At 41.9% G+C, this 234,743-nt stretch overlaps 1 protein-coding gene and 1 pseudogene across 1 annotated transcript; both read left to right on the top strand.

The window, feature by feature from the left end:
- Window positions 1-12,813: 12,813 nt before the first annotated feature.
- On the top strand, window positions 12,814-125,447 carry aldh1a2 (aldehyde dehydrogenase 1 family, member A2). The gene is made up of 13 exons (XM_034190040.1): window positions 12,814-13,088; window positions 41,744-41,848; window positions 42,178-42,318; window positions 44,887-45,016; window positions 61,738-61,799; window positions 67,203-67,331; window positions 69,506-69,619; window positions 93,708-93,810; window positions 99,839-100,023; window positions 105,989-106,153; window positions 112,622-112,779; window positions 124,543-124,617; window positions 124,847-125,447. Exons 1-13 carry the CDS (start codon window positions 12,972-12,974, stop codon window positions 124,917-124,919), a joined length of 1,557 nt encoding a protein of 518 aa, XP_034045931.1. The 5' UTR covers window positions 12,814-12,971; the 3' UTR covers window positions 124,920-125,447.
- A 52,889-nt stretch (window positions 125,448-178,336) lies between these two features.
- LOC117503891 lies at window positions 178,337-181,390 on the top strand (annotated as a pseudogene).
- Window positions 181,391-234,743: the final 53,353 nt, after the last annotated feature.

The raw sequence follows: 234,743 nt of genomic DNA, 5'->3' as shown, positions 1-234,743 counted from the left end.
CTAACAACACTCAATAAGCACTAATTGTTGAAGCTTTATAGGTGGAATTCTTTCCCATTCTTGCTTGATGTACGACTTCAGTTGTTCAACAGTCCGGGGTCTCCTTTGTCGTATTTTGCGCTTCATCATGCGCCAAACATTTTCAATGGGTGACAGGTCTGGACTACAGGCAGGCCAGTCTAGTACCTGCACTCTTGTACTACAAAGCCACGCTGTTGTGACATGTGCAGAATGTGGCTTGGCATTGTCTTGCTGAAATAAGCAGGGACGTCCCTGAAAACGACGTTGCTTGGATGGCAGCATGTGTTGCTCCAACACCTGGACGTACCTTTCAGCGTTGATGGTGCCATCACAGATGGGTAAGTTGCCCATGCCACACTAACACACCCCCATACCATCACAGATGCTGGCTTTTGAACTTTGTGCTGGTAACAATCTGGATGGTCTTTTCACTCTTTGTCTGGAGGACACGATGTCCATGATTTCCAAAAACATTTTGAAATGTGGACTCATCAAACCACAGCACACTTTTCCACTTCGCGTCTGGGCATTTCAAATGAGCTCAGGTCCAGAGAAGGTGGCGGCATTTCTGGATGTTGTTGATGTATGGTTTTCACTTTGCATGGTAGAGTTTTAACTTGCACTTGTAGATGTAGCGATGAACTGTTTTAACTGACAATGGTTTTCTGACATGTTCCTGAGTAAGACAAGATCCGTTAGATAATGATGTTGGTTTTTAGTGGAGTACCACTTGAGGGATCGAAAGTCACGGGCATTCAGTGTTGGCTTTCAGCCTTGTAGCTTATGTGTAGAAAGTTCTCCAGATTCTAAGAATTTTCTGATTATATTACGGACTGTAGATGATGGAATCCCTAAATTCCTTGCAATTGAACTTTGAGAAACATTGTTCTTAAACTGTTCAACTATATTTTCATGCAGTTGTTCACAAAGTGGTGATCCTTGCCCCATCTTTGCTTGTGAATAGCTGAGCCTTTTGGAGATGCTCCTTTCATGACAATGCTCCAATCATGACACTCACCTGTTTCCAATTAGGTGTTCTTTGAGCATTCATCATCTTTCCAGGTCTCTTGTTGCCACGTACCAACTTTTTTAAAATGTGTTGCAGGCATCCATTTCAAAATAAGCAAATATTGGCACAAAAACAACAAATTCTATCAGTTTGAACATTAAATATCTTGTCTTTGTGGTGTATTCAGTTGAATATAGGTTGAAGAGGATTTTCAAATCATTGTATTCTGTTTGTATTTACATTTTACACAATGTCCCAACTTCAATGGAATTGGGGTTGTGTGTGTGTGTATATATATATATATATATATATATATATATATATATATATATATATATATAAAAACAAGGTTGGGTAGGATTACTTTGAAATGTAATCCAGAAGTAATCAGATTACAAGTAATCCAAATGTATGTACATACACACATGTAATCCACGTGTATTCTTTCAAATTTATTGTATATATTTATATATATAAAATATCTTTTATATTTATCTTTCATATATATATATATATATATATATATATATATACGAGGGCTGTCCGTAAAGTATAGGTCCTTTTTATTTTTTTAAAAAACTATATGGATTTCATTCATATGTTTTTACGTCAGACATGCTTGCACCCTCGTGCGCATGCGTGAGTTTTTCCATGCCTGTCGGTGACATCATTCGCCTGTGAGCACTCCTTGTGGGAGGAGTCGTCCAGCCCCTCGTCGGAATTCCTTTGTCTGAGAAGTTGCTGAGAGACTGGCGCTTTGTTTGATCAAAATTTTTTCTAAACCTGTGAGACACATCGAAGTGGACATGGTTCGAAAAATTAAGCTGGTTTTCAGTGAAAATTTTAACAGCTGATGAGAGATTTTGAGGTGATTCTGTCGCTTTAAGGACTTTTCACGGTGCGAGACGTCGTGCAGCGCTCTCAGGCAGCGTCATCAGCCTGTTTCAAGCTTAAAACCTCCACATTTCAGGCTCTATTGATCCAGGACGTCGTGAGAGAACAGAGAAGTTTCAGAAGAAGTTGGTTTCAGCATTTTATCCAGATATTCCACTGTTAAAGGAGATTTTTTTAATGAAAGACGTGCGGACGGGTCCGCGCGTCGGGACACAGCCGACGCGGCGCGGCGGCACAGGAAAAACACCTCCGTGTTGATAACCATTTGTAAAATCCAGGCGGCTTTTGATGGCTTTCAGTGGAGTGAGTATATGAGAAATTGTTTATCAGCTGGAGATGTTCCAACTTGTCCTCAAGGCTTCCAACAGAGGTGTTTTTCCTGTGGCGGAGCGTCGCGGCGGCTGCGAGCCGACGCTGCAATCCGCCCGCACGTCTTTCATTAAAAAAATCTCCTTTAACAGTGGAATATCCGGATAAAATGCTGAAACCGACTTCTTCTGAAACTTCTCTGTTCTCTCACGACATCCTGGATCAACAGAGCCTGAAATGTGGAGGTTTTAAGCTTGAAACAGGCTGATGACGCTGCCTGAGAGCGCTGCGCGACGTCTCGCACCGTGAAAAGTCCTTAAAGCGACAGAATCACCTCAAAATCTCTCATCAGCTGTTAAAATTTTCACTGAAGACCAGCTTAATTTTTCGAACCATGTCCACTTCGATGTGTCTCACAGGTTTAGAAAAAATTTTGATCAAACAAAGCGCCAGTCTCTCAGCAACTTCTCAGACAAAGGAATTCCGACGAGGGGCTGGACGACTCCTCCCACAAGGAGTGCTCACAGGCGAATGACGTCACCGACAGGAGTGGAAAAACTCACGCATGCGCACGAGGGTTCAAGCATGTCTGACGTAAAAACATATGAATGAAATCCATATAGTTTTTGAAAAAAACAAAAAGGAACTATACTTTACGGACAGACCTCGTATATATTGTTCTTTGTCTTTCGGCTGTTCCCGTTAGGGGTCGCCACAGCAGATCAATCGTTTCCATCTCACCCTGTCCTCTGTATCTTCCTCTGTCACACCAGCCACCTGCATGTCCTCTCTCAGCACATCCATGAACCTCCTCTTTGGTCTCCCTCTTCTCCTCCTGCCTGGTGGCTCCATCCTCAGCATCCTTCTCCCTATATACCCTGGGTCCCTCCTCTGCACATGTCCAAACCATCTCAATGTCGCCTCTCTGAACCGTCCCACCTGAGCTGTCCCTCTGATATGTTCATTCCTAATCTTGTCCATTCTTGTCACTCCCAAAGAGAATCTCAACATCTTCAGCTCTGCCACCTCCAGCTCTGCCTCCTGTCTTTTTGTTAGTGCCACTGTCTCTAAACCATACAACATAGCTGGTCTCACTACTGTTTTGTAAACTTTCCCCTTCACTCTTGCTGATATTCTTCGGTCACAAATCACTCCTGCCACCTTTCTCCACCCACTCCACCCTGCCTGCACTCTCTTCTTCACCTCTCTACCACACTCTCCATTACTTTGAACAGTTGACCCCAAATATTTAAACTCATCTACTTTCACCACTTCTTCTCCTTGTAACTGCACTATTCCACTGGGCTCCCTCTCATTCACACACATGTACTCAGTCTTGCTTCTACTGACTTTCATTCCCCTTCTCTCCAAAGCATATCTCCACTTCTCCAGACTAGACTCAACTTGCTCTCTACTCCCACTACAGATCACAATGTCATCTGCAAACATCATAGTCCATGGGGACTCCTGTCTGATCTCATCTGTCAACCTGTCCATCACCACTGCAAACAAGAAAGGACTCAGAGCTGATCCTTGGTGTAATCCCACCTCCACCTTGAATGAGTCTGTCATTCCGACTGCGCATCTCACCGCTGTCACACTATTCTTGTACATGTCCTGCACTACCCTAACATACTTCTCTGCCACTCCAGACTTCCTCATACAATGCCACAACTCTTCTCTTGGCACCCTATCATAAGCTTTTTCTAAGTCCACAAACACACAATGTAACTCTTTCTGTCCTTCTCTGTACTTTTCCAACAGTATTCTCAGAGCAAACATTGCATCGTAGTGCTCTTTCTCGGCATGAAACCATATTGCTGCTCACAGATCTTCACCTGTTTTCTAAGCCTAGCTTCTACTACTCTTTCCCATAACTTCATGCTGTGGCTGATCAGCTTTATGCCTCTGTAGTTACTGCAGCTCTGCACATCACCCTTGTTCTTGAAAATAGGAACCAGCACACTTTGTCTCCACTCCTCAGGCATCCTCTCACTTTCCAAGATTTTATTAAACAATCTGGTTAGAAACTCTACTGCCATCTCTCCTAGACATTTCCATGCCTCCATTGGAATGTCATCTGGACCAACTGCCTTTCCACTCTTCATCCTCTTCATAGCAGCCCTCACTTCTTCCTTGCTAATCTCTTTTACTTCCAAATTTACTCTCACCACATCATCCAGCCTTTTCTCTCGCTCATTTTCTTTATTCATCAACTCTTCAAAATATTCCCTCCACCTTCTCAGCACACACTCCTCACTTGTCAGCACATTACCATGTGCATCTTTTACCACCCTAACCTGCTGCACATCCTTTCCAGCTCTGTCCCTTTGTCTGGCCAATCGGTACAAATCCTTTTCTCCTTCCTTACTATTCACATTCTTGTACAGCTCGCAATATGCCTTTTCCTTTGCTTTTGCCACTTCTCTTCTCGCCTTACGCCGCATCTCCTTGTACTCCTGTCTACTTTCTTCATCTCTCCGACTATCCCAAAACTTTTTCGCCAACCTCTTTCTCCTTATGCTTTCCTGGACCTCTTCATTCCACCACCAAGTCTCCTTGTCTTCCTTCCACTGTCCAGATGTCATACCCAGTACTGCCCTAGCTGTCTCCCTCACCACATCTGCAGTACTTTTCCAGTTGTCCAAAATTGCTTCCCCTCCAACTAGTGCTTCTCTCACCTGCTCGCTAAATTTCACACAACAGTCTTCCTCCTTCAGCTTCCACCATCTGATCCTTTGTTGAGCTCTCACTCTCTTCTTCTTCTTTACCTCTAAAGTCATCCTACAAACAACCATCCTATGCTGTCTAGTGACACTCTCTCCTGCTACCACCTTACAGTCTGTGATTTCTTTTAGCTTGCATCTCCTATAAAGAATGTAGTCCACCTGTGTGCACCTTCCTCCACTCTTATATGTTACCCTGTGCTCCTCCCTTTTCTTAAAGTAGGTATTCACCACAGCCATTTCTATCCTTTTTGCAAAATCAACTACCATCTGTCCTTCCCCATTCCTATCCTTGATACCATATCTACCCATTACTTCCTCATCACCTCTGTTCCCTTCACCAACATGCCCATTGAAGTCTGCTCCTATCACCACTCTTTCATGCTTGGGCACAGTCTCCACCACCTCATCTATCACACTCCAGAAATCTTCTTTCTCCTTCATCTCACAACCTACCTGTGGGGCATATGCACTGATGATATTCATCATCACCCCTTCAATTTCCAACTTCACACTCATCACCCTGTCAGACACTCGCTTAACCTCCAACACACTTTTAACATACTCTTCCTTTAAAATGACCCCAACACCATTTCTCTTCCTGTCCTCACCATGGTACAACAACTTGTACCCACCGCCGATGCTCCTGCTCTTACTTCCCTTCCACTTGGTCTCTTGCACACACAATATGTCTACCTTTCTCCTCTCCATCATATCAGCCAGCTCTCTCCCTTTACCAGTCATACTACCGACATTCAAAGTCCCCACTCTCATTTCCACCCTTCTAGTTTTCTTCTCCCGCTGTTCATGGCAACGTTTTCCTCCTCTTCTTCGTCGTCTTCACCCAGCAGTAGCCCAATTTCCACTGGCACCCTGTTGGGCAATAGCACCGGTGGCGGACGTTGTTAACCCGGGCCGCGATCGATCCGGTATGGGAATTCGATTCTGAGTCTGCATAGTTGGGTTGGCTTGTTTTACGCCGGATGCCCTTCCTGACACAACCCTCCTCATTTATCCGGGCTTGGGACCAGCACTCAGAATGTACTGGCTGCACACCCCATGTGGCATATATATATATATATATATATATATATATATATATATATATATATATATACTCAACAAAAATATATGGGTGATTCTTTAACTACGGGCACTATTGGCCTTGTAAATGTAATTTCCACCACACCATTGCCTTACAATATAAAGCGCCTTGGGGCAACTGTTTGTTGTGATTTGGCGCTATATACATGTGCTCTGATGTCACTGTTTATCTCCATAGAAACTACCCAAACAATCTTTCATACAAACTGTTTAGGGACATTACAGTGTTGTGGTGGAAATTACGGCAATAGTGTGGGACAACTACATTTTATTTAACAAAATCACAACAGTTGTATGACACTGAATACCCCAATTATGTTTTCATTATTTTACTGATATTTTATTCAGAGATATTTTAAAACATTAGAAAAAACATTTCTTTACCATTCATTTTTATCACTGAAGATCAAAAGTCTGGGTGTGGGACAAGCACAAAACGGCAATATTTGCATATAATGATGCTGAAAAAAGGTGAAAAAGTCATCATAGACTACTAGAACAAATTTCTTAACACACTTTCATTGTAAAGATAACTATAAAAGTGTGAAATTTCCCCCTTTTTTCTGTTTTTCCTGTTTTTCATACAATATGATCAAAGGACATAATAAGTGCCCGTAGTCTAAGAATCACCCATAAACGCAACACTTTTGGTTTAGCTCCCATTTTGTATGAGATGAACTCAAAGATCTAAATCTTTTTCCACATATACAATATCACCATTTCTCTCAAATATTGTTCACAAACCAGTCTAAATCTGTGATAGTGAGCACTTCTCCTTTACTGAGATAATCCATCCCACCTCACAGGTGTGCCATATCAAGATGCTGATTAGACACCATGATTAGTGCACAGGTGTGCCTTAGACTGCCCACAATAAAAGGCCACTCTGAAAGGTGCAGTTTTATCACGCAGCACAATGCCACAGATGTCGCAAGATTTGAGGGAGCGTGCAATTGGCATGCTGACAGCAGGAATGTCAACCAGAGCTGTTGCTCGTGTATTGAATGTTCATTTCTCTACCATAAGCCGTCTCCAAAGGCGTTTCACAAAATATGGCAGTACATCCAACCAGCCTCACAACCGCAGACCACGTGTAACCACACCAGCCCAGGACCTCCACATCCAGCATGTTCACCTCCTAGATCGTCTGAGACCAGCCACTCGGACAGCTGCTGAAACAATCGGTTTGCATAACCAAAGAATTTCTGCACAAACTGTCAGAAACCGTCTCAGGGAAGCTCATCTGCATGCTCGTCGTCCTCATCGGGGTCTCGACCTGACTCCAGTTCGTCGTCGTAACCGACTTGAGTGGGCAAATGCTCACATTCACTGCCGTTTGGCACGTTGGAGAGGTGTTTGGCGTCGTGTGGGTGAGCGGTTTTCTGATGTCAATGTTGTGGATTGAGTAGCCCATGGTGGCGGTGGGGTTATGGTATGGGCAGGCGTCTGTTATGGACAAAGAATACAGGTGCATTTTATTGATGGCATTCTGAATGCACAGAGATACCGTGACGAGATGCTGAGGCCCATTGTTGTGCCATACATCCAAGAACATCACCTCATATTGCAGCAGGATAATGCACGGCCCCATGTTGCAAGGATCTGTACACAATTCTTGGAAGCTGAAAATGTCCCAGTTCTTGCATGGCCGGCATACTCACCGGACATGTCACCCATTGAGCATGTTTGGGATGCTCTGGACCGGCGTATACGACAGCGTGTACCAGTTCCTGCCAATATCCAGCAACTTCGCACAGCCATTGAAGAGGAGTGGACCAACATTCCACAGGCCACAATTGACAACCTGATCAACTCTATGCGAAGGAGATGTGTTGCACTGCATGAGGTAAATGGTGGTCACACCAGATACTGACTGGTATCCCCCCCAATAAAACAAAACTGCACCTTTCAGAGTGGCCTTTTATTGTGGACACTAAAGCACACCTATGCACTAATCATGGTGTCTAATCAGCATCTTGATATGGCACACCTGTGAGGTGGGATGGATTATCTCAGCAAAGGAGAAGTGCTCACTATCACAGATTTAGACTGGTTTGTGAACAATATTTGAGGGAAATGGTGATATTGTGTATGTGGAAAACGTTTTAGATCTTTGAGTTCATCTCATACAAAATGGGAGCAAAACCAGAAGTGTTGCGTTTCTATTTTTGTTGAGTGTATATATATATATATATATATATATATATATATATATATATATATATATATATATATATATATACGAGGTCTGTCAATAAAGTAACGGTCCTTTTTATTTTTTTCAAAAACTATATGGATTTCATTCATATGTTTTTACGTCAGACATGCTTGAACCCTCGTGCGCATGCGTGAGTTTTTCCACGCCTGTCGGTGACGTCATTCGCCTGTGAGCACTCCTTGTGGGAGGAGTCGTCCAGCCCCTCGTCGGAATTCCTTTGTCTGAGAAGTTGCTGAGAGACTGGCGCTTTGTTTGATCAAAATTTTTTCTAAACCGACTTCTTCTGAAACTTCTCTGTTCTCTCACGACGTCCTGGATCAATAGAGCCTGAAATGTGGAGGTTTTCAGCTTGAAACAGGCTGACGACGGCGGCTGAGAGCGCTGAGCGACGTCTCGCTCCGTGGGAAGTCCTTAAAGCGACAGAATCACCTCAAAATCTCTCATCAGCCATTAAAATTTTCACTGAAAACCAGCTTAATTTTTAGAACCGTGTCCACTTCGATGTGTCTCACAGGTTTAGAAAAAATTTTGATCAAACAACGCGCCAGTCTCTCAGCAACTTCTCAGACAAAGGAATTCCGACGAGGGGCTGGACGACTCCTCCCACAAGGAGTGCTCACAGGTGAATGACGTCACCGACAGGCGTGGAAAAACTCACGCATGCGCACGAGGGTTCAAGCATGTCTGACGTAAAAACATATGAATGAAATCCATATAGTTTTTGAAAAAAATAAAAAGGACCGTTACTTTATTGACAGCCCTCGTATATATATATATATATATATATATATATATATATATATATATATATATATATATATATATATATATATATATATATATATATATATATATAATAGTTCTCAGTCACGATCCCATTTGGTTCAGTAGTATATAGTGGATGCAGAAATGAACAATACCAAAGCATGCTTCAAGACCTGCTTTGATTCATGTTTGTCTTGGTGCAAAATCATACAGCATGAATGGATTGTGGCAGTTCATCATACCACCAAATTCAACTGATCAGAGCACTCTGGTTTACATTTGCAAAGGCTCAACCCCTACGGCTGGAGAAACATATTTGTGCTTCAGGTACACACACACACACACACACACACACACACTGTAAAACAACCTTTTTATTCTGACCTGACAGAGTTAGTGCCTTAAAGTTTTAAGTTGACTAAACTTGAGCAGACAAGTTCAGGGAAATTTTATGATTCATCCAACACATTATCATGCTGTAGCTACAAATGATAGATCTATGGATTTATGCTGAATGCATGAATTTCAAGGAAACAAGTGATCCACTGCAAAAAAAAAAAGTAAAACAGGTGCATAGGTGGATATGAACTGGCGACTTTCTTGATGCCAAGCGCATGAGCACCACCATACTGTCAACGATGGTAAAGATAAGTTTTGTTACCTCCACACAATATTGTTTTGGTACTGTAAGCTTATATGGAAATCTGTCTTTGGTAACAGCATGGAAGGAAGTCTGTGGATGCATACCACAGAGTACATCAGGATTTAAAACAAACAAACCAAAAAACAGCAAGAGAGATGTGAAATAAAAATGGATTATATTTTGTGCTGTGAATTACATTTTGTTTTCTAAAAACAAAATGTTGGTCAGCCCTGCAACAGACTGGTGTCCTGTCCAGGGTGTACCCCGCCTCGTGCCCTATGACAGCTGGTGTAGGCTCCAGCCCCTGTGACCCTTTATTAGAGTAAGCAGTTAAAAATGAGTGAGTGAGTGTGTTGGTTGGATCCATGACTCCATGGATCCAATTTTCATGACTATGACACAAAAAGATGTGCTACTGTGGTAAAAGTTTCCTCATTCTGTCTTCTCAATTTCAGTGAACTCAAATATTTGAAGGCAGACTGGATACTCCATCATAAAAGTTAAAACAAAAAGTCTTTTTTCCGGTGTTGTACGAGTCCACCATGCAGAGTAATTGTGGACCGGTGTGATTTCAAGAGACTGGAAGGAGAAACTGTGCAGGAAGTTCATGCTATACTTGTCGTTAAGACTGTGCACCATGTCTTTGGCCCTGTCATCATCGCTACCATGACAATTTCCATGACTGCAGAGAAAGATCTGCAGACTTCAGGAAAAGTCCCAATGACAGCTGGGATAGACTACAAGCTGGAATCCTTTTTGGGGGCATGTAAGGCCAGAAGGCCACATATGAGCTTGGATAGTGTCTGGAGTGGTATCTCTCTAACTTACCTAGGTTTGTTTCCCAGCAGCTATGTCCATTGTCGTCTTGGGGGGTGGTGCCCTGCGTGTCCTGTGTGCCTTGAACCTTGTAACATGTCAAGGCTCCTAAGGGTGGTGCAGGGCTGCTGAAGTTGTTCGGTGAGCTGGGATGCTCCTACTCTGGGCCCCACTGCACTTCAAGGTGTATTTGAAGATTATAAAATATAGCAGTCTGGCTAATAAAAATTCAGTCTATAAATGTAGCCAAATGCACTACAACCATGGGTTCTGGTTATGGTGACATACATATAATCGTGAATATGCCACTCAAATATCTATAATGGCACCATACTGTGAAGGTGTAAATGTCCCTGTAAATAATCTAATAATCTGTGGACAGCTGCTGGCTTCCTTGGAAAAATTCAGTTAATTTCTCTAGCAAATCTATCGATTTTTTGCAACAATTACGGTGAAATGCCTGAGACCAGATATTTGTGACAATTTTTTTTATCAATAATACAAACAATGTAGTTATGTCATGTGTACTCACCAATAATTTAAGTCCATTGGAATACATTTATCACATATCATTAAATATGACCCAGATAATAATATTACTTTTGTACATAAAAGTAGAAAAGGTGAGCATACTCGTATGTACATAATATTATAGTAGTATACCATCCTGTTGTCTGCGTTTATACATTCACAAAAAGACAGCTATATGTTGACACATTTCTTATCACTGACTTATCTTTCTTACATGTAACTGTAAATTTGAAATATATTTTCCATATTCTCATCTGGAAGAATCTTGTAGTACAATGTACACACCCTTTAAATGGAGGAAAGCATTCCTAGACAACAGCTGAACATCTCGTCTGCTTGCCTCACTCCCATCATTGCAATAGTTCATTTAGATCTACAGTCCAGTGCATGTAATCAACGACAAGGCTCCTCCCAGTGATGGCTGTGGAAGCATACTAGAAGGAGCCTTGCTGCCTCACCAACTTTGAAATATAACACAATGTTAAAATACCCTCGGCTCTATGAGCATTGCGTTCTTTATCATTTACAGCTGTTTAATTAATTATTATGATCCCATTGTCTTACGTACAATTTGTATATGTTCAATAAAGCCCCTCTATCAATCAATCAATCAAAAACAATATGTTTTAACGCCACCTGCAGGAGGCCTTGTGTGTGTGTGTGTGTGTGTGTGTGTGTGTGTGTGTCTGTGTGTGTGTGTGTGTGTGTGTATACATGAGCTTTTGACAACAGTGGAAATTGTGCAAATGAAAGAAATATTTGTAGATCACACTCTGTGCATTTGCAAGTATTAATGAACAAATTTAACTCCACAGAAACTTATCTTTGAGTTAACGCAAGTTAGCATGCACGCTAACATCCACAAAATGTCTTGTAAATGACTCCAGGGGTGTTATCAGGTTACAGAAATAGATTTTTCAGTTTTAGAAGTGTTTATTTCTTGCTAGCTTTTACATATGACAAAGAAGTTATATTTACACGCAAACAGATTTTTGCAGCTAGCTACCAGCCTGTGATGTCACCGTGCTAACGTACGTGAAATAATATGTTCAGAGGTGTTATTAGGTTCCAAAAACAGCATTTTCAGTTTTTGAAGTGTTTATTTCTCGCTTACTTTTACATAGTATATGAGAAACATGTATATAAACACACAAAATGAAGTGGTTTTGGAGAGACCAGCCACTGACGTCACGGTGCCGCTCTACTCTGATTGGCTGTCACTCCTGACACTCAAAAAGAAATTAAACAGAATGTGACTTTTTAACCTCTTAAAATATCTTTTAAAATAGGTCAAGGTTAGCCATCTTTGAACTTGTCCAAGGTCTGTGTCACAAGAATGTTCCCTGTGAATTTGAAGACTCAAAGCCTTTGCAATACCCGATGGCCATATTTGATGGCCTCTGATAAAAATTCTAAATCTTGGTGCTGGCGACGCCCTGCAAGTGAAGCGAGGGAATGTAGGAGATAGGACCCAGATGCAACCCATGGGCCTCCAGTTTGACACCACCATCGCCTTGTGGCCCAGTAAAGAGAGTGAAGCAGTTTTCCTCCACTGTGTGGACAGAGAGGCACAATATTATTATTACTGGAGCCACATCATAGAAGTTTCATGAGTTGCTCAGAGTTTTTCAGACCATGTGCATCAGTGACTTACAGTTTCTGTGGGAGCTGATGAGTGACGTGTGTGTGTGTGTGTGTGTGTGTGTGTGTGTGGGGGGGGGGGGGCGCATGTTTCTCCTCCTTAACACGCACGGCAGAGGGCCGTTTATGTAAATGCATGAATTAAATTTTTAAAAGGACGGCCCTTTTCTTTGCCCAATGAAAATGAACCGCCGCTGACACCTGGCTATAAACCCAGGAAGGAGTCCGAAGTTCAAATCACAAGTGTTGGGTAAAAAGCGAGAGGCGCAGGAGACGATCGAGCGGAGAGACGCGATGACTTCCAGTAAGATCGAGATCCCCGCGGCGGTGAAGAGCGACCCCGCTGCTCTCATGGCATCCCTCCAGCTGATGCCCTCACCGGTGCCCAACCCGGAGATCAAGTACACCAAGGTCTGTTTGTCACATCTGCTCGCTGCCGAAACTTTGCTTTGCGCGTAAAAAAAAACAACAAAAAAACCTTTCTGCCGTGCGTCAGCGACTCTGCGCAGCTCACAGGACCCACATCAGGCAACTCCAAGTGCACATCTCATAATCGGATTTATTTATTTGTTTATTTTAATCGTCGTTGAAGATGATTTTTCCTCTCCGTACGCGCGCAGTCTGGCACAGAGTTAAACTATATCAGTGCGTCAACACACTTACGCACGGAAGTGGGTTCTAAAGTAATAAATATCATATTATATTGTTGTTTGTTTTGGGGAGGAAAGCACGAAGTTGCTGCCACCGTGCCGTTAATCTTTACGTTTGCGGTTTGGAGTAATTGCGTAATAGCGAAAATGAATGGAAAAGTGAGCTAAAGTGAATTTTCCTGTGTGGCACAGGTTATGCATTACAAAATAAGAGTACTGGGTATTTTTAAGCGCATTAAGCTGTTGATGGCGCAAACATTTTTATTATCAAATTACTTTCTTGAACATTTAGCGTCACATGGCAGATTTATTTTTTTACATTTATTATTTCTTTCTTTGTACACACTGAACAGCAGTGATTAAAGTTTCAGATTATTGCATATATTTATAAATTGCATTTATTTTTCTATTTTAAAAAATATAATTGAAACATATGCACAATAACCAACTTGAAATATTGCAGCACTTGGGGAAACATTTTTAATTGTTTGGTGATAATTCTACATTATGATTCAGCACTCTTAGGTGTTGAATAAAATCCTCATTTTAAACAGTGAGATTATTTACATTTATAACAGACAGCAGGAGGAAAGAAAAACAGCCTGAGATTAGTACCACACTCCCCAAAAAAAATGCCTGTAAAAAGCTGAAAAGGCCAGTGACAAACTGTTTTGAATAAATGTATATGCAGTCACAGAAAGTAAGTGTTTTTTTTTGTTTTGTTTTGTCTTCAGCCGGTTCTTACAGGCTGTGTGGGTGGGTGAAAAGAGATCCATCTGCAGAAAGAAGCCAAAGCCAAACAAAGATGTTGATTTGAGTCATGGCATCAATATTGCAAATTAGATCAAAGAAAGTGGCTTTAAAAGAGACGTTTATTAAAATATATCTTCTTGTAATTCAGAATAAACCCTATAAGTGCTTAAAGGCTTTTCCACTATTAGAAATAAATATCTGTAATTACACCACTTGGTAAAAAAAATATATGTTTTGTACTTATTGAAATGTTAAAGATTTAAAAAGCCCGTATTGACCTTTAACCTCTTTCAACCAAAATAACCTGTCTCAAACATGTAATCAGAGTTTTTACAAGCGAGATCGCATGAACTCAGGTAAAGTCAGTAAATTACGCTTCATTATCATGTCTGTTCCCATTGCGATTCTTGTAATTTTATTTTATTTTTTTTAATGCTTAAAGCTGCTTTTGGATTTTGGACGCATTCTCAATCTTAACAATCAGTTTAGTTGCACCTGAACGCCTTTTGTTTAGTTGTAGGCTGGGCATTTTATGTGTGTCTGTGTGAGACTGAGGATGGATTAATGACAGTGGGCTGTAAAATCATAATCGCTGTGTGCTAACACATACCTCGGGCTTTGTAAGTGCAAAGGGTACTGTGGCTCTGTGAGGAGGAGCCAGGACTGTTCCAGCCTGTTGTATCGGCTCTGTCACGTTATACGCTTTCCATTCACTCGCGGCGCACAGCGTTGGTTAAAGGGGTGGACCCAGCGGTGTACAGGAGGAAATTTAGAGAGCGACTTGGTGAATTAACCCCCAGGAATTTGGATCATCCAGTCCCTGTTGGTTTGGTGGACATAGGGGCCAGAAGGGCCCTGATTTATGGGCACCCCTGGCCCTGTTGCTGTTCTCCACCCCGCTGACTGGAAGGGAAACAGCCTATGCTCTTCACCGGCCTTAAGCCTGGAAGATGGAGATACATGCTTTACATATTTTACTTAGATGTATAAAAGCATTTTGAAACCTTCCAAAAGAACTACCTCCGCTGTGCCACAGTGCACATTGCACTCGAGCAGCCTTGCAAATGCACACAGACCTGATACAGTATCATATCAGGTTTACTTGTCATGCAGAGATGTGTGTGATAAAATAAAAAAGCTGCTTGCAGCACAGCGTTGTTCTTTTTGTTCCCAAACAGCACAAAATATGTTGTGTGACCGGCTCAGTCCTTCCTGGTGTATCTGTAACACCGTTTAGTCGTATTACGAACCTACCGCTATGAATTGTCCCACTTTTTATGCATGCTTTCTTTTGTATTGTGAGGAGGAAAGCTGCTTCTTCTTCTTCTTCTTCTTCTTCTTCTTCATCTTCTTTCCTCCCCTCAGTGTCCCCCTACCCCCACATTTCTATTGCTAGAACTTTCCAACAGCTGGCTTACAAGACAGAAACAGCTTAAAAGTTGATAGTCGTGTGAAGGAAGCCATAAATAAGAGAGCGGTGATAACTATTTATTATTATTCACTGGTGTAAAAGGAGAGGAGAGAAATGCTTGTTTAAATAATTAAGGCAAATGGAGAAAGCGAACCTATTTCTTCTGGCCTTGGTGGTGTTATTTTTTTTCTTCACACCAGTTAGTGATAATTAGTTGTTAAAGCAGACACTTAGTTTTACGGGAACAGAATAAATCACAGCTGCACTGCTTTTGCTGTAGAAAAAACAAAACAAAACAGTGAATGTAAACTTTGTTGGTTTTTTTTGTGATAATATAAAGCGTGGCTGCCCTGGTGCCACGTAAAGCGCTGTGATTTGGAAATAGACTTTGTTTGATTTGAAGTATCTGATGGCGTGTTAGCCTTTAATGGCGTCACACTCGCACAGTCTGAGCTGCAGATCTCTTCACGTAGCCGTTATAAATTTTCTTAATGACTCTGCTCATGGTGGCATTGGTGCTCTTTCACCATAGGAACCTGTTCGGAACCTGCCCGCTGAAGGCCTGTGTATTTGTAAAGCGGTCTACGCGGAGACGTCCGCTCAGTTTGGATGAATAAGAGGCTCCATCAATCTGTCACTGATTGAGATAGTACAGATGGAGGCTTGGGGCTCCCTGATGCTAGGTCCTGTCCACCAGTGTGTAAATTATGACTCCATCTCACTGTGTGGGTTAGTGGCCCTGCCTCACCAGAGTCTGACCTGCGGTTCTGGAGTTTTTCACTTCAAAACCACCATCTTACTGTGATCAACATCAAACAGAACCAAAGTTAGAGGATACCGAGCAACTAAATGATTTATCACAACAAGCACAGCGAGAATTCTCTCCCCCTCGTCCCTTCCTTTTCTCACACAATCGACCCGTTCATGCACGCACACGGCCACATACGCTCTAAAACGCCGCTCTTTGATTGTGACAGGGCAAGTGTGCACCATCGTTAATGCGTCCACTGGAGTGAAATGCTTGTGCAGCGAGTGTAAATTATCGTCTTAGCAGACGTGTCAGCATTACGTCCCCTGTCTCTTAATCACTGTTTAAGGAAGAGCAGTGACAGGGAGGTTACCCTGTTAACTTCCCACACCTTCAGTCTGCAGCCGTCCTGACAAGGAACGTGTAAATCCTTATGGTGTCATTATGAAAAACACTTGGCTTCATAAATCTGTTTTTGCAGTGGGCCGCAGTACAGACACAAGTGCTCTCCTACATATTTATTTGTCTGTGGCAAAAAAAAAAAAAAAAAGAGAGAGAGAGAGGGCTCCTCTTTGTCCACTGATCCCACAAGTAAAAGATACACCCACACTAAAACTACAAAATAAATCACATGCATGACTTGAAATTTAAAAAACGAATGGCTAACTACACAGGAAACCCATCAAACCTCAGATGTGCAAAACGTGATGAATGACAACAGGTTTTCTGTTGTTCTGCTCTGCTGCTTTCTGCTGGAGGATTTAAAAAAAAAAAAATCAGGAATACTTTTCAGCTGCGCAAAGGAGTCGTGTTTGGCAAAGTTATTTACATTTTTGTGGCTAAATATATTTGTGGTTTCATGTTATGCAGCTCTCCCACCTGGTTGATTTTGAGTCGTAACATGTTGAGTTACAATTTGGTGCACCTCGGCTGATTCCCTCAAACATCTGTTGGCTCCAGATCCTCCAGAGCAGACACACCACTTGGGAAAAGTAATTTTATTTTAAAATTTATTTCTGGAGCTCTGTGGACTTCCAGGCGCATTAGCCCCACTCACATTCAGCCAGGCCAAATGCAGGTCATGTCTTGGAGCATTAGAGATTAGATTAGATTGGATTAAGTTAGACAGAACTTTATTGATCCTTTGGGAAAACTCCCTCAGGGAAATTGAGGTTCCAGCAGTATTGTATAGCAGCACACAGGGTAAGAAGCACACAGTGTGTCAAAAGTGAAAGTAAAAAAGAAAAACAGTTTGCAGTATAAATACACAAAATAAATACCAGACATACTGATCAATACTGGTTTACTGGCTACAACTGATCCTCTCATTCCTTTCTTCTGTCTTCCTGTTACTCCTCCTCCCCCCGAATGAGGAGTTGTACAGTCTGGTGACCATGCATTGGTGCATCCACCACACCACACAACAGCCTTAGGCACTGGGTGGCAACTAGTCGGGCAGATAACTTGCCCATCCCCACCTCACAAATGTAACTGCCACAGCCAGGGGAATCATGGTCAGCCCATTGGCCTTCTCCAGCTGATACAGATCTGCCACTGAGGCACCTGCATGGTAGATCACACCCCCACACAACTAGATGTAACTCTGGGCAACCTTGGAATGCAGTGTATCCTCAACTCTTGATATCTTGGGGTACTTCTTTCCATGGTTAGTATGGAAAATGAACGCTGAGTTGAGTGTCAGATGGTCAACATTGCAGAGAGGTTTGCTCATGCTCCTAAAAGCTTGGAATGTGTTCAGAACTGGCAACAGTTTTTTTGCTCTTTCCCATCTTATGTTGATTTCTGCCAAGTAGCATTGCAGCCCCGCCCCCCAATCCGTACCAAGGCACTGCATAGGAATTGGCAGTTTTAAGAGCTGCTTTAACCGTCATCATTATCTTAAAATTCTACATCAGTGCATGCAGAAAGTTCTCACTTTAGACATGTGGCATGTCACAGAAATTCATTTATCGACTCGTGTATTCAAGGCTCTCCAAGGACTTTACCAGTGTTGAAGTTCATGATGACTGACCAAAAGAAAAGGCCAAACTTTTTCCTACTGCAGTACGAGTGAGAGGTTAGAGTTATGGATTGGCGTTAGGGAAACAGCTCCTGAAAAGTTCTTGGAAAGTCTCTGGAGTCTTGCATGCTGTGCGAGTGCTTAGCCTGGAGACGTGGTGCAGTGAGGAGCAGCTCCTCCATATTTAAAGCAAGAGGCACACAAAACACAAGGCAGGCCCTGACTTACAATACCTCGCAGACAAAGTGTGTAATGTGATTCATTTCCAACAGTGTTTAACAAAGACTAGAAGAAGTGAAAGGTGTGAGTGAATCATCTGAAAAAGTGAATTCACAAGTTCTGACCTCGGTTTCATACTTTGTCACATAAACTTTGAGGCACAATGCACAACTCTCACAGCTCACCCATGTGCACGGAGGAGACAAAGACATTTGCCAGGCAGTGACAGCTAGGTTGCCCTCGCCAAACCCGGTAGGGCAGGGTGGCATTGTCTGTGGGTGCATGAATGCAAAACACGAGGGCTCCATGGTGTCAGACATGTGGAGAGGCATAGTGGAAAAAAAACACCAGCTGGTCTCCACTTTCACATGCTCTCCACTCACTGGTAACAGGAGTAATTATAAGAGTCCTGAAATGTGTCCAGAAACAGAAAGGAAACAGAGGTCCTGTGATAGGAGAGGATATGAAACTTCCTGCACAGACGAGTGTTGCAGGTGCCTGGGGAGGATTCGGGTGACTGATGTGCATAAACACACACATTTACGTATAAATGTTTTTTTTTTTTTTTTTATCCTCTCTGCCATTACCCGCCCTCTCCAAAAATACAAGAATGGAGTGCCATTACATATTCTTTAAGCTTAAGTGTGTGCAAGCAGCCAAACAGATGTTTTGCTGGCTGCACAAAGTATTCTGGTGTATCCCTTATTTCCCATTACTGTTCATGAAAAAAGGTGGATCACAACAATGCACACAAAGTGTTAACCTGAAAAATACAGAGAAATTAATCACCATAGTTTATTCTGTTGTGGGGGAGGGAGCAGGAATAATGATCTTTCTTTAGAATGCACAACACATACCCCTTGGGCGCCTTCCTAGAGAGGTGTTCCAGGAGGAGAACCTGGGGAAGACCCAGGACTAGGTGGAAAAATTGTATCTCCACACTGGTCTGGGAACACCTCGGGATCCCCCGGTCAGAGGTGGTTAATGTGGCCCAGGAGAGGGAAGTCTGGGTTCCACTGCTAGAACTGTTGCCCCGCAATCTGATCCCGGATAAACAGTTAAAGATGAGTTGAAGTTGAGTGAACTCTTGTTTTAGTCCAAATATGATCAACTGCCATTGGCCTGTATATAGACTGGACAAACCCTCTGTGTTGTCACCACAGGTTTTCTGAAGAAAGGGTTTGAAGCTCAAATGGGGCGGATCCAAATGTCACCATCTTGGCAGTGTGTTGAACTCTGCCTAAAGCCTCAGTCCCACTGAATAATTAGCCATGCATGGGTGTGTCAGCTATTATTTAAATTATGATCCACGTTTTAAGCTATTGCACGTTTTAAGCATATTCTCTACTGAGGCGCCTCTGTGTGCCTCTCTGTATCTCACATGTGCCAAATATCAGCCTCTCGTGAGCCATAACTGACCTGTCATTTGAGCCCCATCCAGCCTTGAATGGCTTGTGTTGTCGCATATGATCCATGTCAAGCCACATGTGATCCATGTAGCGCCATGTAACACAACGTTGGTGCACGTTTAGGCATGGGTTTGGTCCAAACCTCCAGCCCTCCAACACTTGGATAATGACAGCATCGTCCTCACCACAAACATGCCTCTAAAATCCTTGATTGTCCTCGTAGTCCCTCGTACACAAACTGCCCCATGCTGTTGTTGCTAAATTTTGAACTTCTTGGAATTAGCGCCACGCTCAGTGATGAGCCTCATTAGCTGAATATTCTGCCTCTGATAGCCTCTCAGAGCCACTATTCTCCCACGATTGTTAAATAACTGGACTCGTACAAAAAAAAAAAAAAACATCCGTGGCTCATTATTCATCGTTCATTATTCAGTGGGACCAGGGTTTAACTTTTGGACAACCCATAAATGGTTAAGATTGGCATGATTAATGAAACCTGAACACCCACCCCCACCCTCATTTCATTCTTATGAAACAAGCTAAAAGTAACAGGCAACCATGGTTTGAGTGTTTGATTAACACATTATGGACTGGGCAGTGGTTTTCATAACAAGTGGTTTGGGACGGTGTAGGTATTTCAGATTATGTCCAGAATATTTCCCCAGTAATAGGGGACACATTAGCAGAGCAAACATCATCAAGTTGTGGATACCTGCTAATTAGTGCTGACGATGTTAACATACAAATTAAATGCTAAAATTTCACTCAACAGAAATACTGGAGCACAGATTTCTTAGAGATGCTGCCTTAGTACAATTAAGTGCTCAACAAGCCATGTTATCTTAGATATTCTCAGAACATATAAATGCTCATAAAGGACAAACACAGTCTAGTCCACCACTGTTAGTGTGACCCTCAGCCCGCCCGCCCAAAATTTGACCACACCCAAATAATTAATAACTTTATGGCTTAAAATAATTTTAAACTGTTAGGTTATATGAAAATTCACCCCTGTACAGACATCATAAGCTACTAGCTACAGAGACAAAACCAGTGCTTTATATCAAGCTGTAAACATGTTTATTTCTGCTGTAATGTTGGACATTTTAGCATGAGCGTTTATTGGAAGTTACTCACTTTTGGAGTCAACCTCAAGTGACCATTCGAGGAATTGTGAGATTTGGAACTTCTATGTCAGCTGAATTTCTCAGCACCGGAGGTTGGCACTTGAGTCCCGCCTGTTTAGTCAGACCCACTGAGCTGGACAGCACTCAGTGGCTGTCTGTGGGAGAGAGAGACCTATGCCCCTTCCACACTTCATCCTCTGTTTTACATTCTATTCTGTCATTCTGTGTGAACAACAGACAGAGAAACTGACCTAGTTACAAACATGAAATGCCAAAGGATAATGTCTGGACTGAGATCATAATAGTAATTTCATTGAAAATAACACTGTATTGAGAATAAGTACCTTGTTGTAGGGACTAGTGGCCTTGTGATTGGAGCGCTGGCCTTCTGTGCAGAAGATGGTCCATTTGCATACCGGTTATGATCAGTGCCCGATGCCTCTCGCCTGCTCACCCAACAGTATAAGGGGTGTCTGTTTTTGTTGGGGTGCAAGGCGGTGGGGAAAGGAAGTGGCCACCCTCCATCATTCTGCTGTGGCCTGGTGCATGTGTTACTCTAACTTGTGCTTCTTACTGTACTTACAATTTTACGTAATATAATTTCTCTCTGTGTGTTGTTGTACATTAAAGATATACCAGAGTGTACAGTCCCACTGATTTGTCAGCTTTGTACATGTGTGCCCTCTGTAAGAAATTTTTTTTTATCTTGTTTTGTTTATTGCTGTATTGTCAGTTTATTTGTTAAAGTGCATCATGCCACAGAAAACGCTCAGAAGAGAGGCACTGAATTGAACACTTAAATGAGCATAATATCCTAAAAATATTTTTTTTCTAAGTAATTATCATTTTAATGACTAAACTCATTTATTTTGGTTTCTTTCTTTGTTTTTAACTTTTAATTAACATTTTTTTTGTCAGCAAGAGAGAACTCAAAACATTCATGAACATCCAATCCCAAAATACTAACCATAGGCCTTACGAAATAAACACACACACACACACACAAAACACAACACAACAAACCCATGGCAATCATTTCAATCAGGTCCATAAATTTTCAGCGATCCAAGATAAGTGATATAAGGTTGCCATAGTTTTAGAACCCTTCCTCTGAATGTAAACTTGATTTTTTTTTTCAAGTTAAAAAAATACATGAGATGTTTGAAACATAAAGAAATGAATGGGGACGTGGAGCTTTCCAGGATAATAATATTCTGTGTTCTGCTAGCTATAAGGTAAAGACAATTACATCCGTCTGCAAGTTAGTAAAGGACACAGTGGAGACTACAGGAACTCCAAAAATTATCCATCAGTGGACGAGGCTCCATCCTGACTCCAAGAACGTGAGAGATAACATCAAAATATGAAATCCAATATGGTTGAGGTCTGGGGCAAAGAAACAATGCCTGATTTAAATAACAGGGAGAGGAGTTATGTCTATCACATAGATCAAAGACATTGAGATACATTTTGGATAATTTGGACTTTGATAAATGCAGCCTGTGTATTGCTTTAAATTGAATTACACTGAGAAAAGAACCAACTTAAAAAAGTGTTACAAATAGTAAAACCTGTATGAATTAAGTACGTTTGTAAGTTAGATCAACTCTAGATCAACTCTAACTTACAAACTTAAGTTCAAACAGCTTAATTCATTATGAACTTTCTTATGGGGCATAAGTTCAAAGAGGTCCTCCCAAAGATTTTTTAGGGGGCTGAGTGGGGAACTCTGGAAATAAATAGTACATGCACAATGTGTAATTTGAAGAAAACAAATAAATGAGATGAAGGCAGGCCATATAAGGAAGACATATATCACTAAAATTAAGAAAGGTATTATCCTTAAAAAGATCACAAACATTTAATGCCTTTCTTACTCCATAGCTGAAATGCAGTGTCTAAGTAGGAATGAGGAAAGAGGTGATTATTACACAAAGGGCAGAAGCAGAAACACATTTGAAATGAAGTCAAAATTGATACCATATTTTAAGAGAGGCAAGTACAACAGGATTATCTGTGTACTGAGACAGACAGAGACACAGGAAGAGATGAAAACAATAAGGCTGGGATAGAAGTAGGCAAACACGACTGAGCTTCTAATTGGCCCCAGGTTGTATGAGGGTCTTTTAACCAGTAAATATATTTTTGAATGTTAGCTGCCCAGTAATAAAACATCAAATTAGGTAAAGACATACCTCCATGAGCCAACATTTTTGTAATAATGATACTCTTGGAGTGTTACTTTCCCATATAAATGAGGAAATAATTTGATCACTAGATTCAAAAAAGGTTTTCGGTAAGAACAGAGGAATACACTGAAAAGGTTAGAAAAACTTGGGTAAAACATTGCAGTTTTCGCTTATTGGTTACACACATTTTGCAAAACTTGGCTCACTCTGTCAAAACTCTACACAGAAGTAAGATAAGACAAAACATTTGTTGTAAAACACCTCACAGCTCTCCCAAATCAACAGCAACACACTGATGTGTTTGACACAAAACACTGAAGTCAAAATATTTTTATTTACTTTTTCTCAAACAAGAGCTGAAAGTTACATTATTTAGCAACAAAAGTGTTATTTCCCCATTTTTGTTTTTACAAAGAAATAAAAATTTCTTACAAATACCGTAATTTCTTACAAATACTGTACAGTTCAAATTCAAAACAATGAAAACAAGTGTTTACAGTACTGTAGTTTACATACATGATACAGTAACATCATTGGTAGGCACAGTTCCGATAACTGCTAATTATCAAACCTAATGTTTTCATTCGTGGATTAGCTTTCCAGATAACTTTGAAAACCATCAGCAGACCAATTAGCTTCCGATAAATTTAGTTCCGATAACTTTTAGACCGATAACATATTTCTGCGGGCACAGTGAATAAAGCTTAACAGTTAAAAACATTTGTAAAGTGTGAAATCAAAGATTTTAGTGCCTGTCTGTTACATGTTTTGTAGCAGACAGACAGCCATGAATGGCAGAGCTCAATCCTCTGCAGGCAGAGGAGTGCTGACTACCAGAAAGAAAAGAAAGGGGGAGGGAAGGAAAAAAAGATAAATTTTTTTCACACCATACAGACCTGTGGGCATTTCACTGGAGTCTTGCATAGGCAGACAGTTTTGACTTATGGTCATAACTTTAAACAAACTGATTCCGGACAAGTTATTGAAATTAACATAATGTCTGTCATTTTACAAAGTGAAAATATCAGCTATTGTTTTAGTTTTAAAGTAATGCACTAATTTGGAAGGTTTTAGCTTTTAGACACACATGCCGCATTGCATTATGGATACATTAGTTTCCTGACGTCAGTGGTTGGCTGGTTGGTATAACACACAGTTACTGAAATGTGTGGTGGGTTTTACAAATAAATCTGTATTTGTAAATATGTAATTTTTCTCATTTGTAAAAAAAGGCAATTTGAAAACTGAAAATTCTATTTAAGTCCATCACTTTTAGCAAATGTGTGGCAAATGTTCTTCACATGCCGTGAACACTGCCATCTATGATTGAAGCCAACTGGTGCACGAAGGAGGAATTGCATGCCACTCGTGAAAAATTGGAGCTGACTCATACAGCTGTCGCCACAACTATTCGCGCACACTAGCTGCCGAAACACAGAGAGTGCCTTGCGAGTGCCCATTCGACCCCTCTCTCGGGAGGTGTCGGCCAAGTTCCAGGTATTACACACAAACATCCAACACCACTTGCTGGGCACTTAGAAAAGGCAGAACTATTCATGCTCCTGGCATGATAGTAGAGTGCAGGCGACCACATTCAAGCTGTCTGTGAAAATTGTCTAAGTGCAACACGAGTGTGGCGTAACTAAGCAACACACATGGGTGTGACTGTGCCGAACTCCCCCCAACACACACACACACACACACACACACACACACACACACACACACACACACACACACACACACACACACACACACACACACACACACACACACACACACACACACATACCATGAATCAACATTGTCAGCTGTGTCTGAGGCTCCCGGAGTCCGGTCACTGTCCAGCACAGTGCGTTGCTGGAACACTTGACTGCTGTGTACTGCAGCTCAGTTGGTGAACACACAATGCACATGTTTGGGTGGATGCTCATGCCCTCATGACATGCTGATAATTGTGTTCATGATCACATGAGGACTGGCCAGTGGCATGGTGTGGAATTAATGAGCTGGCCGGGATGTCACTTCCACCACTTAAATTGTAGTTTACATGACAGACAGAAAGAATGGAAATTAAATAAAACAAATAAGGGTAAAGGCGTGAACTCATTTATGTGTGATCACTTTACTCATACACTTTGCTGTGGACATACGACACCTGTCAGCTGACCGCAGACTGTCAGCTGGATCTGACCATGCACGCAAGGTGTTAAATTAAAAACACAGGTATCAGACAAATGCAGGACAAAAAATAAGAATGCATACATACGTAAAGTAAAAATCACAGAACAAAGGAACAGAGAGTGAGGTCTGCAAACAAAGTTGGGCGTGTCTCTGCGACGTGCAGCTGTTCAGATATCTGTGCTCGCAAGTCACAGCTGGACAATGCCTGTAATGGCTTGTAGAATATGACATTGCATAACTTCACCCTTAGGCTTCAACTTCAACCAACTTTGTGTTATGTGTGAAGGGGCCATTAACATTGTTGCAGCTGAGATAAAGTTGTTTTCTTTCTTCCTCCCCAACACAACAGGTCCTGCACAAACCTGTTGGCATCCGATGCAGATTGCAGCCACTTCCTCTCCCCCATCGGCAAAGTAATACACAGTTTGGCCAGGTACAGGAGCGCAGGCCTGAATCCCCGCTTGTAGAGTTCCGACATGGCGCTCTTGAACTCTTACCACTTCAGGGTTGTAATCTTCGCAGAACTGAATCTTATGTCCATTGTAGGTCAGGTCACCCCTCTTACATGCCTCGTGAATCACCAGATCTTTCATTTGATAACGATGAAAGCACAGGATAACTGGTTGGGGTTTTTCTCTGTTAGCCGGTTTAGGAGCCAGAGGTGAGACGAAGTCACTGTCAAGTCATTCTCAAGTCATCAATCCGCAAGTCCCAAGTCAAGTCTCAAGTCAGCTTGCAAACAATTGGTGGTCATTATGACTTGAGACTTGACTTGGGACTTGCTGATTCATGACTTGAGAATGACTTGATAGTGACTTCGTCCCACCTGTTAGGAGCTAAGTTAAGCTGCACCCAATTGAAGTGGTGGTGAAGCGGTGGTGAAGCGAGCACCTCCATTCCAAAGACATCAATGAGGAGTGTGGAGAAAAAAACAAACAGAAGGGAGTGGTCCATCAATTGCTTTAGGTAAACCTATGATCCGAACATTCTGGCATCTGCTGCTACATCCCAGGTTTGCTATCTTGGATTTTAACCATTCGTCTTTTCAGAATGCAGAGTACTCAGCCTTACGCTGGTCCAAACGCTGATCAAAAGTAGTGTGCAGCGATTCAAGAGAATTAATGCGTAAACCGTGGTCATTGTCCAGCTTGGATGACAAACTTTCAAAACAAGGCTTAAAATCCGCAGGCAGTTCAGCTCTGTGGTCTTCCAGCAGAAGGCTAATCTCCACAGGTGCAGCAAACAGCGAAGTTTATCTGTCTCATTCAGACTTACTTTTAGACTTGGTCATTTTTGCAGGTTACCAGAAAGCGGTAAATACAAAAAATAAAATAAAACTACGATTGCAAGTAAAAAGTGCGAGGTTTGCAAGGCAAAAAATTTAATAGTGCAACAAGAGTGAGCCAAATACGAGTCTACTCTCCAAACATCGCACCGAATGTTCCTCTGTCCTAAAAATTTTAAGAATTTTACACTGTGACACACAGTGAGAACGTGCTCTCAATCTAGGAACTCATTAAATATTGTTTTCTTTCTTTTTCAGTTTACACAACCAGACTCACTTTGTATATGCGCTGGAATCATACTACAAAAATATGATAGCATAGTTTATATGCATTTATGTAAATTAAAATTTAGGGCAATGGTGCAGATGGTACAACATGTTGTCCTGAAATTATAAAGTTGCCCTGTATGCCAAAGTGTCCTTGATAAAGGCCCTGATGCTGCCTTCATGTACTAGTGAGATGACTGGACAACCCACACATAGCGTTGGAGGACATCATGTTCAAATTCTTTGTTGGAGTAAAGTGAAAAACTGGCAGAGGAACAGTACATTCCCATCTGCGTTTTGGGCAAACCTTATTTTGATTCTGTATTGCACTGGCAAGAAGACACAAAAAAGATACAATAAAACACATAGATGTGCACAAGTTAGAATTATGTACACAGGCAATATCTAACAACAGTTACACTGTAAAAAAAAAAAAAAAAAATTACAAACCATTCTCCATCAGGTTGAGGATCACACCAGCTTGGGAACTTGTGTCAAAATGTTTCAGCGTTTCCTGCCCAAAATGAGTTTTCATGTGCAACTTACCAGTAGCCAACACTGTAAAAAAAAACTTTCCCTATTAATTTACAGTAAACTACTGGCAGCTATCTATCTTGCCATCTTTATTAAGCTTAGGCCTAGACTCATTTTTATTGTCATACAGTAAAAACTATCACAGATGCTGTCACAGAACGAAATATCAGTGCACTGCATGAATAGATAAAAACACAGAATAAAGCACAGAATAGTAGTCGAAGGTGTGTACAACCCCTGGCAAAAACTATGGAATTACCGGCCTCAGAGGATGTTCATTCAGTTGTTTAATTTTGTAGAAAAAAAGCAGATCACAGACATGACACAAAACTAAAGTCATTTCAAATGGCAACTTTCTGGCTTTAAGAAACACTATAAGAAATCAAGAAAAAAGATTGTGGCAGTCAGTAACGGTTACTTTTTTAGACCAAGCAGAGGAAAAAAATATGGAATCACTCAATTCTGAGGAAAAAATTATGGAATCACCCTGTAAATTTTCATCCCCCAAATTAACACCTCCATCAAATCAGATCTGCTCATTGACATTGACCCTATGCCATGACATTGACCCTATGTGTCTTTTTGCAAGGAATGTTTTTGCAGTTTTTGCTCTATGGCAAGATGCATTATCATCTTTAAAAATGATTTCATCATCCCCAAACATCCTTTCAATTGTCCAAAATATCAACATAAACTTGTGCATTTATTGATGATGTAATGACAGCCATCTCCCCAGTGCCTTTACCTGACATGCAGCCCCATATCATCAATGACTGTGGAAATTTACATGTTCTCTTTAGGCAGTCATCTTTATAAATCTCATTGGAAAGGCACCAAACAAAAGTTCCAGCATCATCACCTTGCCCAATGCAGATTCTAGATTCATCACTGAATATGACTTTCATCCAGTCATCCACAGTCCACAATTGTTTTTCCTTAGCCCATTGTAACCTTGTTTTTTTCTGTTTAGGTGTTAATGATGCCTTTCGTTTAGCTTTTCTGTATGTAAATCCCATTTCCTTTAGGTGGTTTCTTACAGTTCGGTCACAGACGTTGACTCCAGTTTCCTCCCATTCGTTCCTCATTTGTTTTGTTGTACATTTTTCGATTTTTGAGACATATTGCTTTAAGTTTTCTGTCTTGACGCTTTGATGTCTTCCTTGGTCTACCAGTATGTTTGCCTTTAACAACCTTCCCATGTTGACACAGCTGACTGTGAACAACCAACATCTTTTGCAACATTGCGTGATGATTTACTCTCTTTTAAGAGTTTGATAATCCTCTCCTTTGTTTCAATTGACATCTGTCGTGTTGGAGCCATGATTCATGTCAGTCTACTTGGTGCAACAGCTTTCCAAGGTGTGTTCACTCCTTTTTAGATGCAGACTAACGAGCAGATCTGATATGATGCAGGTGTTAGTTTTGGGGATGAAAATTTACAGGGTGATTCCATAATTTTTTCCTCAGAATTGAGTGATTCCATATTTTTTTCCTCTGCTTGGTCTAAAAAAGTAACCGTTACTGACTGCCACAATCTTTTTTTCTTGATTTCTTATAGTGTTTCTTAAAGCCAGAAAGTTGCCATTTGAAATGACTTTAGTTTTGTGTCATGTCTGTGATCTGCTTTTTTTCTACAAAATTAAACAACTGAATGAACATCCTCTGAGGCCGGTGATTCCATAATTTTTGCCAGGGGTTGTATGATAGTGATAAAAAAAAACCTAAACTATCAATAGCTGTCTCTGAATCTGTGTATACACAACATGCAATAAATAAATAAAGGACATGAGATACTGTCCATATGAAGTTGCTAGAAAGATAAAGTTGCTACTGTTATGTGGGCCGCCCGAAGAGGAGGTACTGCTGGCCTACGCCAGAGGGCGCCCTGCCTGTTGTCGGGTTTCAGGCACCAGAGGGCGCAGTCACCACCCAGGAGCCAGGACTACCAGCTGTCAGAAATCATCTAATCACCATCCCATCCCATATAAGACTGGAGGAGACACCACATCTCCGCTGAGATATCAGTTTACCACTCAGGTAAAACTCTCAGCCGTGTCTGTGCTGAACGCACGTATCATTGTCTTTTGAAAACCTTTGCAGGAGTACCAGTTATCTTCAGTCAGCTGGGAGCTGGGTTTTGGACGTAGAAGAGTGACGGACTTCACTCCTCATTCCAAACCAGAGAAGTAACAGTTGGTCTCTGCACGTTTCTGTGTTTTTGTGTCGGAGGTGGAGATTCTCCCACAAAAGGAACTGAACTGAATTGCTGATTGTTCTACTGGGTGTGCACACACCCACCATTAACCTGTCTTCTGTTCCTGCCAGCAGTACCGGATCTGACAGCTGAAGTAGAGGCCACCTGGGGACTCGGGACTTGGCGGCTTCGGTTTGCTGCAGGTCTTCGTTGGCGGCGGAACCTTGTGGGCCCCGGCTCTTCTCTGGATAGGCGTCTCCTACCCTCGGACCTGCCCACACGGCACCTGTTGACTTTTGTAATTGACTGTCTAAACATAGTATTCGACCTGTTGTGCACATTTGCCACAATAAATTGTATTTATTTGACTACCCATTGACCGTTCATTTGCGCCCCCTGTTGTGTGTCCGTGTCATTACACTTCCCCAACAGCTACCACATGCTACAGTGTATTCTACCTCCTACATTCTATATTGCACAGTTCTTTTCTATCAATTTGTATTTAACTATCTTATGGTGGTTGGGTAAAAGCTGTCCCTGAATATGTGTGCTTTGCAACTCAGGCTATGGTACCATCTATCTGTGGCCAGGAGGGAAAACAGATTGTTAAAGGGATGTGAAGTGTTACCAATTATCCTCCTTGCCCTGGACAAGCAGCGCTGTTCTGCCAGTTCACCAATGGCTGGCAGCCTGGCCCTAATAATTTTGTCTGTTGCCCTCGTGACCCTGCCCAGTGGCTTCCTGTCTGCGAGGCTGCTACTTTCATGCCACAGAGATATACTACTGGTTAGTACACTCTTTATTGTTCCTCTTTATAAGGAAGTGAGGAGAGCTTAGAGGCACACTTCTGCAGAGAAAGTGCAGATGCTGGTTGGCCTTTTTAACCAGAAAAGATATGTGCAGAGACCAAGTCAGGTTGTCGGACACATGAACACCCAGGAATTTTGATTGTTAGCATTGCAGAGTTCTTGATGTAAATGGGTGTATGTGGGGGGGGGGCATCTTCTCCTGAAGTCGATCTGCAGCTCCTTGCTTTTCTCCACATTCAGGATTAGGTTGTTGTTGTTGCACCAATCAATGAAGAGTCTCACCTCCTCTCTGTAGTACGTGCCGTCCCTGTTCTGGATGAGCCCCACTATGGTTGTGTCGTCAGCAGAGGTGTCAAAGCCAGCTTCAGAAAGTAAAAGTCCAGCCACATATTTGTTCCATCTTCCCAATAAATCAGCTGATTGTAATTAGTTCAACTCTTCAGGCAGGTGGATGAGCTAATTATTGAGATCACCTGTTTTAGGTGCACAGGTAGAAGCAACACATGGGAGGGTTTTTACTTTCTGAAGCTGGATTTGACACCTCTGGTCGTCAGCATATTTGATGATATGATTTTTGCTGAACTTTGCACAACAGTTGTGGGTCATGAGGGTGAAGAGGAGGGACCTTCCTCTGCACACAAACTGTGGCCTGTTTGTATAAAGTCCAGAATCCAGTTTAGCAGGGGGTGTTCAGTCCCAGTGGCCCCAGATTGTTAATCAGATGCTGTGGGATTATGGTTTTAAATGCAGAACTAAAATCAACCAGCAGCATCTGGACCCATGCATTTTTCCTCTCCAGGTGTTCACATGGACAGGTGGAGAGCAGTGGATAAGGTGTCCTCAGCAGAGCGGTTTGGTTGGTATGCAAACTGTAGGGAGTTGAATGTAGGGGGTAAAATTGAGGTGATGTGCTCTTTTATTAGTCATTCAAAAAATGAGGTGGGCTTCATAGATAATTGGCAAAGCTTCTGGGGAAAACCTGGTCTTGTTAGGAGAGACGGCATCCATCCCACTTTGGATGGAGCAGCTCTTATTTCTAGAAATCTGTCCTATTTTATTAAACCCTCCAGACCGTGACTATCCAGGGTTGGGACCAGGAAGCAGAGTTGTAGTCTTACACACCTCTCTGCAGCTTCTCTCCCCCTGCCATCCCCCCAATACCCCATCCCCATAGAGACGGTGCCTGCTCCCAGACCACCAACAACCAGTAAAAATCTATTTAAGCATAAAAATTCAAAAAGAAAAAAATAATATAGCACCTTCAACTGCACCACAGACTAAAACAGTTAAATGTGGTTTATTAAACATTAGGTCTCTCTCTTCTAAGTCCCTGTTAGTAAATTATATAATAATTGATCAACATATTGATTTATTTTGCCTTACATAAACCTGGTTACAGCAGGATGAATATGTTAGTTTAAATGAGTCAACACCCCCGAGTCACACTAACTGTCAGAATGCTCGTAGCATGGGCTGAGGGGGAGGATTAGCAGCAATCTTCCACTCCAGCTTATTAATTAATCAAAAACCCAGACAGAGCTTTAATTCATTTGAAAGCTTGACTCTTAGTCTTGTCCATCCAAATTGGAAGTCCCAAAAACCAGTTTTATTCGTTGTTATCTTTCGTCCACCTGGTCGTTACTGTGAGTTTCTCTGTGAATTTTCAGACCTTTTGTCTGACTTAGTGCTTAACTCAGATAAGATAATTATAATTATAGTGGGCGATTTTAACATCCACATAGATGCTGAGAATGACAGCCTCAGCACTGCATTTAATCTATTATTAGACTCAATTGGCTTCGCTCAAAATGTAAATGAGTCCACCCACCACTTTAACCATACTTTAGATCTTGTTCTGACTTATGGTATGGAAATTGAAGACTTAACAGTAGTCCCTGAAAACCCCCTTCTGTCTGATCATTTCTTAATAACATTTACATTTACTTTAATGGACTACCCAGCAGTGGGGAATAAGTTTCATTACAGTAGAAGTCTTTCGGAAAGCGCTGTAACTAGGTTTAAGGATATGATTCCTTCTTTGTTATGTTCTCCAATGCCATATACTAACACAGTGCAGAGTAGCTACCTAAACTCTGTGAGTGAGATAGATTATCTCGTCAATAGTTTTACATCCTCATTGAGCACAACTTTGGATGCTGTAGCTCCTCTGAAAAAGAGAGCCTTAAATCAGAAGTGCCTGACTCCGTGGTATATCTCACAAACTCGCAGATAACCCGTAAGTTGGAGAGGAAATGGCGTCTCACTAATTTGGAAGATCTTCACTTAGCCTGGAAAAAGAGTCTGTTGCTCTATAAAAAAGCCCTCCGTAAAGCTAGGACATCTTACTACTCATCAGTAATTGAAGAAAATAAGAACAACCCCAGGTTTCTTTTCAGCTTGTAGCCAGGCTGACAAAGAGTCAGAGCTCTATTGAGCCGAGTATTCCTTTAACTTTAACTAGTAATGACTTCATGACTTTCTTTGCTAATACAGACAGACAGAATTTCCAAGATGGCGCCTGTGACTGGCATGGCCATCGCTCGGCTCCTGTTGTGTTGGTTACTAATGGCCACTTTTACAACATATGTTATTTTAGCAGCCGGATTAGCAGACGGAGGTGTCTTGGCTTTACAGGCTTACGATCGGGACTCTTTGTTTCATATCAAGGAGACGATGGAAAGCCTATTTGCTACACGAGACAGGTACAACCAGGCGTTTCCTCTGCCCTTAACTATCGGCTCCGACTCACCTGATTATCCGCTGCTGTTGCGGGCGCCGTGTAAGATCCGCAGGAGACTGAGGAAAAAAGGCTTTTTGGATAAGAGGAGAACAGGCTCGCGGGCTGGTGTCCAGGTGAAGAGAAGGCGTGCAGTGGCGCGTTTGGGCGCGGGTGCTAGCGCCGGCGGCCGAGGACGGGCTCGCTTCCTCTACCACATTCCTCTCTTTGATGTGCGCGATGGCACATCTGCATCGACACCTGTTCAGTTAGATACAGGTGTTCTAGACTCTTCGCAGTGCTGGTATCCTGGTGGCGTAGTTCCATCGCTACTGTGCACTTCCGTGTTTACGCCTCCACCTGCACGGATCAGCCAGAGTCCACGTGACCGCTGCCTTCGTCCTATCCCATTGCGAGCCTCAGACAGCGCCTACGTGACGTCTTCCACCTTGCGCCTTGGTTTATTGAACGTGCGTTCAATCGCCAATAAATCATTTTCCCTGAATGAGCTTATATCAATGGAAATGTTGGACTTTATGTGCTTTTCAGAGACTTGGCAGAGAGTTGCCTCTACTGAAAAAAACAGGTTTAAATCAAATGAAGACGTAGTTTTAGACCTATTGCTAAGCTTCCATTCCTGTCTAAGATCCTCGAGAGGGTGGTTTCAGACCAACTGACACTCTTCCTGGATCAGAATAACATTCATGACAGGTTTCAGTCCGGTTTTCGTAGACAACACTCTACGGAAATGGCTCTTTTGAAAGTTTCCAGCGACATTATGATGTCTGCTGATGCTGGGAAATCCACCGTGTTGGTTCTTTTGGATTTGTCCTCTGCCTTTGATACTGTTGACCACCAGGTCCTGCTGAATAGATTGAGGGATAATGTCGGTCTGTCGGGGTCAGTTCTTCGGTGGTTTTTCTCATTTCTGTCCGGGTGTAGCTTTAGCGTTTTTGCTAACCAGATAAGGTCAGAGTCTGTGGACCTGTTATGCGGAGTCCCTCAGGGTTCTGTATTGGGCCCCATTTTGTTTTTATTGTACTTGATCCCTTTAGGTAGGATCATTCAAAGATTTACTGATGTCTCGTACCAGTTATTTGCGGATGATATCCAGCTTTACTGCTCCTTTAAGCCATCTGAGATTAAGAGGCTTGATTCCTTCCTCCATTGTTTGGCGGAAATAAAACAATGGCTAACGAATAACTTTCTTCAGCTCAACGCAGACAAAACAGAGACATTGGTTATTGCCCCTGATGCCCATATTCCAGGTATTCAGCAGTACTTGGGAGACCTGAGCCCGTCTGCTAAATCATATCTTCGAAACTTGGGTGTCATCTTTGACAAAGACATGTCTTTGGTACAGCATTGTAAACAGTTGACGAGGAATTGCTTCTTTCAATTAAGAAACATCTCTAAGCTCAGGAAAATGGTGTCTCGAAATGATTTAGAGCTTATTATTCATGCTTTTGTGTCAACACGTTTAGACTATTGTAACAGTTTGTTTTCATGTCTAAACAAGAAGGAGTTGCATCGACTGCAGTTAGTACAGAACTCTGCAGCGAGAATTCTGACACAAGCTAACAGAAGGACTCATATTTCCCCAATTTTAAAGGAGCTTCATTGGCTGCCAGTGTTCTTCAGGATCAATTTTAAAATTTTGGTTTTAACCTTTAGAGCTCTACATGGCCAGGCGCCTCCCTATATCTGTGACCTCATCCAGCCATATGCCCCTGCCAGGGCGTTGAGGTCTGTGGACCAAAATTTGTTGATGGTTCCTTGCACCCGTTTTGCAACCAGAGGAGAGCGATCTTTCCAGGCTGTTGCTCCCAAACTTTGGAATGGTCTCCCGCTCTCTCTGCGCTCACTGGACTCTGTCGACACTTTTAAAAGCCAACTTAAGACCTTCTTTTTTACACAAGCTTTTGCTTAGCTTTTGGGCTGCTTTATCCTATGTTATGTTTTTAAATGTCTCGGCCATTGTCTGATGTATTGTGTGGTGTACTGTGCTTTTATGTTGTGAAGCACCTTGTGGCTCTTGTCTGTGAAAGGTGCTATATAAATAAAATTTACTTACTTACTTATTTACTTAATAAAATTTTAACTATTAGAGAAAAAATTACTCATAACCATCCCAAAAACATATTATCTTTGGCTGCTTTCAGTAATGCTGGTATTTGGTTAGACTCTTTCTCTCCGATTGTTCTGTCTGAGTTATTTTCATTAGTTACTTCCTCCAAACCATCAACATGTCTATTAGACCCCATTCCTACCAGGCTGCTCAAGGAAGCCCTACCATTAATTAATGCTTCGATCTTAAATATGATCAATCTATCTTTATTAGTTGGCTATGTATCACAGGCTTTTAAGGTGGCAGTAATTAAACCATTACTTAAAAAGCCATCACTTGACCCAGCTATCTTAGCTAATTTTAGGCCAATCTCCAACCTTCCTTTTCTCTCCACAATTATTGATAGGGTAGTTGTAAAACAGCTAACTGATCATCTGCAGAGGAATGGTCTATTTGAAGAGTTTCAGTCAGGTTTTAGAATTCATCATAGTACAGAAACAGCATTAGTGAAGGTTACAAATGATCTTCTTATGGCCTCGGACAGTGGACTCATCTCTGTGCTTGTTCTGTTAGACCTCAGTGCTGCTTTTGATACTGTTGACCATAAAATTTTATTACAGAGATTAGAGCATGCCATAGGTATTAAAGGCACTGCGCTGCGGTGGTTTGAATCATATTTGTCTAATAGATTACAATTTGTTCATGTAAATGGGGAATCTTCTTCACAGACTAAAGTTAATTATGGAGTTCCACAAGGTTCTGTGCTAGGACCAATTTTATTCACTTTATATATGCTTCCCTTAGGCAGTATTATTAGATGGTATTGCTTAAATTTTCATTGTTACGCAGATGATACCCAGCTTTATCTATCCATGAAGCCAGAGGACACACACCAATTAGCTAAACTGCAGGATTGTCTTACAGACATAAAGACATGGATGACCTCTAATTTCCTGCTTTTAAACTCAGATAAAACTGAAGTTATTGTACTTGGCCCCACAAATCTTAGAAACATGGTGTCTAACCAGATCCTTACTCTGGATGGCATTACCCTGACCTCTAGTAATACTGTGAGAAATCTTGGAGTCATTTTTGATCAGGATGTCATTCAAAGCGCATATTAAACAAATATGTAGGACTGCTTTTTTGCATTTACGCAATATCTCTAAAATTAGAAAGGTCTTGTCTCAGAGTGATGCTGAAAAACTAATTCATGCATTTATTTCCTCTAGGCTGGACTATTGTAATTCATTATTATCAGGTTGTCCTAAAAGTTCCCTAAAAAGCCTTCAGTTAATTCAAAATGCTGCAGCTAGAGTACTAACGGGGACTAGAAGGAGAGAGCATATCTCACCCATATTGGCCTCTCTTCATTGGCTTCCTGTTAATTCTAGAATAGAATTTAAAATTCTTCTTCTTACTTATAAGGTTTTGAATAATCAGGTCCCATCTTATCTTAGGGACCTCGTAGTACCATATCACCCCAATAGAGCGCTTCGCTCTCAGACTGCAGGCTTACTTGTAGTTCCTAGGGTTTCAGCTTTCAGGCTCCTCTCCTGTGGAATCAGCTCCCAATTCAGATCAGGGAGACAGACACCCTCTCTACTTTTAAGATTAGGCTTAAAACTTTCCTTTTTGCTAAAGCTTATAGTTAGGGCTGGATCAGGTGACCCTGAACCATCCCTTAGTTATGCTGCTATAGACTTAGACTGCTGGGGGGTTCCCATGATGCACTGTTTCTTTCTCTTTTTGCTCTGTATGCACCACTCTGCATTTAATCATTAGTGATTGATCTCTGCTCTCTTCCACAGCATGTCTTTTTCCTGATTCTCTCCCCTCTGCCCCAACCAGTCCCAGCAGAAGACTGCCCCTCCCTGAGCCTGGTTCTGCTGGAGGTTTCTTCCTGTTAAAAGGGAGTTTTTCCTTCCCACTGTCGCCAAGTGCTTGCTCACAGGGGGTCGTTTTGACCGTTGGGGTTTTCCTGTAATTATTGTATGGTTTTTGCCTTACAATATAAAGCGCCTTGGGGCAACTGTTTGTTGTGATTTGGCGCTATATAAATAAAATTGATTTGATTTGATTCAAAGCACTTCATGATTATAGAAGTGAGGGCTACAGCGCGGTAAGCGTTAAGGGTGGTAATGGAGGAGCTTTTGTGTCTGAGATGATGGCTGACAGTTTGAAGTACGGAAGCACAACTGCTTGGGAGATGTTAAAAATGTCTGCCAGGACCTGTGCCAGTTGTTCTGCCCCTTGACCATACAGCCAGATATGTGGTCCCGACCTGCAGCCTTCCATGGATTTTATTTTCTTTCAAGGTCCGACAGACATCAGCTGCATCAAGGGCCGGAACCACTTCATCCTGGAGTGGGGTGGCCTTGGCCATTGGAGTTTATTTAGTGCCTTAAAATGTCCGAAAATAGTTGTTGAGTTCATTCAAGAAGTCAGTGTCATCATAACCGGTTGCAGGGGTGATCTTCTAGTCTTAACAGATCTGATTCCTGTAATCCTGAAACTGTTCCTGAATTTGATGTCCATTGGCCTTTTGGCCAGTCTGATGGCTTTATTCAGCTCAGCTCTGGCTGTTCTAAGGGCACCAGTGTCTCCAGACTTAAAGCAGGTGTCTCTTTCTTTTAGCAGGACATACACCTCAGTTGTCATCCACGGTTTCTTGTTTGCCCTCACTGTGAAGTTTTTTGTGATAGTGACATGCTTCACACATTTGTAGATGTAACCAGATACAGTTTCAGCGCACTCCTCAATTACTTGTACTGTATTACTTTCATTCTACAATGTTCCTAATGTAGCATACAACAGACATGCAGGTTAGGGGAACTAGAAACTTTATAACTGTCCAAGTTTCTGCTGTAAAAGAGATCTTGATCTCAATGGAACTAACCTGGATAAATAAAGGATAAATTAAAAAAAAGCTTAATACTGTAAAAAAGATTGATGTACTGAAGACTGTACTGTTCTGCTGTTAAATTACAGTAAGCAGCTATCACTGCTATCATATATAATTCTAAAAGCCCTCTATGGACAGGTGTTGAAAATTAGCATATTTTGCTATAACACTTAAAACATTGCATCTGGTTTGTCCAATGTGAATGTTATGTCGATATTAAATAAATAAATAAATAAAATAAAATTGCTAGAATATGTCTGTTACAAAAATAAAAAGACAGGGAAACAGTATAAGTGCCTTTCCCCCCATTCAATGAAACATCATTGGGCTTCTATCGTCCACCTGGTCGTTACTGTGAGTTTCTCTCTGAATTTTCGGACCTTTTGTCTGACTTAGTGCTTAGCTCAGATAAGATAATTATAGTGGGCGATTTTAACATCCACACAGATGCTGAGAATGACAGCCTCAACACTGCATTTAATCTATTGTTAGACTCGATTGGCTTTGCTCAAAATGTAAATGAGTCCACCCACCACTTTAATCATACCTTAGATCTTGTTCTGACTTATGGTATGGAAATTGAAGACTTAACAGTATTCCCTGAAAACCCCCTTCTGTCTGATCATTTCTTAATAACATTTACATTTACTCTGATGGACTACCCAGCAGTGGGGAATAAGTTTCATTACAGTAGAAGTCTTTCAGAAAGCGCTGTAACTAGGTTTAAGGATATGATTCCTTCTTTATGTTCTCCAATGCCATATACCAACACAGTGCAGAGTAGCTACCTAAACTCTGTGAGTGAGATAGATTATCTCGTCAATAGTTTTATATCCTCTTTGAGGACAACTTTGGATGCTGTAGCTCCTCTGAAAAAGAGAACCTTAAATCAGAAGTGCCTGACTCCGTGGTATAACTCACAAACTCGCAGCTTAAATTATATATAACTTCATTGGTTTGAGGTAATCAGTTAAGATGTTTGTGCTCAACTAAGTTATGAAGTTTGACAGTGTACAAAAACACACCATAAAAGTAAATGTGAGATAAGTGCAGTTCTTCATCACTGAGCAGAAAATCTGTCATCAACCCTGCAGTCTCTGGGTACTGTGTTAAGTATTCATAGACACGCCACATTTTCTATAAACTTGAAACCCATCATGTGAGGTGATAGTATCGACCCCTCGGGGAATGGGAAAGAAAATACTATTAGTCATTTGAAAACATGCACCCTTGCACTTTTTTCCCCTCAATTGTGTGCTCTTTGTACCACTGTCAAACAATCCTAAAAAGCAATTTTAAGAAACGTTGAGAGTTGATTTATGAGTTGGGCCTGTCATCTTAATCAAGTCTCTCAATAGAATGAGACAAAAGTCTAACACCAGTCCGAACTCGGAGAGGGTCGAGCCAAACGGTGGCTGACAGTTGTCCTTTTCTAGCCGTGATTTAGGTGTCGGCCTGATCCACTGTTCTGCTGCTTCATCCGTTCTCCTTTAGGAGCGTCCTGTGAGAGGGGTTACGCCGCGTATAAAGCTACCCACAGTCTGCATTCTTGCTCAGACTGTTGAGGCTGTCAGGGGGCTCCTCTGATTTAAGGCGCTCCACTTCAGTGGCCCCTATAAATTTAAAAGCTAATTCAGTGCACTACGGGACTTTCTGTTTTTGTAGCTGGCCCTCTGCTCCTTATCGTTACTGACAATTTTATGAAGTGCCCTTAATGAGCGGCAGATTAAAGGTGGCCTCTGAGAATACTGGGCTGTGGAGAGAAGCCTCTCCTGCCTGTGTGTATGGGGGGGATGGGGGCGTGTTTCCAATACAAAGGAAGCGGCGAGGGCTAACTGTAATGTATAGTTCACACATACTGACAAATGTGTGCACGTGAATCATTCGTATGCAGCGTCTCTATTAGTGTTCGTTCCGTGGGAACGAAGTAAAGGAGGGCACGGGAGTCACGTGTTTGTGCCAAGACTCCCTGGTATTTTATATCTGGCCAAAAGTAAACACAGCTAACAGTTTACAGCCAATTAAATAGTACTTAAGCCGCTGCCTTTATGGATGTAAACATGCCGGAGAGGCTGAAGCCAGTGGGACACTTGAACCCTGGTCTCAGGTTTGTTCTGAAATCCTCTAAAGTAGAACGACGGTAAGCATATACGTATATACGGAGGGATTTGTGCCAGCAGATGTTCTCCTTACACTCCATCTATCAGGCAGACCGACAGCTATTGAACACAGTGTGGATCTAAACAAGTCAGCCACCGAGGGAGTTTTCTGCTCTTAGCCCTGCAGGTTTGCAATTTCAAATCACACTTTGCGTGCCATTCTGGGTTCTGTCAACTTGCAATGAGAACATTGCATGAATTACAGTATGAAATATTTTATTTTGTGACGTCTAATAGATGTTGACCGCATCATCTTTGGAGTCTGAGGCAGTTGTTTGAAGGAAGACACGCTTTAATGTGTCACAGAGACGCGTGTTTTATGATCTCATAAACTCGCAGCGGTTTTGTGAAGCGTGTGTCTGTGTGTGCCTTGGGGCGGATAAGAGTGGATCTGGTGTCTGATAGGGATTTATCTACACCCCCTCCTCACCCCAGATACACACAGGCTAGAATCCCTGCCCATGTTTCCAGGGATTTTCCCGGACCTTGGAAGCATTGCTCCCTGACTGCTGTTATGGCCGTGTGTGTGTGTGTGCGCGCGCATGTTAGTCCTTCACAGTTCAGTCTGAAGGACTGCAGCCGCGCTGTAGCCAGCGCATTGTAATGGAACGATTACATAACGTGTTATGGCCTCAATATTTTAACAACACAAAGACCATTGTGATATCACACTAGAACTCACATTTTCACATAATATATAAATTCTGTATAAAAGCAAATTCTAAATTTGCAATTTGCATTTGTTCCAGTTACTTTTTTTTAAGGAAATTGCATTCATGGCTTTGCATGCAGCTTCTCACATGCACTCACCAGTGTTTCATTTAATACAAGCTGGGAAACAGTTTTTAATCATGTAGTCCAAAATTGCAAATAAATAAATAAATAATTCCAGAAAAGTTGAATTTTTATCATATTGGTGATATAAACTTGTGCAATCCTTTATTTAAATACAGTGAAACAAAGTTACAGGGATGACAAAGAAAAGCTTTATTATCATTTATGTAATTAAAAAAAAATTCAATGCTTTAATCAAACATTGATGTGTCAAAAATTCTTACTGTGTTGCCTCCCAGCAAGAAGGTCATGGGATCGATTCCCACCTGTTCCTTTCTGTGTGGAGTTTGCATGTTCTTCCCATGTTCTTGTGGGTTCCCTCTGGATGCTCCGGCTTCCTCCTACTTCCAAAGACACACAGATTAGGTGAACTGGAAATTTTAAATTGACTGTAGGCGTGCATGCAAATGTGATTGCATTTGTCTGTCTATATATGGCCTTGCAATAGGCTCGCATTCTGTCCAGGGTGTACCCCGCCTCTCACCCTGTGACTGCTGGGATAGGTTCCAACACCCTATGACCCTTGATTGGAGTAAGTGGTTATAGAAAATGAATGAATGAATAATTAAACATGATTCTTTGCAGATTTTCATCAACAATGAGTGGCAGGACTCTGTTAGCGGGAAGGTGTTTCCCGTCTATAACCCCGCAACTGAAGAAAAGATCTGTGAGATCCAGGAAGCAGAGAAGGTAAAAATACAGAGCAAAGCATTATGCTTTGTCTTTTTCACTAAAACAAGCTGTTTTACTGCATTTATTTTCACAATAATTTAAAAAGAAAAGCTCACTACAACTTCTTATTGTAATATATATATATATATATATATATATATATATATATATATATATATATATATATATATATATATATATATATATATATATATATGTATATGTGTGTGTGTGTTAACTTTTTCTGATCAAAGCATTCTAAAAAAGCAGGTGGGCTATAACCCTGTGGAACCACAGGAAATGCAAAAACAAGTTTGATCAGCAAAATTTCACTTTCTTCCCCACAGGCTGACGTTGATAAAGCAGTGCAGGCAGCTCGTCTCGCCTTTTCCCTGGGCTCTGTTTGGAGAAAGATGGATGCATCCGAGAGGGGGCGACTGCTGTCCAAACTGGCTGATCTGGTGGAGAGGGACAGTATCTATTTAGCAGTAAGCAAATACAATACTACAATTCTATTATCATATAGTTTAATGGTAAATGGACTGCATATATACTCAACAAAAATATAAACGCAACACTTTTGGTTTTGCTCCCATTTTGTATGAGATGAACTCAAAGATCTCAAACTTTTTCCACATACACAATATCACCATTTCCCTCAAATATTGTTCACAAACCAGTCGAAATCTGTGATAGTGAGCACTTCTCCTTTGCTGAGATAATCCATCCCACCTCACAGGTGTGCCATACCAAGATGCTGATTAGACACCATGATTAGTGCACAGGTGTGCCTTAGACTGCCCACAATAAAAGGAGTATATATCTGCATCAGATGCTCAAAACACTTTACAAATAATGCCTCACATTCACCCTGATGTGAGGGTGCTGCCATACAAGGCGCTCACCACACACCAGGAGCAATAGGGGATTAAAGACCTTGCCCAAGGGCCCTTAGTGATTTTCCAGTCCGGCTGGGATTTCAACCGAGGATCTTCTGGTCTCAAGCCCAGCGCCTTAAACTAGACCATCACCTCCCCTTATTACAGTATTTTAAATGCATTTGATGCATTTATTATTGTACAAGAAGTTTATTCTTGGCGGCTGTTTTTTTTTTTTTTTTTTTTTTTTACGCCCATGCACAGCCAGTAGCACTCGTGGGGTATTGTCCCTCCATGTGTGAAAGAAATAACTCAAAGAGTTGCTTCCTCTTTGGCCAAATTTGGTGGAGTGATTGAGGGTCAGCAAAGGACAAAGTGCTTTGATTTTGAGATAAATTGTTTAAAAGGGGAGGTCATAGACCAAGGTCCAACTTTGGGCTATATTCTTTTATACTGTATAAAGGGATATTTAGAATGGGTGTTTTGAGGGATATACGCCGATTGTTTCTATTAAACACAAATATGAAGTAATCAGTGATGCCGGTAACGCGTTACTTAGTAACGCGTTACTCTAATCTGACTACTTTTTTTAGTAACGAGTAATCTAACGCGTTAATCTTTCCAAATCAGTAATCAGATTAAAGTTACTTCTCCATGTCACTGTGCGTTACTATTATTTTTCATTGTGGGTCGATAGCAGCATTAAACTTGGTCTGTGGGCAGGGGGTCGGGGTTCGACTGAACTGCCCACTTTAAGTGAGCTGTGAGCTTTTCATCCACGTTTTTTTGCAGCTGCTCGACTCGTCCTCACCTCTTAAAGCGCGGTGATCAGCACACCTGCACTGAGCTTTACGAAGACATTTTTATACTTTTTTCCTCCTTTATTTAGAATTCTGAGCTGAGCTGCTCCGCATCGTCTCGTTAAAAACAGCTGACGCGTCAACAACTAACACTATTTTCCACTCAAATGCACCTAAACTCTCTTTCTGAGGACCACATGATGTGAAAACGAAATAAAACTTTCTTACCTGTAAATCTGGTCATGTTTTCTGCATAAATAAATGTTATCCATTCTTTGTGCTCAAATGCCAAAGCAGGGGCGAATCCAGATGGAATGGGGGCGTGGGGGAGGGATGTGCCCCCCTCCCCCACAACACCCCTAGATTAAAGGTCCATTTTTGAAGCCGTTTTTTACTACAACTACTAATACTGCTTAAAATAATAATAATTTCGACAAGTAAAATGTTTAGAGAATTTAAATGTTAGAAAAATGTTAGAATTTAATAGTTACATTTATAAACAATGTAGGTTTGAAATTGCAAGTTTTACTGTTACAGTGCTGTCAACAGTTAAATATGAGGTCAAGAAAGAGGTCTTTATTTTACTTTTTATAAAACAAGTATTTGTTTTCATTGAAGTCAAGAAAGGGTGACTATAAATTGAGTTTTGGCAAAACAGGTATCATTGTCATGTTGACGTGGGTTGTTGTCGGCAGCTGGGGAAAGTAACTAAAAAAGTAACTAGTAATCTAACTTAGTTACTTTTACAATTGAGTAATCAGTAAAGTAACTAAGTTACTTTTTCAAGGAGTAATCAGTAATCAGTAATTGGATTACTTTTTCAAAGTAACTGTGGCAACACTGGAAGTAATGTATCACTTTTCTATTGATCACATTAGCTTTGACCATGGGTGAGACTGAAAAGTCAAATTCCAGGTCATAACTGTTTAAGTCAAATAGCTTAGGACAAATATGGATTACAAATGGTGGAAGGGTTGACTGTTAGTTAATGGAAGCAATCAAATGTCAAGGGCACACAGAACCATATATTATGGTATCACTTAATAAAAATAAATAAATAAATTTTCCTGATTCTGTTAGGGCACAGGTGTTGCACTCCCTGCATGCCCCTTCTTGTTTTGTGTTTTTAAATTATATATTAAATGTAAATGTATATTTGTGCCCTGTGTAAAGCAGTTTGAGTTGCCTTTGTTACTTATGACAATGCAAATACATAATGTTTCTTTAAATAGAGGTTAGTACTATAGCATTAGGGATTGTAGTTGTAGCATCATATTTCACTCTTGGGAAGGAGAACAGGCTGGAAAAGCACAGAATTATTTGAGGATCAAACAGTGATATCACATATTTCTCTAACATCTCCCCCACCTCTCTTTAGACTATTGAGACACTGGACAGTGGGAAGCCTTTCCTGTCCACCCTGTTTGTCGACCTCCAAGGAACCATAAAAACACTGAGATATTTTGCTGGATATGCAGACAAGATCCACGGGGCTTCTATTCCAACAGGTAAGACTCCTCAGAAGTTCTTTAAGTACTGCAAGAGGTCCAACCAAAGAGTACCTTCGCTGTGTAATGCTGCATTTTGCCTGTTCAACAGTTACCTCCTACAGGTGATTGGTTGAGATGGGCCAACATTATTTGTAGAGGCTGGAGTACTCACCTTAACTATATGTATTTGGCAAATTTGTATTGAAGTGAAGAGATGTTGAAATAAAATATAGAGAAGAGAATGAGATAAAAAGATAATGAACAAAGAGGTATGCTTTTTCACACAAGTACCAGAAAGGTTGACATGCTACTTCTGAGAGATCCAAAATACCTAATAAATACCCCACTCTTAATGTTGAAGAGTAGGTAGCTCAATGGGATTATCGCTATGCAGCATAACTTGGTTTAATTCCCGGTCACACTATATTGGGATGATGACAGAGACAGAGACGTGTACAGAGACAGTATCCTCTCAATCATGACTCACAGTAACCATTCCTTGTATTTTGCTCAAGAAAAGCTAATAACAATAGTACTTCACAACAAGAGCAATCAGAGACTTCTGATGTCCGCCAATCCTGATCCGGAACACCTCCAAAATTCAGTGGAGTCTTCCATGCCCTAATACCCACCTGTGGTGCAAATTTGGTGAGAATCTGTGAAGTAGGATTGAAGTAATCTTTCAAAGTTTATATAAAGGGAAATTGTGATCCAGAATCTGGATCTGATCAACTTCAAAATTTAATGTAGACTTCCATGGTCTGATATATATCTGTGTTGAAAATTTCGTTAAAATCCGTGCAGTAGTTTTGACGTAATCCTGCTAACAGACAGAATGACAAATAAGTAAATAAATGCCAATGACTTTATTATATCCTTGGTGGACATAATTATACCCTTCATCTTACTACTCATCACTAATTGAAGAAAATAAGAACAACCCCAGGTTTCTTTTCAGCACTGTAGCCAGGCTGACAAAGAGTCAGAGCTCTACTGATCCGAGTATTCCTTTAACTTTAACTAGTAATGACTTCATGACTTTCTTTGCTAATAAAATTTTAACTATTAAAGAAAAAATTACTCATAACCATCCCAAAGACGTATCGTTACCTTTGGCTGCTTTCAGTGATGCCGGTATTTGGTTAGACTCTTTCTCTCCGATTGTTCTGTCTGAGTTATTTTCATTAATTACTTCCTCCAAACCATCAACATGTCTATTAGACCCCATTCCTACCAGGCTGCTCAAGGAAGCCCTACCATTAATTAATGCTTCGATCTTAAATATGATCAAGCTATCTTTATTAGTTGGCTATGTACCACAGGCTTTTAAGGTGGCAGTAATTAAACCATTACTTAAAAAGCCATCACTTGACCCAGCTATCTTAGCTAATTACAGGCCAATCTCCAACCTTCCTTTTCTCTCAAAAATTCTTGAAAGGGTAGTTGTAAAACAGCTAACTGATCATCTGCAGAGGAATGGTCTATTTGAAGAGTTTCAGTCAGGTTTCAGAATTCATCATAGTACAGAAACAGCATTAGTGAAGGTTACAAATGATCTTCTTATGGCCTCAGACAGTGGACTCATCTCTGTGCTTGTTCTGTTAGACCTCAGTGCTGCTTTTGATACTGTTGACCATAAAATTTTATTACAGAGATTAGAGCATGTCATAGGTATTAAAGGCACTGCGTGCAGTGGTTTGAATCATATTTATCTAATAGATTACAATTTGTTCATGTAAATGGGGAGTCTTCTTCACAGACTAAGGTTAATTATGGAGTTCCACAAGGTTCTGTGCTAGGACCAATTTTATTCACTTTATACATGCTTCCCTTAGGCAGTATTATTAGAAAGCATTGCTTAAATTTTCATTGTTACACAGATGATACCCAGCTTTATCTATCCATGAAGCCAGAGGACACACATCAATTAGTTAAACTGCAGGAATGTCTTACAGACATAAAGACATGGATGACTTCTATTTTCCTGCTTTTAAATTCAGATAAAATTGAAGTTATTGTACTTGGCCCCACAAAACATGGTGTCTAACCAGATCCTTACTCTGGATGGCACTACCCTGACCTCTAGTAATACTGTGAGAAATCTTGGAGTCATTTTTGATCAGGATATGTCCTTCAATGCGCATATGAAGCAAATATGTAGGACTGCTTTTTTACATTTGCACAATATCTCTAAAATTAGAAAGGTCTTGTCTCAGAGTGATGCTGAAAAACTAATTCATGCATTTATTTCCTCTAGGCTGGACTATTGTAATTCATTATTATCAGGTTGTCCTAAAACTTCCCTGAAAAGCCTTCAGTTAATTCAAAATGCTGGAACTAGAGTGATGACGGGGACTAGAAGGAGAGAGCATATTTCACCCATATTGGCCCCTCTTCATTGGCTTCCTGTTAATTCTAGAATAGAATTCAAAATTCTTCTTCTTACTTATAAGGTTTTGAATAATCAGGTCCCATCTTATCTTAGGGACCTCATAGTACCATATCACCCCAATAGAGCGCTTCGCTCTCAGACTGCAGGCTTACTTGTAGTTCCTAGGGTTTTTAAGAGTAGAATGGGAGGCAGAGCCTTCAGCTTTCAGGCTCCTCTCCTGTGGAACCAGCTCCCAATTCGGATCAGGGAGACAGACACCCTCTCTACTTTTAAGATTAGGTTAAAACTTTCCTTTTTGCTAAAGCTTATAGTTAGGGCTGGATCAGGTGACCCTGAACCATCCCTTAGTTATGCTGCTATAGACTTAGTCTGCTGGGGGGTTCCCATGATGCACTGAGTGTTTCTTTCTCTTTTTGCTCTGTATGCACCACTCTGCATTTAATCATTAGTGATTGATCTCTGCTGTCTTCCACAGCATGTCTTTTTCCTGATTCTCTCCCCTCAGCCCCAACCAGTCCCAGCAGAAGACTCAGCAGAAGACTGCCCCTCCCTGAGCCTGGTTCTGCTGGAGGTTTCTTCCTCTTAAAAGGGAGTTTTTCCTTCCCACTGTCGCCAAGTGCTTGCTCACAGGGGGTTGTTTTGACCGTTGGGGTTTTTCTGTAATTATTGTATGGCTTTTGCCTTGCAGTATAAACCACCTTGGGGCAACTGTTGTGATTTGGCGCTATATAAATAAAATTGATTTGATTTGATTTTTAATGTGTGGTGAAATAAGCCATTATTTGTCCTAATCTGCTGTAAATTTACTGATCTGATGGTGTTTTTTTTTTTTTTTGCCTATTCCTCACAGTGTTACCTTTGGCTACCAGAGAAACCATTTAGAAGCCTATGTCCCAATGCATTCGGGACTCGACGCACATTAGTGGAAATACCCTGCATTTGGTTCTCACACGTGGTATTGCTGTCTCGAATATTGACACCATGCCTCTTACATCAGTGGTCTCTGATCACTCACTTATTAAGTTTACAGTTTCGCAGCCATGTTTAGTGGAACAACAACCTTATATATCACTATGGTGATGCATCAACTCCTCAACTAAGACTGAACTCGAAGCTAAACTACCTGATGTCTTAGCTTCACATTTGGCAATTACCCAGTCAGTAGACAGTCTTGTGTATACAACCCCTGGCAATAATTATGGAATCACCGGCCTCAGAGGATGTTCATTCAGTTGTTTAATTTTGTAGAAAAAAAGCAGATCACAGACATGACACAAAACTAAAGTCATTTCAAATGGCAACTTTCTGGCTTTAAGAAACACTATAAGAAATCAGGAAAAATAATTGTGGCAGTCAGTAACGGTTACTTCTTTAGACCAAGCAGAGGGAAAAAAATATGGACTCACTCAATTCTGAGGAATAAATGATGGAATCACCCTGTAAATTTTCATCCCTAAAACTAACACCTGCATCAAATCAGATCTGCTCGTTAGTCTGCATCTAAAAAGGAGTGATCACACCTTGGAGAGTTGTTGCACCAAGTGGACTGACATGAATCATGGCTCCAACACGAGAGATGTCAATTGAAACAAAGGAGAGGATTATCAAACTCTTAAAAGAGGGTAAATCATCACGCAATGTTGCAAAAGATGTTGGTTGTTCACAGTCAGCTGTGTCTAAACTCTGGACCAAATACAAACAACATGGGAAGGTTGTTAAAGGCAAACATACTGGTAGACCAAGGAAGACATCAAAGCGTCAAGACAGAAAACTTAAAGCAATATGTCTCAAAAATCGAAAATGCACAACAAAACAAATGAGGAACGAATGGGAGGAAACTGGAGTCAACGTCTGTGACCGAACTGTAAGAAACTGCCTAAAAAAATGGGATTTACATACAGAAAAGCTAAACAAAAGCCATCATTAACACCTAAACAGAAAAAAACAAGGTTACAATGGGCTAAGGAAAAGCAATCGTGGACTGTGGATGACTGAATGAAAGTCATATTCAGTGATGAATCTCGAATCTGCATTGGGCAAGGTGATGATGCTGGAACTTTTGTTTGGTGCCGTTCCAATGAGATTTATAAAGATGACTGCCTGAAGAGAACATGTAAATTTCCACAGTCATTGATGATATGGGGCTGCATGTCAGGTAAAGGCACTGGGGAGATGGCTGTCATTACATCATCAATAAATGCACAAGTTTACGTTGATATTTTTGGACACTTTTCTTATCCCATCAATTGAAAGGATGTTTGGGGATGATGAAATCATTTTTCAAGATGATAATGCATCTTGCCATAGAGCAAAAACTGTGAAAACATTCCTCGCAAAAAGACACATAGGGTCAATGTCATGGCCGGCAAATACTCCGGATCTTAATCCAATTGAAAATCTTTGGTGGAAGTTGAAGAAAATGGTCCATGACAAGGCTCCAACCTGCAAAGCTGATCTGGCAACAGCAATCAGAGAAAGTTGGAGCCAGATTGATGAAGAGGACTGTTTGTCACTCATTAAGTCCATGCCTCAGAAACTGCAAGCTGTTATAAAAGCCAGAGGTGGTGCAACAAAATACTAGTGATGTGTTGGAGCGTTCTTTTGTTTTTCATGATTCCATAATTTTTTCCTCAGAATTGAGTGATTCCATATTTTTTTTCCCTCTGCTTGGTCTAAAAATGTAACCGTTACTGACTGCCACAATTTTTTTTCCTGATTTCTTATAGTGTTTCTTAAAGCCAGAAAGTTGCCATTTGAAATGACTTTAGTTTTGTGTCATGTCTGTGATGTGCTTTTTTTTCTACCAAATCAAACAACTGAATGAACATCCTCCGAGGCCGGTGATTGCATAATTTTTGCCAGGGGTTGTAGTTTAATGTCAGTGCTCAAAACTAGGCTCGTCATGATTGCGCCACCTGTGTTAAAACCGCGCTCCCCCAAAACACAGTCACCTTGGTTCAGTGATTGCCTGCATGACCTCAAGCATAAGGCAAGAGGTCTAGAACGGAAATGGCGTAGTTCAAAATTAGAAGTATTCGACCTTGCATGGCATGATGCTATCTTAAGCCTCGGTCCCACCGAATAATGAAGGCTGAAGAAGGAGCCACGCATGGGTGTGGGGTGATTATTTGAAGAATGACCCACGTTTTCATCCTAACACGTATCCACTATGAAGGTGCCACTGTGTGCCTCTCTGTACCCCGCATGTGCCGTGTAGCAGCCTCTAGTGAGCCACGACCGACCTGTCATTACAGCCTCGAATGGCACATCAGCCACACTAAGCCACGTAGTGCCATGATAGCGCCATGTTGGCGCACGTTTAGGCATGAGTTTGGTCCAAACCTCCAGCCCTCCCACACCTGGTCCCTTCAAAGTGTGGGTTTTCAATTCACAGATTCACAGCAGCATTTAAAGATGTCCCTTCTTTTTTTTTTTAAACGCAGTCCAAAAATAGACACTCCATCACAGTTCTGCAGTTGTGCGCCAGGCTGCAGTCCACCTGTCCACCACCAGACCAGCTAGACCTGAACCACGGGTTCCTGGAGAGCCGCCTCTGTGCTCCTCGCTGGCTCCGCGGCTCTCTGGCTTTTTTTTTTTTTTTTTTTTTTGCAGCTTTAAACACACAAAACATTATGTTTGTCCATTTATTTCTGCAAAAAAAACTTTTGACTTTGTGTTCGTCTGTTTATTTCTGAAAAGCGCTCTTTTGCGCGCGGTGCCATTCTGCATACAGAATGAGGTGGCCGTTTTATTATATACACCTGTGGATCATTTTCAATATATATATTTCTTTATTTTTTCCGCAGCTTACAAGTCACCATGATACAACTTTTAACTTTGTGTTATGTCTTCAAAATCGCTCTTTTGTGCTCTCCACCTGTGCTGCTGCACAGCTCATAGCTGCTCCACTGGAGTTATTATCTTCCATGGCTTTAAACACACATCCACTTTCACGCAGTCACCCAAAGTTTAACTTTGTGTTCGTCCAATATTGACTGAAATATCACTCTTTTGTGAGCTGGTGTTCTGCCTAAATGCTCGTTTGAAGCGTGATGAGGAGTCACTACTGCCTCAGTGCCTCAGTGCGCACACACAGCGGAGCTCATGTGATACATTAATTCCAGAAGTGATTACAGGTATTTTCGGCATCCAAGGTTTGACAGAAAATGATTAATCCGCTACAAAATAATTATTTTATATAGAGTCCAGCGCACAGAGCAGGTGGAATTTGGTGTGCAAAGAGGAGACCCGCTCCAAAAATAGCCTCTCAGGTCCTGCCTCAGTGCGCATACACAGTGATCCATTAACAAGATATTAAATCAACATACTTTTTACATACAACAGACATCAACGTACAGACATACTTTTATAGCAAGGAACTGTTTTATCAAGCTATAAAAAACATTAAAAATAATTACCTTAAGCTGCTCAAAATACATCCCACATGGAGCAGGAAAGAGGAAAAAAAGTGTCCAGATGAAACAGTTCTCTGTGATGCCAGAAGTGATTAGAAGTGTTTTCAACATCCAAGGTTTGGCAGAAAATGATTAATCCACTACAAAAATATATAGAGTCCAGCGCACAGAGCAGGTGCAATTGTGTGCGCAAGAGGAGGAGCCGCTGCGAAGGTGCCAGGCGCACGGATAATGGACTTTTTGCAGACTCGTAAGCACCACGCAAATGCCTCTAAGCCGTCGCAGTAACTCGAACACAAACTGCGCCACGCTGTTGTTGCTAAATTTTGAACATCTTCAAATTAGCGCCACGCTCAGAGAGGAGCCTCGTTAACTGAAGATAATGCCTCTAAGAGCCACTCTGAGCCACTATAATGCCACGATAGCTCACGAAACAAAAAAAATAAGGTGCGTGGCTCCTTCTTCACTCGGTGGGACCGAGGCTTTAGACTATAAGCTCTGTTACTCTGATATAAAGTTATAAAGCATAACTCAAAATTCTTGTTCGATACAGTGGCAACACTTATTCAATGACAACCAGCTGTAGTTCGCTCTCCTTTTACAGCACAAGATTTCCTGGATTACTTTGAGAAAAAAATAGAAGACATTAGGTTAAACATATCCCAGCATGCCTTAACCGAGCCACTACACCCTGCTATCGAGGTGGGCACCATTACTGAGGTATTACCTAGATTTACAGAATTTGAGACTATCTCTCTAGGCATGCTGACGAAACAAAAAGCGCAACCTGCTTATTTGATCCTGTACCAACAAAACTGTTTAAGGGCCTGTGACTCTTGGGCCGACTGTGCTGGAAATTATTAATCTTTCTTTAATTGCTTGCGGCAGAATGCAGAGAAGACAAAAATCTCTGTGTGCATAAAGCTCATGCTTGTGCACGTGTGTATAACATCAGTCACGGACAAACTGGGGAGAGCTGACATTTGCCATTCAATTGGTATGCTTATGATTTTGGGTCAAGGATGAATGCCGCCAAAACAGAATGTTGATACGACTAATATTTTTGGAGAAACTACAGATATTAGCTAACAACACTGAACAATGGATGTTCACATTTACATTCTGGACTCACACGCTATATCAGCAGGGGGCGGCACATCATCTATATGTTAAAAGCATGCATGCGCATGTGTAGTGGCTGTGTTGTTATGACTCCGCCCATTCGCTCCCCTCGGGACACGAACTCACGATCCTCGGCATGGGAGTTGGACTCTCTAAACAGAAGGCTAAAACCCAAGGCTCTGGCCTTGTGACCAGAGAATCCTTTTGAGCTGTTGGGAGTGAGGTTTACTAACTACATATCCCCAGCGACATCTGCTGGCCTCCGTTACACTCACCCCCCTAAACTCACTCCCATCCGGGTACACAGAACCACTTTAGCGGCTGCACTCTGCGTTGTGTTGTTATGACTCTGCCCATTCGCTCCCCTCCTGACATGAACTCGTGATCCTCAGCATGGGAGGATCTACATATGCACAGAGACACCTGCTGGCCTCCGTTACACATGATTTGATTTTGTAAGTTCAATGTAAGTACATAATATAATTGTAAATTCATTAAAAATACATCGATAACAGAAGAAAGTGAAAACACTCACTTCCAATAGTCAAAGGAGAAGAGGAAGAAAATGTGTCCACAGAAAGTGGGAGAAAAGGAAAACTAGGAGGGTGGAAGTGAGAGCCGGGACTTTGAATGCTGGCAGTTTGACTGGTAAAGGGAGAGAGCTGGCTGATATAATGAGAGGAGGAAGGTAGACATATTGTATGTGCAAGAGACCAAGTGGAAGGGAAGTAAGCGCAGGATCATAGGCGGTGGGTTGTAGTTTTTGTATCATGGTGAGGATTAGGGTTGGGCATCGAGAACCGGTTCTGTCGGGTATCATTAAGAAATGATTTGATCCACCGACATCAATAGCCTTTTTGCTTAACGATTCCCTTATCGGCCCTTCAGAGCGGCCGTTGTTTTTGTCGGGAAAATAATCATGTCTCTACGTTGATTACAGAACCCCTGAAGGTCTGTAATCAACCTTTCTGCAGCGCAGCTCTTCTTTGAAGCTTGAAGCAATGAAGCATCGATCGAACCTGCTACTTCGTTGGTTCTTTGCTTTATTTTGCTTTAGCTTAATTTTCCCCCGCTAAAACCCCAAAAAGCATATGTCTGTGAGTAATATTTACCTTTTTTATGTTAAACCGACCTGTTATGGTCTTCTGAAACAGTTGATAGATGTGTTTTGTAACTTAAAAATGGGACCGATGCTGACGCGTTATCATATCTATGGCATTTTCAATGTTAAAGTTAGCATTAAGCTGTTCGCACCTCAGCACATTTGTGTGCATTTGTTTTGTGTATAATAATTAATGGCTTCAGCGTTTGTTGTCGTAAAAGAGTCAAATGTATTACAAATTGTAATATTTTTTACATTTATTTTTGTTTGTATATTATTATTATTATTAATAATAATAATAATAATAATAGCAACATCAACAACAACAATAATAATAACTAATAATGCTACAATACAGTTTTAGAGAAAGAGACAAAAAGAACCTGATTAAAAACACAACAGAAAATATAAAACCAAACTAACAATGAACATAAATAAATAAATAGATAGAAATAAATAAGTGTTTCCTGTGAACACCTAGTGACTCTTACACCTCCACTTCATCCCTGTTTTATTTAAGTTTAATGACAATTTGTTTTGGTCAAACCACATTTTCAATTTGTTAATTTCTTCAGTGATTTCCTGATTTCCTCTGCCAAGCTAGAAAACTGCTACATCCTAGTAAGAGCAGAATACTACTGGAATGAATTTGAATAAGGAAATTTGGGTTTTTTTCTCAGCAAAATGGATGCTGCACTCAGTGCAGTTTATTGTCTGGAATAGTCCCAGATTGCATTTCAGAGCTTCTAGAATTCAAAAATTTTCGTGTGAGTGGTGGTGGTGGGGTGGGGGGTAATTTTGGGTGACAGCTTTTTTGTTTTTCACCACTTTCATCCCTGAATTTGTCAAGCTTAAGTCACTTTTGTGCGGATTAAAGTCACTAACTGGGACTCCTATCTTGTTGTGAGAAAGAAATGAGAATCATCCTTTGTTCTGTTCACACAGCTCCAAACACTGTGCGGTTCTCTGCCGAGTCAAGTTAGAACGATAGAGTCCAGTCGGAATTACAAAATTCAAAGAGAAACGCCATTTAAATCAATTGACACCTCTTTCCAAATGTTGTAATACAAACAAACTGTAATTGATCAAAACGCTTTTTCCTCCCAAAATGAGAGGTCCTGCGCTGACGTGCAGCAGCTGGCTGAGCTCAGCTCAGAGGTATGGAGTGACATTCATGCCAAAATGTGTGAAAAGAAATGCTTTTGACAAAAACTGCAGATTTTGTTTATTTTTATTGATGTCCAGAGGTCAAGGATACAGTGACCAATTTAAAATGTTGCTGACATTGAAAACCTGCAAAGCCTACTTTTTGTGCAAGAAACTTCACATCGATATCGATACAATTTTATCAATATCCATCCCTAGTGAGGAAAGGAAGAGAAATGGTGTTGGGGCATTTTAAAGGAAGAGTATGTTAAGAGTTTGTTGGAGGTTAAGCGAGTGTCTGACAGGGTGATGAGTGTAAAGTTGGAAATTGAAGGGGTGATGATGAATATCATCAGTGAAACCCACAGGTAGGTTGCGAGATGAAAGAGAAAGAACATTTTTGGACTGAGCTAGATGAGGTGGTTGAGAGTGTGTCCAACCATGAAAGAGTAGTGATAGGAGTGGACTTCAATGTCTATGTTGGCGAAGGAAACAGAGGTGATGAGGAAGCAATGAGTAGATATGGTATCATGGACAGGAATGTGGAAGGACAGATGGTAGTGGATTTTGCAAAAAGGATGGAAATGGCTATCGTGAATACCCAATTTAAGAAAAGGGAGGAACACAGGCTGACATATAAGAGTGGAGGAAGATGCACCCAGGTGGACTACATTCTTTGTAGGAGATGCAAGCTAAAAGAAACTGGAGACTGTAAGGTGGTGGCAGGAGAGACTGTAGCTTGATGTGGTTTGTAGGATGACTTTAGAAGTTAAGAAGAGAGTGAGAGCTCAGCAAAGGATCAGATGTTGGAAACTGAAGGAGGAAGACTGTTGTGTGAGCAAGTGAGACAGGCAGTGGATGGAGGGGAAGCAATTTGGGACAGCTGGAAAAGTACTGCAGATATGGTGAGGGAGACAGCTAGGAAGGTACTGGGTGTGACATCTGGACAGCAGAAGGATGACAAGGAGACTTGTGGTGGAACAAAGATGTCCAGGAAAGCATAAGGAGAAAGAGGTTGGCAAAAAAGAATCGGGATAGTTGGAGAGATGAAGAACGTAGACATGAGCTAAGGAAAAGGCATTTAAGCGAGCTGTACAAGAAGTTGAAAGGAGGAAAGGACTTGTACCAATTGGCAAGACAAAGGGAGAGAGCTGGAAAGGATGTGCAGCAGGTTAGGGTGGTAAAAGATGTGCATGGTAATGTGCTGACAAGTGAGGAGAGTGTGTTGAGAAAATGGATTGAATATTTTGAGGAGCTGATGAATGATTAAAATGAGAGAGAAAAGCTGGATGACGTGGAGAGAGTAAATCAGGAAGTACAAGGGATAAGTAACGATGAAATGAGGGCGGGTATGAAAAGGATGAAGAATGTTGGTCCAGATGATATTCCGGTGGAGGCATGGAAATGTCTTGGAGAGATGGCAGTGGAGTTTCTCACCAGATTGTTTAATAAAATCTTGGAAAGTGAGAAGATGCCTGAGGAGTGGAGACAAAGTGTGCTGGTTCCTATTTTTAAGAACAAGGGTGATGTGCAGGGGTGGTCCTGGATGCGGCATCGGGGGGGCGGCACGACCGTGCGGGGGAAAAAAAAAACGGGGTGGGGGGGTTGTCCTGACGGGGGGGTTCGTGGTTACAACGCGCTCAACTTTTGTTCAGAATCAGCTTCTTATCACTGGTAATGACGCGGCTTTCCCCTCACTCATTCCCACAGCTTCACAGTGCTTTAAACAGTGTGGACACTGAGCGTCCACAGACTTCAATAGCGACACAAAGCATGCAGCGAAATGAGACGAGTCATTGGATAAATGCTGGGCTTTGTCCCGCCCATCGGACGCTCAGCGTGTCTGGGGGTCTATGGGGCAGTGGGCTGGCCTCGGCTGGCCCGGACACTCAGCTTCTGCATGATGATTGGATGATCTGTCTGAGGCTGAATCTCTTTTTGATTGACAGCGAAATGAGCGAATCAGCGATCTTTTGATGTAAACATCCGTGGGAGCATTTTTTAATTTTCATTCTGTTCTGAGTTGAACCGGAGACTTTCCTAATCCTCTTAGCGGCATTTTCTTTGTTAAAAATGACTAGCGACAAATCGAGCTTCTATTTCTGGTGTGTTTTTTTGTAGCTGCTTGTGTTTGGAGACTGACTTCTATCACTCTTTCTGACTTCTATCGCAGTTTCTGTCCCTACCGAGCAGCGGGTGCTGTTGAGCTCCTCCACTGTCACAAAGCACTCACAGGCGGACACATTTCACACTAGCCTCGCGCCAGTCGCAGCTAGCGAGCTAGCTAGGTAGCAAGCTGCACATAATGGCAGACAATTTGAATGTTGTGGACCGGATTTTGGCGAAGCCATTTGATAGTCTTCCTTAACGAAGAAGCCATGGCTGCTGTCATGGCTTCAGCTCTCAATGGTTTGCAGGCCAGAGTTAAAGCAATAGCCCCCAGTGCAATGTTTGTGCATTGCTATGCACACAGACTGAATCTGGTTCTGTCTCAGGGGGCTAAATGCTTATCTGAGTGCAGAATATTTTTTGCATCACTCTCTGGGTTTGCCACATTTTTTTCAAAATCCACAAAGAGGATGTCTTTTCTTGAGTCTGCAGGCTGCTCAAGGTTGCCCAGAAATGCTCCTACTCGATGGAATTTCACATCACGGATAGTGAGCACTGTGGCAAACAATTATGATACCCTCCTGCAAACTTTTGAGATGATCATTGCAGATTAGACCATTGGATGATGACACATTAGACTGTGCCAATTTCTTTGTGTTTGTTGAGCCTGGTTCTGCTGGAGGTTTCTTCCTGTTAAAAGGGAGTTTTTCCTTCCCACTGTCGCCAAGTCCTTGCTCACAGGGGGTCGTTTTGACCGTTGGGGTTTTTCCGTAATTATTGTATGGCTTTGCCTTACAATATAAAGCGCCTTGGGGCAACTGTTCGTTGTGATTTGGCGCTATATAAATAAAATTGATTTGATTTGATTTGATTAAAACCGAAAATTTGTTCTTGAAAATAGCTGTTGTGAGTTAATTTGTGGGATTGTGGGTGTTCTGGACGAAGTTAGTGTTTTCATGGATGGTAGGGCGGAGGTGGTGGCCATGTTAGTGTGTGCGGAGGGGGGGAGCGCACGCGGGGGGTTTCGCCTGGGGAGTAAATCACTCTAGGACCGCCACTGGTGATGTGCAGAGCTGCAGTAACTACAGGTGGCACAAGAAGTCTGTTACTGTGGAAAAGTTTGAACACTAAAAACACCAAAAATACAGCAAAGTGTATTAAGATTTCAAACACAAAAAAAAAATGAAGAGTTGGTCAGGCAGTTGGTCAAGATGGCATTCCAGTGGAGGCATAGAAATGTCTAGGAGAAATGGCAGTGGAGTCGCTAACCAGACTGTTTCATAAAATCTTGGAAAGTGAGAGGATGCCTAGGAGTGGAGACAAAGCATGTTGGTTCCGATTTTTAAGAACAAAGGTGCTGTGCAGAGCTGCAGTAACTACAGAGGCATAACGCTGATCAACCACAGCATGAAGTTATGGGAAAAAGTAGTAGAAGCTAGGCTTAGAAAACAGACCTGTGATGATCTGTGAGGAGCAATATGGTTTCATGTAGAGAAAGAGCACTACGGGTGCAATGTTTGCTCTGAGAGTCCTGATGGAGAAGTATAGAGAAGGCCAGAAGGAGTTATATTGTGTGTTTGTGGATTTAGAGAAAGTTTATGACAGGGTGCCAACAAAAATTTTGTGGTATTGTATGAGGAAGTCTGAAGTGGCTGAGAAGTATGTGGTAATGAAAGAACTCTGTTAGCTTTGTAATAATACAGCCATGCCATTTTAGCCACACACATACACATAGAGCTATTTTAGTGATGATGTGGCTCATTGATAGATGAATAATCATTAACCAACAATATTGTCAAGGTACAACAAAATCAAGAACAGAAGTGGATTTATATAAAACCTACTGAAGTATTATTAGTTATTATTTGTTAGTGAATATGATTATTTTTGATGCACAGGTAGTACAATGTAACAATAAATGTATGCTTGCTCACAGGGGGTCGTTTTGACCGTTGGGGTTTTACATAATTATTGTATGGCCTTGCCTTACAATATAAAGCGCCTTGGGGCAACTGTTTGTTGTGATTTGGCGCTATATAAAAAAATTGATTGAATTGAATTGAATATGATTCAGTTCAATAATTAATTGATTATACTGTATGCATATCTTCATTCATGTTCAAGCACATGTTCATTCATTTGAAAATCTTTATGGCCCTTTCATACATAACACGATTGAGGCCAAATGGCGCAAAAAGGAGGATTCGAATGAAACTCGTGAAAAATCTGAGCTGCCTTGAACGCCTCGTACAGCAATCGCTACATCCATTCGGGTGCAGCACACGCACTCTACATTTGCGTGTCACTTGCGCTGGAAACCCATTCGAACAGCGGGCAAGATGAGGTCGCACTGTCATCTGATCATGCTCGCAACATTCACACAGCATGTTGAACACAGGTCGGACATATCATGCCGCTGCACGAAATCATCGGTCACATCGAACCCTGGCCAAATGGCGCAATCAAGGCAACCTTTACACCAGCGGCCAAATGACGGCGAATGGTGGACAATTACCCATTCGACCCACTCTCTGGAGTGCAGTGCAATGCCATCACTTTCAGTGCAGAGCGCACATCTGGATGGCTGTCATGTCCACCATGCGAGTTATAGTCCACATGGCGAGGTGTCCTTAGGCTGATGTGTTCATGATATGAGTGCATCAATTCATTCATGTCAGTTCATTAATTTTTAATTTACATCCATGGCCATGGTTCATGAACATAGAGGAACAGAAGGACGCTAATTCTTGTATTGTCTGATCTTCATAACAGGAGTTCATTTTTTAACATTTCAACATTTAATTGCTGCCGCTGCTTATCACACCTCTCACGTGGTTGCGCTGTGTTTGTGTGCATGCACACGAGCATGCACGAAGCCATTGCCATGGGATCATACAGCATCCGTACACGGCTGTCCAACCATCTGTCCCTCCCGACAGTGGCTGGAATTTTTTCGAGGTTCACCAATTTGTTTTTTTTTCCTGCATTTTTCAGCCAGTTTCGGTGTCATTCTCCCACCTTCATGTTATGTGTGAAGGGCCCCTCCAGTTGTTTGACTGATAGCGTATATAGACATGAGTGGTATTTATTTTACTCGTTCATTATTTTGGACATCTGTGTTAACAAAATGTGATTCAAGCTTTGACCCACGACTGAAGTTAGTCAAATCAAGAGAATACCACGAGAGTACCATGGAACTGCGAAGAGTCCTGGATGGCAACCACCCAGGCAGACAACCAGTCCATCCACACCTCTCAAATGAAACCATGTATTTGCCACATCCACATGAAACATTGGCATCTCATTGGACTTCTCCAGCCACTGGGGCCCTCAACACTGAAAAAAGCATAAATAGATACCAGCATCAACATTTTTATTTATTTATTGATTGCCATATGAATGAAGCACACAGCATCTGTACTCCACTTATATTGAGGAGAATAAGTGGGAAAATTCTTTACTTCTAACTTAGTCACGAAAGAATAAAGACAAAGGACACAAGAAATCTCCTCTGAGCACCTTATGCAGCATTTAGGATTTTTGTATCAACTGCTGCCAAGCTAACAACAGTCAGTGTTTTTTCAAGACACAAGAACGTACAAGAACATAAACCCTTGTATTTCTGTAGCTTGTATAAGTATTTGTTCACCTGTCAGTTTAAGGAGCAGAACTTCTACCATCAACATCATTTTCAGCTCCTCCGTAATGTTCTGCTAACGTTATCTTGTTCAATCGACACTGTGTGAGATGAACGAGGAGTTTGATTACGTTGAGCCTGTTTGGCTGTACAGTTTGATCTTGTTTACTTTATGTGTTCCAGATTGAAAGATAAGACATTTGGAGTCCTAATACTTTTAAACAAAGTTTCCTCACACTGGAGTTGAATTTATTTTAAGTCTGACTGGTTTATAGTTTTTTTTCTCCAAAGCCAATTTTTTTTCTTTTTTTGATGCAACGACAGATGAGAACCTTTGGTGCATTTTTGTGACCTTTGGTATACATTTCCCATGTTTATTTAGATAAACATTCGTTACATAAAATAATACACTCATTTCTCAATATCATTTGTTTTAGTTCATTTGTGGCGACTGAAGAAGCATGGTACACCCTCACTAAGTACCTCCTTTTGCTCAAGTAATGCAAGAGGAATGAGTAAACCTTTCCAGCATAACACCCATCTCTGTGACCTCAAACAGCTACACGCATGCCTTTGCTGTTGGAGGCTCAAAAACGAAACGTAATATCTCACCAGGGTAATGTAACCAAGAATATTGCGTGTGGATTCATTTACAAATTAATATGCTTAAGTCAACAACACCGGAGGTATCAAGTGGTGACGTTTTCATGCCTTTAAGGCATTTTTCAAACTCAAAATGTGTGACGGCAGAAATGAATGACCTGTCTTCTATTTGTGTGTCCCTTTGTGTGTTTGTGCACGTGCACTCCTCCACAGATGGAGAATACCTAACATTCACCAGACATGAGCCCATTGGAGTTTGTGGACAAATTATCCCTGTGAGTATGACCTTTCAGAGGAAGATTTGGAAAAATTAAATGGTGCAAAAGAGAACAGAAGGAATTTATAAGCCTGGTTGTTAGTGTTGAGTAAAGGCTGATTACATAAACTGTGTACATATATTCAACAAAGCCTCTGTGACATCACCCATAGGTTTTCTGAAGAGCTGGTTCTGTAGCTCAAATGGGGCGGTTCCAAATGTTATCATCTTGACGGTGCGTGACTCTGCCTGACTGCCAGACAATCCATAAATGCGTAAAGAGGTGGTGCATGCTCAAGTCTGGAGTGACCTGGGTGGGACAAATGAAGCCCAAACACGCCCATTTTGGAGTCAACAAACACGCTGTGGCTATTGAGCTAACCTTGAGTCTGGTATTTGATGAATGTATATATTTGTGGACTTGGCAGTGGGTTTCATTGGTGTCTTAGTTCCAGGTATTAAAACTTAAGACTGGAAAATTCCCTCAGTAATCATGGAGTAACAGTGGAGCTAATTTATGAATATCTTATAATTAGTGCTACTGCTAACAGTGATAGATAAATTAAAACAAAAATACTGGAGTACAGAGTCCTTAGATAATCCATTAGTATAATGAACTGCATAGGAATCCATATTATCTCAGATATTTGTAATAAAATACTCAGAAGTGACAAACATGGTCATTTTCATTTCAGTAGCTGACTAGACCCATAAGTATTAATATCTTTAAGGCTTAGAATAGTGTAAACTGATGATTTATTTTTTAAAAAATCACTCCTCGATACAGTTGTTATGAACAGGGAAACTAACTATAGAATAAAGCTGTCAAAAAAAGAGAGAAAAAAAATCTATACTCGCAGTCTAATCAATACTAGAAATTCCTATCAGATTAGATGCTCATTTGTAACAGTATCATTACCAGCAGTTCTGTTTTCACTTCCTGCAGTAATCACACAACTTCACACAACACTGCTGCAGACAGGCAGGTACACAGCCCCTCCCCTCACTCGTTTAACTACCGTTAAATTCTAAACACACACACACACACACACAAAATGCTCCGTCTGCTCTCCTTTTGGTTTGAAGCACCTGAACCAGTGCTTCATAGCATCTCATGAGGACATAGAAACAGCCAACTGTGACACAACGTTACTATCTGACATAAAAATAAAAGCTGGCTAAAGATACATGCGAGGACATTGCCCTGTGTCTCGTTTAAGTGTGATTTGGTGTTGAAGCCGTGACTTCCAGGTCTGCCAACAGCTTCATACTGATTCTGCCTTCAAGACCACTCACAAATCCCAAGATGGAAACTTATGAAAACTGCGCTCCCTTGATGATGCAAATGAAAAAACATTCATTATTTGTTTTATATAATGCCTAAAATGGATCCTTGTCATTTGAAATGTTATTAATTTATAAAATGCAATCTAAAATCATTGCTTTGTATGCATCATGACTGCGATGAAACTGATCAGCTTTGGTAATATCATCTGTCACGGTCGTAGAATGATGATGTAGTCTGTACCTGATGCAGTGCATTGACCTCTTTATGTACAGACTGCCGTCTTTAGTCCAGTGAAAAATCACTACAGAGATTTGTTGATCTCTTCATCTAATATTGTTTGTATTTCAGCTGGAGACATCCCAGCGAATACTGCAAATGCAAATAATTTCTTTTTTTGTATGTGTGTGCATTTGAAGAATAAGCTGTGTCAATAAATATATTAATAAATATATTAATATAAATAAATTGTCGTCTGTCACCAAAACAAACCCCACCATATTTGTTTTTGAGCTACGCATTGTCGCTGGTAATGTGAGTGTGCGGTGGTCATAGCATGCAATAGCACAAAATGTATAGAACTAAAGTTGCACGGTAAATGGAACAAAATGGCACATGGTACGAATAATCCATATCACGTGACATACAAACCACCAATCAAATGACAAGGATCTGTTGGCATTTTATATATATATATATATATATATATATCTACAGTGGTGGGCACAGCAAACCAAAAAGTTAGCTTCGATAACTGTTAATCCGCTAACTGAAAAGTTAACTTTTATGAAGCTAAACTGATAAATCCCTAAAAAATTAAGTGGAAGTTACAGATAACAGCTAAACCTATAACGTTCAGTATTTACTTCAGCACACGGTAGCTACTGACACAACAAGGAGTCAGCGCTTCTGTCATAGATCTTCTCTCAGCAAAAGAGACCTGGTGATCAGAGAGAAAGGAGAGAGGAGAGAGGGAAAAATATAATTTCTCTTCACACCATACAGCCCTGCCAGTCATTTCACTGGAGTCTTGCACAGGCAGACAGTTTTGACTTATGGTTATAATTTTAAACAAACTAATTCTGAACAATTTATTGAAATTAACATCACATCTGTCATTTTACAAAGTGAAAATATCAGTTATATGTTTTACTTTTAAAGTAATGCACTAATTTTGAAGGTTTTAGCACTTAGGGCCCGGTCCCACTGGCGTTTAGGAGGATTTGCGTATGGACTGTGCACAAAATTGGCTCATATTCGCTTAACATCCGCAATATACGTGAAACATGCTTGTATGAGTCGGCCGACACCCGCACACGTCTGCAATTATCCGCAGAGGCACGTTTTTCCATTACCAGGATTTTTGAGCTGCACAAAATTTTGGCTGCGGATGACATCCACCTTACATGCTCCATACATGCTCAGTACATAATCTATGCCCTGTATATTTGCCGTCATCTGCTGATATCCGCAACTGGATACAGTGTGTAAAACGGATATTTTGCGTGCCCATCATGTCCACATCACGGACTAAAATAAGCTGTAGCGACTGCATACAGATTGGCCACGAATAAAGCGTTTTTATTACGTCTGCTTTTCATTTGATTTGCGGCGGAGGCAAATCAGATGCGCTGTGTTCACACCTGGACGCTGTTCTTTGTTCTACCGGCTGCCACACTCTCTGCGCTGGATGCTGCGTATATAAAATAATTATTTTGTGGCGGATTAATCATTTTATTCTGCAAATTGGCTGTTGAAAATGGCTCTAATCACCTCCTGAATCACAGAGGAAGCTGCAGCTGAGCCGTTTGGCTAACAAGCTGCAGAAAGCATTTTGAGCCGTCTAAAAAAGGTAATTATTTGACTTGTTTACTGCTGTTTGTGGACGATGTGGTTCTGTTGGCTTCATCAAATCAGGACCTTCAGCGTGCACTGGGGTGGTTTTGCAGCCGTATAGTGTGAAGTGTCCGGGATGAAATCAGCACCTCCAAATCCCGAGGCCATGGTTCTCGACCGGAAAAAGGTGCTTTGCCCTCTTCAGGTCGGTGGAGTGTCCTTGCCTCAAGTGGAGGAGTTTAAGTATCTCGGGGTCTTGTTCACGAGTGAGGGACGGATGGAGCGTGAGATCGACAGACGGATCGGTGCAGCATCTGCAGTGATGCGGTCGCTGTATCAGACCGTCGTGGTGAAGAGAGAGCTGAGTAGGGGGGCAAAGCTCTCGATTTACCGATCGATCTATGTTCCGATCCTCACCTATGGTCATGAGATTTGGCTCATGATCGGGAGGTCTGGGCGGCTTTGCTTGAGCTGCTGCCCCCGCTACCTGACTCCGGATAAAGCGGAAGAAAATGGATGGATGGATGGATGGATGGATGTTTAAATTGTCAAGGCTTGATAAAACAGTTGCGTGTTTTTTCCTTCTTGTCTGCAGCTGTTACAGTATTTATTCCTATGTTTATAACAGATTTAACTTCTTGTTATAATCGTTCAGACGAGCTGCACTCTGGTGCAATCCGCTGACGTCACCACTCCCCCTGTTCACTGCTTGTTTACTCCATTCAACTTGTCCAAGTCCAGCAAATGCTCCAGAGCCTATATTGTTGGTGTGAATAGTGATGCCGACAGCCAGAGTGCGCTTCATTTATGACCGCAATGCAGATGCCGTGCACACGCAACACGTGCGCGATGCATTTATAATACACCCGTAATACTCCCGTGATAATCACAATGTGTCAGATCCGTTTCCTCACTACATGCATTATACAACTGTGATTGTTCATCATATATTCGCTATACATTATTAATATATCTGTAATTCATACTGGGACGTTTGTCATTTTTGGCCATTTTTGTTGCGGACGACAACGAATGCCCGTACTTTGTATATTAAATTCATGCGCAATTAATCCTCTCCCCAGTGGGACCGGGCCCTTAGACACACATGCCGCATTGCATTATGGGTGCATTAGTTTCCTGACGTCAGTGGTTGGCTGGTTGGTATAACACACAGTTACTGAAATGTGTGGTGGGTTTTACAAATCTGTATTTGTAAATATGTCATTTTTTCATTTGGAAAAAACAAGGCAATTTGAAAACTGAAAATTCTGTTTAAGTCCTTCATCACTTTTAGCAAATGTGTGGCACACTGCCATGAACACGGCAGTGTTATCTTTTTTCCTTTCCTCCCTCTTCCTTTCTTTCTGGTAGTCAGCGTTTCTTTGCCTGCAGAGGATTGAGCTCTACCATTCATGGCTGTCTGTCTGCTACAAAACATGTAACAGACAGGCACTAACATCTTTAATTTCAGACTTTACAAATGTTTCTAACTGTTAAGCTTTATTCACTATGCCTGCAAAAATATGTTAGCGGTCTAAAAGTTATCTGAACTAAATTGATCGGAAGCTAATTGGTCTGCTGATGGTTTTCAAAGTTATCTGGAAAGCTAATACGCTAATGAAAACGCTAGCATCAATAATTAGCGGATTAGCGGAACTGTGCCCGTGCCCACCACTGTGTGTGTATATAGATAGATAGATAGTTAGTCTGTGTATCTATCTGACTCATTTTTAGAGCCAGCTTCAAGTGTCTATTCAAGGAACTACAAAATATGACACTTCCACAGTGGCTTTAATTTTTCAGCACCAGAGGTTGGGGCTTGCCTGTTTATTGATATACATTCTGCGGTTTCCCTCACAGTCATAGTGTATGCTGTTAAACCCAGAAATTACAACACGAGTGAGTTTGCAAAATAGAGAAAAGAAGGAGAACCTGAAGAGTGATGTGTGGGAATTAGAGTAGGAGGTTTGAGGAAGGGAGGATAGTGAGAATGGAGCAAAAGGTCAAGGAGAAAGAGACACTGTTGATTGTGCAAGAGTGCAGAAAGCCCATGGGCTCCTGTGTGAAGCAGAAATAACACACAGTATTGTACAACTGATATGGGTATACTGCACATGTGTTGCAATTTCTCTGCCTTCTCAGAATATTGTGGGAAGAGGAATTGCTATACAAGCGTTGAGAATCTTTTCTCACTTAACCTTGTTTAGACAGAGTAACTAATTTAAGAGCGGTGACTTACAGTATTGTGACCACCCAGTATGTTGGTTTGATGCATGATGTGTGTTTGTGTGTCACCCGCAGTGGAACTTCCCTCTGGTTATGACGGCGTGGAAGCTCGGCCCGGCGCTGGCATGTGGAAACACTGTTGTCCTGAAACCTGCTGAGCAAACACCTCTCACCTGTCTCTACTTGGCAGCTCTGACCAAGGAGGTAAAGGACTGAACCACTCTCACGTCAGCATCGTGCCTGCATTGTATTCCGACGGCTCAGTGTTAATATCGTGCTCACCGACACCGAATTACTTTCATTTTTCAACTTCCTAAAGGACTGTGTGATGACAGTGAATTCTATGATTCAACCTTAGTGAAGTTCCTGTCCAGCCTGAACTGTATACAGGGTTAGAAGGTTAGTCCACCCAAATCACAAACAGAACTGTGTATAACTTACATAGTCTTAAAAAAAAAAAAGGCACCAAAGCTGGCAGAGCATATTCCAACCCAGCCTATATTAAATATTGATCTTCAGTTCTTAGGTAAAGACAAAGGCAAAGGCTATACGCCCAACCGTTGGGCAGATAAATATAATGTCTTATCTTATTCACCCAACCGTGATCGTGTATTTGACACGTTTTGTGCATCTAAACTACGTTTTTTACACCACTTTTTAAGGCTCTATTGTGGTGTATGTTTGACACATTTAACGGCTCCGTCTTTAATTACTGCAAAAACACCGCAATGGATCAAAACAGACAAACTTCATAAGCATTTTGAACGGAAGCCTGTTAACAACGATGAAACAGTTTTTGAACAAAATGCTGCTTGTTGGATGTAAGATGGTGTTAGTTTGACACAGTTCCCTGGGTGTGATGAGCCAAACAGAACTGCTTTAGATCACAGCTCCTCCGCAGGGTGTGAACCCTCCCGCAGCCAGTGAGAAAATATCCGCCTTTTTTCCCTCCCGCGTTGAAACCGGAAGTGAGCTTATAAGCATGCTCATTGGTCGGTTGTGGTTGGGCATATATGCTCGCATATTTACTTTATTGAACCAACGTTTGGGCGTATAGCCACTCCGAAAGACAAAACACTTACAGTGACCCTGAAATTGTTGGAATAAATAGTATAAGGACTTCATTTCTGTAGGACTTTTCCATCTGAAGCAGACACTGAAAATGTTTTGCAGTGATGCCTCACATTCATCCATTCACCCATTCACACACACACACACACACACACACACACACACACATACACACACACACCAATGTCAGCTTCCTGCCATGCGAGGTGCTCAACTGCACATCCGAAGTAACTTCAGGATTTACATTTAGGACTTTGACCAACAGCAGAGTCCTGAATGGTTTTCCTCTGTAACGGGTATTAAACCAAGGATCCTCTGGTCACAGTCCCACCTCTAATCACTAGATCCTGGCTTCTCAACCTGTGGTCCAAGTCCCCCATGGAGGACTTGGATCGCAGGGGGTGTGCAAGGTTTTGTGTGCTCTGAAGTTGTCAAAATTAGCAGTGCACATATTAAATTATATTAATACAGTTAATTGGCAATGCAAACTACTTTTAAAATGTAGTTATAAACAGCAGGAAATAAATATGTTTTAAGATTTGCCTTAAAAGATACCACTGTAGTGGACATTTTTAATGTCTGCGGGAAAACTGTCCCACAGAGTAGTCAGCAGGCTGTGAAGGGGACACAAAGCAGTTTCACATCCACAGGACACCACTTTGATACCACTAAAGGTGATTATAAACCATATTTCCTTTTGTGATTTTGGTCATTTACAGTCTGGGGAATATCATTTTAAACTATTGTCAGAGGTTGTGTTTCAATGCTGAGATAGTTGGGCTGACCAGGACCAAATAGTCAAGTGCTAGTAGTCATCTAAGTTTAGAATGGCGTTCTGTCCAGGGTGTATCCCGCCTCACACCCTATGACTGCTGGGATAGGCTCCAGCCCCCCATCACTCTTGATTGGAGTAAGCAGACAGAAAATAAATGAATATGTGAAATGACACAAAAAATCTTATATACAGGGAATAAATTCAAAACCAAACAGTCATTACTATGTAGTGGTGTATTGGAACTATCAAGCACCATGGTGAAGTGCACAGTAATGTTGACTGGCACATGGTTATGCAGCGCAGAAACACAATCATGTGTGTCTCACATATGCTCTATGTCTTCCATCTGCACTCTGTCCTCACCTCTTCTATGAGACTATCTGTCTGTTGCCTACTTCGTTTTGATGTTCTCTCTATTCTCTGCTGGTAGGGAGGTTGGGTTGGGTCCGGATTCCCCTGCTCTGCCTGAGATTTTGCTTGGCTCTGCTGTCATCTCCGCTAAAGCTTGTTTCCTCTCATACTGTTTTGACAGGCCGGGTTTCCACCAGGAGTCATCAATGTTTTGCCAGGATTTGGGCCAACAGCAGGAGCTGCAATCGCTTCGCACATGGGCATAGACAAAGTGGCTTTCACTGGATCAACTGAGGTACTTTTCCCCTGTAAAGGGCTTCAGATTAAAGTTTGTCTGCTGCCTGCTTTTGTCAGATAACCAAAGTGACACAGTGACCAACATGTGCAGAGCATAAGCGTGTGCTGTGCAATTAAGGGAAGTTTTGTGCTTGTACTGAAACCTAAATGACACACAAATAGCGTCTTATATAAGCTGCGTGCCCTGTCATTATTCGAGCTGACAGAGAGATTTGAATTTATCTCCCACACGTTCACACATCTGTGCCATCAAGAGCACTCAAGCACAACTCTCTGAAAACACTGTCTCCCTTCTGGCAGCAGGATCTACTTCCACTCTCTCAGCTGTATAAGGTTCTGTTTCTCCACTGTGCATTTCGCTAAGATTAGCATCACGACATGTACCATATGAACCCTGGTGTCCATGCAGAGGTGGGAAGCAGTTAATCAAATCCTAAATTATCACCATGTTAGGTGTTGAGCTGTCAGAGTCATCGTGGTCAAAAGGCATTTCTCACAACAGAGCGTCATGACAAATAGAACCCTCTGCTAAAACCATAATTGATGCTTTGATATGAGTACTCTGCATTTTGCATCTATGGGAATTAAAATATATATTAAAGTCATGTTTGTGCTGTCCTGGGACCTGTGCATCATTAAGACACTGAGGGATGTTGCAATGTGACATTTGACCCTGATGACCTTGACCTTCACCCAAATTATTGACCTATGATTGACCTTGTCAGGGCAGTTCTGGAATCTGCCTAAGTGTGTGCCACATTTGGTTCAAACTGGGTTGAAAATCAAATACCTTGACCTTTTACCAAAATTAATTCTTCGGGGGCAATTTTAGTGTCAACCTTCATGATATACCAAGTTTAGTAAAAATCAGCCAAACCAAATCAACAAACAGGCAAACACAAACTTGGCCCCAATGATTGACCTTCGGCGAATTTCACCTTGCTGTGTAAGTCCAGAACCCACCTGTGCCAGCCTTGGCACAAATCAGAGTAAAAAACTTAGATTTTGAGCTCTGATGCCAATGACCTTGACCCCATAATTGACTGTTGGTCAATTTAATCTTGCCTGGACATTTCTGGAACCCACCTACAGTATATACAATAAATATACAAGCAAGCTCCAATTTCCCAAAGATCAATATCAAACTGTGAAATTCGATCTTGCTTGGGAATTCCTAAACCCACCCACATCTGTGTGCCAAGTTTGGTGGACATTGGAGCCAAAAGTCAAATTTTTTACCTTTGATCCCATTTGACCTTGATCTTTGCCAAAACAAACCCATCAAGGGAAAATCTGCATATCAAGTTTAGTGAAATCAGCTAAAGGACCTGGGAGGTGTAGGGCAACAAAACAACAGTAAAATGAAATTTTGACATTGGACCTCAATGACCTTGACCTTTGCCACAACAAACTCTTTAAGAGCAATTCTGGGGTCATCCTTCATCTATATTCTAAGTTTGGAATGAATCTGCCGAAGGAACTCGGAGGAGTAGGAAAACAGACAAATGTCTCTCAAATGATAGTGTGATTACAATACCATTTTCAGTATGGATGACACTGTGCAGTTTCACCCAGGGGTGTGCTGGGAACATTTTTCAGCCCGGGAGTTTCATATCCAACCGGCCCACAAACCACTAGCGCACAGAGATAAAAAGAGTTCTGCTGTGGCATTTAAATCCAGCATTTATGTGCTGACTGACTGTGAAAATTGGGTGGCTTATAATAGAAAGTAAAAGTTAGTTAGTTAAAACAAGAATGTTATTGTTAACTCACCAGTACACCACCTAAGCAGTGAAGTCCCATACTGTAAGTAGCTGGAAGAGGTGGTACAGTGGTCCCTCGCTATAACGCGGTTCACCTTTCGCGGGCTCGCGGTTTCGCAGATTTTGTTAGTGCAGTTTTGCATGCTTTTTTTTAACAGCGCATTGTGTTCTGCGTCCTTATCAGGTGGGCCGGTCGCGGCACCGGTCGGCATTGCCGCGATTGCTCTCACTGCCTCCGGTGTGCTAACTGAGTCTGCGGGCTCGGTAAGCGCAGCAGCGGGCCACTCACACCGCCCCCTCTCTGCTGTGCGGAGCTGCGCCAAATCTGGCAACAGGTCCAGAGACTACGCTCGCTGTTTTGATGCGGATGTTGACCGCAGCCGCAGAGCTCCGTGGCCACCGAGCGAGGACTTGGATTCTTTGCGGGTCTCGCATCCATACCCCTGGAGGCAGTGAGTGAAGGGAGAGCACGCGCATTGTGTTCTGCTTGTGTCTGTTTATAATCTTCTCGCCCAGAAGAAAAAAGAGAGTGTTTACACAGGAGAGAAAAGTGAGAAAATGTTAATGACTGTTTGAGAAAAGTGTATAAAGTGTGTAGTGAGGGGTTTTACAGCCTTAAAACATCTATAATAATTGTAAGAAATAGCGCTGACTACTTTGCGGATTTCGCTTATCGCGGGTTATTTTTAGAACGTAACTCCCACGATAAACAAGGGACCACCAAATGTTGATATGGCTGACATCCTGGCATCAACAGGCATGTAGCCTGTTATGCCCGGCCCTATTTACCATTTCCCTCTTCACTCTGTCTTCTTGGAAAAATATCTGTTGAGCTTGCACACTTGGCAGCATCTTCCTCCAAAGCTTTTCTTTTTCTTAATCTAGCTTTTTCAGCTCCACCTGGCTTTTTTCTGTCCATCTGTTCACTCACGGGTAGCGCAAGTCCAATCTGAGCGCACAGGGCTTGATTGGACTGAACTAACTGTAATGAATGCATAGGGGTGTTAAACGTGTAATGGTATGTCCCTACCTTAGGCTTTCGAAAAGATAACAGCGTTGCAAAAGAAGCAGTCTTAAGTTATTTTCTTGTGAATTTTTGTGATTGTAAAACATTTATAACACTTAATGTCTTCTCTTTAAGATACAGCAGCCCAAGTGTCTTGCTGTGTAGCCTAACAGTTAGTGGTGGTCATATAACACCCTCTCACAACGGCCCCAGGTTGGACCAGCCCACCGGGAAAACTCCCGACTCTCCCCATTACCCAGCATGCGGTAGGTTTCACCTAGAGACAAGCTGAGCATCATATTTCATGTGGAAAATTTTACTTGGTTTATATGACAAGTCCAACATGGGATATACTGGGTACTCAGCTCGACCATTGGTTCGCCACCACAGTCCCCAAGTACTTTTAGAACTGCATAGCTGCTGTTTCTTCTCCTTTGCCTGCAATATCTAGCTGAGTCAAACATGTTCAGCCAGTCAAGAGCTAGAAACTGCCATATAGTCAGATATGTAGACTTTTGGGACAGCTGTAAAATATGCCGTGCTAAGACCAGGGGTGGGTGACGTCAATCCAGATGTTCACTCCTAGAAGTTTGCCCCTTTAGATTCAGAGCTGTAACACTGTCTTCTACATTTCTGTTTTATTAATATCATAAAAGAAGTAAGTCCTGGGGCCCACTGGGGCCCATATTTATTGTTAGATTCCATAGTGTGATGTAGATGAGAGTCTTCAACTTCTCCTGAGTGGAATGCCAGTCTGACACAGGTTATTCCCCAGCAAGGTCAGTATCTATTTACAGCTGGCTGGACTGACACAATGCAAATGAAGTGTCTTGTCCAAGCACACAGCTAGGCTGCATTAATGCTAATCAATCCCAGGTCTACTTATTGGTAGCCCGACACCTTACCCCACTGAGCGAGCTGTTCTTAGTGTCATTCCATGTCAGTCCTTTAATTTAATTTCATTGCAGTTTGTGGTAGTAATTCCTCCAGCTTGGCATTGAATCTGCCCTTCCACATCTCTGGGTCAGTGTCTCTTTTCTTGTCACATGACTTCATCAACACACATGTTGAGCACAACACAAGAAAATCAGACATGATAACAGTGAACTGAGTAGGTCAGGGAGCATGTGATGGTGCAGTGTGTCACAACATCCACCACACTGCGGAGCCACTTTGAGTCTTGTACACTGACCACCCAGACAGACAACCGGTCTGTCCCCAATTCTTGACAGCAATCATCTGTTTGTCATAGTCAGGTGAAACGTGGGTTTCCCCTTGGCCTTCTCCAGCAGCTGAAGTCCTCAACAATGATGCGCCTATGTGCTGGATCATGCATAGAGAAAAGTGCCACATGGCCAAAATGTATGATGTTCCCTCATGATGCAAGTGGTATTCCTCATCTAAAAAGCATTTCAAGGATCCTCCAAAGAGACTGATTACCAAAGATATCCATTCATCACCTTAGATCACTGGTTGGCATTCAAGTCTCACAACCATACAGTAAAACATGAAGAACTAGAACTCTAAAGACGTGGACGTTTGCCATCCTGCAAGGATATTGGTATCACCAAGGACCTCTGTGCAGTGCCCTCATGAGCTCTTCTCAGGTATATCTTGATGTCAAAGGCAGAAGACCCAGTGGCATGCACGTTACCCTATTAAACCCATGTCACGCTGTGCTTGCAAAGCACAACAGATAGCTAGGATACAATGATGGTGGTTGGAGTGTAGAGTTCTTCAGTTTATTGTGTGTCTTTAGTGAAGTTGTGTGAGTTCATGTGAGTTTACATTTCACTTGGTCCATGAATCTATTTTGGACTCAGTGTGAATCAAATGTGCATCAAACAACTGTCAGACAATTCTCAACTGTTATCACATTACTAATTGCGAGTCAGTCAGGAATGTGTCTGTGCCAGGTTTGCAGAGAATTTCCCCTTGAGATGGCAGTGTTGATCTGATTCTTGGTTTCAATGAGCCATCATTTGTTTTTACTGAGCTGACGCCAAGTATCATTTATTTCAGCAATCAAAATAGGACTCACTGATTCCCGTTTTCCATGTTACTTTCACGAAACAGCATCCCCACCTATAAATAAAAACAGACATAAAAAATATATTCTTGATCATTGCCTGGTTCAAAGTATAATCAATGTTTCCTTGACCCTGAAATCTGTTTGTGTCTTTTTGACATATATAGTGCATCCAGAAAGTATTGACAGTGCTTCACTTTTCCATATTTTGTAATAGAATAGAATAAACTTGAATAGAATGTTACAGCCTTATTCCAAAATGGATGAAATTCATTTTGGTCCTCGAAATTCTACACATAATACGCCATAATGACAATGTGAAATTTTTTTTTTTTAGATTTTTGCAAGTTTATTTAAAAAAACAACTATGAAATCACATAAGTACTCACAGCCTTTGTCATCCTGTGCATCCTGTTTCCACTGATTATCCTTGAGATGTTTCTACAGCTTAATTGGAGTCCAGCTGGGGTAATTTAATTTGATTGGACATGATTTGTAAAGACACACACCTGTCTACATATAAGGTCCCACAGGTGACAGTCCATCTTAGAACACAAACCAAGCATGAAGTCAAAGGAATTGTGTGTAGACCTCTGAGACAGGATTGTCTCAAGGTACAAATCTGGGGAAGGGTACAGAAACATTTCTGCTGCTTTGAAGGTCCCACTGAGCACAGTGGCCTCTATCATCTGTAAATTGAAGAAGTTTGGATCCACCAGGACTCTTCCTAGAGCTGGCCGCCCGTCTAAACTGAGCGATCGGGGGAGAAGGGCCTTAGTCAGGGAGGTGACCAAGAACCCGATGGTCACTCTGTCAGAGCTCTAGCATTTCTCTGTGGAGAGAGGAGAACCTTCCAGGAGGACAACCATCTCTGCAGCAATGCACCAATCAGGCCTGTATGGTGGAGTGGCCAGACAGAAGCCACTCCTTAGTAAAAGGCACATGGCAGCCCGCCTGGAGTTTGCCAAAAGGCACCTGAAGGACCCTCAGACCATGAGAAACAAAATTCTCTGGTCTGATGAAACAAAGATTGAACTCTTTGGTTGTGAATGTCAGGCATCATGTTTGGAGGAAACCAGGCACCATCCCTACAGTGAAGCATAGTGGTGACAGCATCATGCTGTGGGGATGTTGTTCAGCTGCAGAAACTGAGAGACTAGTCAGGATTGAAGGAAAGATGAATGCAGCAATGTACAGAGACACCCTGGATGAAAACCTGCTCCAGAGAGCTCTTGACCTCAGACTGGGGCGACGGGTCATCTTTCAGTCGGACAGTGACCCTAAGCATGCAGCCAAGATGTCACAGGAGTGGCTTCAGGACAACTCTGTGAATGTCCTTGAGTGGCCCAGCCAGAGTCCAGACCTGAATATCATTGAGCCAGTCTGCTCTGTTTAAGCATGATCCTGTCAGATCTCAGAAGCTAAGCAGTGCGGCATCTGGTTCGTACTTGGTTGGGAGACCTCTTCGGAACACCAGTGGCTCTGTGTGTGTTTCTCCGGGTGAAACTGGAGTTGCATCAAGAAGGGCATCCGGTGTAAAACTTGTGCCAAATACCAATGCGGATCTGGCTGTATCCGCTGTGGTGATCCCAAACAAACAGGAGCAGCCGAAATGATAACACACATTTCTGTAGAGATCTGACAATGAGTGTGCACCGATGCTCCCCATCCAACCTGATGGAGCTTGAGAGGTGCTTTAAAGAGAAATGGGCCAAACTGCCCAAAGATAGATGCATCAAGCTTGTGGCCTCATATTCAAGAAGACTTGAGGCTGTAATTGCTACCAAAGGTGCATCAACAAAGTGTTGAGCAAATGCTGTGAATACTTATGTACATGTGATTTCTTAGTTTTTTTTTATTTTTAATGAGTTTTCATGTTGTCATTATGGGGTGTTGTGAGTACAATTTTGAAGGAAAAGTGAATTTACTCCATTTTGGAATAAGGCTGTAGCATAACAAAATGTGGAAAAAGTGAAGCACTGTGAATACTTTCCGGGTGCACTGTAGCGTTAAAAAAAATACAAACATTAATTCTTTAATTTTTTGATGCTTGTCTAGGTTTGGGTCACAGAGGCAGCTGACCAAACAGCTCTCCCACACTTCTCTATCCATGGCCAAGTCCTCCATTTTTTAATGAGACATCCCAAGGCATTCCCAAGCCAGCTGGGAGTTGTAAACCCCACCATTGTGTCCTGCGTCTTCCCACACATAGGTCATCTGCAAGATCTCCCTAGGGAGATGACTAGGAGGCATCCTCACCTCAAATCAAAAAATCAAATTTATTAATTTATATAGTGCCAAATCATGACAAGTCGCCTCAAGACACTTCACAAACATCATTTAAAAGGCAGAATAAAATGAAATAAAGATTAAAAACACAATAAAAATTAAAAACATAAATAAGTAAAAGGAATAAAATAAGTCAAAAGAATAAAAGAAGACACACTATCGTATAAAATGCTAATGATAAAGCAGGGAATAAAGTATGTCTTCAGTCTAGCCTTAAAAGTCTCCACAGAGTCTGATTGTCGGATCGGTGCAAGCAGATCATTCCATAGAGCTTGGGGCATGGTGGGAAAAGGCTCTGTAACCCGCTGACTTTTTATTCACCATAGGGACACACAGTAGGCCTGCGCCCTGTGAACGCAGGGCCTGAGCCAGCACATAAGGCTCACGTAGGGGGTGCCAGTGTGTGAACAGTTTTATAGGCCAATAATAACACTTTAAAATCCGATCTCAATGAGATCAGAAGTCATTGAAGGGACGCCACAGCCGGCGTAATGTGGTCAAACATTCTGCTTCGTGTCAGAAATCTGGCAGCAGCATTTTGAACCAGTTGAAGACCCTTGATGTTGGACTGTGGTAAACCAGAAAACAGAGCATTACAATAGTCCAATCTGGAAGAAATAAAAGCATGAATCAGAGTCTCAGCATCAGCCATAGATAGGATGGGATGAATCTTCGCTATATTTTGTAGATGGAAGAAAGCAGTTCTCGTAATGTCCCTAATGTGGAGGTCAAAGGACAACGTAGGATCAAAAATTACCCCAAGGTTCCTCACTTTGTCAGTATGATGTATAACACACAACCCTAGGCTAAGCGCGAGCTGATCACATTGATGCCGATGTCTTGCTGGACCAAGAAGCATCATTTCAGTCTTATCAGAGTTCAAAAGTAGAAAGTTACTAGACATCCAACTTCTCACTGCTGCAAGGCAGTCTTCTAAAGATTTTATGTGGACGAGATTTCCAGCAGTTATCGGCATGTATAATTGAGTGTCATCAGCATAGCAATGAAAAGCAACCCCAAAACGCAGCAATATGTTCCCAAGGGGTGCTTTATACAGGGAAAAAAGCAGGGGGCCCAGAACAGATCACTGTGGAACCCCAAACTTCATGCCCCTAAAATTAGAGGTAGTGTCATTGCACAAACCGCAGTGGGAACGACCAGACAGATAAGACGTCAACCACCCAAGGGCAGTTCCAGTAATCCCGAAATGATTTTCCAACCTATGGAATAGAATATGATGATCAACGGTGTCAAACGCAGCACTGAGATCCAACAACACCAAGACTGTAGTGGTATCTGAGTCTATTGCTCGCAAAATATCATTCACTGCTTTAATAAGTGCTGTCTCTGTGGAGTGATATTTTCTAAAAGCAGACTGCAGTGGCTCAAAAGGTTATTCTCAGTAAGGTGGTCGACGAGCTTCCGTGAAACCACCTTTTCCAGAATTTTAGAGCAGAATGATAGATTTGATATCGGCCTATAATTTTTCAATATACCAGGATCAAGATTGCATTTCTTTAGTAATGGTTTAACCCAGGGGTGCCCAAGTTCGGTCCTTGAGATCTATCTTCCTGACTCTCTTAGTTGTCTCCCTCCTCCAACACACCTGAATCCAATGAAATGCTCATTAAAAGCCTGCTAATGAGCCTTTCATTGGATTCAGGTGTGTTGGAACAGGAAGACAACTAAAGCCGGGTTCACACGGCAGGATTTTAAAATTATCTTTAGGTTTCCAAAACCTGAGAGACCACACATGTGAAGATAAAAAATCATGGCTCTAACAGGTTTGGTCGTGCAGTGTGTGGTGTTCAACCACACGGTAAGAACAACAACACCACACACGAACAGATTTCACACGCAAACATTTACGTTTCAGACAGGAAATCTCTCAAAATCTCTCAAGATTAAACGTGACTTCAGAGTAAACAAATGGAGGTACTTTGCTGACTATTTAAAACAGAGGGAAAAAACGATACAAAAAGAAAAAGAAAAGGCATTCTTTAAAGGAGTAGAGACAGCATGACCACCGGACTTTGTGGTAAGTCAGAACAGCTGTTTTGATTTTATTTTCCATTCCGTGCGTCCATCACCTCACTTTCTGATTGGCTGCACATCACATTCCGCAGGCTGCGTGCTCGTTTGTGGTCGGAGGACAAAACACACGCTGCGATATCGTGCCAAAAAATCCAACATGTTGAATATCCCCGATTTGCGATCGGAGCGCTCCTGACGCCCTTCCGAGCAGATCAGAGTGCTCTTAACACACCACACATGGCAGGAATATCTAATAAAATTATCTTTAGCATCATCACGATTGTCGGGGCGTCCTTAAGATTAAGGGGAAGATCGGGTCCGATATCGGCCTAATTATCCTGCCGTGTGAACCCGGCTTAAGAGTGTCAGGAAGGTAGATCTCCAGGACTGAACTTTGGCACCCCTGTTTTAACCACTGCAGATTTAAAACAATTTGGAACAGATCGAGAATTTAGTGAAAGGTTAACAATTTCCAGCACAGTCGGCCCAAGAATGGTCCACAGATCCTTCAACAATTTTGTTGGTATGGGATCAAATAAACAAGTTGTGCTTTTAGTAGACATCACAGGTTTCATCAGCACGCCAAGTGAAATACTATTAAATTTTGTAAATCTAGGTAGCACCTCAATGGTAACCCCCACCTCAGTAACTGGGTGCAATGACTGGACCAAAGTATGCTGAGATGTGCTCAACCTAATATCTTCTATTTTCTTCTCGAAATAGTCCAGAAAGTCCTGTGCTGGAAAGGGAGAAAGACCAACAGGTGTCTGCCCGCGAATAAGAAATGCCACCGTATCAAACAAAAACTTAGTTATGCTTGCTTTTGTTGATCAATTCAGAGTAATAGACCTGCTTCGTAGCCAGTAGAGCATGCTTATAATCTAAAATAGCTTCAAGCCACGCAAGGTGAAACATCTCTACTTTGGAACTATGCCATTTCAGTTCCAAACCACTAGCCTTCTGCCTAAGGTCATACAAGTAACCGTTGAACCAAAGCGTCTGTGCCTTGGGAAGGCATGGCCTTAGTAGAGGAGGCGCAATCTTATCAAGTGTGGTCTTTAGCACTAAATTCAGGCTATCCGCAAGACTGTCCACTGACTGAAAATTCATCGAACTTTAAGTTAAAATTTCCGGCAGTCTAGCTTCGAGTTCAGTCAAAGTTGAAGGTTTAATACGTCACCGCAATAATAGGCAAGGTTGGTGCTCCACTAAACGCGGCAGCATAATTGTAAATCTAATAAGCGAGTGGTCAGAGACCACTGATGTGAGAGGCAGGATGTTGATATTCGTGACAGCGAGGTCACGTGCGAGAACCAAATCCAGAGTATTACCAGTAATATGCGTCTAATCATGAATGAACTGCTGGAATCCCAACACATCCATGATTTCCATAAATGATTTACCTCAGCTGGCTCCTTTTATTTGTGAAGAAGCAGTGGCTCCCTCCTGGCTATGCAAGCTTCTCACCCTGTTCCTGATTGTAAACCCTGATACCTATGGAGGGATCTCATTTCTGCTGCTTGCATTTGCAACATTTACTCTGCTGCTGCTGCCTGCCCCTTGTCACCAATCCTTTATGCTTTTCATAGACAGGATTTTAAGGAACAGTTAATGATTGGGGGGTTCACTTTGGCAACCTCAGAATGGCTTCATCAAACAATGGCCCCCAGTGAGCACTGCAGATTTGAGGCCGAATGTGAAGCCACTAGGATGAGGATCAGCACCTCCATATCTGAAGTGATGGTACTCTGTTGGAAAAGAGTGAATTGTCCATTCTGGGTCAGGGGAGAGTTCTTTGGTGAATGAGTTATTCGCGAGTGGATGAAGCTTGAGATTGACAGACGGATGTGGGCTGTGTGTGAGGTCCTGCGGATGCAGTCCTGGACTGTCATACTGAAGAAAAAGTTGAGTGAGAAGGCGAGACTTGATTTACCCCTCTATTTATGCTCCTATTACCTATGCTCACGAGTTTTGGGTGATGATCAAAAGAACAAGGTCAAACAATTAAAATGGAGCTAAAAGCATTCTGCCATATGCAGAGGTAACAAGAGCAATCAGAGATTTCTGACATCCGCCAAGAGTTAATGAGGACTCAAAATAAAAGATATGTGATTCACTTTGTGACCCGGACTTTACCTGGATCCAGATTCCACAACCCAGTGCAGTAAATGCAAACTGATCCAGAATGGTCCGACTGATCAAGATGTTGCAATCTGATATTTAATCCACAAACTGAAACAAAATAGTGTCTTCATGATCTTGGTTTTACATCGTGATGTCGTATATTTCTGCTGCAGAACCTACATATTGATCCAGATCACTCACAACAAATCCTGAGCCAGAATCCGGATCTGGATCACCTCCAAAATTCAGTGGTGTCTTTCATGCCCTAATAACTATCTGTATTGCAAATTTGGTGAGAATCTGTGAAGCAGTTTTGCCTGAATCCTTCAAAGCCTATAGAAAGTGAAATCTTGATCCAGAATCTGGATCCGGATCACCTCCATAATTTAATGGAGTCTTCCAGGCTCTAATATCTATCTGTGGTGAAAATTTCGTAAAAATCTGTGCAGTAGTTTTGACGTAATCCTTAAAAGTCTACAAAGTGAAATCCTGATCCAGAATCTGGATCTGGATCCAGATCACCTCCAAAATGTAATGGAGTCTTCCATGGCCTAACACCAATATGTGGTGAAAATCTGTTAAGTAGTTTTGACATAATCCTTCAAAGTGTATATAAAGTGAAATCTTGATCCAGAATCTGGATTCGGATCACCTCCAAAATTCAGTGGAGTCTTCCATGGCCTGATATCTGTCAATGGTGCAAATTTGGTGAGAATCCGTAGAGTTGGTTTTTTTTTTCCTTTTTTTGTTAACGAGGCCTATATAAAGTGAAGTCTTGATCCAGAATCGGGATCCGTATCTGGATCTCCTCCAAAATTTAATGGAGTCTCCCATTGCCTAATATCTATCTGTTGTGAAAATCTTGTCAAAATCCACGCAGTAGTTTTGACGTAATCCTGCTAACAGACACAAATAAACGGCGATGATTTTATTACGTCCTTGGTGGACGTAATAATTGTGAATAAACAAATAAAAAACACTTTCATATCTCATTTCAGCCACTGTACTTTTGTGTATTAGGATTTTTTAACAGTGCAACATTCAGGTTTGTTTTTAAACTCACTATCACTGTTCAGACGCACATCAGTTTGCATAAATGTGCCTGCTATCACAAACATCGCTTTTCTTTTATCATCGGTGCTGATTGAATGTTTCCTTTGTGAGTGGCCCAGCTTTATTTTAACTCGTTGTCCTGTGATCCTGTGATCTGGAGTCAATTACAGAGGGAGCGAGGCAGTGCTGTAAGAGACGGCTGATGCCTAGACAGTGAGTCACCACTGTGCAGTAGTGAGCCGCTGTGCACACAGCGCAGCATCTCTTCACGGGGCGATGTAGCTGCAGGTGGAGTACAGCTCATCCTCGTGCTCGCTCACATGTGGCTGCGACTCCTCACGGAGGAGTGCAGCAGCCCAGCGTGTTTCCTTTGGCCCTGAGTAAACACATGCTAACCTCCCGTTAGTCAGCCTCTTTGTGCTTCTGATCAAAGAAGCAAAACAGATTCAGAAATAACGACGCCAGGCCACATTGTGCTGCTTTTACACGGGAATCACACAATTCTTTTGTTGTATCATTGAGATGCAGACAGTCAGTCAGATAGTGAGAGGAGATGACTGATTTTACATTTTCTGTGTTGGAGGAGGGGTGGGTTTTTTTTTAGTCCTGTCAAAGTCATTCGACAAGACTCTGCCGGTGTGTCTGTTGGTTTGTTTGTTTATATGTCTGTGTGTTTCTTCATTTGTTCATCTTACACTTGGAGTATTTTTCATCTGATGAACCTCTCGCACACTGCCTCTCTTGCAACACAAAGGTGAATTTAATCAAGCAACACTTCGGCCAATCCACCCTTTTCAGGTTTCAAACCCCACAAAACCTCGGAGAGGTCGCCGCGCTGCGAGATCTCAGTCACATTGATAACTGCATTGAGACGCTCTGATCACGCTGCACTTTAACCACTGCACACGGACAACACCATTAACATCGCAACATAAAACTATTTTTATATTGTGCCTAAAACTCTCATGAATATATTCTCTGAGTTTAGAGACGCTGTTATTGCGTTTATGTAAACACATGAGAATCACAGTCTGTCTCTCCGTTGTTTTCAATGGGAGCTGCTGTGAGCTACGCTCGCTTCCTGATCATGTCGTTCTGGGGGAAAGTGAAGTTTGCTCTTTAACGTCTTGATTATTGTTCTTTACAACACTGTTTGTCCTCTTTGTTCCAGACTAATATATATAATATGTCTGAAATTCGGTTTGTGTTTATTAAATTCCACACAGATTAAACGTAGCAGACAGGGATTATTTGTTATAATTGTTTTAGCAAGTTTTCAGGGTATCATGATGCAGTCTCTTATTAACGTGCCGAAAAGCATAAAAAAAAAAATTAAAAATTTGTGTAGTATAATATTCATTTACAATTGTCATCATGTGGATTCTCTATGTAGTTTGACTGCAGCGACTCTCTGGCGCGCAAGGGATTATGGGATACGTGAAAACCCTGGATGGCCATCATCAGTTCTGATGATGGCCACTGGCCGAAATGTTGCTTGATTAAATTCACCTTTGTGTTGCAAGCGAGGCATTGTACGAGAGTCTTTTTCTTTTCTTGTTCAGCAGCCTATGTGCCCTCTCTTACGCACCTGTCGCCAAGGGATGTGCGAAGTGATTTTCTTTTTTTCATCTGATTAACCTGAAATTTGGTGAAACCATGCAGGGGGGGGGGTCTAACAGTCAATGATTTTTGGAGTGGTTTCAATGATATTTACCATTGATAGGCTTCGGCCAAAGTCACAAATTTTGGAAAAATAAACCAAAGACCACCTGGTGGCAAAAACCAGAAGTACAGCTTTACTTTAAAAAGCATCACTCAGAGAGAAAAATGGACGTAATTGTGTAATCAAACCTTACATTAAACCTTATATCATGTTAATTTGTTTTGATTAATATGTTCCTTTTGGTCTTAATTAGCACAGACTACTACTATGTGCTATTATTAGCACAGACAATATAAAAAGCACAATACATCAGTTTTGTCAATTTCAGTAAATGAGACACTTTGGCCTTGCGGAGAATAAACATACCACAGATAAATTACATACATATATAATATTTTACATTAAAAAAATATATCATTTGCAAGAGTATGTAACAACTACCGAAATTCACACTATGGGCCCCTTCACACATAATATGAATAAGTACAAATCAGGGCGAATCACGGCGGAACAACTCGTATGAGCGAACCACAAAACATCGAGCCAACTGGCAGACGTGAATGAACCCACTGCGACAGTTTCGTGCATGCGACGACACCGTCGCAGTGGGAACACAGTGTGAGCAGCTGTAGCATGTGTAACCACATCGCACAGCTGCTGTGGAAAAAAAAATACATGCCACCCACAGGATTCGAACCTGCAATTTACAAAAGGCGAAAGATGCTTTATGTATTTCCATGTGAGGATAGCAGGCAGAGACACACGCCTAACGGAGGAAAATGTTGTAAGTTCATGTCTTTTCAAAACACTGGTGCATGTCTCCAGCTGGGATATCCAACAGCAGAGATCACAACAGCAGTGGCTGTGGGCGGACATGCCCCCACGTTCCATTCCGCACCCAGGACCATGTCAATCATGCGGGCACTTAGACAAATTTCACATCCAGCTCAAAAGTGATCATCTGCTCACTATTTAGTGCTGACAGCGCGCAATGGCCACACATTTCTTAAGCATCAAGCGAACAGTGTTAGATGTTTTGTTGTATCACCTGTAATTTGGCCGACACTGCGGTAGAGGGATTGAATTGGCTCTCACAGCGCACACTCTGTCTTTCAGCGCTGGTGTGCATAAGATAGTCTGTAGCAACGCTGTACGAGGCACTGAAGGCAGCTACGGTTTTTACACGATTGATATGATTCCTGCTTCATGTGCAATTTATGCGCAGTTGAACACATTCGTACTATGTCTGAAGGGGCCCTCAGAAATTGACATTGTCAACTGGTGTCTTCAAAATAAGCATGCATTCTAGGAACACTATCATAACATTTCAATGCATTTTTGGGTTTGATAGATGATACTGTGTTCACTTTTGCTCACGCCCATTGCCACATGTTCGCTGATAATGAAGGTGACAGACTTCTTTTAAATATATTTTCTAAACAACTCATTTTCTCCCTATAATGAATACAGATATACAACCCAAATTCCAGTGAAGTTGAGACGTTGTGTAAAATGTAAATAAAAACAGAATACAATGATTTACAAATCCTCTTCAACCTATATTCAATTGAATACACCACAAAGACAAGATATTTAATGTTCAACTGATAAACTTTATTGTTTTGTGCAAATATTTGCTCATTTTTAAATGGATACCTGCAACACGTTTCAAAAAAGCTGGGACAGTATGTTTACCACTGTGTTACATCACCTTTCCTTCTAACAACACTCAATAAGCATTTGGGAACTGAGGACAGTAATTGTTGAAGCTTTGTAGGTGGAATTCTTTCCCATTCTTGCTTGATGCCTTCAGTTGTTCAACAGTCCGGGGTCTCCGTTGTTGTATTTTGCACTTCATAATGCGCCACACATTTTCAATGGGCGACAGGTCTGGACTGCAGGCAGGCCAGTGTAGTACCTGCACTCTTTTACTATGAAGCCATGCTGTTGTAACCTGTGCAGAATGTGGCTTGGCATTGTCTTGCTGAAATAAACAGGGACGTCGCTGAAAAAGACATTGCTTGGATGATAGCATGAGTTATTCCAAAACTTGGATGTACCTTTCAGCATTGATGGTGCCATCACAGATGTGTAAGTTGCCCGTGCCACTGGCACGAACACACCCCCATACCATCACAGATGCTGGCTTTTGAACTTTGCACTGGTAACAAATTGGATGGTCTTTTTCCTCTTTTGTCCGGAGGACATGACGTCCATGATTTCCAAAAACAATTTGAAATGTGGACTCATCAGACCACAACACACTTTTCCATTTTGCGTCTGTCCGTTTCAAATGAGCTCGGGCCCAGAGAAGGCGGCGAATGTTTTTCATGTATGGCTTTCTCTTTGAGTGGTAGAGTTTTAACTTGCACTTGTAGATGTAGTGACGAACTGTGTTAACTGACAATGGTTTTCTGAAGTGTTCCTGAACCCATGCGGTAAGATCTTTTACACAATGATGACGGTTTTTAATGCAGTGCCGCCTGAGGGATTGAAGGTCACAAGCATTCAATGTTGGTTTTCGGCCTTGCTGCTTACGTATAGAAAACTCCAGATTTTCTGAATCTTCTGATTATATTATGGACTGTAGATGATGGAATCCCTAAATTCCTTGCAGTTGATCATTGAGAAACATTGTTCTTAAACTGTTGGACTATTTTTTCACGCAGTTGTTCACAAAGCGATGATCCTCGCCCCATCTTTGCTTGTGAACGGCTGAGCCTTTTGGGGATGCTCCTTTTATACCCAATCATGACACTCACAATTAGTGTCCTCAGTTCCCAAACGCTTATTGAGTGTTGTTAGAAGGAAAGGTGATGTAACACAGTGGTAAACATACCACTGTCCCAGCTTTTTTGAAACATGTTGCAGGCATCCATTTCAAAATGAACAAATATTTGCACAAAAACAATAAAGTTTATCAGCTTGAACATTAAATATCTTGTCTTTGTGGTGTATTCAAATGAATATAGGTTGAAGAGGATTTGCAAATCATTGTATTCTGTTTTCATTTAGATTTCACACAACATCCCAACTTCATTGGAATTGGGGTTGTATAACATTTCATCCACTTCTACGACAGAGGTTTACACACGGCTGCAACTTTCCCTTTGCAACATATTTCGCAAGCACTTACTTGTTCTTGTTACAATTTTACAACAATTTGCAAATCCGCAACCACAAGGGGCCGAAGTGGAAAAAATCGCGAAAGAAATAATTAGGGACAGAACTGATAATGTATAATTTGGGACTGAACTGACAAAACATTGTTGGGGAACGACCGCCCAGGGACTGAAACACCCTGTGTGGGAAACAAGTGCGTTATGATTGTATGCAATGGTGATATCAGTATGGGCAAGTGAACATATGTGCGATTACATATAACACGTCACTTCATTAATGTGCTAAGTGGCATGTAGAGAAGAAATAATCTCTCAGCTACATGTTTACTTACTCTTAATTTAATTACTCTCTACCCAAAACCCCATTCTAAACCCCATGCTTGGGATACAAATGCAACCACCCCACTGATTGACTTTATTTGTTTGATTATTTGGCAAATAAACATAGAAACACACATCATGTAAATATGACATTAAAAACCAGGATAAGACATGAAAGCAAGTCTGTCTTTCCAATGTGGTCCTTATGGTCTCGAGACAATGGACATGATGACAAGTATGAGTTTTTGTATAATAATAATAATAATAATAAAGTAATACATGTAATAATAATAGATAGTAATATGGTTAATGATATCAGGACCAGACATTAGAAAATTAAAAATACATAAAAATTGTTTGATTCCTGGAAAAACAATTCACTAAAAAGATGATGTTTAACAGCAGATTTAAACTTGTCCGTGTGTTAACAGACCTTATTTCTGCAGGTAAATTATTGTGTGCTTATTGTATGTAAAACCGAATTGTGACAGGAATCAGTTGCGAAAACTGAAAATAAAAGAGCAAAAAGACTCGTCGTCGCAGTCCACACCAAACGCCAATCCCACAGATAAGGACACACCACAGGAGAACGGCTGCAAAGAAGTTCAGATTATTACGTAATGTAAGTCAGCAGAGAAGTTACCTGTATGGTAGACGATTTCTCGGCGAGGAGGTGGAGTTGCAGTCCGGCCTTTGTAGTGGTGGTGATGGGTGACAGCTGGTGTTGATAGGTGACAGCTGTCATCTCCAGCGGCTCCGACGCCCTCTCGTGCTTGGAGCCCGCACTCCAAGCAGGGCGCCATCTGGTGGTGGTGGGCCAGCAGTACCTCCTCTTCAGCGGCCCACACAACAGTATTATGGTCACATACTGAGCCACCCACATTCCGCCCCCTTATGCATTAATGAGTTCCTCATGAATCAATGCGAGCGGGGCTATCAACATGCCGACACACAGGCAAGGGGTCATTTCGGCTGTTCTGTGTCTATAGACAACCAATGGATGATGTCACGCAGGCTTTGTCCAGTATATATACAGTCTGTGGTGTGAATTCGCTGACATTTGGGAGGCAAGTCCATAACACAACACAACATAACACAACATAACATAACATAACGTAACATAATAATATGTATATGTCACGGACATGAACGAGCGAAGCTCTTCAGCATCTCACCATGTCATTTATGTCCTTCAGATTTTTTTTGAATAAATGCTTCAGGGGAGCATTAGCATGGCTAAAAGCCTTTCAGCTTCTGGGGGGCTCCAGACCCCCACCTTTTTAAGCATTTTCTTTATTTGCATCTCACATACCTGGAAGCTCCTCACCATCTAACCATGTCATTTAGGTCCTTCAGACTTTTTTCAGTAAAATGGTTCTTGGGAGCATGAGCTCCGCTGCCCCACACCTCCCACCTTTTTAAACATTTTTCTTTTTTTGCCTTTCAGCTTCTGTGGGGGCTCCACCCCCCCTCCCCCAGACCCCCTAATTACAGCCCCCATAACCCCCTGGCATTTTAAGCATTTTTTTTTTAATTTAGATGTAAATTAATATTCAAAGTTTTCAGCTAGCTGACAGTAGGGCTGTACAATATGGCCAAATTATCATATCCCAATATTGTCATATCAATATGATATACTATATGACTATGATTTTACACAAAGTACAGCAACAGTGAAAATTAAACATTCTTAAACAAAACAGTAATAATACCACACTCATTTTGCACTCATCATAAGGTTAGGATACTGTGCCCTCCAAAAGTATTGGAACACTTGGAATTTCACACATTTTAATTTGTTTATGCCGTTTCAAATACAAGAAATACAAAAAAATATAAAGAATCAAAATTTCTAAAATTATCTTCCTCAAACTCAAACTGAAAGCAAATCTATAAAACTTGATAAAAACCTGTAAATAATAATCAGTTTTATTGCCAGTTTTCTTCAGACAAGTCAGGGGATGGAAACATGAACATTTCCAAGTCACTGAATATGTCTTGGACTTTATTTACATCAATTATGAAGAAATACAAACGTTTCTTTCACGAAAACATCAAATCTGGGCTTTCAGCTCAAATGTACTTTCTGGCAAATAGCTGACCATTCAGGTCTTGGTTTTAAGAAAATCCTCCTCTACACCACTTCATCAGGAAGCTGGATTTTATATTTTTAATTAATTTATATCAAGTTGTACACATCTGATTTCAGTTTGAGTCTAAGGAAGATAACTTTAGATGTATTTATTTATTTGTATTTGAAATGGCATAAACAAATTAAAATGTGTGAAATACCAAGTGTTCCAATACTTTTGAGTACAGCTGAGAAACACTGTGTATTTTTTAAGTGAAATGCATCATCCTGGTGTCACTTAGAGAGAAAAATTAAGAGGTTATTTAAGTCCTTCAGACAGCAAAATTAAGAGATTTTTTTAATCAACAGCTACCTGCTAATTTGAAAATCACTGGAAAAAACACATATATAAGGTAACCCAAATTAAAGGAGAAATGCTGCTTTTAACAACCTGGACATCATTTCTGGCATAAAATTTGGTCATTTACTCAATATAACTTGGGTGTCATTATTAGTCCATTGAGGCTTTTCAGGTTTCAAATCCCGCAAAACCTCAGAGAGGTCGCTGTGCTGCGAGATCTCAGTAACACTGAGAACTGCATTGAGACGCTCTGATCACGCTTTACTTTAACCGCTGCACACGGACAACACCATGAACATCACAACATAAAACTATTTTATATTGTGCCTAAAACTCTCATGAATATATTCTCTGGGTTTATAGACGTTGTTATTGTGTTTGTTTTATGTAAACATGTGAGAATCACAGTCTGTCTCTCCGTTATTTTCAATGGGAGCTGCTGTGAGCTACGCTCGGTTCCTGATCATGTCGTTCTGGGAGAAAGTGACGTTTGCTTTTTAACGTCTTGATTATTGTTCTTTACAACACTGTTTGTCCTCTTTGTTCCAGACTAATATATATAATATGTCTGAAATTCAGTTTACATTTATTAAATTCCACACAGATTAAACGTAGCAGACATGGATTTTTTGTTATAATTGTTTTAGCAAGTTTTCAGGGTATCATGCATGCAGTTTCTTATTAACGTGATGAAAAGCATAAAAAAATGACATTTTTGTAGTATAATATTCATTTACAATTGTCATCTTGTGGATTCTCTATGCTGTTTTGACTGCAGCGACTCTCTGGCACGCAAGGGATTATGGGATACGTGAAAACCCCGAATGATTCAAGTGACGTAGTTCAAATCTGAGGCAAACATTTTTCTTCTTCTACTAAGGTGGATTAGAAATTTTTGTGGTACACAGCACCAACTACTAGACAGGAGGAACCTAGCAGTCAATATGACTCACCAATTTCAGCATGCAGCTCTTTTTTTCTGAATGTGCTGTGACATGGGGAGTCCAGTGCAACCCTGGCTTTTACTCTAGCTCCACCCATGCCAGGTAGTGTTCAACATTTGACATTTCCTGTTTCACCGTGGACTCAAAATTTGGCACTTCCTGTTTGGGACTCCTTGTACCATGAGCGAGCTCGTATTATTCCTCTGCAGTCCAAACATGGTGGTGTCCAGCCTTGTTGTTTTATTTGTTTCCGCATGTTTACAAATCTCTACCCACTTTCAAATAGTCATGTCAGTTCTGACTTGAGGTCCTATGTGAAATCTGATTTAACTTGGAAATATGGACATTGCACATGTTTAACCCCTTAACGCCTGAATTTATATAGCTGTATATAAAAAAAAAATGTTTTGTGTGTGTGTGTTGCCTTTAAATAGATGGTAAATAATGTTGAGATTATTAATTTCACTTTTGCACAAAAAATAAATAGTAATTTTGGTATTTTGGTAATGACTTTATGTTATAATGTTATAATAATAATAATGGTATGTTGCAAATTTGTGACAACAGGCATACTGGTCAATTTGGTATGTTGCATATTTGAGTCAAATATTGTAGCATATATGCGACAACAGGCGTTAAGGGGTTAAGATGCTTTACATTCTGTTTCTGTGAGTCTGTAACCTTTAATTGTGTTTCACTGCATGTGTATGTCTATACTTCTCCTGAATACTTATAAATCCTTTTATGGTGTTTGAGTTAACTGTACCAGAGAAGGGCCGGAGAGGTGCAAAGGGCAAATATCAAACTCAGAGAAAATACACACACACACACCTGCAATAAGGTTTATAACATTGTTATCTGCTAACCACAGTCCAACTCCCATTAAGACGTGCTCACACTTCTCCAAGTGCATTCTTCTTCTTTTGTACAATCTGCAAATCGTTGCTCCTTAAAATGTACTCATTCAGTATTTTTATCATATACCTCAAATTGCGACAGTAAATGCTTTTGTATGTGGGATATATTGTCTGTACACTGTTGATAGAATGAAACGTAACTACGTTTCAATATGTGAAGATAAGCCTAACCCACAAAACACACACACCATATCCCGAGTAACACACAGAGAAATTCCAGCTGTCTTAAAAAACCTTTTGTACAATGCAAACATAGGTTAAACTTCAAATGTTTTTATTATAGTGATTTTATTTCTTTATTTAATTGCAGGGATTGTGGCCAAGTGGGTAATGCGCTTGGTTTCAGTTCAGAAGGCTCCGGGTTCAAATCCCACCCCTGCCACATTTCTCCATGTAATGTGGAGTTGTGTCAGGAAGGGCATCTGGTGTAAAACCTGTGCCAATTCAACATGCAGATCCACCTTGGATTTGCTGTGGCGACCCTGAGTGCAAACAAGGGAGCAGCCAAAGGGACTTACTATTTCTTTAATTATTTTTGTTTTAGCATCAACATCACAATAATGTGAAAAAGGCATCCAGCAAAAACAAATGTAAGCATAAACTACAGCTCTGAACAGAGTGTGAATAAGCAAAATGCACATCTTGGCTAAAGATTGCATAACTTCTTTCACTACCTTTACCAAGATGGCGGCTTGAGCCACTTATTATTGGGTGGTTCAGCCAGTGATTATTCCAGCTCTAACCCATTTTCCTGTCTATGGTCCTTACCTAACATTAGTTATACTGCATCCCATTGCAAGCTTGAAGTCCATAAATTTGAGTCTGTAATTCTGACTTCCAAAATTAAAGTCAGTGCCCGTCACATAAATTTACAGTGTAAAACCCACAATCAAACACTTGAAATACAACACAGATACAAGCAAAAAAAATGGCACAAAGGTAATTTTGCTAATCACTCACTCTGTGCAACACCATATTACTGTGCATCAGACTGACAAACTCTGTCTACCTGGACCTTGTCCAAGTTTTTGACTTAGAATTCCAACTTGAATGGCTGTTCCATTGCACTTTCCAAGTCAGAGCTTGTTTTTTTTTTTTCTCCAAGTTCCAGGTTCAATGAAACACAGCTCTAGCTAATGTTAGGTCAGGTAAATGTTAGCATTAGTGATTTGAAGTGAGTTAATTAAACTGTACCTTAAGACAACGTTAGAAACTAGATAATATCAGCATTCATCCATAGAGCTAAGTTCTCTGAAGGTAAGAAAGTATGTCAAACAAGCTAGGTAGCTGCCTAAATTAAGCTACTAGAGTATCCTTTGGTATGTGCAACACAATGATGAGAGTGAGGCCGGCAGATAAGACATTCCATACTCTCACGTGCACCACTAGCTTATGGCAAGTTAAAAGTGAACACTCTCATTTTGGCTGAACAACTATACAGTTTCTGTACTCGTATATTCGGTGTTAGTACGTGCCAGCGGCCGCCGTGGTTGATGAATTCCTGCGCAAAAAGTAGTTCCCAGACCTGCGATGACAGTGCAAGGAAAAAGTTTAATCTTTTTTTTAACTGTTAGACTTTATTAGTTCTACATGACATCATTGTTCATGTGAAGGAAATAAAAAGAGGCAGAATAAGAGAAGCTGAACTGAAACCCCCAGAGACACTGTCTCAGTGCAAACGGCCCCTCCCTGCCAGTATGCACGCACACACACACACACACACACACACACACACCTAGTGGTTGATCCTTCCTGACCTTTTTTCGATATTGGGTGATGTTTTTAGTCAAAACATGGCTTTATTTTCCTGTTTCTGTAACCTATAACACTATGTAACACAATTTTTGTTCCTGGCTTCTAAGTGTTATATTTCAACTGCTTGTGTCTAAAGTCTATGGAAAAATGACTACATTCAGCACAAACTTTGATTTTATTTTTTTTAACGTTCTAGAAAGTTCTAAACGTTTCTTGAAATTTCTAGATAATTCTGGAAACGTCTAGAAAATTCTGGACAGTTCTAGCAGTTAAAGAGTATTCTAGTAGACTACTCAGTAGTAGTGAAGGCGAATCGAGAATATTCTTGAAAACAGACAAATTTCAAAATATCATTGTCCTGATCACAGAAGCAAAGTTTCTGTGGAATAACAGCTATTTTCTATTTATTTAAGGCATAACAGGTTAGGAAAACACACTGTGTACCCAGGAACAAAACAAAAATAAAAATTTGTTACATAGTGTAATAGATGTAATTTGGTGTGTTTCTGCTAACCCATTGGTCTTTTCCCATTTTCTAGCTAACCAACTTTTAAAGCTCGTTTCCGCCTGATTTATTGATCTGGCCACGGGCCCAAATGTGTGCAAGTAATCCCCTGATCTGTTTCCTTGCTAGGTTGGAAAGCTGATCCAAGAAGCGGCTGGGAAGAGTAACCTAAAGAGAGTGACACTGGAGCTGGGAGGGAAGAATCCCAACATCATATTTGCAGATGCTGACTGTAAGTTTTCATGTGACGTACTGCTACACTTTAACTGACTTGCAAATTTGTAGTGCTTTTGCTCATTAAACTTTGGCGCTAAGGAAATACAATCAGGTCAGTAAGTATTTGGAGAGTGGCACCATTTTTGTAATTTTTCTTTTGTACATCACCACAATGGTGTTGAAATGAGCTTATCATCAAGAGTCTTGGCTTTAAATGAAGTTGTCTTGGTGGTTTCCCTCACTAGCCTGCTTTTTGCACAGTCACTCAGTTTTTGAGAACGAACTTCGCCACACAGATCTACTCATACTATACAGTACCACACTGTTGCATTTCTTAATGACTGATATAAATAAAGTCCAAAACATATTCACTAAATTGAAAATGTCCATGTGTCCATCCCGACCAGGTGATTTTCACTGATTAATATCACAGATATTAATCAGTGAAATTAATCAGTGCAAAGAAAACCTGCACCCTCTTGGCCCTTTCTGGAACAAGTTGCCCACCCCTGGTCTACACTATTAAGTACATCTAGATTCTTTCATTTTATCTGGATTGTGGTGGTGTGCAGTACAGCTGTACGTTTTGTCACTGTCCAAATACATTTCTGAACTACTCTGTAATCTAATGATACATACTGCACCTTAGATCTGTACACATTATTTATTAATCTGCTGATATTTTTTGTATATTTTTTAAATTTTTTTAATTGCCAACTAAGCGAAACTGGTATCCCACCATCTATATATTATATATTGCCAAGTGGCCTCTGTGTTTGTGTATGCGTGCGTGGGTGTGTGCGTGATTTTATTTAGTAAGTTCATGTAAGTACGTAATATAATTGTAAATACATTAAAAATACATGGATGATACAAGAAAGTGAAAAAACTTATTTCCATTGTGGTACATTTAAAAATCAAAGGACAAAATAGAAATAATAATAAAATAATAATAATACTGATAATAATAATAGTAGTAGTAATAATAATAATAATAATAATAACAACAATAATAATAATAGTGTGTATATAATAACAAAGCCGGCGATCACCTTAGTATTTCTCTGTTTTTCTTGTTGTTTAATGCTGGCAAATTATACAGTATTTTTGTCTTTCTGATGCCTGATTCTGTTTTTTTCTCTGTTTAAGGTGCAGCTCCATCCAGAGATGGGAGTTGTATTCATGTTGGCGACCCTCCTGTCCTGTGCGCCAACAGCATTTCTTTTACGAGGTCTATTAGAAAAGTATCCGACCTTATTATTTTTTCAAAAACCATATGGATTTGAATCACGTGTGATTACATCAGACATGCTTGAGCCCTCGTGGGCATGCAAGAGTTTTTTCACGCCTGTCGGTTACGTCATTCGCCTGTGGGCAGGCTTTGAGTGAGGAGTCGTCCACCCGCTCGTCGATTTTTTTCATTGTTTAGGAATGGCTCAGAGACTGTTGCTTTGTTTGATAAAAATTTTTTCAAAACTGTAAGGCACAACTGAGTGGACACCGTTCAATAAATTCAGCTGGTTTTCGGTAAAAATTTTAACGGCTGATGAGAGATTTTGGTCTGGTAGTGTCGCTTTAAGGACGGTCCACGGCGCCTGACGGCGATCTGCGCTTCGAGGCGGCAGCGTCTCGCCGTTTCAAGTTGAAAACTTCCACATTTCAGGCTCTGTTGATGCAGTAAGTCGTCAGAGAACAGAGAACTTTCAGAAGAAGTCGGCATGAGGAGTTTATTCGGACATTCCATTGTTAACGGTCATTTTGTAATGAAAGAACATGCGGGCAGAGTCGCATGTCGGGCTGGACCCGACCGCGGGGGGTCACGGCAGGAAAAACACCTCCGTTGGAAATCTTAACGGGCAAGTTGGAACATGCCCAAGCTGTTAAACAATTTCTCAGTTACTCACTTGTTGAAAGCCATTAAAAGCCGCCTGAATTCTACAAATGGTTTTCAACACGGAGGTGTTTTTCCTGTCGCGGCGCACACAGATTTGCCGAGTCATCACGGAAAACGACTCGGCGAATTTGCGCGTACGTCTTTCATTAAAAAAAGTGTTCCTTAAACAGTGGAATGTCGCATAAATTCTCATGCCGGCCTCTCGAATCTTTCTCTGTTCTCTCCACATGTCCTGGGTGAATTAAGCCTTAAATTAGGATGTTTTAAGATCGAAACAGGCCGACGACAGCGCCTGGAAGCGCTGCAGGACGTCCCGCTCCGTGGGAAGTCCTTACACCGACAGAAACACCCCATAATCTCTCATCAGCCATTAAACTTTTCACAGAAAACCATCTTAATTTCTCAAATAGTGTCCACTCGGATATTCCTCACAGGTCCAGAAAAAATTTTGATAAAGCAACGCGCGCCGTCTCGAGCAGCGTGTAAAACAAAGGAATTCAGCCGAGAGGGTGGGACCACATCTCACTCAAGGCCTGCCCACAGGGAAATGACGTCACCGACACGCGTGAAAAAACTCACGCATGCGCACGAGGGTTCAAGCATGATTGGTGTAATCGCATGTCATTCAAATCCATATAGTTAAAAAAATAATAAAAGGGTCGGTTTATTATCTAAGAGACCTCGTATATTCGTCCGTGAATTGTTCTGTGAATTGTTCTGTGAATTGTTCTGTAATTTATGTTTGTAGCATGGCCCAAGCAGAGGGTCACCCCTTTGAGTCTGGTCTGCTTGAGGTTTCTTCCTCAGAGGGAGTTTTTCCTTGCCACTGTTGCTCTGGGGGTTGGTAAGGTTAGACTTTACCTGTGTGAAGCGCTTTGAGGCAACTCTGTTGTGATTTGGCGCTATATAAATGAAAAGAAATTGAAATTGAACAAGAACCTAAACAATTTGTAAATAAATTAGGACAGTAAATTAACATTTAAAAAATAACATAATTAACAGGAAATAAATGGGATGAGTTCTTCCTCGAAAAACTGTTGAGGTCTAAGGTTCTAAACATTCTGGACTCACACCCCATTCCAACCCATTATAGAAACTTTGCAGAATACAGCCCAGTCTCACGTTTTCTTTTCATGCTCACATCATGAAATGAGTCAAATTTTCGTGACGGGTTTTTTTTAACTCACTATTACTAACCCTACTCCTTCCCCCAACCCTAACCATAACCACACCCCCCCCCCCCCCGCTACACTTTTAATTTTGTGCAGCCATCACGGAATGAATGAGAATTAATTTGTGCTGCCGTGACGAAAATGAAGTGCTTTTCGTCACAATATCACAAACCAATAGATTAATGTATATTTCGTGCTGCTGAATCACGACTTGCTGTGAGGCTGGGTTGTTTATTACCACCCTTAAAAAATGTCAGCTACCTTTACCCGGGCAACACAGTAGTTTGTGTTTAATTGTATTGTGTAGGTATCCCCCCCCCGCAATAAAAAAACAAAATTAACCAGCTGCTACTCAACGTAACATTAAAAGATGGTGTGTTTTGATTTGGCAGCGAGGACAGATGCACACATGGACTGGTGATCCCAATGTGGTCGAAAGCTTTGTCGTGACACCAAAAAGAGCAGCTGGATGAACTTCATATAAAGTTTAAGTGGCTCTCCAAACTTTCAAATGCTTTCAGCAACCATTAGAGGGTCTCACTAAGGCCTGTAAATCATGGGAATGGATCATGACTCAATTGGGCACTTCTGCCTCAACTAATAAATCATGGAGGTGCATTAACCCTTCGCATGCCACAGTGGTGTCCTGTCTGTCAGGTATCAGATTTGCACAGTATCGCTCCTATACATTTAGGGGGATTTTTTTTTAAACCACTAACACTGTCCACTCATGTTGTATGTTTGTAGATGATGGTCATTTTTATTATCATTTTTATTATTTAGGGGAGGTGATGGTCTAGTGGTTAAGGTGTTGGGTTTGAGTCCAGAAGATCATGGGTTCAAATCCCCGCCTGACTGGAAAATCACTAAGGGCCCTTGGGCAAGGCCTTGAATCCCCTATTGCTTCCGGTGTGTAGTGAGAGCCTTGTATGGCAGCACCCTGACACCAGGGTGAATGTGAGGCATAGTTGTAAAGCACTTTGAGCGTCTGATGCAGATGGAAAAGCTATATAAATGCAGTCCATTTATTAGACAGACACTGTAAAAAAAAAAAAATCAGTTTTAATTTACAGTAAACTATTGGCAACTTCCTGTAACATACAACAGAATATTGCTGGAAAAAACATTACAGTACACTATATCATTACAGTAGACTATATCAGACTATTACACTGTGCAAGGAGGTGGACAACATTAGTGCACTTGCCTCCTAAACAGAATATCCCTGGTTCATGTCGCCATGTCCCATTCTCTTTGTACAGCTGGAGCTGTGTTTAGCAAAGCCAAATCAACATGTGGATCACAAATTGGTTATCAAAATATAGTCCCAACAAGCACATTGTTCAGGATACCTCCACAACCAATAAGGCATGAGAGATGATCTAAAGGTCCACATCAATCAGTAAATCATTTCTATTAAATGTATGATTGACATTATGATAACATCACAAAAATGTCATGAAATTATGTCATAATTGTATGAAAACCAATTTTCCACAATATCACCACAAACAATAGAGCTAGAGAGGTGAACCAAAGCTTACATTGATCAGCTAGTCATTTTTCATGATATGGTATATGTGATATTAAAACATCATGAAAAGTCTTCATTATTGTTTGAAACACACATTTCCTGGATATCTTCAGCCATTTCGGCTAGATTACAACTGTCTGCCCTTTTAGGTTTTGCTACTGCCACTCCTCTTATACCTCAAACTGACTGTCATACTCTTTTGTGCAGGATGTGCATCACCCCTCTGATTCCTTTCATTAGTATTAAGTCCCATGCACTCATTGTGCTTGACTGGAGTCTTCCGTTAGGCTATGTATGCAGGTCTAGGTCTGTTTGACCAAACACAGGGTGGAGCCACATACACAAACAATGTCACTGCCCTGAAACAATCAGAGAATAATGCTTTATTTCTCTGATTCACTGCTTTGTTGTCGAGAACGCTGCTCCCTCTCTTCATTCACTATCTCACCTGACCACCTCTACTCTGTCTCGCTCCCTCTCATGTTGAGCCCGGAGGATCTGCCTACAAATTCTATTCACTGTGCAACCTAACATAACAACGTCTGCCACCTGACTGGCTTATTCTCACTTCACATAAAAGGGACTGGAGTTGATTTAGGGCAGTTATGTGAATAAGGTATCAGGTAATTGCAGTTCCTCTCTCTTTGTCTCATCCTCTAGCGGTATTCAGGCAATCTTTAGTCGTGCTTTGGAGGAGTGGTTTTGGCATTGGTACACAGAAAATTCCGTAGTGTTAAATTCACACTGACAGTGTTAACACTAGAATAGTGTCTAAATGTGTCCACTCTTTTTAGTGTTAAATGAAGACTTTTGGAACTCAGCTAGAGTTATTTCAACTGTGTGTTGAAAAATTTCTGTTGGCTAACATTGAGTAGTGTTAATAGTACGCCACACTAGTGTCAGAAAATTTTATGCTACACTTAAAAAGTAATGCTAACAGGTATAACTGTAGCCTCTGCGTAAACCTATTGTTTAAAAGCTACTTTTTCTCAAGGTGATAGTGTTCGCTAGATGACACTACCAAGGTAAAAAATGTAACACGTTCAAAGGGGTAAAAATATTACTTTTTAGTGTGGGCACATCTTGACACTTTAACCCCATTCAGACTGCAAACCCCAGTCTGAACAGGGCGTTTGTGTTAAAATAACACAGTAGGTGTTTACATGTAGACATTTCTTCTTGTCGTTTCCCACTCACTCGTGTGAGTTTAAGACGGTTAACACTATGTAACTGAATAATACTGTGTGACATCAGTGTGGTGTAAGACGGAAAAAATGTACCAACACAAAATTCTACAGTTCAGCTTTACTTTAAAATGCTTAATCACGCAGCTTTTTGTTTTCTTGTTTTGTTTTGTTTTGTTTTTTGGGTTTTTTGTTTTTGTTTGTTTTTTGTTTTTTTTTAAAGATGAAGTACTTTGAAATGAAAATGTCTTTGTTTCCAGTGGACATGGCCATAGAAGAGGCCCATCAGGGCGTGTTTTTCAACGCCGGCCAGTGCTGCACAGCCGGTTCTCGCATCTATGTTGAAGAGCCCATATATGATGAGTTTGTCCGGAGGAGTGTGGAGAGGGCGAAGAGAAGGATCGTGGGCAGCCCCTTTGATCCCACGACTGAGCAGGGCCCACAGGTGAGCGTGCACATAACACAGCTATCTATCTATTGGTAATTATCTTTATCTGTCTATAGCTTTATCACCAGTTGGTGCACTGTGCCAGGTTTGCGAAAAACTGCTCCATGGAATTTCTACCTGAAACTGTTGCAGATGTACTGTTACAAAGCCATTTTATATTTTCCATCAACCACGGACAATAGCTGTGGTTGATCGACAGTAAGTTGTTGGGATGATGACACCATCCACCCTTTTCAGGTTTCGAATCCCGCAAAACCTCGGAGAGGTCGCCGCGCTGCGAGATCTCAGTAACATTGAGAACTGCATTGAGACGCTCTGATCACGCTGCACTTTAGCCGCCGCACACGGACAACACCATGAACATCGCAACATAAAACTATTTTTATACTGTGCCTAAAACTCTCATGAATATATTCTCTGGGTTTATAGACGTTGTTATTGCGTTTGTTTTATGTAAACATGCGAGAATCACAGGCTGTCTCTCCGTTATTTTCAATGGGAGCTGCTGTGAGCTACGCTCGCTTCCTGATCATGTCGTTCTGGAGGGAAGTGAAGTTTGCTCTTTAACGTCTTGATTATTGTTCTTTACAACACTGTTTGTCCTCTTTGTTCCAGACTAATATATATAATATGTCTGAAATTCGGTTTGCGTTTATTAAATTACACTCAGATTAAATGTAGCAGACACGGATTATTTGTTATAATTGTTTTAGCAAGTTTTCAGCATATCATGCAGCAGTCTCTTATTAATGTGACGAAAAGCATAAAAATACATTTTTGTAGTATAATATTCATTTACAATTGTCATCATGTTGATTCTCTATGTTGCTTGACTGCAGCGACTCTCTGGCATGCAAGGGATTATGGGATACATGAAAGCCCTGGATGCACAGAGGCTGGCAATATCCATGTTTTATTTTGTAAAATAAAAGCAATAACAACAATTAATATTGTCTCTTCTCGTGAGATGTCAAATTAGCCATCACTTGTTCTACTCTGTTATGTTTTTATTGAACTGACACTGCTTTTTTTTTCAAAAGCCTATTTCACACAATGTTTTCATTGGTTACCATGGTAACCATGCAAAAGCCTATCTCTGCATCCAGAGACTTAGTATGTACTAAAACTGGTTAATACATGCTACCTAAACATTATTGTAGTACATACTGGAATCAGGCGAGTACACAGGACACAATTTGGACTTACTATGGGGCCACTATCTTGTGCCCCATGTCCAAATTGCACTTTTTTCTAATGTAAAAGTCCTGAGAGCACAACCAAAAAATGTTTCATTTTGCTTTCAGCAAAAAAGCTTAATGCTTTCAGCATTTCCAGTGGGTAAATTTTTCAGTTTCAATTTATTTTCATTTATATAGCGTCAAATCACAACAAAGTTGCCTCAAGGTGCTTCACACAAGTAAAGTCTAACCTTACCAACCACAAGAGTAAGCACACAGGCAACAGTGGTAAGGAAAAACTCCCTCTAATTATTTGAGGAAGAAACTTCAAGCAGACCAAACTCAAAGAGGTGACCCTGTGCCTGGGCCATGCTACCGACACAATTGACAAAACAATGTGCAAAACGAATATACAGGAAATATACAGGAAATGTTGCCGGTGCACAGAACAGGAGGGTTGCAGATGTAGACACCACAACCCATCTCTGGATGAGCTGCACCTCAAACAGAGAGAAAAAAACAGAATCAGGCATCAGAAAGACAACAAATCAGAAAAATTGTCAGCATTAAGCAACACGAAAAACAGAAGAAATACTCAGGTGATCGGCCACTAGCCCTAAGCTTTACTAAAAGACCCAGATTTTAGATAAAGTCGACTTTAGATAAAGTCTGCTCCTTTTCCTAATAAAATTAAATTAAAAGAGTAAAAGCATAGTACATGTTATGCCAGTATGTTAGCCATACGAAAGGGAAAATAAATGCATCTTAAATCTGGACTTGAAAGTCTCTACATAATCTGACTTTTTTATTGATGCAGGGAGATCATTCCACAGAACAGGAGCATGATAAGAGAAAGCTCTGTGACCCGCATACTTTTTATTCCCCCTATGGACACAAAGTAGTCCCGCACCCTGAGAATGCAAAGCCCGGGCCGGTATGTAGGGTTTAATTAGGTCAGCTAAGTAGGGAGGTGTCAGTCCGTGAACAGTTTTACAGGCTAGTAGCAAAACCTTTAAATCTGATCTCACTGGGACAGGAAGAAAAATAAACCATTGCAGTAGTCCAATCTAGAAGAAACAAATGCATGATTCAGGGTCTCAGCATCAGCCATAGAGTCCTGATCACCCCGAACCACCCCCTTGAACACAAGCTCGGGTGATCAGGACTCTTCAACACAGAGCCCTACAGGTGCCCACAACTGCAGAGGGAAGGGCTAAAGAACAACAACTTGTACGGAAAGCCCTCACAGTATGTGGGTACCCACGATGGTCCCTGGACAAAGTGCAGAAGTCCCAGAAAACAAAGAGACCAGATAGACAGGAGACGGAGACAAGAGTGTCTCTCCCTTATTTAGCAGGAGTAGGGGAAAAACTACAGAGGATCTTCAGACAGCACAAAATCCCAGTTTAAACCAGTTAACACCTTGAGACAGAAATTAGTTCACCCTAAGGATAGGATCCCTAGTTACAAACAGAGCAATGTAGTGTATTATATCAGATGTCAGGAAAACTGTAATGAACACTACATAGGTGAGACTAAGCAACTTTTACACAAAAGGCTATACCAGCACCGCAGAGAGGGTACAAATGGACCTCAGTCTGCAGTTCATCTCCACCTGAAAGACACTAACCACACGTTTGAGGACAAGGAAGTTAAAATCTTAGCCAGAGAGAAGAAATGGTTTGAGAGAGGTGTCAAAGAAGCATTCTATGTGAAACAGTTGAAACCCAGCCTTAACCGGGGAGGGGGTCTACCTGAGTCAAGACAGAAGTCAGACTACCAGAGCAAGAATTTTAGCTGAGGAAGCTTCTGCGATTTGAAGCGAAACGTCCTCGCGTCAAGCAACCCAGTCCAGTCGAAGATTCAAGCTTCTCTATTATTTTTGTTGTTATAGAGAACCAGAGTCTCATTTGAGGGTGCGTGCTAAAGGGGTAAAATGAAAGACCATACATAATCTTACATCCGGGAACAGCCCTCATCTGTCCCCATCAGAAACATGGGACGTTTGCTGAGTTTTTGGGCAAATTACACAGTAAACAAAGTGCAAAGAAAAAGTGCAAAGAAAAAGTGAAAAGTGGAAAAAAAAAAGTGAAGATGTGGTGGAAAATGACGTGTTGCGGTTTGTTTATGATCTGGCGCTCAAACATGTTGAACCCGTTGTGCGGGCGAGAGAACGCAGCTACTCTGTCAAGGCTAAAACTTACCAACACAACCTCTCCCATTTGCCTCGTCTACTCTTCTCCACCCAGAGTCGAAAAAATCTATACTTTTCCCAGTTGTTTTGGTGATTGCAGCTGAAAACAAAACAGTACACCATCTTTCCGTTAGAAGCGGTGCTGTCTCTGTGCAGGCTGTCCCAGAAGTGGTGAAATCCCGCCATATCACGCAGGGGTTCAAACGAGACTGTGGTTCCTTATTGTGATCGATTTTGAGAGACAAAGCAGCAAAAATAAACCTATCCTCTCAGTTGCCCAAAATAGAGTGCAGTGATATCACAGCATCTTTATGAAAAGTTCAAGGATTTTCAACTTAAAAGTGCCGCACAAAAAAGTGGTCCACTCTGAAAAAAAGACACTCAGCGCAGTGCAGCATATTTGTTTGTTTTTTTGTTGTTGTTATTTTTTTCCTGTAGGCATCTGCATGTGGCCTCAATCCCTCCGTTATCATTTAGAGCAATTGAAACAATATGTTGACACTCAGGAAAAAAAAATGCCAGATGCCTCAGATGACTCCACTGCACATGTGTCATTTTGGAGCTCAGCAGCTTGTCTGAAACAGAGTCTCTTCACCCAAAGCGATCAAATGGATTAATGGGATTATTAACCATTAGAAGACAAGGTAAAACCTCTTACATCATTCTAAAGTCAGTTTTAAGCAGAAACGTGGCAATACTTGTTGACTCTTTGAAATGACCGACACGCAGTGAACGCATCAGCTAACAGTTTGTGTAGCCGCAGTGCTCTGATCACATCCTTTGTCTTTTATGATAAAATAATGCTGAATTTATGTGGAAATGATTGTTGTACAAACACTTCAGATATCTGTTGCTGAGATAGATGATGACTGGAGTGCAGTTTTATGCAGAAATGAGGTGATAATCCATGAATCGCGGCTAATGACGCATGCGCAGTGAAGGCAGGGTTGACTGATTTTTAGGAGAGACCATTTGGTCTGCAAGACCGGCTCCAGCTGTCTCATGGGATGGCACGGTGTAGTCTGTTTACACACCAAGGAAGTAGTAGTACTACTAATTAATGCTTACTGTGTATTCATACACCCTATGGATTGTGATGTACTGTTTTTTGCCTAGTAAACATTAAGCTAGTATGAATATTTGGATGAAGCCTATTTCTCGGCTCTCAGGTTCAGCAGGAGTTATGACCCAGATAAGGGCCCCTTCACATATAGTACAAATAAGTACAACTCAGGGCGACTCACTGCGGAACAGCTCATATGATCGAACCATGAAAACATCGCGTCAAAATGCTCTGATTGCCACTGAGCTACCATCGCTGTCCTGTGAAAGGTGCGGGAAAATGCCTGATATCAAGAAGGACATGGATGTATTTAAAAAAATAAAATAAAACCACACACCATATAAAAACACTGCATTTCATTGAATCCCTCTTATCAAACGGGCAATACAAGTATGACCCATCTGTTCCTCTGTAGATGACCCATGGTCACAGACGTACAGTCATGAAATGACATGAATGAGAAGCAGGACGCTCTTATCATGTCCACATCTGCTGGCGGCGTGTCCAGCCGGCCCCGAGCGCGTGTCCTGCCCGACACCCGTGTCTTGTGGACGGTGCGTGACAGGACAGACACCGCGTCATGTGAAACAGAGCTCACTTGGGTCACGTGACATTCAGATCGCGAATGGCACACATTTTCTAAGTGCCAAACGAGCGGTGTTAGATGTTCGTGCGTGTCACCTGGAATTTGGCCGACACCTGCCGCAAGAGGGTTTGAAGGGCTCTCACAGCGCACACTGTCTTTCAGCTGCTGGTGTGCGCAAATAGTTGTAGCAACAGGTGTATGAGGCGTTAGAGGCAGCTACGATTTTACACGTATTGCATACGATTCCAGCTTCATGCACACTTCATGCACAGTTCGACTACCTGGTGTGTGAACAGAAACAGAAAAGACAGAGTGAAGTGACACACATCTAGCAGGTGGCAGACAGGTCTATGGGATATCACAAAGAAAAAAAACAGGTTGCTTTTTGGATTGTCCGAACTGATTAGGGTTCACTGCAAACTAATCAGTTTATCCTCATTATGTGCTCTTTTTAATAAGGTTACTTACAAGATGATAGCATTTATTATTTTTGAGCTACTGTCTACACAAGTTGTCTGGGATGGACTAATTCACCAACTCATCAACATTTTTTGTCCAGGCGGGGGTGATGATCGAGCGGTTTTGTGCTTGTTTCCAGTGCGGAAGGTTCCAGGTTTAAACCCCACCCCTGCCCATTCTTCATCTTCATTTACTGTAATGTGGAGTTGTGTCAGTGAAGGGCATCCGGTGTAAAACTTGTGCCATTTGAACTTACAAATTGACGTGGGGGGGGGGCAAGTGAGAAGCTGAAAGGACTTACTTACTGGAGCACAGGCAAAAATATGATTCCAGCATTTGTGCCATGTATTGCATGAGTAAAATTAGTATTACATTAAAGTGGGAAGGTTTTTTTTTGCTGTTGTTGTGTTCTTTTTGCATTCTTTCTTTTTTTTTTACATCTCTCACTCTTGTTTATGTCATGTCCTGTTTGTTCCTCACAGATCAGTCGGGAGCAGCAGAATCGGGTGCTGGAGTTTATCCAGAGCGGCATCAGTGAGGGAGCCAAGCTGGAATGTGGTGGCAAAGCGCTGGGGTTGAAAGGATTCTTCATTGAGCCGACTGTTTTCTCTAATGTGACTGATGACATGCGCATTGCCCGGGAGGAGGTATTAAGATCCCAGATACCTGTGTTCATGTGTACCTGTGTGAAAAGCTACAAATCCCCCCTGAAGAAGACTTTGATAAGAGATAAAATTACAGAGTCTAGATGAATGTCACTGAACTGAGTCCCTTAAAGAGCCACACACAGTAAATACACTCTGCTCTTCTGAATGATGTTAAATCAACTCTATTAATGTGTTAAATAAGTTCATCAGCTCGTACAGTTCATTTATACTAAATGTGACTGAGCTTAAAGGGTACAGTTTTCGAAATTTGAACATCGAGAATCTTGAATTTTTTTTTTATACTTACAGTAGGATATTATTTATTTATTTATTTTTGCCCCACCTTTGTGGAGCACCAGTATTTCATTTACTCCTCTTACTCTGTCAAAATAAATTTATTGAAATCTTCTTGGGGACAAAAACCATCACAGCAAACAAGTCTTCTATTTGGGGTTTTCTCATAATTTTAGCAATTAAGTGCAATTAAAAGTATGCTGTGATCTGAAAATGTTTCCTGGTGTTGCTTTCATCAGTAATTATCCAACAACTTTGACGCATTAAAAAAAAGAAAGAAAAGAAAAGAAAAGTTTAAAGAAAAAGCAAATTCATATTATCAATCAGTGATGAAAACTTGTTGTTGTTTTTCTTCTGTGCTTATGATTACAGTACTGCTGAATGTAAAACTTTGTTTTCTGTTCTTCACTGTTGTAAGTGAATGCATCATCAGGAAACATTTACAGTTACAGATTTATGTAAATCTGTAACTAATTTAATACGAGCGAAGCGACATGCAGCGGCGCGAAGCTCGCTCATGATACACTGAGTCCCAAACAGGAAGTGCCCAATTTTGAGTCCACAGTGAAACAGGAAATGTCAAACACTTCCTGGATCAACACTTCCTGGATTGAAATACAAGATCTCATGGAATCTCGCAGGAATACAGTGGCACGTTCACACTGAAACAAGAAGTCCCAAATTTTGAGTCCACAGTGAAACAGGAAATGTCAAATGTTGAACACTTCCTGGCATGGGTGTAGCTGGGTTGAACTGGACTTCCATGAAATCTGATTGGACACCCCAGGTGCCACCCAGATAATTGACATGTCACGCACCACAAGTCTGGTTGAAAAGAGCCATTTTGAAATCAGTGGCATATACTGACTGCTAGGTCCATCCTGTAGTTGGTGCTGTATTCCACAAAAATGTTCTAATCCACTGTAGTAGAAGAAAAATGTTGAGCCAGTTTTGAGTTTGAACACATTGTCTGAACCACAGACCCCTAGTATTCATAAGTAAACAGCCATTTTCTAATGTCTAAAATGATCTTCCTTAAACTCAGACTGATAGCAAATCTCTACAAATTAAAAATATAAATTACAGCTTCCTGATGGAGTGGTGTAAAGGAGGTTTTGTTGGGAAAGTGTAATGACACGGACCCACAACAGGGGGCGTAAATGAATGGACAATAGATGAGCCAAAAATACAACACTTTACTGTTGTGAAACGTGCACAATGAGAATACAGACAAACACAGAATTTGGATCACAATCAAAATATACAAGGTGACGTGTGGGTAGGCTCGAAGATAGGAGATGTCCGTCCCGAGTAGAACCGGATCGCACACGATTTCCACTGCCACCGAACCCGAAGGATACTGGAGCTGCCAAATCCTGAGTCCTCAGGTGGTCACCGTCTCCGACTGTCGGATCTGGTACTGCTGGCAGGAAGCAGAAGAACAGATGTAATGAGTGTGAAAACACACCCAGTAAACAGTCAGCAAACTGCAGTCTTTCTCTCCAGGTGGGAACAACACCTCCACCTCAAACACAGTAATACACTTAGTGCAGAACCTGAGGGCTACTTAGTGTGACGTGCGGAGTGAAGTCCGTCACCCGTCACGTTTCCCCAAACTCAGCGTCCCACTACGAGTAGGATCCTCAGGCGCTCCTGCAACAAACTCAGAGAATTACGTGCGTACGGCACAGTCAAATGGCTGAGAGTTTACCTTAGAGGTAGACGATATCTCGGCGACGAGGTGGAGATGTCGTCCGGCTTTTGTGTGTGTGGGTGATGACCTGGTGATTGGTGACAGCTGTCATAGTTGATGAGTGACAGCTGTCACTCCCGGCTGTTCCTGTGAGGCGGCAGCGCCCTCTTGTGCCTGAAGCCCGCACTTCAGGCAGGGCGCCCTTTGGTAGTGGGCCAGCAGTACCTCCTCTTCAGCGGCCCACACAACAGGACCCCCCCTCAACGGGCGCCTCCTGGCGCCCGACCAGGCTTGTCGGGATGGCGATGGTAGAAATCGGCCAGGAGGGCCGGATCCAGGATGAAGCTCCTCTTCACCCAGGAGTGTTCTTCAGGTCCATAACCCTCCCAGTCCACCAAGTACTGGAAACCCCGGCCCTTCCGGCGGACGTCCAGGAGCCGACGCACAGTCCAAGCCGGCTCCCCGTCGATGATCCGGGCAGGAGGCGGCGCCGGTCCGGGAGCACAGAGGGGTGAGGTGTGATATGGTTTCACTCTGGAGACATGAAAAACCGGGTGAATCCGCAGTGAAGCTGGGAGCTGGAGCTTCACTGCGGCAGGACTGATGACTTTGAGGATCTTAAACGGTCCAATGTATCTGTCTTTGAGTTTTGGGGAGTCCACTTGTAGAGGAACGTCTTTCGTGGAAAGCCATACCTCCTGCCCGGGCTGGTATGCAGGGGCCGGGGAACGCCGGCGATCTGCATGAGCTTTGGCCCTCATCCGGGCTTTCAACAAGGCAGAACGGGCGGTGCGCCACAGCCGACGGCACCTCTGCAGGTGGGCCTGGACCGAGGGCACACCGACCTCCCCCTCCACCACAGGAAACAATGGGGCTGGTACCCCAGACACACCTCAAACGGGGAGAGGCCAGTGGCAAAGGACACCTGGCTGTTATGCGCGTACTCGATCCAGGCCAGATGTTCACTCCAGGCTGTCGGGTGCGCGGACGTCACACAGCACAGGGTGTGCTCCAGTTCTTGGTTGGCCCGTTCTGCCTGTCCGTTGGTCTGCGGGTGATACCCGGACGAGAGGCTCACGGTGGCCCCCAATTCCCTGCAGAAACTCCGCCAGACTTGAGAGGAGAACTGGGGACCTCGATCCGAGACGATGTCCACGGGTATCCCATGCAGACGCACGACGTGGTGGACCAGGAGGTCTGCAGTCTCCTGGGCCGTAGGGAGCTTTGGGAGGGCCACGAAGTGGGCCGCCTTGGAGAATCGGTCCACTATCGTGAGGATGGTAGTCATGTCCTGGGACGGCGGGAGGCCCGTGACGAAGTCCAGGCCGATGTGGGACCAGGGGCGATGGGGCACAGGCAATGGCTGGAGGAGTCCCTGTGCCCGTTGATGGACAGCTTTACCCCTGGCGCAGGTGGTGCAGGCCTGGACATATTCCCGGACGTCGGCTTCCATGGACGCCCACCAGAAGCGCTGCCGGACCACTGCCATGGTCCTTCGCAACCCTGGATGACAGGAGAGTTTGGACCCGTGACAGAAGTCCAGGACGGCAGTTCTGGCCTCTGGTGGGATGTAGAGGCGGTTCTTCGGTCCATTACCTGGGTCCGGGTTCCGTGCCAGGGCCTCCCGGACGGTCTTCTCCACGTCCCAGGTGAGGGTGGCCACGATAGTGGACTCAGGAATGATGGATTCCGGCGGATCCGACAGCTCAGTTTTGACTTCGACTTCGTGAACCCGGGACAGGGCATCCGATCTTTGGTTCTTGGTCCCGGGGCGGTAGGTGATCCGGAAGTCAAACCGCCCGAAGAACAATGACCAGCGGGCTTGCCTGGGGTTCAGCCGCTTGGCGGTCCTGATATACTCCAGGTTCGTGGTCCGTGAAAACCGTAAATGGTACCGCGGCTCCCTCTAACAGATGTCTCCACTCCTCAAGAGCCTCTTTCACTGCGAGGAGTTCCCGATTGCCCACGTCATAGTTCCGCTCAGCTGGGGTCAACCTGCGAGAAAAATAGGCACAAGGATGGAGAATCTGATCGGACTCCCCGCTCTGGGACAGCACGGCTCCTATCCCTGAGTCCGAGGCATCCACTTCTACCACAAACTGGCGGCTAGGATCGGGCTGCATCAGAACTGGTGCAGTCGAAAACCGGCGTTTCAACTCCCTAAACGCGGCCTCGCACCGATCCGACCAGGTAAATGGTACTTTGGAGGAGGTCAGAGCTGTCAGGGGGCTAACTACCTGACTGTAGCCCTTAATGAACCTCCTGTAGAAATTCGCAAAGCCGAGGAACTGTTGCAGCTTGTCGGTTGGGGCCAGTCTCTCACTACCGTAACCTTGGCCAGACCAGGGGCGACGGAGTTGGAGGAGATTATGAACCCCAGGAAGGACAAAGAAGTGCGGTGGAACTCGCACTTCTCGCCCTTCACAAACAGCCGGTTCTCCAACAACCGCTGCAGGACGTGACGTACATGCTGGACATGGGTCTCAGGATCCGGGGAAAAGATGAGAATATCATCTAGGTATACGAAGACGAATCGGTGCAGGAAGTCCCGCAAGACGTCATTTACCAAAGCCTGAAACGTCGAGGGGGCGTTGGTGAGGCCGAACGGCATGACCAGGTACTCAAAGTGACCTAATGGGGTGTTAAATGCCGTCTTCCACTCGTCTCCCTTCCGGATCCAAACCAGGTGGTACGCATTCCTAAGATCGAGTTTTGTGAATATTTGGGCTCCATGCAGGGGCGTGAACACCGAATCTAACAGGGGTAGAGGGTACCGGTTGCAAACCGTGATCTCGTTCAGTCCCCTGTAGTCAATGCATGGACGGAGGCTGCCGTCTTTCTTGCCCACAAAAAAGAAACCTGCACCCATCGGGGAGGTGGAGTTCCGGATCAGCCCGGCAGCTAACGAGTCCCGGATGTAGGTCTCCATTGATTCGCTTTCCGGATGTGAGAGGTTGTACAGCCGGCTGGACGAGTACTCAGCGCCCGGGATCAGATCAATGGTGCAATCGTACGGACGGTGTGGGGGAAGAGTGAGTGCCAGATCTTTGCTGAAGACGTCAGCGAGATTGTGGTACTCCTCAGGCACTGCCGCAAGATTGGGGGGGACTTTAACCTCCTCGTTAGTGGTCAAACCGGGTGGAACCGAGGATCCTAGACATTCCCAGTGACAGATTTCACTCCACTGAGCCACAACCCCAGACGGCCAATCAATCCGGGGATTGTGTTTAATCATCCATGGGAAGCCCAAAATCACGCGGGAGGTAGAAGGAGTCACAAAAAACTCAATCTCCTCCCGATGATTCCCAGACACCACCAGAGTTACTTGGTAGTGTCTTGTGTGTGATTAATGGTGAAGGAAGCGCCACCAGAGGGAGCCCTACCTCCCTTGCCCATCTGCTGTCCAGCAGATTCCCTTCTGACCCCATGTCCACCAGTGCAGGGGCCTGAAGGGTTAGATCCCCACTCAGGATCGTAACTGGGAGTCGTGCAGAAAGACGGGTTTGTGCCACGTGAATTTCTTGACCCACCCTTAGCCCAGTTTCTAAGAGCGGGCGTTGGTGTTTAACCGTTTGGGGCAGTCTCTCTGCTGATGCTCGCTTGAACCGCAGATGAAGCACTCTCCACGGGCCAGTCTCCTTTGTCTGTTAGTGGCTCTGACTTTAGCCCTGCTCGTGTCCATAGCATCGTCAGCAGGGGGAGCTGTCGCCACACGGAGCGCTGAGGCAGTGGAGCGTCGGGAGGGCGGTACCTTTTCGGACCCAGAAGGGAGAGGGACGACGCGTACCCGACCACATCCTTCGTCTCGCTCCCGACGGCGTTCCTCTAGCCGATTGTCTAATCGTATGATCAGATCAATAAGCCCATCTAAATCCCGCGGCTCATCCTTAGCCACTAGATGCTCCTTCAGGACTGACGACAGTCCGTTTACAAAGACGGCGCGGAGTGCAGCGGTATTCCAGCCGGACCTCGCAGCCGCGATGTGGAAGTCGACCGCATACTCAGCTGCACTCCGACGCCCCTGTCTCATTGACAGCAGCGCTGTTGAAACAGTCTTGTCTCTGTTTGGGTGATCAAATACTGTTCTGAACTCCCTCACAAACCCAGTATATCTTTTTCCAGGCATGTGAGAATGCAAGTGAAGAAAATGCTTAAAGTGGCAGGAGATAAGATGGCTGTAGTTGGGGCGTCTGGGGGGGGGGGCTTGGCCCCTGCAGAAACTGAAGATCTTTAGCCATGCTAATGCTCTCCAGAAGCATTTACTGAAAAAAGTCTGAAGGACCTAAATGACATGGTGAGATGCTGAAGCGCTTCGCTCGTTCATGTCTGTGACATATACTAGAAGATAGAATAGAAGATATTCTTGCAAATTACTTCTCAACCAAACCAACAAGTTGATTTTAATGCCATACCACTGTTCCATTAAGCCATTCTTTTTTTGTGTGTGTGTATTATTTATTTATTTATTTGTGCATGTGCAGATTTTTGGACCAGTACAGCAGATCATGAAGTTCAAAACAATCGATGAGGTGATAGAAAGGGCCAACAACACAGAATATGGCTTGGTTGGTGCAGTATTCACCACCAACATCAACAAAGCTCTGACCATATCCACAGCCATGCAGGCCGGCACCGTCTGGTGAGTTCTGTCTCATACTTTAAGCTGCAATCACTTTTTTTTTCTTTTTCTTTCTTGTACGTGGAAAGGATCAGACATTTCATAACCTGGACCTGTGCCACTTTGCTATCACTGCACAAACCACAAAGGAGTGTTTTTCCTTCCTTTATAAAATTCCTTTCTTCAGCTCATTCTTAAAGATGTAAAATTACAAACGACAGCATGACAAGACAAGACAGCAAGACAAAAATGTTAAAGGGTGGAAATGGACACCCCAATTTATGATTTATAAATAAAATGTTGCTTTTTGATTTTGTTTATTTTTTATTTTATTTTATTTGAATTGTATGTAAATGGGACATAATTTGTCATTTTCACTCCTTGTTCCAGTTAATCCTCTGCTGAGGATGCTTAGTCAGTGCTCATACCGATCTGAAGAAGAGCTTCTCAGAACAGTTTCGGGAATGATTACAGATAACCAGCTGTGTCTTTAGTCACCTTATCTTATGATTTTTACCTCATCTGATGTTCTTGGTAACTAGCACATTACCCGTGGGGATCCAAGGGTGGTAATGAATTAAGCAAAGCTTGTATAGTGAGTTGGAATGGCATGTGAGTCCAGAATGTTTTTAGAACCTTAGACATCAACCATTTTTAGAAGAAGAACTCAACCCTTTTATTTCCTGTTAACTATGTAATTTTTAAAGTTAATTTACTGTCTTAATGTATTTATAAATTGTTTAGGTTCTTGGTATCATATACACAATATTATTATATGACTGCGATGCTCTGCACGCTCTGATTGGCTGATTACTGGTCGGATATTTTCCCATATCTGGACCGGTTACCATGAGAATCGGTCCACAATGCGTATTTTCATTACAAACCAGGAAGCTAAAAACACAATTAGAAAAACTAAGTCGGCCATGAACGTACTCCATAAGTATCTAAACAGCATCGGAAAAAACACACGGATTGAAAGCTTACTAGCTAACAACCGGACCATCTGTTAGCAAGTTCTTCATGGAGGTGAAGAAATCGAACGAGCCAAACAACATCAGCAGCATATTCGGGAGATACTGTAAGTTTGCGTGTTTATGTATATAATAGCCATATAATAAATGAATTATTAGCCTAATTTGATTAATAATCCTTTATTATTATTATTATTATTATTTTTATTATTATTATTATTATGCCATAGGTATTAAAGGCACTGCGCTGCGGTGGTTTGAATCATATTTATCTAATAGATTACAATTTGTTCATGTAAATGGGGAATCTTCTTCACAGACTAAGGTTAATTATGGAGTTCCACAAGGTTCTGTGCTAGGACCAATTTTATTCACTTTATACATGCTTCCCTTAGGCAGTATTATTAAACGGCACTGCTTAAATTTTCATTGTTACGCAGATGATACCCAGCTTTATCTATCCATGAAGCCAGAGGACACACACCAATTAGCTAAACTGCAGGATTGTCTTACAGACATAAAGACATGGATGACCTCTAATTTCCTGCTTTTAAACTCAGATAAAACTGAAGTTATTGTACTTGTACACAAATCTTAGAAACATGGTGTCTAACCAGATCCTTACTCTGGATGGCATTACCCTGACCTCTAGTAATACTGTGAGAAATCTTGGAGTCATTTTTGATCAGGATATGTCATTCAAAGCGCATATTAAACAAATATGTAGGACTGCTTTTTTGCATTTACGCAATATCTTTAAAATTAGAAAGGTCTTGTCTCAGAGTGATGCTGAAAAACTAATTCATGCATTTATTTCCTCTAGGTTGGACTATTGTAATTCATTATTATCAGGTTGTCCTAAAAGTTCCCTGAAAAGCCTTCAGTTAATTCAAAATGCTGCAGCTAGAGTACTGACAGGGACTAGAAGGAGAGAGCATATCTCACCCATATTGGCCTCTCTTCATTGGCTTCCTCTTAATTCTAGAATAGAATTTTAAATTCTTCTTCTTACTTATAAGGTTTTGAATAATCAGGTCCCATCTTATCTTAGGGACCTCATAGTACCATATCACCCCAATAGAGCGCTTCGCTCTCAGACTGCAAGGCTTACTTGTGGTTCCTAGGGTTTGTAAGAGTAGAATGGGAGGCAGAGCCTTCAGCTTTCAGGCTCCTCTCCTGTGGAACCAGCTCCCAATTCAGATCAGGGAGACAGACACCCTCTCTACTTTTAAGATTAGGCTTAAAACTTTCCTTTTTGCTAAAGCTTATAGTTAGGGCTGGATCAGGTGACCCTGAACCATCCCTTAGTTATGCTGCTATAGACTTAGACTGCTGGGGGGTCCCCATGATGCACTGAGTGTTTCTTTCTCTTTTTGCTCTGTATGCACCACTCTGCATTTAATCATTAGTGATTGATCTCTGCTCCCCTCCACAGCATGTCTCTTTCCTGGTTCTCTCCCTCAGCCCCAACCAGTCCCAGCAGAAGACTGCCCCTCCCTGAGCCTGGTTCTGCTGGAGGTTTCTTCCTGTTAAAGGGAGTTTTTTTCTTCCCACTGTCGCCAAGTGCTTGCTCACAGGGGGTCGTTTTGACCGTTGGGGTTTTTACGTAATTATTGTATGGCCTTGCCTTACAATATAAAGCGCCTTGGGGCAACTGTTTGTTGTGATTTGGCGCTATATAAATAAAATTGATTGAATTGATTGATTGATTGATTGATTATTATTATTATTATTATTATTATTATTATTATTTTTATTATTATTATTATTATTTTATTACTTCTATTTTGTCATTTGATTTTTAAATGGACCACAATGGAAATAAGTGTTTTCACTTTCTTGTGCCATCCAAGTATTTTTAACATATTTACAATTATATTATATACGTACATTGAATTAACAAAATAAAATCACGCATGCATGCATGCACTCACGCTTTTAATATAAGATGATTTTCTGCCCCCTGCTGGAATGGTGTGTGAGTCCAGAATGTAGTTAGCAATGTCCATTGTTCAGTGTTGTTAGCTAATATTTGCCTCTACTGGTGGTTGGCTCTTACTGCGGTATTGTATCACTTCCTGTTCCGGAGCACAGCGGTGTTTTTCTGTATCTGTTAGCTGTTTAATCTGCGCAGTTAGATTGATCTACTTATCTAGATTACGATTTGTTTCCCAGTGTAATCTTTACGTGCCTTAACTAAAGCACTCCTTCTGCTGAATCACCTCTAAATTATTTACACATTATTCACTTTGCGTGTTTTTTGGAATCCGCTAGCTTAGCGTAGCTACTAGCTCTTAGCCGATTTAGCATGGCGGCTTCTCCTGTCTCTCCCGCACTTTTCTGCTCTGGGTGTGAAATGTTTAGTTATTCCTCGGCCTCCTTTAGCAGTAACGGTACTTGTAATAAGTGTAGCTTATTCGTAGCTTTGGAGGCCAGGCTGGGCGAATTGGAGACTCGGCTCCGCACCGTGGAAAATTCTACAGCTAGCCAGGCCCCTGTAGTCGGTGCGGACCAAGGTAGCTTAGCCGCCGTTAGTTCCCCCCTGGCAGATCCCGAGCAGCCGGGAAAGCAGGCCGACTGGGTGACTGTGAGGAGGAAGCGTAGCCCTAAACAGAAGCCCCGTGTACACTGCCAACCCGTTCACATCTCTAACCGTTTTTCCCCACTCGACGACACACCCGCCGAGGATCAAACTCTGGTTATTGGCGACTCTGTTTTGCGAAATGTGAAGTTAGCGACACCAGCAACCATAGTCAATTGTCTTCCGGGGGCCAGAGCAGGCGACATTGAAGGAAATTTGAAACTGCTGGCTAAGGCTAAGCGTAAATTTGGTAAGATTGTAATTCACGTCGGCAGTAATGACACCCGGTTACGCCAATCGGAGGTCACTAAAATTAACATTAAATCGGTGTGTAACTTTGCAAAAACAATGTCGGACTCTGTAGTTTTCTCTGGGCCCCTCCCCAATCAGACCGGGAGTGACATGTTTAGCCGCATGTTCTCCTTGAATTGCTGGCTGTCTGAGTGGTGTCCAAAAAATGAGGTGGGCTTCATAGATAATTGGCAAAGCTTCTAGGGAAAACCTGGTCTTGTTAGGAGAGACGGCATCCATCCCACTTTGGATGGAGCAGCTCTCATTTCTAGAAATCTGGCCAATTTTCTTAAATCCTCCAAACCGTGACTATCCAGGGTTGGGACCAGGAAGCAGAGTTGTAGTCTTACACACCTCTCTGCAGCTTCTCTCCCCCTGCCATCCCCTCATTACCCCATCCCCGTAGAGACGGTGCCTGCTCCCAGACTACCAATAACCAGCAAAAATCTATTTAAGCATAAAAATTCAAAAAGAAAAAATAATATAGCACCTTCAACTGCACCACAGACTAAAACAGTTAAATGTGGTCTATTAAACATTAGGTCTCTCTCTTCTAAGTCCCTGTTGGTAAATGATATAATAATTGATCAACATATTGATTTATTCTGCCTTACAGAAACCTGGTTACAGCAGGATGAATATGTTAGTTTAAATGAGTCAACACCCCCGAGTCACACTAACTGTCAGAACGCTCGTAGCACGGGCCGGGGCAGAGGATTAGCAGCAATCTTCCATTCCAGCTTATTAATTAATCAAAAACCCAGACAGAGCTTTAATTCATTTGAAAGCTTGACTCTTAGTCTTGTCCATCCAAATTGGAAGTCCCAAAAACCAGTTTTATTTGTTATTATCTATCGTCCACCTGGTCGTTACTGTGAGTTTCTCTGTGAATTTTCAGACCTTTTGTCTGACTTAGTGCTTAGCTCAGATAAGATAATTATAGTGGGCGATTTTAACATCCACACAGATGCTGAGAATGACAGCCTCAACACTGCATTTAATCTATTATTAGACTCTATTGGCTTTGCTCAAAAAGTAAATGAGTCCACCCACCACTTTAATCATATCTTAGATCTTGTTCTGACTTATGGTATGGAAATAGAAGACTTAACAGTATTCCCTGAAAACTCCCTTCTGTCTGATCATTTCTTAATAACATTTACATTTACTCTGATGGACTACCCAGCAGTGGGGAATAAGTTTCATTACACTAGAAGTCTTTCAGAAAGCGCTGTAACTAGGTTTAAGGATATGATTCCTTCTTTATGTTCTCTAATGCCATATACCAACACAGTGCAGAGTAGCTACCTAAACTCTGTAAGTGAGATAGAGTATCTCGTCAATAGTTTTACATCCTCATTGAAGACAACTTTGGATGCTGTAGCTCCTCTAAAAAAGAGAGCTTTAAATCAGAAGTGCCTGACTCCGTGGTATAACTCACAAACTCGCAGCTTAAAGCAGATAACCCGTAAGTTGGAGAGGAAATGGCGTCTCACTAATTTAGAAGATCTTCACTTAGCCTGGAAAAAGAGTCTGTTGCTCTATAAAAAAGCCCTCCGTAAAGCTAGGACATCTTTCTACTCATCACTAATTGAAGAAAATAAGAACAACCCCAGGTTTCTTTTCAGCACTGTAGCCAGGCTGACAAAGAGTCAGAGCTCTATTGAGCTGAGTATTCCATTAACTTTAACTAGTAATGACTTCATGACTTTCTTTGCTAACAAAATTTTAACTATTAGAGAAAAAATTACTCATAACCATCCCAATGACGTATCGTTATCTTTGGCTGCTTTCAGTGATGCTGGTATTTTGTTAGACTCTTTCTCTCCGATTGTTCTGTCTGAGTTATTTTCATTAGTTACTTCATCCAAACCATCAACATGTTTATTAGACCCCATTCCTACCAGGCTGCTCAAGGAAGCCCTACCATTATTTAATGCTTCGATCTTAAATATGATCAATCTATCTTTGTTAGTTGGCTATGTACCACAGGCTTTTAAGGTGGCAGTAATTAAACCATTACTTAAAAAGCCATCACTTGTTAAGTTAATTATGGAGTTCCACAAGGTTCTGTGCTAGGACCAATTTTATTCACTTTATACATGCTTCCCTTAGGCAGTATTATTAGACGGTATTGCTTAAATTTTCATTGTTACGCAGATGATACCCAGCTTTATCTATCCATGAAGCCAGAGGACACACACCAATTAGCTAAACTGCAGGATTGTCTTACAGACATAAAGACATGGATGACCTCTAATTTCCTGCTTTTAAACTCAGATAAAACTGAAATTATTGTACTTGGCCCCACAAATCTTAGAAACATGGTGTCTAACCAGATCGTTACTCTGGATGGCATTACCCTGACCTCTAGTAATACTGTGAGAAATCTTGGAGTCATTTTTGATCAGGATATGTCATTCAAAGCGCATATTAAACAAATATGTAGGACTGCTTTTTTGCATTTACGCAATATCTCTAAAATCAGAAAGGTCTTGTCTCAGAGTGATGCTGAAAAACTAATTCATGCATTTATTTCCTCTAGGCTGGACTATTGTAATTCATTATTATCAGGTTGTCCTAAAAGTTCCCTAAAAAGCCTTCAGTTAATTCAAAATGCTGCAGCTAGAATACTGACGGGGACTAGAAGGAGAGAGCATATCTCACCCATATTGGCCTCTCTTCATTGGCTTCCTGTTAATTCTAGAATAGAATTTAAAATTCTTCTTCTTACTTATAAGGTTTTGAATAATCAGGTCCCATCTTATCTTAGGGACCTCGTAGTACCATATCACCCCAATAGAGCGCTTCGCTCTCAGACTGCAGGCTTACTTGTAGTTCCTAGGGTTTGTAAGAGTAGAATGGGAGGCAGAGCCTTCAGCTTTCAGGCTCCTCTCCTGTGGAACCAGCTCCCAATTCAGATCAGGGAGACAGACACCCTCTCTACTTTTAAGATTAGGCTTAAAACTTTCCTTTTTGCTAAAGCTTATAGTTAGGGCTGGATCAGGTGACCCTGAACCATCCCTTAGTTATGCTGCTATAGACGTAGACTGCTGGGGGGTTCCCATGATGCACTGTTTCTTTCTCTTTTTGCTCTATATGCACCACTATGCATTTAATCATTAGTGATCGATCTCTGCTCCCCTCCACAGCATGTCTTTTTCCTGGTTCTCTCCCTCAGCCCCAACCAGTCCCAGCAGAAGACTGCCCCTCCCTGAGCCTGGTTCTGCTGGAGGTTTCTTCCTGTTAAAAGGGAGTTTTTCCTTCCCACTGTAGCCAAGTGCTTGCTCACAGGGGGTCGTTTTGACCGTTGGGGTTTTACATAATTATTGTATGGCCTTGCCTTACAATATAAAGCACCTTGGGGCAACTGTTTGTTGTGATTTGGCGCTATATAAAAAAATTGATTGAATTGATTGAATTAATATCCATAATTTCTCCAAAACTATTAGTCCTATCAGTGTTCTGTTTTGGCGCCGTTCATCCTTGACCCAAAATACATAAGCATAACAAACGGCAAATGTCAGCTTGTCCGTGATCGAAGTTATACGCACATGCATGCTTTTGTCTTTTCTGCATTCTGCTGCAAGAAAATACTGCTTCTACTTTTACACACACACAAAGAGAGATGGTGGCGGAAGACGTCAAACGCACTACACTTCACACTCATGGTAACGGCAACATGACACTTAACTGACTAAACCAATTGACCTACAAAAATGCAATACATTAATAACACTGACAACACAGTTAAACTAACATGAACCACAATAACAACATTTGAAACCCCAAAACCATGAACTACCATGGTACATTGCAGCATAATGTCCATTGTTCACTGCTTAGCTAAAATTGCTAATTTCTCCAAAAATATTTGTCCAATCAATGATGTTTTCTCAGCATTCATCCTTTACCCAAAATACATAAGCATACAAAACAGCAAATGTCAGCTCTCCCCAGTTTCTCTGTGATAGAAGCCATACACATGCATGCATGCACACAGAGGCCACTTGGATATTTTAAGATGTCTCAACAGGAATTATTTCTAAATCTACAGTCATGAATTTTGTCTTCCCACTTCCCAATTGGCTTTGTTTTTACATCATCAACAGAATTTGTCATGACAGCTATCTGCTGTGCTCCATACATTCTCTCCAGATAGCACATAGTCTGAATCCTCTGTGTTTACACTTGAGTGTTGTAGTGGTGCTCAAACTGCTGGAAACCCCCTGATGGGCATCGAGCCACTACTGTGTGGAAAATATGAATTTTGACAACAATAAGCACCACTGCTCTGATACTTGCAAGGCCAGTGATCTTAATGGGATTTACTCAGACAGAAAAAAAAACTATGTGTAAAGTACAAGATTTTTCAGTGGAAGGATGCAGGTGATGTTCATCAAACAGACATTTCAATTAAAAATTTAAATAAGGTGAATTCTGTCTTTTGGGCTTCTTGTCAGAGTGAAACCATGTCATATATTTCTTTTGCTGTAGTAAAGCATGCAAAGGTAAAACCTACAATTCACCCAGCGAGTTCATATATCAGCCAGTGCTGATAGTGTAAGGGTTCTTTGTACAACTGGAGACCCCTGAACAGAAAACAACACCAATGGGAAGTTCAAAGAGTCTTTATTGCAGCTAAGGCATTAGCCTTAGCAGTTGTAGCCCTTAATATGCAAATGACATGATTTGTTTTGTGCTGATTCATATTATTTTGTTCTATTTTGTTGAATGATTGATATCAGCACACAGTATTTCGGCAAAATGTTGCCTCTCCAGCAGTATTGTTTGGCCTCGCGAGGTGAAAAACTGAAACGTGCACTTCAGCAGGCTTGCTGCATTGGTTTCAGGTCACTCGGTACATGAAAACAATGTTGATCCTCATAAACAGCGCTAAGGAAAACATTACTTTGTCAGTGTCTGAAAGCTCTTATGAGATCGACACTTCAGACACTGACATGTCAGTTATGTGTGGTGATCAGCCTGACAGGTTTGAGCCAAATTATTATGAAGCAGACAACAAAGGGAGCAAACATAAGGGTATTATCTCACTGGGCTACGACATTTGGGGAGTAGGTAGAGACACAAATTAGTGACAAAATGCATGAATTAGTGACACTTTTTCAGTTGGAATCTCACTGAAATGTTGACAGGTTTGCGCACAAAGAGCTCAGGATGGCTGTGAGCTGCTATGATACTGGTATTATTTGAAAAGAGGCTGTGGAAATATCCCGGACTGTAGGCACAGAAGGGGAAGCACTGTAAATAATAAAGAATAAAATAAAAATAAATAAATAATAATACAAAAAAGCCTAGTGTGACTTCATGGAGGAGAAGAAAAAAGGAAGAATGTGGATATTTTGTGTGGTGGCAGCGCACTCATCGATGGCAGAAATGTCATCCAGCATAGTGACAGGGCCGCTGTGCCTCATCAGTAATTTCCCCGCTAGATTCACTCTCCTCCCCTCCGGCATTGAAGGAAGAGTAGATAAAGATGCCCTTCTCGTTTCTCGGGAATAACCAGTATACAATCCTACGCCCGCTCCGGGATCCCCTTGATGCACCCCGACGTGCACGGGCTGAGGGATTATCTTGAAACCCATTTCTCTGTGCCGCGATGTCCAGTAGCACTTTGAGTTTGTGTGTCCTCTGATTTGATTTGATTTATTTGGCAATAAGGTCCATCCATCTAGGGCTGAAACGATTAGTCGAGTAATTCGAATAATTCGATTACCAAAAATGTTCGAGGCAACTTCTGTGCCTCGAAGCTTCGTTTAACATTGTAGTACATATGCCTGTGTGTGGCGCTGTAATGTTCCCAGAAAAACAAACAGAATAAGAAGTAGAGCAAGCGCTAATCAAATTAGCTCAAAAGCTACAGCTTTCCAACGCGACAAACAGAGGGAAATAAAGCCTTTTAGGAAAAAGACGGTCCACGCTGATCATCTGAAATAGCTTACTGTGCATTTAAAGCAAAGCAGTGTTTGTTTGTTTTTTTAATACAGTTTCGTCCTTCTACGCGCGGCGGCCGGCTGCTGCCTCTCTCTGTCCGGTGTGAGCGGCTCAGCACTGCCCTCACACAGCTCCGTCCCGGCCACAGACAGTCTCTGGAAGAAGTCCACTTTGTCTTCTGTGTGACTCGCAATGAGTGTTTCGCTTTTTAATTTTCACTTTTTTGGACAACACACAATGCTTCACAAACACGGGAACTCAAATAAAATAATAATAATAAATAAAACCAGTGACTGCGAGGCTGCATGTTCAACTTCCAGCTGAAAAAAAATCATGCAGGGACCCAGTACACCACCTTGATGAATCAATAAATAAATGAATAAAAATGGTTAAATTTTACAAGTTGGGGAAAACAAAAAATAGAAAGCCACAACCCATCGCCATTTCAGCAAAATGTCAAGACTTTGGCCCAACTTTCATTGAGCTCCTGACAACAGGAAAGAGCCAAAACCTGTAAAGATGTGAAAAAATAATTACCCAGGAAAACAGAAAGGGATACACTGAATTTGACAATCTCCGTGATGACGCAGTGACATTTTGCCATTACTTAGGGAGAGCCCTAGACTGTTAATGATTTAAAACACAAAAGTTCTTTTTATCCGATTACTCGATTAATCGCCAGAATAATCTATAGAATACTCGATTACTAAAATAATCGACAGCTGCAGCCCTATCCATCCATCCATCCATCCATGAAGCGCTGTGAATACTTTCCAGATGCACCGTACTCCTTGCGCCACCAGTCATTGTAAGGGACAACAAGGTCCTGACAGGTTACTCTGTTGTACTGTGCTGTTGGGCGTGCTGTACTTAGCAGTTTGATGTGGTTGAACTTTCAGCCAGGATGTCGGATATTTCCACTTCCAGGGATCTGGTGGCTGATGTACTAGTCATCTGCAAATCGTCAAACCTCACTGAGATTGCAAATGTGACAAAACAGGTGAGGATAATGCTGCAGAGATATGTGGTACCTTCTGCAGACAAGTGGAGATATTGTTCTCTTGGCATTGCAAGCAATCTTTGCTTCCATTTGATAGACAGGTATCATGTCAACAGATTGGAATAAAGGACTTGTCCCTCTCTGGAAAACAATGCATGATCGCATAGATTTCAACAACAACAACTACTACAGTGGCGTTACTCTGTTCTCCATGCCATGCTAGGTGATTGAAAGGGGCATTCTCAATAACATTCAGTGCCAGCTGCGTGATGCTCAGCAACAACAGCATTCTGGTTTCACACCAAAGAAATCAAGCATTGATTGCATTCTACATATCTCTTTGAGCACTCATTGAACATTCACACCCTCACTCACTCACACATCTTCAACTGCTTATCCGGGATCAGGTTGCGGGGGCAACAGCTCCAGTAGGGGACACCAAACTTCCCTTTCCCGGACCACATTAACCATCTCTGACTGGGTGATTCTGAGATGTTCCCAGGCCAGTGTGGAGATATAATCTCTCTACCTAGTCCTGGGTCTTCCCTGGGGTCTCCTCCCAAGTGGACATGCCTGGAACAGATGCCTCTCTGGGGAGGCACCCAGGAGGCATCTTTACCAGATGCCCAAACCACTTCAGCTGGCTCCTTTCAGCACAAAGGAGCAGCAGGTCTACTCTAAGCTCCTCAGAAATGAATATTGGCAGGGCTTCTTTGGAACCTGTGTTGATTTTAACAAAGCATTTGATTCAGCTGAACAGGCTGGTCTGTGCAGCATCCTGAGAATTTGCAGGATCCCCAACATAGGACAGCATAGCTTTATTTATTATTTCAACTCCAACATATTGAAAATAGGATTGATGTCGAGTTTTCATCACAGTACTGCTGCTTTGTAAAAAAAAAATAAAAATGAAACAGTATTGTCGATAGCAGAGTGTGTGAGTCAAACACAGAAGAATGATGCATGTTTTGTGTATTTTCTAGGATAAACTGCTTCAATGCTCTGAGCACACAGTGTCCATTTGGGGGATATAAAATGTCTGGGAATGGACGTGAATTGTGAGTATGTCTTTTGGATGTCTGCACACTGAATACACACATTAATAAAACTGACTTTGAATACCCAGTTCCCTAAATGTCTTAACACTATAAATCTTTAAGTTTATTTAATCTTTATGTTGCAACATTTAAACTCCGCTGATATTACAGTATTACATTTCAGTCTTGTAGTCTACAAGAGTGACTGAAATGAGCTTTACTGTTCCTGTTTTGTGTTGTTTGTCTTCAGGGGAGAACTCGGCCTGAAAGAGTATGCAGAAGTGAAGACCATCACAATGAAGATGGTGTCCAAGAACTCATAAGGCAGCCACTTTTTTCCGAAGTGGTAGTGTTGTCATTATTACTGGCCCATCCATCCAAGGTGGCAAACCACCCATCAAACCTAGTTATCTCCATGATAACTAAAGGCTGTGACCACTTCCTGCCCCGACATCCTTCCATCAGCTACACCTTACTCACAACAGTCAGGCAGACCACTTTTTCCACCTGCCTTGAAATTGTGGACTGTTTCCCGTCTAAAACTGATGACCACATATACCTCCTCCACTAACTACGATAAAACACACACTGAGGTAAAGGGGGAGGCAGTTTTGACAAAAAAACCCCAAAAAAAAAAACCAACCCCTTCACAGACTCTGCTCCTTGATCCTCACCCCTTAAATGACTCATTCCCTGCACTTGTGATCATTCCGTTGCTAGCTGCTTGTCCAGTGTTGGGAAGCAGTCTTCTTGTACTGTGCAGTCTGATTGTCATGTCATTGTTCTGATTTGCCCAGTGTCATTTCTGGAAGGATGTCAGCTCATTCAAACCACTGACAGTGTCACTCTGAGAGATGAATGGATGATGGCATTCATGCAGAGTCAAAATTTATTTCTAATTGTTTTTTGTCTATACTTTAGCTTTTATGATTTAACACTGTATGGGAATGTTTGACTGATGTAAACATGAAGATTTTAACCTCTGAAAAGCATTTTACTCTTACCTGCTAAAAGAGTACCATTGTGTAACTGATAATTTGATGTCCATTTATGTTTATACAATCATATGCTATAAAATTATAAGAAGTCAACATAACCATAGGGTTTTTTTGTAGCATTTTTTATTGTGAAAATATTTTCACTGAGTGTTTACTACACAATTTATATTACAGATTATTAAGGCTCAGTATCTTTTTTGGGGTTTTTTGGGTTTTTTTTTTTGCAGTTTACATTTTTATTGTTTTGTTAGATCTGAATCTTTATGTTCAGCAATGACAAACATCAACTTCAATCATCTGGGAAATAACTGCTGCTGAACCTTATTTCATCTTCAAATGCTACACATACTTGTGCAGTGGCCCATTTTATTGATCTTATTCATTAGACTAAAACGTAATTAAATTGATAAAAGTGTTTGGATGATGAAAGCTGTTTTTCTTTCAAGTATTCGCAGCATCTGGAATTATTTCTTTCTTCTTCTCATATTTGTGTGGGAGTCAAAAGCAGCATTTTGCCATAAGACTGAGCCATTTTGGAGGTTAGTATCTTGCTCAAGGACACTTAGACACAGTCAGGGCTGAACTCACCAACCCTTCAGTTAGTGTGTATTGTGCCTTACTATCAGTTTTTACTGTAATGTAATGAAACAATGCTGTAATGTAAGCAGAAGAAAAACACACTTAATTCATCATTGTACATCCAGGCACATACAAACAAATTTGTTATATGCATTGAATGTCCGGCTCTCACTTTCACAGACATGCATCCTGGAAGGGTCTTGATCTATAGCCACTACAAACCGGCATGTGGTGATCACTGTTGCTTACAGGTGTGATCTAACACATGGTTTGGTAACATACACTCAACAAAAATATAAACGCAACACTTTTGGTTTTGCTCCCATTTTGTATGAGATGAACTCAAAGACCTAAATCTTTTTCCACATACACAATATCACCATTTCTCTCAAATATTGTTCACAAACCAGTCTAAATCTGTGATAGTGAGCACTTCTCCTTTGCTGAGATAATCCATCCCACCTCACAGGTGTGCCATACCAAGATGCTGATTAGACACCATGATTAGTGCACAGGTGTGCCTTAGACTGCCCACAATAAAAGGCCACTCTGAAAGGTGCAGTTTTATCACACATCACAATGCCACAGATGTTGCAAGATTTGAGGGAGCGTGCAGTTGGCATGCTGACAGCAGGAATGTCAACCAGAGCTGTTGCGCGTGTATTGAATGTTCATGTCTCTACCATAAGCCGTCTCCAAAGGTGTTTCAGAGAATTTGGCAGTACATCCAACCAGCCTCACAACCGCAGACCACGTGTAACCACACCAGCCCAGGACCTCCACATCCAGCATGTTCACCTCCAAGATCGTCTGAGACCAGCCACTCGGACAGCTGCTGAAACAATCGGTTTGCATAACCAAAGAATTTCTGCACAAACTGTCAGAAACCGTCTCAGGGAAGCTCATCTGCATGCTCGTCGTCCTCATCGGGGTCTCGACCTGACTCCAGTTCGTCGTCGTAACCGACTTGAGTGGGCAAATGCTCACATTCGCTGGCGTTTGGCACGTTGGAGAGGTGTTCTCTTCACGGATGATGCGAAGGAGATGTGTTGCACTGCATGAGGCAAATGGTGGTCACACCAGATACTGACTGGTATCCCCCCCCAATAAAACAAAACTGCACCTTTCAGAGTGGCCTTTTATTGTGGGCAGTCTAAGGCACACCTGTGCACTAATCATGGTGTCTAATCAGCATCTTGGTATGGCACACCTGTGAGGTGGGATGGATTATCTCAGCAAAGGAGAAGTGCTCACTATCACAGATTTCGACTGGTTTGTGAACAATATTTGAGGGAAATGGTGATATTGTGTATGTGGAAAAAGATTTAGGTCTTTGAGTTCATCTCATACAAAATGGGAGCAAAACCAAAAGTGTTGCCTGTACCATGCGATGCAAAAAGAATTCTAGATAGCACCACAAGCTCGTACTAATACTTTAGCACAACACTAGTGCTTCCAGAAAATGTCCATGTTGTCATCCATCATGCATGGCAAGGTTATCTGTTCCACAACATTGAAAAAGATTACCAAAGTATGTCATAGTTTGCGATGGACAAAAAGAAAGAGAAATTTTCAAACATCTTGAAAGTTCATTTAATTCATTCATTCATTCATTTTCAATTGCTTATCCGGTCCAGGTCATGGTGATAGCAAAGCAAGCAGCCCACCCACACTTCCCTATCCTCAGCCAAGTCCTGTAACACTTCCTGGGGGATCCCAAAGTGTTCCCAAGCCAGCTGGGAAATAAAATCTCTCCAGCATGTCCTAGATCTTCCCCGGGGCTTGCTCCCAGTTGAACATGCCATGCCCGGAAGACCTCCCTAGGGAGAAGACCAGGGGGCATCTTCACCAGGTGCCCGAACCACCTCAAGTGGCTCGATGCAAAGAAGCAGCAGCTCTATTCTGTGTCCCTACTGGATAATTGACAATCTAACTATGTCCTGGAGTGTAAGCCCAGATACGTGACAGAGGAATCTTATTTCTACTGCTTGTATGTGGGATCTTATTCTTTCAGTCATTAACCAAAGCTCATGACCATAGATGAGGATAGGAGCATAAATCGACTGGTAAATTGAGAGCCTCAGCTTCCAACTCAGCTCCTTCTTCACTGCGACAGTCTGGTACAGCATCCATAAGATTTCAGACGTTGCCTCAATCCATCTATCAATCTCATGCTCCAATTTATCCCCACTCATGAACAAAATCCAGTGATACTCCTCCAATTGGGGCAGTAACTGTTGCCTGACGCCGAGGGGACAATCCACAGTTTTCCGACAGAGGACCATGGTCTCAGATCTGGAGGTGCTGATTCTCCTCCCCATCGCTTCACACTCGACCTCAAACCTGCTCATTGCGTATCGGAGGTCACTGCCTGATGAAGCCAACAGAACATCATCTGCAAAAAGCAGAGATACAACTCTGAGGTCACCAAACTGGACACATGCCAATCCTTGACTGCACCTTGAAATCCAGTCCCTGAATATCACAAACAGGATTGGTGACAAGGGGCAACCCTGGCGGAGTCCAACACCCACCAGAAAGAAGTCTGATGTAATGTCAAGCATGCGGACACAGCTCGTAGTTTGGTCATATCGAGTCCGGCTCTCCTGTTGCAGCAAATCCGGTACCCCATATTCCCGCAGCACCCACCACAGGATACCCCAAAGTACCCAGTCATACGCATTCTCCAAGTCTACAAAACACATGTAGACTGGTTGGTCATACTCCCAAGATCCTTCCAATATCCTTGCAAGGATAAAGAGCTAATCCACTGTTCGATGAACAGGACAGAACCAGCATTGCTCCTCCTGAAGCTGAGGTCCGACTAATGGTCTAAGTCTCTTATCTAGTACCCTGGCATAGACTTTCCCATGGAGGTTGAGAAGTGTGATGCCTCTGTAATTGGAACACACTTTCCAGTCCCCTTTTCTAAAGATGGGGACCACCACCCCAGTTTGTCAATCCAGAGGTACTGTCCGTGACTTCCATGCAACATTGTATAAGCATGTCAGCCATGACAGCCCAACAAAATCCAGAGACTTGAGCAACTTCAGCAATGGAGGCCTTGAACATGGACTAATTTGCTTCCATGTGCCCGACCTCCCTCGGGATCTGGGAGAAGTTTCTCAGAGGTGTGAGTTGAAGGCCATCCGGACAGTCTCTTCCATCAAAAGTTCCCAGAAAACCCTTACCACACATTTAGGTCTTTCAGGTTTGTTTGGTGCATATGCACAAACAACAGTCAGCTTCCTCTCTATAACAAGAACAACATAGAGGCAGCCCTCTTGTTCAATGGGGAAAGCTCCAAAATAACAGCTTATGAGTATCCCCACACCCGCCCAGCACCTTTCACCCTTGACAACTTCGGAAAAAGAGAGAGTCCAGCCCCTCTCCAGGAGTACCATTCCAGAGCCTATGTGTGGAGGTGAGCCCAACAACTTCTAGTTGGTATCTCTTGACCTCCTGCACAAGCTCAGGGTACTTCCCCACCAGAGAGGTAATGTTCCATGTTCCAACAGTTATGTTCCATAACCGATTGTCAGTCCATGTGGGTATTTGCCCCTGTCCACTGCCAGAAAAGCAGAGCACCAGACCCTCTACAGACTCCCCGCAGGTGCTGAGCCCACATGGAGATGACACCATGTTGCTTCTCTTTTAGTTAAATCAATATGGGCTTATATTTATTTTACATTAAAAGATAAATAGTATTAACTAGTTTTAGTATAACAATAGTGAAAGGCGACTTCATATTTTTCTTCCGTCATTTGTGCCCCCCCCCCCCCCCCCCATATATAAGTCGCACCAAAATATAAGTCACAGGACTGCCTAAATTAGTATTAAAAAAGGGGATTTCTGCTCCAGAAAACAAAATACTAATTAGGACTTACTCTGCTTCACTTCTGAGAGCTGACAGGATCAGGTGTGCACAGAGCAGATTGACTATGACTGTAATTTGACTTTCTAAAGGTGTAACATGAGATAAGTCAGACATGAGATAATGTAGTTCTACCATTGAAACTCAGGAGACTAGAAATGGTTAAACATATTTTCCATTGAGATTTTGTACAAAATATAGAAAAACCCGTATATAATGGATTCAGGTGGACCACCAAATTTTGTTCGTTAAAATCGAAATCCACTATATGTATGAAATGGACAAAATCCGTATGTAATGGACAAAATCCATTATACGTATAAAATGGACAAAATCCGTTAGTTACAGTCAATAGGGGCCGAATGATTTACTGGGAATCCCCAGCACCAATTAGGCTTACGTATTTCCTTGATTAAAAGCCTGACCTTGACTAGGGTCTGCCTCATTTAATGGTCGGGTCAAAACTTCGTCTGATAAACGCCTGCCTGAAATAAGCCCTGGGCATTATGTGCATTAAAAAGATTACATTTGGTCGAGTCACTCTTTTGTCTAAGTCCGCTGCAGAGTGGTACCTTAAAATCCTCATGCCTGATTTATGCTTCTATAACTCCTTTACTCCATGGCCATGCAATGACGTTGACGTGCACGTGACTATTTTGAAGTTCTGTGTTGCGTTGGTGAGTGTCCTAATGCAATTAAAAGAACTGTGGCTTTTTCTGGACCAATTTGTCCCTCAATAAGCTCCCCTTCTTTATACAATCATCAACCTTCAAATCAGCATTACAGTACGTGCAATTTCCCTCCACGAATTGTGGGTTATTTGAGTGTCTTTGTAGTTTACGACTCTGTTGTAAAGTTGGTCATATTTGCGGACTTTTCTGCCAAATCTATTTGATCTATGATTGTAATGTAATCAGTGTGCGTACTGCAAAAATATTTAAAATATGATGGGAGAGGAAAGAGAAAAAACGGAAAAGTGACCAATCACAGCCCTTGCAGTCTCTGTTGTTTTGACCGGGCTATGGAGAGGGTGCGCAGAGGTACAGAAGGCTCTAATCTAATGCAGTTGTCTTTGGTTCACCACACCCAGGGATATCTGTGTGAAACTTAACACCATATTACAGTGCAGGTATCAAGCAGCATTTTGTAAATAATCACCAGCCTTGAATAAAGGCCTGCCTCATTTAGGCGTCTGGTCTGAGCACAGGTTGAAAAAATAACCCCCCAGGCTTTTAATCAAGGAAATACGGTGCACACTTTCTTCAAATCTGCTAGTGTCAGTGCTGAACTTCATTTCATACCACCGTTTTGACTGGGCATGCCCAGAATGCTCTGTCCGGTACATTGGACAGTCTTTGGGGCAGGTCCTGGTTTTGACAATTAAGGGATACATTGATCTTGAAAGCTGTCAATGGAAGAAGGCAGGGACGAACTGGTGGTGGTGGGGTGGTGGAGGCAGAGTCCCAGTCAGCAATTGCAAGCAGCAGAGAGGTGAATCAGAGCTGACATTTTATATAAGATGTACATTTGCTATTATTCGTTGGGCATTGGTGGAAAGGCCACCCCTTCCCATTTGCCATGTTGCAATAGGAAGGGCATCCAGTGTAAAGCCTGTGCCAAATCAAGATGTAGATCCACCTCAGATCTCCTGTGGTGACCCCAAGTGAAACAAGGGAGAAGCCGAAGGGACTTACTTACTTGCATTACCTATTGGTCATGAGTTGATGACTAAAATGTCGACCATTTGCTTCCTTTTAGACATACAGCTGTTAGTGATTATATGAATCTGAATGAAGAGTTCTCCCCCTCTAGCTGCCACCTTATCGTGGTGGGGGAGTTGCATACCCGGATGATCCTACGAGCTATGTTGTCGGGGGCTTTGTGCCCCTTGTAGGGTCTCCCAAGGCAAACAGGTCCTAGGTGATGGGTCAGACTAAGGGCAGTTCAGAACCTCCATGACCAGTAAAAAATCAAGGACCGAGACGTCACCCGGTATGGCGGAGCCGGGCCCCACCCTGGAGCCAGGCCTGGGGTTGGGGCTCGCGTGCGAGCGCCTGGTGGTCAGGCCTTAGCCCATGGGGCCCGGCCGGGCTCAGCCCGAAAGAGCGACGTTGGCCTGCCCTCCTGTGGGTTCACCACCTGCAGAGGGGGCCATGGGGGTCGGGTGCAGAGAGGATTGGGTGGTGGTCGAGGGCGGGTGGTCCGGCGGCCCGGTCCATGCTCACAGCCCCTGGCTGTTGGGATGTGGAATGTCACCTCGCTGGGGGGGAAGGAGCCTGAGCTTGTGTGGGAGGTTGAGAGATACCGACTAGAGATAGTCGGGCTCACCTCCACGCACAGCTTGGGCTCTGGTACCCAACTCCTGGAGAGGGGCTGGACACTTCATTTTTCTGGTGTTGCTCACGGGGACATGCTGGGGTCGCATTGCTTATTGCTCCCCAGCTCAGTCGCCATGTGTTGAAGTTCACTCCAGTGAACGAGAGGGTCGCATCCCTACTTCGGGTTGGGGACAGGTCTCTCACTGTTGTCTCGGCCTACGGGCCGAGCGGCAGTGCAGAGTACCCGACCTTCTTGGAGTCCCTGGGAGGGGTACTAGATAGCTCTCCAACTGGGGACTCCATTGTTCTCCTGGGGGATTTCAATGCCCACGTGGGCGGCGACAGTGAGACCTGGAGGGGGGTGATCGGGAAGCACGGCCTCCCCGATCTGAACCCAAGTGGTGTTCAGTTGTTGGACTTCTGTGCTAGTCACAGTTTGTCCATCACGAACACCATGTTCGAGCACAAGGGTGTCTACAAGTGCACGTGGCACCAGCACACCCTGAGCCGGAGGTCGATGATCGACTTTGTAGTCATATCATCACTACAGCCACGTGTCTCGGACACTCGAGTGAAAAGAGGGGCAGAACTGTCGACCGATCACCACCTGGTGGTGAGTTGGATCCGCTGGGAGGGGAGGAAGCCAGTCAGACCTGGCAGGCCCAAACGTATCATGAGGGTCTGCTGGGAACGACTGGCGGAACCCTCTGTCAGCGAGGTCTTCAACTCCCACCTCCGTGAGAGCTTCTCCCAGATCCCGGGGGAGGTTGGAGACATGGAGTCCGAGTGGACCATGTTCTCCACCTCCATTGTCGATGCAGCCACTCGTAGCTGTGGTCGCAAGGTCTCTGGCGTCTGTCACAGCGGCAATACCCGAACCCGGTGGTGGACACCCGAAGTAAGGGATGCCGTCAAGCTGAAGAAGGAGTCCTACTTATTTTTGTTGGTAGGTGGGACCCCGGAGGCAGCTGACAGGTACCGGCAGGCCAAGCATGCTGAAGCCCGTGCGGTCGCAGAGGAAAAACCCGGGTCTGGGAGGAGTTCGGGGACGCCATGGAGGACGACTATCGGTCGGTCTCAAAGAGATTCTGGCAAACCGTCCGACGCCTCAGGATGCGGAAGCAGCTCTCCACCAGCACTGTTTACGGTGCGGGTGGGGAGCTGTTGACCCTGACTGGGGATGTTGTCGGGCGGTGGAAGGAATACTTCGAGGATCTCTTCAATCCCATCGTCACGTCTTCCGAAGAGGAAGCAGAGACTGGGGACTCAGAGGCGGACTCATCCATTACGCAGGCCGAAGTCACCGAGGTGGTTAGAAAGCTACTCGGTGGCAAGGCTCCTGGGGTGGATGAAATCCGTCCTGAGTACCTTAAGTCTCTGGATGTTGTGGGACTGTCTTGGCTGACACGCCTCTGCAACATCGCGTGGCGATCGGGGACAGTGCCTCTGGATTGGCAGACTGGGGTGGTGGTCCCTCTGTTTAAGAAGGGGGGCCGGAGGGTGTGTTCCAACTATAGGGGGATCACACTCCTCAGCCTCCCCGGTAAGGTCTATTCCAGAGTACTGCAGAGGAGAATTCGACCGATGGTCGAACCTCGGATTCAGGAGGAGCAGTGTGGTTTTCGTCCTGGTCGCGGCACACTGGACCAGCTCTACACGCTCCATCGGGTGCTCGAGGGTTCATGGGAGTTCGCCCAACCAGTCCACATGTGTTTTGTGGATCTGGAGAAGGCGTTCGACCGTGTCCCTCGGGGCACCCTGTGGGGGGTGCTCTGGGAGTACAGGGTCCGGGGTCCTTTGCTAAGGGCTATCCGGTCCCTGTACGACCGCAGCAGGAGCTTGGTTGGCATTGCCGGTAGTAAGTCAAACCTGTTTCCAGTGCACGTTGGCCTCCGCCAGGGCTGCCCTTTGTCCCCGGTTCTGTTCATTATTTTTATGGACAGAATTTCTAGGCGCAGCCAGGGTGTAGAGGGGGTCTGGTTTGGGAACCACAGAATCTCGTCTCTGCTGTTTGCGGATGATGTGGTTCTGTTGGCTTCGTCAAATCAGGACCTTCAGCGTGCACTGGGGCGGTTTGCAGCCGAGTGTGAAGCGTCCAGGATGAAAATCAGCACCTCCAAATCCGAGGTCATGGTTCTCGACCGGAAAAAGCTGCTTTGCCCTCTTCAGGTCGGTGGAGTGTCCTTGCCTCAAGTGGAGGAGTTTAAGTATCTCGGGGTCTTGTTCACGAGTGAGGGACGGATGGAGCGTGAGATCGATAGACGGATCGGTGCAGCAGTGATGCGGTCGCTGTATCGGACCGTCGTGGTGAAGAGAGAGCTGAGTAGGGGGGCAAAGCTCTCGATTTACCGATTGATCTACGTTCCGATCCTCACCTATGGTCATGAGATTTGTCTCATGACCGAAAGAACGAGATCGCGAGTACAAGCGGCCGAGATGAGTTTCCTCCGCAGGGTGGCTGGGCGCTCCCTTAGAGATAGATAGGAGCTTGGTCACTCGGGAGGAGCTCGGAGTCGAGCCGCTGTTCCTCCACGTCGAAAGGAGTCAGTTGAGGTGGCTTGGGCATCTTTTCCAGATGCCCCCTGGACGCCTCGCTGGAGAGGTTTTCGGGCACGTCCCATTGGGAGGAGGCCCTGGGGAAGACCCAGGACACGCTGGAGGGACTACATCTCTCGGCTGGCTTGGGAACGCCTTGGGGTTCGTCTGGAGGAGCTGGGGGAGGTGTGTGTGGATCAGGAGGTCTAGGCGGCTTTGCTTGAGCTGCTGCCCCCGCGACCCGACTCCGGATAAAGTGGAAGAAAATGGATGGATGGATGGATGGATGAATGAAGAGTTAGAGGACTTGGCTGAGGATAGGGAAGTGTGGGATGTGCTGCTTGCTCTGCTGCTACCATGACCCAGACCTGGATAAACGGTTGAAAATAAATAAATGAATCCAAGAATGAATCCAAGAAAGCTTAAAAACTGAGTCTTCCTGGTAGAACCTTTACAATGTTACATATATTGTGACATACAGTGTGATTTCATTGATTGTGTTATGAACTTTTTTGGTTCAAACTCAACCTGAGGAGGTTGTTTTCATCATTTTTTTCCCCCCTGAAATCCATGTTCCTCACCACAAATCCATTGATGAATCATTTGTAAATATGACACATGATATGATGTGGTTTGAATCAAAATTTATAAATGTTACCTCAACTTGTCTTTACAAGCTAAGTCAAGTTAAAATTTTAAAGAAGCATGGACTGTCTTTTTTAAAATTAAAACAAAAACTCATTTTTGGTTGTGTATTGTAAATTGTCCAACACCCACATTTCAAAGTATTAGGCATGTAAAGAAGACCTTATATTGTTTTTTAAACAGTCAAGTTCACTAAAAATAAAATATCTGAATTTATTTTCATAAAATTTGGCATTTTCCTATATATGGCACCAACAAATTCAACATTGTTGACTGATCCAAACCAAAAGCAAATTACTTCTCATCCACAGCCTGCCAAGGTTGATCAAAATCAAGTTAAATGTTCTAAAAGATATCTTACTAACATACATGCAAACAGTTAGTGAGAGACCAAAGTGATTACAAGCACACAGGCCTCCGGTGGGGGGGGAGTCCTCTACTAAAACATCACTTAATGTGCAGCTGCTGAAGCCAAATTTAGAAACATTTTCCACAAATTGGTTACAAATTGTCCGTGCAGAAACAGATCAATTATCCGTACATCAAATGGTAAATAGCTTATTGAGATTGAGACAATTAAAAGTAAAGTACAGAGGCAATAAATGGCGGAGATAATTACCAGAGCTCATTGATGGCCTAAGTACTGTGGCACTTTTCGTCCATATGACTGATGAATGGCAGGCCTCCACCTGTGTGTCAGCTCAGATAGAACACTGTGATTCAGCGTTGCCTTTGTTGTATTAAAGGACCGAGGCAAAGTCGTAAAAGGACAAAGGAGAAAAATGAGTTGGTGTTTTTATTGAAGACAAACTGTTCAAATGATTATACCTCCTTGGAATCTCTCATTGGTGATTATCTTTTAAACAAGCAGCTTTTCCCACAGTTCTCCTCTGTGTTGGTTTCTTATTGCACAGCAGGGATTGTCAGCACAGACTGTGGACGCTCCCAAAATGGAAGATGCAGAATTCAGCCAACTGACAATACTGACCTTTATCCACATTAGAACTTTGTGACATAAGGCATGAATTAAATTCTTCTGATGTGAAACTAACTGAAGAAAGAGATGAGGGAGCTCTAACTTAAATTTGCCCAGGTGATCATTTCTATATAAAACTTTATCTGTAAACCACTTTTTGTATTTTACTTTAGTGTTCACAAACAACCAACCAGTGGACAGACAGACAGACAGACGGGCAATTATTGAGCCTCTGCCGTCGTCTGTCTCTTGTCACAATTAACATATTTTCCAGGCTATTAAGTTGCACTGGAGTATAAGTCACATCTGTCAAAAAGTGCATCATGAAGCCTGGGTTAGGCTTCGGGTTATCCTGGGCCCAGCTCACACCTGGGGCCGAGGTCGCATTTGGCTGGCTTCTCCTGTGTCCGGGGTACACACCCTCAACAGATCATCAATCAATCACAGGACCAACAAAAACACACAAGCTTTCAGTCCTACAGTCAGTTGATATTCTGCAATTAGCCAAATCTGGATGTTTCTGGATTATAGGAGGAAATCAGAATGAGAATCAGAATCAGAAGGAGGATATTTTGTTGTTGCTCTGATCCCGCAGCGTAGACTGCTGCATCACCATGTTGATCACCGGATCATGAAGAAGACAAATTAGTGAAGAAAGGAACATGTTGCTCAGCCTTTCTGTGGGAAAAACAAAAAGGGTTTGAAAATGGTCTTGGGGAATTAAAGAATTAAGCACATCCATATTTCTATGATGAGATTCCATTTGAAGTCCATCACATGCACAGGGTGCACGTGCATAACCCCACAGTTAAGGACAGCAGCTTGTTAACAGACCACACACTGACCAGGACGTTCACCCGTCGTCCAGATGGACCGTTATCCTCCAACAGCCGTGTTTATTATTTCAGTTAATATTCGAAAACAGATAACGCCTATTATCTCTTCTTTCACAATATTTACACACAAGTTAACTGACCAAACAGGGTCTGGTTTATTGTAGCCAAGTGGTCTGATTCTTCTAAGGACATGTTGTCAAAGCAATTCTGTGTTGTGTCTTTCATTCCTCTGAAGTGTGAGTTAAAGTCCAGAGAGCGAACAGGAGCATCTCATGAAGTGATGTCACAGGCTGATGTCTTTGACACCATTCATTCTTCCTCTATGCTCACTCACTCCAATCAAGGTTCACGCGGGGGGCTGGAGCCTATCCAAGTGGTCATGGGGCACGAGGTGGGGTACACCCAGGCAGACAAACACATTCACACGTACAGTCAATGTAAAGTCACCAGTTCACCTAATCTGCAAGACTTTGGAAGTGGGAGGAAGCCGGAGCACCCGGAGGGAGCCCACACCAACACAGAGAGAGCATGCAAACTCCAAACAGAAAGAGGGATCTTCTTGCTGTGAGGTCCCAATGCTAACTGCTAAGACACCGTGCTGCCCTGTTTTACAACAATTCACACTGATTCATTCTTTGTGATTCGGGGACACCTGAATATTTGGTTCTGTGTGGACCTGATAGTTCTGTCCAAGACAAAAACAAAACCCTTAAACCATGTTTAATCTGTATTGATACCAAACTGTTTAAGTTAACATATCTTAACACGCCAATTAAAACTATCCTTCAAGAAATTAGATACCAGATTATGAATCATTACTTCCAACTCTTTAACTTGTGCGAGTCCAAATGTAGCTGATGAAAAATAACAAAAAAAAACCAAAACAAAACAACAACAACAAAAAACTAAATTAGCCATACAGCATCTGAAAAATGCACACAGATTCAGAGCTTTTTTTAGCCATAAACCTGATGTAACCTCAGGTTATATGCTGTCTGAAGGTCAGCCCACCTGTGTCCACTTCATGATTTACTCAAGTACACACAGTCAATCTGGGCTGTTTTTTGTTTGTTTGTTTGTTTGTTTTTTTGTCTCCAAATGTAATATGGCTTTAATTTGGATTTCCAATCAAATTCTTATATTTCGCGATCAACAAATATCTGCCTGGCCTCTTTGTAACCTGCAGTGTATTCAGAGAAAAACTAAACAAAACAACAGTATTGTATACATCTCAATGAGACTGAAAATAATGATTACATACTGTGTGGCGCTCCACAGAAAAACAAACGTACCTTCATCAGCCTGCAGATCTAGTGGATCCAGTATCACAGGCAGGTTGGCTACCAGTAACGCTTAGCTTAGCCATTGCTTTAGCTCAGCTTAGTCAGTAACTCAAAGGGCTGGGAGCTGGTTCACATCACAGCTGTCCAGTTAACAGCAACCACTCTGTCACATTCTGTCAGACTCTGTGATCATGAAAACAGCTTTCCTCAGCAAGACTGTGTCACGCACCACTTTTCTGATGCCAGTGCATCAGGATATGGACAGTGTTCATATCTCAGGGTGATCAGTACATCAGGTGAAGTGCACTGTACTCTAGTCATGAGGAGATCAAGAGCTGCTCCCACTCAGGTGACCACCATACTGAGTACCATATCATAATGTTTTGCATTTTGTATCACCAGTTATACAACTTCATGATGAAGTGGTATAGAAGAGAATTTTCTTAAAAAGAAGACCTTAAAGATTAGCTACAAATTACAAGAAGGTACATCTGAGATGCAGCCTAGATATGAGCTTGTTTTGGTGACAGAATATCCTTCTCTGCTCAACTCCATTATGAAGCTAAGAGTAGTGATACAAAATGCAAACTTAGCACTGTGCACAATTTCTCCAATCACATCCTCATAAGCCTATAACTTCTTCTGGCTTGTCTGGGTGTCTTGGTGGCTTTCCTCACTCTTCTTCTTGCACAGTCACAGTTTTTGAGAACTGTCTACTCCATGCAGATTTACAATAGAGTGCCATACTGTTTGTATGTCTTTGTAATTGATGTAAATAAAGTCTGAAACACATTCAGTGTCAGCTTTACCATCAGAGAGCCTCGTCTACAACTACCACAAAAAAATCCAAGCTGTCATTGATGTTAAAGGGGCAATACACAGTATTAAGAACAGGGGTATGTAAACTTTTGATCAGGTTCATTTGGGTAGTTTATTTTGTCATTATGATTTAAAAAGAGTAAACACAGCTGTTTGACAATAAATGGTTTCACCCAACCACTAACCATGAGTGAAAAAAAGTTTTTAATATCATTCATATTCTCTGAAAAATTGCCAAAAAACAAAAAAATCTGCCAGGGTATGTAAACTTTTGAGCACAACTGTACTGCGAAAAACAATGATTTTCTTTCCCAAAAGCAACTTAATTGTAAAATAAGTTCATTTTATGCTCCTGTAAATCAGAGCACAGATCTGCTCCAGAATTAACTGTGGGATTTGTTTCTTCCAAAACATTTATGCAGTGATTTGGTATGAAACCCTTCAAATATAATTGTAGCGGACAGGGTCAGGGCCAAGAGCTGGTCTGCAAACGTGAGCCAGCCTCCAAAAAGAAGCACATGATCACCTTTCATGGAGATCTTTGCTCTGTTTTGTTATTGCACACATTTAAATTCACTCGCCCTGATGAGGATTAAACATTTTTAAAGAACACGGTTATTTTCATTCCACTTTTTATTTGCTTTGTCAAGTTACAGTTCCCTGATCCCACTTTCTCTGTTGTCTCTGTGCTGCACAAATGTATAAAACGTGCAATTACAATAATCAAACTGACATCGTTATTCATTTAAAATGTTCACAGTAAGAGCCACGTGGAAATTAAAGGATAGCGAAATCCTGGCATGAGCACTACGTGATTGATGGGTCACTAACACCTCAAGTTTAATAGATAACATAAAACATGTTTTGCATTAACGAGTGATGTCTTTAAGGACTGGTCAAAGCCGTTATGGGATGGATAATGTGTCACATGATTTAAACTGTGTCCTGGAATTACTCCAAGGTCAAGTGGTAATCCCACATCCATCAACACTCCAATCCGGATACAAATGAGCTGGACTGTGCATTTATTGGAAGGACCACTTATGGAGCTGGATAAGGATCATTCACTAACCATTACCCTGCTCAGAAAAATGATCCATGTCAGCCATTTGTATGTTAATCCCTCCATCTCCTCAATAACCTCAAAGGTTCCATTTTTGCAACATGCTTTATTAGATTTAACAAATGAGATATAATTTCTTTAAGAACAAAATTGCTGAATTGATCCATCGCTTTTCCTCAGTGGGCCAAATTCATTAGGACTGAAATGAGATCGAGACACTGCAGCTTTGAATGTCATCACAAAATTGATGCTTGACACTACAATGTCCAAGCATTAGTACTTCTTGGCGTCAATACAATCAGAGTGAGAGGAATATGAGGACCTAATCAAAGAGGACACGCCGAATCAATTACCCTGAAAGCTGCAGTCTTTCTTATTGTTCTTATTTGCTTCAGTGGATGTTTTCTACAGTCAAATGCAACAATGCAACACATCCCACAATGCTTTACATCATGGTAAATTATTTGTGAAAGCTGAGAGAGTGTTGATTTGGTCACAAAAGATATCCAAAAATAGTCTGGAGCATGCGTCCAGAATGATGTCAGCACGGTGATTGTAATGCTCACAGTCACTAATGATGGGGAAATAGTTTCCATCTGTCTATACGTATGAGCCAATGAAGGACGTGTGGGTGAAAGTTTGCTGTAATACACTCATCTTCTTTATTTTGCACACACTGCATGACAAACAATATCGGAAAACTGGATACGGAGTGCCTGTGTGCCCCGTTTTAAAATATGTTGGGGATTTTCAGTGTTTACAAAGAAGTTGTCAAATCTCATTGCACAAAGTTTGTATTTATTTACAGTGTAACCAAATGTTGCATGTAAGCAGTCGGACCATTTAAAGCTGTTAATCTTGAGCAGTGTCTGATGGGAAAGAGCAGAAAGTAACTGCAGACTGCATTTAGAAAAACATTAAATCTCCTATGTGTACATAAAGAGGCACTTACTGTATTTTCATGTCTAATTAAGTAAATCATGTTGTTTTATAAACGCCATCAGCGAGCTTTCTGGTGGGAAACATTCGATGTGGACTTGTTTTTTTTAAAGATCAAAGTAAATGAAAGCAAAGTCTAAGCTGAAGATTAACTCTAAAGACACCTCGAAGACAAAGGAGCTGGTCACTGACTTTGGGAAGTCCAGACCAAGTCCGCGAGGTGGAGGCCGTTGAGATCAAATCAAATCAAATCAATTTTATTTATATAGCGCCAAATCACAACAAACAGTTGCCCCAAGGCGCTTTATATTGTAAGGCAAAGCCATACAATAATTACGGAAAAACCCCAACGGTCAAAACGACCCCCTGTGAGCAAGCACAGATGGAGGCTGTGGTTTCCTACAAATACCTCGGGCTGTGGCTGGAAAGCAAACTGGACTGGACGACCCACACCAACCATTTGTACAGGAAGGGACAGAGCAGGCTGTAATTTCTGAGGAGGCTATGGTCGTTTAACATCTGCAGGAAACTCCTGTGGATGTTCTACCAGTCCGTGGTAGCCAGCGTCCTCTGTTACACCGTGGTGTGTCGGGGCAGCACATCCGACAAGGACACATCCAGGCTGGACAAACTGATCAGACGGGCTGGCTCTGTGGTTGGCATGAAGCTGGACCCTCTGGTGACAGTGGCAGAGAAGAGAACACTGGACAAACTGCTGGACATTATGGACGATGCCAATAGTCACCCTCTGCACACCATCATCAGCAACCAGAGGAGCCTCTTCAGCCACAGACTGCTCCTTCCCAAGTGCAGGACCAAAAAAACTCCTTTGTCCCTCAGGCCATCAGACTCTACAACTCCTCACTCAGGGGGAGGATGAATAACAGGAAGACAGAGGATGGGAAGGAGAGGAACAGTTGCAGCCACTAAGCAAGTATTTCTGGTATTTATATTTGTATTTACTTTTTGCAAATTGTTTCTTACTTCTACTTTTGATACTCACACGTACATAAGTATTCACAGCCTTTGACATGAAGCTCAAAATTAAGCTCAGGTGCATCCTGTTTCCACCGATCATCCTTGAGGTGTTTCTACAGCTTAATTGGAGTCCAGCTGGGGTAAATTCAGTTGATTGAACATGATTTGGAAAGACACACACCTGTCTACATATAAGGTCCCACAGTTGACAGTGCATGTCAGAGCACAAACCAAGAATGAAGTCAAAGGAATTTTCTGTAGACCTCTGAGACAGGAATGTCTTGAGGCACACATCTGGGGAAGGGTATATAAACATTTCTGCAAAAGTCCCAATGAGCACAGTGTCCTGCATCATTCGTAAACCTCCAAGATCTGGCCGCACGTCCAAACTGAAGGATTCGGGGTGAAAGGACTTAGGGAGGAGACCAGGAACCCAATGGTCACTCTGTCAGAGCTTCATTCCTCTATGGAGACAAGATGCTTCCAGAAGGACAACCATCTCTTGCAGCAATCCACCAATCAGGCCTGTATGGTAAAGTGGCCAGACAGAAGCCACTCCTTAGTAAAAGGCACATGGCAGCCCACCTGGAGTTTGCCAAAAGGCACCTGAAGGACTCTCAGACCATGAGAAGCAAAATTTTCTGGTCTGATGAGACAAAGTTTGAGCTCTTTAACGTGAATGTCAGGCATCATATTTGGAGGAAACCACGCACCATCCCTACAGTGAAGCATGGTGGTGGCAGCATCATGCTGTGGGGATGCTTTTCAGCAGCAGGAACTGGGAGACTAGTCAGGATTGAGAGAAAACAAATGTGGCAATGTACAAGACATCCTGGATGAAAACCTGCTGCAGAGTGCTCTTGACCTCAGACTGGTGGAGTGGGTGGTTGCAAAGAAAACTTGCACCCTCTTGGCCCTTTCTGGAATCCGTTTGAGACCTCTGATCTCGAAACACAGTTGGATATATTTGCTGGTGAGGTCATACACTCCAACAATATTAAAAATAAGCACTGATTTTTGAAGATATCATCCTGTAGCAGTCTGAGTGTGTCCTGAGTAAATAAGACAGCAGCACAAAACGAACAGCGAGACTTTAAATCAAAATAAGGAAGGTCCAGCTGAATGCCAAACAAAACTCACTGCTGTTTACCTTGAGTGGAGAGGACACGCACGGAAAAGTCTATGTGCTCATACATTCTGTGCAGCACAATAAAGCATTTTTTAATTGGAAAAAAGTTCTATATTCAAATTTATGGGCACAGTTTAATCAAAAACAAAACACAAAAACGGTATATGGAGAGAGCTCTTGTTTGTAGCTTAATCCTAACAATTTAATGTCATTCTGGGTTCATGCTGATCCTCCGGAACCCACCTGGACATAGTTGAATAGAAAGAAAATCTCAAAGCTGGCAGGGATGTGACACCAGGATGTGTTTAAACCCCAGAGTCACACTGAGGCCACACAGCATGCATGGATGAAACGTGCACAGACGGGAATATATTACTTCTGGCAGCACATTCTCAAAGCCATATTTAGATCATGTATGGAAGAATTTTGGCATGATTTGAAACTTAACATTTGTCAGTTATTTGGCCACTTATAAAAACTGATGCAAAGTGTTTGATAGATGCACGTTAACGTTTCACACACTGAGAATATCTTCAAATGGGCAGTCACATTTGGAAATGTGGACACATGATTCTTACAAAATTGCATCATTAATTTTTGCATGACATCAGCTAAAAATGGGAGCCAGGGGAAAAAGTGGATCTGATGTAGCTTGTGGGAAAAAACAATTTGACAAAATGAAATTGTGGCTCATAAAAGCTGCAGGGAGCTGCAAGGGGAATTCTTTGTATTTTACACAAAATTATGAAATCTTTGTCTGACAAGTACAAGTATAAACACAAGATGATGGCAACATACATAAAATACATCCAGAAAGTATTCATAGCACTTCACTTTTCCACATTTTGTTACATTACAGCCTTATTCCAAAATGAAGTAAATTCGTTTTTCCCATCAAAATTCTACTCACAACACACCATGATGACAACATGAAAAAGTTTTTTTTGTTTTGTTTTTTTTTGCAAATTTATTAAAAATTAAAAAAAAAACTAAGGAGTCATATGCACGCAAGTATTCACAACCTTTGCCATAAAGGAAAAAAAATTAAGCTTAGGTGCATCCTGTTTCCACTGATCATGCTTGACATGTTTCTACAGCTTAACTGGAGTCCACCTGTGTTAAATCCAGTTGACTGGACATGATTTGGAAAGACACACACCTGTCTACATATAAGATCCCACAGTTGACAGTGTAGGTCAGAGCACAAACCAAGTATAAAGTCAAAGGAATGATTGGGAGACCTCCGAGACAGGATTGATTGGAGGTACAAATCTGGGGACAGAAACATTTCTGCTGTTTTGAAGGTTCCAATGAGCACAGTGTCCTCCATCTGTAAACCTCCAAGAGCTGGCCGTACGTCCAAACTGAGGGATCAGGGGAGAAAGGACTTAGTCAGGGAGGTGAACAACAACTGATGGTCACTCTGTCAGAGCTCCAGCATTCCTCTGTGGAGAGAGGAGAACCTCCCAGAAGGACAACCATCTCTGCAGCAATCAGGCCTGTGTGGTAGAGAAGCCACTCCTTAGTAAAAGGCACATGGCTGCCCACCTGGAGTTTGCCAAAAGGTACCTGAATGACTCTCAGACCATGAAAAACCATGTAGTCCAACTCTTAGTAGTGTTAAATCAATTCTACCATAGTGTTAAAACAGCTGAATATTATTAATACTATTCTGAATGAGACCATATCATAGTATTAAATCAACTCTGTCATGGTGTTGATTTAAAACTATTATGAATGGGAACATACATGCTCACTGCAGTCTGTTTCACTTTGCAAAATCTACTCTGCATCACGCGCTGCACCACTGTTGCCACAGTTATAGGAACTCCGTCCTCATTGCTTTTTCAACTGGCATAGTGTTAAAATGACCACACGATTCCTGAGTTTATATATTTGTCACCTGCTCTGATTTATAGTTGCATTTTGATAGGATTAAACTGATGGACATTACGGACGATGCCAGTCACCCTCTGCACCCGTCATCAGCAACCAGAGGAGCCTCTTCAACCACAGACTGCTCCTTCTCAAGTGCAGGACCCACAGACTGAAAAACTCCTTTGTCCCTCAGGCCATCAGACTGTACAACTCCTCACTTGGTGGGAGGAGGAGTAACAGGAAGACAGAGGACGGGAATAAGAGCAGTAGTAGCCAGTAAATCAGTATTGATCACTGTGTCTGATATTTCTATTTGTGTATTTATATTTTCAAATTCAAAAGGATTACGTAATGACATGAGAGTGCATTTTCATCACAGTTGAGAAAGCTTTGACGTGATTTAAAAATAAATTTATTTATAGGAATACTGCAAAGGTCAAAGGATGACTTTGATTCCCACAGCCTTCCTGTTATGAGACAATAGCACTGTCATAGCACCACCCTTGCAAACTCACAGCATCTGTCACAAGAAGTCTTTTTTTCCTCACGTAACCCAAAAACACCCACACTGTGTAAGGTTTAACACCTACTGTGTTGAAATAGTTTAAAAGATAAAACAGCTCTGAAAAATTTCATTCTGGGATTTTAACACTCCAGTTTCTGCAGTCAACATTACACTTATCATGTGGATTTTCTCCCAAAATGTTTGCATGACACGTGATGCCTTTATGGGACTCGGATAAGGACATGTCCAAACTGTGTTTTGCCTGCAGAACTCAAGCACTCAGAATGTTACCGATGGAAAGAGCGGTTGTCGGTTTGTCTGCTGAGACTGTAGATTCCAAATAAATTTGCATTTGATCATATTTCTCAAACTGACTGATAAACAGCCAACAGGGGGCCTTTGGGACACCTGGAGCCAACAGGAAGCCAAACATGGCACAGACAGACTATCAGTGCATGCTGTGGAACAGTTCATACAAAGTGAAGTGTGGGTGACTGACTCAGCTGAACCATTTCCAATTTCCACGCAGTCTGAATAAAATTCCTGTTTGAGTCAAACTGTTACTTCATATTCCAACCATTTGTGTTAGACTGGACACTTGGGGTGCCAATAAATGTATTTTTAACACAAGCGGTAGTTTGTCACAATTGAATAAATGGAATGACTCATGCCAGTAATTATACAATGGCCTGCTAAAATGAAATAAATTTAAAGTCTGTTGCTTCGTGCAGGTTTTTTTTCCAAAGATCAAAGAGTAATAATAAGTTTGTAACTCTGTATCACAACAGTTTGCCTCCATTTCTCTATTGTGACATTTCAGCAGATGACTTCAAATACAAAAGGCTACATTCAAATTATGGGCAACATACAAGTTTACATCTGTTCAAAAGGAAGGGGTTGTCATAGGCTCATGGTTTACCAAAGTAACAGCACAAAGCAGCTAAATTCACCCACTAATCAGGCCTCAGTAACCAAAAGGCTTGAGGGTAGATTTTGGATTTGTGTTCCTTAGTGACTCCAAGTTTCTACACTTAAAAAAGAGTTCTTGGACCAATCAAATGAAGTGCCTTAATTGGTAACACTGGAATGCATTACGTTTATCCAAATTAACTTAAGTTATTGAGTAATATTGACGGCAACTTAACCACCAACTGGGACGATCTTAGTTTATTAGAGTGTTTTGACACTATTTTCATTGGTTTTCTCTTTAGAGCAGGTAGGTCAGTGGATAAGGAGCTAAGGAGCTGACCTTTGAATCCCACTCATGCTACCTGTCTGCATCCTTGGACAAGGCACTGCTGTCATGGGTCTTGTTCACAGTTATTCTCCGTGATATTCGGTCTCTGACATTATTCTCCATTCGCTGTTTTGCAGTTGTGACTCTTGCGCCTCTGTTTCAGCAGAGTTCCAGTTTAGGGCACAGTGCAAACACACCTCGTGAAGGATGAACAACAAAACAACATCGGGGCACAGCAGAAGTCCATCACGGGTGCTACGCCTCCTCTAGATAACCCTCTCAACTTGAGAGAACGTGTCATCATCATAATTGCTCCTGAACTTTCTGAATCGGTGCCATCCATATCCTCACTAGCCATTGTTTACATGGCTTTGAAATGCCAGAACTCTGCTGGTGCCATGGTGCATTCTGGGAAGTGCAGGGGGATTATGGGAAATGTTAAAGCACCGAATGTGCCATTATGATTCGCAGTGTCATTTGACTAATTCCACACAATGGTTAATATTCTCTGGCACTTTTACGTTGGCTTTATTTCCCGTGTTTGTTTTATGTCGCCTGTTTTATGTTCATTTTATGTCCTGAAAAGGATCTTTGGCTTTTCACTTGAGGTAAATCTGCCCTACGATTGGATTTTGGAAAACCATGTGACGGTGAACCAATTCCGATTGGACATGCACATTGCGCACATCATCACACAGCTTCTATGAGGAGTACAAAGATGGCCGATGGCTGGCTCGAAGGTCCACGGAGTTAACTTTTCAGCAAAAAAAAAAGTAAGTTTCTATGTCATATCATTAAAAAGTTACTTATAACTTAGTAAAGTTTGGTCTTAGCCGTCGTAAAGGACGGCATCGGCCCCAGAGGGTTAAGTTAATTTGGTAACAATTAAATATGTTTGTCCGGATTAAGTTAACAAATTCATGCAAATATTGCTTGGATGAAATTAATTCATTTATGCATTACCAGTTGAAGAAATTCATTTGTGTTTTCTCTTTTTCTGTGACATTAAATTGCTTTAATCGGCAATGCTCAAATGAGTTAAGCGTGTCCAAATTAAATTAACAAATTAGTCTAAATATTAAGTTTGGATCAGCCTAATTCATTTGAATGTTAACATTTGAAGCACGTTATCTTGGTCCAACAATTCTTCCCCAATGTAACTGGGGCAATTTATAGTTAAAATTGTTCCTGAATATGACCAGGAACGTTTGCTTTGACTGTTGACCATGATAAAGTCACCCTTCACTGTATTTCAATGACAGATAAGTTGCTGTGTTTTAATGCATGGTGATGGAATCAATTCAAGCCAAGTCTAGTCTGGGAGCTTGCACTGGTGCCACGTGCCACCACACTTACTATCAATCAATCAATCAATCAATTTTTTATATAGCGCCAAATCACAACAAACAGTTGCCCCAAGGCGCTTTATATTGTAAGGCAAGGCCATACAATAATTATGTAAAACCCCAACGGTCAAAACGACCCCCTGTGAGCAAGCACTTGGCTACAGTGGGAAGGAAAAACTCCCTTTTAACAGGAAGAAACCTCCAGCAGAACCAGGCTCAGGGAGGGGCAGTCTTCTGCTGGGACTGGTTGGGGCTGAGGGAGAGAACCAGGAAAAAGACATGCTGTGGAGGGGAGCAGAGATCGATCACTAATGATTAAATGCAGAGTGGTGCATATAGAGCAAAAAGAGAAAGAAACAGTGCATCATGGGAACCCCCCAGCAGTCTACGTCTATAGCAGCATAACTAAGGGATGGTTCAGGGTCACCTGATCCAGCCCTAACTATAAGCTTTAGCAAAAAGGAAAGTTTTAAGCCTAATCTTAAAAGTAGAGAGGGTGTCTGTCTCCCTGATCTGAATTGGGAGCTGGTTCCACAGGAGAGGAGCCTGAAAGCTGAAGGCTCTGCCTCCCATTCTACTCTTACAAACCCTAGGAACTACAAGTAAGCCTGCAGTCTGAGAGCGAAGCGCTCTATTGGGGTGATATGGTACTACGAGGTCCCTAAGATAAGATGGGACCTGATTATTCAAAACCTTATAAGTAAGAAGAAGAATTTTAAATTCTATTCTAGAATTAACAGGAAGCCAATGAAGAGAGGCCAATATGGGTGAGATATGCTCTCTCCTTCTAGTCCCCGTCAGTACTCTAGCTGCAGCATTTTGAATTAACTGAAGGCTTTTTAGGGAACTTTTAGGACAACCTGATAATAATGAATTACAATAGTCCAGCCTAGAGGAAATAAATGCATGAATTAGTTTTTCAGCATCACTCTGAGACAAGACCTTTCTGATTTTAGAGATATTGCGTAAATGCAAAAAAGCAGTCCTACATATTTGTTTAATATGCGCTTTGAATGACATATCCTGATCAAAAATGACTCCAAGATTTCTCACAGTATTACTAGAGGTCAGGGTAATGCCATCCAGAGTAAGGATCTGGTTAGACACCATGTTTCTAAGATTTGTAGGGCCAAGTACAATAACTTCAGTTTTATCTGAGTTTAAAAGCAGGAAATTAGAGGTCATCCATGTCTTTATGTCTGTAAGACAATCCTGCAGTTTAGCTAATTGGTGTGTGTCCTCTGGCTTCATGGATAGATAAAGCTGGGTATCATCTGCGTAACAATGAAAATTTAAGCAATACCGTCTAATAATACTGCCTAAGGGAAGCATGTATAAAGTGAATAAAATTGGTCCTAGCACAGAACCTTGTGGAACTCCATAATTAACTTTAGTCTGTGAAGAAGATTCTCCATTTACATGAACAAATTGTAATCTATTAGACAAATATGATTCAAACCACCGCAGCGCAGTGCCTTTAATACCTATGGCATGCTCTAATCTCTGTAATAAAATTTTATGGTCAACAGTATCAAAAGCAGCACTGAGGTCTAACAGAACAAGCACAGAGATGAGTCCACTGTCCGAGGCCATAAGAAGATCATTTGTAACCTTCACTAATGCTGTTTCTGTACTATGATGAATTCTAAAACCTGACTGAAACTCTTCAAATAGACCATTCCTCTGCAGATGATCAGTTAGCTGTTTTACAACTACCCTTTCAAGAATTTTTGAGAGAAAAGGAAGGTTGGAGATTGGCCTATAATTAGCTAAGATAGCTGGGTCAAGTGATGGCTTTTTAAGTAATGGTTTAATTACTGCCACCTTAAAAGCCTGTGGTACATAGCCAACTAACAAAGATAGATTGATCATATTTAAGATCGAAGCATTAAATAATGGTAGGGCTTCCTTGAGCAGCCTGGTAGGAATGGGGTCTAATAAACATGTTGATGGTTTGGATGAAGTAACTAATGAAAATAACTCAGACAGAACAATCGGAGAGAAAGAGTCTAACCAAATACCGGCATCACTGAAAGCAGCCAAAGATAACGATACGTCTTTGGGATGGTTATGAGTAATTTTTTCTCTAATAGTTAAAATTTTGTTAGCAAAGAAAGTCATGAAGTCATTACTAGTTAAAGTTAATGGAATACTCAGCTCAATAGAGCTCTGACTCTTTGTCAGCCTGGCTACAGTGCTGAAAAGAAACCTGGGGTTGTTCTTATTTTCTTCAATTAGTGATGAGTAGAAAGATGTCCTAGCTTTACGGAGGGCTTTTTTTATAGAGCAACAGACTCTTTTTCCAGGCTAAGTGAAGATCTTCTAAATTAGTGAGACGCCATTTCCTCTCCAACTTAGGGGTTATCTGCTTTAAGCTACGAGTTTGTGAGTTATACCACGGAGTCAGGCACTTCTGATTTAAAGCTCTCTTTTTCAGAGGAGCTACAGCATCCAAAGTTGTCTTCAATGAGGATGTAAAACTATTGACGAGATACTCTATCTCCCTTACGGAGTTTAGGTAGCTACTCTGCACTGTGTTGGTATATGGCATTAGAGAACATAAAGAAGGAATCATATCCTTAAACCTAGTTACAGCGCTTTCTGAAAGACTTCTAGTGTAATGAAACTTATTCCCCACTGCTGGGTAGTCCATCAGAGTAAATGTAAATGTTATTAAGAAATGATCAGACAGAAGGGAGTTTTCAGGGAATACTGTTAAGTCTTCTATTTCCATACCATAAGTCAGAACAAGATCTAAGATATGATTAAAGTGGTGGGTGGACTCATTTACTTTTTGAGCAAAGCCAATAGAGTCTAATAATAGATTAAATGCAGTGTTGAGGCTGTCATTCTCAGCATCTGTGTGGATGTTAAAATCGCCCACTATAATTATCTTATCTGAGCTAAGCACTAAGTCAGACAAAAGGTCTGAAAATTCACAGAGAAACTCACAGTAACGACCAGGTGGACGATAGATAATAACAAATAAAACTGGTTTTTGGGACTTCCAATTTGGATGGACAAGACTAAGAGTCAAGCTTTCAAATGAATTAAAGCTCTGTCTGGGTTTTTGATTAATTAATAAGCTGGAATGGAAGATTGCTGCTAATCCTCTGCCCCGGCCCGTGCTACGAGCGTTCTGACAGTTAGTGTGACTCAGGGGTGTTGACTCATTTAAACTAACATATTCATCCTGCTGTAACCAGGTTTCTGTAAGGCAGAATAAATCAATATGTTGATCAATTATTATATCGTTTACCAACAGGGACTTAGAAGAGAGAGACCTAATGTTTAATAGACCACATTTAACTGTTTTAGTCTGTGGTGCAGTTGAAGGTGCTATATTATTTTTTCTTTTTGAATTTTTATGCTTAAATAGATTTTTGCTGGTTATTGGTAGTCTTGGAGCAGGCACCGTCTCTACGGGGATGGGGTAATGAGGGGATGGCAGGGGGAGAGAAGCTGCAGAGAGGTGTGTAAGACTACAACTCTGCTTCCTGGTCCCAACCCTGGATAGTCACGGTTTGGAGGATTTAAGAAAATTGGCCAGATTTCTAGAAATGAGAGCTGCTCCATCCAAAGTGGGATGGATGCCGTCTCTCCTAACAAGACCAGGTTTTCCCCAGAAGCTTTGCCAATTATCTATGAAGCCCACCTCATTTTTTGGACACCACTCAGACAGCCAGCAATTCAAGGAGAACATGCGGGTAAACATGTCACTCCCGGTCTGATTGGGGAGGGGCCCAGAGAAAACTACAGAGTCCGACATTGTTTTTGCAAAGTTACACACCGATTTAATGTTAATTTTAGTGACCTCCGATTGGCGTAACCGGGTGTCATTACTGCCGACGTGAATTACAATCTTACCAAATTTACGCTTAGCCTTAGCCAGCAGTTTCAAATTTCCTTCAATGTCGCCTGCTCTGGCCCCCGGAAGACAATTGACTATGGTTGCTGGTGTCACTAACTTCACATTTCTCAAAACAGAGTCGCCAATAACCAGAGTTTGTTCCTCGGCGGGTGTGTCGTCGTTGGCGGTGTACACGGGGCTTCTGTTTAGGGCTACGCTTCCTCCTCACAGTCACCCAGTCGGCCTGCTTTCCCGGCTGCTCGGGATCTGCCAGGGGGTAACTAACGGCGGCTAAGCTACCTTGGTCTGCACCGACTACAGGGGCCTGGCTAGCTGTAGAATTTTCCATGGTGCGGAGCCGAGTCTCCAATTCGCCCAGCCTGGCCTCCAAAGCTACGAATAAGCTACACTTATTACAAGTACCGTTACTGCTAAAGGAGGCCGAGGAATAACTAAACATTTCACACCCAGAGCAGAAAAGTGCGGGAGAGACAGGAGAAGCCGCCATGCTAAATCGGCTAAGAGCTAGTAGCTACGCTAAGCTAGCGGATTCCTAAAAACACGCAAAGTGAATAATGTGTAAATAATTTAGAGGTGATTCAGCAGAAGGAGTGCTTTAGTTAAGGCACGTAAAGATTACACTGGGAAACAAATCGTAATCTAGATAACTAGATCAATCTAACTGCGCAGATTAAACAGCTAACAGATACAGAAAAACACCGCTGTGCTCCGGAACAGGAAGTGATACAATACCGCAGTGAGAGCCAACCACCAGTATAATGCGCCAAATCACAGCAAAAGCCGCCAAGTCAGACAACCGATTCATCCCCATCCCCATAGCTAGGTGGAATGTGGGCATCCCTCAACACTGAGGTACCTGCATGCTGGATCATGCACAGTAAAACATGACCAAAATGTTGTAAGTGACATTCCCTCACAATGCAAGTGATACGCCACATTTCAGTGTTCCTAAGAAACTGCTCGCGTGACACAAAGTCATTCCAGAAGTACCCAAGGACCCTCCAAAGAAACCTAGTCCCAAAGACATCTAGTCATCAACTTAGGTTACTGGATAACATCCAAGTCTCACAACCATATGCTGACAGGAAGCAGCAGGATGTAGGTAATATAAAGCAGGAAGGAAATGGTTTTGGACGTTGGGAATAATTTAACATCAAAAGTTTGTATACCATACAAGCAGTCTGAAAATCTTCTGGAGAGGTGGCTTATATGTCACTGTAGGTAAAATGTCTTTGGTTTGACTTTAAAAATTCACCTTTAATTCTTCCATCAAGAAGAGTGGTCCACGTGTTCATTTTGGGACTAAGCGGCCCAAAATGGTCTTTTATGTAATGTTGATGTTTCATTAGAGATGATGAAAAGCTGCCATTATTGCAGAAAATCGACCTGTTTGTCCATCTGTCCATTTGTCTCAGTTTCATCCATTTACAACACTGAAGTCCGTTGATGGAGAGCCATCTCATAGGACTCCCCATTAAAAAAGAGCCCAAAATGACAAATATAACTCCAATAACATAAATCACAGCTCATACGGCAAAAGGAAGCAATGTGTCTGTGGCGCAGCCATTTGTAAGGGGTGGCTATGCTTTTAAGGGAAGAGAATAAGGAAAGGGAGTAAGGAAAGTCTGTAAGCCCATCTGGGTGTGTGCCAACCTGCTTCTAACCTTTGCTCTTTTGGTTTGGGAGTTTGCTCGTTTCCTTTTCCCTCTGACATCACTCTTCAGGATCCACACAATGATAACACAGCCCCGATTGTATGACATTACTGTTTCCTTGAATGCACAGGGGAGAATTGTGTTAAAAATCCCTCACGACTGCAGCCGAACTGCAGTTTCCAGCGAGCACCAGCTGCACAGCTGGTGTCCATGGGAGAGACACAGCGGATACACAAATCCAGGCTTCTTATGAGGCAGGAAAACACATTTCCTTGGGCAAGCTTTCTCTTTGAGTACACTGCCCTATGGTGTACTATATGTACTTTGGATTATTGTATCATATGGCATATGTTATCCCCCATTAGTACAAAACCACAGACATGCAGAAATATCATCCAAACATCAAACATTGTATGATTACTTGTGCTGGAACAGAATATATTTTCAAGTTTAGATTAGAGGGCCACAATGTTTATTCCCGTGCATTTCGCTTCCTAATGTTGTGATTATTGTACAGATAGTGCTGTGCCTTTAAATTAAACACATATTGAAAGCAGTTGTTCATTCACAAGCAAACTGATTTAACTACAAATTGGAGTCACTCTGTGTTGGCTTAGATGACAGCAGCTTCTGTTTCTGTTAGTTTACTAAACTAGCTTTACATTGTCGTACATGCTTAAACCACTATCTTTAATACATTCACATCTCCAGGGAGACTAGTTATGAAATTTAAAATAAATTGCTGCAAGATATGTGTTTTTTCTCCCTTCATGTTTCAGATGTTAATTTGTTGTTGTAGCGTATTTCAGAAATATGAGCCAAATACTAAAGAAAAGCACACCACAGAAAGAAGGAAGAAAAAAAAATGCACCTTGTGTGATTTTATTTTAATGTAAGCCAGATGTGCGGGGACCATGGAAACAGGTGATGATAGCATTACACTAGAATTACAAACAGATGGAGAAAAGATTAAACCTATTCTTGTGTCATTGTTGGGGTAATTAAAGAGTTTTGTTGTTGCACTGATGAAATCATTTTTATATAAATTAGCTGCTTAAAGTGCATACAAGTGTAAATAACAATGAGGCTGCTCTCAGGGTTCAGATCTTTGTATGAGTCACTTTGTTTTTAAAGAATAATTTATTTCTTTGTGACTATTGTGTCTGAATAGTTGTTGACTGGCACTTGTGTTTGCACCACTTCACAAAGGCCACAGACCTTTGTAGCTTCCATCTTTCCACGCTGACACCTGTATGTTTGTCAAATGCAATGTGTGTTTTCACACATATGTGTGTCTGTTTACAGGTGTACATATACAAATAGCAGACTTATGAGCTTATTGTTAACAACACCTGCTCTTATTTTCCATCATACATGTAATGATAAGATTATCCCTTGCAACAATTCCAGTGATATCCAGCAGGTGGCAGACAAAAGACATAAGCCAAACAAACTTGCTTTGTTGTCTGATTTTTCACAGTGATCTGGTGCATCAAAATTAATATAATTTAATTCATGTTATCCTCATTACCATATCGATGTGAATGTAACACTCGAGTATGTGTGTGTGTGTGTGGGGGGGGTACATCTGAAAAATATGGGGTCACATTATAATCACAGAGCAGACTTTTTCAGGTTATATACATACACAATGCCAGGTGGTGATAGAAACTCTATTTTAATGGCACAATCACTTATCTGCACAACTTTCACAAGCTCGCAGCAAGACACACCAGAAACATTCACAAATAACACAATAAATTACAATTATTTACAACTATTTACAGTTCTCCCAAGAGCCCTTGCAATTTCCACATCAGGGTGAACCCCTCCCACTGAGGTGTAGCACAAAGTGGCTGCTCCTAACAGCATTCAACAACAACTTTGCATTACATTTCACTGCTCAAACTGTAGCAGGAAAGCTTTTTATCTGGATAAAGAGAGCAGCTGAATCACACCACATTGTGCACTGTGTACTTCTGCCTTTTTTATCCTCATAACTCTGCAGCAGTCCCTATTTTATTTTATTTTTATTTTTTCAATTAATGTGCTTTTATTGGCATTGTTTTCAAATAAAGGCATTTGCTTTTTCAAAAACACAATGGGTCACTCTTAAGGCTATGAAATTGGGCTATTAGTAAAAAAAAAGTAGAAAAGGGGGTGTTCATAATAATAGTAGCATCTGCTGTTGACGCTACAAACTCAAAACTATTATGTTCAAACTGATTTTTTAGCAATCCTGTGAATCACTAAACTTTAGCTGTATAACCAGTTTTTCATGATTTCTTCACATCTGCGAGGCATTAATTTTGTTGGTTTGGAACCAAGAGTTTGCTCGTTTACTATTGTGCTTGGGGTCATTGTCTTGTTGAAACACCCATTTTAAGGGCATGTCCTCTTCAGCATAAGGCAACATGACCTCTTCAATTATTTTGACATATCCAAACTGATCCATGATACCTGGTATGCGATATATAGGCCCAACACCATAGTAGGAGAAACATGCCCATATCATGATGCTTGCACCACCATGCTTCACTGTCTTCACTGTGAACTGTGGCTTGAATTCAGAGTTTGGGGGTCGTCTCACAAACTGTCTGCGGCCCTTGGACCCAAAAAGAATAATTTTACTCTCATCAGTCCACAAAATATTCCTCCATTTCTCTTTAGGCCAGTTGATGTGTTCTTTGGCAAATTGTAACCTCTTCTGCACGTCTTTTATTTAACAGAGGGACTTTGCGGGGGATTCTTGCAAATAAATTAGCTTCCCACAGGCATCTTCTAACTGTCACAGCACTTACAGGTAACTCCAGACTGTCTTTGATCATCCTGGAGCTGATCAATGGGTGAGACTTTGCCATTCTGGTTATTCCTCTATCCATTTTGATGGTTGTTTTCCGTTTTCCTCCACACGTCTCTGTTTTTTTTTTTTTGTCCATTTTACAGCATTGGAGATCATTGTAGATGAACAGCCTATAATTTTTTGCACCTGCATATAAGTTTTCCCCTCTCCAATCAACTTTTTAACCAAACTATGCTGTTCTTCATTTATTTCATTTCATGGTTTAATTCTTTGTTCCTTCATGTTGGGTTTTCTTTATTTTATGTCTTATTTATTATGATTGGGTTTTGTTCATGTTTTGTTTTGGTATTTTATTTTGATCACTGTGGTTAAGTTCATCATCTTGTCAGGTCCTGTTCACTTTGCATTTGTCTAACTGCACTATCTTGCACCAGCTTCCCTCATCTTCATTGAAATTCTATCTGCTCTGTCTTCCTGCACTCTTTTGACTCCTGTCTCACCTCTGTTTCGTCTGACTACGCCCCTTCCAGAACATTCCCTGACATCAGTGTCTTGTTTCCCTAATCCACTTGTTAAGCGTGATGTAACGCATCATGTGATTTTCAACTTCCGGGTCCAAACAAAGAAAGACGCGCTGTCATTAACATTGAGAACTGCACTGAGACTGATCAGGCTACACTTAAACCGTTGCATACGGACAACAGCATTAACATCGCAACATAAAACTCTTTGTATATTGTGCCTAAAACTCTCCTGGATATATTAACTGGGTTTTTTTAGACATTGTTATTGCATTTATGTAAAAATGCCAGACGTTCAGGTCATTTCTCCGTTATTTTCAGTGGGACTTGCTGTGAGCTGCGATCGCTTCCTGTTCATGTTGTTCAGGGGGGAAAGTGAAGTTGCACTTTACCATCCTGTTTATTGTAATAAATATTTTTTTATTAATAAACAGACATGTATATTTTACCTGTGCATAATAAAATATATAAAGTAAAACAAAAAACTTTTATTAAGTGTTCTTACCTTAGAAACAGACGAATGCGGTTAACGGACGTGGAGGCGGAGAAGGGAGGGATGGAGGTTTGCACACACTGTAAACACAAACTAAACTTAAACTGTTGATCCTTAAAAGGATCATACAGACATAACTTTAATTGTAAACTTGCAGGTTTTTGGACACGGAAACAGATGTATCACGTGATGCGTTACATCAGACCTTAACAACAGGATTACTGCACCTGTTATTTAAACCCCTCACTTTCTCCACTCTCTGCCAGTTTGTTGTGATTTTTTGTCCATGTTCCAGCCTTTGTCTTTTGCTCTGTTTTGCCTTGCCGTGTTTGACCGTGTTTTGTTTTGACCTCGGTCCTGCCTCAGCCCCTGTATTTTGTTTTCTGGTATTTTGGAACTGTGCTTGTTTTTTGACCATGACTGTGCTTGACTCCTGCCTGTACCACCGCCTCACTGACAGCCTTCCAGTGTACTGTACACAAGCCTGAGTTTTTGAAATAAAGCCTTTTACTCCTACCTCCATCATATGGAAGATTCAGACGGCTTTCGGTGGCTTTTCAGTCGTGTGACTATCCGAGAAATTGTGGAAGATGTGGGCATGTCACAGCATGTCCTGTGAGACTTCAACACGGAGGCGCTTTTGCACCATCAGCAGCTTTGTGCCGAAGCCATCGGCATGAATTTCGCTGCAACTCTTTTCAAGGCCAAATGTTCTGTCACAGTGGAATGTGCCAAAACAGTGCTGATGTCCACCTCTTCCGCAATTTCTCGGATAGTCACACAACGGTCCCGCATCACCACAGCATTCACTTTGGAAATGATCTGGTCATTTCAGCATGTTGATGGGGGAGCGGACCATTGTGCGGCCATCTTTAAACTGGTTGTACTGATCCTTAATCTGTGTGATGCCCACAGGATCATCACCGAAAGCCGTCTGAATCTTCCGAATGGTTTCCACCTGGCTGTTGCCCGGTTTCTGGCAAAATTTGATGCAGTAGCGCTGCTCCAGTCGTTCCGCCATTTTCCTTGCAAAGAAAATCCGACGAGAGACTACACCCATCCTCACACAAAGGCTGCTGCTTACCAGCAAATGACGCAATCGACAGGCGTGAAAAAATTCACGCATGCGCACGAAGGTTCAAGGTTGGCTCATGCAAGCACGTGATTCAAATCCATCAGGTTTTTGCAAAAAATAAAAAGGTCGGATACTTTTCTAACAGACCTCGTATATATATATATATATATATATATATATATATATATATATATATTTTTTTTTTATGTTTCACTGTTACTCAGAATTTGCTGCACCTGACATGTTTGACACCAAATCATGCAAATTAACTCTTTGTGATTCTGTGATACCATAATACAGTGCATCCGGAAAGTATACACAGCACTTCACTTTTTCCACATTTTGTTATGTTACAGCCTTATTCCAAAATTGATTAAATTCATTTTCCCCTCAATTTTTCCAAATTTATTAAAAACAAAAACCTGCAGGGATTGTGGCCAAGTGGTTAATGCGCTTGGTTTCAGTGCAGAAGGATCCGGGTTCAAATCCCACCCCTGCCACATTTCTCCATGTAATGTGGAGTTGCGTCAGGAAGGGCATCCGGTGTAAAACCTGTGCCAATTCAACACGCAGATCCACCTTGGATTTGCTGTGGCGACCCCGAGTGCAAACAAGGGAGCAGCTGAAGGGGCTTACTATTAAAAACAAAAACCTTCGAAATCACATGTACATAAGTACTGACAACCTTTTCTCAATACTTTGTTGATGTACCTTTGAAAGCAATTACAGTCTCAAGTCTTCTTGAATATGATGCCACAATCAATCAATCAAACTTTATTTCAGACACAATTGGTCCATATAAAATAAAAAAAGAGAGAATACATCCTCTTAGAACACTATAGTCCATACAGACACATTCTCCAGTGGCTCCAATAACAAGAGGAGCTGCTCTTTTGTGGCATTATTAACGATTATTTCATTTTTTGAGTCCTCCAGTCGCAATCAAAATTTGTACACAAGATTTCTGATCACAGCATTTAACTGGCTAGCACTAGTCCAACGAGGGACCTTCAACAGATAGTGCATCATTATATGCCACTTGTAACTTCTGTATCTTGGCCTTATTATAACTGCACCACAAGTGGGCAGTATACAGTGGTGTACAATAGGCATTAAACAAAGCAACCTTAACAAAATCAGAACACGTGGAATTTACGTGCCACCATGTTGGTTTGTGCTTACAATACTGCCTCTGTATATCGTCGTCATCACATTGGTCATTTTTAATAATATGACCAAGATATTTTACCTTGTCCACAACAGTTAATACATTGTCTGATAGTGTGAAGAGGGGAAATGTCTGTTCTATCCTCCTTTGTCCTAACAACCATTACCTCAGTCTTTTTTTAATTAAACTTAATGTCAAATTGTTGACCATATTCTGTGCAAACTCTGAGCAGTTGCTGCAGTCCAGCAGAGTAGGGAGACATGATTACTAAATCATCGGCATAAAGTAGATGGTTAAGGAGCTGGTCTCCCACCACACAGCCAGTTTTACAGTCTTTAAATCTTTTTGAAAGTTCATCCATGTACAGATTGAAAAGCACAGGGGACAAAATCCCACCCTGTCGCACCCCGTTTATCCCTAGGAAAGGATCTGATGTTGTATTTCCCCATCTTACTTGCATGATTTGTGTTATATACCAGAAATGCAGTACTCAAATCAAATAAGGAGGAACCCTCAGTCTTGCAATTTCATAAATAGTTTACAATGACTGATGATTGACCACAAGCTTGGTGCACCTGTCTTTGGTCAGTTTTGCCCATTCCTCTTTGCAGCACCTCTCAAGCTGCATCAGGCTGGATGGGGAGCATCGGTGCACAACCATTTTCAGATCTCTCCAGAGATGTTGAATCGGACTCAGGTCTGGGCTCTGGCTGGGCCACTCAAGGACATTCACAGAGTTGTCCTGAAGCCACTCCTTTGATATCTTGGCTGTGTACTTAGGGTCATTGCCCCGCTGAAAGATGAACTGTCGCCCAAGTCTGAGGGTAAGAGCGCTCTGGGGCAGGTTTTCATCCAAGATGACTCTGTACATTGCTGCATTCATCTTTCCCTCAATCCTGACTAGTCTCCCATTTCCTGCCACTGAAAATCATCCCCACAGCGTTGATGCTGCCACTCTCATGCTTCATTGTAGGGATGGTGCCTGGTTCCCTCTAAACATGTCACCTGCATTCACTTCAAAGAGTTTGATCTTTATCTCATCAAACCAGAGAGTTTTGTTTTTCATGGTCTGAGAGTCCTTCGGGTGCCTTTTGGCAAACTCCAGGCAGGCTGCTATGTGCCTTTTACTAAGAAGTGGCTTTGGTCTGGCCACTTACTATATAGGCCTGATTGGTGGATTGCTGCAGAGATGCTTGTCCTTCTGAAAGGTTCTCATCTTTCCACAGAGGAATGCCCGATAGTCACTCTGTCAGAGTGACCATCAGGTTCTTGGTCACCTCCCTGACTGTTAGGGTTTGAGTTTTGCTTGGTTTTCTGTTTTATTTTGTTCTTTTGTTCTATTAGTTATTTTTGCATTTCATTGGTTTTGGCTTGTTTATTCTCTTGCTGGGTTTTCCTGCTTGGGTCTGTCTGTCCCTGTTTCTCTTATCTCTCTCTCTTGGTTCTTGGTGATGGGTGTATTGCTCTCTCTCTCTGACCACGCCCTGGTTCTGGTGCTTTCCATGCACACCTGTTTCTGATTTGCTAATTACCACCTGGGGTTATATAAGCTCACTGGGTGTGTTTGTCCCTTGCCAGTTTGTCGTGCCTTGTGCCTTCATTCCAGCTCTGTTCCTGTGTTCATATTCCTGCCTGCCTCATAGTGTGTTCCTGACCTCCAGCCTGTTCCCTCAGCCATGCCGTTTGCCTGATATTCTTTGTACTGCTGCTTTTACTGGACTGCTTACTTGTGTACAGACCTTTGCTATCCACCTCATTAAAGCCTCCACTAAACCAGAGCTGTTTGTACGAGCCGTGCATTTGTGTCCTGCAATTCTTGACCATCCAACCTGATACTGACTAAGGCCCTTCTCCCCCCGATTGCTAGTTTAGACAGGCGGCCAGCTCTAGGAAGAATCCTGGTGGATCTGAACTTCTTCTATTTAGGAATGATGGAGGCCACTGTGCTCATTGGGACCTTCAAAGCAGCAAAAATGTTTCTGTACCCTTCCCCAGATTTGTGCCTCGAGACAGTCCTGTCTCTGAGGTCTACAGACAATTATTTTTACTTCATGCTTGGTTTGTGCTCTGGCATGCACTGTCAACTGTACACAGGTATGTTCCTTTCCAAATCATGTCCAATCAACTGAATTTACCCCAGGTGGACTCCAGTTAAGGTTTACAAGTATCTCAAGGATGATCAGTGAAAACAGGATACACCTGAGCTCAATTTTGAGCTTCATGACAAAAGTTGTGAATACTTATGTGCATGAGATTTCTTAGTTTTTTGTTGTTGTTTTTTTTATTATAAATTTGCCAAAGTCTCAAAAACAAAATTCACATTGTCATTATGGGTTATTGTGTGTAGAATTTTGAGGGGAAAAAAAAAATTAATCCATTTTTGAATAATGCTGTAACAAAGTGTAGAAAAAGTGAAATTCTGCGAATGCTTGCCGGATGCACTGTACATGGCTCTCTGTGTGGCCTTAATATTTCTGTACAAGGGTGATTCTTAGACTACGGGCACTTTTATGTCCTTTGATCATATTTTATGAAAAAAAGAAAAAAGGGGAAATTTCACACTTTTATAGTTATCTTTACAATGAAAGTGTTTTAAGAAATTTGTTCTAGTAGTCTATGATGACTTTTTCACCTTTTTTCAGCATCGTTATATGCAAATATTGCCGTTTTGTGCTTGTCCCACACCCAGACTTTTGATCTTCAATGATAAAAATGAATAGTAAAAAAACGTTTTTTCTAATGTTTTAAAATATCACTAAAATATCAGTAAAATAATCAAAACATAATTGGGGTATTCAATGTCATACAACTGTTGCGATTTTTTTAAACCAAATGTAGTTGTCCCACACTATTGCTGTAATTTCCATCACAAAACTGTAATGTCCCTTTAAAAAGTTTGTATGAAAGATTGTTTGGGTAGTTTCTATGGAGATGAACAGTGACATCAGAGCACATGTCTGACATGGAGGGAATTTTGACTTCATCCATCAACTTTTGAAGAAAAGCCAAGGTAAATATCGCTTGAAATGAAAATATTTTTATTGTATGTAATTTCCAAACATGCCGTAACATCAACTCAGTTTGTAAATTAGTTGTTTTTTTTAACGCACAGAGATGTATTTTGCATGCACAAAATGCTAGAGACCACTTCTTAGCTAATATGTGATGTTAGCATAGATTTTTCCCCAAAATACTGTCAGATTGTAATTTCCACCACCGTAATTTCCACCACATTGTTTCTTGGGTGGAAATTACAATGGTGTGGTGGAAATTACATTTACGTGTGCAGGCGCAATTCATAGATCCCCATACACTGCCCTTGCTCTCTCATACACTCATCTCATGGTCTCCCCACACATTCAGCCTATGCACACTCTACACCAGTGATGGTCCTACAATGATTTGCGCCCCGGGCAACGCCCTCTCCAGCGCCCCACGCCCTTTCGCAGCAACCCCGTCCCCGGCAAAAAAAAAACAAAAAAATGGAGAAAAACGCTTATAATAACTGATAAAAACCACTAATAGTAATGTTATTATTACAACAATGTGGTAATAGTGTAAAAATAACACTTTTTTAGATGATTTTTGACACGTTTATAACTATAATTAGCATGCTTATAGCAATTTTCGCGATGTCATTTGGGGTCGGGGTTTCGCGGTGGTGCCACCCCCTCTCGGGTGCCGGCCTGGGCAATTGCCCGGTCGGCCCGCCCCTAGGACCGCCCCTGCTCTACACACTCAGTCTATGCTCCCCCATCACATCCTGTCCATGCTCTCCCGCACCACATCCTCATCATCTCACACCTAATACACGTATAGACCCCAACTACCTTATGCTCCTTCACATTACACACCCGACTCATAGCTCACTTCTCAATGACACAGACACAATTCATAGTACCCACACACTCCGTCTCCCTTTGGCAGAGAGCCAACCACCAGGGCATGTGTACCCCCACTCTTACATGCATGCAAGCACGAACACACGCATGCACACACAATCAATCAATCAATCAATCAATTTTTTTATATAGCGCCAAATCACAACAAACAGTTGCCCCAAGGCGCTTTATATTGTAAGGCAAGGCCATACAATAATTATGTAAAACCCCAACGGTCAAAACGACCCCCTGTGAGCAAGCACTTGGCTACAGTGGGAAGGAAAAACTCCCTTTTAACAGGAAGAAACCTCCAGCAGAACCAGGCTCAGGGAGGGGCAGTCTTCTGCTGGGACTGGTTGGGGCTGAGGGAGAGAACCAGGAAAAAGACATGCTGTGGAGGGGAGCAGAGATCGATCACTAATGATTAAATGCAGAGTGGTGCATACAGAGCAAAAAGAGAAAGAAACAGTGCATCATGGGAACCCCCCAGCAGTCTACGTCTATAGCAGCATAACTAAGGGATGGTTCAGGGTCACCCGATCCAGCCCTAACTATAAGCTTTAGCAAAAAGGAAAGTTTTAAGCCTAATCTTAAAAGTAGAGAGGGTGTCTGTCTCCCTGATCTGAATTGGGAGCTGGTTCCACAGGAGAGGAGCCTGAAAGCTGAAGGCTCTGCCTCCCATTCTACTCTTACAAACCCTAGGAACTACAAGTAAGCCTGCAGTCTGAGAGCGAAGCGCTCTATTGGGGTGATATGGTACTACGAGGTCCCTAAGATAAGATGGGACCTGATTATTCAAAACCTTATAAGTAAGAAGAAGAATTTTAAATTCTATTCTAGAATTAACAGGAAGCCAATGAAGAGAGGCCAATATGGGTGAGATATGCTCTCTCCTTCTAGTCCCCGTCAGTACTCTAGCTGCAGCATTTTGAATTAACTGAAGGCTTTTTAGGGAACTTTTAGGACAACCTGATAATAATGAATTACAATAGTCCAGCCTAGAGGAAATAAATGCATGAATTAATTTTTCAGCATCACTCTTGAGACAAGACCTTTCTGATTTTAGAGATATTGCGTAAATGCAAAAAAGCAGTCCTACATATTTGTTTAATATGCGCTTTGAATGACATATCCTGATCAAAAATGACTCCAAGATTTCTCACAGTATTACTAGAGGTCAGGGTAATGCCATCCAGAGTAAGGATCTGGTTAGACACCATGTTTCTAAGATTTGTGGGGCCAAGTACAATAACTTCAGTTTTATCTGAGTTTAAAAGCAGGAAATTAGAGGTCATCCATGTCTTTATGTCTGTAAGACAATCCTGCAGTTTAGCTAATTGGTGTGTGTCCTCTGGCTTCATGGATAGATAAAGCTGGGTATCATCTGCGTAACAATGAAAATTTAAGCAATACCGTCTAATAATACTGCCTAAGGGAAGCATGTATAAAGTGAATAAAATTGGCCCTAGCACAGAACCTTGTGGAACTCCATAATTAACTTTAGTCTGTGAAGAAGTTTCCCCATTTACATGAACAAATTGTAATCTATTAGACAAATATGATTCACAGCCTTGTGATTTCCACCACCCCATTTGTTTTTAAATAAATAGTTACAAAATTCTAATCACTCATTAAAAACCTCTGCATAATTTATGAGATAATGTTCCACTTCAATTAAAAACACTAGTTACACCTTGAAATGTATCTTACCATTCCAATGCTATATCTCAGGTTGTGGCGGACGTAAGATTCGCGTTTTGTCCTCATCACAATTAATTTACCTAATCCATAAATGTATGTGTTTTACAATATAGGCATAAACAGGTAAAACTATATATGAAATTGGTCTTCCAGTGAAAAAACATTATGTGTATCATAGTATTTTAAAATAAATGACAAATATTTACGTGATGGAAATTACATTTGAGCAAGCCGAGTTGGGAAATCTGTTAAAAAACACCAATTTGTCTTAAAATATCAGTGTGTTCTCTTATGAATCATCAAACTAGACTAGTTATGCTTACCTATTACACTGTGACAATTTTATTTTCACAAGTTTTTCCTCTTCAAGTTCACAAGGCCAATAGTACCCGTAGTTAAAGAATCACAAACCAAATGGAACCACTTTATACTTGACTAACACACAGACTACGTTTACATGCCGTTAATATTCGGGTTAAGGTCAATATTCCAGTTTCTGAATCATTAGGAATAACCTGTTTACATGCTTAAGCAGACAGAGTTACTCCTGTATACATGGTCATTGGTATCATTTGGAATATCCCCATCTAAACAGCAACGCACATCTTCCACCGGTGCTTGATTTGGTCTGGCGTTCGTGCAAATCCTGCTTCGTGTAAAACCCCTCACTACACACTTTTCTCAAACAGGCATTAACATTTCTCATTCTCATTTCTCTCCTGCGGGCTGCATTTCTCTGCATCAGAACAGTGAGCGTCGTCTCTGGACCTGTTGCCAGATTTGGCGCAGCTACGCACAGAAGAGAGGGGGGAGGTGTGAGTTTACTGAGCCCGCAGACGGTAAGCGCATTGGAGGCAGAGCAATCGCGGTGATATACCGACCGGTGCCGCGACCGCCCACCTTATAAGGACGCAGAACACAATGCGCTTGTTGTGTGGGCCGCTGAAGAGGAGGTACTGCTGGCCCACCACCACCAGAGGGCGCCCTGCTTGGAGTGCGGGCTCCAAGCACGAGAGGGCGCCAGACCCAGAAGAAGTGACAGCTGTCACTCATTATTAATCAATGACATTAGTGATCATCTACCAGTTTTCATCGTTTATAATAGAAACCATCAGCGGAATCAGCCAGAGGAGAAAATAAAATACAGGCGAGTGTGGACAGAGGAAAACATGAACACACTAAAGAAGGATTTACAGGAGCAAAACTGGGAAAAGGTATACAGTGAAAGTGATGTTGATAGTGCATATGAAACTTTTTTACAAATATTTACATCATTATATGATAAAAATTGTCCAATTAAACAAGACTACAGAAAACAAAAAATCCAAGCTCGACCATGGATGACGAAAGGGTTACGAAATGCATGTAATAAGAAAAATACACTGTATAGAGAATTCATAAAACTAAAGACTAAAGAGGCAGAAAATAGATATAAGAAATACAAAAATAGATTAACTAATATTATACGGGTATGTAGGAAGGAATATTATAGTAACATATTATATAATAACAAAAACAATATTAAAGGAATATGGGATATATTAAATAGCATTATCAAAAATGGTAATAAAAAACAGAGTTACCCTCAGTATTTCATTGATAATAATGTCAAGAAGGAAAATAAGGATGAGGTAGTCAACTGTTTTAATAATTTTTTTGTAAATATTGGACCAAGCTTGGCAGAAAAAATTCCCGATTCCCAACCTGAGGATTGGGATAATAATCTCATAGAAATAAATCCCTGTTCAATGTTCCTCACAGCAGTGGATGGAAATGAAATTATAGACATTGTGAATAATTGTAAATATAAAACATCTACCGATTTAAATGAAATTGATATGGTGGTGGTAAAACAGGTCATTGAATGGATTGTAGAACCATTAACATACATCTGTAACTTATCATTTCAAACCGGTAAATTTCCCAATCAAATGAAAATAGCTAAGGTTGTGCCGCTGTATAAGACTGGGGATAGACACCACTTCACAAATTATAGACCTGTTTCTTTGCTTCCACAATTTTCCAAATTATTAGAAAAGTTATTCAATAATAGATTAGACAAATTCATAAATAAACATAAATTACTTACTGATAGTCAATATGGATTCAGAGCACATAGTTCAACATCACTTGCATTAATAGAATCAGTTGAGGAGATTACAAACGCCATAGACCACAAATTACATTCAGTTGGAATATTTATAGACCTTAAAAAGGCTTTTGATACAATTAATCATGACATATTAATCAATAAACTTGAACAGTATGGGATTAGGGGGTTGGTGTTGCACTGGGTGAGAAGCTACCTAAGTAACAGAAAACAGTTTGTGAAGTTGGGGGAATATACATCAGCATGCTTGGACAATGCTTGTGGCGTCCCACAGGGGTCAGTATTGGGTCCAAAACTGTTTCTAATTTATATAAATGATATTGTCAATGTTTCCAAAATATTAAAATTAGTATTATTTGCAGATGACACAAGCATTTTTTGTTCAGGGGGGGATTTGCAGGAGTTACTGAGGAGGATCAGTATAGAAATGGGAAAATTGAAAATATGGTTTGACAGAAACAAATTATCATTAAACTTAAGTAAAACAAAATACATGTTATTTGGCTATTGTAATACAGACATACAGGTTCAGTTACAAGTCGAGGGGGTAGATATTGAAAGGGTACATGAAAATAAGTTTCTGGGGGTGATAATAGATGATAAGATAAACTGGAAGACTCATATAAAACATATACAAAGTAAACTGTCAAGAAGCATTTCAGTTCTAAACAAAGCGAAACATATTCTGGACCACAACTCACTCCGCATTCTTTATTGCTCACTGGTTTTACCATATTTACAGTACTGTGCAGAGGTATGGGGTAATACTTATAAAGGTACAACACAATCACTATCAGTAATGCAGAAAAGAGCTATAAGAATTATTCATAATACTGGCTATAGAGATCATACAAATCCACTATTTTTACAATCCAAATTCTTAAAATTCACAGACTTGGTTCATTTTCAAACAGTACAAATTGTGTATAAAGCAATAAACAATTTACTTCCAGCAAATATTAAAAATATGTTTTTTAACAGATCAGGGGATTACAGTCTGAGGGGGAAATTTAATTTAAAGCATCAGTGGGCACGAACAACATTAAAAGGTTTCTGTATTTCTGTCTGTGGGGTGAGGATGTGGAACAGATTGGGAGTGGGGCTCAAGCAATGTCCAAGCGTGAACCAGTTCAAACAGCGGTACAAAAATATGGTTTTTTCTGGGTATAGGGAGGAGGAAGGGTAATGAGGGTTAGGGTGTTTTTGTTTTTTGCTTCGGCTTGTAAATATATAGTATTTTGTATGTAAGTAGGTATGTGTAGGTGTATATTTATGTTTGTGTATATATATGTGTATATATGTATATGTGTATATATGTGTATGTATGTTGATGTGTGTATGTATATATGTATGTGTATATATATGTATATATATATATATTGATATCGGTTTAGGTGTGTAGGAATCTATGTGTATATGTGGCAAAGGGTATTACTGGTTGTGGGGAAGAAGGGGTAGGGATAAATAAACTGATGCTTCACCCTACCCTTTTTCGGACATGTTGGGTACACAGTAGGAACTTTTTTGTTGTTGTCTTTACTGATCTATCTTGTAATTGTTGTTGTATCAAATGTTCGAAATAAACAGTTTTCATTCATTCATTCATTCATTCATTCATTTTCATTCATTCATTCATTCATCCTCTGCACCAGCTGTCACTCGTTCATCATCACCACCATAAAAGCCGGACTGCAACTCCACCTCCCCGCCGAGAAATCGACTACCATTACCAAGGTAATTTCTCTGTTGAATTTAAACTGTGACTTACGTCTGATCTGTTTGCAGCCGTTGTCCTGTGGTGCCCTTTCAGCTGGGTTGGCGGTCAGTGAGAGAAGCGACGTCTTCGCCTCTCACTCCATCCAGATAAGTGGTAACAGGAGCTGCTAGTGTGTTCCTAGTTTGGAGGTGGAGGTGCTCCCTCCTAACTGTGTTCGGACTGAGAATTACTGAGTGTGCGGACTCACACTCACTCATCATATTTCTGCTTTCTGCCAGCAGTACCAGGGTCGACAGCCGAAGACAGAGGCCACCTGGGGACTCGGGACTTGGCGGCTCCGGTGTTCTTCAGACCGTTGGTGGTGGAAGCCGTGTGGGACGCGGCTTCTCTCTCGTCGGGGGTCTTCTATCTTTGAGCCTGCCCACACGTCACCTGGAGTTACATTGACTGTGCAAATTACTGTACGTTTTGTTGTGTATTATCACAACATTAAATTGTTACCTTTTTGGCTTATTCATTGTCCGTTCATTTGCGCCCCCTGTTGTGGGTCCGTGCTACGACACCTTCCCAACAGCGCTGTTTATCTCTGTTTCTGTGGTGTCCAGTGGGCTGCGTACGCCGCATACAAGTAGTTGCCGTACTCAAAAGACCAAGATTCCTTGCGGATAGGACATGCGCAGAACACAAAATAATGTTCCTTTCTTTGGGGATATCCCGATGCGCGTTTATATGACCTGATATTTGGGTTAGAAAAGGAGTAACCCAGGGGTCTTATTCGGGTTTTTAAAAACCCGAATATGAGCATATTCAGGTTTTTGCGGGTGTTTACATGGCCGTGCGCAACTGGGTTATTGCTAATATTCCGGTTATGAAAGGGGTTATTGGCTGCATGTAAACATAGTCACAGTCTTTCTACAATGTTTAATCCATATTGGCTTCAGAATGTTTGTGTTAAACATTTGTGACCATAAGATTGACCTTTCATGAATACCCATGGTGATTGGTCACATGACCATTAGAGAAGGGATGTATGACTTCTTATTATATGTCTACAATGCTACGCGCTCTGATTGGCTGATTTCTGGTCTGATATGGGAAAATATCAGACCGGTTACCATGACAATTGGTGCAGAACGTGTATCAAATTTGTTATAAACCAGAAAGCTGAAAACATGACTACAAAAACCAGTTGGACATGAACATACTCCATAAACATCTAAACCTTGGAAAAAACACAGATTGAAAGCTTACCAGCTAATGACCAGACCATCTGTCAGCAAGTTCTTCATGGAGGTGATGCAAACAGGTCTGACTACGAGCCCAAAACCGCCAGCAGCTTTCATATTCAGGCGATACCATAAGTCTGCATGTTTATATATAATATCCATATAATAAACTAATTATTAACCTTGCATGCTCAGTGTGTACAGGAATATCAGACCTCTGTAATTTTCACACAGACCTCGCTAAAGCTTGGTCCGTACTGTCAACACCTCTGTCTGATATTTTCCCGTACACACCTCGTGCTCAGTTAATAATCCTTTAATATTAGTGTTCAATAATAACAGCATTTGTATATTTAACCAATTCTTCAAGTAGTCATTTGAAATGAAGTTGATCTTCTAAAGTTACTAAGTTCAATTGTCATTGCTTTCTCTGTGAGGCATTATTTGTAAAGTGCTTTGAGCATCTGATGCATATGGAAAAGCGCTATATAAATGCAGTCCATTTACCATTTACCATCTCTGGCTGTCCATCGATTTTGATGATGATTGAGTTGGAAGATTGGTGAAGTGTTATTAATTGCATTTTCTGGGATATGCAGGTCAGCGTCATCCCCACACGACAATCTCTTTGGGCATCTTCATCTTTGATTGGGGTATACCAAGTGAAACAGCTCTAGACAGACGAGGAAGTTACCCCACAGTAGTTGCTAAGTGACCAGATGGCCCTCACCAAGGACATCATCATTTTGTGTTCACTGAGTGTCGTAGGAGTACAACCACTTCCAGCACTATGCTCCTGCTGACACAACTGAATCACTGCCCTGCTGCCAGCAGCTTTGTCATACCCTGACCAGGGTTGTAGGCCTTGCCCAAGAGCCACCCGGAACGATGCAAGGAACTATGCAAGGAAGGTGTGTTCACATCCCTAAGGTATAGTACAAAAGTCTACTCACATACTCTGTCAAGTGTTATAAGACCAATTCAATGCTGATATGAGTTTATGCTAGTGTTTAATATAGTAGGTGTAATTTTAACCAATTCCACTGAGGCGCCATTCAACAGTAATTATCCCTATAAGAACTGGGCCCAACATTTGACATTGCCCTGTGTTTATAGAGCAGGTAGGTCAGAGGATAAGCCTGCTAGCATGTTGACCTGAGTTGAAATCCTGCTCATGCTTCCTGTTTGTGTTTGTGGACAAGACGCTTAATCTGCATTGTCCCAGTCCACCCAGCTTTAAACTGGTACCAGCCGTGGCTGGGGAAAGAACCTCTGTTCAACTTGTGTCCCATCCATAGACATTCATATACTCTCACTTGTTTCATGTTACAGAATCCTTACACAAAAACACAGGCACCAACAGACCTCAGAGCCTATATAGAACTTATTTCTACCTCTTCTTCCTGTGACCTTGACTTTTAACCAATTTTCCTCAAAATCAAACATTATTGTCCTTGGCTGACCCTCAATCATTCTACCAAGTTTGGTCGATATCTACTCAAATCTCTTCAATTTACTCTGCTCAAACACAGGTGGACACACAGGATGAAAAACAATAATCCTGCATGGGTTCCCACTGCACTAGAAAGCTAATGTGTAGTGGACAGTAAGAACATCAACATGGGTTCCTGGGTACGCCTCAGCACAAAGTCTTTTTTGTTGAATGTTTTCACCATGGAGGTGTTCCACCAAACTGGGCCCTCTCGTCTTCCCAGTAGGGACACTCCCCCTGTTTCCCTGCAAGTCTGCTTCACATCAGGTGAATGTATCACTGCAGATGGAATGTCTCCAGTAATCAGTCTTGATTAAGCGACTGGTGGAGCTGCCCTGTGAGACGGACCAAAGCCACTGTAGGTGTTGGACTGGCCTCTAAGCCAGAGAGGAACACTGTGCAGATCCTTGCAGACTGGCAGGCTGGCTGCCCCAGAGAGATGGTTATTTAGTCAGCAATTATATCTCATAGTACTGAGGGAAGCAGTGAACCTCGTATCCCTAAAACACTGACTGGAGTATTCATTTTGTGACCTCATGTACTCAAAGTTTAGAACACATCTGCAGGTTTAGATGGAGGAGGGGGACACATGCTGCTAAATCAGGACCACTGAGTCACAACAGCATGTGTGCTTCAGAAGTTGTAAAGTGTTTTTATATCAGTTTAGAGATTTAGATGACGCTTGTGGCTCACAGAAAAGGTATTTCAGCGCTGACATTATCCAGGCGATCCCTGCGGCGACCATGAGAGAGCACAGCTGGCTGATTCTACTCAGCTTCCGGTGTGTCACGCAGGCCGAAAACCTTCACACAGGAACGAGCATCACTGTCACAGCTTCCAGCAACTGGCCCAAATGGGCTCTCCCATTCTGCCATTTGGGAAAGCCAACTTTCACAGTCACGGACACATAAGAAAGCGACACCTCAGCCCAGCATGGTGCCGCCTGTGACAATGTGACAAATAGAGCGCTCTTAAATCATCTAATCACACAGTGAAATGATTTATTGTCCTCACGCTATCCGGGGAGCATTAAAGATGCTCTCTGTTTTAGATTTCACACATTCTCTAACGTGTTTATGCAGCTGGATTGTTTTATTGGAGTAATTGAATTAAGCTGTGATAAGTGAGTTAAGTGCCCTGCTTAAGGGTACACTAAAAAGGACACACCTGTGGGTGGGAGTGGACACTTGTTATGAGTTCATATGGAGAAAAGGTTTTAACAAACCAAACCATTTGTCCTTTGTGTTTCATTTTTAAATTTAGTTTGCAGGCCACTTCTTCTTTCTCTTCCTACTTCTCTGTGGGGGTCAGGGCAGATTAAAGGGGGTGAGGATTCCTTGCTACATTTGTCTGTGGGCTCTTATTATAATTATTTTTGTGGAGAGAAAGTTTGGGGTGCTTCAGGCTTGAAATTCCCAACGTATCATACTGCCCGTATGTTGATACCTCCAGTCAGTTTGCTCTGTAAAGCTTGGTTCTTTTATATATCTCATCCTGTTCTCCTTCCAGTTTTTCTTCACTATCCATCCATATACCTTTCAAATTTTATATAACTCATCCATTCATGCTACTTTAAGGCACAACGTTATGAGTCATTAGTGACAGCTAGTGCACCAGTTCGATGGCCCCCCATTAGCAGAGTGTGATATCGTGACATTTATTTGTATTTATTTATCAATACTTACCTGCTAAATTACTGGGGTTAACCGTGTGTAGATTAAGGTGATGAGCTACTCTCACAGGTCCACTAGGTGGCGATCATGCCATGCTGTCAGGAGGGCATGGGAGCGGAAGAAGGAGTTTTTTTCCAGAGCGGTAGAGCGCTGTACCTCCGTTGTGCTGCTCAAGTAGTAGTAGTCATGTGTGTGTAAGATTCCACGCTCAAGCTTTCAGGAAAGTTCAGTTGAACCTTAGATGTTGTTTATCGGTTTATTTGGTTCATCTCACGATACAACATGTTTTTGGCGACAAGGATAAAGGCTGCTGGGTGTTGGACTGCAGGGCGCCTGGTTGGGTTAGCAGAGACTAATACTAACACTGTGCCACGGCTAACAGCACTGTCGGTGACGTTGTCTCTCGGCTGAGGGAGGGGGAGAGTGTATGGTGAGAGAAGAAATGGCGACCATTGGCACGTTGGCAGGGTTTGATCAAAATAATAAAACCTGGGAAGCGTATTGTGAAATAATGAAACAGTTTGTTGCGGCCAATAACATTGACGATGGAGATAAACAGAGAGCTATACTCATAAGTGTCATTGGGGCATCGACATACAATTTGATGTGGAACCTTCTCAGCCCAGACAAGCTGAAGGATAAGACATATGACGAGCTGGTACATCTGTTAAAGAACCACTTTGATCCAAAGCCAAACAAAATTGTACAAAGGTACAAGTTTTTGACTCTCGAAATCACAAATCATAATGAATCAGTGATGGAGTATGTGGCAGAGTTGTGCCGGCTGGCTCAGGACTGTAACTATGGTGGCATCTTGCAGCAGATGCTGAGAGACAGGATTGTTAACAATGACCGGATTCAAAGCGACTCCTGACAGAATTGGGTTTGACATTTGATAAAGCTTTGGCAATTGTGCTTCAAGGTAAATAAAGGCTTGCACGAGAGTAGTGCTGTCAATGGAGCTCCACCGGAGTGTTACCACTGCAAAGGACAACACTTAGTATCTGAATGTAAGTTTAAACAAGAAAAATGTCATGCCTGTGGAAAAGTAGGGCACATTGCCAAAGCCTGCCGTAACAAGAACAGAAGAAATCAACTAAAAACACAGTTGAAGCTATACGAGACAGAAGGGGCGGAGTTCAAACTACCGTTCACACAAAGTGCAGGAGAAACAAGAGGACAGTAACACAGATAGGTCAGAGAGTGCCCTTGCATGGTTGACGTCATACTTGACCAGTCGCTCTCACTGTGTTTTGTACAGTAACAATACCTCTAACCTTAGTGACATGAAATTTGGGGCTCCACAGGGGTCCGTATTAGGCCCCCTGCTTTTATCCCTTTATATAGCACCCCTTGGGGACATATTGTGGCACTTTGGGATTACCTTTCACTGCTATGCAGACGATACTCAGTTATACATGCCAATAACTGCTGGTAATCTCATCCACATAAAATCCTTAGAAAATTGCCTTGCATCAGTGAGAAGCTGGATGTCTAGAAACTTCCTACTTTTAAACTCTGATAAGACTGAAATGATGGTGCTTGGTCACGTGAGACATCAGCATCAATTTGACCAGTTAACGTTTAGCCTAAGCTCATGTGTCATACATCACACTGACAAAGTGAGGATCCTTGGGGTAATTTTTTATCCTACATTATCCTTTGACTTCCACATTAGAACTATTACGAGGACTGCTTTCTTCCACCTGCGAAATATAGCAAAGATTCACCCCATCCTATCTATGGCTGATGCTGAGACCCTGATTCATGCGTTTGTGTCTTCTGGATTGGACTACTGCAATGTTCCGTTTTCTGGTTTACTGCAGTCCAGCATTAGGGGTCTCCAATTGGTTCAAAATACTGCTGCCAGACTTTTGACACAAAGCAGAAAGTTTGACCACATTCCACCCATTTTGGCATCCCTTCACTGGCTTCAGATTTTAAGGTTCTGCTACTAGTCTATAAAATTATTCATGGACTGGCACCTCCCTACATAGCTGATCTAATTAAACCTTACGTACCAGCCCGGGCTTTGCGTTCTCACGGTGCAGGACTACTTTGTGTCCTGAGGGTGAATAAGAAGTCTGCAGGTCATAGACCTTTCTCTTAATGTGCCCCTGTTCTGTGGAATGAGCTTCCTTTGTCAATAATTCTGTGTCAGATTCTGTGGAGACTTTCAAGTCCAGACGTAAGACGCACTTATTTTCCGTTTCATATGGCTAGCATACTGGCATAGTTCTAAGCTTTTTACTCTTTTAATTAATTTTATTAGGAAACAGAGCGGGCCGCGGCCTTAACTTTACCTAAATTCTGGGTCTTTTAGTGAAACTTAGGGCTAGTGGCCGGCGATCACCTTAGTATTTCCTGTTTTTCTTGTTTTTTTTCTTGTCCTGTGCAACAACAGCATTTCCTTTGAGTCTGGTCTGCTTGAGGTTTCTTCCTCCTCTGGGGGTTAGTAAGGTTAGACCTTACTTGTGTGGAGCGCCTTGAGGCAACTTTGTTGTCATTTGGCGCTATACGAGGGCTGTCAATAAAGTAACGGTCCTTTTTATTTTTTTCAAAAACTATATGGATTTCATTCATATGTTTTTACGTCAGACATGCTTGAACCCTCGTGCGCATGCGTGAGTTTTTCCACGCCTGTCGGTGACGTCATTCGCCTGTGAGCACTCCTTGTGGGAGGAGTCGTCCAGCCCCTCGTCGGAATTCCTTTGTCTGAGAAGTTGCTGAGAGACTGGCGCGTTGTTTGATCAAAATTTTTTCTAAACCTGTGAGACACATCGAAGTGGACACGGTTCGAAAAATTAAGCTGGTTTTCAGTGAAAATTTTAACGGCTGATGAGAGATTTTGAGGTGATTCTGTCGCTTTAAGGACTTCCCACGGTGCGAGACGTCGCTCAGCGGTCCCAGGCGCCGTCGTCAGCCTGTTCAAGCTGAAAACCTCCACATTTCAGGCTCTATTGATCCAGGACGTCGTGAGAGAACAGAGAAGTTTCAGAAGAAGTCGGTTTCAGCATTTTATCTGGATATTCCACTGTTAAAGGAGATTTTTTTAATGAAAGACGTGCGGACGGGTCCGCGCGTCGGGACGCAGCCGACGCGGTGCGGCGGCACAGGAAAAACACCTCCGTGTTGATAACCATTTGTAAAATCCAGGTGGCTTTTGATGGCTTTCAGTGGAGTGAGTATATGAGAAATTGTTTAACAGCAGGACATGTTCCAACTTGTCCTCAAGGCTTCCAACGGAGGTGTTTTTCCTGTGGCGGAGCGTCGCGGCAGCTGCGAGCCGACGCGCGGACCCGTCCGCACGTCTTTCATTAAAAAAATCTCCTTTAACAGTGGAATATCCGGATAAAATGCTGAAACCGACTTCTTCTGAAACTTCTCTGTCCTCTCATGACGTCCTGGATCAATAGAGCCTGAAATGTGGAGGTTTTCAGCTTGAACAGGCTGACGACGGCAGCTGAGAGCGCTGAGCGACGTCTCGCTCCGTGGGAAGTCCTTAAAGCGACAGAATCACCTCAAAATCTCTCATCAGCCGTTAAAATTTTCACTGAAAACCAGCTTAATTTTTCGAACCGTGTCCACTTCGATGTGTCTCACAGGTTTAGAAAAAATTTTGATCAAACAACGCGCCAGTCTCTCAGCAACTTGTCAGACAAAGGAATTCCGACGAGGGGCTGGACGACTCCTCCCACAAGGAGTGCTCACAGGCGAATGATGTCACAGACAGGCGTGGAAAAACTCACGCATGCGCACGAGGGTTCAAGCATGTCTGACGTAAAAACATATGAATGAAATCCATATAGTTTTTGAAAAAAATAAAAAGGACCGCTACTTTATTGACAGCCCTCGTATACTTGAAATTGAACTCAGAAGATGGCACATTCACGCTGAAGTGCATGTCATTCAAACTGAGTTGTATGAGAGAGGTGCACCTGAGAAAAGTTGACCCATACACTGTGAGTGTGGAACTGAGTGGGGAAAGTGTCACTTTTGAAATAGACACTGGCTACAGTCTCACAGCAACAAATGAGGAATCATTCCAAACAGCCCAGTCTCACTTTTTTGTTCATGCTCCCGTCACAAAATTATTCAAATTTTCGTGACCCGGTTTTTTTTCCACTTACTATTAAAAACACTACCCCTACCCCCAATCCTAACCCTAACCATAACCTAACCTTGCTGCTTCCCCTAACCCTAACCACAACCCCCCGCCCCCACCGCTTCACTTTTAATTTCATGCAGCCATCACGGAATGTATTAGAATAAATTTGTGCTCCCATGACGAACATTTTGTACTTTTTGTGACGACATCACAAACCAAAAGATTAATGTATATTTCTTGCTGCTGAATCACGGCATGCCATGAGGCTGGGTTGCCAAACAATGTTTCTAGGTACTAAAACCCCCCACATGAGGCCAGTCCAGATTAAGTTGGAGACCTATACGGGGCACCCAGTGGAACTAAGGAGAGCTGCTTATGACAGAGTGAAGTACAAGCGTCAAAGTGTTAAACTGCCTCTCGTAGTGGTCAAAGGGAACGGCCCTTCCTTACTAGGGTGAAGCTGACTGGGGAACATACAGCTGAACTGGAAGGAAATCAAGGACAGACACAGCTTGTCGAGTGCAGCACGTGCAAACGCAGAATCAAGCTGTGCAGCAAACAAAAGTGAAAGCTCTGCAGCAGGTGTTATGCAAGCACGAGGATGTGTTCAAAGAAGAGCTGGGCACACTACAAGGCACCAAAGCTACCATCCACGTGAAAGACAATGCTGTCCCACGTTTATTCCATCCTCGATCCATTCCATATGCATTGAAAGCTAAAGAGGATGAGGAAATAGACAGGCTGCTGAAGGAAGGAATAATGACACCAGTGACATACTCAGAGTGGGCTGCACAAGTGGGGCCGATCTTGAAACCAGTAGGAACGGTGAGACTATGTGGAGATTATAAACTCACAGTGAACATTGTTTCCTCACTGAACAATACCAATACCCCGAGGTGATGACTTGTTTGCAGCTCTATCTGAAGGAGAACAGTTGGACATGAGCCATGCATATCAACAAATACTGATGGATGATGACTCAAAGAAATACCTTACAGTGAACACACACAGAGGACTGTTCACATACAACAGACTGCCGTTTGGAGTGGCTTTGGCACCCGCCATATTCCAAAGGACCATGGAGGGTTTATTAACAGGAATTCCATTAGTAGCAGTGTATCTGGATGATATTTTGGTGAGTGGAGTGGATGTGGCTGACCATCTTAAAAACCTTGACACAGTGCTAACAAGGTTGGAAGTGGCTGGGCTGCGCTTAAGGAGAAATAAGTGCACCTTTCTACAGGATGAATGGAGTACTTGGGGCACAGAGTGGATGCACAGGGACTTCACCCAGTGGAGAAAAAAGTGAAAGCCATCCAGGAAGCTCTTGGTCCCACAAATGTCACTGAACTCAAATCATAGGGTTTGCTGAACTACTACAACAAATTTCTTCCCAACCTGGCAACCCTACTAGCCCCACTGCATTAACTGTTGATACAAGAGGTGCAATGGAAGTGGAAAAAAGAGCAAGAGGAAGCCTTTCACAAGTCCAAGGTCTTGTTGAACACATCAGATGTGTTAGTTCACGACTCACCTGACAGAGAATTAATCCTGTCATGTGACGCTTCTCCTTATGGGTTGGGTGCTGTTTTATCACACTGAATAGATGATGGGAGTGAGAGGCCCTTAGGATTCACGTCACGCATGGTACAGCCTGCTAAAAAAAGATACTCTCAACTAGAAAAGGAAGGTTCAGCAGTCATGTTTGGTGTGAAAAAGTTTCACAAGTATCTGTATGGCTGTGCCTTCACCATTTACACAGATCATAAACCCCTTATCTACCTCTTCCATGAAAAGAAACCCATCCTACACATGGGTTCTCCATGAGTGCCAAGATGGGCAGTGCGCCTCAGTGCCTACGAGTACAAGATAATCTACAAGCCAGGAAAAAAAAAACATGGCAATGTGGATGCATTGAGCAGGCTGCCTGTGACTACAAACATGGGGGGGGGATGAACAAGTCTTGAAGATGGATGTACTGGATGAGAGTCTGGTGGACACAAACCAAATCAAAAGCTGGACAGCTAAGGATGTAATACTGTCACAAGTCCATGCATACGTCCTTAAAGGATGGCCAGATGAGACTGACACCTGCTTCAAGCCTTACTACCAGCGGAGAATGGAGCTGAGTGTGAGGGATGGTTGCGTGCTCTGGGAAGCCAAAGTTATTATACCAAAGAAAGGTAGAGATAGAATGCTAAAACTGCTGCATTAAACACATACTGGCATAATGTAGATGTGGTGGCCAGGAATAGACCAGGATATTGAAAGAGCAGTGCATTATTCCTGTGAGGAATGTCAGGCTCACCTAAAGGCACTGGCAACTGCATCTTTACATCCATGGGAGTGGCCAGAATCGCCATTGTCGAGGATTCATGTGGACTACACAGTGCCCTTCCTAGGAGAAATATTCCTCCTGATAGTGGATGCTCAATCGAAGTGGATGGACATCTACCCAATGAAAACATCCACATCACAGGCTACCACTGAGAAGCTACGTCAAAGTTTTAGCATTTTTGGACTCCCAAAAATGCTGGTGAAAGACAATGGCGCCTGTTTCACGAGTGCAGAGTTCGAGTCTTTCATGAAACAAAATGGCATTCGGCATGTGAGGTCGGCACCGTTCCATCCCTCCTCTAATGGACAGGTGGAGAGGGTGGTCCAAACCTTCAAAGAGGGGAGAGACTTTGCAAACCAAACTGTCCGGGTTCCTGTTCAGCTACCGTACCACACCTCATGCAATGACAGGCTTGTCACCTGCAGAATTGATGTCATGGTGGCTCCGATCTGTTTTGGACTTAGTTCTGCCTGATGTGAGCTTGAAAGTGAAGCAAAAACAATTGAAGCAGAAGCAAGCTCATGATAAAAACAGGAAACTGAGAGGTTTTTGCATCAGCGGACAGTGTTCTTGTCAGGAACTACTCATATGGGCTAAATGGATCCCTGCAGTCATTCAGAACTCTTCAGGTCCTTTGTCATACACTGTCAACCTTGGGAGTGGTCAAATCGTGAAGAGACATATGGATCAGGTGAAAGCTCGACTGACAGCTGGAGCACCAAGTTTGGAGCTTAACAAGGACTTGAAACGGTTTCCAGACAATGATCCAGGTGCTGTGGGTCCTTTGCCTGCAGCTCCGAGTCAGGGAGGCGGTAATCCTTCAGGTGAGCCTCCAGAGCAACTACCTGCCCCTGCTGCTGAGGGTCGCCCGGAGTCAACTGTTACACCGATGGTGTGTCGCTCAACCAGGGAGAGACATCTGCCTGCTCACCTCAGAGATTTTGTTAGAGTGACATCGTTTCCTGGAATAGAGCAACAATGTGCTCTGGTCTCGCTGGGAGGACACACCTCTCAAGTTAGGTAAAAAATAAAAAATAAAAACTGAAAAAAGTTCCAGTTGAAGTGAGTATCGTATATTGCAGTGCTAGAGTGTGTGCTCTTTTTCTATTGAGGACCAGCTGTTGACTAAAAGGTGGGGGAGATGTGATATCCTGACATTTATTTGTATTTAATTATCAATACTTAGCTGCTAAATTACTGAGGTTAACCATGTGTAGATTAAGGTGATGAGCTACTCTCACGGGGCCACTAGGTGGCGATCATACCGTCATGCTGTCAGGAGGGCACGGGAGAGGAAGAAGGATTTTTTTCAGAGCAGCAGAGCGCTGTACCTCCGTTGTGCTGCTCAAGTGGTAGTAATCATGTGTGTGTAACATGCCACGCTCAAGCTTTCAGTAAAGTTCAGTTGAACCTTAGATGTTGTGGATATTCGGTTCATCTCATGATACAACTCAGAGACAGCTAGCTTCTGTGGACTCAACAAATATCTAAGATAACATGGTTTGCTGTGTAATTAATTGTTCTAATGGACTAACAAGTCTGTGCTCCAGTATTTCAGTGGAGTGAAGATTTAGTGTTATTTCATTTGTATGTTAGAAAAGTTAGCACTAATTACCAAGTACCGACAGCATGGCAGCATTAACTAAAACGGAGTGGCTGTACGCCCAACTGTTGGGTCAATAAAGTAAATTCGCGAGCATATATGCCCAACCACAACTGCTTGTAAGCTCACTTCTGGTTTCAACGCAGGAGGGAAAAAAGGCGGATATTTTCTCAACGGCTGTGGGAGGGTTTGCAGCCTGTGGAGGGGCTATGATCTAAAGAGGTTCTGTTTGGCTCATCACACCCAGGGAACAGTGTCAAACTAACACCATCTTACAGCCAATAAGCAGCATTTTGTTCAAAAACTGTTTCGTCGTTAACAGACTTCCATTCAAAATGCTCATGAAGTTTGTCTGTTTTCATCCATTGCGGTGTTTTCACAGTAATAAAGACGGAGCCGTTAAATGTGTCAAACATACGCCGCAATAGGGCCTTAAAAAGTGGTGTAAAAAACATAGTTTAGATGCACAAAATGTGTCAAATACACGATCACGGTTGGGTGAATAAGGTAAGACATTATATTTATCTGCCCAACGGTTGGGCGTATAGCCTTTGCCTAACTAAAATATTAGTGCCACAGTTACTGAGACAATATGCTGTTGTAGATTTTAATAAATGCATCCAAGCCACCTGGGAAAATAACTACCACCTAGCACACAAAAAATATGCATTAATCAATCATTCAAATTCTGGTGACCGCCTGCTAGATTTAGCAGGTGAGCATGTTGAGACTTTATTCATGCCGAGCTCACGCCTTTCTTGCTAATGGTCCATCTTTTTACTCATTTAGGCTGGCTGAGAGTTAGGTGGAGTCAAACACTGCCATGATGGCGACGTCTAGTGCTGTTCATTTGACTTTCAAACCCACTCTTCACCAGTGGGTGACATCATGAAGGGTTTATCAAGTATATATACAGCCTATGCTTTCAACAAATAAGAAGTGCAGCTATAGCTGTAGATGAATTACTTTCAGCACTGGTTGAAGTGTAACTCAGCTACCTACAGTTTAGCTTAGTTATAAATGAGCAAACTTGTGCCACGAGGGACCAACAGTAAGTTGTAGGTTTTTGTTGCAGTCACCCTAGTAGGTCAAAGACGATGAGCACTTTAGTTGAGAAAAGCAATTCCTCAGTGAAATTACATGCTGAGATGAAACCTCTGCAGACAGTTGGCCCTTGAATGGCACATACAACCCCTGGCAAAAATTATGGAATCACCGGCCTCAGAGGATGTTCATTCAGTTGTTTAATTTTGTAGAAAAAAAGCAGATCACAGACATGACACAAAACTAAAGTCATTTCAAATGGCAACTTTCTGGCTTTAAGAAACACTATAAGAAATCAAGAAAAAAAGATTGTGGCAGTCAGTCAATCAATCAATCAATTTTTTTATATAGCGCCAAATCACAACAAACAGTTGCCCCAAGGCGCTTTATATTGTAAGGCAAGGCCATACAATAATTATGTAAAACCCCAACGGTCAAAACGACCCCCTGTGAGCAAGCACTTGGCTACAGTGGGAAGGAAAACTCCCTTTTAACAGGAAGAAACCTCCAGCAGAACCAGGCTCAGGGAGGGGCAGTCTTCTGCTGGGACTGGTTGGGGCTGAGGGAGAGAACCAGGAAAAAGACATGCTGTGGAGGGGAGCAGAGATCGATCACTAATGATTAAATGCAGAGTGGTGCATACAGAGCAAAAAGAGAAAGAAACAGTGCATCATGGTTACTTTTTTAGACCAAGCAGAGGAAAAAAATATGGAATCACTGAATTCTGAGGAAAAAATTATGGAATCACCCTGTAAATTTTCATCCCCCAAATTAACACCTGCATCAAATCAGATCTGCTCATTGACATTGACCCTATGCCATGACATTGACCCTATGTGTCTTTTTGCAAGGAATGTTTTTGCAGTTTTTGCTCTATGGCAAGATGCATTATCATCTTGAAAAATGATTTCATCATCCCCAAACATCCTTTCAATTGTCCAAAATATCAACATAAACTTGTGCATTTATTGATGATGTAATGACAGCCATCTCCCCAGTGCCTTTACCTGACATGCAGCCCCATATCATCAATGACTGTGGAAATTTACATGTTCTCTTCAGGCAGTCATCTTTATAAATCTCATTGGAACGGCACCAAACAAAAGTTCCAGCATCATCACCTTGCCCAATGCACATTCGAGATTCATCACTGAATATGACTTTCATCCAGTCATCCGCAGTCCACAATTGCTTTTCCTTAGCCCATTGTAACCTTGTTTTTTTCTGTTTAGGTGTTGATGCCTTTCGTTTAGCTTTTCTGTATGTAAATCCCATTTCCTTTAGGCGGTTCTTACAGTTCGGGTCACAGACGTTGACTCCAGTTTCCTCCCATTCGTTCCTCATTTGTTTTGTTGTACTTTTTCGATTTTTGAGACATATTGCTTTAAGTTTTCTGTCTTGACGCTTTGATGTCTTCCTTGGTCTACCAGTATGTTTGCCTTTAACAACCTTCCCATGTTGTTTGTATTTGGTCCAGAGTTTAGACACAGCTGACTGTGAACAACCAACATCTTTTGCAACATTGCGTGATGATTTACTCTCTTTTAAGAGTTTGATATTCTCTCCTTGTTTCAATTGACATCTCTCGTGTTGGAGCCATGATTCATGTCAGTCCACTTGGTGCAACAGCTCTCCAAGGTGTGTCACTCCTTTTAGATGCAGACTAACGAGCAGATCTGATATGATGCAGGTGTTAGTTTTGGGGATGAAAATTTACAGGGTGATTCCATAATTTTTTCCTCAGAATTGAGTGATTCCATATTTTTTTCCTCTGCTTGGTCTAAAAAAGTAACTGTTACTGACTGCCACAATCTTTTTTCTTGATTTGTTATAGTGTTTCTTAAAGCCAGAAAGTTGCCATTTGAAATGACTTTAGTTTTGTGTCATGTCTGTGATCTGCTTTTTTTCTACAAAATTAAACAACTGAATGAACATCCTCCGAGGTCGGTGATTCCGTAATTTTTGCTAGGGGTTGTAGTTGCCCATTCCTGTTACAGACTATTACTAGACTTTTTGTGATTCTAACAAGGCTGGCTAAAGAAACAAATCTGTTCATGAGTTATTCCTTCTGCTTGAGTAAAGGATTAAGGGTTACTACCACTAGCACTACTGCAAAAGAAAAAAAAAAACATAAAAAGGAAAAAAGCTAGGCTTAATTGTGGTCTGCTCGAGAGGATCAGCTCATTTCCTTTACCGCACAACACGGTGCTCTGAGAGCAGAACTGGCTGTGGAAGATAAACGTCTCCTCTTTTGTTCTATCAGTCCTGCAGTTTCTGTGACTCACACAATAGCATAATGAAGGCTTGCTGGGGTAGCGAGAAATTCAAATGGAGACCAGAGAAGACCACCTGACCTCCTATGGGTACCCAGAATGGGCATACACACACACATGCACGCACGCTGTTGATTGTGTCTTTATCTGTCGGGTGACAGCAGTTTGCTTCGGGTCTTCTTTTCGTTCCCTCCCCATTCTATAGAGTGAGTTAACGTGCTTTATTCTGCTTTGACACACCAAACCACATTCATTGTACACTGTAATAAGATGTAACATGTCTCAACTAACTGGTCGCCACTCACACGATTCTTTGAACTACTAATGTACAGATGTTTCTCATCAGTGCTTTTTTTACTCAAAAAACTGTTATCCATTAAGTGTGTTATCCATTTATTGTAGCTTTTCAGCCAGTCATAAGACTTGAGGACCTTATATTCCATCTCATCCGAAATGTTATGAGAATACTCAAATGTTTTGTCTGTTTGTATATTATGTCATAGGCAGACTAGTGTAGAGCATTTGTGTTGATTTGTTTACTAATGGGATACATGCTGGATGAATCATGTTATCTCTCTGTATTTTTTAAGATCATTCAACATCATGTGCAAATGAGACCGAGCTTCCAGACTGGAGATAAACTCAGAGCATGACATGAAGTGAACATTTATGTCTTGAAAGCTGAGTTGAGGAAAACAAACTGCTGATGACATCATTAATAAAACTGCGGAAAGGGGGCATGTCTTTGGTGGCAATCTGCATTAAGGTTGGGCAGTTGGATGATTCCAGTCTTCATCACTGATGGCTAACTGACATCCCAATATGAAGCCACCATCATGATGCCACCCCCACCCAAACACACACACACATTGTAAAACATGTTCAGAAATACTATAAACAAAATAATTTCATAAGTGAATTAGAAATACTGAGAATAACAGCTCCTGGCATCCTTTGATGAATTTGCTGTAAATCATCGCTTTCGTAAAAGGTTTCTTTTAGGCCAGGGGATGGATATGTGAACATTTCCAAGTCAAAGAATATGTCTTGGACCTTTCTTACATCAATCATCAAGAAAGACCAACAGTGTGGTAAATCTGTAAAGAGTAGGCAGTTTTCAAAAAGTGAGTGGCCATGCAAGAAGGAGACTTGTGAGGGAAGCCATCAAGACAACCATGACAACTCTGAAAGACCTCTGTTGATGTAATTGGAGAAACTGCACATGATGGAGTAGCAGTAGCACAGACGGATTTTCTTAAAACTTGAAATTTCAGCTACGGTTTGCCAGAAGGCACAGGGAGAGCCTAAATTTGTTCACTTTTTGTGTGTTTTTATTTCACTTCATGAAATCACTTTGTTTTGCTGTTGTTGCTCAATAATTGTGGACAATTTCAAAAAATATTTTCATAACTGCATTTACTTCTGAACATAGGTCAAAATGTGTGCTTAAAATATAGACATGCCAATAATTCTGACCAGGATTCTCTATATTTATTTGTTCACAGGGATGTTGGTACTTTAAGGAGTGTAGGTCAGAGAGCGCACAAAGGAAGGATGGTAGCAAGTTTTTATTTCTATGTGAAACAGCTGAGATGCGCTGCACTGAACAGTCCTTAAGCTTTGCTCATGCTATGCTCAGTATTGTGCTGTTCGTGTGTCCAATATCACGTACAATATTCATTGCCGCATGCAGAAAAAAAAGAGACAGAAGAAGAGTTTGTCTGCCCGCAGTTACTTCAAGGTGCAGCTGGCGTGATGTGATGTGTGCGTGGTCTGAAATTATTTGGGCACTCCAAGCACATCCGGTTAAATGCTCCATGCTTTTGCTGCTCAGCTTAGCAGGCTGGAACCCAGGACGGTGTTTCAGAAAAAAAAACTTATCTGCGAAGGACTACCTGCTTGGAAAAATCAGCTGAGGTGCACTGTTACTTGGCACCTCAGGTAAATTAGTACATGAGAATAGTAATACGTAAATACATGTTCATTTATTTCATTTCTAAAAGTATGTACAAGAAGAGTGCCCCCACCATACCATTTTATGGGCCACTGCGATAAAATGTTGAGGGGCATCGTGATTTTTCCAGATAAGCTGAAACTGCCCATCCCTAATGTGTACCACAAAAAATAGACATATCTTGGTAGAAATAACTAGAAACAAATGCATCACAACACAGCAGAAACACATTTGTATGTTACAAGTTCCAATTTAAGCGCAAAACAAGAAAAAGGATTGCCAAAGGCGATGATAACAGAAAATTAAAACTTATGCACCTGTCATCTGTGTGAAATCATATTTTTTCACAGGAAACACAAGACATTTGTACCCATTTATGAGTTGTGTAATGAACTAGGAAAATACCCAAAAGCAGAAACTCACAGTGAAGGGTGGTTTTAACCTAGGCTTGTGCATCATACATCACGCTGCAAGTGAGGAACCTTTGGGCAAGTTGTTGACTCACATGTGCTTTGACCAACACATCAGAGAAATCACTTGAACTGCTTCCTTCCACTTTTTTAACATAGCGAAGATTTGTCCCATCTGTCTATGACTGATGCAGAGACTCTATTCCAGGCATTTGTTTCTGCTAGACTGAAGACTGCAATGTTCTATTCTCTGGTTTACCGAAGTCCAGTATTGGGGCCTCTCCAATTGGTTCAAATGCTGCTGCCAGAATTTTTGACAAGCACAGTTGACTACATTACACCAATTTTGGCCTCTCTTCATTGGCTTCCTGTCTTAGTACTAGCAGATAACTGAAACAATCATGCAAATGGTGATAAAGCATCAAATTCGACAGAAATACTCCTTAGATACTCCTCTTTTGAAAAAAAACCAATTGGCCACTTGACTTTTCAATCAGTGGTCAGTAGGGGTCATTGAAGAATTACACAGAGGTCAAAATTAAAAGATGCTCCAATGATATTGAAAAATATTCCACATTAGTTGCCTGATCATAAAGATTCCAAAAAGGTATAGTTTGGACTATCTGTGACTGAATTCCTATGGAGTTATTGGTTGACCTAATAGGATTAATAAATAGAATAGTGTTGACAGTGTTGAATGCTTGGTCTCCAAAGTAAAGGTCAAACAAGGTCTACGTCTATTGGATTCTATGACATATGACATATGTTACCCCGTAACGTGATAAGTAAAGATGATACATGGTCCAAACTATTCCTTTTTAACACAGTGTTAACTCAACTAGTAATTTGCATCACTTTTTACCAAAATTGGAGCAACTTTAACTTTTGACCCCTGTACAAAATGAAACTGACCTTTGTCACCATTCTTGCATTTTTATCCCGTAACTCCATAGAATGACTGATTGAAAATTCAAGTGGCCAATCAGTTTTTTCAAAAGAGGATTGACTGAGGAGTATTTCTGCCGAATTTGATGCTTTTATCACCATTTGCAGGATTCCCCTCTAAATATTCTCTTATCCGCTGCACTATCTCTGTGAGATCAAATTATAAGGTTCCATTACTAACCTAGGAAATTTTCATGGATTAGCACCTCCCTACATAGCTAACATAATTACACCCTTCGTACCGGCCCGTGCTCTGCATTCTCCGTGCAAAGGACTACTTTGTGACTCTAAAATCTACAGGCCAGAAAACCTACTTATCCTGCGCCTGTCCTGTGACATGATCTCCTTGTGGAGATAAAACAGTCAGATTCCATAGAGACATTAATTTCCAGACTGAAGACGCATCTATTCTTGCTCTCATATGAGTAGTATACTGGCATTGTATGGAACTATGCTTCCTTTTAATTCATCTTATTTGCAACGGAACATGTCTCGGCCTCACTTCATCTAATTTCTACCTATCTGACCTAATTAAACCCTACGTACCAGCTCAGGCTTTGCGTTCTCAGGGTGCAGGACTACTTTGTGTCCCTAGGGTGAATAAGAAGCCTGCAGGTCACAGAGCTTTCTCTTATCATGCCCGTTCTGTGGAATGATCTCCCTACATCAATAAAACAGTCAGATTCTGTAGAGACGTTCAAGTCCAGACTTAAGACACATTTATTTTCCCTTTTGTATGGCTAGCATACTGGCATAGTATGTTACTATGCTTTTTACTCTTAAATTAATTTTATTAGAAAATGGAGTGTACCGCAGCCTCAACTTTATCTAAATTCTGGGTCTTTTAGTGAAGCTTAGGGCTAGTGGCCGGCGATCAACTTAGTATTTCTTTTGTTTTTTGTTATTGCTTAATGCTGACAAATTATACTGTATTTGTTGTCTTTCTGATGGCTGATTCTGTTTTGGTTTGGTATGGGTTGGTATCTGTTTCTTTAACCCTCCTGTCCTGTGCACCAGCAACACAGGACAGTAGGGTTATTCTCTATTCATTTTGTGAATTGTTTTGTAAATTATGTCGGTAGCATGGCCCAAGCAGAGGGTCGCCCCTTTGAGTCTGGTCTGCTTGAGGTTTCTTCTCAAATCAGAGGGAATTTTTTTCTTACCACTATGTGCTTGCTCTGGGGGTTGGTAAGGTTACACCTTACTTGTGTGAAATGCCTTGAGGCAAATTTGTTGTCATTTGGCATATAAATGATAATAAATTGAATTGAAATTTAAAATAAATTGAAAACTTCAGGTTCTGTTAGTGAAGCTCAGGGTTAGCTGTTGGCGATCACCTTAGTATTCTCTTTGCTTCCCTGTCAATTTACTGTTGGTGAACTCATACCTTAGGTGACTGATTCTGCTTTTTTGTGCTCTGTCTGAGGAACTGATGAGACCTCCTGTGGATGATGGCTACACACTCAGTTGCTGGACTGACCATGAGAGGTCCTGGCTAAAGTTGAAGCAGCAGCCCAGGACCACCTTGCCGAGGGTGACCTCTCTGAGCCACTGCAGTCTGCTTTTAGAATGCAGTCTTCCATGAGACAGCTTTTACTAAAGTGAAACTGATGAGGCAATGGATGGACACTGGCCCCCAGGGTGTCGGACTGATCTCACAACACCCTACCTGTGGTGCCAATGACTGTGTCATCACCTCAATAATGCACTTTGTTTTTGATGTTTGGGGTTTTTTTCTGTTTCCTGTTTTTTCAGTTTGGTAGAATTTTGTAAAAACCTTGTAACTGTTACAATGGCCTAAGCAGTGGGTCACCCCTCTGAGTTTGGTGTGCTTGAGATTTCTTCCTCAACATCATCAAAGGTAGTTTTTCCTTACCACCATCACCTGTGTGCTTGCTGGGGGTAGTAAAGTTAGACCTTACTTGTGTGAAGCGCCTTGAGGCATTTTTGTTGTGATTTGACGCAATATATAAAATAAGTTGAAACTGAAATTTGAACAGATTTTATTATTCAAAAATAATACTATATACCCAGATAGCAGCAGCAACATGGCAGACAGGAGGAATGTCTGCCAAGAAAAATAAAAAGGCATCGTTCAATAACCTGAGTTCTCAGTCTTGCATAGGGTTAGACAGCAGAATTATCCAAAACACAATCAGAGATCATTAAGCAGAGATTCTCATACAACAGCATCCAAAATGGTAGGCAAAAGACACAAGTCTGGAATGGCAGGAGGGTCTACCAGGGGTGGGCAGCGAGGGCCGAGACACTGCAGGTTTTCCTTGCAACCAATCACCTCAGCAGGTGGATTGCTGATGAGCTTCTCCCCTGAACATAAACACCTGATCGTCAATGAAATCACCTGCTGAGACAAGTGATCATTAATGAAATCACCTGCTGAGGTGATTGGTTGTAAGGAAAATCTGCAGTGTCTCGGCCCTTCATGGCACATGATTGCCCACCCCTGGTCTACACAATCAAAACACTATAACCAGAGCAAAAACAGTAGGTAAGAAACAGGAGCGGGAGCAACAGTCGATAACGTGGGATCAAAAAAACAGAGAGACAGTGCTGTGTACACGGGTGTCATCATCACATGATCAGGGTCTTGTCAATGTCAAGCAGAGCCACTGCTAACCATTTGGGTTACTGAAGCATAATGCTTTGTGGTCCCCCCCCCAGCCACACCTCAAAAAAAAAAAAAAAAATTGCAAGTGCACAGAACTGCCTTAGGCCCTGGATGGCAACCTCCCAGGTAGACAACCAGTCCATCCCACATATTAAAAATAAAAAATAAAAACATGTATGTGTTGCAGCCAGGTGAATTGTGTGTGAATCCCCTTAGCCTTCAGCTACTGGGGTCCTCAACACCCAGGCATCTGCGCACTGAATCATGCACAGAGAAACGGGCCAGTTTCAATTCATTTTCATTTATTTTCATTTATATAACACCAAATCACAACAGAGTTGCCTCAAGGTGCTTCATACAAGTAAGGTTTAACCTTACTAACCCCCAGAGCAGCAGTGGGTAAGGAAAAACTCCCTTTGAGGAAGAAACCTCAAGCAGACCAGACGCAAAGGGTAACCCTCTGCTTGGCCCATGCTACAGACATAAATTACAGAACAATTCACAAAATAAATATACAAGAAATGCTGTTGGTGCACAGGACAGGAGGGTTTTCAGCACAAATACCACACCCATCTCTGGATGGAGCTGCACCTTAAACAGAGAGAAAAACAGAATGAGGCATCGGAAAGACAAGAAATACAGTATAATTTGCCAGCATTATGTCACAATTTTGGCCGGATCTGGGCTTTGATTCAGGTTTTCCCTCTTTCTTTTTTCCCTTTCACGTGCCCCAGCTTTGATTTACTAGTTATTTTATTTTCATCATGTGGTTATTCTCTGTTCTGTTTTGATTTGTCACTTTGTTTCTTTGTTACTTTTTCTTACTTTGTTCATGGTCTAGTTCCATTCTTGTTTACGTTGTCTTTGTTTATCATTTGTTTTTTGTTGTTCCCATTGCTTATATGATCTTTTGTGCTTTAATATCAGGTTTTGTTTATCACTTTCTGTCTTATTTTCTGGTCTGTTTAGTCATTTTTGTTTTCTTAGTCAGTTCGGTCTTAGTGTTTATTTTCTTATCAGTTCTCATGTAGTTTCTTCTAATTCTTACATTCATGTTTGATTTTAGTTCCTGTTCATAGTTATATTCTGTCCTAGGTTTCTGTTTCATCTCTGTTCTCAGTTTCTCCTTCAGCCCATCTTATTATGTTCAATCCACGCCCTGCACCTATGCCATTATGTCATTGTCCTTCACTTATATCTGATTGTGTTGTCACTTCATACCACTTCACTCACGCTCTTGGCACCTGTTCACGTATCTTTGTCTTTTCTTTACTCCACCTTGTGTTGTCCTCCCTCACTGTCTTACACCATGCTTAATCTTTGTGCACTGGCCACGCCCCTTTCTAGATTGTTCCTCACGTGCACCTCGTTAACACCACCTGTCCCTCGTTTCACACCAATTACTCCACCATCATTTAAACCCTCACAGTCTCACAGTCCCTCACCAGTTTGTCATTGCTTCCAGCACACATTCCAGCCTTCTTGTATTCAGTCCTGATTTGTCTCACAGTGCATCAGTACCTTGCTCTGTGTTTCTCGACCGCGCCTTTTGCCTCAGCCCTGATGTCATTGTTTGCTCATGCCTCCGACCCCTGCCTGGATATGACTCAGTTTTGCCAAACCCTGTCTGTACCTCTGCTCCACTGCCTGACAACCTGTGTAACGAATCCCAGCCTGGAATAAACACGACAATTACTTTTACTCCAAAGTCTGGTCTGGGAGTTTGTACTATGGGTCCACCCTCTCTGGGTGCCGCGCTTCTGCCCGCCCTGACAAATTAAACAACAAGAAAAACAGGAAATGGCAGCACGGTGGCTTAGTGGTTAGCACTGTTGCCTCACAGCAAGAAGGTCGTGGGTTCAATTCCCGTGGCCTTTCTGTGGAGTTTGCATGTTCTCCCCGTGTTTGCATGGATTTCCTCCGGGTGCTCCGGTTTCCTCCCACATCCAAAGACATGCGGGTTAGGTGGATTGGAATCTTTAAAATTGTCCTTAGGTGTGTGGGTGTGTCTGTGTTTGTTTGTCTGTTTGTGGCCCTGCAACAGACTGGCGTCCTATCCTGGGTGTATCCCACCTCGCGCCCTATGACTGCTGGGATAGGCTCCAGCCCCCACAACCCTTAATTGGACTAAGCGGTAGAAGGTGAATGAATGAATGAAAACGGGAAATACTAAGGTGATCGCTGGCCACTAGCCCTAAGCTTCACTAAAAGACCCAGACTTTAGATAAAGTTGAGGCTGCGGCACACTCCATTTCCTAATAAAATGAATTTAAAGAATAAAAGGCACAGAACTATACTATGCCAGTATGCTAGCCATACGAAAGGGAAAATAAGTGCGTCTTAAGTCTGGACTTGAAAGTCTCCACAGAATCTGACTGTTTTATTGACACGGGGAGATCATTCCACAGAACAGGGGCACGATAAGAGAAAGCTCTATGACCCCCAGACTCCTTATTCACCCTAGGGACACAAAGTAGTCCTGCACCCTGAGAACGTAAGGTTTAATTAGGTCAGCAAGGTAGGGAGGTGCCAGTCCATGAACAATTTTATAGACTAGTAGCAGAACCTTAAAATCTGATCTCACTGGGACAGGAAGCCAGTGAAGGGATGCCAAAATGGGTGTAATCTGGTCGAACTTTCTGCTTTGTATCAAAAGTCTGCAGCATTTTGAACCAATTGGAGAGCCCTAATGCTGGACTGCGGTAAACCAGAAAATAGAACATTGCAGTAGTCCAATGTAGAAGAGATAAACACATGGATCAGGGTCTCAGCATCAGCCAGAGCCAAGGTGGGACGAATCTTTACTATATTTTGCAGGTGGAAGAAAGCAGTCCTCGTAATATTTTTAATATGGAGGTCAAAGGACAATGTAGGATCAAACATTACACCAAGGTTCCTCACTTTATCAGTGTGTGATGACACACGAGTGTAACGGAGGCCAGCAGGTGTCGCTGTGCAGATGTAGTTAGTAAACCTCACTCCCAACAGCTCAAAAGGATTCTCTGGTCACAAGGCCAGAGGCCTGGGTTTTAGCCTTCTGGTTAGAGAGTCCGACTCCCATGCCGGAGCTCGTGAGTTCGCATCCCGAGGGGAGCGAATGGGCGGAGTCATAACAACACAACGCAGAGTGCAGCCGCTACAATGGTGCCGTGGACCCGGATGGGAGTGAGTTTAGGGGGGTGAGTGTAACGGAGGCCAGCAGGTGTCGCTGTGCAGATGTAGTTAGTAAACCTCACTCCCAACAGCTCAAAAGGATTCTCTGGTCACAAGGCCAGAGCCCTGGGTTTTAGCCTTCTGGTTAGAGAGTCCGACTCCCATGCTGGAGCTCGTGAGTTCGCGTCCCGGGGGAGCGAATGGGTGGAGTCATAACAACACAACGCAGAGTGCAGCCACTACACGAGCCTAGGCTAAGCGTTAACTGGTCAACTTGATGCAGGTTTCTCACTGGACCAAGAACCATCATTTCAGTCTTATCAGAGTTTAAAAGTAGGAAGTTTCTTGACATCCAACTTCTCACTGATGCAAGGCAATCTTCTAAGGATTTTATGTGAATGAGATTACCAGCAGTTATCGGCATGTATAACTGAATATCACCAGCATAGCAGTGAAAAGTAATCACAAAACGCTGCAATATGTGCCCAATGGGTGCTATATAAAGGGAGAAAGCAGGGGGCCTAAGACGGACCCCTGTGGAACCCCAAATTTCATGTCACTAAGGTTAGAGGTAGTGTTACTGTACAAAACACAGTGAGAACGACTGGTCAAGTATGACGTCAGCCATGCAAGGGCACTTCCAGTAATCCCAAAGTGATTTTCCAGCCTGTCAAGCAGAATATGATGATCCAAGGTACTAAATGCAGCACTGAGACCTGACAGCACCAGAACCGTAGTGGTGTCCAAAACCACCGCAAGCAGAAGATCATTCATCACTTTAGTGAGAGCCGTCTCTGTGGAATGATATTTTCTAAAAGCAGACTGCAGTGGCTCAAAGAGATTATTCTCAGTAAGATAGTCTACAAGCTGCTGTGACACCACTTTTTCCAGAATTTTAGAGCAAAATGATAGATTTTCTATCGGTCAATAGTTTTTCAATACACTAGGGTCAAGATTAGGTTTCTTAAGTAATGGTTTAATCACTGCAGATTTGAAACATTTAGGAACAGATCCAGAAGTTAAAGAAAGATTAATCATTTCCAGCACAGTCAGCCCAAGAGTGGGCCACAGGTCCTTAAACAGTTTTGCTAGTACAGGATCAACTAAACAGGTTGTGCTTTTTGTTGACGTTACGAGTTTCGTCGGCATGCCTAGAGAGACACTCTCAAATTCTGTAAATCTAGGTAATACCTCAGTAGTGGCGCCCACCTCAATATCAGGGTAGTGACTGCGTTGAGGCGTGCTGGGATACGTTTAACCTAACGTCTTCTATTTTCTTCTCAAACTAATCCAGGAAATCTTGTGCTGTAAAAGGACAGCGAACTACAGCTGGTTGTCCATGAATAAGTGTTGCCACTGTGTCGAACAAGAACTCTGAGTTATGCTTGTTTTTGTTGTTCAAATCAGAGTAATAGGTCCGCTTTGAAGCCAGTAATGCATGCTTATAGTCTAAGATAGCATCACGCCACGCAAGGTGAAATACTTCTAATTTTTAACTATGCCATTTCTGTTCTAGACCACTAGCCTTACGCTTGAACCAAGGTGACTGTGTTTTGGGGGAGCACGGTTTTAACACAGGTGGCGCAATCATGTCAAGTGCAGTTTTGAGCACTGAGTTCAAACTATCCACAAGACTGTCTACTGATTGGGTATTTACCAAATGTGAAGCTAAGACATCAGGCAGTCTAGCTTCGAGTTCAGTCTTAGTTAAGGAGTTGATGCATTGCCGTAGTGATATATAAGGTTGTTGTTCCACTAAACAAGGCAGCGAAACTGTAAACTTAAGAAGTCAGTGATCAGAGACCAGTGATGTAAGAGGCATGATGTCAATATTCGTGACAGCAATACCACGTGCAAGAATCAAATCCAGGGTATTTCCACTAATGTGCGTCCCAGGTGCCTCTCGATCTCAAAGGCCAAGGACCCAGAGACATGAATGTCACTGTCGAGATAAGTAAAAGTCTCTACAAGTTATACAACTCAAAAAACACGAACAGACTGACTCATTGTCTGTGGAATTCGGAAATAAGCATAATCTGGATTCCATAAAACTGCTTAGACATTTCCTTTTTTTAAATAAATTTTTGCACTGTTACCACAAAAAAACAAAGGAGGCATATTTGCTCATCCTTCCTTCTTTCATTCTAACAGTCAAAAGCAGTTAGCAGGAAAACGATGGTGACAAGAGGTTAACACATAACTGCACACACTCATTAAAATGGGGTTTCTAAGACAAGATAGAGAAAATAAACAATCGGCAGTTGCACCATTTTTCATCCGCAGCAAGAATGCAGAAGCTGTCGGACTGCGGATCCAGGGGCCTGTTAGTGATGACATTTCTCATCTATTTTCTCTGCAGCTTCTCAGGCTTGACAAAGTCCAGCTCTGTGCACCCCCCCCCCCCCCCCCACCCCCGCACCAACCCACACACACACACACATTGGCTATTTGTTTTGTTAAGTATGTGCTAAATGCTACATGGTGATTATCAGGAAAAGGGGGTGCGCTTCTTTGTTTGTCCTGTTCTCCATTTTTAATAACCTTATAGGAATGCCTCCATGTGACGAATTCTCAGCCCTCACTGAACTTTACAGAAACAGTTCAGCGTCACTACTGAGAGCAGCCAAGGACACAGATAAATAATTAATATTATTTGACTTCAGATACAATATGCAGACTTTGAAAGTAGCTTTAAATCCTTGAGCAGGACCTATTGTGACATGTAATGTGCAATGACGCAAGAAGAAAATCAAAAATAATTTGCATTCTCAAAAACATGATTAAACCAATAAAACAATCCGATGTCATTTGTATTTTTAGAAACAGGTAGCAGCTGTCTGATCTGTACATGATTCCTTAGAGATGCTGGTGGGAATTGGAAGTTATTGAGAGTTATAGAGTTACTTCTTTTGCATACGGTGTTAAACGGGCATTAGCAGTGCATGGGAGTCCAGTGCATGAGACTGCAGCTAAAACAAGGCTCCCAAAGAACCCGTATTCTTCTTTTTTTTTCTCCCAAGTTCATTTATTCAGAATTGCCAGCATTGCTTTTTCTACAGGTTTCCAAAAGGCTAGTTTTACACTGTCTGCACGCATTACTCCCATCGTGTGCTGAAGGCTGATCCTGTCACCCACATCTTTCCTGCAGCCGGGCCACCCAGCCTGGATGTGTCTCCAGGATGTCATCCCTCTGTGTGGTCCTAACAAAAGAGAAACACAGAGACGGACTGAAGTGCAGCAGTGCCAGCCGAGAGAGAGAGAGAGAGAGAATGAGAGAGAGACAGAGAATGAGAGAGAGAGAGATATGTTTCACAATATGACAGTGTCGTCTCTGGGAAGGGGAAAAAAGTGTGTGAAGACAAACCTGCCATGATTTCACATTCAGAAGTGGTGATCATACATAGTACATACGTGTACGTACATACATAATTAAAAGTAAGTGTGAGTTTTGTTTAGGGTTTTGTGTTTAGTTTTGTTCATGAAGACTAAATTAAAGGTTCCATAAATGTTTTCTTTTGCTTGCATTTTTTTTTTTACAGAAAATTACACAAAAAATCTTACACATGACACCACTTTTTAATAGATACAAAAATGCTGAAAGAAATTAAAGAAAAACTTTTAAATGTAAGTTAATTTATGACTGTTAAGTGCGTTAAAGACCAAACAGTATATCAGGTGTGACTAATCTAAAACTAGTGTGTGTGTGTGTGTGTGTGTGTGTGTGTGTGTGTGTGTGTGTGTGTGTGTGTGTGTGTGTGTGTGTGTGTGTGTGTGTGTGTGTGTGTGTGTTCTCTGAGTTTGATATTTGCCCTTTGCACCTCCCTGGCCCTTGTTCTCTGGTCCTGTTAACTCAAATGCCATAAAAGGATTTATAAGTATTTGGGGGAGGTTTCACTGCATACACATGCAGTGAAACACAATTAAAGGTTAAAGACTCACAGAAACAGAATGTAAAGCATCTTAAAAGTGTGCAATGTCCATATTCTGAGTTAAATCAGATTTGGGACCTCGTGTCAGGACTGATATGACTATTTGAAAGTGGGCAGAGACTTGTAAACATGCAAAACAAATAAGAAGAAGGCTGGACACCACCATGTTTAGACTGCAGAGGAATAATGTTACTCTCTTCCACAAACTTTGTGTGAGTAAACTATGATTTCACCAGAACATTGTCTTGATCAATTAATTATTCATTGATTTTTATTCTGTTGTTGTTTGTTGTGTAAGTATGGACTGTATTACAAACCAATCAGGTTGTATTATTCTGAAATGATGATTGCTTTCTTTCAGATGCACTCCTGGCCATTAGATTAGGTACACCTGTTCAATTGATTGTTAACACAATTAGCTAATCAATCAATCCCATGGCAGCAACTTAATCCATTTAGGTATCTAGACATGGTGAAGACTTGCTGAAGTTCAAACTGAGCATGAGAATGGGGAAGAAAGGTGGCATTGAACGTGGCATGGTTGGGGTGCCAGACGGGCTGGTCTGAATATTTCAGAAACTCCTGATCTACTGGGATTTTCATGTGCAACCATCTCTAAGGTTTAAAGAGAATGGTCCGGAAAACAGAAGATATCCAGTGAGTGGCAGTTGTGTGGATGAAAATGCTTTGTTGGTGTCAGAGGAGAATGAGCAGACTGGTTGAATGTGATGTTGTTATGTCAATATGGACCAATATATCTGAGGAATGTTTCCAACACCTCGTTGAATCTATGCCACAAAGAATTAAGCCAAATCTGAAGACAAAAGGGGTCCAACCCAATACTAGCAAGGCTTACATAACAGAGTGACTGGTGTGTGTACATTCTTTAATATCTGTTTCGGAAATATACTAAATTCTCTGTAACATCTTTTATTTATTTATTTTATTTTAAACTGGAGTGAGTGCTGCATGGAGCAGAAGCAGGTTTGCCCAGGTGAAAACTGGGCAGGGATGTTCTGGCTCCTGCACTGTTCAGTGCTTGCATGGAATGGGTGTTGGGTAGGGTTGAAGAAACCAACAATTTAGGTATTGGTGAGGAAAGGTTCACTGACCCTGACTTCATGGATGCAACTGTGAATTTGTGGAATACTTTGATTGCAGCGCTTCAGAAGGTGTGTGAGGAGCAGCCTTTGAGATCGGCAGACACCTGTGAAAAGCTTATAGAGGCATGAGGTTGCTGGACAGAGGTGTTTGGCAATACCATTCTTTCCAGGAGAAAGAAGGTCCAAGTCTTTAGGGTCCTGGGGCCTCATGTACAAAGACTTGCATGGATTTCCTACTGAAACACAGCATACACCAAAACCCAGAAACTGGCGTAAGCACAAAAATATCCAGATGTATCAAAGTGTGCATACACATGGATCAAAGCACGTAACATTTGTACATCGCACTGAAAGTGGAATTGAGCGCACATGCACATACACCAAACTCCTCCCTGACCACAGCTCTATTTAAGTATACAATTTCATGTAAATAGGCCCTTTGAGCAGGGACTCCCCATGCCTTCACATTAGACAACATGAACACAGAAAATAAATTACACAGAGTGTCAGCTACAAATGACTGGAAATGATGTGGAGACATGCAGAGTAGTTTATTTGGTACCCTATTCAACATGAAACTGGAAAATTGTTAGTGGGAACAGTGTGTGAGGCTGAAATACTGTATGGTGTACACTAAAATTAAAAAGGTGAGGTGCTCTGTGGCTGACAGTGTGTGACATTCACAACTTTATACATGTTTATTGACAAATACTGAACACAGGGAGACAATCGGGGCCTGTTAAGAATCTGCAACTGTAGTTTTATAATCAAGAAAAAGAAAACACATTAATAATAATACAAAAAACATATTTGAATGCTCACTTGCCAAAATGTGCCGCATTGGTTTTCATTTGGAACAATTACACAAATAAACTATTTACACAGCAAGCAGCCCCTCATCAGATCAAATCTGATCAAATCTGATGAGGGGCATCAAACAGACTCCTACAAAAAGAAAATAGATGACAGACAATAACCTGCGTCAGATGTGGCGGGGCATCCAGGCCCTAACCAACTACAAAGGCCACCCCCTCCAACATCCTCCAGCATGAGCAGCACACTGAAAGAGGAGCTAAACAGCTTCTTTGCCTAGTTTGAGACCATCACCACACACCTGCAGTCACTAACTCCCCATGGTTTCAGCACCTCACCTCTCTCTTTCCAGGAACATGATGTGAGGATAAACTTAAGAGCAGTGAACCCCAGCAAAGCTGCTGGCCCAGATGGTCTCCCGGGGGCGGTGATTAAAGCATGTGCTGACCAACTGATAGGGATCCTCACTAAACTCTTCAATGTCTCCCTGACACATGCCAACGTTCCCACATGTCTGAAGGCCTCCATCATTGTCCCTATCCCCAAAAAACTTGCCATAGACAGCCTGAATGATTACAGACCCATCGCTCTTATGGCTCTAATCATGAAGTGCCTGGAGTGATCCGTCTCCCAGCACATCAAATACTGCCTCTCTCCTTCCCTCATCCCCCACCAGTTTGCTTAAGGCCCGGTCACACAGCACACGGCGATAGCTGAAAGAAGGGCAAAAAAGTCACAAATCATTGTGAAAAGGTGGATGAATGATCCTGCATTTTTCCCTTCACCGAAAAGCTTGCAAATCAAGAGCTCAAAAAAGGAATGAAACAAAAACCAAAACTAACGAAAGAAAAGCAAAGCGAACATTGACCTTGATGCTTTAAACAAAATCAAAATCAAACATTCACGATGACGTGACCGACAGCGATTATGAGACCGAGCGCAACCAGCCTTGTCCTTATGTCCTCATGCCCCCCCCATAAATGGAGAACTGGTGAAAACTGTCACCAGCTTCAGGTTTCTGGGCACCAACATCTCCACAGACCACCCCTGGACCTCCAAAATCTGGGCTCTGGTTAAGAAGGCTTAGCAGTGGCTACTTCAGGCAGTCATCTTTATAAATCTCATTGGAACGGCACCAAACAAAAGTTCCAGCATCATCACCTTGCCCAATGCACATTCGAGATTCATCACTGAATATGACTTTCATCCAGTCATCCGCAGTCCACAATTGCTTTTCCTTAGCCCATTGTAACCTTGTTTTTTTCTGTTTAGGTGTTGATGCCTTTCGTTTAGCTTTTCTGTATGTAAATCCCATTTCCTTTAGGCGGTTTCTTACAGTTCGGTCACAGACGTTGACTCCAGTTTCCTCCCATTCGTTCCTCATTTGTTTTGTTGTACATTTTTCGATTTTTGAGACATATTGCTTTAAGTTTTCTGTCTTGACGCTTTGATGTCTTCCTTGGTCTACCAGTATGTTTGCCTTTAACAACCTTCCCATGTTGTTTGTATTTGGTCCAGAGTTTAGACACAGCTGACTGTGAACAACCAACATCTTTTGCAACATTGCGTGATGATTTACTCTCTTTTAAGAGTTTGATAATCCTCCCTTTGTTTCAATTGACATCTCTCGTGTTGGAGCCATGATTCATGTCAGTCCACTTGGTGCAACAGCTCTCCAAGGTGTTTCACTCCTTTTAGATGCAGACTAACGAGCAGATGATATGATGCAGGTGTTAGTTTTGGGGATGAAAATTTACAGGGTGATTCCATAATTTTTTCCTCAGAATTGAGTGATTCCATATTTTTTTCCTCTGCTTGGTCTAAAAAAGTAACTGTTACTGACTGCCACAATCTTTTTCTTGATTTGTTATAGTGTTTCTTAAAGCCAGAAAGTTGCCTTTTGAAATGACTTTAGTTTTGTGTCATGTCTGTGATCTGCTTTTTTTCTACAAAATTAAAAACTGCATGAACATCCTCCGAGGTCGGTGATTCCGTAATTTTGCTAGGGGTTGTAGTTGCCCATTCCTGTTACAGACTATTACTAGACTTTTGTGATTCTAACAAGGCTGGCTAAAGAAACAAATCTGTTCATGAGTTATTCCTTCTGCTTGAGTAAAGGATTAAGGGTTACTACCACTAGCACTACTGCAAAAGAAAAAAAAAAATAAAAAGGAAAAAGCTAGGCTTAATTGTGGTCTGCTCGAGAGGATCAGCTCATTTCCTTTACCGCACAACACGGTGCTCTGAGAGCAGAACTGGCTGTGGAAGATAAACGTCTCCTCTTTTGTTCTATCAGTCCTGCAGTTTCTGTGACTCACACAATAGCATAATGAAGGCTTGCTGGGGTAGCGAGAAATTCAAATGGAGACCAGAGAAGACCACCTGACCTCCTATGGGTACCCAGAATGGGCATACACACACACATGCACGCACGCTGTTGATTGTGTCTTTATCTGTCGGGTGACAGCAGTTTGCTTCGGGTCTTCTTTTCGTTCCCTCCCCATTCTATAGAGTGAGTTAACGTGCTTTATTCTGCTTTGACACACCAAACCACATTCATTGTACACTGTAATAAGATGTAACATGTCTCAACTAACTGGTCGCCACTCACACGATTCTTTGAACTACTAATGTACAGATGTTTCTCATCAGTGCTTTTTTTACTCAAAAAACTGTTATCCATTAAGTGTGTTTATCCATTTATTGTAGCTTTTCAGCCAGTCATAAGACTTGAGGACCTTATATTTCCATCTCATCCGAAATGTTATGAGAATACTCAAATGTTTTGTCTGTTTGTATATTATGTCATAGGCAGACTAGTGTAGAGCATTGTGTTGATTTGTTTACTAATGGGGATACATGCTGGATGAATCATGTTATCTCTCTGTATTTTTTAAGATCATTCAACATCATGTGCAAATGAGACCGAGCTTCCAGACTGGAGATAAACTCAGAGCATGACATGAAGTGAACATTTATGTCTTGAAAGCTGAGTTGAGGAAAACAAACTGCTGATGACATCATTAATAAACTGCGGAAAGGGGGCATGTCTTTGGTGGCAATCTGCATTAAGGTTGGGCAGTTGGATGATTCCAGTCTTCATCACTGATGGCTAACTGACATCCCAATATGAAGCCACCATCATGATGCCACCCCCACCCAAACACACACACACATTGTAAAACATGTTCAGAAATACTATAAACAAAATAATTTCATAAAGTGAATTAGAAATACTGAGAATAACAGCTCCTGGCATCCTTTGATGAATTTGCTGTAATCATCGCTTTCGTAAAAGGTTCTTTTAGGCCAGGGGATGGATATGTGAACATTTCCAAGTCAAAGAATATGTCTGGACCTTTCTTACATCACTCATCAAGAAAGACCAACAGTGTGGTAAATCTGTAAAGAGTAGGCAGTTTTCAACAAATGTAGTGGCCATGCAAGAAGGAGACTTGTGAGGGAAGCCATCAAGACAACCATGACAACTCTGAAAGACCTCTGTTGATGTAATTGGAGAAACTGCACATGATGGAAGTAGCAGTAGCACAGACAGGATTTTCTTAAAACTTGAAATTTCAGCTACGGTTTGCCAGAAGGCACAGGGAGAGCCTAAATTTGTTCACTTTTTGTGTGTGTTTTATTTCACTTCATGAAATCACTTTGTTTTGCTGGTTGTGCTCAATAATTGTGGACAATTCAAAAAATATTTTCATAACGCATTTACTTCTGAACATAGGTCAAATGTGGGCTTAAATGATAGACATGCCAATAATTCTGACCAGGATTCTCTTATATTTATTTGTTCACAGGGGATGTGTACTTTAAGGAGTGTAGGTCAGAGAGCGCCAAAGGAAGGATGGGAAGCACAAGTTTTTATTTCTATGTGAAACAGCTGAGAATGGCCTGCACTGACAGTCCTTAAGCTTGGTCTCAGTGCATGCTCAGTAATTGTGCTGTTCCGTGATAGTCCATATCTCACGTACAATATTCATCCGCAATGCAGAAAAAAGAAGACAGAAAGAAGAGTTGTCTGCCCGCAGTTACTTTCAAAGGTGCAGCTGGCGTGATGTGATGTGTCGTGGTCTGAAAATTATTGGGCACTCCAAGCAACATCCGGTTAAATGCTCCATGCGTTTGCTGCTCAGCTTAGCAGGCCTGGAACCCAGGACGGTGTTTTCAGAAAAAAAAAACTTTATCTGCGAAGGACTACCTGCTTGGAAAAATCAGCTGAGGTGCACTGTTACTTGGCACACTCAGGTAAATTAGTACATGAGAATTAGTAAATAAGTAAATACATGTTCATTTATTATTTCATTTCTAAAAGTATGTACAAAGAAGAGTGCCCCCACCATACCATTTTATTGGCCACTGCGATAAAATGTTGATGGGCATCGTGATTTTTCCAGATAAGCTGAAACTGCCCATCCCTAATGTGTATCCACAAAAAATAGACATATCTTTGGTAGAAATAACTAGAAACAAATGCATCACAACACAGCAGAAACAACATTTGTATGTTACAAGTTCCAATTTAAGCGCAAAACAAGAAAAAGGATTGCAAAGGCGAGATAACAGAAAATTAAACTTATGCACCTGTCATCTGTGTGAAAATCATATTTTTTCACAAGGAAACACAAGACATTTGTACCCATTTTATGAAGTTTGTGTAATGAAACTAGGAAAATACCCAAAAGCAGAAACTCACAGTGAAGGGTGGTTTTAACCTAGGCTTGTGCATCATACATCACGCTGACAAAGTGAGGAACCTTTGGGCAATTTTTGATCTCACATTGTGCTTTGACCAACACATCAGAGAAATCACTTGAACTGCTTCCTTCCACTTTTTTAACATAGCGAAGATTTGTCCCATCTGTCTATGACTGATGCAGAGACTCTATTCCAGGCATTTGTTTCTTCTAGACTGAATGACTGCAATGTTCTATTCTCTGGTTTACCGCAGTCCAGTATTGGGGCTCTCCAATTGGTTCAAAATGCTGCTGCCAGAATTTTGACAAGCACAGTTTGACTACATTACACCAATTTTGGCCTCTCTTCATTGGCTTCCTGTCTTAGTACTAGCAGATAACTGAAACAATCATGCAAATGGTGATAAAAGCATCAAATTCGACAGAAATACTCCTTAGATACTCCTCTTTTGAAAAAACCAATTGGCCACTTGACTTTTCAATCAGTGGTCAGGTAGGGGTCAATTGAAGAATTACACAGAGGTCAAAATTAAAAGATGCTCCAATGATATTGAAAAATATTCCACATTATTTGCCTGATCATAAAGATTCCAAAAAGGTATAGTTTGGACTATCTGTGACTGAATTCTATGGAGTTATTGGTTGACCTAATAGGATTAATAAATAGAATAGTGTTGACAGTGTTGAATGCTTGGTCTCCAAAGTAAAGGTCAAACAAGGTCTACGTCTATTGGATTCTATGACATATGACATATGTTACCCCGTAACGTGATAAGTAAAGATGATACATGGTCCAAACTATTCCTTTTTAACACAGTGTTAACTCAACTAGTAATTTGCATCACTTTTTACCAAAATTGGAGCAACTTTAACTTTTGACCCCTGTACAAAATGAAACTGACCTTTGTCACCATTCTTGCATTTTTATCCCGTAACTCCATAGAATGACTGATTGAAAATTCAAGTGGCCAATCAGTTTTTTCAAAAGAGGATTGACTGAGGAGTATTTCTGCCGAATTTGATGCTTTTATCACCATTTGCAGGATTCCCCTCTAAATATTCTCTTATCCGCTGCACTATCTCTGTGAGATCAAATTATAAGGTTCCATTACTAACCTAGGAAATTTTCATGGATTAGCACCTCCCTACATAGCTAACATAATTACACCCTTCGTACCGGCCCGTGCTCTGCATTCTCCGTGCAAAGGACTACTTTGTGACTCTAAATCTACAGGCCAGAAACCTACTTATCCTGCGCCTGTCCTGTGACTGATCTCCTTGTGGAGATAAAACAGTCAGATTCCATAGAGACATTAATTTCCAGACTGAAGACGCATCTATTCTTGCTCTCATATGAGTAGTATACTGGCATTGTATGGAACTATGCTTCCTTTTAATTCATCTTATTTGCAACGGAACATGTCTCGGCCTCACTTCATCTAATTTCTACCTATCTGACCTAATTAAACCCTACGTACCAGCTCAGGCTTTGCGTTCTCAGGGTGCAGGACTACTTTGTGTCCCTAGGGTGAATAAGAAGCCTGCAGGTCACAGAGCTTTCTCTTATCATGCCCGTTCTGTGGAATGATCTCCCTACATCAATAAAACAGTCAGATTCTGTAGAGACGTTCAAGTCCAGACTTAAGGACACATTATTTTCCCTTTTGTATGGCTAGCATACTGGCATAGTATGTTACTATGCTTTTTACTCTTAAATTAATTTATTAGAAAATGGAGTGTACCGCAGCCTCACTTTATCTAAATTCTGGGTCTTTTAGTGAAGCTTAGGGCTAGTGGCCGGCGATCAACTTAGTATTTCTTTTGTTTTTTGTTATTGCTTAATGCTGACAAATTATACTGTATTTGTTGTCTTTCTGATGGCTGATTCTGTTTTGGTTTGGTATGGGTGTGGTATCTGTTTCTTTAACCCTCCTGTCCTGTGCACCAGCAACACAGGACAGTAGGGTTATTCTCTATTCATTTTGTGAATTGTTTTGTAAATTATGTCGGTAGCATGGCCCAAGCAGAGGGTCGCCCCTTTGAGTCTGGTCTGCTTGAGGTTTCTTCCTCAAATCATCAGAGGGAATTTTTTTCTTACCACTATGTGCTTGCTCTGGGGGTTGGTAAGGTTACACCTTACTTGTGTGAAATGCCTTGAGGCAAATTTGTTGTCATTTGGCACTATATAAATGATAATAAATTGAATTGAAATTTAAAATAAATTGAAAACTTCAGGTTCTGTTAGTGAAGCTCAGGGTTAGCTGTTGGCGATCACCTTAGTATTCTCTTTGCTTCCCTGTCAATTTACTGTTGGTGAACTCATACCTTAGGTGACTGATTCTGCTTTTTTGTGCTCTGTCTGAGGAACTGATGAGACCTCCTGTGGATGATGGCTACACACTCAGTTGCTGGACTGACCATGAGATGTCCTGGCTAAAGTTGAAGCAGCAGCCCATGGACCACCTTGCCGAGGGTGACCTCTCTGAGCCACTGCAGTCTGCTTTTAGAATGCAGTCTTCCATGAAGACAGCTTTTACTAAAGTGAAACTGATGAGGCAATGGATGGACACTGGCCCCCAGGGTGTCGGACTGATCTCACAACACCCTACCTGTGGTGCCAATGACTGTGTCATCACCTCAATAATGCACTTTGTTTTTGATGTTTGGGGTTTTTTTCTGTTTCCTGTTTTTTCAGTTTGGTAGAATTTTGTAAAAACCTTGTAACTGTTACAATGGCCTAAGCAGTGGGTCACCCCTCTGAGTTTGGTGTGCTTGAGATTTCTTCCTCAACATCATCAAAGGTAGTTTTTCCTTACCACCATCACCTGTGTGCTTGCTGGGGGTAGTAAAGTTAGACCTTACTTGTGTGAAGCGCCTTGAGGCAGTTTTGTTGTGATTTGACGCAATATATAAAATAAGTTGAAACTGAAATTTGAACAGATTTTATTATTCAAAAATAATACTATATACCCAGATAGCAGCAGCAACATGGCAGACAGGAGGAATGTCTGCCAAGAAAATAAAAAGGCATCGTTCAATAACCTGAGTTCTCAGTCTTGCATAGGGTTAGACAGCAGAATTATCCAAAACACAATCAGAGATCATTAAGCAGAGATTCTCATACAACAGCATCCAAAATGGTAGGCAAAAGACACAAGTCTGGAATGGCAGGAAGGGTCTACACCAGGGGTGGGCAGCGAGGGCCGAGACACTGCAGGTTTTCCTTGCAACCAATCACCTCAGCAGGTGGATTGCTGATGAGCTTCTCCCCTGAACATAAACACCTGATCGTCAATGAAATCACCTGCTGAGACAAGTGATCATTAATGAAATCACCTGCTGAGGTGATTGGTTGTAAGGAAAATCTGCAGTGTCTCGGCCCTTCATGGCACATGATTGCCCACCCCTGGTCTACACAATCAAAACACTATAACCAGAGCAAAAACAGTAGGTAAGAAACAGGAGCGGGAGCAACAGTCGATAACGTGGGATCAAAAAAACAGAGAGACAGTGCTGTGTACACGGGTGTCATCATCACATGATCAGGGTCTTGTCAATGTCAAGCAGAGCCACTGCTAACCATTTGGGTTACTGAAGCATAATGCTTTGTGGTCCCCACCCCCCAGCCACCTCAAAAAAAAAAAAAAAAAAATTGCAAGTGCACAGAACTGCCTTAGGCCCTGGATGGCAACCTCCCAGGTAGACAACCAGTCCATCCCACATATTAAAAATAAAAAATAAAAACATGTATGTGTTGCAGCCAGGTGAATTGTGTGTGAATCCCCTTAGCCTTCAGCTACTGGGGTCCTCAACACCCAGGCATCTGCGCACTGAATCATGCACAGAGAAACGGGCCAGTTTCAATTCATTTTCAATTTATTTTCATTTATATAACACCAAATCACAACAGAGTTGCCTCAAGGTGCTTCATACAAGTAAGGTTTAACCTTACTAACCCCCAGAGCAGCAGTGGGTAAGGAAAAACTCCCTTTGAGGAAGAAACCTCAAGCAGACCAGACGCAAAGGGTAACCCTCTGCTTGGCCCATGCTACAGACATAAATTACAGAACAATTCACAAAATAAATATACAAGAAATGCTGTTGGTGCACAGGACAGGAGGGTTTTCAGCACAAATACCACACCCATCTCTGGATGGAGCTGCACCTTAAACAGAGAGAAAACAGAATGAGGCATCGGAAAGACAAGAAATACAGTATAATTTGCCAGCATTATGTCCAATTTTGGCCGGATCTGGGCTTTGATTCAGGTTTTCCCTCTTTCTTTTTTCCCTTTCACGTGCCCCAGCTTTGATTTACTAGTTATTTTATTTTCATCATGTGGTTATTCTCTGTTCTGTTTTGATTTGTCACTTTGTTTCTTTGTTACTTTTTCTTACTTTGTTCATGGTCTAGTTCCATTCTTGTTTACGTTGTCTTTGTTTATCATTTGTTTTTTGTTGTTCCCATTGCTTATATGATCTTTTGTGCTTTAATATCAGGTTTTGTTTATCACTTTCTGTCTTATTTTCTGGTCTGTTTAGTCATTTTTGTTTTCTTAGTCAGTTCGGTCTTAGTGTTTATTTTCTTATCAGTTCTCATGTAGTTTTCTTCTAATTCTTACATTCATGTTTGATTTTAGTTCCTGTTCATAGTTATATCTGTCCTAGGTTTCTGTTCATCTCTGTTCTCAGTTTCTCCTTCAGCCCCATCTTATTATGTTCAATCCACGCCCTGCACCTATGCCATTATGTCATTGTCCTTCACTTATATCTGATTGTGTTGTCACTTCATACCACTTCACTCACGCTCTTGGCACCTGTTCACGTATCTTTGTCTTTTCTTTACTCCACCTTGTGTTGTCCTCCCTCACTGTCTTACACCATGCTTAATCTTTGTGCACTGGCCACGCCCCTTTCTAGATTGTTCCTCACGTGCACCTCGTTAACCCCACCTGTCCCCTCGTTTCACACCAATTACTCCACCATCATTTAAACCCTCACAGTCTCACAGTCCCTCACCAGTTTGTCATTGCTTCCAGCACACATTCCAGCCTTCTTGTATTCAGTCCTGATTTGTCTCACAGTGCATCAGTACCTTGCTCTGTGTTTCTCGACCGCGCCTTTTGCCTCAGCCCTGATGTCATTGTTTGCTCATGCCTCCGACCCCTGCCTGGATATGACTCAGTTTTTGCCAAACCCTGTCTGTACCTCTGCTCCACTGCCTGACAACCTGTGTAACGAATCCCAGCCTGGAATAAACACGACAATTACTTTTACTCCAAAGTCTGGTCTGGGAGTTTGTACTATGGGTCCACCCTCTCTGGGTGCCGCGCTTCTGCCCGCCCTGACAAATTAAACAACAGAAAAACAGGAAATGGCAGCACGGTGGCTTAGTGGTTAGCACTGTTGCCTCACAGCAAGAAGGTCGTGGGTTCAATTCCCGTGGCCTTTCTGTGGAGTTTGCATGTTCTCCCCGTGTTTGCATGGATTTCCTCCGGGTGCTCCGGTTTCCTCCCACATCCAAAGACATGCGGGTTAGGTGGATTGGAATCTTTAAAATTGTCCTTAGGTGTGTGTGGGTGTGTCTGTGTTTGTTTGTCTGTTTGTGGCCCTGCAACAGACTGGCGTCCTATCCTGGGTGTATCCCACCTCGCGCCCTATGACTGCTGGGATAGGCTCCAGCCCCCACAACCCTTAATTGGACTAAGCGGTAGAAGGTGAATGAATGAATGAAAAACGGGAAATACTAAGGTGATCGCTGGCCACTAGCCCTAAGCTTCACTAAAAGACCCAGACTTTAGATAAAGTTGAGGCTGCGGCACACTCCATTTCCTAATAAAATGAATTTAAAGAATAAAAGGCACAGAACTATACTATGCCAGTATGCTAGCCATACGAAAGGGAAAATAAGTGCGTCTTAAGTCTGGACTTGAAAGTCTCCACAGAATCTGACTGTTTATTGACACGGGGAGATCATTCCACAGAACAGGGGCACGATAAGAGAAAGCTCTATGACCCCCAGACTCCTTATTCACCCTAGGGACACAAAGTAGTCCTGCACCCTGAGAACGTAAGGTTTAATTAGGTCAGCAAGGTAGGGAGGTGCCAGTCCATGAACAATTTTATAGACTAGTAGCAGAACCTTAAAATCTGATCTCACTGGGACAGGAAGCCAGTGAAGGGATGCCAAAATGGGTGTAATCTGGTCGAACTTTCTGCTTTGTATCAAAAGTCTGCAGCATTTTGAACCAATTGGAGAGCCCTAATGCTGGACTGCGGTAAACCAGAAAATAGAACATTGCAGTAGTCCAATGTAGAAGAGATAAACACATGGATCAGGGTCTCAGCATCAGCCAGAGCCAAGGTGGGACGAATCTTTACTATATTTTGCAGGTGGAAGAAAGCAGTCCTCGTAATATTTTTAATATGGAGGTCAAAGGACAATGTAGGATCAAACATTACACCAAGGTTCCTCACTTTATCAGTGTGATGTATGACACACGAGTGTAACGGAGGCCAGCAGGTGTCGCTGTGCAGATGTAGTTAGTAAACCTCACTCCCAACAGCTCAAAAGGATTCTCTGGTCACAAGGCCAGAGCCCTGGGTTTTAGCCTTCTGGTTAGAGAGTCCGACTCCCATGCCGGAGCTCGTGAGTTCGCATCCCGAGGGGAGCGAATGGGCGGAGTCATAACAACACAACGCAGAGTGCAGCCGCTACAATGGTGCCGTGGACCCGGATGGGAGTGAGTTTAGGGGGGTGAGTGTAACGGAGGCCAGCAGGTGTCGCTGTGCAGATGTAGTTAGTAAACCTCACTCCCAACAGCTCAAAAGGATTCTCTGGTCACAAGGCCAGAGCCCTGGGTTTTAGCCTTCTGGTTAGAGAGTCCGACTCCCATGCTGGAGCTCGTGAGTTCGCGTCCCGAGGGGAGCGAATGGGTGGAGTCATAACAACACAACGCAGAGTGCAGCCACTACACGAGCCTAGGCTAAGCGTTAACTGGTCAACTTGATGCAGGTTTCTCACTGGACCAAGAACCATCATTTCAGTCTTATCAGAGTTTAAAAAGTAGGAAGTTTCTTGACATCCAACTTCTCACTGATGCAAGGCAATCTTCTAAGGATTTTATGTGAATGAGATTACCAGCAGTTATCGGCATGTATAACTGAATATCACCAGCATAGCAGTGAAAAGTAATCACAAAACGCTGCAATATGTGCCCAATGGGTGCTATATAAAGGGAGAAAAGCAGGGGGCCTAAGACGGACCCCTGTGGAACCCCAAATTTCATGTCACTAAGGTTAGAGGTAGTGTTACTGTACAAAACACAGTGAGAACGACTGGTCAAGTATGACGTCAGCCATGCAAGGGCACTTCCAGTAATCCCAAAGTGATTTTCCAGCCTGTCAAGCAGAATATGATGATCCAAGGTACTAAATGCAGCACTGAGACCTGACAGCACCAGAACCGTAGTGGTGTCCAAAACCACCGCAAGCAGAAGATCATTCATCACTTTAGTGAGAGCCGTCTCTGTGGAATGATATTTTCTAAAAGCAGACTGCAGTGGCTCAAAGAGATTATTCTCAGTAAGATAGTCTACAAGCTGCTGTGACACCACTTTTTCCAGAATTTTAGAGCAAAATGATAGATTTTCTATCGGTCAATAGTTTTTCAATACACTAGGGTCAAGATTAGGTTTCTTAAGTAATGGTTTAATCACTGCAGATTTGAAACATTTAGGAACAGATCCAGAAGTTAAAGAAAGATTAATCATTTCCAGCACAGTCAGCCCAAGAGTGGGCCACAGGTCCTTAAACAGTTTTGCTAGTACAGGATCAACTAAACAGGTTGTGCTTTTTGTTGACGTTACGAGTTTCGTCGGCATGCCTAGAGAGACACTCTCAAATTCTGTAAATCTAGGTAATACCTCAGTAGTGGCGCCCACCTCAATATCAGGGTGTAGTGACTGCGTTGAGGCGTGCTGGGATACGTTTAACCTAACGTCTTCTATTTTCTTCTCAAACTAATCCAGGAAATCTTGTGCTGTAAAAGGACAGCGAACTACAGCTGGTTGTCCATGAATAAGTGTTGCCACTGTGTCGAACAAGAACTCTGAGTTATGCTTGTTTTTGTTGTTCAAATCAGAGTAATAGGTCCGCTTTGAAGCCAGTAATGCATGCTTATAGTCTAAGATAGCATCACGCCACGCAAGGTGAAATACTTCTAATTTTAACTATGCCATTTCTGTTCTAGACCACTAGCCTTACGCTTGAACCAAGGTGACTGTGTTTTGGGGGAGCACGGTTTTAACACAGGTGGCGCAATCATGTCAAGTGCAGTTTTGAGCACTGAGTTCAAACTATCCACAAGACTGTCTACTGATTGGGTATTTACCAAATGTGAAGCTAAGACATCAGGCAGTCTAGCTTCGAGTTCAGTCTTAGTTAAGGAGTTGATGCATTGCCGTAGTGATATATAAGGTTGTTGTTCCACTAAACAAGGCAGCGAAACTGTAAACTTAAGAAGTCAGTGATCAGAGACCAGTGATGTAAGAGGCATGATGTCAATATTCGTGACAGCAATACCACGTGCAAGAATCAAATCCAGGGTATTTCCACTAATGTGCGTCCCAGGTGCCTCTCGATCTCAAAGGCCAAGGACCCAGAGACATGAATGTCACTGTCGAGATAAGTAAAAGTCTCTACAAGTTATACAACTCAAAAAACACGAACAGACTGACTCATTGTCTGTGGAATTCGGAAATAAGCATAATCTGGATTCCATAAACTGCTTAGACATTTCCTTTTTTAAATAAATTTTTGCACTGTTACCACAAAAAAACAAAGGAGGCATATTTGCTCATCCTTCCTTCTTTCATTCTAACAGTCAAAAGCAGTTAGCAGGAAAACGATGGTGACAAGAGGTTAACACATAACTGCACACACTCATTAAAATGGGGTTTCTAAGACAAGATAGAGAAAATAAACAATCGGCAGTTGCACCATTTTTCATCCGCAGCAAGAATGCAGAAGCTGTCGGACTGCTGGGATCCAGGGGCCTGTTAGTGATGACATTTCTCATCTATTTTCTCTGCAGCTTCTCAGGCTTGACAAAGTCCAGCTCTGTGCACCCCCCCCCCCACCCCCCACCCCCGCACCAACCCACACACACACACACATTGGCTATTTGTTTTGTTAAGTATGTGCTAAATGCTACATGGTGATTATCAGGAAAAGGGGGTGCGCTTCTTTGTTTGTCCTGTTCTCCATTTTTAATAACCTTATAGGAATGCCTCCATGTGACGAATTCTCAGCCCTCACTGAACTTTACAGAAACAGTTCAGCGTCACTACTGAGAGCAGCCAAGGACACAGATAAATAATTAATATTATTTGACTTCAGATACAATATGCAGACTTTGAAAGTAGCTTTAAATCCTTGAGCAGGACCTATTGTGACATGTAATGTGCAATGACGCAAGAAGAAAATCAAAAATAATTTGCATTCTCAAAAACATGATTAAACCAATAAAACAATCCGATGTCATTTGTATTTTTAGAAACAGGTAGCAGCTGTCTGATCTGTACATGATTCCTTAGAGATGCTGGTGGGAATTGGAAGTTATTGAGAGTTATAGAGTTACTTCTTTTGCATACGGTGTTAAACGGGCATTAGCAGTGCATGGGAGTCCAGTGCATGAGACTGCAGCTAAAACAAGGCTCCCAAAGAACCCGTATTCTTCTTTTTTTTTTCTCCCAAGTTCATTTATTCAGAATTGCCAGCATTGCTTTTTCTACAGGTTTCCAAAAGGCTAGTTTTACACTGTCTGCACGCATTACTCCCATCGTGTGCTGAAGGCTGATCCTGTCACCCACATCTTTCCTGCAGCCGGGCCACCCAGCCTGGATGTGTCTCCAGGATGTCATCCCTCTGTGTGGTCCTAACAAAAGAGAAACACAGAGACGGACTGAAGTGCAGCAGTGCCAGCCGAGAGAGAGAGAGAGAGAGAATGAGAGAGAGACAGAGAATGAGAGAGAGAGAGAGATATGTTTCACAATATGACAGTGTCGTCTCTGGGAAGGGGAAAAAAGTGTGTGAAGACAAACCTGCCATGATTTCACATTCAGAAGTGGTGATCATACATAGTACATACGTGTACGTACATACATAATTAAAAGTAAGTGTGAGTTTTGTTTAGGGTTTTGTGTTTAGTTTTGTTCATGAAGACTAAATTAAAGGTTCCATAAATGTTTTCTTTTGCTTGCATTTTTTTTTTTACAGAAAATTACACAAAAAATCTTACACATGACACCACTTTTTAATAGATACAAAAATGCTGAAAGAAATTAAAGAAAAACTTTTAAATGTAAGTTAATTTATGACTGTTAAGTGCGTTAAAGACCAAACAGTATATCAGGTGTGACTAATCTAAAACTAGTGTGTGTGTGTGTGTGTGTGTGTGTGTGTGTGTGTGTGTGTGTGTGTGTGTGTGTGTGTGTGTGTGTGTGTGTGTGTGTGTTCTCTGAGTTTGATATTTGCCCTTTGCACCTCCCTGGCCCTTGTTCTCTGGTCCTGTTAACTCAAATGCCATAAAAGGATTTATAAGTATTTGGGGGAGGTTTCACTGCATACACATGCAGTGAAACACAATTAAAGGTTAAAGACTCACAGAAACAGAATGTAAAGCATCTTAAAAGTGTGCAATGTCCATATTTCTGAGTTAAATCAGATTTGGGACCTCGTGTCAGGACTGATATGACTATTTGAAAGTGGGCAGAGACTTGTAAACATGCAAAACAAATAAGAAGAAGGCTGGACACCACCATGTTTAGACTGCAGAGGAATAATGTTACTCTCTTCCACAAACTTTGTGTGAGTAAACTATGATTTCACCAGAACATTGTCTTGATCAATTAATTATTCATTGATTTTTATTCTGTTGTTGTCTTGTTGTGTAAGTATGGACTGTATTACAAACCAATCAGGTTGTATTATTCTGAAATGATTGATTGCTTTCTTTCAGATGCACTCCTGGCCATTAGATTAGGTACACCTGTTCAATTGATTGTTAACACAATTAGCTAATCAATCAATCCCATGGCAGCAACTTAATCCATTTAGGTATCTAGACATGGTGAAGACTTGCTGAAGTTCAAACTGAGCATGAGAATGGGGAAGAAAGGTGGCATTGAACGTGGCATGGTTGTGGGTGCCAGACGGGCTGGTCTGAATATTTCAGAAACTCCTGATCTACTGGGATTTTCATGTGCAACCATCTCTAAGGTTTAAAGAGAATGGTCCGGAAAACAGAAGATATCCAGTGAGTGGCAGTTGTGTGGATGAAAATGCTTTGTTGGTGTCAGAGGAGAATGAGCAGACTGGTTGAATGTGATGTTGTTATGTCAATATGGACCAATATATCTGAGGAATGTTTCCAACACCTCGTTGAATCTATGCCACAAAGAATTAAGCCAAATCTGAAGACAAAAGGGGTCCAACCCAATACTAGCAAGGCTTACATAACAGAGTGACTGGTGTGTGTACATTCTTTAATATCTGTTTCGGAAATATACTAAATTCTCTGTAACATCTTTTATTTATTTATTTTATTTTAAACTGGAGTGAGTGCTGCATGGAGCAGAAGCAGGTTTGCCCAGGTGAAAACTGGGCAGGGATGTGTTCTGGCTCCTGCACTGTTCAGTGCTTGCATGGAATGGGTGTTGGGTAGGGTTGAAGAAACCAACAATTTAGGTATTGGTGAGGAAAGGTTCACTGACCCTGACTTCATGGATGCAACTGTGAATTTGTGGAATACTTTGATTGCAGCGCTTCAGAAGGTGTGTGAGGAGCAGCCTTTGAGATCGGCAGACACCTGTGAAAAGCTTATAGAGGCATGAGGTTGCTGGACAGAGGTGTTTGGCAATACCATTCTTTCCAGGAGAAAGAAGGTCCAAGTCTTTAGGGTCCTGGGGCCTCATGTACAAAGACTTGCATGGATTTCCTACTGAAACACAGCATACACCAAAACCCAGAAACTGGCGTAAGCACAAAAATATCCAGATGTATCAAAGTGTGCATACACATGGATCAAAGCACGTAACATTTGTACATCGCACTGAAAGTGGAATTGAGCGCACATGCACATACACCAAACTCCTCCCTGACCACAGCTCTATTTAAGTATACAATTTCATGTAAATAGGCCCTTTGAGCAGGGACTCCCCATGCCTTCACATTAGACAACATGAACACAGAAAATAAATTACACAGAGTGTCAGCTACAAATGACTGGAAATGATGTGGAGACATGCAGAGATAGTTTATTTGGTACCCTATTCAACATGAAACTGGAAAATTGTTAGTGGGAACAGTGTGTGAGGCTGAAATACTGTATGGTGTACACTAAAATTAAAAAGGTGAGGTGCTCTGTGGCTGACAGTGTGTGACATTCACAACTTTATACATGTTTATTGACAAATACTGAACACAGGGAGACAATCGGGGCCTGTTAAGAATCTGCAACTGTAGTTTTATAATCAAGAAAAAGAAAACACATTAATAATAATACAAAAACATATTTGAATGCTCACTTGCCAAAATGTGCCGCATTGGTTTTCATTTGGAACAATTACACAAATAAACTATTTACACAGCAAGCAGCCCCTCATCAGATCAAATCTGATCAAATCTGATGAGGGGCATCAAACAGACTCCTACAAAAGAAAATAGATGACAGACAATAACCTGCGTCAGATGTGGCGGGGCATCCAGGCCCTAACCAACTACAAAGGCCACCCCCCTCCAACATCCTCCAGCATGAGCAGCACACTGAAAGAGGAGCTAAACAGCTTCTTTGCCTAGTTTGAGACCATCACCACACACCTGCAGTCACTAACTCCCCATGGTTTCAGCACCTCACCTCTCTCTTTCCAGGAACATGATGTGAGGATAAACTTAAGAGCAGTGAACCCCAGCAAAGCTGCTGGCCCAGATGGTCTCCCGGGGGCGGTGATTAAAGCATGTGCTGACCAACTGATAGGGATCCTCACTAAACTCTTCAATGTCTCCCTGACACATGCCAACGTTCCCACATGTCTGAAGGCCTCCATCATTGTCCCTATCCCCAAAAAACTTGCCATAGACAGCCTGAATGATTACAGACCCATCGCTCTTATGGCTCTAATCATGAAGTGCCTGGAGTGATCCGTCTCCCAGCACATCAAATACTGCCTCTCTCCTTCCCTCATCCCCCACCAGTTTGCTTAAGGCCCGGTCACACAGCACACGGCGATAGCTGAAAGAAGGGCAAAAAAGTCACAAATCATTGTGAAAAGGTGGATGAATGATCCTGCATTTTTCCCTTCACCGAAAAGCTTGCAAATCAAGAGCTCAAAAAGGAATGAAACAAAAACCAAAACTAACGAAAGAAAAGCAAAGCGACATTGACCTTGATGCTTTAAACAAAATCAAAATCAAACATTCACGATGACGTGACCGACAGCGATTATAGACCGAGCGCAACCAGCCTTGTCCTATGTCCCATTGCCCCCCCCATAAATGGAGAACTGGTGAAAACTGTCACCAATTCAGGTTTCTGGGCACCAACATCTCCACAGACCACCCATGGACCTCCAAATCTGGGCTCTGGTTAAGAAGGCTTAGGCAGTGGCTACACTTCCAGCGTGTCTCAGGGAAGAACAACCTGGCCTTCTATCACTCCTCGTGGACAGCATATTGACATACTGTCTGGGTGTATGTACACGGGCTCCTCAGCCCAAGACAGGAAGGTGGTGCAGAGGGTCATTAACACTGTCCAACAGATAATTGGCTGCCCTCTGCCCAGCCTGGAAACCATCTCCACATCCTGCTGCCTGAGGAGAACCAAGGCCATCACAGGAGACCCCACATACCCTGCCACCCCGTGTTTGACCTGTTGCCCTCTGGGAGATGCTACAGGTTAACACAGGCTAACCCCCCCCCCCCCCCCCCCCCCCCCCCCCCAGACAGCAAACAACCCAACATACCTCCTCCTGCCTTCAGCACCTCAACAGCACTGGCCTCTGTGCCCCAGTGTCCACAATCACTGCCCTAAATGTGCCCCCAGTGTCCACAATCACTACCCTAAATGTGCCCCAGTGTCCACAATCACTACTCTAAATGTGCACCCAGTGTTTACAATCCCCACCCTAAATGTGCCCCCAGTGTTCACAATCACTACCCTAAATGTGCCCCAGTGTCCACAATCACTACTCTAAATGTGCCCCCAGTGTTTACAATCCCCACCCTAAATGTGCCCCCAGTGTTCACAATCACCACCCTAAATGTTCCCCCAGTGTTCACAATCACTGTTCTATATGTGTCCCAGTGTTTGCTCACCGCCCCTAAAGTGCACCCACTGTTTCACAATCACCGCACTAAATGTGCCCCCAGTGGTCACATCACTGCCCTAATGAACCACCAGTGTTCACAATCACTGCCCTATATGTGCCCCCAGCGTTCAATCACCGCCCTAAATCTGCGCCCAGTGTTTCACAATCAGTGCCCTGAATGTTTACTTTTTATAAAGATGATGAGCTAGACTGGTTGTCTGCCTGGATGGTTGGCTGCCTTGGTGGATGCCATCCAGGTCCCAAAACAATTCCATGGTGTCGTGGATGTGGCAAAGTGCAGGAGGAATGGGACAAAATAACAACTGAAGCACTTTATTGCTTGCTATCCTCAGTGCCGAAACCTATTTAAGTGGTGTGAAAAGGAAGGGCAACATAACAAAGTGTTAAATGCTTTTGTGTCCAAGCTTTTTTTAACTGTTGCAGGCCTGAAATGCAGGAATGATGTATACTGAACAAAAACATAAACACAACACTTTTGTTTTGTTATCATTTTTCATGAGCTGAACTCAAAGATCTACTCAACAAAAATATAACGCAACACTTTGGTTTTGCTCCCATTTTGTATGAGATGACTCAAAGATCTAAACTTTTTCCACATACACAATATCACCATTCCCTCAAATATTGTTCACAAACCAGTCTAAATCTGTGATAGTGAGCACTTCTCCTTTGCTGAGATAATCCATCCCACCTCACAGGTGTGCCATATCAAGATGCTGATTAGACACCATGATTAGTGCACAGGTGTGCCTTAGACTGCCCACAATAAAAGGCCACTCTGAAAGGTGCAGTTTTATCACACAGCACAATGCCACAGATGTCGCAAGATTTGAGGGAGCGTGCAATTGGCATGCCGACAGCAGGAATGTCAACCAGAGCTGTTGCTCATGTATTGAATGTTCATTTCTCTACCATAAGCCGTCTCCAAAGGCGTTTCAGCGAATTTGGCAGTACATCCAACCAGCCTCACAACCACAGACCACGTGTAACCACACCAGCCCAGGACCTCCACATCCAGCATGTTCATCTCCAAGATCATCTGAGACCAGCCACTCGGACAGCTGCTGAAACAATCGGTTTGCATAACCAAAGAATTCTGCACAAACTGTCAGAAACCGTCTCAGGGAAGCTCATCTGCATGCTCGTCGTCTTCATCGGGGTCTCGACCTGACTCCAGTTCGTCGTCGTAACCGACTTGAGTGGGCAAATGCTCACATTTGCTGGCGTTTGGCACGTTGGAGAGGTGTTCTCTTCACGGATGATGTGAAGGAGATGTGTTGCACACTGCATGAGGCAAATGGTGGTCACACCAGATACTGACTGGTATCCCCCCCAATAAAACAAAACTGCACCTTTCAGAGTGGCCTTTTATTGTGGGCAGTCTAAGGCACACCTGTGCACTAATCATGGTGTCTAATCAGCATTTTGATATGGCACACCTGTGAGGTGGGATGGATTATCTCAGCAAAGGAGAAGTGCTCACTATCACAGATTTTGACTGGTTTGTGAACAATATTTGAGGGAAATGGTGATATTGTGTATGTGGAAAAAGTTTTAGATCTTTGAGTTCATCTCATACAAAATGGGAGCAAAACCAAAAGTGTTGCGTTTATATTTTTGTTGAGTATATATACACAGAAGGCCTATTTCTCTCAAATATTGTTCACAAATCTGTCTAAATCTGTGCTGAGAGCACTTCACCTTTGCCGAGATAATCCATCCCACCTCACAGGTGTGGCATATCAAGATGCTGATTAGACAACATGATTATTGCACAGGTGTGCCTTAGGCTGGCCACAATAAAAGGCCATTTGTGTACATAGAAAATGTTTTAGATCTTTGAGTTCAGCTCATGAAAAATGGGAGCAAAAATAATAGTGTTGTGTTTATATTTTTGTTCAGTGTGTATTAAACTAAATTATTTAGTTAGTGCCTCATTCAAGCCGCCCTAACACACACGCACACCCGGGACTGAAATTCATTACCGCTGCTATACAATTCTACATTCACAAACATGCAAGAAAACCCAAAATACCTCAAGTCCAACTGAATGATTAAATTAACATCTGGCCAACAACCACAAATACTCAAACACTAAAATCAACATGCCTGTTTGTACTATTACTTTAAAAGATGTATTAATTACATTATTCTGCTTTTGCTGATGTGACTTCCTGCTCTGTCAAATTTGTGGTGCTACATTGTACAGTTGTGTTCAAAATAACAGCAGTGTATTTAAAAAAGTGAGTGAAGCTCAAGATCCTTAATATGTATATGTCGACAGACATGACATGAATGAGCAAAGCTCTTCAGCATCTCACCATGTCATTTAGGTCCTTCAGACTTTTTTTCAGGTCTTATTTTTAAGAAAGTCCTCCTCTACACCACTCCATAGGGAAGCTGTATTTTATGTTTTTAATTAAATTTATACCAAGTTGTAGAGATTTGCTGTCAGTTTGAGTTTAAGGAAGATCATTTTAGATTTATTTTTTATTTTTTTATTTTTTGTATTTGAAATTGCATCAACAAATTAAAATGTGTGAAATACCAAGTGTTCCAATACTTTTGAGGGCAATTGAGAAACACTCAGGCAGCATCTTAAATCTCAAATAAGCAAACACAGCATGAATCAGCTTTTAACAACCTGGACCTCATTTCTGGCATAAAATACGGCCGTTTACTAACCAATATAACCAGAGCTCTCAAGTTGAGATATGCTCAAGGAGTTATTTTCCACCAAATCTTGTCTTGCAGGTCATAATGGTGGAATGTTACGTTAGCATTAGAGCGTGACAACATACTGAGTCTCACGACGAGTGTGTGAGACCTGCCAGGAAAGTGCGAGTCTCACTCCAAATAAGTGAGACGTGAGAGCTCTGTATAACTTTGGTGTCATTAGGAGTCCATGGTTCAGACGATGCGTTCAGGTTCAAATCGGCTCAATGATTTTTCTTCTTCTACTAAGGTGGATTAGAACGTTTTTCTGGAACACAGTGCCAACTACTGTACAGGAGGGCCCTAGCAGTCAATATATGTCACTAATTTCAAATAGACATCTTTTAATTGTTACAGTACTCACAGGTACAGTAACTTTAGACCTTCTTTGATCACCCTGAAGCTGATCATTTTCTGAGTCTTTGCCATTCTGGCTATTCCTCGATCCATTTGAATGGTGGTTTTCTGTTTTCTTCCATGTCTTTCTGGGTTTGGTTGCTATTTTACAGTATTTGAGATCATTTTAGCTGAACAGTCTATCACTTTCTGCATTTCATTATACCCTTTCCCTTCTCCAATCAATGTTTTAATCATTGTTCTTCTGAATAACAATGCATTTTACTCAGATTTTCAGAGGGAAATGCACTACAACCAGCATGTAAAGCATTTACTGCCTTTGTCCTTAAATAAAGGCAATGTGTTGACACCTGTTTTTTTGTTGTTGTTTTTTTGTCAAAAAAAGAAAAATGCAGACGCTGCCATTTATTATTATTATTATTTTATTTTATTTTATTTATTTATTTATTTTGAAAAATGCAGACACTGCCATTTATTATTATTATTATTTTTATTTTTATTTTTATTAATTTTTTTTAAATGCAGACACTGCCATTTATTATTATTATTATTTTATTTTATTTTTTATTTTTTTTTGAAAAATGCAGACACTGCCATTTATTATTATTATTATTTTATTTTATTTATTTTATTTTATTTTTTTTAAATGCAGACACTGCCATTTATTATTATTATTTTGATTTGATTTGATTTTTTTGAACAGCCTAATATTCCTTTTTCTTCACTTTCTGTAAAGTAATAACAAATTTGACCAAATTTTCCTTATATTTCCATTTGGAATAGAATGTGCAGTGTTCACAATACATTTGTGTGTATAGAAATAAAACCTATTATAAAGATTTTGAGCTTTACTCACTTTTTAAACACACTGCTATTATTTTGAACACAGCTGTATACTCTCACTTTTGTAGTGATTCCAGTATACTTTATCATACTTCTTGGTTCTTTCTGCTTCACTTCTGTGTCAGTGATGATTATACTTCCACTGCCAACAATACTACAAACACACCCTGAATGTGTTGTATGTTTTGTGAATTGCTACAGTCTCTTATCATTTTGATTAAAAAAAAAGCATGAATTATCATCTTTTAAAACAACATGATTGATATTTAGTACCAGTGTCGCCAACCGAATGGGCCCCCTAAAAATTGGTCCCCCCTGATATCGCGGTTCATGGATTATCACCTCGTTTCTGCTTCAAACTGCACTCCAGTCATCATCTATCTCAGCAACAAATATCTGAAGCTTTTGTATCATTTGAATCATTTCCACATAAATTCAGCATTAGTTCATCATAAAAGGTGACGGAAGCAAGCAGAGCGCCCCGGCTAAACGAGTTGCTAGCTGATGCGTTCACTGGGCGTCGGTCATTTCAAGCGTCACAGAATTTTGTAGAGTTTCTGCTTAAAACATCCTTGTTTCTACTTAACACTGACTTTAGAATGATTTAAGAGGTTTTGCCTATTTGATTGCTTTGGGTGAAGAGACTCCATCTCAGACGTGCTGCTGTGGTCCGAAATGACGCATGCGCAGATGCAAAAGGTGGACCAATTTTTATGGGCGGACTGTTCGGTCTGCGACACCGGCTCATGGTAATTAATGTGTAATTCAAACACCCCTGGAATGCTCTCTGACTGCTTTAAATTGCGTATGAATTGCTGTAGGAATATTACGACTGCAGTCAGACTGCGATATGACTGCACCGCAACTGCCATTCTATTGTTTTCTAACACGAGTGCAACACGAGTGTAGAGTGCATGTGTTCTGGTCGCACGAACGTGTCAACTGCTGTGAGAATGCTGTTCGAGTGCAGCTTGAATTTGCACGACTGTTGTTTGAATCCTCATTTGTATGGCATTCAGCTCATTCGTACTCAATGTAAAGGGGTATTAGCTCCTTACAACGGTTATGCATGTTCCATGTCTTCCTCATTCTTGTGGAAGCGTTCCAGCACCACATATGGGTCTGGCATATGTACTTCAGCATCTTCAGCCGTTTGAAAGAAGATATTTCTTGAAACTATGCAGTGTTTACAGAACACTTTTTGAAAATGACAAAGGAAAAAGGAAAGTTCAGTTTCCGTGTGGACAAGGCCTAAGGTACTGCACGATGGAGACATCTAGAGCCATCCCAATTAGCCCTCAAGCCCATTCCTTCAAAAAACTTTGGGGGATGTCACAGAGGGTTTGCCCATTATTTTTACAGTGCAAGTGTAATCCAGATGTCCATGTTGCGAACAGTCTGCTGTGTATGCTGACAATGCTTACACTATTACAGCATAATGAAACACTGTTTTAGGTAATTGCCCCATTACTGGAAGACAGCAGTCTAAAATTTCACTTTATTAAGATTTCAGTGGCATTTTGGACTTACAGTAAGCAGTCTAGCATTTTTCTTTCTACCAATACTCCAAGCTCCTCTCCCACATGTACACTTTTTGCACTTTTCTTCTCGTAAGGCTGTTTTGAAATCTTGAGGCTGAAATATAATACTTGTACTGAGAACTGAGCAGTATACCCATGTACCTGGCACAGTAACTGCAGTTTGGTCAGCTGCCTTCAAGCAGAATAAACAATGATTTAATAATGTGCAAGTGGATGCGCCAGGGTACACTAAGAAAAGTTATAGTATGTTAGAATTTCTGACAAAATTTTCCCCATTAACTGCACCTTGATGATGTTTTGTACTATGTATCTGGCATCAGCTGACTCAGAAAACTGAACACAATTATTGGTTCTGTCCATGGCAACATATTTGCTGATATAACATAATTGGTGTCAAGCCTGCTGAAACAATTACATGCTACGTTAGCATGAGAGCATTACAAAACCTCTGTTCATGTAAATACATTAACTCCCCAAGCATTTTGTAAAATGTAGTTATACCCGTAAGAAATCTGACTTTATGGAACATTTGTCATAATATTAGAATGAAAGTATAAAAAAGCGCATGAAACAAATACTTAACTGATGAAAACTTGGATAGACTTTAGATTGGGCTTTGCAGAATTACTTTTAAGTAAACTGATTTCTGACAGTGTCAGGGTTTTAGATTTTGTCGTGTTGTCTGTTTTATTTTTTGGTCTGTTTTGCTATTTTTTGTTCATTAGTTTTCTTTGTGTGTTTATCCTCTTGCTGGGGTTTTTTTCTGTTTGTTTTTTTCTTGTCTGTCTCTTGGTTCTTGGTGGTGGGCGTGTCACTCTCTCTGGCTACACCCTTGTTCTGGTGCTTTCCATGCACACCTGTTCCTAATTTGCAGCTCATCACATGGGGTTATATAAACCTAGTGGGTGCTGTAGTTCCATGCCAGATTGATGCACCTTGTGCCTTCTCTCCAGCTCCCCAGGGTGTGAAGCTACACACTCTCTCATGAGGCTCAGGCAGGGAAGCTGCTGTGTTGCAGATTACGCCATAGACTTCCGTATCCTGGTGGCTAAGAGCGAGTGGAACCCACTGGCGCTCCTTGATATCTTTTTCCAGGGTCTGTCAGACCACATCCAGGACCAGCTCATTGCCGTCGACCTCCTTGAAGACCTCAATGAGCTCATCGCGCTGGCCATCTGGACTGACCGATGTCTGTTGGACTGACCACACAGAGCAGTACGGCAATCAGATCCGATATACCACCGAACCGCTCGTCTTTCTCCAGTCACATCGGCACAGAGTCACTTCATCACAGCACCGAAGAGCCCATGCAGCTGGGACGCACTCGTCTGTCTTCGACAGAGCGACAGCGTCACCGTGAGGATAAACTCTGTTACTACTGTGGACAGTCAGGTCACTTGATTTCCAATTGTCAGGCCAGGGGTGCCACCATGCGGCCTAAGTCGGATTTACAGGTGAGTCAAAATTCTATTCTAATCAATTACATTTTTCCGCAAATCTGATTGGTTAATTGTGTGACATATCAGGCGTATAATATCTGTGGAACGGTGGCCAAAGATGTATTACTCCGTGCCCTGACCAGTGATCTGACGAGATGTCATTACTGTTGAATGTCATTCCTGTCCTCCACGCGCCGAGGCAGCATTGTTCCAACAGCGGTCAGGGCACGGAGTAATCCATCAAACGTGAAAATCCGTCAAATCCATCAAATGTGAAACGGTAATTCTGTATCATAATCCACATCAATGCTTTCATATGGTAGCTTAAATTCACCCATTTAGGCGTCGGTGTCAGTATGCGACTTTCTCTCGCTCTCAGCTAACAGCTAGCAGCACACGCGGCCAGTGTTCTGTCAAACTGTGTGTCTCGTCGCATAAATCGAAAGTTCCATGTCCTCACAATATTGCGCATGCGCAGTTGCGCAGAGGATAGGAATGACATTCGACAGGAATGACATCTCGTCAGAACACCAGTCAGGGCGCGGAGTAATACATCCAAATGTGAAACAGTCTAATATTTTACCAGCGTTACCCTGATATTCTACGGTCTGAAATCTCACACACTTAACCAAACAGATTCGCGGAAAAAATGTAATTGGATTAGAATATGTAATATCATGCGATATTTAGAACAGTGAACAAATAAATTTCAAGATCCACCCCTGGATGCAGTTCTGCATGCCCCAAATTAAAACATAATCAGTGTTTGAGGAAAGCTAGTGACAAACGGGCAAATTATGAGACACAGATGGATTACCTCCTTGGCATATGTGATCATTTAATTGAATCTTTATTTAACCAGGTTAGTCCCACTGAGATGTAGATCTTTCTTGCAAGGGAGACCTGGACAATTATAAAGTTTACAATTCACCTAACCTGCATGTCTTTAAATAATAAACTAGTAGTACTACACACAGTAAAATCATAAGTGTTAAACTAACATAAGAAAATGTCTATGTGTGCACTTTCCAGTGTTAACACATATTTAGTGTTAAAGTCAACACTGTGAGTGTTAAATTAACACTTTAAATTGTGTTAATTTAACACTGACAAGAATGGACACATAGACAGTTTCCAATATTAATTTAACACTCGTGATTTTGCTGTACGTATAGTAGCAATTGTTGCAATTATTGAAATACTTTTGTTTGATGTGATTGTATTTTAATGCTATGATTTATTATTATTATTATTATCATGGCCAAATCAGATGCCCCCCCCCCCAATCAGTCTGGTCTGGTTGAGGTTTCTTCCTATGATAAAAAGCATCACAGGGAGTTTTTCCCCTTACCACTAATGTGCTTTCTCACAGGGTAGGCAAAGTTTAAACCTTACTTGTGTGTACTACCATGAGATGGCGTGGCACTGTGTAAACAAACTGAAAATTAAATTTTTACTGAATTGATTGCTGCCTTTTTGTAGGATTATTTGTTTGTTATTAGTCACACACAGACAGCTTAAGAACTGATTAATAAAGATTTTCATCTGTCTGCTCAGCTATCATGAGTTAGACATAAAGGTTTCTTATTTCTTTCTCATTTATTTTTAAAATAAAAACATTGGACTAAAAAATTGTAAACAACAAAAAAAATTTCAGGAATGAGGCCCAATGTTCTGAGTGCATGTGGTGCACTCAGCAGGCAGTGATGCCACTGGAACCCAATGATCTGTCTTTTAGATGATTCCTTCCACGGGTACCTCCCTTGTCTGAGTGAGTAAAGAAAAGGTTCTGCACATGAAGGGTTTTTTTCTTTGCAGACTTGGAGGAGTCGAAGTAACAGTTGGGGATTAATAGTTAATGGCACTCTGCTGAGAGAGAAAGCTGTTAATTCTGTTTCTCGGTGTGTTTTTGTTTAACTTACATATTTTTACTTTTAATGCTGCTGTCCTGCATATTAGGACAGAGTACGGTACGAAAAATTAAAATCAGAGCTTACTTTTTAAAATAAACTCATCGTGTTCATGACAGGAAAAATAAAAACAGCGATCCATCCAGCCCAGTGTTTGCCTGAAGGTTTTAACATTACTGATGAGTGTTGTTGACAGCAAAGCTTTCTACGTACAGCAATGGAATGAATAATCCTCACAGCACATGTGAAGCTGTTAATGATCACTATGACTCTGCACTGGACAACAGAAAATGTTCAGTTTGTCCAAATAACATGAGAAAGCATCAGTACCAGCATCAATACTGACACTGCAAACGGGTAAACAGACTAAGAAACATGACATGAAATACAGTCATATAGTTATTCACGTTGGTGCAAATTATGTTAAGAAGAAGCACTCAGAAGTCACGAAAATGAATATAGAGAGGACTTGTGACCTTGCTAGAAGGTCATGTCTGCCTTGATTAATAGTCTCCGGTCCCCTCCCCTCCCCTCCCGGGGTGGTGATGAAGTTTTTAGCAGGCTGATATCGTTAAATAGGTGGCTGGCACAGTTTTGTACACAACGGCTTTAGTTTTGTCGATAATTGGCCTTCTTTCTGGGGCCGGTGTGATTTGCTGATGCCGGATGGCTTTCACCCTACTAGGGAATGCGCTGCCATCTTGTCCACGAATATAGATAGGGCTCTGCAGGGAGGGTAACACTAGGAGTACACAGCAGGTCGCAAAGCAGGGGATGAATGTGGGTGTGGGATCCACTAGTTTAGCAGGGAATTTAGTGCAGACAATCCAAGGTGGTGTTAGTAGTTTTTTCGGGAGGGAGATCTATCAGGTTGAGACTGTGGCCTGCTCCTGTAGACGTGTTTGTAGAAAGGGGGATATATAGGGGGATATGTTTTTCAAATTTAATACCTATTACTATATTGGATGACACTGGAATTGAGGATGGCCCGCTGGCTGTTCCTGCTGTATTAAATATTTCATGTCTGATGCCTGTGATCCATGTGGAGTGTATCAGGCCTAAATCTATTTTCAGGTACCTCAGAAATGTCACTTTGGAACCACCCATAAATCCAAACAGTGCAATTGTCAATTCTGCCGAGGTCCTTAGTTTGGGTTTTATTAATATCAGATCACTATCTTCAAAATCTATGCTGATCAATGATCTAACTGTGGATCACCATTTAGATATGATTGGTTTGTGTGAAACCTGGCTTAGGCTTACAGTTGTCCTTCCCCTGAATGAGGCCTGCCCACCGGCATACACATTTAGTCATATTTCCCATGGTATGAGGCAAGGCGGGGGTGTTACTTTTATTTATAGGTCTAGGTTTACTTTATTAACTCTTGGGGGTCACAAGTATAAAACATTTGAGCATCTGATTCTCCGCTCTGCCCATGATGCTACATATTGTCTGGGGCAGAAGTATGCACATCAGTCGTGTTATTTTGTCATTGTTTATAGGCCCCCTGGACCATATTCTGAATTCTTGGATGAATTTGGTGCGTTTATCTCTAACTTGTCAACGAGTGCTGATAATGTTTTGATCATTGGTGATTTTTAATATTCATATGAATAGGTCCTCTGATCCCCTGTGTAAATCATTTATGGAAATTGTTGATGCATTGGGATTTCAGCAATGTATTCAGGGCTCGATGCACATTTGTGCAAATACCCTGGATTTGCTTCTTGTACTTGGTGTTGCTGTCACGAATATTGGCATTTTGCCCCTTACATCGGTGGTCTCTGACCACTCACTTATTAGGTTTACATTTATGCTGCTGCGTTTAGTGGCGCAACAACCTTGCCTGTTACTGGGGTAACGCATTAACCCTTCAACTAGGACTGAAGTTGAAGCTAGATTGCCTGATCTTTTAGTTTCAACTTTGCAGAATGCTCACTCATTAGACAGTCTGGTGAATAATCTAAATTCAGTACTCAAAACTACACTTGATAAGAGTGCGCCTCCTCTATTAAGACCTTGCCTTCCCAAAGTGCAGGCGCCTTGGTTCATTGGTTCCTTTGCGGGACCTCAGGCAGAAGGCTAGAAGTCTGCAACGGAAGTGGTGTAGCTCTGAATTAGAGGTGTTCTACCTTGCATGGCATGATGCAGTCGTAGAGTATAAGCATGCACTATGGACTACAAAGCAGGCCTACTATTCAGATTTGATCAATAAAAACAAGCACAACTCAAAATTTTTGTTTGACACGGTAGCTTTTCTTATCCATGGATGGCCACTTGTTAGTCATTCTCCATTTGTAGCTCAGGACTTCTTGGATTACTCTGAGAAGAAAATAGAAGACATTAGATTGAGCATATCTCAGCATGCCTTGGCTCAGTCATTGCACCCCGCTATGGAGGTGGGTCTTATCAATGAGGTGACACCTAGATTTACAGAATTTGATACTATTTCACTTGACGTGCTGGCGAAGCTCATGACGTATACAAAAAGCAGAACCTGCTTATTTGATCCTATACCAACAAAGTTGTTTAAGGACTTATGGCCCGTTCTTGGGCCGACTGTGCTGGAAATTGTTAATCTTTCATTAACCTCTGGTTCTGTTCTTAGGTGTTTTAAATCTGCAGTGATTAAACCATTGCTTAAGAAATCTAGTCTTGACCCTGGTGTATTGAATAATTATAGGCTGATATCAAATCTGTCATTCTGCTCTAAAATTCTGGAAAAAGTGGTTTCATGGCAGCTTGTGGACCATCTTACTGAGAATGATCTTTTTGAGCCACTGCAGTCTGCTTTTAGAAAACATCACTCCACAGAGACAGTGCTTATTAGAGTGGTGAATGATTTTCTGCGTGCAATGGATTCGGACACCACGATGGTTTTGGTGCTTTTAGATCTTAGTGCTGCGTTTGATACTGTGGATCATCGTGTTTTACTTGATAGGCTGGAAAATTACTTTGGGATTACTGGAAGTCTCCTTGCTTGGTTGACGTTATATTTGCCCAGTCATTCTCATTGTGTTGTAATAATAATAATAATTTATTCATTTATATAGCGCCAAATCATGACTAATCGCCTCAAGGCCCTTCACAAACATCATTTAAAAGCAGAATGAAATGAAATATTATTAAACACAATAAAACAATTTAGCCATAATAAGGTAAAAGAAATAAAAGAAATAAAAGAAATAAAAAAGACACACAATCATATAAAATACTAATGATAAAACAGGGAGAACAAATGTGTCTTCAGCCTGGCTTTAAAAGTCTCCACAGAGTCAGACTGTTGTATTTGCGCAGGCAGATCATTCCATAGAGCTGGGGCACGGTGATAGAAAGCTCTGTAACCCGCTGACTTTTGAGCAGTCCCCCGCTCAACAGCTGGATACAATGACTGGACCAAAGTATGCTGAGATGTGCTCAACCTAATATCTTCTATTTTCTTTTCAAAATAGTCCAGAAAGTCCTGTGCTAAAAAGGAAGAACGACCAACAGGTGGCTGTCCACGAATAAGAAATGCCACCATATCAAACAAATACTTTGAGTTATGCTTGTTTTTGTTTATCAATTCAGAGTGTTGTGCATAATAACACTACCTCTGGCCTTGGTGAAATTAAATTTGGGGTTCCACAGGGGTCTGTGTTAGGTCCCTTACTTTTCTCACTTTATATAGTGACCCTTGGGCATATTCTGCAGCATTATGGGATTGCCTTTCATTGCTATGGTGATGATACTCAATTGTACATGCCAATAACTGCTGGTAATCCTACCCATATAAAATCCTTAGAAGATTCCCTTGTATCTGTGAGAAGTTGGTTGTCTAGTAACTTCCTACTCTTAAATTCTGATAAGACTGAAATGATGGTTCTTGGTCCAGCCAGACATTGGCATCAATTTGACCAGCTGACAGTTTGGGTTTGTGTGTTATACATCATACAGACAAGGTGAGGAATCTTGGGGTACTTTTTGATCCTACGTTGTCCTTTGACCTCCACATTAGAGATATTATGAGGACTGCCTTCTTCCATCTGCGAAACATAGTGAGGATTCGTCCCATCCTGTCTATGGCTGATGCTGAGACATTGATTCATGCAGTTATCTCTTCCAGATTGGATTACTGGAATGCTTTATTTTCTGGTCTGCCGCAGTCCAGTATTAGGGGTCTTCAGTTAGTGCAGAATGCTGCTGCCAGACTTTTGACACAAAGTAGAACGTTTGACCACATTACACCCATTCTGGTGTCCCTTCACTGGGTTCCGGTTTCTGCCAGATCAGATTTTAAAGTCCTGTTGCTGGTCTATAAAACTGTTCATGGACTGGCTCCTTCCTACCTGGCGGACTTGGTCAAGCCCTATGTACCGGCGCGGCCCTTGCGTTCGCAGGGCGCAGAGCTTCTGTGTGTTCCAAGGGTGAATAAGACATCAGTGGGGTATAGAGCCTTCTCCTACCTTGGCCCTACTCTTTGGAACAATCTAACTGCAGCTATAAGGCAGTCTGACATAGTGGAGACTTTTAAATCAAGACTGAAGACCCACTTTTGTAGACTGTCTTACAACAAAGGTTGTGTTTCTCCATAAATGATGTAAATAAAGTTCAAGACATATTCAATGACTTGGAAATGTTCATGTATCCATCTCCTGACTTGTCTGAAGAAAACTGGCAATTAAACTGATTATTTACAGGTATTATACCAAAGGGGCTGATTACGTATGCAACCCATCATCTTGGCTTTTATATTTTTAATTAATTTATATCAAGTTGTAGAGATTTGTTTTCAGTTTGAGTCTAAGGAAGATCATTTTAGAAATTTTTATATTGAGAAACCTGATTTACTTTTTGTATTTGAAATGCCATAAACAAATTAAAATGTGTGAAATACCAAGGGGCTGAATACGTTTGCAAGCCACTGTACCTATGTGCCTTTAAAGTGACAGTAAGTCCACATGTTCTTCATTTTAGGGTGGGTTTATTATTTTGTATTTTTGTATTGGATTTTTATTCAAAAGTTTGGGCATCCTTGATGATTTTCATGATTTTCCTTCATAAATCATTGGTTGTCGGGATCAGAAATTTCAGTTAAATATATCATATAGCAGACAAACACACTGATATTTGAGATGTGAAATGAAGTTTCTAGTATTTACAGAAAGTGTGCAACAATTATTTACACAAAATTGGGCAGGTGCATAAATTTGGGCACCCTTGTCATTTTATTGATTTGAATACATTTAGCACTAATTATTGGAACAAAAAAGTGGTTTGGTAAGCTCATTGACCCTTGACCTCCTTAAACAGGTGAATCCAATCATGAGAAAGGGTATTTAAGGTGGTCATTTGCAAATGTTTCCACTCTTTGCACCTCTTCCAATGAGTAGCAACATGGGAGCCTCTAAACAACTCTTAAATTACCTGAAAACAAAGATAGTTCAACATCATGGTTTAGGGGAAGGATACAAAAAGCTATCTCAGAGATTTCAGCTGTCAGTTTCCACTGTGAGGAACATAGTGAGGAAATGGAAGACCACAGGCACAGTACTAGTTAAGGCTCGAAGTGGCAGGCCAAGAAAAATCTCAGATAAGTTGAAGCGAAGGATGGTGAGAACAGTCATAGACAACCCACAGACCTGCTCCAAAGACCCATGATCTTGCTGCAAATAGTGTCTCTGTGCATCATTCAAATATACAGTGCACTTTGCACAAAGAGAAGTTGTAATGCCTTTTCTGCATACACGCCACAAACAGAGTCGCTTGAGGTATGCTAAAGCACATTTGAACATGCCAGCTTAATTTTGGAATAAGGTGCTGTGGACTGATTAAACTAAAATTGAGTTATTTGGACATAACAAGGGGCGGTATGCATGGCTGAAAATGAACACAGCATTCCAAGAAAAACACTTGCTACCTACAGTAAAATTTGGAGGTGGTTCCATCATGCTGTGTGGCTGTGTGGCCAGTGCAGGTACTGTGAATCTTGTTAAAGTTGAGGGTTACATGGATTCCAGTCAATATCATCAGATTCTTGAGAACAATGTTCAAGACTCAGGGACAAAGTTGAAGTTACGCCGGGGCTGGATCTTTCAACAAGACAACGACCCTAAACACTGCTCAAAATCTACTAAGGCATTCATGCAGAGGAACAAGTACAACATTCTGGAATGGCCATCTCAGTCCCCAGACCTGAATATTATTGAAAATCTGTGGTGTGATGTTAAGTGTCCATGCTCAGAAACCAACAAACCTGACTGATCTGGAGATGTTTTGTAAAGAAGAATGGTCCAAAATACCTTCAACCAGAATCCAGACTCTCATTGGAAGCTATAGGAAACGTTGAGAGGCTGTTATTTCTGCTAAAGGAGGATCTACTAAATATTGATGTATTTTTTCTGTTGGGGTGCCCAAATTTATGCACCTGCCTAATTTTGTTTAAAGAATTATTGCACACTTTCTATAAACCTTATAAACTTCATTTCACTTCTCTAATATCACTGTGTTTGCCTGCTATGTGATATATTTAACTGAAATTGCTGATCCAAACAACCTGTGATTCATAAAGGAAAATCATGGAATCATCAGGGGTGCCCAAACGTTTGCATACAACTGTATATTGTGAAAAGTTCAATAAG

The sequence above is a fragment of the Thalassophryne amazonica genome, chromosome 2 (genome assembly GCF_902500255.1).
Source record: "Thalassophryne amazonica chromosome 2, fThaAma1.1, whole genome shotgun sequence".
Lineage (NCBI taxonomy): Eukaryota > Metazoa > Chordata > Actinopteri > Batrachoidiformes > Batrachoididae > Thalassophryne > Thalassophryne amazonica.
This window is presented reverse-complemented; position numbering and strand designations above follow the sequence as displayed.

Bases quoted from the DNA above. Each gene is read 5' to 3' on its own strand.
- aldh1a2 (XM_034190040.1), top strand. From the start codon at position 12,972: ATGACTTCCAGTAAGATCGAGATCCCCGCGGCGGTGAAGAGCGACCCC. The intron at 45,017-61,737 runs GTAAGACTCCTC...ACTCCTCCACAG, and splicing joins CGGGGCTTCTATTCCAACAG to ATGGAGAATACCTAACATTC. The intron at 112,780-124,542 runs GTGAGTTCTGTC...TGTATTTTCTAG, and splicing joins ATGCAGGCCGGCACCGTCTG to GATAAACTGCTTCAATGCTC.